Genomic DNA, 260574 nt, shown 5'->3' on the forward strand with positions numbered 1-260574 from the left:
TCAACCTGCTGAACAGCAGCTCATGACTGGGAGTGAACATCACCACAATAGATTTAGATATATTTCCGTTCAGAGAGGGAGCCACCACCTGCAAGGCAATTCTACAGCAGAAAATGTGCTGACATCAAATCAGCCAGCTCGAGTTTTCCTCCCCCCAAGTGTGGCAGATTTTTGGTGGCATCTGACATGTCTTCTCACCACGCGCCATCACAAACAGTTAAGGTACATTAACATGAAGATTGCTGACAGTTACTCGATTCCCTAATCATGTCAGTAATTAATTTTTCTACACGAGAGGCTTCAGCTAATTTTCTGCGTATTAAGTGCAATTAGCTCTTTTGTCCAAATTACTGCAGGATGTGCTTGCAGTCCAGCCTGGCTGTGATGTACTGTACATAGAAATCACAGGAAGCAGAACTGAGAGTGCCCACAGAGATTGATGGTGATCCACACATTTTGACCCCAGTCACGTTGCTTGAGTTGATAGTATCTGCAGGGAAGCAGTTAGGGAGTCCTCATTGCATCTGCACACTCACATTAGTGATGGTATCCTAAGTCTACATGCACTGACTGGGGTATTCTCCCTATTCAGGGTCCTCAGAGTGATTCTGTTGTGTGATAACTGTCCTGATTACTCTTGTCCAAGACTAAGATTTTATATAAACACCATCCACTCAGGACCCTTGCTGTAAGATCTCCTGCTGCTTAAGATTTTACTCTCCAGAACTCAAGACTTCCCTGTTGAATTGTGAGCACTTAGGATTCTAAATGCATTATCTAAGTTATTATATTTGAGATAATCAGCAATGGTCAAAATGTGAATTTTGGTAGTTTCAGAATTGTAGAGCATCAAATGACTGAAGTTTGGAACGTTTATCTAAGCATTGCATCTAATTTTATAAACTCTCATTATGCCGAATCAATCAACATGAAACATGAGGCAAACATCTGAATTATTTCGTAGTTTAGACGTGTTCCAATTTGCTGAACAGTTTATTTTTATTTGACTAATGGCAACTAGAACACAAAATACTGGGTGGTCTGGTGGTTAGCTGTGGACAAAATAATAAATGCATCTTACATCCCGGTCTATTTTCATAACCTTTTTCTCCGCTGAGCAAACCTTTGCTTTTTGGGTTTCAATTATAAAGGTGCAAATGTTCCTGAGAGAGATCGGCCACCCAGACTTGACTTCTGCTCTGCCCAGAACACATTTCGGAAAAACACACAGTGTCTGTTTACCAGTCAAGCTCAGTTAATTAGCTCAACCTGACTGATTTAACTCTGTGCATTGGTCTTCAGTTGCTGATGATTTATAGAGACTAAGAAAACTGGGAAAGGCACCAGCTGATCAGAAGCACATTTTCTAAAACTTAATAGAATTTTGACTTTGTGGAATATCATGGTAAAAGAAGAGTAAATGTAGTTAATGACTGAAGTCCTGGTAAATGAATAGCAGAGAACAGAAAGTGTAAGTAAAGCATAAATCTAATAGTGGGAAAACAGAGCACATGCATGGAATGAGACAAAACCATGTAGAATGCTGTGCCATTTTATTGTCCTAAACATGCAGGAATGTTAGATTAATTTATAATCTCAAATTTCTGCTTGGCTATACCAGATGGTACCCTGGTGTTCCAAAAGCTTGTGTTGCTTTCAGTGCAGAAGTTGAGGCAGAGGATAGCTCAGTTAGGCCCATGTGGAGTCAGGAAGCAGGGACAGCTGTAAGGACGGTTGTAATTGTAGACCAAACTCATTAACAGATGGCAATCCCAAACTGGCACTTAATCCCAAAATTAACCTACCTGGTGATCACACTTTTTTTTTAAGATGGCACAGTGGTCTCGGTACAGTAACAGTGCAGTGAATTTCCCTGCTGCAGCTGTGCAGTAGAGAGGGAACACAGGATTTAGAGTGACAATTTTTCAAAGCGTTTGTGCTCTGTGGAAGCATTAAAAAGGGCTTTTAATACAGATCTCTGTTCTTTTAAGCTAACTAGAATTATCGCTGCCCGGCTGTGCTAGAGTGCTGTAACTACAGAGGGGGAGAGTTAACGAATTTAAAAGGCTATTTCATGCTCTAATATCATCCTGATAAAAGAAAATGTGGTTTCTCCCCGATAGACGCCTGGCTTTGTTCCACTATAGACCCTGTTCTTTTTTTTATTATGATTCTCAAAGTGGACCATTGAGACCTCAAAGCAGATTAGAAACCTAATCTGAATGAAACAGATTAACTTTTAACAAGTTTTCTTAATTACTTTTCTTTACAGGACTTTAAGTTTTTTCTTCATCACCCTTTGAAGTTGAAAGGATGACCTCTGCTTGGTCCTGCGGAGCTGTGGTAGGAAGACAAGGCTCTTGGCTGCTCTCCTTCCTCTGGCATGAGCAAAGTCCTTTGAGTTCTCTAGTGGACTGTAGTCCGACTGGGAGTGAGACAGTCAAGAAGCGCCTGCTTCTTTTGTTGCCATTGGCCAACACCAAGCATAAAACAGAGCAGACACAGCACTATCAGGTACTGTAGCTAACCCAAGATTTAGCACAGAGACCCAGACAGAAGGGTGGTGTCTAGACTAGTAGCTGTAAAGTTTTGTCAGAAGTTGGAAACAATTTGCTAGGTGAGGAGTACTTTTTTTGAAATGGTGTTCTGAATCTGTAGAGATGTCTCTGCTAAAATGCAATGCTGAAATGTTCTGCTAAAATGATGCAAATTGAACTTTCTTTCCTGAAAATCATGGGTTGTGATTCAGGTGTGGTTGCTTGCCCTGTGTCTCAGTGTCTGTTGGGTAGGGATGTTCATAGGATTGGGCTTTCATAACATTTTCCTTTGTACTTTTGCCCTGCTATTTGAAACTCCAAAGCTTTAACTGGTACTGTATAACGATGAGTGTAACTACCTGAGATGTTCATTTGATTATTCAGATTTAGTTCACCATGAGAGGTTTAAGTTGATTGATTAGGAGAGAGGCTAGGCACTGTTTTTCTTGTACAGTATGTTAACTGCGCAATCAAGTGAAAGTCCCTGAGTTGTTAATGTTCCGTTTATACATATGATTGGGACAACAAATTGAACCTTGCTTCTGTGAAGAATCCCTTTTCCTCTTTTGTGTGGTGAGTCAGTTTTTTTTTAAATTTGATGCTGATTAATCAATACTGGTTTCACAGCTCTGTCTCCAATTTCTAAGTGTTAATCATGTCAATCAGTGTCTTTCTGCACCAGTCTGAATTATCAGATAATCATTTAACACAGCTCTGATGTGGATCTGATGAAATGAGCTCTAGTCTTTTAGCATGTGGAAGGAGGGAGATGCGACAGTATGGCTGTTGTTTTGAGGGAGTGGCTGAGTGGAGATTACTTGTCCTATTTTTTATTTCCTAGAGGAAAACTGTTCTATGTCATTGCTAATCCCTTACTTTAATCCTCTGGGCCATCTGACTTCCTCAGTGATGGACATTAAGCCAGAAACGGATTCATTTAGGATTCTGTCTGCTCCCATTCATGCTTATCTAACTTTGTTCCATTTGAAGGGGGGGTGATACTGGACGCTGGCTTGACTCTTAGCACAAATATAATGTAAGGTGAGACCTGCGTCTTTGCAGGTTCTTTTGCTGGATAAAGACCAACTTAGAACTATGAACAGTAGTTACAGGCTTCCATAATATCTTTCCTCTTCTAAACACCCACAAAATAAATGCTAGTGTATGGGCTATCCCCCCCCAGCATGTGAGATTGTAAACTGTGTGCAGACTCACAAAGGGGAAACTGTAGACTGGTCCAACAGTGTGCCCATATGCCTCATAGACTCATAGTGTGCTCCCTGCCAAAACAAGAGTAAAACACATTTTGTGTCCATATCATATGCACAAGACACAACACCAAGCATGAAACGGAGCAGGCACAAACCCAACGTAAGCAGGTAGCAAATCCAAGACCTAGCACTGAGACCCATGCAGAAGGATGGGATCTACATCACAGCCACGGACAGAGCAGAGCCAAGAGATTCAAATTCAGCACGAATGACTGTAGGGAGCTGTGCCCATTCACTCAACTAAAGGAGAGCCTTCGAAAGAAAGAAACAAAACCACCTGATGAGGCTCATCATTTATCTTGCCACCTGAGCCACCTTGTGCCCACTGCATCCCTAGAGCATGCCTCCCCCAGCGGCAGGCCTGTACACGCGGGCTTGTTTTTCACTGAGCAAGCTGCGATTCCCCCCTCCTCCCTCCTCTCTGTCTGCTCCACATTTTCTGCCAGTGAAAAACTGCGGCTTTTGAAAAAACGCTGACAAAAAGGATTAATACACAATAATTAAAAAAAGAACCTCTAGCGTCAGTCATTCCTCCTATGCTCTCCCTATCAAATGCTTGACAGGTTTTGGGGGAGGTTAAGTAGGGTGATGTGGGTGGCGTCTTTGGAAACTGAAAGAGACTCAGGCCACAGGATGGGCTCCTCATTTTTATCATCCCTGCCACGCAGCTGAAGGATGGGTGCTGGGATTAAAACATTTCAGACAAGCAGCAAGACTTTTCATCTGGGGGATGCGATTTGTATATCAAACCGCGCGGCAGAACTTTGTAGGCAGTAACGTAAGCGCTGCACAGAATCTAGCAGAACACATCGAGCTTGATTTTAACCAAGCTCGACCCTGCTGTCGAAAATAAGAGCGTGGCTGTGGAAATTTCTCTGTCATTACTTTGCAGAGTGACAGCATTAGAGTGCCAAATTGTCTGCAGAAAACTGCGAAGTGTGTAGCCGTGTGAAAAGCACACTTTCAAAAATGTTGCTTCTCACCTGCTTCATGTTGTGCTGGGCTTCTGCTGCTTGGATCGTCTTTGATGAAAACTGTTGTTTTTGCCATTGTAGCCAGAATGCTGGGCTTCAGTTTACAGGGCAGCACTGTTTTCTTTCCCCACCATTTAACCTGCACAGTCTTGCTAGAGGAATTTCTCACCTTTTTCCCCCTCTGTCTGTAATAGTATTTTGCATGGCTAATATATAGCAAACCACGGCAAACCTTGTTGGACACACACAACAGGATTTGTGGTGGGTACTGAAGTAAGTGAGGGGATAATATAGAAGGGACACCTTAGTCCAGCAGGGGGGAGTAATTCCTCAAAGAGCATGTTTCTTTGTCAAACTCATCAGTCCCAGAACAGAAAGCAAAAGACCGAGCTGCGAAACAGTGCTTAGCATTTTAAATATATTTGGCACCACATTACTCATTTTGGCCTTCCTATTATTATTATTATAAGATATTAGGTGCCTATATTGAATTGCCATATGCCCCACAGTGCTAAAATTAATAAACAGTTAAAAAAAGGACAGTGTAAGTGCTAGATGCTAGAATCTTAAGAAATCCATTGAAGACAAAATTAATTTTAAAATTCAGCAACTACTTACCACCCAAGAACAAAGTTTGTCCTGCAGGTATAGGCTGGGTCTTTCCCAGTTGTCAGAAAGCGTTCACTATGGGGACAGAGCTATCCTGGTGAGTTAAGGTCTTTTATTGTATTTTATCACCCCACAGGGGTTCAGGGCAGGACCAGAATTGTTCACAACTATGAAGTCTTTCTGGTGCATTTTACAACTTTAACATCCCATGATTTCAAATCTGCTCTTCTCACTATAAATCTTAACATTTTGTGTGCCTGTTGTATTGCATCTCCACATTGTTTTGAGTAGGAAAATGATATCAACAGATCGATAGAAAAACATAGTCGTTCATTCATAAACAAATTGAGGAGTGAGTCATGGTCTCACCCACAATGCATAGAGGCTATGCTTTCGTGGAGGAGTTGGATGATGTCAATAGGGATCGGTCAAAACAGAGGGAATAGTGGGAGTATGAAGGTGAAATCAGCCACCCCCTCTCTCAAGAGGCAGTCTATGTGATCACGACAGCTTGTCGCTGTGCCATTCTGCAATTCCAAAATTGCAGTGCTTAGTCCCATTTTTTCATGAGGTTTTATCATTTTTTCCCCCCGATTAGATCTTATTGTCTTAATTCCTGATTAGAGACTTTCTGCACCACAGCTGGCTTTATCCCTCTCATACAGAGGTGGACAGCCCTGGTCCTGGAGAGCTAAAGTCCAGCAGACTTTTACAGTAGATCTCTTTTTAAATCATCCTTTTCCAAACACTTGGAACAATTTCGTATTTCTATGAAGTACTTTAGAGATCATTTGAAATGAATTTCACCAACACCCTTTACTTATCAAGAAACCAGTTGGCCGTTCCAGACTGGAAACCAATTAACATGGTGTAAAATGATGTGGGTTTCAAGCCTTTGTGTCGGGCCAGCGCCACAGGGAAATCTCACTACTCAGTGAGCTCCAACCATCCTGAAAACTAATACAGAGCCTTCCACAGCCAGAGCCCTTCAAAACTGCTTTTCAAACAAAAGGTAGCAAAACAACAGTATACGACCTTGACAGCATCACTGCCAAAAAAGCTCAAGTCCTTTAAAAGAAAAGGCAATGAAATCATTCCTTTGGAAACCATGTGCTTATTTACTGCCTGATGCCGATTAGTCTGTGGTGCTCGGTGACAAATAGAAAAGATAGTTGGTTAAACCTGCAGGCATTCTTTGCTGAAGTCTGGCATCCTTTTAAATGATGCAAAAAAACGTCTTAAATAAGAAATACCCTTATGAGCTTGTTAAAAGTTATTAAAAGTATTTAATTAGCTGTTATTAGCTATTTATTAACTCACACATTTGATTTTTCCCATAATGGTAATCATTAGGATAAAACCCGCTCCGGTCATTAACTCTTGCGCTGTTTGTGAAGCGTTTTGCTCTGTAGTCGGTTGGACAGACAGGAGAGGCTGGCGTGGAGAACAGAGAGCATGTGGGCTTGATTGAGAAAAATCATTTTTTTCACCCCGCTGTTTAACCCCCCAGCCCACACACACTAACCTCAGTCGTCCGTGTTTGTCAGCCAGAACGGACTTCTATTTTCAAATAACACGCCGGCACACCCGAAGCAGGACAAACAAACGCTCTGGTGCCTTCGCTGTTGTTGACGGAAAGCAAGGAATTTTTCTGTGTGACATCGAGAAGGATTTCTAAAAATTCTCCCAATGCTTTCGGTGCGGATGTGCCCACTCACAGATGTTTTAACTTATTCTTTGTCCTTTTTCTCCCGTTAGCCGAAACCTCTAATTTGTGTGGTTATAGATGGAACACACACAACATACCACAACAGAAATAGAACAGAAAATAAGAAAGTCTGGCTATTTTGTTCTGGGCTGTCCGTCAGACTCTGTAGCGAGGGGGCTGCTGTGATAGATTCTCCCCCAGAGCAATCCATCGGTCTGGCTAAGTTAGATGTACAGTAGGGCTCACTCACTCTTTCCGGAGTGGCCCCTGTCTAGCACGGCATCCCCAACCCACTTCTTTCACTAGATCTGCGCTCTTCTTTTCCAGCACAGTCAACGACACGAATATCCACTGTTCAACATCATTTTTATAATATACTACAATGCAGCTCATAACAAGAATGAATCATTTCTTCTTCCCCCTTTCTCTGAGGTCTCAGGCCTCTGGGGGGATGTGATCAAATTATCTTTTGTGCTTTTCGGTCAAAGCCCACCATACTTGCAATCTCCAAACCTATGGAGCAAACCAGTTGCTCCAGTACTGGCTCCTGGTGTACACCAGGTGAAGGACCATACTAAGAGTGAATTTTCATGCATGGCTGAGTACTGTACATGTATTTTGTAAGAAAGGAAAAACTCCTTATTCAAAAACACGCAAAATGTCTGAAAGGGCGGATAAATTAGCATCCTAAAATACCTGTGTGCTTCACTTTAAAGCTTCACTGTGCTGTCTTTTCTAATAACAAAAAAATGCTTTGAATCAACTGAACATAGTGGGGAAATAGATTATGAATAAGGCTTTGCTTGTAACAATTGTTGATATTGGCCAGTGGTCTCTAATTCCATTCCTGGAAGGCCAGTGTGTGAGCTGTCTAGGTATCTTTAAAGCACCAGCACTTAGAAAAAGGTCGGTCAATTTGTAAACAAATCATAAACAGATGATGGTGGACAGCTGTTTCTGAATCCAGCCCTAGGTAACCCCAGAGAGGCAATTAATTGCTGATTTGAGCATGTAGAGGCTACAGACTGTACCTTCCTTGCTCGGGACTGGTGTTTATTTACAAACCGTGCTGATTTCTGGAGCGAGTCGGCAATACTCTACATTTTGTGCTCCAAAATAACAGGAGAGCAGAGATTCCAGCGAGATGGGCCTTTATAATTGGATCTGTCTGCAGCCCTTCTTCATTAATGTACAGCCATCAACAAGACATGTTGCCATTCTCTCCTCTTCAAGGCTGCCCCCCCAACCTTGACTTATTTATTTCTGTTTCTCCTCGCCCAACCCTTTTTCTTCCAGGTCTCAGCGGGTGTCAGCTTGCCTGTGTCTCACGATCTCCCCCCCCACCCACTCCATGCGCTCTCTCTCTCTCTGCGTAGAGTCGGAGACTGACAGCGCATCAGCTGAAGTGAGCTCGAAAGCCAGGGTCCGCACAGCGCGTCGCTCAAATTAAGAGCAGGGAAGCTGTGAAATTGACGTGAGCAAGCAGGCACAGTAGACAACTGGGGGCTTCTCTCGGAGGCCGGGGGAGTGGGGTGTCAAAGCTGCCAAATATCAACCGACCATCTCCTTTTTTAATTCGCATTTGCAGATGTAAGATTTTAGTTTTTGTGTGGGTAGGGGTTTATAGATCATACTGTAGCGCTTTTGGGTTCACGTGGGTATGCGCCCTTGCCACTCCGGCCTCAGGTCGGCCGTACAATTTGCATTTGTACACATGTTCTTAACTTTTTTAGGTGTCGTGTTTTGTGGGACTGCTGTATGTCTGTGCACATCAAAGTCCACTGTCAGCGTCTTCATGTAACAGGGCTCAGAGCACTGCGCCCGTTACAGGAGTGATGTCACCTCCCTCCAAGATCTACAGTGTAGAGGACCGGTCTTTTCCTGGAGGATGACTGGTCAGGTGACTTTTGAAAAGCAGGAAGTAGAGGCATTTAAGATTTCTGCAGCACAGGGAGAGAGCAGAGACTCTAATGTGCCACACCACGGGGAGATGGGAACAGGGAAACAACCAGCTTTGAGCCTGTGGGTATGTATTGTGATTTTTCTTTGGAAAAGAGTTTGGAAGAGACTTTTGGTTTTGACGCCAGTAAAAAGCTTGACTGCCCAGGTTATTTCTAAAGAGAAAATGGATAAGTGTAGTTACACTTAAGAAAACAAGAGCTTAGACCTATGTTCTGTGTTATGTTTTTTTTTTGTTTGGAGTGTGAGGTTTAAGCTGTAGTTTCAGGATACAGTGCTATTCCTAATAATATGATATAAGCTCCTCTTGGAAAAAACATAAAACTGCTATTCCCACAACACTTGAGTGACAATCATTACCTGGAAAACCGAATTTGGTTGATTCAAAAGGTTGGGAGTATTTGCAGCTGATCTGTTTCTCTTATTCTCTTATTTTTCTGCCTTATTTTGAAAATCTTTTTGAATTAATTAGCCTGCCAAATCACGTGTGAAGTCATTACGTGCTTGTACTCCAGTTTCTGTTGTGCTCTTGGGCTGACCAGACTCCGTCATTAGTGACCTGATCCAAACACACATCCTTTGCGTAATTTTCCCTCATTCGAAAACCTCGGGTTTGAGACATGTCTCCTTTTCCCTTAGGGGCCCTCATGCTGCCCACCAGATGTGTTTCGGCTGACTGATCACACGCACGCCGCCCCAAAACTGGCTGACCGCAACACAGGCGGACAGTCACTTCGAGCATTATCCCCCCTGAACCACCCATAAAAGGACACACGCAGCCCTAAACCCTCTTGCACAGAATAAACTCTCCTGACCCACGCATCTGCAGACTAGGAAACAGATCTGGCATCACCACCTGAACATATAAGTCATGATGGGGCACAAAAGTGGGAGATTTATTGTTTTAAAATGTCACCAAATTCCTAGCTAAAATTCAGCTAATTCCTAAGTCCCTTCGGAGAAATATCTGCTTATTCCTCAGAGTGCGACTCCCTTAACACTGGCTCCAGAGCTCATGTCGACTAGAGGAGTGACGTGTCTTGCACAGGCAGACAGGGGGCGCTGTGGCGTGGCAAGCCCAGGGCATGTTCACCACCTCAAGCCCAACCAGCTCCATCAAAACGCCATCAAAGCCTGGCACAACAGTACTGAACGGCTCGGAGAACCTGCCGCAGTCAACCGATTGTTGAAGATGAGCCAACTAACGGGGAAGTCGTTTTGGCTGGAGATGACGCTGAGGCGTCCTGTGATTTCGCCGAATCAACCAATGATGGAGTCATTTTAGCGCTGAGTCAGCTAAAGATGGAGCTGAGCCAACTGATGATATACTGTAGCTGAGTTGACTAAGGATGTAGCCGAGTGTCTGGAAGTTCAACCTGTGTTTCAAATCAACACCCTTTACTAATGAGCCCACATGATTTGCTCTTTTACTTTAACCAGTGTGATTATTATATTAATTCTAATAATTAATTATATGTTTGCTCACTTGACTCTGACTGCTGCTCAGAGCACTTTGGAGAAGGCAAAAGAAATTGCACAGTTAACAAACGCAGGAAAAGTACCTCAGACACAAACAACTACAGCATTAATACAGCTGGTATTTGAAAAATGGTTGCTGAATGCTACTTTAGGGGTAATTTCAATGGAAGCAAGTTCAAATGTAAATGAAGGCAGATTTGAAATCCCAAATGATGCCGAAATTAGGGACTGTGAAGACCAAAAAGTCATAAAATTCCAGACACAAATGTCAGATAATGCCTACACGCAGCTCCAAACACGCTCTCTTCCCTGCACAGTACACATAACACCCCAAGCGCACACTCAAAGCAATGCTGTACATTTACAGATTACTTAGAGGCTAGCAAAAAACTTCCTTTTGAAAAACAGCTCTTGCGACTCTTTTCACTGTTGCCAAGATTTTTTATCATCACAACATTTTCTCTTCAAAGAGAAGAGAGGGGGGGGCTTTGTAACCACAGCCAAACGCAACAGCTTTTCTTTAAAAAAACAAGAACTCCCGCCTTCTCCAGTACCACCTTGTCATCCACCACCTCAGCGGGGTCTGAGCTGTGAGAGGGATGTTCCCTTGTTAAGAGAGGCGCTGCAATTCAAACAAGTTAATTTCATGGGCATTTTCTCCGAAGAGCTCGTCCATGTAAACTAATCCTCTCCATGCGCCAGGCTCAGCAGTCCAAGTTCTCCTTCTGCCAGCAGCTAAATTTGCTTTCCTGTGTGTTTCCATGGGGCTCTTATTCATATTTGTAATTACCAATCGCAACCTGGCGAGAACTCAGGAACGAAAAGAAGAAATAGAAAAATAAGAACTGTTTTATAAGACAAGTCCTTTGGGAGATCTGGCAGAGCTTCAGAGAATTTCAAACCGCTCTTGGGTTTCTCCCAGTGGGACGGTAACCTTCAGAAACAAGTTAAGGAGGACAATGAGCTTGAAGAGGCTCCAGTCTCACTGTCTCGCAGGCGAAGCAACTGGCCTAGAGTCTTCAATCTGATGTGGTAGCTGATAGTTCAGCAGCAATGATAATGACTTTAAAAAACTCTTTATAAGTCTGCTGTTTGGTTCTGTTTGGCTTCTCAACTCAAGATTTGGTCTTGATGGCCTTCAATGATGCAATTCTTTCTTTTAATTTAATAATTTAGACATATTTTTATTTTCCCGCTTCTATACATTTTTCTGTTATTTACAATGTATGTAAAGAGCCCTGAAAATGTTCTGATTGAAAGGTGTTATTGAATAACATTGGTCGCTTGACTAATTGATTAATTGATCGATTGAGGTGGCAGCAGCGAAGGAAGGGTCTGAGAGATGGCAAGCTGGCCTCTCCCAATAATAACATGTTTTCATTTTGTTGTAAATGTCGGTAAAGGTCTTGCTAGCTGTTATTGCTTTGGCAGCTCGCGTTTGTGAGTCATGCCAATACAAATTGAAATTCGGGATGTCATTAGCCTGTCGCTTCTCAGTTTCCTTTCACACACGCCTTTCTTGGCTGCAAGGAAACGAAGGACTGGATGAGGAAATGACGGAGAAAAAGAAATAAACCCGCTTTTCTGCCTTTTGAAGAGGTGACAGTTTCTTATATTATTGATGCAGATTGAGTGAATAAAAATATCAAAGAGTTCCTGCTTGTGAGGCAAAGGCAGAGTTCTGAGCTGCAGTCACGCTCTTAAACACAGCGCGACCTGTTCTGAATACAACACGAGATCGTGTGAGCTTCTGTTCTGTTTTATATCATTATTTGACAGTGCAGGCGGCTGTCTTCCCTATTTTCAGGTAGCAGGGTGTTAGGTAAAGAGTTTCCTTTAGTGCAGAGGTTCCCAGTCCTGGCACTGGTGACCCACACACACCTGCTGGTTTTCATTCCCACCTGCATTAGGTAATTGAAGCCTTCATTGATCTGAGAAGGTGCTTCATAGGAATATTTGCATCGTGTTTCTAGTCACAAGTTTGGGATTTTGTTTCACTTACAAAATACAAGGGTTAAAGCTCCAACATGTTCAGGAGCTGGGGAACAAACAGTTCAAATGAATCTTGTTATTATTAAGTCAATGAAGGGTCTGCTTTTTTCACTGGGGTCTCATCTGGAACAAAAACCCAGGGGCTTGGGGGTCACTGCCTTAAAGGGTACTTTGTGAAAAATGTGAAAAGAATAATCTGTACAAGCACTACCGCTTAGCATCCTCTTATTCGAAACCTTTCTTGTGTTTCATGTTCTTGTGAAAGCAAGGAGCTTGTAGGATGTCGAGCCACTTACTGGAAAAGCTGGAGCCATGCTTCTCTGCAGATTCCACACTGGGCTCCAGCTGCATGTCTGCACACACTCACATCTGCAGGCTGGCAGGCATGGTAGGGTTTATAGTGCGGAATAATGGAGTTACGCTGGTGTCTCTCCTTTGGGCTGTTAAGGTTTGCTCATCTCCCACACCAGGGGTTTCGCCTAGTGGGTTTGGTGCTCATTCAGGCCGTGCAGTTTGGGGATCTTGGGAGTGTACATGGGAAGACCGCGTGAGACCGAGGTCTGATCTCACCCAGCGACGGCTTTGAACACTTAGAGAGGCCATGTGCTTGTGGATCTCTAAATGTTATCTGTTTAAACACATTTGCAGTGCAGAAAGCTGTTGAAATTGACAACTGGCAAGTATGTTCTGACACTCTGAACCCTCTGCGTCCTCTGTGTGTTACAAATAGGCTATTTGCTGAACAGGGCAGCGAGTTTATTTGCTGTGTAGTCTAATCTGCATCAATTTATGCACTCATAATAAGAGAGTGATAAATCATATTCATTTTCTGAGCCCATGAAATGCTGTCACTTGTGTCCACACAGTAAATTTGATTAGCAGCTGCACGGCTTGGAGACCTTGCAGTTCATCAGTGAAAATTTAATCTCTGCTGTTTGTAATCAAAACAAATATTACTCATCATATTAGCATAGAGAGGTGGATAAAATGACAAGCGAACAACCCACTTAGAAATTAGCTTATAAAATTTCTACAATTCTCTTTCGTCAGGAGACATTTGTAGTTAATCAGTGATTGGAAGAGTCATGAAGGCAACCGGCAACGGAGTAAAAATACAATCTTACAATTAACAAGCCATTAACAGGTTAGTCCTATGTAAAGGAACCCGGTTCTGGATTTCTGATTCCATGTGTTGTATTGAGGTGGATACTACGAACCTGATAGGACTATGTTTGGAGATGCACCACACTCAAGCAAATGCATGCATGCTTGCACCCTTGAACCTACAGGCCATCTTACTCAAGCCAGGGGTCAGATTAGACACAGCCGAACCGAAAAAGATTGTTTTCAGTGGCGAAAGTGAGGCCAGCTATTCTTGCTTATGGCTGGTAATTGTGGGAAGCTGCACTTTTAACGAACTGCAATGCTGATCCACACACACACACAGAACTGCAAACTTTTACTGCCTGTGTCCATGTGTGTAAATAGGCACGATCCAGCGATTTTCTGCGCCTCATTAATTCAGACCCACAAACCCCACATAATGGTGCTGTAAATCTGAACGAGATAACGGTTAAGGCAAAAAAAGAACCTCTGATAAAAGCTTTAAGCAGGTACTCAAGAAAAAGAGCTGGAGCTCAATTACAGGTGCTCACACTATAGCTCTTTCAGTCTACTCCATGGCAGAATTTTGCTCCATCTCTCTTAATTATTTAATTGACAGATGGGCAGATCAATATAACCATTAAGGTGCCAATTAATATTAAAGTACCGAGGTGAAATGGATTGGAAGACGTGCATGCTGCTTAGGGGCCATGAATTAGACAATGCCTTCAGCGCTGGCATGTGAGTCACACCTGCTGTAGAGCAAAAACTGTACCAGTTAGTGCTGCTATTGCATTACTTCTGAGCTCTGTCAGTGGGACCCAGCAGTGGGGAGTGGGGTGGGATGGATCAGGACAATCAGGCTGCAATGGTGTGGGAATGAGAGAGACAAGGCTTTCCTAACACATAGAAGAGCAGGTTGGACCTGCATAGCAGCTGATCATCTGTGTAGACATCTGTGTAGACATTCTACTCCTAGAGATCTTACTTTATGGAGGAGGGTGTTGAGACTGTAAGACCAGAGGGCTTCAGAAGAGAGCATGAGTCTGGATTTTGGCAGGACATTTTCAAAACACACACAATTATTAGGAACCCTTCACACACGAAAGCTAAAGAGCAAGCTGTCTCAAGCAGGCAGTGCCAGCATGGCCTGAAGAAGCATGATTAATAAAAATAGCTCTTTGCATTTACATAACGCTTTTCATCCAAGGGCATCTCACAATGAAGGACACCCACACTGAAGAGCAGCCCCCACCTGGGTGACTTGTGGTGACCATTCTGCACCAGCAGCCCCACTGCACGGCAGGACAGGTGGACACTGAGAAGGTGTTTCCCCTTTTGGACTGAGGGGGGAATTTAGGCAGACAGTACAAGTCCACAGTGGACTTTATCCTGGACACCAGGGTTAACACCCCTATTCCTTCCCAGGATGTGCCACAGAGATTTTAGCATCCAGGGAGTCAGGATCCCGGATTAAAGTGTCACCTGAAGAACAGCACAGTGCCCACCTGTCCAAAATAAAAAGTCACATCCCCTTTCCCCTAAGGAGGTGATGTTGTTTATGGTGTTGAGGAAAAGCATGGGGTTATATCACCTTAAAACTGGAGGTAAGTGAAGTAAGTGAGCCACATGTGTCAGTCGAAGATCTCTGTCAGTACAGGGATAAATCTCACTACTTGAAAACCACCGTGCCACCTACAGTGCTATCACACTGGGCTAAATTTAATTTTTAAAATCTAATAAAAAAAAGTAATAAAGTGCATGTGGTAAGTCTGTATCTGTCTACCCCACTTTCTGATATTTGCTTTTTAATTTCAAGGTTTGAGGAGAGAAAGAAAGGGAAAAAAAATGTAATTTGTGTAAGAGAATCAGCACAGGAATAAGGGGTCTTAATTGAAAGGCAGCGCTTCAGTTGACCACGGAGGCTTGCCTTCAGCTGCATTATAAAAGGAAGGGGAAAAATAACTCCCTTTTCCCTCCTCCTTATTTTTTTTTTCAAATATGGGAACTAATGATTTGTTTTTGAATTGGTAGGTCACTCGAGGCTCCATTTCTCATGCAGTCAGTTGCCTTTTCTCAGCCTTTGACCCCACACTGCCCAGGCCGCCAGGTCAGCAGCAGCTGGAGGGCAGTGTTGGTGGTGATCCCTCTGGCTGACAGTACAGGACGGTAAGTGTACCAAACCTGCAGGGGGTGCTGTGGCACAGCGAGCCAGGGATGACCACAAGAGTCAGCCTTGCACTGGGCGAATCCTGCTTACAGGGGAATGTCACCTATTGTGAAAGAGAACCCTGAAGATTTTTATTATAATCTTTACATACTTTTACTGTGGTTTTACCATAGATCTGCTGTTGATACCTATGGGTAACATGCATACCATGGAGTACTATGGTACACATTCTAGAGGAAAGTCCATAGTCCAGTGTACTACAGCACAGTCATGCCAGTACCATAGGACACCACAGCATACCTACAATTTAATCATGGTAAAAGTGCACTTATCAGGATAAGGGACAAGTCAGACTGGCAATATTGGAACTACAGATCTCAGGTCCAGGTGAGTGTCTTGAAAGACTTGCATACCTGGGGATCCCCTTTGAGAAATGGGGCTCCCACACACTGATCACAGTTGGAGTTTCACAGGCCTGTGCTGTTCTTCTGCAGCTCACTAACGCCACGAGGAGAGAAGCTACTGTATCGGTGACTGCGGCCACTTCATCGTTAATGGCTGGTGGAGCAGCAGTAATTGCACGTTATTGAACTGAACTGAGGTGATGACTTTTGATTCTTGCTGAGATTAGGAGATCAATAGGGTGTGTATTTCTGCTAGGAAACCTGCAGTAAGAGCAAGGTCCTATTGTTTTCTTTAATGTGGAGTTGTTATACAATCCTATGAGGCAGACAAGCTTCTGGAGTGGAGAGGAATTGTGTGTGTCCCTGTATTTCAGAAACAAAAGTCCTAAAAACAAAGAATCTGACTTTTAATTATTCCTTCTGTTTTCAGCTAAAAAAAACCTAATACATTACCCAATATTTCAGCAGATTGGTCTTTTAATTCTTTGTGCTCTATGGTTCACAATACAGCCCCTTTTCAAAGTCACCTTAAATGTCACTCTGTGCTCGAAGCTGCCGATGTCTGTATTGTTCATCCCAGAGGTCTTTTTCAGCAGACAGCTGGCGAATAGTCATGAAACTATTAATGAACATCAGTTTATACTAAACAGTTTCCTACCTGCTATGCTCACAAAATAGTTGTCAAACAAGCCAGATAGCCTTTTCCCTCTAGACAAGTCTTGTAATTGCTTTGAACAAGTTGATTTTAGATGTATTCATGCAGGCTCCTTAGTATATAATTGTATTCAAAATGCTCTTTTGTTTTCTGTTTCCAAATTTTACTGCCTGCAATCTGTTACTTTCCAGGGTGCCTGAAATAGAATTTGCTGGCTTTTGTCTTGTAATGAAATTCTGATGCTTTTTTAGGCTGTTTGTTCTTCTAAAAATCCAACCATCATCCTACGATAATTAGAAGGGAGGTAATTACACGATGCACTTGTAGTCCAAACAAGATGTCTATGAGTTGAAATAATTGGGGTTTGCGGTAAAATGTATTTTTTAACTGTAGAATATCTAGGCCAGCAGTAGAAATGTGCGGATTGTACCCCTTTTGTATCAAGGATTCAAGTCATCATTCATATGATGTATGTTTTGCCACAATAACTTTGTGAGGCTGGACAGAACTAAATGCTACTACTGTGTTGAGGTTGCTTTTGGAATGGGAATTTGGGAGTTTTGGGGGGGAGGGGGGATGTAATAGATTTTGAGATCTAAATCTAAAAGCAGGCAGTCAGATTGGGACAGACTCTACTACTATCCTTGAGGCTACCACTCGCAATGCTTAGGCAGGCAGCAGCTTCATATAATTCAAGGTCTTGTGTCCTGGAAGCTGTCACAACGCTCTGAGCTGGCAGCACTGCGCTGTGACCCAACCTTGCCCTGTGCTGCTGTGTGTACCGGGGAAAATTAAGGCAACATTCCCAAGATGTTGAGGGATGTGGAGGTGATGCGCAGAGAGACTCAAAGCCCCTGGTGTTCAGAGAGTGGAAAGCCTTGAGACTCTCTCTGCATCCCCCTGCAGCAGGGCGCCGGTTCTTTAACTTAACTCAAAGGCTGTTGCTTCAGCTCAGAGAGGGCGACAGTGCTATGAAAGTGTTCGGCGTTGCAAGGAACACGCGGTTTTGACTGCGTCTCTTTTTTTCTTTTCTCTAAGAGTGCTACAATCGTGTGCCCGTCCTCTCCTTTAGCTCCTCACTAAACGTCTGTGAAGGGTGTATAGAGGAACAGAAGAGTATTCAGTATCTTGAGTATTTTCACCCATGACAGTGTATAACGGAGCGCTGCTTGACTGCCCTCTGACACAATCGTAGTCAAGTGTTGTTTGTGCTTCCAAGCTTTGCATGAAATTGACGCAAGGTGAAAGACAACTGGTTGTCACTGCCTGACGTGGAATAATCTGGCGTGCATTGCGGTAAAAGCAGTTGGGAAATGATTGGTCTCTTTGAATTTAAGTACGAATTGAAGGAAGTTATCCAGAAACATCTGCATTCAATTGGGCCGGAAAATGCATTAATGATAGTGTTATCAATTCTGGAATAAAATTAAAAATGCAAATCTGCCGCACTCACATCTTCAGAATATTAGAATGCTCGAGTCTGACTCAGTCTGTAAACAGTGCCTTAAAAGTCTTTATCTGCACAGGCTTTTAAGAAATTAGTCTGCAGTGCCTGACTGAAGCTGTTCAAAATGCCTGGTGCCTATTGATTTCAGCATTCCAGCTGTGGAACTCTAGGTGGTGGAACAGCAACCAAAAGCGATTTTTAATATGAAGGCTGTTTTTTTAATTAGTGCAGCAGTTGCTGCTGAGTAATCAGGTGTTGATGCTGTGTGAAAATTCTATCGATCATATAAGAAGGGAGACTTGACATTTTGCCAATATGAAGATCACACTGAGTGTCACAGTCAAGGTAACACTGTGTTGAGACAGTTTGATCACAACTACTACTCTATGCTAGTGGCTGGCATTTTGGACTTCCCCCTGCCTCCTCCCCCAGCTTTAAAGCCACCAAATCGTTTTACACATCTAACTGGCTAGACAGTAACCTCTACAAGGTAAGAAGAATGCCTTGTTATTAAGCCCTCACTCTGCATCACTCCTTGGTCTCTGTTCTTCACAAGAGGTGTCAAAAGGCGTTCTAAGTTCAACCCCCGTGGAACAGAAAATCAGCACAACAACAGTTTACATAATGGACCTTTCCACCTGAATCACTGCAGGCCTTTTACCTAAGTGGTCCACCCTGGCGAATCTGCACTAAAGCCCATTGCACTGTCACACACATGTACACCAGTTCCCATCCCTGTCAGTCCATGATCCTGTAACAGCCGTTGCTGTGAGAAATTCGAAATAGTGGAGGGGAGAAATATTTCCATTCCTTCTACCAATCTAAAAGCATCCAGGACGGGGAGCAACAGGGGACTGGAAGAGGGAGGCTTGACACAGTAGGTCAGCGTGTAGAAGTGGGTTTATTCTGGTGGGAAATGGCTATTTATGTAGCTGGAAATGGAGTAGGCCTTTCTGACATTTTTTAGCCCTCTAGGCAAATGTAACCTTCAGGAAAATATAGAACTGTGGGGGGAAAAAAAAGTGGTGCCTGATAGGGGTCACTGTGCCACTGCTGTGGTTTTGAGAGTGACATAACAATTTGCATATGCAATCTGTGCGCAGAGCCACCAGCATGCACTGAGATGGTCCGCAGAGGCGCATTTTAAAGCGCTGCTTAAGACTGTCAAAGCTGTAAATGGACAGTTGACTCTACTGGGGCCTGGCACACGGAACCAAGCAGCCTCCACAGAGAGAGGACTCGTGTGACAAAGAGAAAACACCAAGCACAAAACAGAGCAGTACCTGGGAGCCTGGCGTGATGACATAGACTACAACAGGGGCTCTGCTGTTGATACTGCCGGGCGTGGGTGTATGATACAACGCCTGAAACACTGCTTCATGTTTGGAGGTGCTCATTGCAATCTGGCAGCTCCCTGTACTTAATCCCACCTCCAGAACACAACATTGAAAACCTTGGTCTCATTTATTTCTTGAGATATTGCCTATGGGACCCAGCGCAGTTCTGCTGCTTGTGCCTCCTAATGTGAGCCGAACAGAATGTACTGGGTTGTGTCTGCAAACACCAAAGGAATGGTAACACATAAAGTATTCAGGCCTGTCTTAATATCAATAACAGGCTCATTCAGGAGAAATGACATGGCTCCACCGCGGTGAAAGGAATTCGTAGCCTTTTCAGACGCCAGCCAGATATTTCTCCATTTTTGCAGCTCCGGCAGTGTCTCGCGGAGGAAGTCATTACAGACCACAGTTAAAAAGCTGATTATATCTGATGGCAAGTTTGGGGAGCCCTAATTGGGCTCTGGCAGCTCCTGATGAATGGTGCATTTGTTTGGACTCACTTGGCCAGAGAGGAATGTGCACGGCAATTTTTACTCTGCTGTTCAAAGGCCATTGGCTAAGTAATGAACAGTACAGGGCTGTAGGTGCTAAATTCTGTGGCCTGGTTTTTTAAATTCCATTCCATTACCGTGCGTGTGTACGTTTAATCTTCAAAAGGTCACACATCAAAATGTGTGATTTATTTTAAACCACATATACACCGTATGCACAGTCACTCAGATGCAGGACCCTTGAGACAGGGCTCTGAAATACGCAACTCTGTGTTTTTGTAACATGGAAGTTATAAATACATTGTATGTATCTTTGCAATGTTCATAGATTCAATTCCAGTAAAAGTTGTTTAATTTGACCAATTTTGCAAGTTCTAATTCAGGCCCCTTAACAGTTCTTCAACATTTATTACCATTAAGTAAATTTGGTTAAAGGCAGCTATGTTTCTGTGAATTTCCTTCACTGAAAGATTTTCCAGGGTAAACAAAAATGAGGTCTTCTTCTGTCTCTCCGCTGGCACCCTGCAAATAATTGGGCTGAATGTAGAGAATGTACTGTTTGAGAATTTAATTAGATGTCCTTCCTATTTAAAACACAGCTACCTTAAATAAGGCTCTGAGAACTCTTCAGCGGCTGTTTTGGGGAAGAAGTGCTGATGAGCTATGGTTCAGAGCCAGAGGAATGGACAGCTGTTTTTAGTGAAAATTGCTCCACAGAGCGTGTACCAGCGGCAGAGCACAGTGCAGCTCAGTGCAAACCTGCAGCCTTGAAGGTACAGTGATTTAATAGTAATTGCTTACACTTATATAGCACTTTCCTGGACACTCCACTCAAAGCGCTTTACAGGTATTGGATGATGCAACCAGCTCTCAGTGGGGAGGAGGGCAGAGTGATGAACCCAGTTCAGAGATGAGGATTATCAGGAGGCCATGATTGGTAAGGGCCAACGGGAAATGTGTCCAGGAGACCAGGGTAACACCCCTACTCTTTTTGGGAAACACTCTGAGATTTTTAATAACCACGGAGAGTCAGGAACTCATTTTAACGTCTCATCTGACGTTGTCGATGTCTTTTTATACCGCAGTGTCCCCATCACTATACTGGGGTGAGGACCCACACAGACTGCAGGGTGAGCGCCCCCTACTGGCCCCTCTATTTCCTCTTCATGCAGCAGCCTTAGTATCTCCCATCCAGGTACTGGCCAGGCTCACACCTGCTGAGCCTCAGTGGGCTGCCAGGTGGGAGCTGCAGGGTGATATGGCTGCTGATTTAGGTGAAAACAATTGAAAAACACAATTCCTCTACTTATTCACTTCTTTTTGTGTTTTGCCCTTTTATATTCCACAAGCTATATTATATAACGTACTGTTTCTATCAATGGCTTTCACATTTTACCACGGACTTGATGTCTTGGAATTCTCCAATTAAAATGTGCAATACAGGAATTGAATCGATTGACAGAAGAATGGTGGGAGAGACTTGATTCATGGAAAGTTGCAGCCTTGTTGTGGAACTGGATTCTTCAAGAAATGGCTCGATCCCAGTTTCCTGGATCAACAGGCAAAGGTAAGAATACAATCAAATGGGACTTAAAGGCCTTTTCTTCATCTGTAAACACCTGGAAACATGATTTCTGGCAGAAAATCATATTTTCGGCGGTTGTGCCATGCCTGTGCACGCTCGCTTTTGCTTTTAATACCCTTTTCCTTTCCTGCAGCTGTCCCCCGGAACCTTCCTGGGAAAAAAATACCTTTTCGTCAAAATCTTTGAAGGTTCACTCCACGGAAATCCCACCTCCTTCTGAAGAAAACAAACCTGCATTTTGGACGGCATCCATCCTGCCTAAGTCTGAGGTTCCCAGTCCCGACGATTTCAGCAGTTGGTTTTCTGTGACTTTTTGCTCAAGCGTTTTAAAGTGGCGCAGTTCGTCACACGTTTAAAACTAAACGGCAAAGGCAAATGCAAGCAATTTGAAAGCCTTCTTTGTAAACGGCACAAAACTCCGGTAGCAGTTGCGTGGGACTTTTTAATTGGTTATGTAATCTACACCAACACCACCAAGTCTGCGGTCAAGAAAAAAGCCAGGGCTGTCCTAATTCTTCCCCTTAAAAGCGCTTGGAGCCATCAGTCACGCACATTACAGCCCTGTAATTACACTAATACGCTTAGGCCCTAATAAAGCATCCAGAAATTAACAACAAATATGAGCTTGTGTGCCTTTGCATTTCAAGCACTCCAACGGTCTGTGTCACCTCTTCAGAATCAGCTTTTGAAAGCACTTACGATAATTTATCATTTAGAGCAAAATCCTCTTCAAATAGGAACTACAGTCACAGAGTTTAAATTACCTCTGTCACTCAGGGTTGGCCCTGTGGGAAAACAAAATGCTTTGTAAGCTTTTATTTCTAATTTATTTCTCAGTGAACCTGGAAATTGCGTATCTTTTCTTTGACTGCTTAAAGCATGGTGTAGGCCTCACTGGCCATGGTCCCTGCCATGGTACTATGGAGCAGTGATGTACAAACTCAATTACAGCTGTCACCTTATTGTTTTAAAAGTAAACCTTAACCTGTCAACTTGCGTGAATTAGATAAAGTACAGGGACAGCCCCTTTTTAGGATGCATAGTTATTTGCTGCACGCTGTACGCTGGCTGAGAGTGCTTCTGCTAAAAAAAAAAGAGAAAATGGCTTTTAACAACCTATATATTGTATCCACCTCCCACACAGCAAACCCCTCATTGAAATTTTCAGTGACTCCGAGATGCAAGTAAATGATTATTCATTTGGAGGCTGTCAAATGAGGATGAACCTGTCAAATGGTACTGATTCCATATTGCTGCTGTGAATATTGATGGCAAGTGAATGCAGTAAAACAACAGCCCTGTGGAAGAGGCAGTAATGTACTAAATGCACACAAACTGTGTAGTGAATGGAAATGCTGCATTTTCCTGTTCCTTGTTCCCACCACTGCCATGCACTGTGAAACTGAAGAAAGGCAAAATGGTTTTTGCTATTTAGAGGAAGGAAAAGGGCAGCAGAGGGAGGAGAAGAGAAAGAAAAAACAATGGTGAAAACATCCCTGTCTTCATCAGAGCAGGACACCACCACAGTCCACCACAGGACAACCCAGAAATTGAACCTAGCCAGCATGTCTGTGGAAGATGGGAGGAATCAGGAGCGCCAGGAGAAGACCCACATGACCATGGGGTGGCATTACATCTGCGAATTCCACACAGAAGTCTTGCCAGACCACAGCCCAGGCTGAATTATTACGCCACCCATACTGAAAACGTAGCTGCCAAATCGGACTATTTTTATCAAAGAAATGAGGATCCTGTTGCATTTTGGATCCGTCTCGGAGAGGTTTCAGAATTTGTTCTCAGGTGGCAATCTCATATACCAACAGCAGCTACATGATAACAGTGCCTGATGTAATTAGCTGCTTGATAAGTTCACCGCTCGCCTCTAATTAAAATCAGTGCCATTACTCATAAACCCCGAGCCTGAGCCTAGAGTCGTCTTTGCGTGTAGGAAAATGTGCACTGTGTAAATTTATGGACAGATGAAGAGTAGCTAATGACCTTGAAATGGCAAGTGGCCCTTCAGACAGTGTGCTGGAGAAAGGAGGCAAGCTCTGTCTTCACATCCAGGCATGACAGTTATTACCTGAGATGACTTCCACACCGCAAGCCCTCTGAGTACTCTATTAAGTCATATCACGTTAAGATAAGGAGTCAGGTAGGGAAGTTCCAATATTTCTGTGGTATCAGTAATGTGAAGGGAGGACGGTACAGCTTTAGGAGGGAATGGGATGTGATATCAGCAGCATGAAGTTGTGAAACTGTGAGCTGTATTTAAGATGTGGCCTACTGCATAAAAATGATTTGAAAGAAAGTTCCAGACACCTGCAAGACAGAATAAGCTGAGCCGCTCCAGCTGTAAGTGGCTGATGTTGGTCTAAAAGGAAGAATTGATAAAACAGCTAATACAACAGCTGTAAACATTCTGACAAGGGAAATATATTCTTTCCTGAACTGACTTTGGGGAAAAAGTCTTTAAACTAAGTGTAGCAGCCCTGTCTGTTGAGATTTTTTTTTTCTGGGTTCCAGCATGTTGACAGCTCAGCAAGCAAGTTTTTAAAGCAGGCTTTAGGTTCACAATTCTTTGCAGTGTCTGAGGTTGCACCTGGGCGGGGAGATGTATTCTTTTAAAATCAGTGTCCCCAATGAATTATAAATGAGGTAAAAAAAGTGGGGGCGTCACAGAGGTGCAGTGGTTCAATTCCAGACCTGGGGTGCTGTCTGTGTGGAGCGTGCATGTTCTTCCTGGGTTTGCGTGGGTTTCCTCTGGGTGCTCCAGTTTCCTCCCTCAGTCCAAAGCCGGGCTGGTGGGTTATCCTCTGGGAAATACTGGCCCTGGTGTGAGTATCTGCGATGGTGTACACAGCCTTGTGCCCATTGCTTGCTGAGATAGGCTCCAGCTGCCCTGCGGCGTCATTTAGGATAAGGTGCTTAGACAATGGATGAATCGAAATGGACAAAAACATGTGTAACTGGGAAACAGCTTTACTGTCAGGACGATGGGGTCATCCGTCTGCTTGCTGGGATTCTTGGCCCGGTGCTTGAAGATGGGAGACATTCAGAGTTTGTGAGCTCCTCCCTGGAACCAGGCCCAGACAGCTGCTGTGGAGCTCCAGCCATTACAATTACAGTACTTTGAGAACACAAAGCCAGCAGAATCCAGCAGGTTACAGGCAATGGAATGCTCAGGTAACTCTGGCTGTCAGCCTTTGTCAAAGCTTTTAGTTTTCTCTCTTGTTCTCTCCCTACCTTAATCACAAACCTAAAGATGTTATCGTTTTTAACATCTTTTTTCTTTTTTTGTTCTTCTTCATCACCGTGTCTTCTAAGTGCTTCATTAAGGGATGGATTAAGACACAGTGCTGGTGAAAAATCAGGGCGCACGCTTCGGAGGCGGTTACCATGGCAACCAGGTAAATTGGAATAGACCGGGAGGAAGAAAAAAAAATCTTTTTTTTTTTTTTGAAAGGGAAGCGTCAGATTTATTACAGGAAATTAGAATGCAGGAGTGTAACAGGCTGCTCGGAAAAACCACTCCAGCGAACGTTTGACTGAAGAGGATGTTCTTTTTTTTTTGCTGAAACTGAAGCTGAAGAAAGGAACAATTGGATAAACATATTTATTAAACTGACTTGTCTACATTTACGAACACCAGACACGTTCCAAAAAAAAGGAAGCGATTCAGCCCCATCTTGCTTCTTTGGCTACCAGTAACTAATTGGTCCTGGAATCCAGGAATCAACTTCAAAAATGTGGTTCGTTAGATTGCTTGAGACCTCCTTGAGCACTAAACCAGAGACAAGAATAAGCACAAAGGGTAAAAGGCATATATAGCCTCTTCAAACGGGGTTGTGCAACTTAAAATGTGCATTTTACAAAAAGGAAGGGCCTTTTAATAACTATCATATTTCATATGAGTATTTCACGATCTCCAACTTAGGAGCACAGAAAAACTTGCAGAGCTTCCAGTCAGCCCAAGTGATACTGTAGCTCACTGGGGGAGTCCTGAAAGTAATACACCTAGCAGGAATAAATACCAGGACCATGACTGGGAACTCCTCCTGCAGAACATCACCACTGACCAGACTCATGCACCACACCCAAGTCTGCCTTCTGACAAGAGCTGCGGTCATTCCAGAACTCATTCACGGACTCCAATTCAAGTGCTTTACATCTCTTTAAATTGGGAGACAGCTGTGGTCTTGGGAATTTCTTGACCTATCTGGGATCAATCGCTACATTTTTGCGTTTCCATTTATTCATCATTACTTTTGGCACCCTCTGTCACCGGTTCCTGTGCTGAGCTATAAAATTACACTTGCTCAGGATCAGGAAACCCAATCCATGAACACAATAAAGAAAAATGCTGTTCGTCTTTCATTAATAATTTACTGCAATTGATTCTTGGACGTTAAGGTATACAGATTTTTTTTTTATTGTGTTCTGTGCAAACATCAGAAAGCCACTTATTGCTCAGGATGTTTTCATTGATGATATGCAAGTCCAGTGTTCCTATGCCAAGTCCGAGAATCCAGACTCAACCCATTGCATACATTAGGGTTATAGTAATACATTATTTATAATAATTTCTATACAGGGATATACTGTATTACAGCCTGTTGGAGCACCAACATAAATCACATGGTCTTTGATGTAAACGTGAATCAATGTTGAAGCTCTTGCCAAGGAAAAGCACATTATTGTGAACCAACTGCTGTATATAGATGAGTACATTTAAGGTTCTGTTCATGTTTGAAAAGAAAGATAGAGTTGAGCTCAAAAGTAATGTTTAATTTTGCAGAGGCACACAAAACACCAATATGGGCTAAAATGAATTAAGGTTTTAATGGTTCATCTATAAATAACCTTAGCGTTTCACAGCCAGCTCAATGGCTACTTGTGGCTGGAGTCTGGAATCCAGAGAAACGGAATTGAAGTTCTGGAACTGGCCAGCGCAGTATTCAACAGCACCAGATGCCTCGCTGAAGTGGGTGTTTGGGAAGAGGCGGTGACTGCGGCCCGAGTTGGGAAGAGGAGTCTGATTTTCAGAGAGAGAGGTTTCTGTGGCGCATTTCGCGAGCGGTCCGTGCGTAATCACGTCGGGTACTGAACGGGTATAAGAGCAGCCAGTTGGGAGAGAACTCTCGGGAAGAGGGCAGCACAAGTCAAATAAGGAGAAATAGGCCATAAATGCGTTTTGGAAAAAAAAATGTTTCTTTGGCGGTAATACAAAAGAAGGAGACAGAGCGCAGGGAAAACTCAAGAAGAGTTCTCCCCTCTTCCCCCGAGGCCCACAGGGAAGGCAACTTGCCGCGGCAGAAAAGCTCTGGAGGAACGTATTATCTTACAGCACGTTGCGTGCGCTCAGGATTTATTTATAATAGGCGGCCTCGTTGGCTCAGCCGGTTCCCAGGCTGTTGCGGGCGGAGGACGTAGCTCGAGCAGCAAGTACGCTCCCGCCGCGCGTCCGTCACCGTCTGCCTGCGGGAGCGTGCGCCTGGCCGGGGGCGTCTGGGAGTTGACTCGGGACCAACAATTTTAATGAGTAGGTGCTACATGGCAGAGAGAGAGAGTCCTACGTTGCGGAGGATTTAAATGTCGGTGGGAGCACCGTCATTTAACTCCGCCACGACAGGATCCGATGGCCCGAGGGTTGGTGTCTGTAAGAGGACACGGTTTTTGCGCAGAAAAGGCTCCTGGCCTCGGCAAGACAGCTCATTCTGACACACTTTACGCAGTGTAGGTTTCCGAAAAGATCCGCCGGCTCATTTGAAAAAGGAGCGCTTTGTTTTACGCTGACTCCCTCACAGGGCGGTCTTCCCACGTGGAATTTAACCCACGTTTCTCGGGGAAAAGTCTGTAAGCGAAGTGCCCCGGTCATAAACTGACTTAAACTTTTAAAAACCTTATTCCGAGAACAGAAACTGCGTTCTGCCAGTATGACGCTGCAGTTTCTTCTGTTCTGTTGGTGTATTCTGTTTTGAAAAATAAGAAGTGTGCGTTATCTCTCTCTCTATAGTCTTCACCACGAATTGTGCGGTCAGTCACACTGTGCGACCCGCTGGATCTGAAATCCATTGCGTTTTTCACGTCTCCTTCCATTAGCTTCTCCTTCACCGCTCTTCATCCGGGGAGAAGCGTCAGTTTGATCCCATGAAGGTTTAAGCGGACCAATTTATCCCCTCTCCAAAGCCTTAAGCCGCTGTCGGTTTAAAGAGACGTGAAAAAGCTGCCGGATCCCGCAGTCTGAGGAGCAGAGTGGGGGAGCCTTATCTACACCGCAGACCGAAGATGTCCCGTATACTCGGGTTACACTTAGATCTCACACCAGGGGCGCCTGGGCTCCAGCGCTTGTCAACAGGCGGTCTGCTGGTGGCGCTCCAGCTGAGCTCTTAATGAAATCCTTAATCCTTAATTGAATCGTTTTTGTTACTATGTCATACAACCCATAGAGATTCCGTGTAAGAATGCAACAGCAAGTAGCGCACAGCAACACAACTTTCTTTTTATATATATAAAACAAAGTAACCGAAAACGATGCCAAAACGTTTAATGAAACAAACGCCTAGTGTGTTTTGACAGAGGCACAGGAGGGCCGGCGCGTCTGCAGACGGTCCCAAGTCTCGTTAAAACAGCACCCTGTGTAGAGCTGGGAGGAACCGCTAGGGACACCGGGCAACTGAAGCCTCTAACCAGCTGGTTTAAAGAGTTGAGTCGGAATGAACCCCCCCCTCCCCCGACACACCGTCCCTCCAGAAGCAGGACTAGACACCTGTGCTTAATTGAACTAATAATCTGTTAACCCAGAGGTCTCACACTCGACTCTTGGGGGGCTCGGTGGGTTGTGGGGTTTGTATCTACGGTGATCTCATTCACTCGGCGGGTCTGTGCATCAGAAATTGTGATATTTCTAACCAGGCGCTGGGGTGTTTTTATGGTGCCTGAAACGAAGTGAATGTTCTGCGCCGTCAGCTGCAACAGAAAACCAGCTTCAGAAAAGACGCATGCTGCAGACGTGTCTAATTAAGACAATAAGCAGGTGAATTGTTCAATTGACGGCGCAGGTTGGAACGGGAACGAGGCAGCACGAGGCCGTGCAGGGAACGAGAGCGAGACCCCTAGCTTCCCAAGCCAGTAAGAGCTGGTGTTCCAGATTGGGAAGCACTCTTAAGGTTCAAGACCGTTTTTCATCACCCGTCGGTCAAACGCTTCCCTGATAGTCTGTTTTTTTTTTATCTTACCTAGCTTGTTGCCGTACCTCCCCGTAGTACCCCAAGCAGTATACCTGGCGGTACTGTGAGTGGGGGACCAGTCCGGCCCCCAGATTGCTTGACTACCTGTCGCAGCGGTCTGAAATCGCTTAGCTTTGCTCTTTTCCAAAACAGAGATGATCTTATTTACAGTATAACAGGCGTGCGGAGCCGGGGCTCCGAGAACTTCCACTAAGTAACTCAAGGGCGATATGTATATATACATAAATGTTTTAGATGAGGTAGCCATGATTTCTTGAGGGGCTCAAGAAAAAAAAGTTCTGGTAAACGTGATATTTGATGTCATTCTTTTTTAAAGAGGCGTAGCATAAAACACCGGTTTGCAAGCATGTTTTCTCAAATGTACAGATTTTGTGTTCCTTTTATACCGAGGTATACAGTATATCAACACACAGGATAGGGTGAATTATGTATAGCCTCCTCATAAATTTAAGTTATCTGGAATTAAATACGTGCAACGTTCCCAGGTTTGTCGCGCCCACTGTTAAGAAGTCAAACAGCGCCCACAACCTTAGCGCCGTGACTACATACATACATCACTTCGGCAGCTCAGTCTTCTAACAGAGGCGCAGCCCCGTCAGGTCTGTGGAAATCCCGACTCTGTGCGCGTTCGCGCTGTGGTTTCGGAAGCGCGGCCCCGGCGCCGATCTGAAGCCGTTCAGTTGTGTCACAGTGCTGTTGGGAGAAATGTTGGGAACAGACGACCACGGAGATATTCGGAGGCGAAACGGGACAGGTAGGCTAGGAACCCCAAAATATTCGCCTTCTACGCGTTATTGGAAATCAGTTCAGCCAGTGTTTTCGGCGTGTTTGCGCGTTTAAGAGCCTTTTTTTCTTAACTGAATATATGGTCCTTAATTGTTGAATTAAGCCACTAAATTGCGCATATTTCACTGGGGGGAAAGCAAATGGAAGTAAAGAGCAGGCGAGACCTATGTGTCTGCTGGGAAACGGTGGTTCCTCTAAAACTTATAGGATTTAGGAATGTCATTTTGTCAATAAAAATGGACATTTAATAAGGGCGAGACATGAGCGTGGTCCCGTGAAATGAGTCGGCACCGTCAGGTGTAGCTCGGGAAGTTAATATGACAGGCGTCGGGCTCTGCAAACAGTTCGCACAGCTTCTTTTCCAGGGCGACAAAATCCGACTTGTGTCGGTTCACCCTGTGTGTCACGTCCTCCGCTTTTATAAAACTTTGACTTCAGTCAAGTTCAACTCAGCTCTGCTTTGGAAATACAGTACACGTAAACTCGGGCTGCAGACCGAAATCAAGTTGTTAATGCCACGGGATGCTTGACATATATTAACGCATAATTGCATGAGGATTGTGTTACAGCGGTGTCCCCTATACCTATTTATATGTCCCATTTTTCTCATTCGTGTTTTATTTTTGAAAGCTATTGACAGCTCATCTAATCCCCGCACTTAGCGCGACGCAGTCGTGTGATGTAGCGCTGTGCATGATCAAGTCTGATGGGGAGATGCGCGACTCAAAAGCGAAGCCTACCACGTCCAGTGCAAGTCCGTCTTTATTTCAGTGAGTATAGGTTCGCAATGGGGAGCAGCGACACTGCTTCTCTTTCGGCGTAGAAGGGAGGAATTTCTAAAATGCATTTCTGAATGGTTAGGTTACGGACTGCTGGGGTTGCGCAGTACTGTAGCTTGGGACGAGACGGTCCTGTGAACCCGCCGGGTTTGTGTTTGTCTCTGAACAGCCTGCTACCGTAATCGTTTGACAGAAAAAGAAAATGTCTTGTGTGTAAATACTGTAGGTACTGTGTATTAGACGAGCCGAGTCAATGTGCTGACTGCGGGAGGACAATGAGAGGTTTATTCCACAGTGGAAAGTAAAAAGAAAAGGCAAAGTGGTTGTGAAACCTCTGCATGTGTTAACATCTGTTAACAGTGTGAACACCCATGGCCCAGCGGCGGCTGGATACGGTAATGAGAGGCTGCAGTTTTGTAGAAAGCCTTTCGTCCTCGGTTTGCAAAGACGTGTAACACGTGAGTTTTGAGCACTTTGCCGAGTTTGGTTCATCCAAGTCAGGAATGGCCAGCTGTGCCCCCCGAGAGATACAGGCTGGGGGGGTTTCACTTCCTCTGTCTTCTCAATGACAAATCGCCCTGCTTCGGTGGTCAGCGCGCAGAAGTTCCGAGTGCTGGGACAGAGACAGAGCACCTGCAGGAGTATCAACTGGTTATATATATTAATAGTCGGTGCCTGCTGAGTCCGTGATTTCGCTACAGTGTTGTTGCTTGCACTTATTTACAATTTGCTAACTTTGTGGTGAGAAGACTGGATACACACGGTATCCTGCATCACACATTGTTGCCACACGAATGTTGGTATTTTTAAAAAAGCTTTGATCACAGGGCTTCAGGCAGGGCTCTTTAATACTGGTGCTGAAGAGCCATCTGTGTCTTAGTTTTTTTTTTTAATTTAACAATTTAATTGTGATCAGTTAATCCAGAGATCTAAATCTGGATCTTTTTCTGCTCTCGAGGACCCAAGCTGCTTTAGACAAATCACTTCCTTAATGGATCAATAACGTACAAGCGTTTCAGGCCCAGCGACCCCTGATCTAACACCACTCTGTGGTGGATGAGTGGTTTTGTTACTGATACCATTCTAGGTCATTTAGCAAGAAAAACAACTTGCTGCTTTCCATCACGGTGGTGTCTGATGCTCTTGAGGGTTTTGAAGATTTTTGCATGTGAACACTGGGACTCTCATCTTCTCTTGTGCTGTGCTTTCTGACTCACGCTGTGCTTTGTCACCTTCCAATCACCCTAGTCTGAGCAGAAACCAATCTGTGCCCGCTGTCGCCTTGTTGTGGAAACGAAGCAGGCATCTCCAGGCACACGAGGAAGAGCTTCACTTTGAAGCTGGGAGAAATGTTTTTTTTTTCCACTGTCGTTGTTCTGTATTGTACTCCAGAAGATGAAAAACTGACAGAGGATATAAAAGACTTTTCTGGTGTCTGGAGTTCCTTTAGATAGCATGAAACCAACATAATGATTTCTGTTGTTCCTTGCACTCTTAGTTTTGATTTATGGGTATTTACAAGTAAGCGTGCTAGAAAAACTCTGTCATTTTCTCCATCTCATTTTAAGTGTGAGGGATTTGTCTTCAGGTGAGGCTGTGGTGAAATCAGTGCACTCATGTGCAGACATGTTTGATTAAGATAATGCTGTAGCTGGGCAGAGAGGACGATGATGATTAGTCAAATTCAAATCTACGTTATAGCCTAAAGACTTAAGCCAGAATTCATCAGCTGTCATTTTTCTGTCCTCCAGACTAATACATTCTGAAAATAATTTTCTCAGGAACGTTGTTTAGGCTTTGGTCAGAATTCTGCAAAAACTCTAGAAATAACAAAGAATAGGCAGGTTTCTAGTCAGAAGTTAGAAAAGCATCCTGCTCTCTTGGTGACAGTCAGTATCCAGTCTTCAGAGGGCTATGAAATTAAAACTGTTTTGTGGGGTTAAAAAGGTAAACAGTGCATTTTAGGACAGGGTCCAAAAAGTTGAGTCTGATATCCTGAAAAACATTTGCAACATGAGCTGTGTTGTTCTGTCTTTGTAGAGGCTAGCTCTCTTACAGTGAGTTGAGTTTCAGTGCAGTGATCCTGTCCCATAATTCCACGTCAAACAGAGATTAAGCTTGTGAACACTACAGCTGTGGAGGAGGCGACACCAGTGAGCTTACTGTGGCCCAGGAGGCGTTGAGACAGCCTTATACCAGGTCTGGTATGTTTGTGAATTTTGGTGAGTGATGTTTGGGGTGCTCTCAATGCAAAAATGTGTTCAATGTGATGCCAAAGTAAATTATAAAGAACATTCTTTCGCTCAGATGGGGTCAAAAACACCTTGGCAGGCTGTGGATTGTTGCTTTCCTGTCATGTAATAATGTAAATAAATGTAATGTAAATAAATTCTAATAGTTTGGGCTTTACAAGATGATACTACTTGTATATAGCTGACTTCTTGTGTACAGGGTTTTTCAGGCAATGCACTGCTTGAAGGCCTTTTTGAGGGAATTGAAATTGTAGGCCTGAAACCTGGGCATACAATTCCAGTGTCATCTGTGACCAGTAAAGGTCTGAAATAAGTGCAGTGTCAGAACATAATCGCAATAGAGCCTGAAGCCCACTCTGACTCGGCTACAGTCATGCTGTAGCTGTGACAACAACAAGACGACAAAGTGGCACTGTCTTACATACTGTAAGCTGCGCTATTATTTGGCAGACTCCTAATTATGTGTCTGCCAAGCTTAAGAAAAAAGAGCAGCAATCAAAACAAAACAAATCTCGAGCACTAGGCGGGTTGACCCGTAATAGGCTGTTTCAAGAGGTTAAATGGTCTTTCTTTCCCAACAAAAACAGTGCCTCTGTCTCGGAATCAGGCCCTGTAAATTAGGCTTCTGTGGAGTGAGCTGGAGTCTATTACTGTCTGACAGGAGCGATTTGACTGTTTCATATGTAGGGCCAAATCTGCCAGCATTGCTTTGCATAAAGCCGGCTAAACAGCTCTTTCAGTCGAAGAACATGGGTTGGGAGAAAGTGCAGTTATTACGAAGGTAGGCTATACAAAAAAAATAATGAATATTTCATTGGATTTCCATTTTCAGCAAGTACACTGGGCCTTGGCGTTATTTTAGCATTGAGAAGAGCCTGATTTCTTATTCCCTCCTCTTCCCTTTTCATCTACCATGCTGCTACTTTGTCTTTCGTTCGACTGGTTCTCTGCCGCTACCTGATGCGTATATCCAGCCTCTTGTAACTGCACGCCCAGAGTAAGAGGAGACCAAGAGGACCATGGGAGTTCAGGGGCCGAGGAGACACCTTGCCTGACGAGGGCAGGAGGAAGTGAGCATAAAACTACTAATTAGGCTAATGTGCCAGATGAATCCTCAGAAAACCACAGAGGGGATTTTGCTGGAGTGATGGGAGCCGAAGAAAATTAATTCCGGCTCGGTAAGAAATTTACAGTGCGTGGCAGGAGAGCGCTCATCACGCTGTTAAAAAGTTAACATCGTTTTAAATTGCCTTTGCCTAAGTCGCTGCTCTGACTTTTAAGCACAGCATTCATCAAACGTGGGAGAATGAACTGGCCGAAGCCCATAGATCTTGGCTTTTACAATTGTAAAGAACGCGGAGAGGGATGGCTGAGCTTTGATTTAAACACCCAAGTTATGTGCTCGAGGGAACGTGTGGCCTCGCCAGCAAAGCCAGCTGCTGCATTGATATTCACCTTCATCAGCGACTGAACACTGCGAGCACAGAAACAGCTGGAAGGGAGGTGAACCTGCTGCAGTGAACGTTGAGCGGTCCATACTGTTAATCCAAGACAATCCTAATAATTCTGTATGAGTTTTGGAAAAAAATAAATTAGTTCTTTATTTCAAGCCTGCGCAGGCTTAAAGTCAATATGATTTGGCCAGTAGATGGGTCTCGGCTCAGGCAGTCTCGGTCTGGAATGGATGGGCGTATGTTCAGTGATATTGATGTGGCTTAATGAGGCGAATGAATGTTCCTTTGATTTTGTTTCCCGTCTGTGTCTATAACAACAGAGTGGTCAGGTCTCTTCCTAGACAGCCGTAATCCTGCAGGTTTAAAGGCTTAAATAATCAATTGCTGAGTCAATTAATTTATTAACGCAGTGCTTCCCACTCCTGGACCTGGGGCGTCACTGTAACCTCTGGTTACTGGATACTTCTTTTCCGATGTTAATTAGTTGATTGAAACTTTGTATATGGTGCATATTTATATTTCCCCTCTTCAAATGTGAATAGGATTTGTAATTGGTATCAAGCCTGTAGCAATCCCCGAGACTTCGAACAGGCCTCATTCATATGGTTTTCCTGAAATGTAACCAATTCCACTGCTGGAGAAGGAAGAACAGCTCGTTACGGGACTCTCTGATGCATTGAACTTCTCACCTGTATCTATTCGTAAATTGGGCATCCAGTGCAGTTCAGACAGGAATAAGGGGAAGAGTGCTTAAAAGCTCTGTTTGTTGAAGTTATTGGGAACAATGTGCTGGATTTGAGGCATTTTTGAAACTTGAGACTGAGTGCAAAAGACAGGATCCCAAGAACTCTGAACAAGCAAGCAGCTCAATAAAAGGCATTCAGTTGGGAGTGGAGATCTATTGATTTGGAATGAAAATGAGTGAGCTGTGCCCCAGTACTAGGACCACTGCCTTAATGTTTTGGACATCACACTACCAAGTAGATCTGGTGTGGATGACACAAAGGCTGTGTCCAGGGTGTACCGTACCTTGCACCCATTGCTTGGTGGGAATATACTGGGTCAACTGGTTCGAAAATGGATGGGTTTCTGGTGCTCGCATTGCCGGGTTGCATGATGTTAACCCTGTAGAAATCACTGGAAGTCTGCTTACAGAGTTGCAGCTTTCCTGGGGTTTTTCTTCCATCCTGGCTTTGCAGTATTGCTCTGAATGTGCCATCTTGCTTGCTGTTCATAAAAACACAGCTCCCCAAGGCCTGTGCCAAAGGAAGTCTTCACAGTTATAAGGAGGCTTTGCTTTAGCTCCATAAAATGTATTTCTTTCCTTTTTCTTTCTCTGAAAAGTTTTTGAAGCTGTGGCAGATATGAATCATAGCCGTCTAGCTAATAATAAACTGAATGCATTCGTCTCTCCAATTGTTTGAAATAGTTAAGTTAAATAGCCCTGCTGCGCTCAAAGCAGTGCCTGATTGCCATTAAAAACAACAGTTAATCTCAATTATGCCTCGGGCACAACAGGGCTTCGGTCCCTGCGTTCAAATGGTTTAAAATAGAATTGCCAGTTATCGTGTGAATATTTCAGGGTGGATCTTTTGGCCTCTGTGAGGTTCCGAGTGTGTAAATATAGTGCCTTGACATTGTGAAAGGTGACATCGTGCTCCAGTGTGACTTAAGCTCAGACTGACTGTTCTCAGGCAGCCCTTTAGAAAGTACGTGCACACTCCAGTGACAGGCAAGAGAGCTTCATTCATGTTGCCTCGAAAGACAGGGGGACAGCCTGTAGTGTTGAGATCTTGCTTAATGCTGTCAGTTGTGGAGCTCTTCTGCATGGCGTAATGTGAAAAACCACCAATTAATGATCATCACAGGCTGTTGCAAAGATTCTTAACGATAAATCTCCATCTGTGCAGTGCTTCCTATTATTTTCCTTATAGGTGGTTGCCTTATCCTGTCTGTACATCAGCAGATCAGTTTTTATATTAGCCACCTGATTATGCGTACATACTGTGTGAGCTGATGTAAATAAAGGCAGAATGACTATATAAGCAGGAAATAAGGATTCAGTAAGGTTCTGTGCCACTGCCCTTGCTGCACTGTCACAAAGAATTTTATAAAGTAGAGGTCTGCACACCATTTAGCTACATTATATATTACTCCATGTTCTCTAAATGATATTTTCATTGTTGCACTTGCTGTTAGGAATTAGTGCTTTTAGCTGTAAAAATCCCAATAGGTACCAATGCCCTGGTCAGCCTCTCGATTTACTGTATGTTGAGTGTAGTTCAGACTGGTGATGGAAGAAGTTGCCCTCAAATGCATCTGCGAACAATGTTAGTCAAAGTGAGACCTACTCATCACATCTCTACAAAAAATAATCCATTCAGCACAGTCAGACTCAACCACTTATTAGCTGAACCCTTCACAGGCTGAGATCATGAGAAGGTGTGTTTGACTCAGTTGAATGAAAGTCATCTAGTAGAGGCGTGATCAATAGATTATTTTTTTTGACCATGATGAATGAGACCAAAAACAGAATACTTTTTGAGTAGTTTTGGCCCATGCACTTGAACCCGTGTCTCACCCTGGGCACTGCTGGGCATACCCCAGATTGTTCAGAGGGTCTAGAAACAAGTAAAGTGATCTTACCTTAGTATTACTTTACAGATATACAAATGAACGTGATTGAGTCTGCTGTAAAGATGAAATAGGTGGTTTTAGTCTCAGCAATCGATGCCCACACCATTGTTATTTAATTACCTTGGCAGCTCGCCTGCAGTGTGAAATCTGTCCCAGATTGTAACAGGAACATGGCGTGGTAGGCTGGAATCTCAGCGGACCGCATGAAAAAGAGTCCCACATAATGAGATGTCAGCAATCTATAAACACAGAGAGGTAAAATGTATTTGGTAGTGTGGACAGAGCCATTAAGAAACAACAACACCTGGAACAGGATGAGGTATGGCGACAGTGCATTGCACTGGACTGTCAATGCAGTAAATCACAGGGAGAGCTGAGTGGAGGCAGAATAAAGCACAGTGACAGTGTGGTAGACCTGAGCACTGTGAGTGACAGAGTGCAGTGATGGCTGAGTAAAGCAAATTTTTCTCAGAAACAGGCAACTCCGAGTTTCAAGGAGAGTTGCTTTTTCCCTTGTTGCTGTGTTAATCAAGTCCTTAGTGCTCTAACTTGTCTGTTTGTTGTGCCTCCGGCTGACTATTATACAAAATAAAAAAAGCACAAAACATTGTTTTCCCGAAGAAGTGAATTGATTTATCTGGATCGAAACTCTCGGTGCTGTTAAAAGCTCGTCTCTCTTGCTGAGTTTTTTTTTTTTTGTTGCTTTATGTTCCTTTGTCTTTCTTCATGAGAGCTGCGGTGTGTGGCAGCTCATTCTTGTGATCTGTGACTAGTCTCAAAGCAGTGGTTTACTTTGGCTCTGATTTTGCTTATTGATCACTCACGCGATGAGTAATTCTCTGCTTGCATTATTATTTGGGATTGTGGACTGACTGCTGTAACTTAGCACAAAAAAAACAGGAGACACTTTCCAAGGCTAATTGTGAGGAGCAGGGGAAGGATATTAACGCTGCACAGGGTTCTGAAGCCCGTTAATGAAACTTTATGGATTGAAGCCTATGCCACTATGTCCTTCATCTGTTTTGCTCAAGTCATCTTTTTGTTCTGTTGTTCCTGTTGGAAAATCCCAAGTGGCGCAGTCATAACCCCTGGTAGAACAGCATAGGGGCAAAACACAAGGGGCACGTGACAGGATGTAGAGAAATAGAAATGAAACGGAAGGAAAACTGCAATGCGAAACCCTTCTCTCTGGCTCCCGCTGTGAAGAACTTCAATCCGAGCCGACGTTCAGCTCTGGAAGAACAGGAGGAAGGTTACAAACGAGCATGACCGGTGGCCCATGTGGCCCGTCCGGTAGTTATTAGTTTGTAGTAATGATCCAGACGCCGTGTGTGCGAACCTGGTGTTTCTGAGCAATCTAGCTCTCACTCTCTCTCTCATTTCCAAAAGGAGCCGCAACCTTTGTGACCTCCCAGGCACCCAAGGTTTAGCGGTGATGTTGGTGAGCAGTGCGCCCACTGAAGATGGGTGGCTTGAGAGTGGGCTGTCTGCGTTCCTCATTCCCCCCAGTGTGCAGGTGTAGAGGTGGCCCCCCTTTAACAAAAGGCCCCCCATACTGAAGAAATCCAATAGGCGATTCCAGTTTACAAAACCACCCAATGACTAAAGTCAAAACTCAGAATTTCACAATGGGGGGAAAAAAAACCCCTCTCTTCTCAAATGCACAAGGTTGACGTGAACATCACTAAAGAGGCTGAGAGTGTGCGTTTATATTTCACTTTATCAAGGCCTCGTCTCTTTGTGGTCTTGAAAATAAGATATATTAGTCCTCGGGTATTTGCTTTTAGTGCACAAAGGGAATCTAGGAAGAGCGATTCAGCAGCAGTACCTGCAGTCGGTGAAATGGTAACCTTTACCGTTACATTAGGATGTAGTGTTTCTAGCAGCTGCATCAAGCAGACCTGCCTACTGTAAAGGAAGTAATTTCTTGGCAAAAGTCAATATTAATGGGTTGACTATACTGCTCTTGAAAGTGCGGAGATAGTAAAAGGCTCGCTATGCTCCAATTGATTGAGGGGGTTTGCATAATACTGAACATGTCAAACTTTTCACTCCTTTAAAGAAAGAACACACACATGCTCCCTGACCTGGTCCCTTTACGGCGCCCTATAGTTCAGAGGATCAGGTCTGGAGAGCGAGCTGCGCCTTTTATTGATATTGGATGAAGGCTTATGCATGCAAGCAGCCGAGATTTAATATTAACTCAAAGACTCTTCTGGACAGCACTGGGGAAATGGCTGCAGGGGTGGTGCACCTGGCAGAGAGGTTATATTGCAAACACTTGACAGTTGTTCCCAGTTAGGAGGCAGGCTGTCCAGTTCAATACTTGCAGGCTTTTCTACTGGGGACATTGGCATTATGTTTGGCTTAAAAATTGAATCTTTCTCTCAGTGAGATTAAACTGCTGCCTTGGAAATTCTCCAGAAATACTGGGGTTTTTTTATATCTTGCTGTCTCAGGCTTAAATGTTGCGTTTTCATAAACACCTGCAGAGCAAGTTCTCTGAACGTTGATGGATGACCATCTCTCTGACATTGCACATCAACTGCTGCACAGCTGTACCTCTGGATATAGTCCTGCATGGATGGATGGCTCTGCTATAATGAGCACCCTGAAGACAAGGACATTTTCCATTTCTTTCCAGTGCTTCAGTCCCCGAGGTCTGGAGATCAAAACAGCGCTGCGTGTCTGTTTGCAAGTCAGGGGAGTATACTCCAAACAGACACCTGGCCACATGATGCATAGGAAACCATTTTTTCTAATTACAAATGCATGTCTTATAAAAGCCATCTCTCCTGCACCCTCGTACACAGTTAAACAGACACTGGCAGTGGCAGACATGGACCCTTATTCTTAAGTAATAATTTCACCTGTGGTTCCCAATCTGGACCACACCTCCTTCTTTTCCCTCCAGCTAAGCTCCCATTTACTTAATACAGCCCTTAATTGAATTAATGAGATGCTTAATTGGAATCTTTTCAGTAGGCTCCTGAAATGGGTTTCCTTGGGTTTTAATCTCCTCGGCAGCTAGAGGATAAAATGTGGTGGTTGCCAATGTATTTAAGAACTGAAAACCGTTAAATAGGTCAAATGAATTGTGTTGTTAGTTCAATTACAGATCTGAGAGCTCGTGTGGAACAAAATCCAGCAGGTGTGGGAGTCCTGAGGACTGGAATTGAGAACCCATGTGCTAGCAGATGCTGATTGTGACTTGGCCAGAGAGATGAGTTACTTTGGGAAGCTTTAAGGAAGTTTCATTTTGAGATAGCTATAGTTAATCACGCAATCTCCAGAACACCTAATATTGGAATAACCTGGTTTCACAAACGGGTACCTACAGGGTGTCTATGATTTTGATCACTGGAGACACAAGTATAGGTGGCACAGTGCTGGGATCCTGGGTCCAGTTCCTGAGATGTTGTCTGTGTGGAGTTTGTATGTTCTCCCTGTGTTTGTGTGGGTTTCCTCCCACAGTCCCAAAACATATTGGTAGGTTAATTTGCTTCTGAGAAAATTGGTCTTAGATGTGTGTTTGTGTGTCTGTGCTGCAATGGACTGGCATCCTGTCCAGGGTGTGCCCTGCCTTGTGTCCTTTGCTTGCTGGGATAGGCTCCAGGTCCTGCATAACCCTGTATTGAAAAACAAAAGGTTAGAAAATTGATGGATGAGACACAGGTACTGTAATCGGAAAAATTCAGAGATGCCAGTTACCCAAGATGTCAAGTCTTTGGACTGTTAGAGGAAAGCAGAGGATCCAGTGAAAGCCCATTAAGAGAATATTCACTTCGCCAAGACTGGAATTAAACCTCAGATGCAAGCTCCAAGATAGTACTGCTAACTGCTTTTTAACTTTAAGAAATTATTTTTAGATCTTAAATGATCAATATATGGATGAAAAATAATCCCCTGACTGAGCAGGTAAAGTTCTGCTTCCTGGTTGATCTGTTGGTACGTGCTCTGTTAGATTCTTGGGACGTGGTCAGGCAGTTTGTAATTTGCTCTCAATGTTTGTTTTTCATTGGCATTTCGTTCAATCCATTTTTGTTAGTGCAGAATAAATTTAGCATTTTAATCCTAACTAAGGAACCCTTATATTATTGTGAATCCCAATGGTGCTGGACCTCAAGTGAAGCTGCCCCAGCCAGGATGAGTTTTGCAGTAGCCTGGTGCTGGTTCTGCTGTGTCCACCAGGTTCCTGTTATTTCCCATCCGATTGCAGTGCAAGTCGGGCTTTTCTTTGGAGTCTGACAGTCAGGCCAGTGTTAGGAGCCATGTGTAGATGAATTCATGCCAGCTCCTCCTTTCCATTCCTGGGCGTTAGTGTTTTCATATAAAACAACTGGTGTGTAAAAGCCGTCAGTGTATGAGGCCGGCACACCTTGTGCCCCGATCCCCTGGGGCAGCCGTTACAGGGTGGAAAGACTAACTGTGCATTTTAATAGGCACTGTGGCACACTCAAGGTCTGTAGACAGCAAACTGCTTGCACAGTTGCTCAATCAGGTAGCCTTCTCCAGTTTCAGACAGCCAGCTGAAACTCCCAAGACTCTGGGCGTCTGCCTCACCCTGGACGTACGGGAGAGGAAAGGCAGGGGATACCAGTTTTCAGTTCTCAAGCCTTTGTCATCCACTGTCTGTTCTCACACTCTTCGTGTCATAGGCGATAGAAATAATAGAATTGGCAAGCAGCAAGGAGAACTCTCTAAATAGTGCTATGCATCCCATACAGCAGTGATGGGCGGATTGTTCACACAAGCTGGGGAGGCAAGCTCATGAGCTTTGAATTTATTACTGCAGGACACATTGCATAGATGATTTTCGGTTGTGCTAGGATGCAGTACGTAACAGGAGGACGTCAAAGAGTAAGTGATGTGCTCGTAACTAGATTCTGTTAAAACCGATAGCAGCCCTCTTTTTCAAAACATCACCAATAACAAAGACAGCCTTTGTGAGATTAGGATTCTAAGTGTTATCATACCGTGCTAACGGTGGTGGTGGCAGGGTTTTGGAAAGTTAATATCCTGATAAGATTCCTCATGAGTGTGTGTGTGCATGTGTGTGGCTTGTGGCTCAACGCACGCGGACGGGGAATAGCAGTGTTGGTACAGGTAATGCCAGCAGGATTGCTGTGCGCGCAAAATAGGTTGGTGCTCATTTAATTATACTTTCATTGCTCTCATCTAGAGACTTTGTCAGGATGTCTGTTGCCTGATGAGTTGCCATCTGTTAGCTTAGAAACAATTGAGTTCTGCAGTATCAACACTTGATAAGTGCCCTCCCAAGCATACAGGCGTCTGAAAGGAACTGGAGGTGGGAGGAATGTGGGAGCCGGAATGCCTGGAGGGCTTTTCCCACTCATCCAACGCCATACTCCACCTCTGCACTGCAATCAGGTGAACACGCCGCTCTCGGGTTAGAGGCAGGGCAAAGGTGTGCGTCTGCGCACGCACTCCAGGGAGAGCAAGGGGGCTACACCGTGCACAATAAACCGCTTTGTCTCAGGTTGTGGGATGAAACGGGGTGGAGCAGGGCCCCCTTGTGGTGGGGAGAGCTTGGAGCGGCCCTCTCTGTTGGACAGGATGAACTGGCGGTTAACCAGGCCATGTTTTGTCACTCAGAATGAAAAGACTGGGGGAACGCGTTTGCATGGGCAATAAGTCACCTTACCACACCGTTCGAGACCCATTTAGCGGACGATAAGTGGTGACGTAGTGCTTTGTTTTTTGCCGTTGTTCTCCACTCTAATGTGGGAGAGAAGAGTAATGATGGGGCATCGTGGCTTGTTGATTGATAACATACAGCTGCCCCCTGTCAGAGCTCAAGCACCACTGTGCTTGCGGCTTTGTCATCTTGAGCTGTCAAAATTACATTACACTGCTGCATTATTATTTATTTTTTAATTTTACGTGGGATGGCCTTTAAGAGAGGTTAAGAATGAGAGGGTCATTTGGCCCATCTAGGGTAATTTAATCCAAGGATTTCATCTAGCCCTTTCTTGAAAGACTTCAGCAACATCAGCAGCTGAGTAGCTTGTTCCATTAATGCACTTTCCTGTAGCTTCCACCTCGTCCTGTGGTTTGTGTTTCACTGCTCATTCAGAACAAGTCAGCTGGCTTGACTTTGTCAGTGCCTCCCAATGTCAGTGCCTTTGGCACGGCAGAAGGTGTGAATTCTCTGCCTTAAACTGCATCCAGCGTCGCGGTCTCAGTGAAGTGAAAAACTTTAATGACTTCTAGTTTATACGAGAGTAAAAACTGCAGGATAAACAAGTGGATGGATCTTGCCAGCCGTTGTTTAAGTTGCCCTCTCTGGCATGGAGAGCTGAAGGCGGGGGAACCAGTGCTCGAAATGTCAGACCAACAGGTGTAAATCTGGGAGTTCAGGGGATGAACACCCCCTGTAGTGCAAGAATAAACTCGTCTGCTCGACTGCCTGCCGACGCGCTTAAAGGATTTTCTTTCCTGTAAAAGCAGGGGATGACCGGGGCTTTCACCCAGACGTGCCGTTTCAAACTCTTAATCAGTTCCATTGTCGATGTGAAGATAATACCAGGAGTCCTTGGCTGCTCTTTTCAATGGGGAAGTCTAAATAATCAATACGTTATCTTAATATTTATGTATTTAAGAAATACATCTTCATTAGAACCGCTTTCTCCTCTAGTTCATTAGCCTAATTTGTTCTTGAGTTACGCTGGTTCGTTTAAGTGTAGAAACGTGTACTTTTGTCCTAGTGTTAGGGAGGAAGAAATTCTTGTCCCTGTCCTGTGCTTAGGTAAGGACGTCATTCCTGGGCGGAGGAGATTGTCTCTGCTCAATTCTCTTTAACAGCACATTATCCAGGATTCCCCAAAAGCTTTTCCACCACATTTGCTCGACTTTATTCAATCCCTGTGCTGCCGGTGTAATAGCAAGGAATTGAAAGCTGAAAAGTGCACATCTTCTGATGAAAACCATTTGCTGCAAACTTTTCATGGTCTACATGATGTTCTCTGTATGCAAGGCAAGACTTTCCTTTCTGTCTATGGCTCCTAAAATGAGTACCAGCAGAAGTGATCAAGTGAGGGGAACCTGCGTTTGTGAAAACCTGTGTGAAAGAGTTTGCAGCAACAAGGCGCTGTAGCTACAGTATGTCAGACACCCCTGTGATTTGGGGGATAATGTAAGTGGGGCAGCAGAGTGGCTCAGTGGCAAGCATTACCGCCTCACTGTGCTGGGGCCCGGGGTTCAATTCCTGGATAGCCGTCTGTGTAGAGTTTGTGTGTTTACGTGGGTTTCCTTCCACAGTCCAAAGACATGCTGGTCAGTTAATTGGCTTATGGGATAAGTGGCCCTGGTGGCAGTGTGTGGATTTGTGTGCCCTTTGAAGGGCTGGCCTGCTGTCCGGGCTGTGTCCTTCCTTGTGCCCATTGCCTTCTGGGATAGGTTCTGGCTCCCCTGCAACCCTGAATTGATGGGTAGATGGGTGTTTTAAGGGGTGGTGGGAGTACAGAGGAGGTTTGGACGGTGAAGTATATGTTTTTTACCAGTGGTGCATGTGGACCTGAATGCCACTTGTGTGAACTGCTGTCTGTAACACTGCTATGTGTTCAGCATGCAGTCTGCATGCTCGAACAACATGCTCTGTAAGCACTTCACTGCACAGGAATCTGTTCTCTCCCTTGTTGCAGTGCTATTCTGTTCTCCTTGCTTGGCTGAAGTCCACAATTGTGGATCTGTTGTGGAGAAGCTCCAGAGTGGAACCAAAACCAGTGACTGCTGTAGTCTGGAGTTTGTTCACCTGCGGGACTTCTTGATTATTGATTGGTTGACCAATCTACTGAGCCAATAGCCCTATTTAAATGTAATAGTAGATGTACGAAAGAGAGTTTAGAATTTCAGTTCTGTTTATGGCTATATTTTTTAACAGAAAGAACCTTGAGCTCAACAGAAGAGATCGCTGGTTCTGTTTTCTGAGCTAGAAGATTTGCAGTTGTTAGTGTGTTTTTCTTTGTTTGGCTTTCATTCAACCTTTCTGTCGCTGCCCCCTCTGGGTTCTTATTTCTGTTGTTGTGCGGTTTAAACTAAGCTTAAGAAAAAAGTATACCCCTGGCGAAGGAATAATGGAGACGCTGGGATGGAAATAAAACACCAGTACAAAGAGAAAGTCTTTGAGCTGAATCACTGTACACATCCGCTCATACTTGCTGTAGGTGGTAAAGCCCTAGGAAATGGTGACATGAACCGAGATGGGAGTAGGGGAAAGCTGTGAGTGTGTGTGAGTGTGTGTGAGTGTGTGTGAGTGTGTGTGAGTGTGTGTGAGTGTGTGTGAGTGTGTGTGAGTGTGTGTGAGTGTGTGTGAGTGTGTGTGTGGGATGGTTCTTCTCACGCTCCAGATAATCCATGCAGAGCTGTATCTCCTGTGAGAAAGACTGGAGGCGCTGCACGTGCCTCTACCTCTGCTGAACGGGTCAGTACCGTTTGCCCACAGCCCTCACAGATGGGCCCACCACCTGTCCAGTCTTGTGGCAGAACGCAAAGGTTTTCAGGAGGTTCACTGTGCCCCGCGGTGCCACTGTATCTGCTGATCTCCAGACAGAGCCGTGCCTCACAATACCGAGCTCTAAACGCAAGAAACAAGGAACTTCAAAAAGCAGCATATCTGCTTGGATCAAAAGGAGTGACGGCCACTTAATCCTGGGCCTCCCTGCCATTAAACTATGATATTGTGCCTTCCCCTTCCCCCAAAATATAATTTTTGTAAGTACAGCTCGAGGTGTTTAGGGGCACCCCAATTCATTTTTAACACGTCAATGCTAGCTCCTCAAAAGAGGCCAAAGAAAGTGGGAGGGAGTCTGTCCCTTCCCTTTGCCCAGACATTTTAATCAAGCAACTCCCCAGTGCCAGAATATCAGCCATCTGCATCAGGCCCTGCATGATGCACAGGACGCTATATTGGACGCTAGCGGCTGTCTCTGCTCCCTTCTGTGCCCCGGATTTTGTCCCGTCTCGGACTCCGGGCTGCGCGTTTGAGAGAGGCTGGGCTCTTGCGTCATATCGGACAGCAGAGCACGCGCCCTTGTGCCTTGTGGCCTGGGTGACTGGAGGGGGCCCTGCAGATGCAGAAAGGAAAATAAAATCAAAAGGGCTGACAAGCAGAAAGCGAGGATTTCAAATAAAAAGCAGGAGAGCAGAGTGTGGAACTGACACGCCGGCTCTCCTGGGTCATGTCCAGACAGGCGCTGCCCTTTACAGCATTTCATCCTGACATGTGGCGTTAGCTGTTCTTTTTTTAGGTGGTTTGACTGGATTACGATACATCCTGAAATGTTTTCTGAACGTCATATATTATGCCCAGTAGTAATACACAATTACATGCTGCATATTTTTAAGTCATGCATGCTGCAAATTTTATTATGAATAGTAATTTAAGAGTCTTTTCATTATTTTTTTTTACACCACTCCAAGAAACGCTGGGGTCATCAAGTCTGGGATTCAACTGCTAAGGCCAGATGAATGGCGCTGATTTGAGACCCGATGTCAGCACATCATCAGCCTCCTGCTCTCCCGAGGGAGGCGAAGGGAAACGAAATCTGGGTTTCAGCTGCTTGCCGAATCGCAGCCTGCCCTTAAAGAAAAGGTGCAGAGACTGCCTGAGCCGAACTCTACCACCTCCTTTCCTGTAGCTTGCCATCATCCTTTGCTTTCTTGTACTGTGGTATTCCACACTTGGCATATTTGGCTGGTATTGGATCCCACAGAGTGAAGTGGGCCGGGAACCAGAAACAAAGGAGAATGAAATTCTGAACAGGGGGAAAGCATGAATGAGTCAATCAAGGAAAAGTGAGCATGCGACAAAACGTTTTGAATGTTGCTTGTTGAGGACTGTAATTACTGTATCCTGTTTAGGGGATTTTCGGGTGGAGAGCGATGCTCATTTATTCAGTTGCACCTGCTTTGAATCCATGCTCTTTCGAGGCAAATGAAAGGTGGCTTAGCTGTGATTCCAGACAGGTTACATGAGGTGTAGCTCTCCTCTGATTAAAGAGAGATTATGCCCGGGCTTGTCTGGAACACAACAGTCATGGGTAATCCTCCTCATGGTGATTTCTGCATCTGTACTTTTGGGCAGCTTGACCAGACAGCACCCTTCCTCCTCCTCCTCCTCCTCACTTGCTCCCCCCACCTAGTGCAGCACCTGGCTGTGCCTGGGATGTCACCCATCTTCAGGCTCTTTGGGTCTGAAAAGACTTTTGCTTTCATTCCATTGTGGAGTGCATTGAAGATTGTTATAACAGGGCACTGGAAATCCTACAAAATCATTCATGTGGAAGCAGGCATGCCATATTCTGCACTGAAAATCCCACTAGTCTTAATACAGAACTGGAACCAGATACAGGAATCCCTCCACTTGTGATGCAGGCTTGACCCCCTTCCCCTGCAGCTGTCTGGTGGGGGGGGGAGGTTGCTCTTGGTGAGAACTGTCAGTCATCCTGTACATCAGCCCTGTGGGAGTAAGCCTGTGGCATAGCACCACTTGTTTCTGAAGTGGGGTGTGCTCCACACACTAACTGATCTTTGTAAACCGGCCCTGTTACTCGTTTATTGCATCTCGGAGAGCAGCGACGAACCCGGCAGCTTAGCATGTCAGCAAACCGCCCACCGTGTCTTAAATACGTCCTTTGTGCCCCGGTCTCATACCAGAGGTCCAGTGCTGATCTGTAGAGACCTATAGAGAGGTGTGTCCTCCACCAGCAGCACAGCGAACTTGCAGGGATCTGAGACTGCCTGGGACACACCCGACTCAAACCCTTGATCACAGGGCACTGCCTGCACTTGGCCAAGCACCTTTACCAGGTGAGTCTCTCAGGACCCCCCACCCCTATTCCAGAATAGCTTTCACATGTCACAATGACGTACAGTATACCCCAGGGTTTGTACCTGGTTCAGCTCTCGGGCACGGTTCATTGCTCGCTGTGCTAAAGGCCAGCTCCTGGCAAGCTCAGTGACGCGTCAGTATCTGACTCTACAAAAACTTCTTTCAGAAAGAGCACAGGCAGCAAGATTAGTTTATGAAGGTCAATGAAAACCTTGGAAATGGAAAGGCACCTCGGCCCGATAGCAGCCCGTGGATGGCTGTGCTAAATTTACATTGCAAAGAACGCCCAGACCCTCAAAATGAATGAACTTCTAGTTTCAAGACAATCCGGTCTTGTCTGTCCCAGATCCCCGCCTCGCTGCCTGTGGAAAGCCCAGGAGAAGGCTTGCAGGTGGCTTGTGAGCTGCCTGAGGATAAAGCTGAATCCTGTGTGCCCGGAAGGTTTTATCCCCGAGGTCTGTTACTCAGGAATGGAAAAGAGCTCTTTTTCCTTCTTTTTTTTTTAAAAGTTTCTTCCTGCCCATAAATTACTGTCAGATTTTGAACCTAATGGCAATGCTGTTGACAGATAACGTTTCTTATCAGACGGATTGGTAACGTTAGAAGATGATAGCAGTCGGGTCTTATGTGTGAAGTTTAGGAAGATAAGGGGGATGAAAAATTGCTTCCCCTCATAGCAACAGACACACAACACAAGTGCTTCTGTGAGTGTGCGTCTGTGAAGGCCTATCTCTCTGTCTTCTGCATTGATATGATAAGGTAAACTAACTTTTATGAATTGCTTCTATAGTGTGCTTTTTGTCCCAGAAAGATCCTATATGCTTCACATATAGGAGGGGACCCAGTTCATAAACTACAGGAGTGAACCACTGGACCTGTATTCCCACTGCACAGATCAGGTCGAGAGGTGAGGAAGTACTTTATCAGCAGAATTAAGGGAGGAATTTAAGGAGGCCACATTATCACTTTGTATTGACACTTTTCCCCAGTGACACTGGGGTTAATACACAGGTATTAATTGTTATTACCTTAGTGCCATGGAATCTTTAATGAGCAAGTAGTCAGGGCCTTGGTTTAAAGTCTCATCTAAAGGACAGGCCGTTGTACCTACAGCAGTGTGTACCTGGTCACCATACTGGGGCACTGATGTGAAAAGTCTGGGCTGGAGGGAAGAGTGCCTTCTATTCTTTCATCAACACCATCGACGACAGGAGCTTATTTTCCTCGAAGGTTCACCATCCTGCTGACCAAGGCCTGACCTGATGTCGGTCAGCTTCGAATCTCTCTTGATATTCTTAGGTCTTCGAGATCAAGTCTGAGTTTTAAACACAGATGGCTTTGAAAAGCAGAATTATACTGAGGTTTTGATCCACCTTTACACCATCTCACCTTGTATCCAGAATTAGCCCCAAGAGCACTGCTGTTAGCACATCAGCACGCCTGCGCTGGCTAAATGAGCCAACTAACTTTATAAGCACCCTGTGGGCTATTTACGTGAAGTTGCACAGCTTGGCGAACCTCACAGTGACTGAGCTGTGCTGGATTCAGCACAGAAAGCTCTTTTTTATCGACTCGTTTCCTGCCTTCCTGTAAACATTGCCACAGCTTCTGATGGCAAACCCCAGCCCAAAACCACAAGAACCCCGTGCCTGTACACAAGACACAGGGGCGCCTGTTTGTGGTAGTCAAGACGGCCGATAGTGTGCCTGAATTTCCAGTCATTTAAGGCAGGTTACGTGCGCTGACACAGAGAAGCCTCTATACTGTAGCTGCTTAGATTCCCTACATTAGGCAGTAGGCGTTGCTTGTTTTTTTTTCACACCCTTCAAAAGATTGTTTCTTTTTCCACTTGCGAAAGGCCGTCTAGTCGTGAGTTATGCAAGGGGTGAGAGGGCAGCCACTGGTGCGCTGTGGGGTGTCTATGTCCAGATTCACCTCGCTGCCCTTGCTGTAGTGACCGCACTGCAGAGCCCCAACGATGCGTCTTGGAGGATTTAAGCTTGGTAACGGAGCTCGGGTCGTTTAAAACGGGATAACAGCTCTTCCAAGCGGCCGGGGACTATAGAGAGGGCAGTTCTGTCCGGCACAAAATCCGTAAGCCTGTGGCGAGAGGAGCTTTGAATTTCCCCAAGGCTAGTTAGACCCACAAGGACAAATCGTCTGATAGCAAGCTGTCCTCTCACTGGTGGGGCAGGTTTAGTGCTGTCACAAACACAGAAACAAACTGCATTCCAGTTTTAAGAAAAAGATCCGCAACAATTTATGAGCACAACAGCAGCAAGCAGATAATTCCATCTGTTCCCTTTTATGACTGTTGGTTTCCTTGAAAATAAAAAATGCCCGTTACCTGAGACGGATAAAATCCTTGAACGTTGATATCCAAAAATCCGTCTGAATAAGACCAAGGTTTACCTTAACAAAGTTTCCAAGGATGATATTTATATAGGTTTCAGTAAGTATACGGTAAGAGAGAACAACACTCAGCATGTTTTTATCAATCAGTTTCTAAACTGACATTACATTCAAAGCCAAGAGGCAGCACAGCTTGATTTACCACAAAAAAACAGTAAAACACAGTCAGGGAAATGAATAGTCTCCCAATTCTCTTATCGTAGCTGAAGAAATATCCCGCAGTTGCATTTCTGCACTGATTGTTGTCCATCCTTTGTTATCGCTGAGCCCCAGCTTTATGGATTGCTGCAGAGTTGTAAAGACCTCGGCACTAACACACACAATCCACACAACACACACACACACATCGGATAGACTTCATGGGGTGCAGCTTCACAGCCCGGCTGTGGTTTTCACTTTTTTTTTCCTGCCTTACTATCATTATTGCTCCGGCACTCTGTGTGCGAAAACAGGCTCCTGGTGTGAAGCTGGGGTGCATCTAGAGAAAGATCACTGCTGCAGTTTAAAAAAAAAAACCACCAAAGTGCAAAGCTCTAAGTACATTGTAGTGTGCTGCCGGGAGACTAGCTTTGCAGTTCAGCCTGTCATTTAGTTTGATAAAATGAAACGCCACACTTTGGTTTAATGGAATCCACTGCAGCGTGGTGATCCAGCTGTACTCTTGTTTTTCTGCCTCCACCAGGGTTATATCAAAATGACCAGTTCTAGTAAGGAAAAGTGGCTTTAGTTGCTTGTCTGTCGTGCCGTGGGCACTTTTGCACTGACGGCCAGCCATTGCAGTCTTATTTCAGCTTCAAGCAAAGTTTTCTTCCGGCAGAACTAAGGGCACCAGTCACGCCACGTGCCAGAGTCACTCACCTGGCTCTGTACCTGAAGCTGACCAAGACAGGAGCTGCCTCAGCAACATAATGTTTCCTGTCTGAAATCAGACAACCACGTCCCTGTATTCTGGACGGGCGTGCTTCTTAAATAAGCTTTGCCTTTTCATGTAGATCTTGACAGTAAATGTTTTAAAAAAAGCCTTGTCCTGTCAGTTTTGAGTTAAGATGAAGGAGTTCCGTAGGAATTTGCTGTCTTTCCTTTGTATGACATTCTGTATAGCAGAACAGATATGGTGATGCAACAAAGCCAGATTTCTTGTTTTTCACGTCTAATGCACTGTTTGAATGTCAGAAAGTGAGCAAGCAGGACCTGCAACAAAAATGATTTGGGAAGCTAGATGGTGTCTGCCAAGTGGCCGGTATAGCACTAGCTCAGAGTGCAGACAGAGGCCTGTGGCTCAGATATTGTCTGGGGTTCCAGTTGGGGTCATGCCAGTAGGCAAGTGGTACCAGGATTAACCATGTGGCCACAGACTGCTGGGTAGAGCATCAGTGGGCCAGGGTGAGGGTTATTGGGTTTGGGACAAACAGTTTACATTGATAGAAAGTGTCTTGTAGCTACTGTCAGAAGATGAATGGCTCAACCAGATGGGTGTGTCAGAGGAGTAGTCCACTTTCTTTCTAGGCAGTACAGGAATGGAGCCAAAAAACTTTAACCAGCTATTGATTCCAGAATGCATGGGAATGTAATTAAATAATTGATGATTGCAAGGTCATCAATTATTTAATTGAAGGACTCCGAGGTCCTTGACAATTCTCTAGCTATTCTGAATAAAGTGCAGTGAAAAGACCTGGAGGTACTGTATCATAAAGCATAATAAGTGTCATGGGGAGCCTACAATGACGAAGCAAGTCTGTGGGTAACATGCAGAAGTCCTATGCTGATTTTCAAGGTGAATTTTGGGAAGCGTTTTTGTGATCCAGAGTCGTGCTCTTGAGCAAAGCAAATCAATTGCCAGTAAGTCTTTTTTTTACCTTCCGGATTATTCTATCGGAAAGCCCTGTGGTTCTCCCTAGGCTCACAGACCCAAACCCATCTGGGGTAGAACCGGAGCTGCAGACGATCTGCTCTTCAGGGAGTTGCATCCTGGGAAGACGGAGATCTCGATGTATTAATATGAATTGTCATTTCTAGCAATGGGTCTTGTTATTCCTTATAGAAATATGACCCAGCTGGCAGAATTCTAATTGCTTCTATATATATATATTGAAAAGATTAAATGCTTCAGAAATTCTGCTAGGCTTCTACTGGGTCCTAGCCTTTAAAATGCATTTCTGTAATGTGCAGTGGTGATGTCCAACATGCTGCACTGAATTCCTGTTCTAACCTATAAGATTTTACTGGTCCTGGAAGTAAGCTGTGAAAATAAATGCTAGTCTTTTTGACTGGTAAAGCAATATTCTTAAACTGCAGGAATGTTTTTAGTTTTTTTCCCTTTTGGCTAACTGGTCTCAAATGAACTGGAGACTAGTTTTCAAGTTGTCTCCAAGCAGAAATGAAAGGTTCCAGATGAAGGGAGGCCATTTGGGTTGTCTTGCTCATTTACAGTACTTGCATTCTCTAGATATGACACCTTTTGTGTAAATAATTTCTCCCTGTTCTTTGTCTTAATTAGGTCTGCGCTTCTTGCTAATATCCGCTTATTCAGTTTGTGTTTGTGTAGATCCTTAAGCAGTCTATTGCATTGATTTTTACCTTCTATCTCTGATCTTTTACATCCTTGAATGTGCAAAGATTTAATTCTCCTTTTTGGTCTCTTGTTTCAAGACTCAGGAGAGAAGGCCTACAGTCCTTCTACCTGCCTGGAAGCAATACTTGTTCACTCCCCTTGCTAAATACTGTACATTGTCCTTGTAAGTGCGATTAAACAATTTGCTTTGTTCACTACTGATTAATTAATGCGAACAGCGTGGCGATGAGTATTGCTGATTCTTAGGGTGACATCTGAATTTAGGAAAAGAGATGGATTAGTTGGGGTGTGTATTTTAGATCAAAGACGTCTTAAAAAATCTATCCTTTCCGAAAGCATGCAGTTAATAAAAGACCAGCTGGCAGTTCTGTTACAAGCTTTGCTCAGGTTTCTGTTTTTTTGAGAGGGAAACCGTCCATCTTTCTGTCGCGATGAAATATGAATCCCTATGAAAACTAAAATCTAACTACATTTTGTCACCTGTATCAGTCTCGTTTGCTCATGTACCATTCCGATGATCTATCTCTGTCACGCTGTCAGTCTGTTCATCTACCTTACTGTTTCTATCCATCTGGCACTATCTTTGTTTGGCGTGTCTCTGACACTCCATCTAATGCATGAGTCTTGCGTGCACGTTCGGCCTGTTTTAGAAAGCGATCACGTCCCAGCCTGGTTGGCAGTGGGAAAAGGGCTCTGATTTTCTTCGTCGCACACTGCTGCTACAGAAGGAGCTCTCCTAGACGGCGCCCAGGTGGGTCTGCTCACCAAGATCGGCTTGGAGCTCCAGAATTGCTCTTAGACGCAATGTGGAGAGGGAAGGCTGGAATCTGAAGGCAGGCAAAGGCAGATGGAGGGCAAAGCCTCTGCTTTTTCAAGGATCCACATTTTCAGGGGTCCAGGGAGCAGCAAGATGGAGAAGACAGAAAGAAATGGGAAGATGGAGATGGGCTGAACAACTACTTCATGGGCGTGTGTCTCGGTTTCTGTATCTGTCGGTAGCTGGTATCTATATATGTCTTCCTGGTAGCATGGCCTTTCACGTGATTACACACGCTCCAGCTTGGCCATTCAAAGCAAATTTTTCTTGAATTACGAATACCACCTACACAACTCCAGACCCCAAAACATAATTTCACTATTTTGGCTTTGAGAAGCCATGTGCTTGAAAGCATGACTAATTTGTTTAGTTTCCGTTGTGAGCCATCTGATTGGTCATTCAGTATACAGTATGCTTCAATTCACAAGCACAAAAGGTACCATTTATAGATGCACAGTTCACATATTTACCTCAGAAATTTTCCATGTAAAGGATGAAATATTAACATAAAACTCTCGAAAGAGTTTGTTAAAAAAAGCAAACTTATTTTAAGCAGAAATTTGCATTCCCTTTGCAGGCTAGATACAGATTCTCACAAGTTTATATTGGCTTTCTGAAATCTGGACTTTCTGAGATGTCCTGATAGTAACAGTGCTTGAGGCTCCTGGTTGATTTGGAAGTAAAAACAGGGGAAAGAGAAAGACAAAGGAAATTCCTGGGCTCCACCTGTAATCCCTTTTTTTCCCCATTTACAGGAAGATTTGAAAACCGCAGTTGCAGTGTTGCCTACTGATTTAATACTGTCATTTTGGCATCTATGTTTTAATGTACAGTTAAGTATAAATGCATGAATTGGTGTCTCTTTAGGTATCTGTCACTGTGAGTATCTGTTTGTGTGTATTGGTGTTGCACTGAGTGCATGTACAGTATGCATGTATTTGGGCATCTCTCAGAATGAATGTTGGTGTGGCAGTAAGTATGGCCTGTCTGTGTTGCCCATTAAGTGTGTTGACAGAATGCTGTGAAGCAGTAGTCTTGCATCAATGAAATGCAACAGAAGCCTGTCCCATTAACAAAACTGTAATCAATTGTATGACATCAGTATTTAAGATGGCTTACAAGGGTTATACAGGAAACATGCAATGCATAATTGAAACAATATGAAGTCTTGCAAGTTTCATTGATGATTAAACCGAGTAAGCCCTCAGTTTATTGGACTTCGAGTTAAAAGATTTCTCATAATTCTCTTATAGTAGTAGTATAGTATAGTATAGTAGTAGTATCTCTTATAGTAGTATGTAGTTAAATCACCCTTCATCCGTGATTTAATGGACATTCAGTAATGGACACCCCTTCCCCCCACATGTCCAATAAAAGAAGGAATTTTAGGAGCAGAATTGCACACAGTGCTGTGTGTGGTGAAAGGTGGAAGGGTAGAAATGCAGATTTCCGGAGACAGGGGAGCGCAGATCACAGGATTGACAACAGCAGCCAACCATCACGCTGCTGTCAGCTGCCTGCAATTCGGAAAATAGTCCTGCCGGACCTGTAATGGTTTTTTAAATCCAATTTTTTCTAGCTGCACTTCCGTTTGCTGTTTGCATTCACCCCTTTCTCCTTTGTTAAGTTCAACTCATCTGTTTTTTTTTTTTGTACGCTAATCCCAGACTGCTGTTTTCAAAGTTATTTTAAATTTAATCCTCTTCTAATAAAATCAGATGCCTCCGGCTGGGGCTCTCTCCCAGGCCTGGGCACTCCTGATAAAGTCTGAAGGGGCTGGCCTGCCCGGCAGTGTTTCTGTTAAAGCGGCTGTATCTGAAAACTGTGGGTCTAAATCACTCTGAAATTGCCAGGCTATCCAGGGGCAGTCTCTGTAATGCGAGATGAGGGTTGCTGGGTTTAGTGGGATCTGGTACTCTACCTACGAATCGCATTAAACAGCCTAAAAAATGCTGAAATGGATTAAATTATATTTTCCTTGTGTCTCAGTACAGCAACACATTTCTGTAACACTCATATCAGCGTCACAGTGCACAGGTGCACGAGGCTGTGATAAATATTTGAATTTGTTTGTATGCTAATGCAAGTTTTTTTTTTTTTTAAATGGTTAAATTGTTGGCGGGCGCCCAGCCTGGGAGAGGATCCCAGCTGACTTACAGGTTGTGCAGCTCCGCTCAGCAAATTCTGGTCATGGCCGCAAGAGTCCACCTGTGTTCTAAGCGCAAGATTTTGCTGTTTGTGCCATTTGGGTAGCCACAGTATTCCGAGTTGGATTTAGGCCCGATTTGATACTGCTGCTCTGCTTTCTGAAGCTTGCCCAAGGCCATCGCTCTGAGCAAGAAGGCAGCGTGCACAGCTCCTTTCAGAACTGTCCACTGCCAAACCATTCACTTCTTGTTTTTTTTGCACTGAATCCTATGGCGAAGTCAGAGGAACTGAGGTGCAGGACTGAGGATGGCCTGTGAGCCACAGCGATCCCCCACTAGCTAAAGAGTACCCATCTCTGATTCTACCCTCAAAACCGTTTAGCCACTGGTAGGGCCCATGTAGTTTAATGACAGCTTTTTCATTCGATTGCACTTTGACATTTTCAGACTGTCAGCTTGTTAATTACTTAATTGATTCAATTGCGCAATAAAAAAGGTGGCAGTGCCAAAGATCTGGATTAGACTGCATTATAATTGGAATAGCTGGTATTTCTCTACCTTGCTTTAGTACAGCTGCTTAAAAAAAATCAATTTTAGGTGGGAGTATCTGTGTAAATACTAACGACCGGGTGTAGTTGTGGCTCATCTGCCTGCATTGGCTTTGTACTTGATTGTTCAGTGCCCCTCATGATCACAACTCTCAGAAATGGCCCATTTTGCCCTTCCCTGTATGTGGACCACATGAGTTGAGCAGCAGTTGATTGCAGATTGACTTGGTTTGAGGGGAAGGAAATTGGACCCTTTGCAGAAAATCTCTGTGGTGCATTAACATTGTAGGGAGAGTGGGGGAGGGCAGTTGTGGTGTGAAGGCAATCCTGAACATTGCACTTAAAGCTGTGGCCAGTGTTCATGACAAATCCTTAAGTGTACTTTTTGAGGATACTGGCTGAGAAAATTGACTTAAAACTTAAATATTTCCCACTGGAAGAAAAAGCATCAATTTATCTTTTGGGTGAACTATAGTAATCCCTGATAGCTCATTTGTCCCTACACATCTTTTAGCTGGTAGCCTTAATTCAGCTGATCATTCCTTTCCAGTCTCATTTGCAGTGTTATTTCAAGTCACCTAGTTGCTTTGAGCACAATATAATATTTACAGACGTTGCATTTTCCACTGCAGTGTACAGATTGAGAAGCATTGTCTTAAAGCATTTTAAAATGCACCTGTCAGTCCTGATCATGAGTCTTGTACATTTATTCTGTATGATTTAAATTGCAATAAATGGCAGGGAATGATCCCCATAATCAGAGCCGCAAATAATGCATTCGTCTTCATCTGCACAGATGATGTCACTTGTCATGCCACGGATCCCAATTTAGCAAGGATGTGGCGAGAAAATTACTTTTCCTCAGAAATTTGCAGGATTTGAGCTTTGCCGCGACTTCACAGCTGAGCCATATAAATGCAAATGCCGCATCATTAAATCAATATTATAAACAGGGCACTTTCTTGATCAGCGTACGAAATAAGCCACCATTTACTTTTCTGTGAATGAGATATCTTGGTGCTTTTAAAGCAATCAAGATGACTAATGTCTACAAAGAGGGGGATGCAATAATGCTGAAGCAAGCTCAGAGACCTTTCATGGCAGCGGAGAGTATTTTATGAACTCCTACGTGAAATAACTTGGCTTTCTGTTAGCCTCTGCCTAATTACTTTACATGTCTTTGCGGCTAACCTTTAGTCCTGTCTTTTTTTTACAATGTCAGATTTTAATAAAAACTCATTGTGTTGCACAGCTTGCTCCAGCACTGCCCTAAGGGATGTTTACTCCCCCTTTCACTGGGGTAATCTCTATAAGCAATATCACGGCTGTAACTGCACATTAATATTTACTGATGCAGGGCCATTTCTAAGGCTTCCAGGACCTCGCACACATGCACGAGGACAAACGCGAGTAGCCATCATCAAACCTCCATGCAATTTCATCTTAAGAGGCTTTGGCAACAGCTCATTTTTCTCTAAATTGTTCCTGAAATCTTTCTATCTCTCCTTCTCATATCCTGGCATATAACTCTGAACTAGTTCCTCAAAGTTTCTGCGTTATACAGGCTATGTACAGTATTATATTGGTTACAAAGCCGTACTTATCCTTGGCCACTTTAAGCTTTTTTTTCCCCCCACAAAGTAAAAAAAAATCCCAAAAAGGTATATTGCATTGCAGAGCAAATTCACATAGGACATAGGACACGGTGTGCACCTGTTTGTGGTTGGTCTCAGGCTTTGAGCAGGATAGGGCCCCAGTGGTCTGAGTGTAGGAGACCACTTGGGCGTTCTGGCTGCCCGAACCGCAGGGAATGGATGAGATCCTTGGATCTGTGAACTACCAAGACCACACATGAGCCAGGCGTCCCCCTACTGTATCTTCCATGACTTGTCTTGTATGGACAAGGGTGGAGGTGTGCAGAGACCTCATTATATGACCGTCTTTGCTCTGTGTTTGATGAGTCTTTCTTGTTGCCCCTCTCAATCAGTACGCTCCCTCAGTTCTGGCAAGAATGGCGAGCGGTCTGGAACAGTCACTGGGGGGACCCAAGAGGCTCTTTCTGTGCTGGCTTACTTCTGGCCTTAGTGTCCCAGCGCCCTCTTTTGGTGGGTGGGTGGCAATACAGCGGGCAACAGATGATTTTGACCCAGAGTGGTAATGAGGTGGTTGCTGACACTTTTCTGGGGAGTAACTATTTTAGGAGGAGGGGACAAGTGGGGGTGTGGTGGAGTGCCCTCTAACTCCCATCCAAGACATGAACTCTGACCTATACTTGTTCTGAATTTGTTCCCATTGTTTGACCTCTGAGAGTGATGTTACAGTTCCAGTCTAAATCGGAGCTTCTTTACCCTTTATCTTTCCTCACTGTGAGCACAGATCTGCAAAACCGGACCCGGGCCTCAGGCAGTTATCTTGTAACAACACCATCAATAATTCACCACAGGTTTACTCTGCTCTTGTATTGCTCTGGTTTTGAACCAGAGCGATATAAAGATAAGATTTTGCTCTGATTTATCATTTTGCTGCTGTTCTTCAAGTGTTATCTTGTGTGTGTGTGTGTGTACACATTTTTTTTTTACCACAGCAAAATGCGTCTTGGTTTGCAAATATAGTTTGCTGGAATGTTTTCACGAGTGGGCAGTCTCAGTAGTTTTCTTCGTTGGTGCTTATTTTTTCATGGCTGAAAGTAACTTTTGAACCGTTCTTAGAGGCACTACTAAGATGCTTTTAAAACTTGTAGTCCCCAATAGTGTTGCGTAAAAAGAAATGGACCCAAACTGCCTTACAGCGAGATCCTGGTACCTGGGGGGGCGGAGTCCTTCTTGCTGACATTGCTGCAAGATCTCAGGCTTCCCAGGGACCTGGGGGGTTGCTGTTTTGTGGCCACGACAAGTCCCCCCCAACTCTGGATGAGCTCCCCCAATTGGGCTCGGCAGTGTGGGGAATCCCAGTCACTGCTGTCCCACGCCATTGCCCATGTGCTGTGCTCTGAGTGAGCCCCTGTGCCTGCAATCCCTTTCCAAGAAACGTGCTATGAAGCCTTTAGCTTTTCCAATCCTGTGCACCTTTTCACGTTCTGGACACTCTGGAATTTCATACAGTAGTATGATTTACCCAGATGTACATCCGGGTATCTCCTAAAAAGAATATATGCAAACAGAGCTTCGCAATTCGAACCAACTTAGGCCGTTGACTCCGGTCTCAACATCGACTCTTGCGGGCAGTGTTTTTCCTGGCGTGTACGTGCAATGTCTCCTACCTTCCAGCAGGCTGGCCCTGCTGCTGTCTAACTTGGGGGCGGGGGGGGGTCTTCGTGCAGAGCTGTTTGTGTCGCTAAACCTCTCTTTTCAGCCGCTCAGTACAGTAGATCCCCCTGCAGTGTGAGTCTAATTGCCATCCGTGGGGGAGCAAAACCCTCTTTAGACCGTGTGCTATTACTGCACTCATGTCTCCTTGTCTTTCATCGCCGCGTGGACAAAAGAACACATCATCTACTCCAAAAAGAGAGCTCTCACAGCCCAGGTGTGAAGATTTATCATGCCAGTTATTTCAAACAATCGTGGCCTCTTCAAGCTTGAACAGTCTTGTAAAACATGATAGCATCTTAATTATATTCCACTGGATAATAGGGACGCATCACTAATTAGATACTGTGTGTAAGATTACCCCTTTATTTGTTTTGTGCAAATAATAGTGTTGGTGCCTACAGTAGGTACTGTACACGAGTAGTGAACTGCACATGACTTGCATTTATGCATATGAAAAGGCAGTGATAGGTGCTGGCAATTAAACGCATCTAATTTCTATGTACAACCTATCATAAGTACTGTTTTAGTTGCAGGATTGTTAATAGATTAGATTTTCCAACTCTGTAACTACAGTATAGGGGTTTGAATGAACTATTGCTGGATAAGCGTCCAGGCAATCGAGGAGTCTGGACTGTGTTCAGAGAGTGCTATTACTGTATGTAGTTCACATTCTCAGATGTCACCTCTAGCTTTGTCCTCTCCTTCTTTTTTTGTATGTCGCACCCAGAGGAGAGCTAATATTAGATTAAAGCTTTAATTGTTCTGGGAGTGCAGTTATCAGCTGATTCTAAGTTAATAAGCACAGGCATCCTCTCACTGGAAAAGGGGACTCTTGTGTCCTACGGATCAATACCAAAATTACTTTTATTTGAGCTCTGCTTCTTGTCAGCTTGTTTGATTAATTTGGTCAGTGGGTTATTGCACGGGAAGGGCAGTACACAGTGGTGCAGTGGTTCGTTTTGCTGCCTCGCAGCGCTGGGGCCCCAAGTGCGATTCCTGGGGTGCTGGAGTTTGTATATTCTCCACGGGTTCACATGGGTTTCCTCTGGGTGCTCTATTTTCCTCCCACAGTCCAGAAACGTACCGCTAGGTTAACTGGGTTCTGGGAAAATCGGCCCTGGTGTGCGTGCTCCGCGATGGACTGGCATCCTGTCCAAGGTGTACCCTACATTGTGTCCATTGCCTTCCGGCATGGGCTCTGGCTCCCCTGGGACACCAAACTGGATGAAGTGGTTGGAAAATGGATGGCTATTGCATGAGTAGTTGCTCCATACTGTGCAAAAAGCTTATGGATTTTGAGAGATGGATAAAACATCAGGAGGAAAACCTTATTAAACATTACTGGACTTACTTTGAATTGGATTGTTATATTTTTCCCACCCTCTTGTCTTCTACCAGTGGTGCTGAGCCCTGTTCCTACAGTAACCCGAGTGTCTCCAATGATCCCTGTCATTGACCGTTTTGCTATGAAACAGGAGGGCCCTTCTTGTCACCCTGGGTATTGCAGCCTTGGCCTCTTCCCCCTGCTCTCTCTGCGGTGGGGCTGTGGACCTCTTCCCAGGAATGTTTTGGGTGCAGCAGGACCGATAACGATGCCACTCTACTTTAAATCTGTTCAGCATGCATGCGTTCATGCCGAGACATTAAAACATCGGCCAGAGAATGAGATTGTAAATTACACCCGACAATCTGTGCAAGCAAAGTTGCTTTGCGTATTCATTTAAAAAATGCACAAAGCAAAACATTTGGTGCGATAATATCCAGAAAACCCATTTTTGATGAGGTACAGAGTTTCTCTTTTTTAAATCTCACCATTGCAGTCTACGGTTTAATTGCTTCTTTTGATTCATGGCTCTGGTTTCTCTAGTTTTCTCTGCGTTCCAGTATTTTCACCTGAGATTTAGATCGTTTGTCCCCAATTAACCCCTTCCTTTGTGCTCATCTCATTTTATTTTACAGCTTTTTTTTCTGCTTAATATGCTTCCCACCCAAGCGAGAAATGCAGAGGTGTTTAAATTCTTCTTGTAACGAGAACCTTTAAATAGCACATTATATGAAGCGGACCGATTAAACTTTGAAACTTGCAATGTTCTGAGGAGGGATTTAAAAAGTCTCTGTGAACAGAGGATATTAGGCCATGAAGGTTATTTGTGGGTTCCAATCCAGCTGTTACAGAAATTGCACATCTGGATTGCTCAGTGCTTCAATCCCACTCCTTTATGGCCAGCTCTACCAGTCCTTTTTTTTATCGCATCAGCGTCTATTTATGCAAACATCTATTTTAAAATAAGACATTCAAGAAACACAAAAGAGTACATTTTATAACGAGGTGCTGATCAAACAAATACAGTTCCCTGGGAATAAAAAGGTCAAATACTGCACTGGCCAAATTTTGGTTTTGGCCAGCCAAATGCCTCCAGGGTTGTCTTTCTTGAGAAAAGGCTGAAAGATCTTTAGCTTTCTGTGCACCGGTGCCCCCTGTTGGTGGCCGACTGCTTGTGGCAATAGGGCATTATCATGCATTGCATCTTGGGCACATGGTATGAGTTTTGACTTTATTTTGACTTTCTAGTGTGCTTCAAAATCACGGCGTGTGTCTCCCAGACCACTGTAGTGATTATAGCATCCTTGCACTTACCCAGTGCTTGACATACAGGAGGGAACCCACTGAGGCCACCAGCTGTGATTCTGTCCCAACAACCATAGCAGGATCTTGAGTGGTAAACCAGGCTCAGTAGTATAAGGCAAATCCAAATTCTTAGATATAAATGACAAAAATCATTCATAAACATAGAATCCTAGTCTGTTCCTGAATTTTGCCTTCTATTATGAAGAACACAAAAACATAAGAGAGAATGACAAAGTACCCCAGCCGAATTACAAAACGGGTTTTCTGATGCCCGTTGGGAGATTTGTTTTGACTGGAGCTGCTGAGTGTTGTCATTTCTGTTTAGACTCTCTCTTCTTTAGCTGCATAACAGAATGCATTTGATATTTAATTTTAACAAGACAGACTTCAAACGCCATCGTGCTTTGTGTGTCACAGACAGGCACCGTTCATTTTCTTTTTGTGTTAAATCTCTGTACCGGCGTGTCTAATTTCTTTGAGTGAGTGTCTGAGCACAGAAGCCAGTGAAATGTAGTCCAGAATAAAAATGTGCCTTGTACCTAGCCAATTGGGAACCAGTCACTGACCTCCTGGAGAAGCCCAGCTCTCAAAGGACTCCCTGACTCAGGTGAGCCTGATGCCTTTAGCCTGAGTTTGTGTAAGAACCCAGTTTCACTATGGTCAGGGAAAAGGAAAAACAAGGTTATTCACTTTGTCCAAATATTGACCAATTACAGCAGCTGTTACAGCTACAGTAAATTGGGATTTGACAGTAACAGGGCTTACATCTCAATGCCATCAGAAACATGACACTCGATCCGCATTTCCCACTGCAGGAATGCCACTCACTTGTGTCACTTTCTCAGAATTCTCAGCAGCCTGTCCGGGTTTGCTTTTCTAGACGCTCCCCCAGATGAAACCAGTTGACCACTTTTCCGATCTGTCATATTTTTTAAGCTTTCAGGCTTTGGCTAAGATATGAACTTGAATAACAAGAAGTCTGTTCCATTTGTCAGCAAACGGTAATGTGCTGAGCAAATATCATCCTTTTGTGTTGGGGTTTTGGCTGTCTCTAAGCAAAGCAAATGCGAGACTTTAAATCAGTGTTATTTTTAAATGCCTCAAGCGGATATTACTTTGCGGGGATCCTGAGATTTTGAGGCGGTCAGGGTGTCCACCGTGTTTGTCGGCTTGCATCATCTTCTCTGAGCTGCAGTCCAGACACTCTCCGGTACCAGGAAATAAAGGACTACAGTATATCTCAGCTCTGTAAAACATTGTCACTTCACCCCAGAATGCTGGCAGGGGAAATCCTTACTTTGTTCTGTGCACATCTCACTCGGGTTTCTACAGCTATAAATACACTTCCTGGGCTGTTCTCTTTGATTTTTTTTTATTTGCACAATTATTTGTGTACATCAGTACATCATCTCCCCCCCCACACACACACACACACACACACGATGATCCCAATAGACTACTTCATTCATAGATGTTCTGGTAGGAGGCTGATGGCTAATACGTTTTTGATTAGCTCAATTCATTTTACATTTTTCAGACCTCGGCGTCTCGGGAGAGTCTGGGCCATCAGTGGGACATTTCTGGGTGAAGGGAAATAGAGCAGTGCGTTTTTCACTGCAGCAGCCCTTGGTGAATTCGGGTAAAGCATTGCGCGTTATGAAATTGATCATTAGATCGTTAAAATAATGAGTAAAACCCTTTGCATGGAATGGCCATGGACATATTGGAATTGTTCTCCAAGATGAAATCGATTGATTTTTTTTTTTAATGGGAGCTACAGCGTTTCCATTATAAAGGGGAAGAAGAAAAATCTTTTAACCGATGGCGAAGGCAAGCAGGTGATCAGCTGGTATGCAAAGAGCCCTTCAGCGCAGTAAGGAGAAAGTGCTTTGCGTAGTGTTTTCTTGCAGATTACTGTGCTGTGCTGTGATGTAAAGCCTTCAGAGATATATGCAAAATGCACAAAGCAGCCTAGATCTGACTCTGCAGAATCGCATGTCTCGCATTAATAGCAGTGGACATGAGTGCTGAATTGAGCAGAAGCCACATTACAACTTCTCCGGCCAAAGGGCCCCTTGTGCCAAGCCTGTAATCTGGACTGGGCAGCGGCATGCATATAAATGCACTTTGGTGCCATTTGGAGCTCCCAGGGCAGAGCTGTAGCAGTGAAACATGACAATTTTAAAGTGCGCTTACCCATAGTGTGTGGTGAGCTTTCCGCTGGACCGCGGCGCAGGTGGAAGGAAGAGAAATTTGATGGGAGTGATTTTCTGAGCCGCCAGTGCTCATTAAGTATAGACATGGAAAAAGAGAACATACAGTAGTGGGCTATTAATGTAGATTGTATTTAGAAAATCCGCACCAACATAAGCACTATACGTTATGGAAAATATGCAAAGATTGTCATTCATAACATCATTTGATGTACTGTATATAAAGCCAAGGTTTCAAAGCTTGACTTTGTACTCCTTTATGTTGAAGGAATGTTGAATCCTCCTGCACCTACCACATTTTATCAGTGATTTTTGTTTTAGGTCCCAATTATGTGTTATTAGTGATGTTACCACCCCCTGACTCAGTGTGGGGTTAGGGATGGTGGAACGGTTTAAACTCTGGTTAGGATTAGGATTTTCTTTCCCAATATCCATGCAAGCTCCTGTGGTCTCTGTTCTTATCAAGACCTGTAGGTGGGTGTGATCTGTCAGTAGGTGTAGCTGTCTTTAGCTAAAACTTTTATTCCTGTGCAGTTAGGTGATTTTCCCACCCAGGAGTCATCATGTTCATCACATGTTTGACACTCTAAAGTATAATTCTGCAGATCATGTACTGGATTGGAACAATTCAATGGGTATTTGGGCAATCTGATATAACACTTCTGTATACCACATATTTAACATATTTGTTTCATATTCCCCATCATCCTCCGTTTCCAAAATGACTTCTAGTGCTGTCTATTGACACAATGGAGTGACTCGGTCTTGGATTATGGCAAGCTGCTGTTTCTGAGCGGAAGGGCGTGAGCAGGGGGCTTGTGAGGTGGAGGGGGTTCTGCTGTCATCCCAGACCAGAGCCCTCTTTGTGTGTGCTGTGAAGGAGCGGATTGCAGGGCAGCCTGGGAGCTGGTCAGCGGTCCAGGGGTTGTGGTCAGGGCTGTAGGCTGCTGGTCCTGTTCAGCTCAACACTAGGTGACTGCATCCTCTCAGCTTGTCTATGCTGTCCTCATATCATCCGGCCCATTTCACTAAACCTTTCTCTTTCAAAGAGAATTAGACCATAAAATAGGATTTTTTTCCCCCGTCAACCTTATCCCATACTGCCTTTTGCTCTTGTTTTCAGATCTGCTCTAATAAGACAAGTTGTGATGCTGGTTTTATGTGAAGTTGTCAGCTCTTTTTTTATTTTCTTTTAGGGTAGTTTTCCCCGCAAAGCGATGTTCGATCACCTCTAACCTTGCTGTTCTGTGGGGACTGCTCCAAGCTGGCAGATTTGCAATTATCAAAAGCTGCCAAGCCTTTAGCCTTTAGCCCTAATCTTGGAGGCCACCAGAACTGACCAAAGTGAGTTTTGTAATGGAAGCGTAATGAGCACTTGGGGCTAAATGTGACACAGATTTCACAGTGTAACTGGGCCCTAGCTGCCATCACAGGCCTCCCTGAATGACAGTTAACCAGAAAGTTCAAGGACCATTCACCATTTCTCAGCTTCGTAATGACAGATGTTGGCGATCTCTCACGCGGCTCATTTTAAATACAGGGAACTGTAATTACAGTCCACGCTCACTGACAGCTGCTGAGTGACGGCTCCACTGGGAGGAGTGCTTGTGATTTTTCTTCAGATATGCTTTTGAATTCTGCAAGGGACCTCTATTTCATTAGCTTAACCAGTTTGAAGTCTTTTCATTTTGGGACAGTGATTTTTATTAAATGTTTTTGGATTTTGTCTCGTTGGTTCAGATCAGCACCATAATCTGTCGGGCCATACTGCTTCTATATGGAAGTCTATTTTAGGAAAATAATCTTTCCTAGCTGAAAATTGAACTGAGAGCAGGATGCATGCAGGCGCATACAGTAGATTAACAGCAGAAGATGGTTTGCAGATTAGAATTTGGGCCACCGCAATACAGAGAAGTGGATTAAAATATTGTTCCAGGGATTCTGTCTCGGAGTGGAGAAATAAAACACGCTCTCTGGGAGAACGTTCTCCACCTTCCATTTCTACGTTAAGGTAGCAGGATCACAGAGATAAATATCGGATGGAGGCACTTAGCCCGAACAAGCAAACTATTTGAACTGATGCAGGCATTCATTGTGGCTCATTGTTGTCTTCACCCATCTGGGGGAGCCATCCAAGAGGGTGAAATGCTGAAGCAGAACGGCCTCCAGCAATGGGGTCCCCCCTCTGTTTGTACTGTATTTCTCTGCTCTTCAGTAAAATCAAGTTGAACTGTTCTGAATTGCGAACCTCTTGTAGAGAAGCAATGAAAAGTTGTTAAAAAGAAATTGGCAAAAACCTATCCACTGGGGAAAGAAATGACCTGAAGAAAGTTCAGTTTTGAACACTGACTCCCTCCCTCCACCCCATCTTAGCACATAGGAGAGTCCTGATCTGATCCCTGTGGCGTTATTTCACTTTTCCCCATTTCCACGTGAGAGGCAGGCATTCGACTGGAAGAACTCCAGTGGGGTTTGGGACTTGTCTTGGGCAAATCTCCCAACCTCCACACCTCCACAGCTGTTAGGCCCACAGACGAGCCCACTTGGTCCAGGCGGCCCTCTTGGTAGTTCGTTTCTGGCTGATCCCGATAGAGCGATCCAGTGACCCGGGTGCTCTGCAATGCCTTTCGAGCTCAGCGCAACAGGGTCACTCAGAATGGCACACCGGGCATGGTGCACACTGACGGAAGAGACAGTGGGGTGTAGAAGCCCACAGGCTGGGGTTCAAGGAGAACGGTTCCCCATGCAGAAAGTAACTGCAGGCGGAGTTTGTTCTCTTCCAGTGAATAAGCTGCTTGATTGGAAGATTTGCAAGTACGTTGTCTTAATGGAAGAGTTTGGGATTTGATGTCAATTAGGAAATGCACTAGTTAAAAGGGCGGCCTCCTGTAGCTTTAAAATCAGAAAACAGTCCCAGAGTTCAGATTAATCCTGTTATTAAGTCAATTATATATTTGATGGTGGAACGGACAACTCGGCTGGAACACAAATCCTGGGAAACTCTAGCCCCTTGCGCTGTTCCGGCACGATGGACTCAAGCTCCCACCCCTGCGTTCCCTTTGTCCCCACCGGGATAGGGGGACTGGCTCCCTGGCTGTGCCGCGGCCGCTGGAGAAAAGCCAAGCTGGGCCAGTTGTTCCACATGCTCCCCGGGGAGCAGCATAATACCACCAATTAAACTAATTTCGCCGGGGATCGGGAGTTATTATGAGCGGCTTTTAGTCCTGTCTGGCTGGAAATTGAGATGGGGACGATAAAGCGAGGCTGCTCTGCTGTCCTCCCGCGCAGCGCAGCGGGACTTGTGACCCGACCCGTGCCAGGGGAGGAATGAGCACGCGAGACGGCAACATCAGTGATCGCTTTGCCGGGGATTCTGGGCAATATGGTTGATATCATTCAGTAAGATTATGACCTGCTTTTAAACAGCAGGAGCTAAGGAGCCCCGTATGAACTTTGCAGTGATAAATTTTCAGTGGCTCTGCAGTTTCCCCCAGGCCTGAGAGCTCTGTTTCTCTTTGCACAGCTAGTTTTCAGTCTTTTTTTTCTTTCGGATCATGCCTCGATAAAATGGCTCGAAACTTTTCTTTCCTGTTGCGTGTGTGTTTTCCTGAGCACGCTCTTGCTAGTTCTTTTTTTCTGCTGCATCTGCTCTCGGGTTATTTCCGGTCCTCGCCAGTGGCTCCAGACAAGCCCCCTCCTGCTTTGAATTGCGCGGCAATTGTGGTGTGAGACAATCATTCTGATTAGCGGGTGAATGCGATTCTATTTTGAACTCTCGAAGATTAGTCATAAGGGTACACAGCACGGTGACAAACTAGAATACAAAAAGTGTGGTACACCTGTACTAAACCATTACAAGATCTAATGCGTCAAATTCATGTGCTGTAATGGGGTTCAGCCTTGTGTGTGTCACCAGTGGCTGGAAGTGCACAGCCTGTTGTGCATGAGGAGCTGCGGAGCTGAAATTTTGCAACTGAGGAACTTTACCTGGTCCTATCCTGACCTACAGGGAGCATGAGACTCGCCCGTAGCTTTTGGTAGTTTCTTAAAAACAGCATTGTGGTGAAGTTTAAGGGAACACTGTACCTGCAGCACTAACTCTTAATCTAGTGGCTGTGCAGGTTCCTGTTACCACTCATTTTGGATGACCTCATGTGTTGTTCAGCCAGAAAGCCTATCTAACCTTGGCCTGTGACAAGATCCCACAGTGAACCGTCCTCTGAGTAAAGTCTGATTGACAGTCAATTTCATGTCTGATCCAAAGGACAGAGCACAGAGAGGTGGAGGCAGGGTGTGAACTGGTAGCCTGGTAACAATTCCTTTTTTTACTTTAACCTCATCTTCCCTTCCAGATCCTGCCAGGCCACAGTCGATATTGTAATGCATACAGCCTCCATTGCTTGTGAGAGCTGGCTTACCAGCGCCGTGACGTCTGTGGATAGCTGACGGGAGATTTCCCTTTGGCTCAAGAGGCTGGGTCCCTGTTGAGTGACGCCGCAGGCCCGGGTTCGAGTCCCCGCCGGTGGGGGGCCGACCTGATGCGGCAGCGCGAGGGGGCCGGGTGAACGCTGGAGCGTTACAGTATGTTTGGTTTAGCAGGTCTGTTTGACACGATTGACAAGTTTATCACTAATCACGAGGGCATTATCCTGTATGAAATAGAAATATGATCGGATAGATTATTTGCCCCCCCCTCCCAAACTACTGTTATTTGGTTCACTTGCAAATGTCTGTCCCCTGATTTATTTTTTTTAGCCCTGCCTGAAAAAATGGCTCGCTGATCATTTCTTGTGCGCTTGTGGACCATGCTAAAGTGCGAGCCAGACAGAAGATAAATGCTTTAATTAACTGGAGGAAGAAAACGACAACTCTCGACGTGGTTCCCTTGTTGGCTGCTCTGGCTAACGGTGATGGAGTGCTTTCTGAATGACATTTCATCAGCGGCTCTGTCCTGGGAAGCTGTTCGCTGCATCAGACTTCCCCCCAAACCACTAGATCAGTATCCTTCAAGGGCAATTACTGTCAGCGGGACGAGACGCCGGAGAGGGAGTGACAGAGCTGGCTGGGAGAGCTGTTTTTCGCCCAGCTCCCTCGGTGACCTTTAGTGTAGTAGAGTTCCCTGTCTCCACCACACCTACCCTGCTGCTCTCCATATTGGGAGCCACTGTGTGCTGCCAGCACAGTATTACACTATATTAGATTAAGAAACTATTTAGGCTTTAGAAAGAGATGCATAAGCCTTTCTCCAAATCCCACTAAATCCCTGGACTAATGGAAGCTCTGCATATGAGTGTTTAGCAAAAAATGACCTCCTGTGTAGTTGATTTTACTCTTGATGTTTGGGGGGGGAAATCATTCTTCCTGATGATTTTGAATTCTTGGTATTGCGTTTTGTCCAACCTCTGAGAAGACACTGCAGAACAGAGATGTCCGTGGACAAATTTGCCTTTCCAGTCAACTGTAATTGATCCTGATGGCTGAGAGCAGCACGGTGTGGAATCCCTTTTCACCTGTAGGCAAGAATATGCATAATTCGATTTCACAGAAGATTAGATACTCTTGTTACACATCACCCAGATTCTGTTTGTTTTTCGGGGGCTTGAATGCACTTGAAATCATAGGCTCTTCGTACATTTTGACTTCTTCAGTGATTCCTGTGCTGTACGCTCTCTGGAATGGGGAAAAACGCAGGCAGTTGCAGAGTGTTGTGTCTGTGTCTGCTTGTCTATGAGAAATTAGACAAGGCCTAGACTGGATGCTAATGTGTTGTGTAGTAATATGAGAGCCCCAACAAATTAATTTTTGATGGTTTGGGCTTTTTCAACAGAAAGCATGGCAATTAAGAGTGATAGGCACACAGCTCATTTTGTCTTTTTGGGCCCTGTTTTAGTGAAGTATTACAAGCAGGGAAAGGACTAGGGCTAGGATTAGGAATAGGACTCCAGAGGAATCCTACCCCATGCTTCTCTCCCTGTCTGTGTGTCTCATGGAGAGCAAGTTGGGGTATGCGAAAAGACAAATTCCTAATACAAGAAATTGTATATGGCCAATAAATTGATCTAATTTTGTCTTGTGTCAAGGGAGCATTTAACTGGCTTTCCAGTTAAACTTTGGGAGTTATTTCCAGTAACTCTGGGAGTTATCGCTATCGCCAATATCTTTTTTATCTTTTCACAGATGGGATCTTATAAAGTCAGGATATTTGCAGCAATACCATAGATTTGATTATGAATCAAACAGACAGTTCTGTTCATAAAAAAAATACTTTCCTGCATTAATTCTGAATTATTAATTTGACATGAAAATCTATGCCTGCTCTTGAGGAAATATTTCCTGAAATTGCTGTTCTTTGTTTTCCAATGCATTCGAGACACGCATCATCTTTGCTTGGAGAATGCTTTAAAGAAAAGCTGTTCCAAAAGGCCCCAGGTAGCTGCTTTCAGGGGGCAAACTAAGTGATGGGGAAGTGTTTCTCGATGCATGGGCAGCACACAGCAGGTGTCAAGCATATTATTTGAATGCCCCTGCAGCGCTGCAGTCAGCGCAAACTGTGATCCTTCATGACAAACTCCATCGTCCTTGGGCCCAGTCTGCCTTGTCCTTCACATGCCTTTGGGTGTTGCTAAGATGGCTAAACATGCTTCATACCGATGAGCTGCGTCATGCTCACAGGCCTTCTGAAACCATGCGAGGCGCGGGCTCCGTCATCCTGCGGCAGGCTCTCTTCCGACACAGGCCTGCCCCTTCTTAAAGTGTGCACCAATGTAGAGTGTTGCACCACAGTGCAGAAAGCATATTCTGTGTGTCACATGGGATTCACTGGCCAAAATGTTAGGAATCCCTGCCTGCACGCAGCAGGAACAGTGGATACAGGACACGGTTAGTTTTTCACAAGGTTTTGAAATATCTACAGCCCTGCTCCATTCCTTTCACCCCTCATTTTTTCAATAGGATTGCAATGTAGGGATCATTCTGGATGGGGAAGGCAATGGGAGTCTGTCTCATGTTCCTACAGCCAGCCGTGCATTGCCCTTCTAATAGAGAGTCTGTTGATTTGATATCATCCCTTTGCTATTAGTGCATGTTAAATTACTGTATAATAGAGATTGTAGGAGACGATGGTGAAGCAATCTAAATGCATGGTTTATATATAGAACACTCACGAGAAGCTGCACTGAATTTTTAGTTTGCTGGTGTATTGAGGTGTAATAACATTACTGTGTTTTCACGGTTAAGTCATGGGATCAGGATAGTCTTTGCAATGAAAAGAACTCGACTCAGCAGGTACACATACAGTAAATAGACTGTTAATCAGCCGAAAGTGGCTCAGTTCAGGGACACGTGGCAAGCAGCCTGCCCTGTCCTGTTTGCTCTCCCTCTCCCCTCTCTGCAAATTTTTTTTGTCCCCCTTCAGTGTGGTGCCTCATTGCTCTCTGGGGCTCAGGGTTTGAGGAGTTCAAAGGCATGAAAGTGCCGTAACTCTGGCACTGACAATGTGGACGGCTGCACCATACAGCTAGGGTGTGATTCAGAGCATGGGTGGCGATTGTCACGAGTCTGTTAGGTCTGCCAGAGAGCTAACACACGCTGGCTTTGACTTGCCCAGTCCTCTCCTCCAGGTGATCTGTGCAAAACACCGCAAAGATCTACTGTAAACATCTACTTCGTGTTAATTGAGCTGCCCTGTGTTATAGTGCACCTGAAATAACTAAGCCCATGCTTTGGCCATTGGAAAGTTAAAATGAGACTCAATTTCCAAAGCATGCCGTAGAATGGTTTTAATTTGATTTCACTCCACGCTTTACAGCTCTCAATGTTTCTTATGCTTTTAAGACTTTTAAATGACTCATCCGAAATTGTCATTCAGCATTGAGTGCTAAATGTTTGTTTTTTAATCTGCTTTCATTAACTGTTAGCTAAATTGCATCGTGGTGCAGGCTTACTGAATGCACGTAGTACAGAAAAGGCTCTTGTTACATCAGAACATCACTGCTGTTTCTCGCAGGTGGAGCAAGCCATCAACCATTCTACAGCATTCACTGTGAAATTTGGTTTTGCAGGTTTGGAAGCAAAAGGCATAAAAGAGTTTTTTTTGTGGCAGATAAGATCTACTCAAAGGAGACCATTTTCATTGAGCCTTCAGATGTGGCATGGTCCCTGTGTACTGCATCTGAGCATGACATTTACAGCTGTCAGAGCTGGCTTTGAGAGGCACTGGAGTACAGGAACATGTTAAACCACTGTCTTATGCTGTAAACTAGAGGGGTGCCTGTGGATTGCCAGTGTGGAACCCAACATGACCTAGTGGCTAATGGCATCATGCAGTATACGCCAAAGAACTCTGCAAACAAGATGAGATCCATTTAACCCAACTGGAGCCTCCCCACCTTGTCCACACGTCTCCAGCAGCCCCACTACTCTGATCAGGTGGAGTAGTGAGAAATTATTTCAGCAGTCGACTGAATAGGGAACTTTAGACTGGTTGTTTGAATCCAGAGTGCTATTTAGCCAGGAGACTGAGGATAAACACCCCTTCTCTTAATGTAAAAACAAGGTCCAGACTCTCTGTGGTCATTAAAAATCCCAGGGTGTTTCTCAAAAAGAGTGTTACCCCAGTGTCCGGGCCAAATTACCCATTGGACTTTACCAATCATGGCCTCCTAATAATCCCCATCTCTGAACTGGCTTCATCACTCTGTTCTCCTCCCCACTGAGAGCTGGTGTGTGGTGGGTGGGGAGGTGAACAGAGTGATGGGATGCGAATTGGTGGTGGTGGAGGGGAGTCTCCATGATCTGTAAAGCGCTTCAAGTGGAGTTATGTACAGTAAGTGTAATGGATTACTATTACTTTGTCCTATTATTATAACTTTTCTGTATATTTTTAAGCTGTTGCTTTCCAGATTTGAGAACTGTTGTCGGCACTAAAAGTATTTAGTTTCATAAACTATTCCTGAGAAAACACTAGATGTTAGAGAATACCTTTTGCCTGCGAATAACCATTATTATTATTGTTGTTGTTATTATGACTAAATATTAATTATAAATATTACAGTGTGATGGGCTCTGTATTGACCACATAATCAGGACCTTGACTTATTGTGCATCCGAAGGATATTACCTCCAACAGCGCAGTGTCCCTGGCCTCCACGTTGGGGCGTTGATGTGGAAAATCTTGTCCAGAGGAAAGAGCACCACCTACTGGTCCACCAACACTGCTTGCAGGAGCAGCCAGGATTGTTTAGGGCTCTTGAAGATCTGCTCCTTACTGAGTTTTGACCTGAATTGAGAGGAGGGCAGGTCACCTATCTTCAGGAGTTAGAGAGGGATGTTATTTGAAAAAAATAATAATCATCAGAAAATGTGCAGCAGAGGTGGCTGGAGCTTCTGTATTCATCAGGTTTCAGTGTCTGTTTTTGCGTTTTTAGCCTGCGGGAGAGAATGCCCGGCGGAGCAGTCCGAGACCCTGGGTGGGATGGTGAAGGCCACGCTGGAGGCTCGGGATAGACGACTGGAGTTTGGGTCTCGTTATGAAACGCCAGCTCAAGCCTTCTGGGAGAGTTAAGCTAGAGCCAAGTGGCAGGGGGTCCGTGGGTTGGAGATGTAACTGGAATGATAATGGCAAATGAAGACGGCCTTTCAGAGCAGGATCCTGTTAGTGTATGTTCAGTGCATTTATCATGATAAGCCTGCCGGAGAGCTTTTGTTCTCTTTGTTGTTATTATGTTTTATTGTCAGATTGCCGTTTTAAGTGACATTTCCATTTCATTATAGGAAACTGTTGACTGCCTCTGTCTGTGATAGTGCCTTTTTTTGGCTTTTATTTATTATTTTACTCTGGATTAAATCATTCTAAGACCATTTTTTTGCCTAAACGCTTTGTGAAAGGCAGGCTAATATGACCATTTAATTTAGTGAATTGCATTTCTAATGAATAGCTTTTTGTCTAGTCTCTGAGGACCACTTCCTGCAAAATAATAACTGTGATGAATGCTCAGAATAGCTCAGAATACATTGCTTGTAGATGACAGAACTGACACCTCCCGTTTTAACTGAGCTGAGATTTTAGCATTAAAGAGGAAAATGTGGTGCTGAGGAGGGGGTCTCATATAGTTACATATTGTAAGACAGATAGATATTGTAAGACAGAGGTGCGGTATGATTTAAAAAAAACAGGCGGCTGGCCTGCTGTCTCAGACAATATTTTGGGAATATTTGGGAAATGATTTAAAGGGGAACTGCAGTCTCAATTTCTCAGACCATTTATTAAATCTTGGTAAAAAAGTAAATCCACTGATGGTCTAGAAAATTTGTATACATTTCAAATTCAGCACAAAACCGTGAACTTTGTGAAAGTACTGCATGGCCACTACAGGCGAGAGTTCACAAGCATTGCAACGTAGACTGGCCCTTCCTGCTCACTAGTCACTGTAATGGCTAAAGTAATGCGATGCACAAGCGAATAAGTCCAGGTTGTGCAGCAAACATTTCACAAATGTTCCAGTGCGATCTGTATGCAGAGTTAACAAGTCAGTAGTATCTGTGAGAGCAATATTTCTATTGGATTAAAAGAGATGTATTCACTACCTGGCTTGTTTATAATGTCATAGCTCTGTTTCATGTCACTGGAAGTTTTGTTGCCTCCTTCTGAATCGCAGATTATGGCGTTGCACATGCCTGGAAACTTTGTCTATTTTGCGATGTACCCTAAATTGGAGGTTTTGCAAGTTACTGTCTACATTTTACTTTTGCTGTGGTTTGAACCGCATCCATCAATGCTGAGAGTTGCAGTTCCCCTTTTACAAGTGTGCTGGGACTCCTAAATGGTCCAGAGGTGGGTGGTTTGAAACAGAGCTCTGAAATTACTGTAGTTTACTCTTTCTCGCAAGACAGCACTGCACGACTGGAGAAGTGCCACTAGGACGTGGTTTTAAAGTCCACTGGGGGCTTACAAGTGAGCTTGTCTTGCTATCAGAGAGGGCTGCACTTTTCCTCCCTCTTGTGCCTTAGCTCTGCTGTTTGCAGTTTATGGGGTATTGTTCCAGGCTCACACCATGCTCTGCGAATAGATGGCACCCCTGTTCTCAGACTTGAGTGCATTCCCCCTTAGTTTCCACTTGGAGCCATTTAGTTCATGTTTCACAGTTGATCTTCTCTCCGATGCTAGTAGCAGCTGTGAGCGTGCCCCAGATGGATTAAAAACTTGCTGATCCAAATTGTGTGTGCGCGCGTTGGGGTGATGAGGATCACAAAACAGTCTTTTTTCATTCAAAAAAGAAAACAACCTATGTTAGTCTGTTATTGTATTTGGAATCTTTCTCCATCACTTCACAATTACTGGGCCATCAGGGATGTCTGAATTCCTCTACGCACAGTTTGTGTGAGTAGCTTTTGAAAACTTCCTTCTGTAAGTGTCTGAGGATTTCTGGGCAGCTGTTTTCCGAGCACATGCTGGGACCCTCTGTCTTCTGCTGCAGTCTTTGAGGTGATGGATTCAGAAAGCCAGCGGGTTTAGCTGGGAATAAGGGGGATTGAACTGGGAATTTAACTGGTTTAACTGGGAATTCCCAGGCCAACATATTGAGACCCTACAGCATGGAGCGAAGGGGCAGTGAAGGAAGCAGACTTGGCCTCAGGAACAGGCTTTCATATGATGGAAATAATTCCAAAGGACAAAACAGTTAAGAAAATGTTAGATCTATTTATTTATTTCAAACCAGCTCTTCAAATTGTATTCAAACGCAGGGCCTGAATCATTCTATACAGTTGCTGGATTAGGTTTTTGCATTGGATTAAACAATAGTTTCCATGATTTGAAACACCAGTGGATTTTCAGTATGTTGATAAACAACCTGTCACTGTCGGGCATCAAACATCAGATCTTCTCCAATTATAACAGAGTGCTTTGTACTCCTGAAACTGCGCGGTTTAGCAGGGTTATGCAACTCAGGCGGTGGGCTTCTTTGAGAAAACCAGCCATATCTGAGGATGAATTGGCTGATACTGCTGGTTTCCTCCCTCGTCCTCTATCTGGGATGTTTGCTGTTGTGTTGCAGGGAAGGTCAGAGCTCTACGATACGTGGTGTCTGTGAAACTGAGGAGAGCAGTGAAGAGGCTAGACCTCAGGGGAAGCAGAGGGCGTCTGTCATGCTGTGAGATGTCCCTGCCAATCGCTGGCACAGTGTGTAGTGGTGGGGGGGGGGGATGTATTGAAGTCTTTGGCACAACGCGGGTGACCTCTCCCTCCATCTCCTTCCCTCCTCTCTGCTTTTTGACAAGGGCTCTGGCCCTCTCTTCACTAAACATGCACATGCCTCTTCCCTGCTGAGCGCCGGGGGGCAGTCATATTTCCAGAGACCCGGCATTCAGGGATCAGGTTAACGGAGATAAATCGGGAAGTGAAATTTTGCAGAAAGGGACTGCAGTCTATAGGTGCGGTGTGTATGCTCAAAAATTCAGTGTAGAGAATTAAAAGCCCCTGCCTGGCAAGGAAAGCTCTGTTCTTTGGCTCAAAAGACACTAAGGAGGAGGAGGAGGATGATGAAGTCGCCAGTGGATTTAGAGGAGCCTTACCTTACCAAATGTGAAACGCAGGTTAGATTCTGTTTGATTCAGAATACTTTGTTCATCCCTCAGGGTGGTCAATTTAAAAAGCAAGCAGTGCAACACACAACACATTCTGAATAAAACTGGTAAATAAAACATGGTATCGTGACATATCTAAGAAGAAAAATAAAAAAAAAAACAGCAAAAGACCAATAAAAGGATTATGAAGGCAACAGAATGCATGTGCATTGTAAGCGCTGCACTTTGGTGGTGGTGGAGGTGAGTCCCCATTACCCGAAAAGTGCTTTGAGCAGAGTGTCAAGAAAAGCACTAAAAAAGTATAAGGGATTATTATTATTATTATTGTTATTATTATTATTATTTTATCCTGTTATACATTTTCTGTTTTCTGTTTTATGCTGTTGCTTCCCTAAATTGAAAACTGATGCCTGTACTGAAAGCAGTTATTTTCATAACCCGCTCCTGAGAATACACTAGATCTTAGAGAATACCCTTGCCTGAGAATACACTAGATCTTAGAGAATACCCTTGCCTGAGAATACACTAGATGTTAGAGGTCACTTCAAATGCCACTCCTAGTGTGAGCATAGGGTACTGCAGTGGATGTACAGTAGCACAAATAAAACAGACTGCACAAGAGCAGAATGGCCTTCTTTTAAAGGAAAATAAACATGATACACTGAGCCAGTAGTAGAGAGACCTCTAAAATGATATTTATGACCTTTCCCCCCTGAACGCAAATAGTTTGTCACATTTGTGTACTCCATTTCCATGCCAAGAAAGCACTGCAATCACACTGACTGATTATTCTATTTCAGGTGCTCTAGTTTCTCTCGTATCTACCAAGACAAACATTAGTGTCGAGCTTGTCTGCTTAACAGATGGGCTTGCTCAGCTCTGTTCAAGGGGCTGATGAATTAATCATCCTGCAGCTTCAAACACTCCATCACAGAACTGAGGGGAAACTAGAAGAGCAACAGCACTCGAACACCCCAGCTGAGGGACAGAGCCAGGCGACTGTTATAAAGCGGGATGATTTGGGGAAATGCAGTGTTTTAAACAAGCTGCTTTGAACGGCAAGCTGCTTTGAATTTCACAAGGTGGTGACTGCGATCGCCTTTTATTAACATGAACAGGACAAGGTCATTCGGCCCCTCTTTGCTCTTTTGGTTGCTCAGTAGCTTATCGATGTGAGGATCATTTGCTTGTTTCTTTAAGGACCCCAGGGAATCTGCTTCAGTTGGCCAGTTGGTTAATCCTTGATTATGAGAAAGCGATCAAGCTTTCTTTCAGTGCACTACACCTAAAGGTGCACCAGTCACGGAGGCAGATGATATCGCATTTTGGATGAACCTGTGGATTGTCGAGCCTCATTGGGTTCATTTCGGACAGGCAACATGAAGGGCGCACCCAAACGCCAGCACCTCTCAGTATCCCTGTTTGGAGTGTGTTTGCAAAGTGTTCACGAAAACAAGATTAATTTTGGAGAATTCTGCCGGTGAAAAGATTCATCTTAGTCCACTGTAACTCCACTCCATAACATTCTAACTTTTGTAGAAGGCTAATTAAATGTATACTACAGTATATGTCATGGAACAAGTAATAGGTTTATTCCATGCTGAAAAGAGAAGAAAGAAAACACAATGTTTTGGCTTTGGAGCCTTCTTTGGGTGTAATACCTCAAATAGTTCTTACACCTGAAGAAGGCTTCACAGTCGAAACGTTGTGTTTTCTTTCTTCTCTTTTCAGCATGGGATAAACTTATTACTTGTTCCTTTGCAGCCTACGCATGCTAATGCAGCTACCCATCTGAATTACTAGGTTTAGTCATAGTTAAGAACAGCTGCATAATCTTTTAATCACAAGAATCACAAGAGCTTCCATCAAGTAAAATAATAAAACCAACTAACACCATTTAAATTGAAATTGGTGACATCAACATAATGGCTGAAATCTAAAGATTTATATCACCTACAACTTAAACCGTGTTATCTTGTATCCCTGTACTGTACTCAAACCTCGTGTTCTGCACCAGGGCCTCGCCTTTTCTGCACATCCTTAGCCAATCGGAGGAAAGAACCCACCCCCGATTACACATGCAGCCTGTGATTGGCTATTGTACTATTTGAGTTCAAGAGAGGCCTCTAAGGCCTTGACAGACTCAACTCAATGGATGCCTTTAGAATCAGCAGCCAAACAGGGTTCACAGGCAGCCACCAAAGGGTAGTGCATTGAAGATCAATGCAGAAAGTGCAGAAAGGCAGTAATGTTGTTATGTTGCTGAAGTGGATACCTTGTTTGATTTCAAGAAATGGCAAAGTGTGACCAGCATCCTCCTCTAATTTGTAACTTATGTTCTAGTCTTATGTTATGTCCAAGTGTGTGTCTCCCTCTAAGGTGTAGAACTTCAGTCCTGGAGGGGGGGGTACTGTAGGTCTTGTAAGTATTTTTATGTCTGGCACCTAAACAAATGGGAAACAGTGTTACGTGGTTCAGTAAAGCCAATAATTACATCACTTAAAAGCTCAGGTGGGAGCAGTAGTTTCAGGGACAGCATCCTTATAGCACTGGAGTCATGCACCACTGCCCAGCCTACTGCCTGCTCTTGTATTTTAACTTTCCTATTGACTGTCACAGGCAGTGGAGAAAAGCAATGCCAGCACAGCAGTCACAGCGAGTGCTTCCAGTTCCTCTGGGCCTGTGTAGGATAAGGAAGTGTTACGGTCTCCACAGCGCTCTGTGGTAATACAGATGGTCCTGTCAGCAGAGATACACACACTCCATCAATGCCACAGCTGGGTCTGATGGGACTCTGCAATAGTCCTGACTCAGTGTGCAGAGCCAGGCAGAGTGGAGCACCTCCCACAGGGAGAGCTGTCCGTGTGGCCCTGCGATCTGCAGTGCGCTCTTTCGTGTGGTCTGCTGACAGCAGCTGCAGAAGACGGCAAGTAACTCCTCTCATGATTAACTTAGCAATTCGTCAATTATTTCAAGAGCTACACGAAGCAGTCATTGGATTACTTACATGAAGTTAGCTTGGAAGAGTTCAAAACAGTCCTGTACCCTCCAACATCAGGTGTTGGAGCGTTAGAAATGGCACTAGTTTGCCATGCCCCAGTATTTTCAAGCATCTGTGCACAATTGTCACAGTATCTCTAGGGTAGAGTCGGGCAGGGTTATCTTGGCTTGTGGCAAAACGATGACTCCCACGGTGCATCAGGCACTTACAAGATTGAAGCAGTGTCAGTGAGAACAAAGTCTCCCCCCAAGTTGATACTAATCCACATTTAGTACACAGAGGAGCATCCAGCATCTCAAAAGATGAATGGTTCTGACACTCTGGGTGTGTCAGAGGAGCAACTGGGCAGGTCCTCGTTTCCACTTGCAGGAGTCGTCGCTGTAAAGCTGAGTTTTTAAAAAGTCTGCCATTCCAAATTAGCTGGCTTTATAATAAAAATGGGGGAGGCGCTCTCGGGTGCTCTGATATCTCCAATAATGTTAAATTATTCACTAGTGCAAAATCGTGAAATTTAAATAAGAAATGCAGGCTTAAGAACTAACCGCAAAAGCCTGCAAAGGCAAGTTTTCTTAATACCTTTCCTTTCCCTCTTGGTCTTGCTGGGTAAATCAGTTCTTGTCCTGTCTTCCAACAGGGAACTAATTAATTAACACGATCCCTCACAGCTGTTCATCACTCGTAAGAGCCCATCATCTCAATCAGTGTCATTCCAAAGCAGCTCCTAGGAAATGTCATCAGAGCCAGCATCTGATGCAGCCCTGCTCAGTTCCTTTGTGTCATCAGTCAGACGACTCAGGCATCTTTTCTGTTGCTGTTTCGGCCCAATCAGAAAGGCTCTCGGATTGTGGCTTTCATATGCCCACTTTTAACAAAGTCTTGCAGTTTCAGTATGTAAGAAAGTTGTTATTTTTACATTACAACGTAAATAACAAATAACTGCTGCTAAGTGGAATTTTGAAAGAATAGATCACCAATAAAACGGGGCCGAGGAACATTGGTGAATGTTTTTTATATAAACCTAACAGTTAGGTTCTGCAGGTGGGTAGTAAGTCATGGGAGTTGCTGTTTGCTGGGAAGCTGAGGGCACCCTGGTCAGCTAAGGCCAGCCCTTAACTACTGGTGCTCTGCTGATTGTGTGATGCCACTTAGAGAATCCTGGCCAGAGCCATGTGACCCGAGCCGGAGCCATCTGGGTCACGCGTGTCAACCTGTATCCCAAATGAATGCCATTAAATGTAAGGAGCTGCATGGGTGATTCATGGAGCTTCTAGACATTGCAGGAAGCCTAGCTACCAAACTGGAACATGAAGGGTTGATGGGACCTTGGGACCGGGGAGGACAGCTTAGGAATCCGCTACGTTTTGAGCCAGCTGGCGTTCCTGTCCAATTTCTCGACAGGAGGACCAGCGAAACAAGTCAAGACTGCAGATTGCTGGTGCTGCCACCGCCGCCTCTGCGACTGTCTCTAAAATATTTACGCACTTGCCTGAGAAGATGTGGCAGCTCGGCGAGCATTTTCTGTCTCCCCTGGGGGCTAATCATTAACATCAGGAGCCCTCATAAGCCTTCAGAACTCGGCTTCCCCCCCACTGCAGCACTCGGGACTTTTAACAGGCGCATCAAGGAAACGCAGTCGGTATTAAATTGGATCACTTCGGAAGTCAGATTACAGAGAAAGTGATCAGAATACAGAGGGGAAAAAAATAGAATACAAGTCTGCCACTGACTTCATTGGGGGATTTTTATCAGACTTAATGTTTTTTTTATGGTGAGGATCTGATCCAGATGCGCTCAGACCCCTTATTCAGGCTGAATGCAGACACCTCTCTGACTTCCTAAGGTTTAACGCAGGGCCTTGCTTTTCATCTGTCTTTCTTACGGATAGCAGTTTCAGACTTTTCACTTCCAGTTTTTCTACAGATGCAGTTGTTCTTGTCTACAGCCTCACGTTCTCTTCTGAAAAGCCAGAGCATTTTCTTGTCCTGTTCTGCATGAGACAGCTTGCAGGGTGGAAAGCAGCCTGCAGAACTGAAAGTACAGCTCGAGACATTTCTGTGTCTTTGGTTAATTCACTTGACAATCTGAACGTCCATTTGCTAATTCCGTCTTGTTCAATAAAATTAGCAGAGGCACCAGTGAGCGTGCTGTAATTTAACAAAGAATATGTGCTTTTTCTAAAGGCATGAACATCTGTAATCAGATACAGACTTAAATCTGCAATCATGAACGTCCTTATTGCTGATAAGGGATCCAAGCATCTTTCTCCATACCAAACACACAAGACACACTTCCCCTCTTGGGGGTCAGTACCATTGCAGTTGTCTGTGCTTTAAAGCTGTTTAAAAATTGTAGATACAGGTTCCAGTTCTGTTTAACTGCTGTAAGTATTTAGAGGAAGGGTCGTTTAGCATCATGTGATTTTGCAGCAGCACAAGGACAGCATCGAAGCAAAGAGTTTCAGGAATCAACAGTGCCAAAGCAGAGCGACTTGTTAGCAGCTCAGTGTGCCGTTAAACAGCTCCTTTCATGCAATCTGATTGCTGCAAAAGACGGCACGTTGATTATAAAAGAACAGCTGTTTTTTTTTGGGGGGAGCTGGTGGGAGGAAGAGTCGAGGGACAAACCGCTGCCTTGCTCTCTGGTTAAATATTAGCAGTTAAGAAAGCAAGGGATGACTAAGCTGAGAAGCTCAGACCTCTTTGACATTTTTAATAAAAATACTGCTTGTAATTTTGCAAACCTGAAGCTCCAGGCAGTTCTGAATGGACATCTAGGTATGGTGTTCATGCTATACACAATAACACGGCAGAACAGCAGCCCACTCAGCCTACATACTGTGGTGTAATTTACTGCTGAAGCCTGGATGTATTAGCATTCATTGTTCAGTAATGGAACTAGAATTGGGTACTTGATCAATGAAGTTTGCATTTACAAGGGCACATAAATAAGCACAGAAGGAGAAGTGTTTGAGATTTAGGAGAACAAAAGTCTTTTTTAATGCAGACTTTTACCTTTTAGGCCAAGTCTTGCCATAGCAAAGACTATCTGCTTCAGCTGCTTTTGTACACAGAGCTTTTTCTTGCTCATACATTAAATTCGGCATCTACCATGTGGCTTAGCCGGTAAGAAAGCTTCCCTTTGGGGTGATTCTTGAGACCCATAGTGTAAACCTTGGGAGTTTAAGTCTAGGCTACGTTAGCCAATTCCCCAGGTTGGGTTCCCCAAGTCATTCTTGTTAAAGCAGAGGAGATGTGTTAGTTTAACCCGCTGATGAAGTCCCAGATTCACACTTCACCACCCCCAGGGAATAGCAGTTTGAGAAATCTGTGGCCTTTTCTCTGTGCTTTTGCTCTGCTGCATTGACCCAAGCGTTTGTACTGATAGGGCCCTCTCTGAGCCTTTATCCTGTTTTCCTTGTGCTTTAAACAAGCCGCGCCGTGCTTTGCCATTTTTTATGCCACAGTGAATATTTCGAATCTCCGTTTCAGTCTCTCTTTGAAAGTTTAAAATCTTAGGAAGCGTGTCTGTTTCTCGTGCTCACCTTCAGCCTCCTGGTCCCCACCAGGTCCCCTCCTGGTTCCAAGTCTTGAGCTCTGCTGCTGTCCTCTCCCTGTGCTTTCTCATTTGCACCCCACGGCTCTCAGAACGACACAGAATTGTAAACAATATGTTCATAATTGCGGGGGATAAACTGACTAATCTCCCCCCCCCCCCCCCCCCCACGTAATATCAGCTCAATTCCTCACAGGCCGCGCAGCTTGAAAGCTTAATATTGACGAAAATCAGGGCAGCGGGCTTCTCTCGCACGAGAGTGCCTGGAACACCCATGGTGCGTTTCCGCACGGTTCAGTACAGCCCCCTTGTAGGATACACAGCATACTGAAACACAGTAGTTCTATTCTTGAAACATAACTTTCAAGAACTGCTGAGCCATTATAAAAAAAACAGTGTGACTGTGGAAGCACAGGTGTGGAAAAAATGTGTGCTTTTCATTTTACACCTGACATTGAGAGCTATCCTGCACTGTGCTGTATGTGTTTAATATTAATGTATACAGTTTAGTCTTCAGATGTCTTCGCAGCCCCAGTTCTGGCATAGAGGTATGCTAAGTCCCTTTACGTCTAAGATGCTGTTGAAAAAGGTAAATTGTGTACAGTGCTTTTTCATGAAACATCTTCTCAAGGTGCTGTAAAATAAAACCTATGCATACATAACATTATTCTTCAGCCTCGACTGAACTATTCTTCCTCAGCTCTTAGGCTGCTGGAGTTTTTAAAGAGACATGGGGAGCCTGCTGGGTTGTGGCTCATCTGGTGTGGAGCTGAAGACATTGAGCTCCGGGCCATGGGCATCGATTTCTAATTCAATCCGTTGTTATTCTGCACCGTTTTTGAAACTGAAGATGGCCAAATAGGGGGGGAAGGAGATGAGCTGTACCCATCCTTGAGAAAAGAGTTCTGGTCAGCACTCAAGATGTCTGAAAGATACCAGAGAAATTAGATAAAGCCCTTTCCAAGAAGGATATATGTATACAGTGCATCTGCAGCAGGATGCTGGTTACTTTCACCTTCGGGCAAAAACACTGCTGAAGACGAACAGTGGCTGAGACATCTGTCTGTTCCCCAAACGTGTGCTCACTGTCTGCTTCGGAAAAGCCAGATGATAGCCTGCGCTGCACTGCATTAAATTTACTCCACAGCAAATGGAGTCTGAGGACTAGCCTAAGGATTGGCGAATGAAGTGGGGTCATGTCTGTTTTATTGATTCAATTGCATTGTTAAGTATAAAACGAAGAGGTGACAAATTCACTTTGTCGAGTTATTGAGTGTGAACATCAGAGTTTCTCAATGTGCTTAGTTCAGGGTTTCTGTAGAGGGCATTGAAATTGAGTGAAGTGCCCAGTGTAATTTTAAAAAAAAAAAAATACAGTGTGACCTTAAAACATTTTTCCTTTTATTTGCTTTACATCTTTTGTTACCTGGAACTCCTGATGTTTAACCATACATAAATAAGCCCTTGTTTGCCTGTAGTTAAGTGATCTTCTTGAAAGAAGCCAGGACATCCAGTTGAACAGCATGGCTTCATTTTCTCAGGCTGAGTAATAACTACCGACGGGGATAGGCCAGCCTGCTCTCCATTGTGGAGAGAGGATCTTTTTGAGATGGCTGTTTTGGGATGGGGGATAGTATTTAAAGGATATGCCTTATTTTTTGTCAAATGCTACCGATGCAAGGAAATCTGACCGAGGCTGTCCGACAGAAAGCAGATAAGGGCTTCGAGAGGAAGAGATGACAGCCTGTTTGTGTTTGTGAGCTGGAACCTTGCAAGATTGAATCGCTCCTGATGACAGGCTTTACGGCGTTGTGCAGGTGTTCCTTTGGCCCAGACTAGGGAGGGAAACGGGAGAGTTCTAGCCGCATAGCTTAGGGGTGATACAGTCACCCCAACCTTGAATCTCTAGACCCCAGAGCTGCTACTTCACTGAGCTATTGTTACTTGTCGCCCTGGGCTTTCTAGGAAAGAGGACTCCTCTTAACCCCAACAAAAACAACATTTTCTTCCTGAGAGATATTCAGCTATGCCTTGCTATACTTGATTAATGGCAGGAGTGTCTGTAACACGTTGTGTCACCCAAGTATCTGCTGTGGTATCTGCTCATTGTGGTATGTGGTGCTCTATTATGGGAAGTGTCAGTTCAGTATGTCTCTACCTCCGACTGTGGTGCCCTCCTTGGGTGATTCAGCAGAGAAACAGATCGTTTTCAATAGGTATGTTTGGCACTTCTAACTCATTCCAACCAGTGGAGTCATTTCTGCTTTCAGGAACTGTAAATGGTTACCATTAATACAGAATGCAGTTCAGTAAATATAGCATTAAAACACCTCTGCTGAAGGTACTGTCTTCCTTTTCAAAAAATCACAGTCAGTCAGGAGGAATTATGAAGTTCTGTAGCTGGATATTCCCCTTCTGTTTATGTATAGGATTAAAAACGTAAACACACTTTAATGGAGTAAGAAAAATAACACTATCTAACACTTTGCGGGGCCTGTGTGCTTGACATCTGAGGCTTTGAAAGTAGCAAGTGCTTCAGTTGCATTTGCAAGGTACTGCAACTGAAAGTTATGGGGCTGATTTGTTCCTAATTATCCTAAAGGCAGGATAGGCCCTGGAGTGTAGAAATTGCTGTGCTGGGGCAACTTGAGTCAGGCCTGCATAAGGCCACAGCTGTGGCACATGTGGTGCCCATGAGAACTGAGTTGTTGGACAGAATGGTATCTATTCTCTCCCCAGTCATACCATTTACCATGCAAGGCCGAAGTAGATGGTCTGAGGTCTTGTGCTGGTACAAGGGTTACAGCAGTCAGCTGAGGCAATTAAATCTTTATTGCCAAATAGGGCAGAATAATTGGGCAAAGCTAAATTTATGAAAGAAACTGCGAAAAGGAATGGAGTGAAAATGGAAAGTACCAAATCCCGTCACCTGTAGCTAGACAAAGTAACCAGCTGCGAGGCACCATGACGAATCCTCCTTCAGAAAAACAGGCAGCAGGTGTGGAGAGCCACCGCAATGCACAGTCAGAAAACCAGGGAAATGCTCCTTGCCCCCAAGAGAGTAAGTGAAAAGGATCGTTTTCCCTTGCATGAAAAACACGGTGCAAATTGCACTTGGCTGCCCAGGCTGCGATAAATCCAGCCTGAGCATTAATCGCGACAGCACTCTGTCTTCTTCAAACCATTAGCTCCTGTCCAATATCATCCCTGAAATGCAATCTATAGGGCCCGAGGTGTTGACAAGGTCCAGTGTGCTCTCGTAAAACACAATACACGTTAATGGAGACTTCCAGTCAGGCTAATGTTACCCCACGTGCATGCAGTGAGACCGAGTCAGGTGGAGCAGCACCAGGACGGGACGCCCTCACTGTAAATGGACTCGGAATTGGCATTTTAAGACTCTGATGGGTTGAGATCGAGTGGGGTGCTGTGGGCTGAGAAGGTATGTCCCCCTCGTGTTTGTGTGACCTCCTCCGGTCATGGGGGGTCAGTTTGTCGAGGTCTTGCGCGTGCTTCCAGGCCGCCTGGATCATGTGAGGAATGTCACTGCCTCAGTGGAATGCTAAGTTTAGAAACAACCCCCAGGGGAGGGCGTACGGGGGGGTTGCCTGACAGGTGTGGTCCTTTGGGGCTTTGCCTTATCGGCCTCATGGGAGAGCCTGCAATTTCGATTAAGAGCCCACCGCCAGATCCACTGGGAGTGAGAGTGACTTGTGAGAATGCATAGGCCTTGCCCTGAGAGGCCTGCGATCATAACTGAAGCCACCAGCTGCTGCAATCCAAGAGCCTGGAGCTCCATCTTCAATCACTGCTGGTTTCGTTTGCAGTGGGACAACCGTGCATACTCTCTCTCCCTGTGATGTTTGGTGCACGGTAGGTCCTTTGATTATTTTTGTGGTTCACACTCTTGACATTTCAGACTTTATGGTGGAGGAAAGGCTTTAATGTGACAGTTCTGTCCCATCCAAGCCTGGCAGAAACCTGGAATTTGTTTTAATCCAGTAGCTTCCTGTAGGTAAATAAAGCAATGCAAATAATATATTCTGTTTTCAGCTCTCACACTTCTTTCAACCTAAGCTTCCAGTGCACAGCATGCCATCTCCTTAGAGCCCTGGAGTCTGCAGCTTGATGGGAGCTGAAAAGCATACCAGTGAGGATTAGATTTCCGTCCCCCGTGAAACATACCTAGCCATATTTTACAGCAGAGCCACATTTTGTGATGTTTCACTGAAGATGTCAAAAGCATGGTCAGGTCTTTCCCAGAGTCCTGCCTTGGCTGGCCCAGATCGATCGAGACATCCCACAGTGGCTGCCCCCAGAATGTACTTGTGCTGCTCATTGCAACTTGCACTAATAGTGTAAGACAGATACCGCCTGCGCCATGTAGTGTTGTAAACCGCAGTTTGTCACCTTTTTACGAGTGACTCATAAAACATTTTTTTTACTGCTAAATTTACTACTGTCATCCCATATGTTTTTCTGGTTGGCTTTCTAAGAACGCTACGAGCAGAAAATGGTGTTTATGAGCCTGGGCAGAGGCCCAGCGTCGTTGCAGCTGACGAGGAGGGTGTGCGACAGCGCTTTCTTCCTGACTCCTCGGTCACTGCCCTGCCTCCATGTCCACCTGCTTGAGCAAAGCGAACAGAACCATGTGTTTGGTCAAGTGGCACCACTTTAAAGACACCCTGGAGCACCTGCTGAGTGACAGCAACTCCCAGATAGACATGCTTGCAAGCGCTCACACAGGCTGCGAAGGAAACCGTTTTTGCGTTTTGAGATTAGGAAAAAAACTGATTTAGGAAAATTATTTTTTTCCTTTCCTGCCTCCTAGAGCTGTATAAGACGATTTGGGCTTCATTTGTTAGCAGGAGATAAGAATGATTGAGTGGGGCAGACCTGTGGATTACACTACTTGTCAGGTAGTCCTACGTATGGAAACAAGTGAACAGATTGAAATCGGTTTTGCACGTGATTAGGAAGAATAAATGTAACCTGAAAGCTTGGTTACGCGAACAATTTATTTCCTCTCTCTCGCCAGATGGACCAGGCTCTTGCGATTTCTGATTAATCGGTGCGGTGTCAGGCAGCAGCCAGGATCAGTGTCCAGAACAGACCGACACTTGTTTCACATCACTCTGCTGTCGGCGGCTTCTCTATGAAGGAAAGCACAAGGTGTTCAGCAGTGTAGCATGGGAAGCCGTCTTTCACCTGTTTAAAAGCGCTGACAGCTGCAGGCAGATGCATTTGCAAAGTAGTGCAGTCTATGACAGAGGCACTCCTGCAGCCCGTGCTGACTGCTAGACAGAGGCAATAGGACCTGCAGCTTATTCCAATTGCTTTCATAGGACAGTCTGGGCAGTTCCTGCCTCTCTTGTGTGGTAGGGGGATCACAACAGAAAAGACAAGTCGAATGGAGCAGCTGGAGATGCCACATTTGGGGAGAGGGGGAATAAAAAATAATCGGTTCCCACTTCTTTTCCTAATGGACAGATTGTCCATGCTGGTCATGTGGCTTGGCGTGAGAGATTCAAAGTGTCAGATAATTTATCTCCAGCATGGTTTCTTGCCTGTAACCCTGCAACGTAGGCAACCTCTGTGTTGTAACGTATCACAGTCACTCACCCTCACCTAATGGCTTTGCACCCTATTCAAAAAGCACAGGGACAGACCTTGTGTGTTCACACACAGGGACCTGTCAAGACCACACACCCCGTGCTCACAGACGAGCACACACTTTCCAGTGATCAAAGTCGGTTTCAGTTTCATCTCTCATTCACTTTGGCGTGAGCACAAAGAGCAGGAAAATAGGAAAAACACAACCTTGCCAGACAAGTCTGTAGATGTCTTGTGTCAGGCGTAGACCAAAAACTCATTTGACACTTTCTTCTGTCCCGCATTGACTTAAAAAGGAGGAGAGAATCCTGCCTTTGAACCAAAATTACCCCGATCTGCCATGCGCCACTCTCTGTTATACAACACGCCTAGAATTTTCAGCAGCTTACTTAAGCAACTTAAGCACGTCCACACCGCTTGGCCACTCACACATCACTCTGCCCAGCCTGGACATTCCTTACCTGGCTCTGCAAACTCCACAGGACCCTGCAACTGTAGGTGCTATTTTTTGCTGGTGAACATCAAGAGACTAAGTCGGCCATGTGCTGTGTTAGCCACTTCTAATATTAACATAAGAGTGCTTGGAGTTCAAATATCATTTTACCTTTAAGATGCTTAGAATATGCAACATTTGTGCTTGGGGCAGGTTTTGCCAACTTGAGGTGATCCAGTGAGCGACATTATACAGTCTGCTGCATGCCGGTGGACAGCCAATAAGCACCTCTGACTTCCAAGGAAAGGAAGCCTTCTTAGTTTTTGTAGCCCTTTGACTGGCTACAGGAGTCCTTGTGTTTTCCTGAGTGTTCAAGGTCACTATATCTGACACGAAGGTACGTGAGTGTAGGCTCTGTGTTCCTTTCAGCTCATGACAAGATCGCTCGTGCTTCCATCTGCTAAGATTTCTAAGGCATCAGGACATCAGGTTCTTACGAAGAATGCCAGCATTAAAAAAAAAAGCAGTATACAACGACCATGTGACCCACCAATTGCACCTTGGCATCTGAAGAAAATGTTTCTTTTGCGCAACGCTTCCAATGAAGTGGCTGGTATTTTTTGTTTACAGCACAGAAAGTTTGCGCCCAGACACTGACATTTAACATTTTTATTCAAAAAAACGGTTCCATATTTGCCAAGCATGTGCCAAGCAGAGACTTATTCCTGATTGTGTATAAAGGCCAATCTGAAGGTCTCCCTCTCTCCAGCACACAAACACAAGATCACTGTCCTTAAAGGGTAACCCAGATTTAATTTCAGGAGGCCTGAATAAGCATCAAGAATGGGGACAGTGGCCAGAGGAGGTTGGTATTTACTAAGTGGCTATGGTGTAGGGCTGTCTATCATGTTTTGTTTTGGGTTGTGGAGGAGCTGCGGGCTAAACAGGATCATGTTGCAATTGTAATAAGAAAAATATTTTAGGGTGAATTTGGATTGCAGCCTGGGCCCATAAATTCTGAAAATACCACACTGACGTTCTAGGAGGTTTGGCCTCTGTCAGCAGAAGATCAGACTATGATGAATGGGATATGTGGGCACACCAAATGGAAAGGAGGGGTACATTATGGCACTCTGCCCAGCACCCGTGCCACTTACCGACTGTTTAGTCCCTCTGACTTTTAAAACAGGTTCTCTCGGGAAGGAGCAGGTTTGTAACACAGCTCTGCAATGCAAATGGTAGAGAAACTGTGCAAATTGGTGTGGACGACAGCCAGGAGCAAAAAAGAAGGAAGGGCTGACTGAACTCTGGTTCGAATGCATTTTCAAGCACTGTTGGGATAGTTTAAAGACTATCCCCCAGTCACACCTCTTCCAAAACTCATGGGGGGTTTGAGGATGGGAGTCCACAAGGGTGTGTTTACCAGGTCTCCCCTTGATCAATAGGACCGCTCTGAGCAGTGTTTGCCAGTGCATTCCGGCCTGCGACTGCTGACTGCAGACCCCTCTTCCTGTGCATGATCTCCCCACCCTTCGCCACCCCCAGGAAGGGCACCACGCCGTGGAGGGGAGCAGGCTGGGGTTGGGGGTCTTGAGGAGGTCAGGGAGAGCGTGCCGGGGGCGGCAGGGGTCGGAGCGGAGAGGGATCCGGAGGCGCCGCCTCCTCTCCCACAGGGAATACAAGCGGACAAGCGGAGGAGCCAGGAGACGGGGGTGTGAGGCGCAGGGAGATGAAGGGGGGAGCACAGCTATAAAGAGGTTCTTCACTTTGTGCCAAAATCTACTTGAAACCTTTGAAAAAACACTTGATGGAAACTGAAGGAGCACTCAGAGGGGGAATATCAAAAGAGGCTTTATAAACAACACTATATATTTTTTTTGTAAGTTTTATTTTATATAATATACTCTGGTGACTTTTTTTTAATGACTCTGGTGTGTGCGGATAAATATACTGTTTTTGGCCTTTGCTGACATTCTCCATCATCGTGTTTCTACCGATCATGCATTCCAGATTCGGAAAAGCTTAAAGCTTGTTGGTGGCTAGTCCTTGTGTTTAATTTTGGGGGAAGGCAAAATATACAGTCATGTGAACAAAACATCCCTGCTTGATTTAAATAAAGAAGTACATCGTTTCGCAGAGAGCTACAAGAAACTAGAACAAACTTCTTTTTTCATTCAGCTTGCGTACCATTTAAAAATAGAAGAGGGGAAAAAACACTGAAACCAGCCACAAAACAATAACAAGTCTTAATGTGACAAAAGAAGTGAGCAAAAAATAGCAATTTGAAAACTGCAATAAGTTCGTTCAGTATACAGTACCTCACCATGCTACAGTACTGAAGTATGAAAACTCTTCATACTGAGGTTTAAAGATTTTTAAAAATATGAGTAGCCATATAACTAATCACTTGGAAGTTAAACACAGGAATATACTCATGTAACGGTTCTGTTATGTACTGTAGCTAAGGCAAACAGTAAACAGGCTTTTAAAAACATTAATTATTTTGGGTTCCTTGCTTACCTGCACAACACCAACTCACATGGGAATTATTCCTTCAAGTGAACAATTTCCAAAGCACATATGACACATTGGAATACACTTAATTACCATTAATGGCATGGCTGGACAGGTTCACAGTTGAAGTCTGAAATCATTCCTCTTGAACAGGCAACCAGTGGAGAGATGCAGGAGCTGGTGTAATGCAAGAATTAATCATATCCTTTTGAATTAACTCAGATTCCGAAATGTACAATCAGACCACATTTCAAAATTTGATTATGTAAATGAAGCATTTACAGTTTATAGTTATTTTCTTGTCTAGTATAAACCATCTCATGTTCCCTGTACTGAAAAGCATTCTGTGCAAATATATAATTTAGTAAATTGATGTAGCAAATAATTTTAAATTATTGTGATTGTGCTCATAATTATTATTTTGAATAGCAAAGCACATCTTGAATCAGTCGTTGTGTATTTAAATTGTCGCCTGTTGTCTACCTCCTTGTTACTGTGTAGTCTTTGGTGCATTATAGCTAATCTGAGATAATAGGTGCAACATTGGTTCAAAGATTCCTGTGGTTTCCTTTAGCATTCCTGTGATCCTCTCCTGTCATGTTTTCCCGGGGTTGGAGACTGCAGTTGAGAAGTGATGAGTCCTTGGGTTTCTCTTGAAAATGAGCTGAAAAGCAACCAAACAGATGCTCGTGTGCAAGTAAGCCGTTGTCTAATCTGTCTTCCCTACACAAATAGCGCAAACCAGACGATATTCTGTTAAGAATGTGCTGTGAGCCTCTAGCAAGAGTTGGTTCATAAAGATGGGTGTCATGATTCCCATCATGTCCTCAAATCTTTCACTCTTCCCATAAAATGAAAAGCAATCCCATAACTGAACACGGAAAGAGATAACTAGTCCTCGTGTTTTCTCTTGGGAAATTCAAACTCAAGTCTTGACAGAACTGTTAGGTTAATGTGCTTGTAAGGGACTAGTTTTAGAGTTCAGAATAGTAAATAAGGACGGGAAGGATGTGCTTAAGCCTCAGTGCCAGATATTGCTGTGTTTGGGAGTGCTCATTGTTGTGCAATGTACTTTTACTGTTCGTGCCAAGTCCTGGAGGGGTTGCAGTCCAGATTTGTAGATCTTTTGAAATCATCACCACCTCAAGGTCTAGGACAAGCCGTGGAAGTGCTTCAGTTAAATGAAAAGTTAGCTCGTTGTGAGTCCTTAATGGCTGAGCTGGAATGAAAATCTGCAGAGACCTTAGCCCTGCAGGACTGGACTCTGTCCATAATGAGCTTGCTCTCAGGGTTAAGCTCTGAACCTACAGGCTGGGACCGAAGAGCAGTAGACATCAGAGAGAGGAGGGGAGCTCTGAAGGGAAGGAAGGCCCTGGGAGAAATGCCTTTTCGGAAAGATGATCAGGCAGGAGTGCAGCGTGCCGCAGCTCCACAGTGCTCTAACTCTGATTTTCTTGTTCCGCTGGGGGCTCCCTATGACCTCTAACCCAGTAATAATGAAGTCCCGGGAAACAGCCGGTTGTATCCAGTGGAATGAACGTGCCCGGCGTGTGGAGGGCGTCCCGCACACGGAGCTGAGCGGCGTGTTCTCAGGAGGCCGGAGACGTGTGGTCTGTCTTCTAAGTGCAAAAGGCTCCCAGCAGCCCCAGTGTGAGATCTCGACCCGCAGCTGAACTGTGTGCTTTCCCAGCTCCACTGATGATGCTGACATTAGGAAGTCGGAGAGTTTTTTTCGCTGCTCGTTATCAGGCTGTCATTAGTTTAGCCATTCCCTGCATTTCCTCGGGCTATACCGCCAGCATCACAGCCACCGGGGCTTGAGAGCACGACTGTGTGGGACCATGTACCCCACCGCAGATGAAGGAAGTGTTTTTCAAGGAAAATCTTCTCTACAGCAAAGCTTTTAGATTCCTGTTGACATTTGCATGCACCGAGAGTGAACAAAAAATGAACTTTAGGCAATGCTTACTAGATTGTTTCTGTAGACTTCAAGAGACAATATTTTATGGAAATCACTGTACCTTGTAATGAAACAGACCGCTTTCCATATGTCTTGTGTTTTATCTTCAAAGTCTTTTAATTGAGACATTTTCATGGATCCGGCAGACTGGGTTTATGTAGCTAATGTTTTTAATTCCAAAATAAAAGTCACAAAACCGCAAAGCAGTTTGCCAGCCCTGCATTGCTGGGCGGCATTTGTTTGTTTTTTTTGTGTGCAAAATTGCTTGAAATTGAATACGCCAAAAGTTGCAAAGAAAAGAGGTGTGAAAACATGGCAGGACCTCTCCTCGTATACAGCTGGTCATCTTCTCGCAGTTACCTGCTCAGATCGCAGTTTTGAATTTCAGCCCAGCAGCTGTGAGATCGGCTCTCGCTCGGAGTCGGGCGAGAGTCCTTTCCCAGTGGGAAGGTCAGGAATGGGTTGGAACTGAGGAAGCGGAGGGCAGCCCTGGGAGCGGGGCGATCCCAGCTGGAAAGGCAGGAGCGCGGGATGACTCGGCGGGCCGTGTGCTGTCCGGGAGGAGAAAGGCCAGCCGGTGCCTCTGTGGCATCGGTATCCCTCCGGCTCTCGCGTTTCAGTTACGGGGGCTGTAATGCATTGAACACGCCTGCAGTACCACTCTGATTCCTGTAACGCCACTCTGATACCGCATCCAGTAGAATATTGCGTTAGTGTCGTGCATAAACCAGGGGCTGGCCGGCTCCTGCAAGGACAGCCTGCCCTTGGCACGAGACAGGCGCGCCTGGAGATGGCCATTGCAATGTGGCGAGTTGCAGTTAATTAGCCTTCTGCTTTTTCTGCATCTGTTTTCAAGAGTTGAAACAATCAATATTATGAAATTTAGGCTGCCAAGGAGCATGCAAGGGTTTATTCCACGCTGAAAGGAAAAGAGAGGAGACACAGGAGTTTTGGCGGTGGAACTGTCTTCAGGTGTGTCACAGCATGGAATAAACCTTTACCTGTTCCTTTGCAGCCTGCGCATGCTGACACAGCTCCCTACTCAAACGAAAATCGAATTAAGCTGCTGTCGTTATTGTTGTTATTACCAACGCTTTTCAACAGATGTCCTTATTGACTTTATACCTACCTCTTCGTTTTAGCTTAGAAATTTTGCTGCCCATTTAAAATGTTGGTGCTCAGGGGCACAGTAGCAGTTTTAAATTAGGATTTGAACCCACAACCTCCAGAGAACAGAGCCCCCTCCACTATCATAATGAAACAAGTGTCTAACGGTTTGTTTGAACAAAGTCTAAATACAGTATGTTCTTCTAATCCTGAATTGTTCAATTAAAACATTTTGCTCTTTGGAAATACAGTAGGAGACTACCTGGGGTGGGTGCATGTTGACCGATGTACCTTGTAGTGTATTTTATTCTATTCCTTTCATTTTATATAAACTATTGTGTTTAGGTTTATAATTTTTTAATGAGAATACATAAAGAAATCACAGCACTCAACTTGTTCAAGGAAGGGCCGATTTTAATTCCAGCTGCAGTCTTCAACATTGGATCACAGGGGGCGCCATTGTGGTCAGAATGAATTTCTTGAACAGGAATAGCAGGCATAGGAAAGTGACCGTTTTACACCGCAGTGACTGAAAATGACTTTACAGCTGGGGGGTTTTGAAATGTAGATCACGAGGAGACCGACGACTTGTACAATTCAGTGAGGGATGCTTTTATTTGTCAGACTTAATGCATGAATTTCCAACATTGCTGTACAGTATGCATTACCATGGTATTTCCATGCTGGGAATAATAAAACAAGCTGATGAAAACAGATAAATAATGCTTGTTTAAAATCAAGACTTATTGTGTGCTAGGAATATACGAGTTCCCTTTACAAAATGCTTTAAATTACAGTATTCTGGAGGCACTAACAGTCCAAAATGCATTTCATTTTTGCAACGGATCTCTAATCCACACTTCATTCTAATCTTCCTGGATGCAGGACAGCAAAAACTGTATCGTGCGTCATCCTTCTGCAGTTCAGCAAACTGGACAGAGTGGCCTCAATTTTGTTGTTTTTTTTTTCCTTCACAAAATCCCTTTCCTGTGCGCAAAACATCCACAATTTGGTGTGCCTGAGGCGACAATGTGATGTCTCTGTGCTGTCGTCTGTCTTTCGGGCTGAAACTCTTGTCGGGGTGGGTGGTTGATGCTCATATTCTATGTGACCGATATGCTGGCATTTCAGCATTTGCACAGACCGAGCCAGGGGGAATTCTTGAGGGCAGGCGAGGTGAGGGTAATGAAAATGATTCGAAATGAACAGAGCTGCGAGTGGGGTGCAGAGAACAGAGCTGCCGGCTCAGCTCAAGTCCTTCTGGGGTCCTCTCTTGTCTCATTAGCTCAGAAAGCCGGTTCAGAACAATCCTGGAGCACAGAGGGGATGGCAAACCGGGTCAGAACCAGAACTGATCGACCGCTGTTCCCAGCAGGCTCTACTGCTGATCTCTCGGAAGGCTTTTCTAAATTTATTCTAAAATCATATATTCTTGTCGTTTTTCACAACGGCAACTGTATGGTAGTACCACAGCAGCTGTACAGTTATTCCTGTTTGTGTCAAGGTGCAGTAAAGTGTTTCACAGGCAGCGCAGAGAGGTGCCGTTCTATATTTTAACTCTTAATTTATTGTTGTATCAGAAAATGTGGGAATAAAGGCGCTACAAAGCTATTCAGCTAGAAAATTGTGTGATGACAGGGGCTAGCTCAGCCCAATCAGGTGTCTGCTGAGCAACTTTTCACAACGTGGCACATATGCGTCCCCTAGTGGATGTTTCTCAGAACTGCACCCACAAGCTCAAATTTTGGGCGCAGTTCTACACTTCTGAATTCTAGGAATCTTACAATTTAGCTGATCCTTAGCTCACGTTTACATTAACTGTGTCTTGGAGGTAATTAAGTGGAAGACAGGCTAGTGACTCCTATCAAGGGCTGGTTTGTGGCATCGCTGAGTTAAATAGTTGGAGTGGTCGGGTCATGAGTGTTGCTCTTTATAATATTTCCTAGCCTTTTTCATCACCTGAGATATTAGCTGTTAGGATAACTTTGTTCTGAAATCCTCCTCTTTGTAAAGGGAAACCTCAGTACACCAGCTATTGAAAACTTACAGTAAATATAAAACAGGGTCTGTTCTTAGACTGGAAGAGGTTTTGGAGAAATCAAGAACAAATAGATATACATTGCCTACAGTATATAAAGTCTGCACATCCTTTCCAAAGTAATGTATTTCTTGGCATAACAGCCTGAAACCAAGATGCATGGAATCAGGATTTATTTGACCTTTATTTATTCATTGTAACACACCACCTCCAGGGGAAAAAAAAATGGCTGGATCAAGTAATTGCAAAACCAAGAGAAATGGGTTGGATAAGGGTACACACCCCCAGTTAATACCTGAGATTTCTGAATGGAAAAAGCAAAATAGAAATGAACAAGTCAAGGGAGCAAAACTCGCTTGCTTGCCTGACATTGACATGTTTTAATTGCTTTCCTGAGATGCAAGCCTCTCCTTGCTGTTGAAGAATTGTATACTGTAAGAATGGGGGCTGAATTTAGGGCACCTAGGGGTACCCACAATCTACAATTAGGGCAACCCTGTCGCAGTGTCGTCTGAAGTGGGGTTCGCCCTGCCCGCTCACCGACGCCCCCTCTCCTCCTCCGCAGGGATGAAGCGGCCCTTCAGCCCCGCCCCCGCGCTGGAGAAGGGCCCGCCGGAGCGGGGCGGGGGGGACCCGCCGGGGGGCCCGGAGCAGCGCCTCAAGCGGGAGAAGAAGCACCAGACGTACACGCTGTGCGAGGTGTGCAACATTCAGCTCAACTCCGCCGCCCAGGCCCAGATCCACTACAACGGCAAATCGCACCAGAAGCGTCTCAAGCAGCTCAGCAGCGGCAAGCCGGCCGGCGGCCAAGGTAGGACCCACAGATCTGCACTCTGGCTGGCGGGGGAAGGATCTTTTCCTGCTGTGCTGCTTTTGCGCCATATCAATGCTAACTGTGCCTGCTTTTCCATCTGCGACCCGCAAACGGAGGAGTTTCAGCATGCCTGTGCGGTCCTGTGTCAAGAGGGAATGTCTACCCTACAAGGCAGTGAAGCAGGTCTCTGAGCCTGTTGACCGGCTGCTCGTGTTTAGAGATGCTTCCTGTAGGGCTGGCACTGCAGCAGCCAGGACTGGACCTGTGTCTCTTCAGGTGTGCTTTAGAACAGAGTCTCTTGGCATGACGGGCTCAGGCATAGACATGGTGGTCTATCTGTGGTCTTGCTCATCACTCTGTGTCTCTGATGAGAGACATGTCCCCAGAACGACACTGCCCATGTCGCAGAACGGCATGGTGCCAAATGGGTAGCTAGGAAAACATGTGGCAGGGCCTCTTCAAGCATAACCCTGGTGCATCTTACTCTTGGGAGACAGTTCTGTTCCATTTCTGCTGATTTCATTAGCCTGGCCCCCTAACGAGATGAAAACCACAGAGCATCTCGGTATACAATTCACCAGCCAAGGATCTGAAATCTGGGAGACTACACTTTCTGTTCGGGTGCTCCAGTGCTGTGGAATGACCTTTGAGCCTCTATTAGATCTTGTAAGTCAGCAAGTTAGCCAGCCAGCCAGCTCTGTTAAATCCCTTTTTAACACCTTTTTTGAGCACTAGTTTAATTTGCATTGTATCGAGCATATTACTGTACATCTAATCTTTTTGCTTTTGCGGTTTTTCACTGTAAAGTGCCATGCTAACACGTAGACGCTATCATTAAAGGTGTTGTTTAAAATAAATATTTCAACTAGGAGCCTGTATTCACTGCATGTTTCAGAGGTCCCCTGCCTGAGAAACATTGATTTGAAACAGCATAGGTTTGGGGCTTCTTGGGAGACTAAAGACAAAATTGAATTCAGGGAAAAAAACATAAAGAATTCAAGAATTTGGATTAACTGATAAAGACAACTCGTTTTGACTCAAAAGTGGTCCAGCTCCTCCAGAGCAAGACATTGGACTGTACAGTAAAGTGTTTCAATACTTTCTTAATGCAGTGCAGGAGAGGGAGCAGGGATTAGCTTCTTCCAGCCCGAACATTAATGGGAATGGCTGAGAATTAAATGATTAATTGAGCGGCTAATGAACCATTCTGGAAATCCTTATTGTGAAGAATGACTTGAGTTGAAGGTGGCAATGAAAACAATATCAGTTCTGTGCAAATTGTGTAGCACTCTACTTGGCTAGGTACGTGTTTATTCAAAATGTTTGTAGCTCTACTATGGATTGTGCTTGATCAATTTCACAGTGCATTTCCAGGTAGATGTGTAGCACTCTCCAGCCTCTAGCTCCTCAATCATTAAACCTCAGGGACCTACAGCAGTGTGTATTTTTGATCCGATGAATATCCTGCTCACCTGTGTCGGGCAGGATCCGGCTCCAGTCCCTGGAGGGTACGCAGTGTTGATTGAACACATTTCCTGTTAAACTGGTCAATATGAAAATTCAATATGAAAGGTCTCCAGAGCACTTCCAGTATATTCACTCCTGGTCTTTACTCCACCATGGATTCTCAACGGCATGATTTAGCTGATGTGAGGTGAGCGTACTGTGCGCTTTATGACTGCAATCACATCGTCCAGGCGGAGCTACCGCTGTCTGTAAAGCTCTTTGAGTGGAGTGTCCAGTAAAGCACTATACAAGTGTAAGGAATATATATGAATACTGTATGATTTGCATCAAATGGGTCTTTAATACCACTTTTTCCAGGTCTGTATCCGTGAGTATTGTAAGGTATATACTGTATAATTCTTATCCTATTAAACTTGGTGGACTGCGGCCCTGAGAATATCCTTGCTTGGGAGTTCTTAGTTGTTTAATGGTTTTTATCAAAACTATGGATTTTAACTATGGGTGTTGAAACTCAGAGTTGCTTTCTAATCCATATGCTGGATAAGCTGTAGATGGTTCAGTGGTTAAGGCTGCCTGTTCAAGCCTCAGCTTTGCCATTAAATCACATTGGTCACCAGGAAAAAAGTCCTTTGCCTTCTTGTGCTCCATTTTCTGGATGACTCAAAGCTGAGGTCAGGTTATAAGTGAATCTGTAACTTCGTTGTGCGTGTTGTATCTCTTCACTGGAGTCCCAGTAAGCTGTTCTGGATAAATCTGCCAGCTTTCAGTGTTATTGTTATTGTTGTGGGGACTGCCACTCTCCAGGCTCGAGAACAATCCGAGTGTTCGTGCTAGAAAGGCTAAGCTTGGGGAAAAGTTTCCCTTCTCAAAGTGAAGGAAGACGGCAAAACCTTTTTATTTTGGAAGCACGGGTGCCGATCTGTGACCTGGCATTGTTGCCTTCCCTCCCGTTCCCACGAGCCCCAGGTAATCGACTCTCATCGCAGCCGTCTGATTAGTTAGACGCCGGCGCCTCGTTTCTCGGGGCGCCCCGGCTGTTAGGAGCGCTTGCACACTGACACTCTGCGTAACCGCCAGTGACACCTCATTATGCGGCACGAGCACAGGTCTCAGGAGTACTCTGGGCCGCTGATTCGAGAAAGCAGGCATTCCCGAGCAGCAGAGAGTCTCCAATCTTCATTTAGACCAGACGAGGCACGGGGCGGCCGATGTCCAGGGGCTGCTGGGGGCCACTAGTCTTCTCATTGTTGGTTTGGCCCGTTTCTGCCATGCTGTTCAGCATTCAAGAGGCCCGCCATCTCGGTGAAAAGCCACACGAACATTAGGAGTAATGAGAATGAGGAGAGGCAGAGAAGCCGATCGTTTGAGAGAGTTTAGACAGCCATATTCTTGGAATGTCACCTCTTAAGTCTAAATCCCTTTCCTCTAGCCTTCTATTTTTGTTCATTGTTGCCAAGCCTGGATGCCGAGACAGGGGAGTGGGTCTTACTCTGGATCAGTGGGGCGTGACGATGCTGCCTGCAGTGCAGGAGAAAATAGAAAGGACCTAATGCTGCCTTCAGGATTGCTTCTAATTTCAGCACCCTGATTTCATTTGCTTATTCATTAGCTTGTAAGTCAAGCAAAACAGAGTTGCATTAAATGCAGCTCCTGCTTAGTACATAACCCAGTTGCACAGTATGCTTTGTCTCAGGTAGAAATGATTCAGATGTAGGAGAAGCCGTTAGTTAAAATGATGCCCATTTCTTAATGAAAAATATTTATTTTCTTTCAACCCGGCCTCAAAGCTTACAAAGATCGATAAAATAATGAAGATGCATCATTTCTAAAATCATAAGGAATTGTAAGAAAAAAAAAAGCTCACAGATTTAGACGTAGTAAGTAAATGAGGAAAGGTGTTCATGTAGGGCAGAGTCTGTCCTGTCAAAATGAAGAATATAACAGGTGCAGGAATAATATCCCATATGCAGGGTTAGTGGAGAATCCCCCTATTCCAAAAGGGCTGGCCTCCTGTCCTGTCCAGGTTCTGAGAGGATGATGTCACTTTCCTGTAAGGCGCTCAGTGCCAGACAGCAGAAGCAGGTGTTAAAAAGCAGTGCTCAAGAGAAGGCAGTGTTCGTCCACCCGTGAACTCTGCTTTACAGGGAAGAAAGATAAGGAAAACAGCTGTGTAGCTGCTAAGGATCATCGCTTTTGCTTTGTGATATTCAGTCACATATTCCCAATAGGTGTCCAAATCTCCGAGGGGAAGAAGCTTGACAGGCACGACCATGAAGCTGCTGTTGTGACAGAGCTCCGCTGCACTTACTCAGCCTTTTTAAAAGACTGGAAGTACTGTGAATAATTGGGTGCCATTCCTCTCCTCACATTTTGAGTTTAAGCTGTAGCTGCAGAATAAATGAAGGTTTACCGTTTTTCTTTTCATGTCATCTTTGCCTGATGTTCCACTTAGCAATGTTGTTTCACATGATTATTGTACCTGCCGATGTCGTGAGTGTCTGCGAATTCCACGGTGCACGTGCTCAAGGAGTCCCTGGTGAATGGTTCCAAAATATCAAGTGGAATGATTCACGTCACTTATGTGCTTTTGTGCTTTGCTTTTGCACTTTGTGAATTTGTTTGCTCCAAGATTTTGTAAGGGAAAACACTTTTAATACAAAAAAAGGTGATGGCACACATTTTTTGGGGTCCATGAATTCTGATCCAGGACCCAAAGGGAATTGGGCGACTCATGGTGCAAGATCTGGAGACTGAGCAAAATCAGTTGACCCCTGCTCTGGGCAGATAGTCTCCAGCATCAGAAAGGAGAGGAATGCATGTGGGCGTGTCTGCTTGTGCATGAGTTTGTCCATGTTTGTTTCTATTAAAGCAGCTTCACAGAACTGACAGACAGTCCAGAGACAGAGCCTTCATTGTTTGCTTTGGACAGTGGAAATCTGTGGGCGCAGAAGAAATTGGTTCATACATGTCTCTTTTGTTTAGTTCTCTCTGACCTGATTCCCAGTGTGGCTCCTGGGCACTGTTTGCCAGCACATGGCAATCAGTTGTGTGCAAGGGCTGTGGGTAGGGTCTATGGGCTGCATTAATTTGAACAAGTAAGTGCAGTTGCGGAGAAGGGCTGGATTAGTTTGCGGCTCTGTCAGTGCCACAGCTTGCACCCTTAAGACAAAATTGGAGGAAATCAAGAAGATCTCCAGCAGAGTAAGAGGGGATTGAGGTGGAATTGAGAAAGGGGCTGCCGCACAGCAGAGCGCAGTCGTCTCTGTGTACACACTGGCAGAGTGCTCAAGCCCATGTTGTAGCCCAGTCAGAGCGCATGAGAGGGGGACTGACAGCAGCCACAGCACAGCCCTCAGTGATGAATATTTATCATCCTCTCTTAATGGATCTCCTGCTGCTTGCTGCGCCCACGTGTCAGAGAGCCCCCTAAGCTGACAGCCTGCAAGAGGGTGTTGCTGCGATTGCGTGTCAGTGATGATTTCAAAGGCATGTGGATTATCTCCCATGCACTGACTTTATTAGAATCGCCGGTGTTGTCGATGCGATCGTAAAAGCTGAAAAGGTGACATTTTTCACCATGTTTTATTATTTTTGCATCTCTGGCCAAACAGTTTTGATGGAGTATAATACTGAACTAGCCAGCTTCCTTTTACAAATCGGAAGACACTGCAAAAGGATGCACTGAAAAGCCTCAGCGGGAGAGCTGAGGTTAATTTTCAAAAGTAATTGTGCAATTCACAATTAAATATAATTATGGTGTAAGTGCATTTATAGTAATCCATCTCATCACTCACAGTCTGTTAATGCCTGTCTTACATGTATTTGCTCAGAGCTTCACAATGTTAAATACTGTATACCGCATGTGCTTCATTACAGGATAATTTTGCTGAAAATTAACTAAATGTCCATTTGTTTGTCCTTACATCAGTGAGTTGCAACTCAACAAAACAGTGTCGCAATTGTCGTTTCTGCATGCTGTGTTCCCATAATAGTCGTTGTAAACACAACCGACACCGGGTCTGCTGTAGAAAATTTTTCTATATGCACTGCTTTGCTGGGTTCTCCAGCTTCATGAGTCACCTTGTTTTCAGAGCTCATTTAAAGGGCTTGAGCCAAAGGTTTGCACATTTCCCATTGAAGGGGTCTGTCAGTAATGAGCTGCTAAGCCTTTGCAGATGGCCTATTCAGATTTATTCTGTTAACGTGAGGCTAGGTTAAATGTACCAGAAAGGCACGATGCTGGCTAATTTGTGATAGCTGTTTCAAACGGACAGATGCAGACAGGCTCTGAGGGGCTTTTTAACCTTTTTGGCTGGGGGTTGATCTTCGGACAGCTCTATCTTGGCTGTTAATGAAACTCCAAGCAGTTGCACCACCCCTCTCTGTTTTTGGATCGAAGCTGCTGATCTCTTTAATCAGGCTTGGTAACATTTGGATGGAGTGCACTGTTGCGTAGAAGAGAAACATTTTTTTTAGGTTAATCAAAAACAGCTCTCATTTGGAGTTTGAGCACTGAGTTGCGCTCTCCATGTTGGAATTGCAGACCGTATCGTATGGGCTCTTCTGCCCACCTGTCCACACGTTTTCCAGGAAACATTACGTTCACAGCTGTCTGCTTTTTATCGACCTTTGCTTATTGTCACATTTCAGAGTTCACTTTTTTTTTCCCCACTGCGTTTGTCTTCCCAAATCTGTCCTGCTCCAGTTCTGTACGTTATCAACCAGCTACATCTACAGAATGCCTTTCTGGGGACCCTGGTGGAGAAAAAGTGAGGATGACAGACTTGAAGATCGCAGTATCACCTTTAAAATCTGAGGAGCGAGTCAGACCAGAAATGTCTCACTGCCTGGGAGCGAAGCAGCCATGTTCATAAATTAAATTTGGAGCTCAAGTCGGCATTTTACAGCAAAATCTCTCCGTTTCAAACCCTGTTTCCCTCCAGCTACCTTGTTTTTTTTCCCAGGGAAAAGATAGTCTCAAGTTCTAATTAAATGCATCTCCCAGCAGAGGGGTGAGTGCATGGCTGATCGGTTCCCTATTTATGGAAAGGTGACGCTGTCCTGGTACTGTATCTTGGCTGTGGGAGTGCAGTTTGTCCTGGGGATACTCTCTCGGTGTGTCTCTGCTCGTTTGGCCCCCCATCCCAGAGGCTAGGAGCCATGGCTGAGTGTTTGCTGGAATCACACCTGAGCCCGCGGTTTGAACACAGCTTCATGACGCCATTCAAAAACCCCGGAGCGCAATGCGACGATCCTCCCCTTCAGCTCAGAGCTGACGAATGGTCCCTGTTTTGCTGTGTTTTGCTTCCCTTATTTTAGACAAGAGCGTCACTGAAGTTCAAACAAAACGGGGTGATGTCAGGCTGCCCTGATCTGTTAAGAACAATCAACTTGATTTAATCGGTTAATTTGATCCTATAGATCCTGGTTTCAGGCACCATCTGTGCTTATCAAAGCCCAAGTGTTGTTTGCTCATTGAGTCAGTGCAACGGCACTTTACAGAGTTCTGGTAAAACACTTGATGGTGGTAAGGATTCGGTTTCTGTCTTAGAAATGTAGAAATAAAGAGAAGAGACTGAGCTGTCAGAATGGAAAGAAACTGTGAAGGTGAAACATTGAAGGTATACTACACAGAAGTGCGTTTTAAACCCAGAGGAGGAAGCCGAGGGTTGAGGGAGTGTAAAACAAGATACATGTTGTTGTCATGTTGTTTAAGCCAATACCCTGGGTTCTTACAAGAAATGGCTGGATGAAATTCTCTGATTAATTATCTACAAGCAGTCTAATAGTAGTAATGTTGAATTTCTTCTCTCATCTGTAACCTTTTTCATGTCTGACCTTTGGTTAGCCTGCGGTATTTCTAAAGGGCTAATCACACTGTAGTGCTTAGTGATCAGCCTGTAAAGCTGAGCAGACTAGGCCTGTTGTTCAGCTTGTGTATCTGGAGTAAGAGTTCACACTGCAGGGACAGTCTTCCTACTAGGAAAAGTAAAGAACAAAAGATACAACAAAGGGAAATGTGACGCGCTGCTGTCGAGAGCTCTCCTGGACTACGATCAAGAAGAAAAGTCTTTGAAATTCTCCAGTTTTGCAAGTCCTGCAGGATTCAGGATAACATTCAGCAGCAGAAACAACTAGGATGCTCCCGGAAAAAGACAACAGGAGTTGCTAGGGGCCGCAGACTGTGTGTTTAGAGCATTCCATGACATGGGGGCAGGATTAAGTTGTAAGGAGCACGGGGGGGAAGGTTATTGATGACCAGTGGTGGAGAAAAGCAGTAGCTGTCACATGACATGACACTGGCTTCTGAAACACAAAGGAGCTTTGTGGCACTGAGATGTTTTGGCTCATACTTCAAGGTGGCATGCTTTCCGAGATCTGTCGGTCTGTTCATTCTTTTTGCTTGTAAACTCTTGCTTGTAGCTCCTGCAAGTACTGTACCTTCTTTAAACGTCTGATACGAATCCCTGGCTAATGTGTTTATTCTTCATTTCTTCTGCAGATGTCCCCTATGGTAGAGTACATAACGGGCGCAGACGTTTGCGTAATGAGACCAGCACACTGTAATTGGGGTTATCTTCATTCATGCATGATGCCAATTTACATCTTGTCTGTCCTACCATGACCATCCATCCTTCTGATGGGAAAGCAATTAGACTGCTTAGAGCAAGTGACCTTTCTAATTGCCTATTTATATAAATAGTAGGTGCAGACCTAATGTGTTGTGTAATGAGAATTTAGGCGCCTTCCGAGTGACCTGCTGTGTCGTTCCCTTCATGTGTACATCTGCTTGCAGTTCCAGATCTTATTTAGTATTCAGGGTGAATCCCTAACATTTCTAACATATATGGTCCAATCTTTTTCCGTATTCCGCGATGGAGAACCTACAGTATGTGTCTCTTCAGCTGGCAGTTATTTGTGTTCTGTATTAGAAGGATCCCCTGCCTCTGCAGGTCAGGCGTGGCTTGGGGTCAGCTGCAGGAAATAGGTATGAAGTAGTTTATTAAATGTGGAGAGTTATAAATGAGAAGGAGGGTGCTCAGCCCGGTTTGCTCGTTTTGTTGCTAGTCGTTAATTCACCCAGCTGTTTCATATTCATCCAGCTGTTACCTGTGGGAACCCTGGGACTGTACAGCTTGTTCTAGAAGCTTTTGTGTGAAGACCTTCTTTCCTGTTCTCTGTCTTAAATACACTTTCTCTTACTTGTTCCTTAGGCCAAGTTGTTGATTTCAATACAGTTTGTCTCTTCCAATTGAAATGAATCGAATTAAGGGAGAAAACTGAAATATTATTGAAGGCGTTCTGTCCACAGGTCCTTAAGAAGGCCCTTGAGGTTCAGCTGACCTCATGAACACAGTTTGAGTGGCTCAGCATCCTCCAGCTGGTAACTGGCTTTGCTTCCAAAGAAACAAGCATTTATCCAAGAATATGCCACCTCTAAAGCACATCGCAAGCGCTACACAATGTTGTGCTTCCTGAAATAGTCTCTCATCACGTGTAGTCTGCGTCAGTTCTTCTAACAGCGTAATGACCTTGACCTTGGGGTGTGGGTCAGAAGGGCTGCGCTCACAGATTTTGGAAAGATTTGTTTTGACCGAAGCTGAGGATGAAGGCAGGGATCTGAACTGCCCACCTCTGTAATTTTCATAGGAGGGTAACATATTGCCTGGAGTATAAAATAAGGATGCTTATTTTCTAAAATGTCTTTAAAACTGGATACAAATTGATAAGCTGGCTCTTGTAATGTGTGTTCTTTGGCTTTGCGAGGAATGTTCTCCATTCTCTCTTTTAGCATAAACCTAAAATATTTTTACCTTGACTTTGTAATGACCTACAGTACATTAAAATCTAATACAATAAAACGGCACCTGTCCAGCTAACTGAAGCTTTCCTTGTGCACCGATGAGCACAACTTAACGGATAATGCCTTTGTGGGGGCTCAGATTTTGTGTTCCGGTGGAAGAAGAGATGTTTTTAATTTCTCTCTACACTCTAATTGGCATCAGGAGAATGCCCTCGCTGCATTTGTGAACGCCGCTGTGTTAATTCATCATTGCAATGGCCGATCCCTTGTTTAACGCGACCTCTCTGACATTGTGCCTTTGTTCCCTCCCACAAAATTAGATAGGAGCTGTCTAGCAGGTGGGGAATGATTGTGCTACTGTGCCCATTCTCTTTGTCACGGGGGCTCTTTCGTTATCAGGCCTGTGGAGTCTGGTCAGATTGAAGAAAAGAGACATTGATTGCTGGAAGGGGTGGGAAGGGAGGGCGAGTTCGATTAAAAAATCGGTCATCTAGAGTGGACTAGAGGTCACAGCTCAGCTGCTTGAAGTTCCCTCACCTGAAGGTTCAAAGCGCAGTCTGAGCAGTGGGCCTTCAACACGTGCAGGAACAGAGGCATTACTTACTGCCTCATCCTGTTCGGCTGGTCTCTTGAACCTTAAAAATGGACTCTTGTGTTTGTCTAAACTTTACTTTTAATCAGAAGTTGTCAGTTATACTTAATTGTACACAGGAACAAGTAATACGTTTATTCCATGCTGAAAAGAGAAGAAAGAAAACAATGTTTCGGCTGTGGAGCCTTCTTCAGGTGTAAGGTTTGCACCCATTGTGTTCCTTTGCAGCCTACACATGCTGACACAGCTACCCGCCTGAACTTATTTCGACAAAACAGAAATAAGTGTATTTCTTGTACTTACATGCCTGTACAGGGGGGTCAAATGTATACCATTTAAAAAGAGACATCAAAGGACAAAGATCTGATCTGAAAAGGTAACAGGTTTAAATCTTGGTGAATTTGGATCCGAATAAGGAAGGGGTTTTGCCGAAATGTTGGCACGTGTACATGTCAATTGCTGCTGTAAGCTACAGTGGTCCTACTGTAGCAGGTCTCAAGAGCAGGTACTGTAGACATGCTGCAGTCTATACTGCACGTGCGAAAGCAGCTGATTTAGCAGTATGGCTGTGTTGTGTGGTGCGACGTGCGATTGGATTACAGTTCTCCAGCTGGACGATGACTGTAATCAGAGCTTCCTGCAGCCGCAGAAACAGGTCTGGCTGACCAGCTAGACTGTGGCTCTGCACCGGGAGCATTCACATTCCCTCTTCTAGTGTCGCAAGGTTCTGGGCTGTCCAGGTATTGTTTATACGGACCTTATATGGGATCATTGTATGGGCTGGGTGTGTTATTAGAGGTCCTTAGGTGGAAACTGTGAGGGGAGTAACACTGAGGTGTGGTCCTCCAGGACTGAAAAATAGGGATAATTAAAAGCAACGAGAAGCTGGTTTTCCTTTTACAGAGGAGTGAGAAGAAGACCGTGAAAAGAAGCAGCTTGAGGGCCATGTCCGTAAAACCACTCCCCGATTCAAATGAATGCCCTCCAATCGGAAGTGCTCGAAATTGTATTTGCATTGAGCTCCAAATGGACTCCCTCAGTGGCTGAACCAATCGGAAATCCCCACCTCTACAAACCATTCACAGCACTTGTCATGAGCCGTGCTGATGAGGGCCATACTGTACTTCATTTGGACAAAACAGCAAATGATTCACTTGAACGAATCACTTTTAACACAAATCTATGCAGCCATTAAAAACCTAGTGGCCAATTGCTCAGAGTGGTTTTCTCTCTGTGTCGTCCATCCATCATCAGAAAGTACCCTGTTCCTGGTGATAGTTGTGGTCACATGTGGACATTGTGTGCCTGCTAAATCAGCTGCTTTCACACGTGCAGTATAGACTGCAGCATGTCTACCTGCTCTTGAGACCTGCTACAGTAGGACCTCTTTCTGTGTACAGCTTCGGCATATTCTCTTCCTGCGGAGATGAGCAGCGCCCGTCAGAGGAAGTGGGGGGCATGGAAGAGGAAACCGAAACTGATTTCTAAGAAGCAGTAAAGACAGATGGCAGCATTTCAATCAGAACGCGGGATCTTTAAATAGCACTGCAAGCCCCCCTCAAGCCCTATCAGGCAATTTCACGGGCAGTCTGCTTAATTTAATCACATGATGCGAGGAATTAGCACCAGCTACTTGGAAGGAGGCTGAAACGCACACGGGTTATGTAAACTCTTTTTGAGGCATTGACAGATGGAGAATAGAGGTCGGGGTCTTCTGCATAGACAGACAACTTTCCTGCCAACTGGCATCCTCTCTGCTGAGCGTCTTTTACTGATTCATTAAAAGCAAGACCTCAAAACACAGATACATCTCACACCATTGTAGGAGGCTTTGGTCTGTTGGCTCTGTAGTTGGCACCAATAATAAAATCGGAGAGTTCCGGGGTGTTTGGCACAAAGGTCAATGGCTCTCTCATTCTCTGGTTGTTGCCAGTGATTTGTGGCAAGCAGTTTCTTAGGAGACGAGATGCATACAGATGACCACTGTTTAGGATAGAAATATGGGGACAGCTTTGCAGACTTTTCCAAAACTTTGAGAACTGTGTGTACTGTGTGCTGGGGTGCACGATAAATAGCGCTCCTAAGTATTTCGGCACGCACATGCGTACATGGAATCAGGGTCTGATAATACTGAGAAGTCTGATAATTGCCTTAGCAATCGGAGAGCTCAGCTTCAGAACCCCTCAGAACAAAAGTTAACCACCAGGGTTCACACACCAAAACAAAACATAAGGGTGTAAGTCCCGTTTCCTTGCCAGATTTCCCCCCTGGCCTTTACCAATCATGGCCTCCTAATAATCCCCATCTCTGAATTGGCTTCATCACTCTGCTCTCCTCCCCACTGAGAGCTGGTGTGTGGGGAGAGGGCTGGCGCACTATGGCTGCCGTCGCATCATCCAGGTGGGGCTGCACACTGGTGCTGGTGGAGGGGATCCCCATTACCTGTAAAGCACTTTGAGTGGAGTGTCCAGAAAAGTGCTATATACTGTGAATATATGGATTATTTATTATAAAATAAATTTCAAAGAAACTGGTCACATCTCCTATGTGCTCTATGCATAATGCTCATTTCATTAAATAAATGTAAGATTATTTGCCATAATGTAAAAAATCCATTATTGGATAGTGGATACTGTATATATTACATATTATATATATATATTACCTAATGGATTCTCAGTGCAACTTAGTAACTTAACTCCTGCAGACGACACTTTCTGCAGCCTTTGCACTGTATCTGAATTTGAGCGAATCAGCATTATAACGCATCCTGGCATGTAGAGTATTTTTTCGTCAGAGCTTTATTATTCAGGGGTGTTGATAAAAAAGAGAAGCCGAGACTTTCCGAGAAGCAGGAGGCTTGTCCACAGGCCAGTGTGCAAGTTATTTGCCGCCCCCCCCCCCCCCCCCCGCCTTCCTTCTGCCCTCCCCTACTGTGCCAGTAAGCCCCCTTTTTTCCAGCCTGTAAAATAAGCTTCCACTGGGCCTTCAGGGGATCGGCTAAACAAACAAACAATGGAAGCCCTACAGTGCTCCTTTCAGGGCTGGATCAATAGAGTGCATTCACCTGCATTCAGAGCCACACTTCCACTCTAGTGTGCACTGGTGCTTGACGGAGCCCAAACTGTTTGATTGGTGGGATCATGCTCTGTAGACTAGAGGCGGGGTGGAAAATTGACTGTGTTGGTATGTACTGTGTATACATACAGTACACAGTGTGTGTTTCATTTTGCAATAAGATGATGTTTTCAGATGAGCTCGACCCACCCAGAGGAAAGGCATTGGAGAGTGGATACACATAGAAAAACTGTAGGTTCTATGGAAATCGGCAGGCTTATTGGCCACTAGTTGTGTACCATATACTTTTTTGATTTCAGAGGTTTATTCTGGACATTGACTACCTTTAGACCAAGATTATATGCAATTACAGTAAGACTTTGAACCTCTGAGTAGTAAGATAAGACTGAATTGATCCTTAATGACTTATTTAACCAGGGAGCTGCTGATCCCCTTAAAATAGTTAGGAATCAATTGTAAGAATGAAGACTTGCATTTGCTTTGAATCCAGGTGCTAAGGTTCAGTTATTCGGTCTGGCTTATAAATATCATGCAACTTATTTAATAATAATAATAATAATAATAATAATTGCTTACACTATATAGCGCTTTTCTGGACACTCCACTCAAAGCGCTTTACAGGTAATGGGGATCCCCTCCACCACCACCAGTGTGCAGCCCTACCTGGATGATGCGACAGCAGCCATAGTGCGCCAGAACGCTCACCACACATCAGCTATCAGTGGGGAGGAGAGCAGAGTAATGTAAAATTGGCCAGGACGCCGGGGTTACACCCCTACTCTTTTCGAGATGCGCCCTGGGATTTTTAAGGACCACAGAGAGTCAGGACCTCGGTTTTACGTCTCATCCGAAGGACAGCGCCTGTTTACAGTATAGAGTCCCCATCACTATACTGGGGCATTAGGACCGACATGGACCGCAGGGTGAGCGCCCCCTGCTGGCCCCACTAACACCTCTTCCAGCAGCAGCCTTAGTTTTTCCCAGGAGGTCTCTCATCCAGGTACTGACCAGGCTCACACCTGCTGAGCTTCAGTGGGCTGCCAGCTGTGAGCTGCAGGCTGATATGGCTGCTGGCTATTTGAGGCGAGCATTTCCAAGCGTGAGCCATACAAACCCCTCACCCCCTCCCTTCTCTTCAGGTTTAGCTTCAGAGATTTCACATGTCATTTGCTCTCTTCCAGGCGGCAGTGAAGTCTTTTGTTTGCACTTCCTAATGCTACATTATTTTCAGAGCCTGTGTTGTATATAAAAGGCCCAGCTCCAAGATGCTGCAGAGCTCACAGAGGATATTTGTCAGGCTTTTGAAATAAAATGACAAGACAGACGTCTTTGTGAAATTTCACACCACTAGACACATTTCTTTTATTGCACTGGGTTCTCCTGGAAAAGAAAGAAAAGCAATGGAAATGTATAAACTAGAACCAAGATGTTATTTGTGAATATAACGTGTTATATTCAAATACAGTTAAAACAAAGCCATTGTACATAGCAGCTCATAGCTTCGTACATGAGTCTGGTGGTCTTAGTCAGTTCTTAACCATCACATTCTGCAGAATGTGCACCTAGGAGTGGGGTCTTCTGGATTGTCACAATATAGTGGTTTCCCAGGTACAGTATCTTCTGAACAAGGGTCTTGTTGCCAACAGGCACAACCCACATATGTTTGATAATTATTATATTTGCAGTCGCTGGTTAAGGTAAAGCATTTTTTCTTAGGAGGTTCACGGTTCACCTCCAAGATTGGTCTGTCACCTGCTACTATGTGATCACAATCCTGTTTCCAAGAGACTCAGCTGCAGCACTTGCTGACTCATACAGTAGCTTCTGTAAATCACATTGCATGAAAAGCATTTCCTCTAACACTTAACATCACGGTTTGGTTTCCAAAGACTTGTTCTGCGCTTGGGTTTGGTACCTGTGCACCAGATGTGTGAGCTTCTGCTGTGTGGCGTGCTGGGTAGACTCCATCCAGGACAGGGGGAGATGCCCTGCCCACCACTAGCAGAGCAGAAGAAGGGGAGAGGGAGAGAGGGATAAAAACCAGCAGCATCGATCGAAACAGCCTATTCAGTTCATTTCTCTTAAGTGAGAGAGTGGTGCCAGATAGCCCTATCTCACAAGCCGCATCACCCTCAGGAACACGGTTGCTGTAATTGGTTTTAATGAAGTGTGCACAGAAACAAAGTGATTTTTAACAGGATGTAATCCAGTAGGGAGATACATAGAAGGAAAAGCCTTTTCTTTCTTGCCTGCTGTTTTCTTTTCAATCCTTGCTCAGTTCTTTGGCACCCCAACGTAAGCGAGTAATAATATCTGCACTGAAAGCTCTGGTATATTATGCATGCCTGGGAAATGTTTAGCCCCTCCTTATTGAAGATCCGTCGTGCATACAGTATCTTGATCGTCCCGTTCATGACAGATGTATAAAACGTGTATATTCAGTCTTATGCACATCAGGAGTGTGTGAATGTCAAGCACATATGTACAGTAGAGGTATATAGACTGTATTATGACTGTGTTAATGGCCTCCTGTGAGTCTTCCTGAAATTTTTCCTGTGTGTGTTATGATGAACAGCATCTGCTCTGTTTGATAAAAGGATTAACGGAGCTCCAAAAGGTACATCGAATAAAGGAAAATTTCACTGCATTGGGAAGTGCAATTATGGCTTGAGCCAGATTTTCTCTCTCTCTCTCTCACTGGCTTTAATTCAGGATACGCAAACTCTCCTGCCTGAAGTGAAGATTAAACACGCTTGCATTTCTACGAGAAAGTTGAGTTCCGCATGAAACAAACAAAATAAAAGCTTTCCATTTCCGTGCCTTTGCTGTCTCTTTAGAATTACATACTGTATATATTGATTGAGTACATTGTAATACTTTTCCATTCATCCATTTTTAGTCCACTTTTCCTGGTGAGGGTCACGGCTCTAATACTGTTTTTTGTCTCTCTTCATTTCATAGCATTTTTCACTTATGAAGTCTTAGTTTCACTGCAGTTTCCAATGCTTTCAGCATTGCACTTGACTACACTATAACAGTAATACTCATGGCTCAGAAGCGGAGCACATCATGGCATTCCCAAGGTAAAGCAACAGTAATTGTACCTTGCACACCTAATAAAATGGCCTTTGGTTAGGGTTTTTAAAGAGGGACACAGCCTTCTTTAAAAGAATCATTTGTAACGGCATTCACAACAGCTTTCGTGCGGCACTGATGTGGGTGATGTCACTCCCTCCTGAGGCAGGAGGCCTGACCATTTGGCATATGGGGATTGGGGGTGCCCATGAATGACTGTTATCCAGCCTGACATGGGCAGACCTGCACTTGCTACATACTTCAGTCTCGCAGTCTTCTTACAGAGTTGAGATCCAGAAGGGAACGGCAATGAATAATGGCCTCTGTTTCAACTTCTGTCATCATGTGAATGCAGTAAAAAAAATAAAACTGCAGTTAGAAAATGACCTGTAAACGGAACAGGTTCTACCGTTTAATTTCTTAGAGCAACAAGATAAGTCTTTCCTTACTTTTTTAAAAGAAATACCACTGTGAACACCCCAGTGTCAGAATGAATGCTGTGAAATACTGTATAGCACAAACACAAGGGGATTAAGTGTCAGAAAAGCAATTGCTGGAAAAAGAATAAAAAAGGGGAAGGAAATGCTTCTGACAGAAGAGTATTTTTTCTGCCTGTTCAGGCCAAAAGAAAAGCCAGGCTTTGGAGCTTTTAAACAGACTGAAATATCACAGCAAAGGGTAAAGAAAACATTTTCAAAATAATCCCACAAACACGTAACCTTCTGCATTGGAACGTTTAGTGATGCAATAAGATTAGTTTTTAATGCTCTTGCCACTGAATGAAAATATCACATTTCACTTCATCAGTTAACTTGTGGGTAATGCACGGATAAATGTTAATTAGTTGTGAAGTGTTAATAAGATGGTAGCTTGAGATTGCTGTGTTCCTAATACTAGAATCTGTAAATGAAGTGTGAAGCTCATTAATTTGGTGCATGGGTTGATGCAGCGAGTTGTCTCTTTGAAGAATGTTTGTTGAATGTTCTCTCTGAAGGGTAGGGCTCCTTGTTCTAGTGCTGGTCACCCCACTACAGGTATGTGCCAATTCTCAGTCTCGCTGGCTTTTCCTTTATATAACTGAGACCTGCCTTAAATAATCTTATTAAAAAGAATTGATTCGTTAAAGATGAGAGAAAACGCAACATTTTGGCTGTGAAGCTTTTTTAAGGTGTAAGGTTTACACCCGAAGAAGGCTCCACAGCCGAAACGTTGCATTTTCTCTCTTCTCTTTTCAGCGGGGAATAAACCTCTTACTTGTTCCTTTGCAGACTACGCATGCTGATGCAGCTACGCACCTGAATTAATTAAAGATATCAAGTAAACTTTCAGATAAGAGCATCGACACCTGCAACTTTTTGGCAGCTAAAAAAATGTCATTAAATTATTTGTTCAGTTAAGGAAGGCATTTCTTAAGTAGAAATGCCAACTGGAGTAAAAGCTGGGGTCACCAGGACTGGACACCTAACTGTACACCAAAGGCTGGTGTTTTTGAAAGAGCAAGAGCATTGATTTTGTTATATCCAAATGCTTAATTGATCTAGTTGTCTTCCTTTTTAAAAACAAAAGTTTGGAATCATCAATAATTTTTTCAAGACCATTTTCTGAGTACAATTCCTATAGTGCACAGAGATATCCTTCTCTGGCGGGTCCACCTGTCGTTTGTCACCGCGCACCGATCTCAGCCGTGTGGGACAGGAGGGCGAGCTCCAGGTTATGGGAGCACCGCCTCTCTTGCTGATGTCACTGGGAGCCGGCAGGCTGAAACGAGAGGAGGCCTCTCAGTCCATTTAAGCCTGTTTGGTAGTTAAAAGTTCTTCCAAGGATCTCATTCTGCTCTTCCTTGAAAGAAGCCAGTGTATCGACTTCAACCGTATGCCTACGGTATGCCTACCCTTCGTGTAGTCCAGCTCCCGCTGTTTTTGGTTTTCCACTTGTCCTCTGGTTGGCGGCTCACTGTTCATTCTGAAGAAGCCCTGCTGGGTTGACGCCCCCTTGGCGAAACCCAGTCGACGTTGGCAGCAGACATGACCCAGGCTGGAGCTGGTGAGATCTGGACCACGGGGTTCAGTCGGGGCCTAGAGAAGCCCCTTGACCTGTCTTACTCAGCCTAAATAAAGAGTCACAGCTGCGATAAAGTCTCTTTCCACCTACAACATCCCCAGCGTGGGAAAGACGACCCACCGCAGCCAAGGCAACAGTGGGGTGAAGAGTAGGGAACTGCAAGGGAGCTCTGTGAATGTGATGGAAAGTATGACAGTGGTCCCAGAAGAGGGAAGTACTGTAAAGAATTCACAAGGGCATATCCTGTTTTCTGGGCACCAGACCATGTGCTGTGCCAAGACCCACAGTGCAGTGCAGTTGTCTTGCACTGTCTCTGCAGTAATTTAATATGAATTATTGCAGCTATTTCTCTATGCAAGTGAGCCCAGCAAGGCTGACATCTGACACGTTGAGGCTTCTTCCATAGTAACTACAGCAGGCAGCTCGCTCATCTTATGTCAGTTTGTTTTTGCTGAGGTTTGCAAATGCCGTGTCTAAAATTCAGAAACCAGTGCTCACTTCACGTTTGTTCCTTGCGGCACCAGACTGCGTGTGATTGTTTTCCTGTTGTAAAGAAACACGGCCGTTGGCTCTTTCTTGCTCTTTCTGAATTAGTTCTGTTAAATGTTATCCCAAGCCCTCGTGACTCCCAAGATGGGTGTTGCTGGAATGGGACGGTTTATCTCTGCAGCGAAAAGTGCTCATGTCCTTTTTTTTCTGAAATGCTCCTGGGAAAAGTTGTCAATTTGAAACCGAAGTTCAATTTGAAGTGGAAAGAATCCTTCCAATACCTGAGTGACGTTAAAAAATGCACTTTAATCTTGAGCACTGTAAACACCGAGGCATACAGTATCAGATTATTTTTTTGTTTAATTTACTGTAGATTGTAAAATGAGTCTTGCATTGCATTCAGTGTGCTATAAATCAGGTTTTGTCTGAGGAATGCTGACATGCTTATTGATTTCCTCAGCCTAGTTTGCCTCACCTGTACTGGATCTGTACTGGTGTTTAAAGGTTATGTGTAGCTAAGAACAGCAAGGAACAGGAGGAGGCCTTCCAGCCTGTCCAGTAGTGAGCATCTTAAGGATTCCAGGATCTCATCCAGCAGTTTTGTGAAAGGAACTAAGGTCTTGGCTTCAACAACACAGCTGGGTAGCCTGTTCCAATCTCCCGCAACACATCGAGAATCTTTTCATAAAGCAATGAAAGTGACAAACAGATTTGTCTGTTTTTGTCACAAAAACGTTGTTTGAATCTTTCCAACATCTATAACAAAAAAAACAAACTACTGGCTGCTGTGAAGCACAGCAGACCAAGAGTACCAACCGGGTTGGGGTGTTAGACTGGAGTTTTTTAGGTTTCTGTGGTAAGAGCCGAAGTCCAGGAAGACTGAAATGAGCAAAGGATGAGGCTAAATCCTCTCACCAGCACGTGCTTGGTTCAGACAACAGGAGACACTTCTTTAGACAGGACTGTGAGCTCCTGAGCCCTGTGAGGACGAAATCATGAAGTCCTTTACTAAAGGACAGACAGGGTTCGTCTTTCATTAGTCCGCTCGCAACTAAATGAGCAAGATGGGCCAAGGGGCCTTCCTCTCAGTTGTAACCTTTTTGTTTTTCGTCTCTCCAACTCCTGGGCTCGTAGTTTGGAAGAGACGTGGCCAAGAGAGAGGACACAGAGGGCGCAGTCAGGCTCGGGGTCGACCTGCCAGGCTCTGTTAGTTTGGGATGGATGGATTGTCGTTGACGCCAACTGACAGCGGTGGTGTAGGACTAAGAGCTGGTTGGGTTTGAGGGCAGGCAAAAAGTGGGGCAGAAGGCAGAAAATGAGTCCTAACAGGAGACAACCATAAAAAGCACATTTGACAATCAATAGAGCATCAATCAATCAAGAGCATCAAGCCACTAAACTCTTTTGCAGAACCAAAGTATTAAATAATTGTTTTTTTCCCTTATCTTAACTAATAATTCCAGGGCGTTCATCTTCTTTAATGCAGAACCCTTTAAGGCTGTTCATACTCCTGGAGCAGATCCTTGGTTACCTGGCCTGCATTCTGCATTGGTAATAAATGCCCAGCACTTTACCAGAGCTGCTCTGGGTATTTTTAAACTTGGCTCTCTTTTTAATGCGACAATTTTCGTTTTTTTTCGTCTGGCATATGGGTTTTTGAGTGATGAAAAGTTTAATGTGATGTGTGCGTGGGAGATGCACTTACAAAAATATCCATTTCTTGCTGCGCTGTTGAGCTTCGCATTAAACGTTCAACACTCAAAAGCTCTTTATTTCCTTTAGGAGTCTCGGTGCACACGCAGGAAACTGGCGATGGACCTGCAGTGGCTTTTCCCCTGGGAATTTTTTAGAAGTAATCCTAAACCCCAGCATTCATCGCTTAGACCTTATTCCAGAGAGTGGGTATCAATAATGCAATGGCTGAATAAGTTTCGACTAAAAGTAGAGTGCCACACGACCACTGTTAAAGCAACTGTAAAATGTCACAGGCACAGAAAAAATAAACACAGAATAAAAATGAAATAAGCTTCCTTCAGTCTAAAAGGCCAAAGTCCACATTGTAAGTTATTTTTCGGAAATGTTTCCGCTTTCCTAAAGGTTACACTGCAGAAAGAATGTGTTGAAAGGAACTAACAAGCCAGCAACACCAGGCATTGCTTTACAACATTTAGATTGTCTTCATTTGAAGTCATTCCACTTTAATTCGTTGTGTCCTGATTTTAATTGGGTTGGGCATGTCTTAATAATAACAAGGCCCCATGGTTTTCAAAGCATGGGATTTCTGTCATGTTATTTACCTCAACTGGCAATTTCAGAATTTCTTTAAAGGATTTAATATACAGACAGGTGAAAAGAACTAAATCTCTTCAGTCTGAAGCAAATACAATTGAGATGACGTTGGAACCAAGCATATAAAATCCTATACAGTAAGAGGTATACAGTAAGTAGGAATTACTTCAGACTTTGCAAAACAAGGCCATTGGATCACAACTGGAAATCTAAAAGCAGATCAATTTACAATAACATATAGACAAAGGGTTATGAGTGTCTGGAACAGACATCCCACCCAGCTGGTTGAGCTAAAACTGCAGACTACTTCAGTAAGGCAACATTTTAAATTTATTGTGCTGCTATACAACCAAATGAGCAAAATGACCTCCTCTCATTTTCAGTTTTTCTTAGGTTCCTACAGTATGAATGTAGCGCCGAGCAGTTCATTCATGACTGACGTTATCTGACGTTAGCGTCTGAAATCTGAAAGTGGTGAAACCTCAAGAGGCTGTGTTTGGGTTTAATAGAAGAGCTAATACACTTACTGGCCCAAATATGGAAAAACTCTCTGACGTTACCTATCCTGATCAGAGCATCAATCCCACCATTTCATTCCTGTTGAAAACTGGAGGAGCTGGTAGAATATGCAGTACAGTCTTGCACACTATTGCTCTCATTGCAACATAGACTGATGCATCCTGCCCTCAGAGGACCCAAGTGCTTCTCAATGGGGCTCTTAATATTTTGGCCATGACGTCAGTTGTTGGGTAATTACTCTCTGAGTGCAACTGTTGATACACTGACATCCCGGCTTTTCAGCTGCAGCAGGACCCATTGCAGACACAGGATCTGCTATTCCGGTTTCAGCGGTTGGAGTCTCGTCAGGGCAGCTCTGGTCCCTTCACGCTCCAGCGTGCTCAGCTGCGGCCTGCGCCGTGCTGCCGGCGCCGAGCCCGTGGCTCACAGAGCCCCATGTGATGTCCTTGGCGTCGGCGGCAGACAGTCGCAGAGTCGTCATGCAGTGGCCTCTTTCCGCCATTGTCATGAGCAGCTGGGCTTTTAGAATCCTGGGAGGTTTTTTTCCCCAAGTCTTAGTTTAGCCCTATCCTTGTGTGATGCGTACAGCTCTCCCCGCCCCTGCTGGGATGTGATCAGAGCATGCACAGCGCCACTGCCGGCACAGTGGGTAATTCCTTCACCCCACTAGACTGCATCCTCCGCCAGGACAGAGCTCTGTCTGTCTAGGTTTCAGAGGGGATGGCGTTGCTTCTGTCGCTGGCTCGGTAAATTGTATGAAATACGCAGAAGGGATGGTTAAATCTGGCACCTCGTAGATAAATAACATTTTTAATAAATAAACTTGCCCGATTTGCTATTGCATTCAAATAATAAAACTCCTTTTCATAACAGTTTTCAAATTCTGTGCATGCTCATTAATCCCAGCACACCATAGATGAAGCTGTCTTGTGAATGAACTAGCTGAAGAGACGGTGACAATGACATCTTGCTTTTTGGACAAATTGAAGATTTTAAAAATTGGTGGTTTGCTCTGAAAAATTGCTCGGGAAGTCGAGGGGGGGGATGTTTGGAAAATCCACTTGAAGTGCCATTGTTTTGTTTTTTTTTAATGATTTTCCTGATATCAAACTTGTAGAAAAGTGTGGGGCATTCAGAAATTGCCTTCCCTTATTACAGTCAGACTTGTTTAGCTAAAACAAATGCTCAAAAGAACTTTTGGGAAAAACAACAAGCTCAAGCTTAACAAGCTTAAAAACACATTGGAGATTAATTCTCCAGATGAGGTTCTTGATTTTGGGCAGCTCGTTCTCATAGATATGACATTATAAATACTAGAGCTGATGCAAAAAAGTGATCATTTCTGCCTTTAAAGCTGTTTTTCAGGGTTGGTAAAAGTTGATAACCTGGTATGTGAAAATTAACCTCCTTTTAACTGTAAGCTAAGGAATAATGTTTCTTTGAATGTCATCAGTTTCCAGTTAAAATGAATACCGCTTAGAAGAAAAAGCTGGAGCATGTGGAAAGTGTCTGAAAAATAGAAAAATACAAGCAGAGCTTCAAGACTAAACAGTTTGCCACTTGCTTCAAAACTCTGCGGGCAAGATCTCAGGAAACCTTTAAATAACTGTTTAGCTCATTAGACTTCTCTTCAATCAAACATGACATGCAGGACAAAGTACACTCACTCACATGAAGAAGAGCATGCACTCCTCCAGCTATATTTTTTCATTTTTTTTTGTATGCTATAGGCATGGAAGAAGGGGGTTTTGCCTTTCTGAAGGACATCTTATGTTAGGCCTGCCGGGTAACGTCGGGGAAATGTTGCTCAGTATGGCTTGCTCTGCGACTGAACACAGATTATTCAAGAGAGCTGTGTGAACAGCTGAGCCCCAGAACTGCACAGTCACTGAGGGAACAGTCCCGGGGACTGCTAAGCTAAATCAGCTTGGTTTATTTGTACATCCCCATGTTTTAGATTTCTGGATTGCCTTGAAATACTACCTGTGTTCCAAATTTCTTTCCCCATCTTTTCCCAACTCTTTGTTCTAGGTACCTGTCTTGGAACCCTTAAGGTTTAGATTTCTGTATTACTTTGGAGCGCCCGTGCTCTGTGCTTCTTTCATGAGAGATCGATGTCTTTCCCCTGAGTGCCCCACTGCGTTCCTCTGTGTTCTAGCACTCCTTTCATTTGACTCAGATGTACTCAATGAACCGTTCTACCCCGACCTGGTAATCAATGGGGTCAAATGCAAGGAAGAGGTATTCGCCAATAACACAATCGGTTGCAAAAAAAACAACAAGAAATCGTTTGTGCGGGGCAAAGGCAATTAACTCAAGAAACAAACGCCATCGCAATCTTAAAGATGCTCAAACAAAAACAAGAGCGTCCCATTAGACATGATCAGAATTGTAAACAAATTAAAGGTATGTCGTCCTGCTCGGATGTAAGATAATTTTTTTAATGAAGAAATTCAATCAGTAATAGGCAGAGTGTGTAGTGATGTGTGAGGACCGAGGTGCTGGATGGGTCCAGACTAGAGCGTTCTGGCCCTTCAGTGCTCATCCTAGCCCAGACTGCCATGCAGGTGTGTTCTGTAACGGATCCCCGTCCTGTGGAGACTCCGTCTCAGTCAGGAGAGGCCTGACGTCCGGGGCTGTTAACTTCTTTCTTGCTTCCCCTTCAGGATGTCTAAGTCTTGAACTGCGTGTTTGGTTTTTGGGACGAATACACTGTGGCCGATACCATCTGGCCCGAGGTCAGGAGTTGAAAGACGAGACTGACCTTCTCCGACAATCTTACATGATATCCAACACCTCTAGCTTGTTATTGTCTTACAGCCCTTTCCCTGCTCTTGTGCCTTTCCAAAATGTTGTCGCACCCGTGTTTTTATTGGTCTTCAGCCTGAAGCGGGTGGCCGGTACTGTCTGGCTTCACTCGGTTTATACAATGGGAGATCCACTCCTCCCCGGCGCTAGCGATCTCCCTGATTCCTTGTGAGAGTGCAGATAGTGCTCTTTCATGTGCTGAGGTGATGATGCTCTGTTCTGCCCCTCCAGTGTCTTTCGGTTTGTCACGTTTATTGGCATGTAAGAGAGGTAAAATCATGAGCTATTAACATCCTTTGCTGAGCCTGAACACCCTGCACTGAGCAGGCAACCAGAGAGGCTATGCTGCGTTATCCTGAGATGAACACCCTGCCTGCAATCTGAATTGATCTATGATGACCTCTAGTTTATTTCAGGAGGTCGACACAGTATTAGGTGAGATTATAGGACCCTTATGGAATTATTTTTAACTTACTCAATATCCAGTTTACTCAGTCCTATTTCATGCGTTGCTCTGTGGCCAATCTGAAAAGATCAGAAATAACGGTACATTAACATTCCATAACTTAGCTCTTCGCAGAATTAATATAGAAAATGATTTTGAAAGCAAAATCTTTCCTCTGCATGGTTCCCCCCTGGAATCATATAATACATCACCCTATCCCAATCTCGCTGGAGTTGCAAAAACGTTGTTTCCCAATAAAGTTGTAAATAATTTATACAAATGTTAAGATTTGCTAGAATGGAATTGATATTACATAATGTCTCAGTCTGATTATACTTGGCCCATTCTTTGTTTCCAGAATCTGGGAAAGTGGGATTTGTTGGCTTAAACCTACAGTACCTTCCTATTCAAGCATTTGCACGCAGTGTTATATTTCTGTATTCAGAAAGAGGGAAAAGCGTGCTGTTTTTGGATAACACTAAATTGAAATATGCAGAAAAGGCACAAGGGGACTGAAAAGACTCTAGTGAAGCACTCCAAAAGTGTTGATTGATAGCATTATTAACAAGCCAAAGTTTCCAGGTGTTACACTATTGTGTATTGTGATAGACTGCCTCATGGTCCCTTTTAGAGCGTGTAAAAATGAAGTCGGACTATTTCATAATATGTCCAGAAAACATTAAAGTTATTTTCATTGCCAGGGCAGTATGGCCCATGCAAGAAAGCCTCTAGCCATTTTTTTCCAGAGTGGTGGGTCTTCGCTCAGCTTTGCCGGATTCAGAGTCAACGCTTAATGAAGCAGCGATTCTCAGACAACGCGGGGCTGCTCACATGCATGAGCGATCCCAAGCGCATTCCCTTTGCGCCGTGCTATCACGTTAAAATCACATGCTAACGCCCCATTCCATCGGATGTACAGCCATGGCATCATTTTCTCCAAAGGCGTGTAGCACAGACCCGCTTAATGCACAGTGGTGAAACGCAGAAAGACACTCATCTGACAACAGCTTGGTGCTGTTGATATGTTAGTATAGAGAGTGGAATGGGGCTCCTCTTTTGAAACAAGGTTTTAAATATAAACTGCAGAATCCCACCTATTCACACAGCTGTGACTTAAGGCACAAATCAAAGAAGACCCGATCGCATTCACATCCTGTAGCTTGGTCTCGTGCAGGTGTTTGCAAATCCAATCCTGGAGAGCTGTACTCTGGGAGGTTTTGTAGGCAGTAGCTTTACTGGGATTTTCTTCTGCCCTGGATTTACAAAGTGGCTCTGGTTTTGCATTCCTCTCAAGACCCTTCATAGTTATCTGGCGGATTGCTGCAGGCAAATGATCTGTATTTGGTTTTTGTTCTTATTTTTCTTCTTTGAAAAGCTCTTTAGTTAAAGGCTCTGCGGCACAGAAAAGCAAGAGAACCTCCACGATCTTGAAAGTCATTAAAGCGTCGCAGTGCTTCCCAAACTTTGTCAACCCACGGCACACTTTTAACTTCCCAAACCCTTTGTAATGCACCACATCATTTTAGCACCGGCACTTAAAGTGCAAGAAATAACATTTCACACTGAGACGTAGTCTGGAATTTTAATAAAGCATTTGGGTTTGCTTTTTTGACTAGCATTTCAATGTGAAACATCAGCTTGCGTCAGTGGCCTTGAATATTTAATGTTTGATCGAGCTCTGGAAAGAGCTGTGTGAAGCTTCTGATCCCCGCTTTTTAAACATGATGTCTTTCCGATTCTGCCGCACACCTGAGACTTTCCCGCGACACTTAAGGATGAGGCATCCCGGTCAACTGCTCCGGGGTTTAACACCTGAGCAAGAGCGTTCTGTCAGGAATGAAAAACCCTCAAAGCTCTGCTTGCTCCCAAAGCTCTACCACGTCTCTGACCTATTTCAGTGCCTCTCCACAAATCTGGCAGATCGCTGTAAAAGGACAACGTGTACAGTTTGCAATTGTCTCTACAGTCGTTGCCCTTACGTTTCAATTCATATAGTTCAAAATGCAAGGCTTCATTTATTATCATCTCCAAAAAGAAAGCTAGTGATTGAAGAAGAAGGATACAGCAGTGGTGTGCTTCAAAGAGCTTTTGAAAGTTTTAAAAAAAATGAAATTGTCATGCACTGAGCTCTCTTGAGGATGCTGGTTAGGGTGGCTAACACTGGCAGTGGCGGTCAGGGACAGAGGAACTTCGTTGGCGATGGTCTGGTTATCAGGGCAAATGGGAAGCCAGAGCTGTAACTGGACTGGAGGGGGGGCAGGGCTGGCAAATGAGAAATGGCGCGTATCTACATGGGTCCCAGCAGCGTTCCGGAACCAGGAAATCTGCCCCACCAGCACACCGGACATCATGCTGTTGTGCTGCGGCCCGCGGTCTGGGCAGGGGCCGTGACCCCAGGGGCCCCGTCAGAAAAAGAGCCTTGTTTTCTGGAAATGAGGTGGGGGGCTGGGAGGGTGCGTATGGAGAAACGGGAAGGCAGATTTATTTTTGAATTTTGTGGCTTGAAGTCAAGTGTAAACCTGTCAGGATGAGTCAGCGTTCCGCAGCTGCATCGGGTTATTCCTACCGACAAGGAGTCAGAAGAAATACAGAGCGATTTTATTGAGAATGTTCATGTGGCCCGTTTGGTTAGGGGGGTTTCGAGGGGGGGTGGGGGGGTTGGAAGAGTCAGGGATAGGGGATGGGGGAGGATGTGGTTATCTGATGATGCTGTGAACAGGTCAGTATCGGACAACGAATAAAGACGTGCAACCAGTTTGGGAAGGGGCTGCTGCCGTTGTATATCGGAGAATGAGAGCCAGAGACATCGGGAGCTGTTTGAACTTCACACGCAACACTAATGCGAGCAGGGAACAGCAGCAGCATGCCTTAAGGCAGTCCTTGTTTCTGTTGGCGTTCATTAACTTCTGCTATTTCTTGCCATTTCTGTTGATATTGCACAGATCTAAAGCTTTCGGGACCTGTGTCCCTTGGTGGAAGATGAATGTGGGAGGACAGGATCTGGCCAAGGTGCTAGTCCCTCTCTGAATTATGGGACATTCTGTTCAATAATAATTTGACATGTGCCCTTTTTGCAGCTTGCTAGACCTTGTAGCAGTTTCACAGAAATTTTACAGAAGAGGGTTTTGAATTGTTTTTGGCCTTTTTGTTCACAGAGACATTTTTTGCTTGTTTCTGGACACCCCAGCTGTGTTCCTGCCCTGCTGTAGTTATCGTTAATGCCCTTGTAGGCAGTCCTCCAGCAGCCCCTCTCCTGAACGAAAGCTCCTCCTGTGGCTCTGGGTCTGCATGCAGCCTTCCCTGCTCGTCATTAGTCATCTCAGAGCCTTTCCATGTCCAAATGGCCGATGGCATTGAACCATAACATCCTGCTAAAACCTCCCCTGGGATACTGTGCCATTCCCAGTGTATTTCCTCTAGCCAGCAGCTATATCCTATATAATTCACAGCTGGCAGCCCACTGGAGGCCAGCAGGTGTGAGCCTGGACAGTGTCTGGATGGGAGACCTCCTGGGAAAAGCTCAGGTTGCTGCTGGAAGAGGTGTTAGTGGGGCCAGTAGGGGGCGCTCACCCTCCAGTCGGTGTGGGTCCTAATGCCCCAGTGTAGTGATGGGGACACAATACTGTAAAAAAGACTCCATTGCTTGGATGAGACATAAAGCTGAGGTCCTGACTCTCTGTGGCCATTAAAACTCCCAGGACATTTCTCGAAAAGAGAAGGGGTGTTACCCCGGTGTCCTGGCGAAATGTCCTATTGGCCTTTACCGATCATACCCTGCTAATAATCCCCATCTCTGAACTGGCTCCATCACTCTGCTCTCCTCCCCACTGAGAGCTGGTGTGTGGGGAGAGGACTGGAGCACTATGGCTGCTGTCACATCATGCAGGTAGGAGCTACACCTACTGTAGGTGGTGGTAGAGGGGAGTCCCCATTACTTCTAAAGTGCTTTGAGCAGCGTGTCCTAGGAATAAGGCATTATTATTATTATTTTTGGATATTTGTTTTGTGGAAAACAAATGAACGAGAAGTGTGACATTATTGCCGTGTACTGGAGAATTCTGGACTAGGTCATCTGTAATGAGGTTTTTGATGTTACAGAAAGCAAAATGTAGTTATTTTCTTTTAACAGAAGTCTAGAAATCCTGTTTGACAACTGGAAAAGAGAAATATTGTGAAGCTGAGTTTCACTGCAGCTTTATAATTTTAAAAGGCTATTTTCTTTTCTCCCTTTTGCTGATGAGATTTCATTTTTTGTGGTTCCAGAAATAAGATTAATCTTCCAGTCAAACATTAGTAGCTAACTGTTTTTCATAAATCCTTGAGTGTGCTTTCAGTGTCACTTGTTAGCTTCTGCATCTGAAGGATAAAATCTCCAGCAACCCATTAAAAAAAAACAAAGCACTTTTCGGTAAAAGATTAATGATCATTTTTTGTTTTCGGAATAATTACTTGTACAGTAGAGTAAACTAACAGAGTTAAGCTCTGAGTCAGCACCATCTAAAACATGGTGGTGCTGTTCAGTGTTTCTCCAACACTAAGCCTTCTATTCTGCAAAGTTCATGCATTTTGCTAATCCTCTGCATTAAACCCTGCATGATCCACAGTAAGATGCTGCTATGTTCGTCTGCTCTGTTTTGTGCTTAGTGTTGAGCTCCATTCAGATAATATCTGTTCATGGGCTGTACAGGTTAATGTCAGACTTCGATACAGCTTTAACACCTGTAGTAGGCTATTTACTTCCTACTGTATATCCGTAGTCTAGCTGAGCTTACTTGGAATGCACTGCACCTGTAGTTCTGTTTAATATCTTGAAGTCATACTCCATCAGGCTTGTATCATTTGATACTTTATATTGCATGAGACTTGGGTCACTGGAGATGAGCAGCTGGGAAAGAAAAGCGAGGTGAACTCAGAATAGTTTTGACACACATTGGTACTGTAATATCTTTCCACACAGTAACAGAGTTACCCTTGCAAGTTACAAGTACATAATGCAATCCCTCAGCAGACTGGAGAATAACTCAATCCTTATTCTGCAGAGCCAGTTGAAATGTGATCTCCTAAGCGTTCAAGCGGTGCATGACGTTGATTAAAACAAGCTCAGGGAGTGTGATGATTGAGCCATCGTCTTCCAGATGAAGCTGAGCTGAGCGTATTGCTGAGGATTTGGGGGGGGGGGGATTTCAGCAGTCTCCAAATTTCAATCTGGCATTCTTTTAGGAGCTGCGTGTCACCAGCACACAGAAGCCCTTTCATTGCGTAGGAATGCTAGGATTCTTGCTGGACGGTGGAGGAAGTAAGTTGCACTGCCCTGGTCTGCCATCAGCCTCCTATGAAAGGCGAGGTAGGCTGGCCGTACAGGCAGGGAGGACCAGAAGGGACACTGAAGTCTGCATTGTGAGGATCTCACTTTTTAACTGCTTACTACCCTGGGGCTTAATGTCAGCAGGAAATATCTTGCTCATTGCTCAAAGTATATCAATTTTAAGTTCTCCTTTTTTTGCTTAATTCTGAATGTCCTGCACTACAACTTGATCCTGTAACCTGCCTCCTGAAGGTCATCAAGTAAACAATCCAGATGTGTGGAGCTCAGCTCAGGCGACTTCAGCTTGGGTGAAATGTGTACATCTGGTTTCAAGGTGGTGCAATAAGATGTCTCAAACCCCTAAGCACACCAAAACAACTAATAATAAGAGATAAAAAATTATACTGCAATTAAGAACAATAAAGAAACTACTCTCAAGGTCAGTATTTTGTAAGTATGTTTGCTAACAAAATGACACTGTCAAATGCGCTTCTTCCACAAAGTGGTACACCTCTGCCATCTAGCCCATCTCTCTGAACTCTGGGCAGAAATACAAATGACACCTTCAAGCATGATCTTTTTTTCAGTGCAAAACAATACTCAAGTCTCAGCCTGTTGTGACATTCAGTTAATGGATGTTTGTAGAATTTTGCTGAAGCACTTTTCCTCTTTTTAAATGTAAATGAGTACTTGTGCCTCATTGCCTGCTTTTACCTCATTTAAATAGATTCCCGATGCCAGTGAATGCTCTTTTGTTTATTATACATGATTAACTAATAGGGAGCAGCCAGGGCCCCTAACCTTCTGTTAACTGCACATCTGTCTGATCGTACAGGAGAGAAGGCCAGTGCAGTGCAGCCGAATTCCTCATCACCAAGGCAGAGCGTCGACAGCTACACGGGGCCTATTTATTACACTTGTGTGTGGTTGCACTAATTTTTTTTATGGCTGCTGGAAAGTGCTGCAGTGGTGGCTGGCATTTGCAAAGCACAGCATTGAGATTGTGAATGTTTCCAGTAATTAAGGACCAGATGCCACCATCTCTGGATGCATCAGTTACTGAGTCAGTATTAATTACACACTGCAACCTCAGGTGTGTTCCAAGTTGCCCGTTACCCAACCCTGTCTGCGATTTAGAATGGTTCTTTCGAGCTCACTGTGACATCGTGCTTAAAAAAAGCTGCTCTCAGGTTTCAGGAGCTGACTCCTGGCTTCGCCAAAGCGATCAGGTAGCACCCAAGGATTTCTTGTTGTGAGGGCCAGCAATCCAGAGCCAGAATCTAAGAGCTCAGGGTGGGTCTGAGCGTGCACGACTGCCTTCACCTGTCTTGGATAAGAAGCCAGTCCATAGCTGATCCAAAGAAAAGGGGTCCATTTAGAACAGCTGATTAAATGAAGACCACACTGCACATGTGGGAGGTGGGAGGACACTGGAGAACCCAGAGAAAAGCCATGTGAACAGGCGTATAACATGCACACTAACATGCCCCAGTCCAGAATCCTGGACTCAGGACTGAGGCCGCGATGCCAATATGCCAGCCTGTTTTCTTACTTAACTGCTTTCAATCATAAAGTGCATATTCCAAGCTGGCGCAAGCTTGAAAGTGTAGAATGTCTTCAATGGGCTTCAGAGCCTTGTGCGTCACTAATATGCTTCCCTTCTGCCACTACACTTCATTGCACAGATACTAAAAACGGAAGAAGGGAATACAAGAGGTAAATAAGCTAAGAATAGGAAAGCCAACAAGTTTGGAAATCAAGTAAGGTAATGAAAATGCTAATGTGCAATACTGTATTAGCCGTACATGTAAAAGGCAGTGTCATTTCCATTACCCCTAGAGCCATGCTGGGAAATGAAGACTGACATTTAAATGCAGTCACACTTGACAAGCACTGGTGAAGCAGGGCCTAGGCAGTAGCAGGGAAAACTACGTGTCTACACAGCGTCAAGCGACAAGCAGGGCCTGCTGCAGACGATCCTGTGGGACGCTGGTATTGATAGCTGCAGAAGTAGATAGGAAATGCTCATTTTCGTGTGGCAGGGTATGTCCTTTAAGAGAGAGAAAGTGACAGGAGGAGAGAGATGCGTGTATTGGTACAAATACCGCATATGAAACACTATACAGCTGTAATTACGTTGTGACAAAAGTCGCAATTGGAACAAAATAATGAGGAAAACATTAGTGGCAAAACTGAAAATGATGAGTGTGAAACATCAAGATGCATTGAGAGCAGTTGCAAAGTGTGTTGAAGTTTCTCTCTTGCGCTCTTAATTCTCCTGCGTTGAGCCTCAGCTGTGTGTCTGGTCATCATGGGAGAGTGACGGGTCTCCAGAGAGCAGTGACCAGATTCACAGCCTGGGACTGGGAGCTGCAGGGCGTGCAAGGAGGCCCCAGTTCCTGTGACCCAGAAGGTTTTCATTCAGCAGTTTAAAACCGGGGTTCTGGTGAGGATAAAGACCTCAATGGGGAGAGGAGGGCTAGATGTTAACAAAAGGGTTAAAAAGCTCCAGAATACAGTCTATATCCCCTCCCCCCGCCCTCAACACACAGACACGTAATTAATTCAAGGTGGAGAAGCACCTCTCCCCTTCATTCTTTGTTCATCGTGCTGCTCCGACAGGAGCTTTGGGCCCGTGTGGCGAGACTGTAAAGTCTGACTCAGAGTGACATCACAGCTGCAGCTGGGCACCCGGCAGGGGCAAGTGTTCGGGCCACCCTGTGGGACCGCTACAAAATTTCAAAGTACATTTTCGTAAAAGAAGCAATGTTTTCCAGCTGGAGTCCCACATCTGGGAGCGATTTCCCCATATACTGTATATCACCCTCCGATTTGCAACTGCCATCCCTTCCCTTGTGCCGTTTCATATACCTCATTTACTGTAGCTGTGTGCTGATCTCCCGGACTCTCTATTGAACCTGCATCAAGCCACAGCAAGGCTCTTTCTGTTTCCAAAAGAGCATGAAATTGTAATTAAACCCCTGCAGGCTGCACTGAGCCGGCAGCGCTCTGCTGCAGAATACCCTCGAAGGTGTGCTTTCTGAACACCTGCTTTTGCAGTGAAGAAGTTAAAGGTAAGCCCCAGCTTTGGAGGGTATAGTATAATATTAAATTACTTGAAGGAGAGATTGAACCTGATAGCAGTGCCATGTTTTTAAAAAAATAAAGTAAAAACAATGGCTAGGGAAGACCTTGTTCTGCTGCCGGACTGTCTTTTAGGCTTCTTACACTGAGCGTCTCAATGGGAAAGTCTTGCTAAACGGAGGTAGTGATCAGGGTTGCAGAATAAGAGGGTGAGACTCACTGTGCATTCAGTGCGGCTCTGCAGTGTAAAATTGCTACGCAGCAAGTCGTTTTCAGAGGCTTTCAAGTGCCTGGGCTCCTGCAGGCTCGCAGCGCAGAAACAGCCCGTTGGTTACAGAGAACAGGCCAGCGGATGAATAAATTGCTTTGCTTCGATCTTCCCAGATCTTGTTGGATGTTTTTTTTTTTAAACATCCTTCCTGCCAGATTGATTCTGTCCAGTAATGGGGCATGCATGCAGACACGCTGTGATCGTGCAAGCAGGCACGGTGGCTTGCACAGCCACTGCAGGTGTCCAGCATCACAGTGTACATTTCCACGCTGGTCTTCTGAGGACTGACCCAGCATGATTTTAAGTCAGGAGAGATAGGAGACCCGCTGGGCTAATTAAAGCCACTTTGGTACCACATTAGGGAGGAATGACTGGTGATTATTACCCACTCCCACCTCAAACCTTTTATTTGCGCCCTTGTTTGCTCTTAGTGCTTGATAATCATAGAAAAGGTATAATAACTGGCAAGTAGGTGCGTTTTGCAATATTTGTAGTGCTCAATAAATAAAGCAATCACTGTTAGGAAGATGGCACCAATACTCATGACTACAGCTGACTCTGTTGTAATAAAAGCTGAGTGGACACTAAGCTTCAGCTGGGTGGTACAAAGTACTATAAGAGGTTACTTTACCTATAGTAGCTTTCTGAGAAATCTCAGATTAATGTGGCACACAATGGCTCTAGAATTCACCCTTTCTGCGGTCTGGGAGTCTTCACTGTCACAGTTGCTGGTGCTCTGCACTTTCTTTTATTATTAGATTCATGTTGGTGGGAGACATCTGAAGATTTTGTTTTTACTTTTCAGATGTGTGTGCGTGTGATTTGTGTAGTGATTCTTTTCTTTTCTTTTTAAAGCCTCATCAATAGGGTATCTTGCTTTCAAAAATGTAGTCTGGAACAAATTCTGATCTGTGCTCTCTAAAGCAGGTTTCTTTAAGCTTGATTCAGAAGAGCGAATGAACTCTCTTACTTGTAAGTAAGGAAGGTTAGATACCTATTTTATAGGACCATATCTGTGTGAATAATAAACATACACTTTGGCTATGACTTCTTTTAAAGCTGTTTTTGTGCTAGTCAGTATGAATTCAGATTTAACTTTACAGAAATTGTTTTAGGAAGATCAGGCCCCAAGACAATAGCAATAATAATAAACTTTATTTTATATAGCGCCTTTAAAGGTGGCTTCTCAGAATGCTTGGACAGTTTGGAAGGTTAGAGGTAAAGGACTCTGAATTCTGTATACAAAAGAGCCTTCAGAGTGGTCTCCACTATCTTGCTAGCTGGGTAAAGGTCAGAGCGCATGGCTCAGAATATCTCCAAATATATTCATTAAATAGGACGTTGAGACAAAACAATGCACAATGGAGAGGAAAATAGGATCAACATTAAATTCACCCTTCATCAGACAGCTGGGAACTATATTTGTAAGTGACAACTGGACCCATAAATCCAATTAATTCTGAAGCGTGCACAACCACTGAACCATATTCCTTCCTGTGTCCAAAAACACAAGCCACTGCAGTTCGGCAGCAATATCTCCGGTTTCTGGGAAAAAAGAACTGCCTTCTCTTTTCTTTTTTCAGCAAATTGCTCAACAAACCATCCTAACCGCTTGCACAAACCCATCGGGCGCTACAAGACTGGGGTACATAAGAGCCCAGAAGAGAAGCCCCTTCCATCACGTGCACTGTTTCATCTTCCTGCAACTTCACGCACACACACACATACACACACAATTGGACCCGTTTTCACACATTTCCCGGTCCTGCTTCAAGAAGGGGGGGCGGGTGTTACTAAGCGGGAGGAAAGCTGTGGTAGTTTCCCATCTGTGTTGTCTGTTTTGGTTAAGCCTTGGCCAGCAGCTATGCGAATAAGAGAGAGAGAGAGAGATGGGAGGGAGTGGAGGCCATCACAACCCCCCTTCCCCTCCCTCCTTGCCTTGCCTCCTCAGGGCACACAGATCAGTAGAGCATTAAGCTTTTAATTGAGGTGCATGTGTATCGTTCTCCGGAGTTGTAGCAGTTGGGATTCGCAGGGATTTGTCACTGTGAGGGAAGAAAGAGACGGAGAATAAAACATCAGGAGAAGCCTTGATGTACAGTAGCACTCTCAAATGACAAATTTGTTGGGGTTTTTTTTTTAAAAGAAATATTTATTGCATCTCCTGACTCTGAGCAACAGTTTTTCTGTGTGTGTGTGTGAGTGAGTGTGTGTTGTGGTGGTGGGGGGAGACAGAGAACAGCCACGCAATAAATAAGCAGACAACTGGAGACGCGGAGCTGGAGAAGTCTGTCTGAACTGCACAGGACGCAATGCTTCTAGGTAAGTCAGCTGGACTTTAATTGCATCGAAAAGTGAGCTGATGTGGCTGGGGGGCTTCTGCTGTAGGTCAGGTGCTTGAAGTTGTTTTTTTGTTGTTGTTGTTGTTTATGTGCTGCAGAGATGTATGTGCATGTATTAGAGATGTGCTCTCTTGGAATGTCAGAGCAGCCTGTTCAAAAAGGCAATCTCAGTTCATCAATGTAAGACACGTCGTACTGTACTGAATGTATATGTTAAGCGTTGTTGATGAAGCCGCTAGACTGTTAGAGAGGACTTGGAGGAATAATTCAGCCATAAAAAGAGGGCTTAGAGTGAGTGGTTTGTGGCTGGCGGAAGGTCACAGTGGCAGCATTCGTGCCCCCCATACTTGCATGGGCAGCCCACCGATCAATCAGCTCCATCCCCTGTTGCTGGCAGCGGGCTCGCGGTGTGGCAGCACCTCTTCGGGACCTCCAGCTCCCCGCCGGGCGACGATCTGCTCCAGTGGCGGATTATCCCCTATCGGAATTGTGCCTGCGGTTTCAGCCAGGGGGGGTTGAAGACGGGATCCTGGGGGGCTGGGGGGTGTGGGGGTCTGCGTCCCATCAGCCTGACCGAGAAACAGGTCCAAGAGCCAAAGACGGAGCCCAGGGGCTCTGCCACACTGGCAGTTTTGTCTTCTCATTAGCACGGGCATGTGTACAGAGCCGCGGGGAGCCTGTGTGTTCCTGAGGGTGAAGAACTCAAACGAAATGTACTTGTACTAATACACCCACCCACAGTGCCTCGCTGAGGCAGGTTGTGGAGCAGTGTCATTAGGAAATGGCTGTGGGTTTTAGTTATCGGAAGTCTCGGCTTTTAAACAAAGAGACAAAACTGTAGGTCATTCAAAAAAACTAAACAAAGTAAAGACAGCGACATCAAGAACAGTTTTCTGGATTATTGGCTGCCTTGGTTTCTCCTGCTGCTCACAAACAACTTTATACAGCCTTTGAGAAGATGCTAAAGGTGTATTCAGTTTCCTGTGTTGTTTTTGCTGGACTCACAGACTATAGTATTCTATTAACTCATTATACATTAGTTATTAATTCTCAATAATATGTCCTCACTCTTTTTATTTTGGTTGGAGTACATCAGTCTTTTATTTAAAAATAACCTTAATGGTTATGGGATGTTACGATATGATGATGTTTCTATTTAGTGCTTATAAATGAGAATGCATCAGTAGATATTTGTTGAAAATGGTGGTCTATGTTATTGTTCAAAATGCATTGTGCTTTTTGGTTTAAGCACAATAATGGATTAAATTAGATCCCTCGTCGCAAGCATCGGTTTGATATCAACAGCTCAGCGGGAGCTGCAGACATTCATAAGTGACAAGGGTTATCAGCGTTAATGTGTTTTTAAAAACCTGAGTTTGAGATATCCGCTTCAAATTAGAATTTGGGTTAAGCGGAATTTCTGGGTGCAGAATCCAGAAATGCGATTGCTCTCCTTTGTGGTTCCGCGCTGCCTTTACTAAAGAAAAGCCTTTTCATTTCATTTTCCAGTGGAATCAGAGGGATACTCTTTTCTCCTCTATTCCCACTTTTGCAGCTACTTTTCACCTTTCTCAAAAAGACGTTTTTCAGCGGCACAAAGCAAAATTGCAGTCCTGCCGTTTGTGTGGACAGTGATGTGATAGTTTGAGCTACACACACAGAGCAGCCCTTCATGAAGCTTCTTGCATTCTGTTTTTGCAGTTTGTGCTGGTGAAACTCTACTATTAAAGTGGCAGTTCTGCAGTAGCTGCTATCTTGACCTTTTGTGAGAACACTTTAAATGTCTTGGTTCTGTTTGTTGTGTGCAGAGCACATTCTGTATTTTCTGTCTCATACATTGAATTTACAATTAAAGCCTCAGCCAATACAACAACAGCCATTCTGTCTTTGCATTCATTTGTAGTAGTTCATCAGTCAAAACAGTATTTATCCATGGAAAAAGCTGTAAATGAGGCAGTAAATCTGCAAAGATTTGGTCAAAATTTGCATTTATGTCATAGATTTGCTTTTTTGCAAATTCCTTTTTTGAAGCGTCAGAAAGCTGTTTCAGGATTATCAAAGAAGAAAGCCAGACTGCTTCTTAGAATATGTCATGAAACAGCAAGGTGCTTTGAAGTGTTATACAGTATATTTGTAGTTGTAAAAGAATTTCTTATCCTTAACTGTTAATGTTTTCAGCAGGTGGTCTGTTTAGGTATCATGGCTCCGGAGATCTTTTATTTGTGGTTTGTTGTAAAGAACAGAAGGGTTAGAAAGGAGAAGAGGACATTCAGCCAATCTCACTCATTTGGCATTTGTTTGCAGGGAATAACTGTGTAATTATGTGTAAGGAGCAAATATAATTATTTTAGGCACTAGACCTGTGCAGAACTGTCGGTATTTGTTGCCTGTAATTTCTTTTTTACCTGGATCGAAGATGCCTACTGTTCTTATATGCCATGAGACTGATCATGAAAATGAGTTTGCTTATTAAGACATTGAATTCTGACTGGTTTCAATTTCGGATTGAATTAGGCATTTATACAAATATTATTAGATGGGAATAATCTTACCTGTAGAAAAACAAACAGGAGATGCATCTATTGATTTTTTAAGTGTAAGTGTGATTTTTAAAATTGTTTTAAATGTCGCACTGTACACACCCTACTATATGGTGAACAGCATGTTTGAGTCACTGATACACTGAGTGTATATGATATCAAGTATGTACGAGATTATGTTCCCCTCTGATGCTAATATTGGATTCCCTATAATATAGGGTATAATATATTAAACATCATAATGTATTCACCCTTGATGATGATAAACTCTTCGGACTAGGAGAAATGTATGATATATCAAGTGTTAGCTGTGGCTTTTGTCAATATTCTAATATTTGAGTTGTGATTACTTGTGAGTGGGACCGAGCTGTGACCCAGGGGCATGTGGCATCAGGGTGGATAATTACAGGCTGTCTGACCAAGCGTCAAGTGTCTCCATTGTGCTCCCACTATCTCACAGCATCAAAAGGAAGGGCTCAAGAAGAAAGGAAGGGGTTATTTCTGCCTCCCCCTCCACCAGCCCAACCTGCCTTTCGGTTCTGTGATCTGGGCAGCCGGGTGGGGGTATGTATGAGGAAAGCAGCCACAGTGAGAACAAAGGAAAGAGGCATTCTGTGTGCCACCTGCAGGTATGATTCTTCTGAGCTTCTGAGCAAGAATGGATAAGCAGAGGAAGAGCAGAAGCACAAGGGTTGGGCTCTTCCTGCAGCAGAGAGCTGACCACCTTCTCCTGCAGCAGATCCTAGGTGCCGGTGCAGGAGAGACCCGCACGCCATGCAGAAAGGACCATGGCTGTTTGGGGTATCGGGGGGGTGTGTGCACCTGCATGCTGAGATTATAATAATTCCTCACGCTTATAGAGCACTCTTCTGGACACTCCACTCAAAGCGCTTTACAGGTAATGGGAACTTCCAAACACCACCAGTAATGTGTAGTCCCCCATCTGGGTGATGCAACGGCAGCCACAGTGCACCGATCTGCTCACACATCGGCTCTCAGTGGGGAGGAGAACAGAGTGATGAAGCCAGTTCATAGATGGGGATTATTAGGAGGTCAAAATAGGTAGATGACAATGGAAAATTTGGTGAGGACACGGGGGTAACACCCCTATTCTTTTTCCAGAAATACCCTGGGATTTTTAATGACCACAGAGAGTCAGAACCTCAGTTTTACATTTCGTCCGAAGGATGGCGCCTTTTTTCAGTATAGTGTCCCCTTCGTTGTACTGGGGCATTAGGACCCACATAGACCACAGGGTGAGCGCCTCCTACTGGCCCCACCAAGACCTCTCCCAGCAGCAGCCTTAGTTTTTCCCAGGAGGTCTCTTATCCAGGTATTGGCCAGGCTCACACCTGCTGAGCTTCAGGGGGCTGCCAGCTGTGAGCTGCGGGGTGATACAGCTGCTGGCAAGATGGAGACGGAGGCAAAGTACCCTCATGCACTCAGGCTTGTTGGGTCCATCTTAAGCGAACTTAAGCGAAGATGTAAACTGTTGTGCAGGAGGAGAAGATGAAAAGGCACACCCAGAGTGGCAGGTCTGTAAATTGCACCGTCACCAAGATCCAGACTCTTTTTGGAAACCAGGGAGCATTCTGTCTTCAGCAGCACACGCTCCTGAAATGATCTCGGAGGAGGATTAAACAGTATGTGGGGCTCATTTGTTGCATCTTAAATTGTTTGAGCGGGAAAAGGAAGGATAAATAGCTTTTGATCAGACAGCCCAGAGCTGCTTTGAGCTGGTGACCAGAGGCTAAGTGCTTTATATCTTACAATCAGTCTTTTACCACATAACATTCCTTAATTAGTAGAAGACTTCAAGAACACTTCTTCTAATTAACTTATTTCCTGCTCCATTGTTAAAAACGTTCTCATTTACCTCCTCAGATTGGTTCATCTTGGTTGATCAGGAACTAATCATTCCACACAGGTATCCTTGTGTATAGCAGTTTTTCCAACTAGATGAACTGAACTTTACTAGCGTTACATATTCCAGTGTAGATTTAGCATCTCAGGGACACCCTCGGCAGTATTGTAGGTTTTGATTTGCTACGAAGGACGAGGACCGGACTGGCTCTCTGAACTGGAGTTAGTGGGCTTTTAATGAGATGCTGCATTTGTCACCATCAAGTCGGGTGTCATCTGTCTGCTTGCTTAAACTTCTTTCCGGACTCATGGAACTGACCTGTTTCTGCAGCCAAGCCCGGTGAGTGTTAATCTGTCCCTGTCCTAAAGCCAGCAGTGCCTCATCGTGCATTCTCATTCAGATCAAAAATTGAAACCTACCCACCAGCTGCAAATCACAGACCTGTTCCTTGAGTAGAAGAGAGAAGCCTCTGGACAATTAGCCAGCTGCTACAATACTTGTGACCCGTGGAAAACCCAAAGCATTATGGCTCTGGAGCTGCCTGCTCACTGTTTTGAGTGGATCAGTGAGAGGAAGCATGGGCAGGCTTTTCCTTGATTTGTTGGTTTGATTAGTTATCCATAACGGGGGAATAACACTGCCTAAAAATTGTTGACGTGTATTTACACATGCAATCCACAGTTTTACATATCCGTTCACAGTCCCTCCCCCCTCTGTCAGCCACCTACACCTCATAGTCACACTGAGGACCGAGGAACAAGGACACAGGAGGAATGAAGAAGGTGATCTTGTTAAATATGTGAGTACCCTTCTGAAGTCTGTTGCACCTCAGTCTTGCAAGTCCAGGGGGCACCAGAGAGCAGCCAGCTTGTCTTTGCTGAATATACAGGACTCACAGGTGGACATGCAGAGCTCTGCTTCTGCTGAGCCTGACACCCCAACAGGCTGTTTTTTTTTGTGTGTGTGTGGGGGGGGGGATTGCATTACATAGAGTATTCCAGTTGAAATCAAACTAAAGAAGACAGGTGGGGGGTTAAAAATGGAAGCTGTAGCTGTCTTTACAGCAGAGCGTTAGTAGTCTCCATCCTCTGCACATCTGCCTTGGATAAGGATGTACAGCCTCCCTGTGTTCCTCACAAAATACAGTATTTTTACTGGAGAAACCCTTTGAAACCGTATCCTCTCCCCCCAGACGAGAATTAGAAGGAAGGATCGTTTATTCGGCTCAGTGCGGCGTCGTTAAGCATGCGCGTCTACCTCCGCTGGGGAGAGCTCGGCCTTTTCAGGTGGATGCTGGCCCTCACCTCAAGCAGCACAGACCTGAAGGGGCTCTAGAAATAACCCTGCTGCGTCCCTGTTCCCCTGCGCGATGGAATTCGGGTCCCAGACAGGCGAAACCGATCGGACAGTGCTGGTGATCCGCGCGTCGGCAAGACAGGCTGTGCTGGCGGCACCTTCCTCTTCAGCGTGACTCATGGTGACTGTTTATTCGCTTGATTCCTTATTTATGCAGGATGAGCCCATTGACAAGCAGGCATTTAATTCACTGGGACACTCTGACCATGACACAGACCAGTTATGACCATGGAAGCAGGCTAAATAAGAAGTGAGTGACTAAAAAAACAACAAATACATAGATTCATAACAATGGATCCTGATCCCTTCTGTCACGTTGCGATGCTATTGCCTGACTGCGGCTTCTCACCGTAAAATGTTTCCTGAGCAAATGGAGGTAGCCCCAGTACACATTTCCTGAAACAAGAATGAAATTAATAAAAGGTGATATGTGAAGCCAAGAAAAAAACGGGATATTTCTGCCTTTGAACTTTGTTTATTAGAATTTCTTTAGCCTTTAGCCTGTAGGCCTTGGAATCTGCAGGGACTGAAGAAATGAGCTGTCTGTTTTAAGTGCTCCTAATATCCCTGCTTCATGGTGAAAGAGTTCTGGGGTACGTACTGTACGCAGAGCTGTGTAAATTCACTTAAATCCCTCTACCTCTACCCCCCCCCCCCAGCCAGGCCTAGATATACAGATCATATTTATTTAGGTGTGTTTAAGTGATACAGAGAGAGCTGTTGTGTAAAGATGCCCACATCACTCATGCCTAGTTCCCTCCTCGGGAAAATTTAGTCACTTCACATGAAGGCATAACTTAAGGGTTGGATCTCCCTGCCAATATCCATCCGTTTTCTAAAGTTCCCAGAGATCAGGAGCGTGCCGGCTGATAGGATGATTACCTTAGGCCCTTTTCAGTTTTTAATTTGACAGTTATACTTGTTGCACTTACTGTCATTCTTAAGAGGCAAGATGTCATACCAGTTCTCTGGCGTTTCTTCCACAAATTAAAGGAGATCGGCGTCAAGTCCTTCTTTTCTGGAAGCAGTTTTCCATCTTTTAATGACAGTCGATATTGGAGTGTAGAAGTTGGTGGTGTGCAGTAATTTCGACGTGGGCTTACAATCATTTGCATTCTGGCCACAGAGCGTGATACAGATCACACATGTGACGCACGCCGTCTCCTCTCCCTGTCTCTACCTGCCTGCGTCCCTCTCTGTCTGAAGGAGTTAACCCCATTGTGGTGCGAGTTTCCAGCCCCACTGCACTCGCCAGAAGGGACAGGATTCTCAATATTAAGCTGTGGCAGGGGAAATCTTTGAAGTCGGTAATCCATCCAGACTGACTGGAGAGGAGCTGATGTCAAGACTCTTTGAAGGTTCCTTAGACACAATGCCATTAAAATAATACTGAGACCAGAGGAAGGAGAATCTGGCCAACTCTCTCGGTATGTCACATCAGACTGAGAGTCCTCGATATAAGCCGTTCCATTTCTTTTTCTTTCCTTTTTTTTACATTCCAGTTGTGAGGGATACAAATCTCTGGCTCATTTCCCCTGTTAATCTTTTAAAATCTCTGTCTTAAGGTCATTGCATTTTCTGGAAAAAGTTTTATGTCAGATGTCCTTATTAAAAAAAAAAAAGAGGATTGTCCGTTCATAGAAGCAGATAGATAATTCTGTGTGCACGTGTGGAGTGCGCCACAGGATATATGTGCACCCCCACTGAAACTCTTGGTTTTCCTCAGTAATTCCAAATGAAACTGGAACATTTTCATGATGGTTTTTACATGATCTCATTATTGGACAAATACCATGTGAGCTCTATTAATAGGAAGTGATTAACTGAGAATACTAACTACTGACACAGCGGTACGCCTCTCTGCTTTGTGCAGTGGGCTGACAGACTGTTATTGGGCATGTCTTCATTAGGTTTCCAGTGGTTTATTATGTTTAATGCGCAGAGCATTTGTCTTGATTTTACTTCTGCTTATCCAGTGTGCAGCTCCAGGTGATGCTGGATCTCGGATCCATTTCCTTTTTGCCCCAGAGCTCTCCCTGTGCCCAGCCAGTGATTCCAAAGGCTTTCCCAGGCATTTGAGGCTGCTTTTTCAAACCTTCCATTTCATTAGGGAGCCCTCCATAACTTCAAAGCTGTCTTGGAGCACCTTGAACATTCCTGTTTGGGACTGTGGTTTTATTTTTTGTTTACCGTTTCCTCTACTTCATCTCCAGCATGTTCACTGCAGTGCATCTCACGCAACACAAGTGTTTGTTTTCTTTCTTAATGCAGATCCAAAACAGGGATTTGGAAATTGTTCTTCCCAAAAAGTGGGATCTCCATAGCAGCAGGTTGGACCATAGTGTAGATAAGACCACTCAGCCAGCAGCAGATGGTGAATCTCTGTTTGAGGTATGACTACATAAGAATCTAGGCCATTAGTGACACATTGGCTTGGTCTGCTTTTGCTGTCAGCGATGCACCAGACCTGAGGTGCAGTATCTGCACCAGGAATCTTGCTAAGTGTGAGGTAGCGCAAGTCAACCTCTATTCCCGAACTGCATTACAGTGAAATTCTTCTCCAGATTTCATAAAGCTCATAAACTCTCAAATGCCGCTTCACATGAATCGGGAATCGTCTATTGTGTCATTGCCTTCGGCTTATCCAGTGTGGGACTTTAGATGATGGCTACAGTTAATACAATATTCACCTGAGCTCCCAGGACTTTTCTAATGCCACATGTGTAGGGATGGGGCTTTTGCCAAAACAGAATGATGCTGGTTCGATTGCTGGTGCCCGGGTAAGTACAGATGCTCTGTATCTTCAGCAGTTCACACTGAGGGCCTTCTGCAAGTCTTTAACTAGAGTTTCACTTGCCCACATGTGTGTGTTAGTCAGCAAGTGCACTTGTGCCACATAACATCTCTGTTAGCTCTTCCAGCTAAGAATTGTTAAAGACAAACACCAGAGTCTTAGTTCTGGAGCAGGACTAACATAGCCTCAGTACAGACCCCCTTATTAAAGCTGACACTGATTAATGGCCTGGGAGCACTGCTCTTCTGCATCTGCAGGGCACAGGAAGGCGCGGCGTCCGCAACACTCTGCTTCAGATGAGCTAATCTTTCAAAAAACGTTCCACTCCGTCTCCCTCTCTGACTCGGGGATAGATAAATCCAGTGGCAGTTTGACCGTATGAGAAGCCTAAGAAATGTTTGTTTCCCAGAATTGTTTATAGGATTTTCTGCAATTGCATTGCTCTTGTGTCCTTCCTCTGCCTGTAGCACTTGTAGCCTCGTGCAGGCCTACCACAGTCAATTTGCATAATGTTTCAGCCATTTCACTACACATTTGCTTCATTTTGCCACAGTGTGGATTGTGCGTTACACTGTATCTCGATGCGTTAGTTGTGGATTATCAGGCCTAAGGTTGGGCCAATGTGTTATTTCTGCTGGAAATGTGATTTCAATAGCAGCAGAAGTTGGCACTTTTGAGGCATGGGCGTATTAACGTTTCCTTTTGAAACTATACTGTCTTATAGTTGCCCTTTAAGAGTTTTCGCAGGTATCCTTTTTCACAGGGCAATCAATGCTATAGACTTTAAAAGGCATCATTGAGCATGAGCTAAAACTGTCCCCATCAAGAAGTAGTAGATGCCAAAAATACAGTGTAAGAAACTGAGATATTCAGGGTATCCTAGTGTGTAGAAATGACAAGGAACACATTTCCAGGTTAAGGAGAGAGTTAAGAGCAGGGTATGGCAACACTACAGAAAACAAAACTATCCTGTGACTTGTCTTCTGGGTGGAACAGGTGGAATGAAATGGCCTAAGACTGTTCAATGTCATGCAGTGCTGTGATTGAACAAAGATAATATACCCATAATCCTCATATCCTTTAGAAATAATTGGCCTCCTGGTGAATTCCCTTAATGCTTTGCTTATATTGGCTGAGGCATGGCTTTAGCCATATTCAAAAGATGAGCATCTCAGCTTCTAGCAGCAGATATAGTGCTTCTGAACCACTGCTGTCGGATACAGGAGGCATTTTTTCTCCTCGCTGCTGAATGTTTAGTTGCCGTTTGTAAACAGTCTCTTAAAAGACGTTAGTACCACAAGATTGGCCAGCAAATTTCATTACTAACTCTGCATCGCTGGGTTTATTCCAAAGGCACTTCCAGTAACTTTTGGCACTGCTGGGCGTCTGCAGACTTGCTTTCTTGGCGTGAGCCACTCTCTCTGGGGCTGGGTTAGTGATGTTGCATGTTGTCTGCACAGCCACACATCGGGTCTGGGGTGTCTGGAAGACAAACAGTAGAATCAGTTCCGTTTGTCTGCTTCAAGAACAACGCAGTAGGTTTGAAACCCACACTGACACAATGCAGAAGAATGGTGAAACGCAGACCAAAGGACACAAGTGGAAACAAATCAAAGTGTGTTTAAAACTGAGAGCGGGAGATACTTCTTTTCCCAAAGGGTTGTGGGAGTGTGGAACGGGCCATCCAGCCATGATGTTGAAGCCCCAGACCCTGGCTTCCTTCGAGAAATGTCTTGATGAGATCCTGGGATCAATTAGCAACCAAATTAAGTGTCCTCCTCTTGGTTATAACAGTTCTAAAGAACATAAGAAACCGACTTCCTTCTTAGGCTGTTGAAGAGGACATGATTAAAAAATAAGGATATTGCCCACTCTTTTTGTTTTAGCCAAGTCTGTGATGCTGTGGCCCCCTGTTCGCCAAGACGCCATCATTTCCTCTCCTTAGCTGAATTCTCAGTTTGTCTTGATGGGCTTCACGGTTCATTTTCATGAGGTGTTCTGTGTGTTGTTCACAGTCACCCGCGGGGCAAGGAGCCGAGCCCTCTGTATAGCTGCTTTTCTTGCCGTGGGAGTGACAAAGGCCACTGTGCAAGCGCTTGACTGCACCCAGCGAAACGCCTTGAGAAAGTGGTGAGAAACGATCACTAACAGACGGCACTACGCTTCATCTCCTCTGCGAGAGTCGCCGCCGCGTGAATCAGCTCTCCTGCTTCTGACGGCTGTGGAAATTAATAACGACCTTGCCATGAAGAGACGGCTGAACAATCAATTAGACTTTCTGAAGCAACAGAAAGTCCCAACTATTAAAAAAAAAAATGTTTAATGGAATTCAGTACTCGCCCCCCAGAAAGGCTAGTTTCCTAGCACAAGATGTATTCACATAGGGATCCCCACCTCTATCTGGAGCGTGTTGCGCTGACAGCATGACAAATCAGAGCCTTCACTTGAGAGAGGATAAGGGTTGCCTCCTTACCTTACCTGAGCAGCGCTCCTCCAGTTGGTGCTAACTCTCCTGCCAGGCACTGTGGGGCTCTCTGTCCCTCGAAAAGGTGACCGGCCCCAACATGATGAAAAGTGCTGAAACTGTGTATCTCCAGGTCTTCCTCCTCCCCCGTGCCGGTATGGTAAGCCAATGGCCATTTCAGACTTGGAGCATATCCAAATTTAGTTTTTAAAAGAAGGGAATTGTGTAGTTCGGGATGCTGGTCCCTGATCCAGCTCTGCGCAGGCCTCCTAGCCCCACGCTTGACTTCATCCCTCGGGGGCACAGTCAGGACGGGTTAGTCAGAACTGCGTGAACGTGCGTAACCGCTGCCCTCCGTTACCATGACACCGCGCGGATGACGGGGGAGAGAAGACGGAGACCGCCACATGCCCTGTCTCCCCTCTTTAGATTTCCTGTCTGAAAATGGCCACAAACCTTGTGCAGCCCAGACAGAGCAGAAGGAAGGCACAACCATCTGCCTTAGCACACAAGTTTCACTCCAGTGGAGCCTGCTGTTGACAGCACCGCTTCTCTAACCCCCGATATATTAAAAACCGATCTGCTGATGCACGTGTACGGTGCAGTTGAAATATATGGAAACCATGAACAAGTAAAAGCTCGAGTACACCACAGAGAATTGGTGCCACCTGATTCTAAAAGCAGTTCCAAGGGTGTCGGGGTGAGATGTTGTGATACTTTATATTACAGTAATTTATTACTTTACTCCACTAGGTTTTGTAGGTCTTCAAAAACCACCAGTAGCTTCATATCAGTGCAACAGGCATATATTCATCCAGTAAGGCCTGAGGTTTTGTGCTGTTGACTTAAAAAAATGTCGAAAGCCTGTATGTCTTTTTCCTTGTGAGGATTTGATGGCAACAGAAGCCTTTGGGATCCCCAGATGATGGACTTGGGGTGCCCATGCAAGAGCCACTCTGAATAGTGTAATTGCCAGGAGACTCCAGTGTAAGCAGCAAGCTTTTGCCTTTAAACTCCAGCATATTTATCTAAGACTACTATACCTTATTTGTGTTCTCCTTGCTTCACAAATGGCATTTAACAGAAAAAACGGACACAAATAGACAATACAGGGGCATTTTAAAAATGCCTTCCTCATGGGAGGGGAGCACTGGAGCAGACTTGTTGTTCTTGCTGGAATCTCACGCAGACCCGTGACTTTGTGGGAGACGGGGAAAAAAACTTCTTTTTTTTGAAGCCGTCCAGCTCTTTTTTTTTTTTTTGTGTGTGTAGCAGGGATGTGTTGGAACCCCCAGGAAGGTGCACTGTGCGTCCTTTGCTCTGTTTGCTCTGCTCGGAATGGAACGGAGATAAAAATCACATCTTCTTAACTAGAATTTCTGCCTGAACAAGCAGCCAACTGTTTCTTTTGAAGAAATGTCACTGTGCCAGTGGCTTTTTCTTTCAGCCTAGAATTGCCTTTCCCAGTTCTTTGATTTCTAAATGCATAAAAACCTTCTGCCTATGGGGTGAATGCTGGCCTTGTGCAATTGTGAAACCAATGAGGGAGAAGTTCAGTACAGGGCTGATTTATAAAGCACTGCCTTCCCAGTAGGCATGTAAAAGAGGATGCATAATAAAGAGCAAGGTTCATCAAATATTACCAAAAGTATATCAATAATAATAATAATTTTATTTCTATGTACTTCTCCACAAACTCAAAGCTCTGTATATCAGCACGTGCATGCTGCTGAAAAGGGAGCACTTTCAATTGGCCTGATAAAACAAAGAGTGAAATGAAATTCTCATATAAAAAGGGGGAACTTTAAGGGGGGACTGCACCCCCAGTTTCAGAGGGTGGTTATTAAATCGTGGTAATAAAATTAATTGACAGTATCACAATTTTCAAAACTGCAAAGTGTACAACGTTCACAACGTGAACTTGGTGAAAGTACTGTTTGGTGGCAGGCAAACCGCTGTTCTCCCCAGAATTGTGATGTGAAAGCCACCCTTCCTGCTCACTAGTCACTCTAAGCACATGAGAATCATGGTCTCCTAACAACGTGTATTTTAGTTGGTTGGCATGTCACTCTTTTTTTTACTACTTTAAAAGTATCTAATAAACATGTTTCCTGAAAATATTTACTATGAATGTAGTAGTAGAATTTGCTTGGTCTAAAGCATGCTTACAATGAAATTCAGTCACTTCCACGTCACCAGAAGTTTTGATGCCTCATTTTGAATTGCATACATTGACGGCACTATGTCATACTATGTGCATACGTTGAAACTTCATCTCTTCTGTGATGTAAATTGGAGGTCATACGCACCACCGTATACTTGGTAGTTTCATTGTTGGTTGAAATGCATTTATCATTCCTGATTCAAACAGCTGTACAAATCCATGCACTGTCCATTTCAAACCACTCTGTAAGTCCTGCTTTAGCTACTTTGGGTGGTAAAAATCTAATTTCAGCAGGGTGGAATGTGAGATAGAGAAATGTACATCCCTTGCAGGGCTAAGTTATTTCCAAGTAGTAATGCATTATAGTTTCAATTAACTTATGTAAGGGATTACATTTTTAATTAAGAAGGGGGAAAATGTTTTTAATAGGCGAGGTGTAATTGCTGGAGGCCCTGGCGTAAAGACTGGATTGAGAACTGCAAATGATTGCTTTTTAAAGATTTGAAGAAGCAATGCTTCGCACAAGAAAGCACTGGCTATGATCCATCACATTTGAAAAGTTACTTTGCCCAACACCATATATAGGCATGGCAAAGGCATGACAGCACAATGTCTCAGCAGTGCACTTAAGAGATTTGCACATTACTGCTTTTGCTCCCCAGCATGCCTTAAAAACCTGAGCACATACGGTATCATACCACTTTAAAAAATAATGGAAACACCGGTAGCAGGATTTGCAACACAGTAGAAAGATTGCATTGAAGATAAGATCTAAACTGCTGACCCCTGTGCATTTACTGGCAATGCAACATTTTTTTAATACAAGTGTTTAGCGGGCACAGTCAGTGATTTGGAACTGGCATGTGTGGGACAGATCTGAGCTGCAGAGTTCAAGTGCACATCCAGGCTGGTACACTAAATAACTGTTCCAAATAGCTGTGACAGCACTGTGTGCTACGAGTCTGTTCCATTTGCAGAAAAGCAGGGAGAGTGCTGGGCTTGTGTTGTGTCTGGGGGCTGGGAACAGTGATCATTCCTCGTGTCTGTGTCAGTGTTCAAAAGCAAACCGTGGGATCTGAAGAACCTATGAGCTGTATTAATTAGAGCAGAGCACCAGTGATGTTTCCTGTTATCGAACCAGGGACAGTATACTCCACAAAGAGTTGCACAGGGTTTAGGAAGGTCTAGAATGTGTGCCACTCGGAGAGTGCCCCCACAGCTGTTCTCTCTGATGGGGGGCAGCAATTCTGTAATTGATTTGAAGACAACCTGATTTCCCTGACCCCCTGCTTCAGTGTTTTAATGAGCAGCCTCTTTCCGGTCTCTCCATTACAGCGGCACTGTGCTGTACTGAGAACTCAGGGAGGGAGGGAGTGACGGACAGGTGCTTCCCAAAACAGCCACACCTGCGCTCCTGTAGGGTTTTCCTGGCCTGCTTTTCTCCCTTTTGTTTTCAAAGCTGTAAACCTAAATGCGAAAGCTTGTTTTTGCGTAACATGTATATTTGAACTTTGAGGTTAATTCTCCACATTCAGTTCCGTGATCTTTTTGACCAGCCTGGGAGAAAGACATTTTTAAGGTGTGGTAGCCAATGTCACTGTTTTGATAATCCTAATTATTTGTGCACTTGCAGTCTGAATATATTTTCAAGAATCAAAATAATTCATCTTGAAGTTTGGTTTCAGGACAAGTATTCTAATATGTATATGCAACTTCCACCTTTGAATTTCTGTTCTCTAATGAATTTGGAGGGAGGAGGGCTACAAAAACTCCCCAGTAAGAAAAATCAACGTGTGTTCTCTTCCAACACAGAGATGACACTTCTAGCATTTTGTTGTGAAAGTGATTTACCGTGTCCTACTTCGCCTGCCCAGAAATTTACACAGTATTTTCCCATGGTATATTCCAACTTGGAATTTTCTTTTACATGTTTTTTCTTTTCTGTGCCATGACTTTGTCATTTTTGTCTGTGCTTTAGTAAATGTTGGCCATGACCTGCCACAGTGAAGGGCACACTGGTCTTTGATAGGTGGGGACAGAGCTTTGCTGAGTTACGCCAAACCTCACTTCCGACACTGAACCCCTTAAGTGAAAGGGATTGGCTCATGACACGTCATTCCCATCCCGTCATTGAAATAAACATGGGATCGCTGGCTGTTGTTTTATATATACCCGCCAATCCGACTTCATGGCGGCATGCCCTCTGGGGAGGACGGGGCATTTGGACGTGCTTCTGTGATGCAGAGCCGTTCGAGGGCATTGGCAAAATTCAGCTCCCTTCTCACTGACGTCCCTGCAAGCCTGCAGGCGCCCAGGACGTCACAGGAGTCAGTGTCTGCTGGTCCAGTCTGATCAGTCCCAGTCCTGCCCCACTGGTGCTTGGGGAGTCTTGTCACTGGCCAGCAGTGACCATGACAGGCTCCAGCTGGGAGCATCTGCATCAGCGTCATCTTTCACTGTTAAGCCACCTTGGGAGCCTCTGGGTGCTTGTTGCAATACACCCTGTGTTTCCTTTAGTGGCATTTTTCCCACTGATTGGCAAATAAATTGGGAACTAGGGAACCCGCCCTGAAATGGAGTACAATTTCTGATTCTGCTCCAGTGAAACACGCTATAAGTTTCACCACACTATCAGACATGTCAGACTGACAGAACGTCTTCACAGAGTCTCACCCCGTACCTTAATGCTTCTGTACCTATCTAAACAAATTACAGTCTCTGCCTGTTCTTACTGGGTTGTTTTTATAAAAGCAAAAGATCGTGACCCTTTTATTTGCTGAATTTTAATTGACAGAGCCCGACTCCGAATGTGACAACCAGCTCAGAAACTCGTCTTGTCTTCCAGACCCAAGGCACCATGTGACCTTTCAGTTACAACATTCTGCTGCAAGTTCCACCTTTCATCCTAGCAGAGATGGCAGCCTGAAAGCCTTTATGGCCACAGACAGAGTTTATATACAGTAGTAGTGTTCAGTGAGGTGTCTTGCTAAAGACAGGAACAAACCAATTTCTAAACAGATTTTAGAGGCAATAATCACAAGGATTTACTGTAATTAAGGGATGGTGTGATGGGCAGAGATGTCCGGGGATTTAAGGGAGATATTCATCCCACACAGAAGCTGAAATAAATTAAAAGTTTTCCTGTCTGTAGCAACAGCATTAACATTGGCTGCCCTGAGGAGCCCGGTCTTTTGCTTACTGTGAAGAACCACAGGCTGTACTGCCGAGTTTAATCCGAGTGCACGTCTGCTTGATATTACAGCTGAATGGATCCTTCATATCATATTCGGTGAACCTCTCAGTCCTTCTTCACAATTCCACTTCAAATGAAGTATAAAGCTTGAAACTCACAATCTTGTCCAGGAAGCGGACCTACCATGGTAAAGGTGTTATTTATATATATGGCATGTCTCAAAATTAAATTGGGATGCGACTGGGAAATGGGAGCACAACCTGTTTGTTTGTGCGTGTGAAACAGAGGGTGCGAGAGACTGTGTATGTCTGTCAGCTGGAGAGCTGGAGCTCTTGGTTATGTGGGTTTAACTGCGCGTTTCTAATTGAGCTAGAGAGGGTTATAATTTATGCCATTAAAAATAGAAATGACTAAACTCCTTGAGATCTTTTTCGATTTTGTTTTCAAAGAAAATTCCAGACAGGGTTGCGGGCACGATTGGATTGTGCACCGTGTGTTTGGACAAAGTGAAACATATTGGCCTGTGGCACTGTGACCTCCGCCAAGTTCCTCTGAATTGCAACAGGACTGGCAACCACCTGGGTGGTTGTGTTACCGACCCGTTATTGGGAATGAACTAACGCCCACTTTCTGCGACAGTCTGAAGCTTCAAGTGTTAAACCACTGCTTTTGTATCATGGAATCCCTTCCTGATGTTGGACTCGATCGGAGACAGGTTCTCCTCATTGTTTACCTATGTGAAGATTGTTTTCAATATACGGACAAATGTTAATGTAAAAATGCTCTGCAATTTTCTGTAGTAAATTATTTAAGGACTCGAATTCGCAGTGTACATGGATTTTTCTGCAGGAATGGCAGTGCACAATGGGGATTCCTTTGGAAAGGACTGAAATGGAGTCGTCCTGGGTTAAATACAAATCACATACAAATGTAGCTTAATCTGAAACCCTGTTCCAGTGACCTCCGTCTTATTTCCTATCTGTATATTAAATCTCTTTTCTCATTTCTCCAGTAAGTACCATGCTTTGATGGTTAACGACACTTCACTGGGTTTCAATTGCAGGAACAATCTTCTTCAAATATTTGAGCTGGCCTTTTTGAAAGAGCATTTGTTCAATTCAGCAAACATTCTGTGCCTTCAGCTACACGGGTCAAAGCATTCTTGAAGGAACAGTCTTTTGAATCATTCAGGGCCTTTATACTGTACATTTAACTAGCTTCGGTCAGCTTCGATTGCTTGAAGGTTGAGTTAAAATTGTGGCATTGTATCCAGTAATGTGCACTTGTCTTTAATGCTGCTGGAAATGAGAAGTACAGTGTTTAGTCATTTTCTCAGCTTCTAGGTTCCAGAGGCTTTGTTAAAACAGGGCTTGAACTCATTGAACGTGTTACAATATAAGGTCAGTTGTTCATGCATTCACATCCTGCTTGAACATCAGCTGTCGTACTGTTTAATCAACAAAGGGCATCAATTGCTTGCCCTCTAGCCTGCCTTGAAGGTGTGTTTCCTTTTTCGGTGAAAGGGCATTGTGCTCTTGAAAAAAAACAAGCAGACCAATGCTTCTCAAAGTGGTATAAAATAGCTGTGTACAGAGCAAAGGCTAATCGCAATCAGCCATTCACAGCTTTCATAAATCCAGAGTCAAGAGGACCTTTCATGCGTGAGAATGGAGACCTTCCTTCTACAGTAGATAGTCTAATGGGAATTCTGATTTGTGGAGGGTGAAGGTTCAAGACAGTGGGACTTAAATCCGACAGCCACTGAAGACATGGGAAGATGCCCTGCAGAACGATTCTGTAAAATGTAGTTGAATTAAGTAGTTCAGAGCCCAGCGGAGAACAATCTAGAGGCGAAAGTCACCCCAAAGGAGCTGTATCTTTGGGCATCTACTGTTTTGAAATGATGTTAGAGGTGGTAAATAAGAACTTCCAGCCCCTAAAGTAAACAAAAGCTTTTCATTTCTTGTCTAGTCACAAGAATCTCTTTACCGTGTAGTCCACAAACTATGGACTGTGTAATTCCTCAAACTGTTTCTGTCTGTAACCTTTTCTAAAAATATTACTATTAAACATCAAAAAACAGCACTGTCCAATGGCGACAAGAACCGTAATGATCAGGAGTGTTCATTCTTTTGTAATGGACAGGAGAGATTTCCCATGGATTTGTCTCTGACCTCCTAGTTGGGGAAAAAAATGGTTAGAAAAAATGTTTTGATCTTGGATCAGTGAGCCGCGTGTGGTGCAACACGTGCCGTGAACATGTCATCTTGTCAGGTAGTGTCAGCAGCCTGTCTCTTGACCACATCATTTTTAATGTACATGTATATTTGTGTGATTCAATGTAATCTTCCCATTTGAAAAGAACATAGCTCAGCTATTCTGCCGATCATCCAGATAGAGCAGTCCCAGTGTGCAACACCATTCTGCGCCACTGCAATATTGACAATAAAATAGCCACTCTGCCAGAAAACAGTGTCTGAACTGTCTGGGAAATAAAGTGGGATTTCCGAGCATTTGTTTCCAGGTGGGCTGCAGATTTTATCCCTCGGCCCGAATTTGACCCGTTTAAGAATATCTAAGAAAATAAAATCGGCTTCTTCTAATTCATTCAGTGTAAATGAATGTCGCCGTTCTGACAGAACAGAAGTACTGATGTGATGGGTAGCTGTCCTGGCACCAGACCTTCTGATCTGAGAGGCAGGCATGTACACAGATTACAGCCAGTAACGAAAAGACATTGAATTCTGTTGATCACTGGACTGTGAGTGTTTCAGAGGTTCCGAGCCACAGAACCCCCACTCCTGCAGTGTACTGTTCCATTTGGACCCCCTGATACTCTAAGAGCTTCCCATTACTACTGTAAGTATTTTAACCGAAAGCTCAGTGGAACAAAAACCAACAAGTGCATTGTGGGAAACTCTGGGTCAGCCAGAACCACAGAGTATACAGTATCAGGTGTTGTGGTAAGCCGTAAAGATGTGAATGAGATGGAATGGGATGTGCTCTTTCATTTGACATTCCCATTTTCCCTTTCATGGACTCCTTGAGAGAATTTCATTCTCCAGCTGACATTATTGATTCTGGCAGATTTGCAATGGTGAACACCGAATCCCCTGAGGCCGTGTTTGTAAAATAAATAAAGATCCCAAATCATACACTCTAGCTCCCTGAAAGCTGTCTTTCAGAGCTCAGCCAGCGAAGTCTTGACTTAGAGGAGACTGAGAGGATTTGATTTTAGTATTTGAAAATCTTTAAAAAGGCTCTGCCAAGGTCAACCCAGAGGACGAATGTGGGGACAGAGGTTGAAATGTGGACTTATGACGAAGGCTGTGAGGGTCTGCAATAAACAGAACAGCCAGGTTATTGATGCTGACTCTCTGGACCCCTGGGTTAAAAAAGAAACAAACCAATGAATGGTCTCCTCTCATTTGGTCTAAAATGAATGAGAACTAACTCACACAGCCTGTGCTGGAAAAAGCAGCTCAAAGCCAACAGATGTTGTCTGTGTGTATATATTGTTTTCCCTTTTCAACCACAGCTGCTTAGTTTTCATGTCCTGAGCTTAGTTACTGTGATTAAGAGCTCTTTTAATAAGCAGCAGTAGTAGACAGGAAAAGGAGAGACGTAAAACTGTCAGGTTGCACAGTGCTCTATTCACCAAAATGACTGGCTCCTTATCTCTAGGAGTGCAGGAGTTCCTGGTCTATCTTTAGTAAGATTCACAATTATGGGTGTTAAAGATGTAGTTATTGAGACTACAGTCAGGGAATCTCCAGGTTGGAATTCTATAGCATGTTACGGCTTCAGTGCCACTGTGGAAATACAGATAAGAGCTCTTACCATTAAGCCAAATAGGCTTCATAAATAAATATGATATAAGCTGAAGGTAGAAGGTTTTATCGGTGTTATTGTGGGCAGATTTCTTTAAAACCTATTTGAAATTAAAGATTGTTTTAGTTATTCAACTTATTTTCTAAAAGTAGTTGACTTCTCAAAATGCATCCAGTTGCTCAAGTAGAGAACTGTGTGTGCTTTACCTTCACAACAGAAGCTCTCACCAACGCAGTGCATAAACCTCCATTTGGTGTATCTTCAGAAACGGAAATGTTACATTATATTCATCTCAGTCACGGTAATGATCTTACAGACATCCTAAGGGGAAGAAAATCTAGACTAGATGGTCTGCAGAAGTTGGCATGAATGCACTGTATATGCAAACATGCATGACATACTATACTATATCAGAGTAACAGCATATATTTTTATGCTACTGGTAGTCTACAATTAAACTTACAATTCTTACTTCATTATCAGTGTTTATTTTATTTGCTTACCTGCCTATGACAGTATCGGTTGGAACATTTTTTTTATTGAGTTGAACAAGAGTGGTCCTCAGTATTGCCCCTTCCCATTCCATTACTAGGACTGGGTACCTTCCAATAAATGACAGATTTAATCCTTCAGTGCTTAATTAACCCACTTAATTAAGGATGAGCCGGAGCAAAGAGCTGGAATGGATTGCAGTGCAGTGGAAGAGTCGAGGCTGACTGTCCCTGGAGTTTGAATGTAACAGCAGAACATCAGCAGATTCCTGTTGTGCACAAAGAGTGGTTGTGCTGGATCACCGTGCTTTGTAATGTACAGTAATCTGAAGAATCCAAATAATTTCTTTCTGTCTTGTGTGAATGACAGGGAGATGTAAGGCAGAATAACCCGTGTTTGAACTAAAACCGAAAAGGAAGAAAACCAGTGTAGGGATTTCTTTTTCTTTAAGCACAGGTGGGCCGAAAGGCATTTCAATGAGACAGCTATACCAAGTGTGTTTCTTGCTTTTAAGTCTGTTGAGAATCTTGCTCTGTACTTTTGGTGCTATGAGGTCTTGGTTCTGTAAACAGTTGCATTGAATGGTATTACCTGACAATAAAGCAGCTCTAAGCAAGCCAGACAGGAGCTGTCAGCGTGTCCTCGCTTTTTTCGCGACGCAGAGAGCATTTCCTGCATGCAAGCGGCCTAATTTCAATTGTCACGCCGTTGACAGCCGGGGAAGACATCGGCGTAATGAGAAAGCCTGGGCCGTGCGTGTTTCTGCTTTCCTGGGAAATTAAAATAGCGCATACCGTTCATTTCGAATAGCATTCGTGTGGAGCTATCCTCGTACATTAACGCAGTTCTAATGAACTGTAATAAGAAGCTGTTACAATTATTAAATAGTGGGAGCACATACGTAGCAATGTCATGTAGTCATTTAAATGGCAAGCTCTTAAACGTGTGTTTATGTTGATGGATTATGGACGTCCGAAAGTATTATACTGTCTGCAAAATCAGTCTCACCGTATTTTTTTGGAAATTACATTTTAACTCTTTCTCCTTTAATAGCTTCGGGATTATGTTTAAGTCTCTTCTAGTAGTAATGGCGCAGTATACTCAGGGCGGTCTTTGCATGTCACCTTTAAATCATTAGTATTGTGATCCGCTAAGAACTGCGGGGTTGTTGGCGTTATTTCAAGCGACCTCTTAAACGCCGAGACCAAATGACGTGCTGAGTGGGTCAAGATGAAACTGTCCCCCGACTGTTTAGAAACAGGACATTTTAAGGGTGACTTATTTACGCAGGCAGGCTCCGTGGCGCTCCGGGGATTAAAAGGAAGGTCTTCGCTTGCGCGACAGCACTCGCCTTGCGGGGTTGTGGTGCGCTTTTTTTGAACGGCTGCCTTCACGAATTTCCCTTTTGCAGGGAGGTCTTCGGTTCCGACTGTAGACCTGGCTACTGTATGTGGCATCTCATCGTGTTTGAACTAGCCAGACAGCTACGCTTGCTTCCGCCGTTAGTGGCCGTGCCTGTTTGAGAAACCCCTCAGTGCCTCACAAGCAATGGCAAACAAAGATGGCGGCTCCCAGCGCTGCGCAGTAACGGTGTACTGCCTACAGATTATTGCTAGCAAAGTTTCTCAAATATCAACTTTTGTGCCATCGCCATAGACGTAGGAGAGAGGTACAGTCGTTTAAACTTAATAGTACCTATTAAGTTTAGTTCATGAACGTCTGATATCACATTTTGAGCCAGGAGAATATATTTTTTATTTCGAACTGAAATCAGGTTTGCGTAGCCAGAGATGCTTAACGGTTTTTACTTTTTTTTTAACCTTTACTAATAGGTGTGCATATGTGTATATTGTGGCATATTGTGGTGCCATTAAGATAAATAATGCCAATTACTTTTAAGCGTTTTACGTAGTTTTTAAAGTGGTAGATTTGCGTCTAGATCAATTTAGTGTTATATTTTTGTTGAGTGTGGTGTTTAAATCTACGGTCTTGCATTTAAAAGCCCCTAAAGCCCCCTTTTAATTATATTAAAACACAAACACACATAAATAGTTCTTAATGCGGTAACTTTACGGAAGCAGAAAGTGTGTTATGTGGTGATAAAAAGTTACGGTCAGGAAAAATGGCGAGTGGCACGGAGATTACATTTCCCAGACGTGAGTCTTAAGCGAAGTGTGAAGGGCACTCTTAACAGCATCTCCAGGAGATGGAAATCGAGAGAAGAAAAGAAGAATATTGCATAGACGTTTATTATTGTGGTGTATTACAAAAATGAAATAAATAGAGCGTGCAAATTGTGTAAATAATTGGTTACCATCAATTATGATACAGTACATCCTTTTGGAGTGGCGCAGTGTAGCGGGAGTAAATTGAATACACTTCATAATTGGTTTTGAGTAATAACTCATTTTTGTCGCCAGCATGGTATTTAATGGTTTGGAAAAGTCACTTTCCAGTTATAGTATTAGTCTTTTTATTAAAATCATTAGAATACCCCATTTTAGGTTTGGTTTGTTAATTGCCTGTTGTGTGTTGAAAGATTTTTTTAAAACTAGTTGCATTATGTCAGGCATCCAAGTAACACTGTATATTAACTGCAATTATTCAATTAAATTATTTTGTACACCTTTCAAAGATACTGACACTACTATTACAGTCAAGAGCTGTGAAGAGTGGTTGTTTACGGACGGCCCCGTTTTATGTCGCTAGTGTCCGTAGATGCAGGCCAGTGCTGTATTACGCAGAACTTGATCAAATTACTTGGCATTGGATCCACAAGGCACAGGATAGTCCAGTTCACCGTATAGTCTGCACTGGATGTAACCTTAAGTACTTCAGCCCATAGTTGCAAAATCTGCTTCAGAATACACTTGTCCTGCCTGATCATGTCTGATCATGTGATGATCGAGTGCTTTGGTGTTTCCTACAGAAGACTCTCAGATGAGGGGGGCCTTGGTTTCTTGAAGGTCTATTGCTGTCATCTGAGTCAGTCAAAAAATTAACATTGGATGAATCCAAATTAAGCTTTCTTTTTTGAATGGTAATAAAAAGTTTAGGAAGCTACTTTTTTGCATTGGGTGTGCTTACAGTACAGCAGTACAAAAGTCTAAATGTCGTGTCTCGAAGTTTGCTGGAAATCTGTACTCTAAAGGAGTCTGTTTTGCTGATGATAATCGTGCGTCTTACCAGCTACTTCATCACAGTAGTGTCTATTGGGTCTGTCCCTTTGGTTAACGGACATTGCTGTTATGTGTGTCTCCCCTAGTTCCTGACACCTCTCTTCTTTTCCCTCTCTCCAGTCTAGTCATGACGTGGTAGCTGAAAGCAGAGCTAAGGTGAATGTGTCCTTGTTTCTTGGAAGATGTTTTCAGTGCGGTGTCGGTAAATAACGCTGGCTCAAACCCCAGGGGCGGCGATGCCGAGGCCAGGGAAGAAGCCGGCGGGGGAGGCCTCCAACTCCAACAAGAAGTGCAAGCGCTACTTCAACGAGCAGTGGAAAGGGGAGTTTCCCTGGCTGGAGTTCGATTACGACAGGAAGCTGATGTTCTGCGTGGCGTGTCGCCGGGCGCTGGTGAGCAACAAGCACGGCAAGGCGGACAACGCCTTCACCGTGGGCACGGACAACTTTCAGCGGCACGCCCTGCTGCGCCACGTCACCTCCGGCGCCCACCGGCACGCCCTGGCGGCCGGCCGGGGGCAGAAGGTATGGGAGCCCCTCGGGCCCCAGAATGAACGCGACCTGAAGCCGCCGGTCAGGAGGCTGGTCAGCCCAGCCAAAATCGCCATCATGACCACGGTTTACTGCATGGCGAAGGAAGGCATTCCAGATTCAAAGCTTAGTTCGCTGCTGGAGCTCCAGAAGTACAACCTTTGCCAGTCTTTACTGGCTGGGGAATGCCATGATTATTACTCAGCTCACAGTATAAAGGAAATGCAGGTGTGTGTTTCATTTAACATAGAGTATTTTTGATAAGAAAAATCATGTGTGGCAGTCTTACGTTTGCTTCATTTTGGCTGCTGTTCTTAATCCTGTGCAGTGATAAAATGCTTCACTACATGTGTATATTTTTTATTGTTGTTTTTGAGCTAGGACTAGGTAGTTAATTTACAGGCAGCAGACTGAGTTATCACATACGCTAACCAAAGGGAACCCATTATAGTTCAGTGCAACAAAAAAACAATAGCGTAGACATTGTTTGATAGAGACTTAAATGAGTCCTGGTTGTCTGCAAAGCACTTCACGTTATTGGTACAACTTTATTATAGAAGAGCTCATAAATCTGATGACCTGGAATTTTTATTTTATGCTCAGGAAAGTTACCATTTTCCTTTGTGCCTCAGTAGTTCTTGAGTACAAGTAGTGAGAAATCTAACTTACTTTGTATTACTTAAAGCTAAACATTCTTCTTTTGTTTTTATTTAATGGATGTAGGAGGCAATTGTCAAGGTTCTTCATGATGAAGATAGCCGCAGAATGACTGATTCCCCATTTATTGGGCTCATTGTGAGAGGAGCTGTTGACCTTTTGGAAAATGAAAAGCTAGTTCTATTTGTGAGCACAGTGTCCCCCTTTGACCGACATGCCTCAGTTATGTTTCTCGGACTTTTTGACCTTCCAGATGGAGAAACCGAGACAGTCGTAGACAGGCTAGTAGAAATCTTCAGCACCTTTAGTGTTCCTCTTTCCAAGGTGTCTTGGCTTGCCTATGATGAACCAAGTTTGAGCACAAACAAAATCAGCAACGCTGTGTCCAGACTGAAACCTTTGTGTCCTCTTTTAAAACATTTTCCCTGGTTATCCTCGAATGACTGTCTTGCTCTGTCCGATATCATCAGGGATGTTGCCTACCTTAGAAAGTATGAAGAAACTGTAGATGCTGTCTTTCGTCTATTTTCCAGTTATGAGGATGACAACAACAGCTTGGAAGAGCTGGATAAGGTCCTGAAGTCCAGCAAGATTGACCTCAGGGACTGCAAGCCCGTTCAATGGGCATCAGTGTTGCCGGCAGTAGAGGCAATAAACTCATTGTGGCCCACACTGGTCCTGTTTCTGGAAGAGTTGGCTGGAAAATCTCCCTTGGCCTTAGGACTCTGCAAGGAGCTCAAAAAATTCAATTTTGTGGCCTTCACAAAAGTATTGATGGACGTTCTGCCCATCCTGCAGAGGCTCAGCGCGTTCTTCCGAGCTGAAGAGCTGAATTTGTCCGTCCTCAAGCCAGTCATATCGGCATCTCTGGCCTGCCTGAAGGCACTAAGGTCAGCCAGTGGGTGTCAGTTTCAGGAATTCCTCTGTGACATGAACGAGCACCCTCAGGAGGACTGCGAAAAGGGCGTCAGACTGTACTATAAAGGAGTGGAGATGACCAACTGCTCCCAGGAAGATGTACGAGCTTTTGGGCAGCTGAAAGATGCCTACCTGGGCACTCTTTGCAAGAGCCTGCAGGATAGACTACCGGAGGACATTGTGGAACTTGTGAATGCCTTCGTGGTGCTCTTCAGCCCCCAGTGCTACGTGCAGGCCTTGGTTGATGACATCAAGAGCTACGGGGCGACTGAGCTAAACCTGCTGCTAGATCAGTACGGGGGCCTGGTGAGCCAGGAGAGGGCGAGGACTGACTTCCCACTCTTCAAGCGCGTCGTCGTCAGCCTCGGCCACCTGTCTCTCCAGCAGCTCTGTGCTCAGCTGGTGTTCATTGACTCGGAGATGCGCGAGCTCTTTCCTGACTTTGCCACGCTGGCTTCTCTAGCCTCGGTGTTACCTGTACAGCCTGCAACATGTGAAAAGGTTTTCAGGGCCAAAGACCAAACCAAAAAACTCCTGACAGAAGAGGGCTTGTCCAATGTTGTTAAGATTGCAGTAGACGGCCCAACCATCAGTGAATTTGATTTTGAAGCTGCCATTGAACATTATGAAACCATTAAAGATAAGCAGAATGTTGTGTGATGAATTTGGTGCTTTTATTCACTTTTTATATTTTTGATTCTGGACTAAACCAAAAAAGGAGCAGCTTGCTGCCATTTCATTGTAACTTAATGGTAAAAGTTTCTGTACTTATTGTTGCCTTAAGCACTTGGTTCCTTGTTTTCCTTATTTATTATGTAGTGAAAGTTGTGAAAAGAGGGGTGAGATAACTTCACAGAATCAAGTCCATTATTTTCAAATAATGATGACAAAGAGAAGGCAGAACAAAATGTTGCATGTACCTTTAGGCTTGTCAACAAATAGCTGCTCATAAGGAGCAATTGAGTTACATCTCTTCAGGAGGATGCATCATATGCTTATGTGGCCTGAAGTATTTCCTGTTGTATTTTCATGTAAAGTGAAAGGTTAATGCAGAAGATCAGTAATGAGACTGTATAATACGGATAATAATATACATCAAGAAGCGGTGATAGTGTCCCAGGAGAATATATTCTAATCACATGGGTCATGTAGTTTGCAGTTTGAAGCACAACACAACAGGCAAAGGTAGTTGATGTATCTTTTTGAAATGGGGATGAGAGGATGGGAGTTTTCAGGTGTCCTGGGGTCACCAAATGGCATATGGGAACATTAAATGTTCTGAAAAAAGAAACCCCCAAATACCAAGTTTGGAACCCAGGTATTTAGGTATATATAGCATATAATGACAAAGAAGGATTCCCCAGCACTTTTTACAGCTAGTACCTCCTGCAACAAGTCATTTCAAGTCAGGATGGTGCCCCCCTTCCCCCATTCCTAACCTCCCCACCTCCCATCCAACAAATAACTTTCTAAATGTCATGGTGTTTGCTATAGCTTATCTCTTAACCTAGAAGATAAAACTAAGAAAATGAGACCTGATCAAACAGTTGTTTATTAAATACCAGTAAATATCAAAGACAGAATAATACTGAGGCTTGGATTTAATACAAAAAATGGAGCACTTGTCTTATTTATCGTCGGTCATGAAGCCGTCTCATTTAAACTAAATGCAATGTTCCTTTTTTCTTTTATTTTGCGCTGCAGTTCCAAGTCACTCAAAGGCTGTAATCATGAAAAATAATGTAATTGGGATAAGAATTGCAAGCTGTTCCAATAATTCTGAATATTTCCTTTGCTAAACCTGCTCCTAACTGCTGTAGATACCTTAGAAACTTTGTTCCACATTTTCAATGTAAATAGCTTTTTATCTTTTTTGTTTTTGAAAAGGCTACGTGTGCTGAAGGCCCATAAAACCAATAGCTATATAAGAGGAGCTAAGGATAGCTAAAATAAAATGAATGAATTCATCCCATGGGTCTTCAGAATACAAACAAGGTGTTGATAATCAGATTTTACCGGCAGCTCTTGCATCTGTAAAAACATTCCTAATCTGCTGTGTCGTGTCAGCAGCAGATCTTATTTGTTCTAAAAATGGATTTTTCCTCATGAACTGCTGAGGAGATAAACCATATAAGGTTCTGATTTAATCTTTTAGTTTTCACAGTTCCTTCACACTGTTTCTCAAGCGTTTCAATTTCACATCTAAAATAGCTTTACTTTTTAAGCACCATTTATCCCGGTTTAATCAAAGGCTTCAGTTTACATGGTGTAGCTCTGACTACATGCTGTTTTACTTACCAAACTTAAAGGGCTCCTGGGCCATTTTTTTCGAAGCCTTAATTTTCACAGTGTATCACTCGGTAGATTAAAAGATTTGTCTTTTTGTGAACTATTTTTCTTAAGCTTTTTACGGTTAAAAAGTCGATGGCTAGATTTCAATCCTGATTTTATCACACCTGAGAAGCCAAGCAAGGCTGTGTCAGGTCAGTCATGCTGACCTTGGAACTAAACAGGTTGCTACTGCAAGTATTGTATGTGAACCTGTAGGTGGCGATCTTCCCTCTTTGCCAGAATTTCCATGCCAATGTCCCTAGGTGTCTCTGCTAAATTCTACCCGGGGCTTGTTCAGTCTGGGTTTTCTAAAGAATGTTCCCCTTTAAGTCAATTTGCAAAATAATTTCTCACTTTGCCACCTAATCTGTTCTGTACTGGGGCTGCAGGCAAAGACTGTCTGCCTGTCTTGAATGCATTTCAGTGGTGGCTTAGGTGGTATAAATACAAGGACTTCTTCAAATGTTTTGTGAGACACAGCATAAGGTTACGCCACTGGACCCCCGTTTGAAGAAGGCAGTCGGAAAGCAACACACTTGTCTGCAAGTGATGAAAGGCTTAGGACCGCAGTAAGCGATGTACACCTGCTCTTTTGCCAAAACGTCCATACTGAGACACATGCCTTCTCATGTATGGGTATGAGTCACCTGAAAGTGAAATACATTCAAGTTATGAAAAGGTCCACAAGAAAACTGGAAATCTTGTGAAATAAGAGGTGCTTTAGTAATATTTGAAGTTTTCTTAATATGTGCACTTCAAAGACCATGGTCATATGACCAGATTGCCTGCATCTTGGAGAGCGACCCCGATGTGGCACCGGTTTCATGTTTAGCGTGCAGTTTGATTGGTACAGGCAACCAAAATCATCAACGACATGTCATTCGGTCCGAGTTTAGTTAAGTGCAGAAGCCTTCACAGCAGATTTCCACAGAGTGCTTTTGCAACATCAAGTGTCGCGTGTTGTGCTTCTGTGCGAACATGCACATCTGGCCGCTGTGAGCAGGGCGTGTGAAGTTTCAGATTTGTCCTCGGTTGCTTCCATCTTCTTCTCAAGGAATGAACAGAAAGCTCGGAGCTGGCAGAAGTAGTGTGGTGTACTGTTGTACCCCAGAGGGGTTAGGGGACAGTCAGTCAAGATCCAATAGAATTGTTAAGTTATACTTTTTGTGTATTGCAATTTCAAAATTGAAAAAATTGAGAATTATTTTTCCTCCTATTTTCAATTTCTAGTGAAATTGATCACAATATACGGATAGAGTACAGTTTCACATGATGTGGTCACAGGGTCTAGATTAATACTTGCTGGGCATTGCTCTGTCATACATGTTTTCTGTTGGCTCTCCACTCCCCACAGACTGGAACGGGCATAAAACAAATATTATTCAAGTTAAATTTACATGACATGACATCAGTATAATAGAAGGATGTTCCTTTTCTGAAGGTCGTTTCCATGTGCTTGTCTGACCAAAGCAAATTTTCAACAGATGATGGTACCTTGTAATGTTTGCCTATATTTCACATTGTCTTTTGGATATACTGTGCTATAGAGGTTCTGGGTTTGTCTTTGAGAGATTGGACAATTTCCTGTTCCTCATAGCAGTTGAGTTTGGCTCATTTTTTTCTGGCCTACAGTGCATAATTCTGTTTACATGGAAGTTTGAAAATCTGATTTGTGTTATGTTAAATGCTTTGAAGGATGCCTGTGCAGTGTGAGCAGGAGCTTTGTTGTTAATGACATGCTGTTCATTTCTGTTGCCTTTTTGATTTCTACTTTTGTATTGGCATATATTTAATTAAACTATCTTTTTTTAAAAAGCTGTGATTTAATACCTCTGATCCCAAGTGTACAGTATTGAATACTAATCTGTATTGATTAGTAAAAAAATGAGTTTGTCTACTCAAGGTGAAGAGCACAGTGTCCAAGGATTTTGCTACCTTTGATTAACAGCCAAATGATTTTATCCGAGAGCATAAATCCTAATTTGTTTTTATGTGTGCTTTCGGTGTGATGATGAGATGTATTCATGAAGGGTGCTCTAGATGCCAGTGACCTTACCCATGCTCCTTGATCAAAATGTCAAATTCACTCAAAGGTTTACAGAACCATAAGCGCTCTAATTGTGTCGGCATCGGTGCTAGTGCTGTGAGTCATTTTGTCGTTGCTTTATAGTTTCCTGTTTTTCTGCTTGCTACACCCTCCTCCCCCAATCATCTGGGGTGACTACTATGATCATGAAATCTCGCAGCTTGATTGTCTGTGCTTTCCTCTGAAACCTATGCTGTTGTGGAGAGATGCCTGATGCTTTTCAACCAGAAAGTAATGTGGGTGGGTGGTGTAGTGTGCACCCACAAATGTGCACGGGTTCTGCAGGATTTGCCATCGAGCTGCAGGCCGAGAATTCCTGCGGCCAGCTGGTCACCTCCTGCCTGACAGAATCCTTGCCACTGTCGGCCTCACTCAGCCTCAATCTGCAGAACGGGACTTATGACCTGCTCAAAGCTGTTCCTTCTACTGACCCCACCGCTTGGAATCCTCTTACTTTCATATCTCTTGAAGGGCTCATGTAAGAGGAACACACACCTGACGTTTTGTCTTTTCCTCATAAACCCCCATGTGTCACAGGACCATGGTCTTGATGAAAACATCCATTCAGAGGTCCGGTAAACATCCGAGGACGTGCAACACCTACTTACAGTCTATCTAGTTACTGTATGTATACAAAGCAGTGCTTGGTTGCCTTTGTTGAGCGCTTATATTTTTTCCAGACAGCTGTGAAATTAGATTGGTTACAAGGTCTCATCTCGGGATGCATTGAGATCTAGCTGTGTTTTTCCTCCAGACTGACAAGTGCATGTGCAATTGTTTAAAATAGCATTGCCGGAATGGAGGTCAGATTAAATAGTTTGGGGATCCTGACAAGTTTGTTACAATATCAAAGATGTTATGGACACTAGGTGTATTCTAGATGGACATTAGATTTTTTTAGATATACTGTCAGAAAATGAGGTTGAATGATATGTGATTTTGGATCTTTATCTATCTAATTTTACCCTGACATCGTCTTTGTTTTCACATCCCTCTTTATATCTGTTTATTAATATATCCTTGGGATGCCCACTACTAAACTCTTTAACCTTATCAGATTAATGATATAGAGCTTCTGGTATGAGCGATGAAGCAGGAGAGAGCTGGACCTGTGCACGTGAGGGGGGTTTTAATTAATCTTCCATAGTGTGTATTTTGAATAGCCAAAGTGCTGTTTTGACATTGATATAAATTGCAGTCGCACTAATATTATTCATTTTGAACGTCTATGTTGTTTAATTCTGTAGCATTTCGACTTCTGCTGCTGTTCTTACAACCCACAGCTTGTTCCCTTCGTAGGACAGCACCTGCTGCTGTATATTCATTTTTTTCTTTTAAAAGCAAAAAAAAAAAAAGACATGCTTCAAGCTTGTTTTTTATTCAAAAAATGAGCTCAGACCTTCCCGCTGAAAGGACTGATGAAGGGGACAGTTTTCATTAGAAAAGATAATGGGAATCGAGTGGAAATTGAGGCTTTAAAGAATTAAATCTTTCACAGGCCCTTAAGTGCTCGGAAGATTAATGAGATCCATTTCGGATTCCTGAGAGAACGAATCACACGCTCCAAAAGTCATTATCACCGACAGCAGATTAGCGCTGTGACACAGTGTGGGCTAACAGTGGACATGGTACCAGTTGTCTTTCTTCTACCAACTTGTCGAGCCCAGTTCTCTGTCTTCTTCAGCAGGGCTCCAGATGGGCTGTGCATTATTTATTTCGGAAAGGGACTGAGAGTGAAATTGAAAAGAGTCGAGACCCCCTCCTGGGCTAATGTATACGACTACAATTCACGGAAGTCCATTTAAGCATCATAACTTTTAATGTTACAGATTGAATTATTTATTGTTCTTGTGTTTTGTTTGTTGCCTGAAGGAAATAAACATTTGGAGCAGCAACCTCGCGCCTTAGCGTGGCTGTTGTGAAAACTGATCACTTTATTGCGTTTACTGTGCTTGCCTGGGCATCTGCCAGCACTGGAGACTGCTCTGCATTGAGACGTCTGCTTTCTTTAAATATCTCTTTGCTTCTCTGGTGCCAAGTAAGATTTTCTTAGTGATTTCAATGCAGGCCGCTTTAAAATGATTAAAAAACTGCCTTTTACTACATAAATGAAGAAAGATATAAGATGTGAAGAAGGGGTTAACTGATTCCTTTCTGCACAAGGACTGGGCTTCTTGTGACACAAGACATTCCAGGCTTTAGGTTATGGTAGGAAAGAGGGTTAAATGATAAGGATTCTAGATGCCAAATAGGAACCCCCCCCAACGAAGGAAACCTAAAACTGACCATTAAGAGTGGTCAAAGTCTGGGGGACTGTCCGAACACCGTGGCCTCTCCCCATTACTATGGAAACGAACTACGTCAGAAATTGTGGCTGAAATGTGCTATATAACCAGAAGTTTTGTACCTGTCTTTCGAACAATACTTCGATCTTATTGTTCCTTGCATGCAATAAAACTCATCAATTTAAACTTCATCTCGGGATCCAGAAATTATTTGTCTGTTACTTCATAGTCTTCCCACTAAGTCTGGTTAATAGTCTGTGTTTTCACGGTATTGACCCTGGATTTCTATACATTTGACACATTTTCTCGTGGTTTCTCACACCACGCTGTGCTGTGTCACTGCAGTGGTGTATAGCATGGGGAATATCCATTGGTGAAATTTGCCCCATGCACAGTTTTATTATGGCCAAAATGTGAGTGCAGTCCTGTGTCCTGTAAATTCTGAGCACGATTCTGAAAAGTTGATTTAGAGCCTAATCTGGCTTGTGATAGGTTGTGGACTGGGTACCAACTGCTTGACCACACCATTAACACTCTTGCCACCTCAGAAATTCTACTCTTACCTTTTTGTGTTGTTGAAACCAAATAGGTGTGGGCCGATGATTACATTAAAGAGAAATTAAAGCTTGAAATGACTGCTTGGAAGTGTCGCACGTCATTGACACACAAAAAAGATTCTGTGGTTGTAATAATAAAGGCATGGTTGCTGTCTGTACTGTATGTGCATGTGCCGTGTGATTTCAGAAGAAACCAGACAGAAGGTCTTGGGAAGACCAGGTAGCTGTGTGATTGCTGCACATTTATCTTTGGAGAGGACAAAAAGACTTACAAAAAGAAGCTAATACATTGTCCCTGTACCTTTCTCTCTCCATGTTCTCTTGTGCAAATACCATCTTCATTGCTGTACTGAAATAAGTTTTGAGGTGTCTCCTTCTGTTGTCCAGAGATTAAATAATATGTGTTGATTTAAGAATAATATGAGTTACAGGATTTTTATTTCTGCTTCATGAGGAAGATTGGTGCAAGAGCTTGCACTGGACCACAGGGCTTAAGCAAGCTTTAATTTCCAGCCCTGAGGTTCAGTGTGGTGCCTGAAGCAGAGACTGCTTGTCTAAAGCTGGACAGTTTGTAATTCCAGAGCTGCAACAAGTTTAATTGAGGTCACAAAGCAGTCTTGGTGTGCCTGTAAGTATCGGCTGTTTTTTTCTGTTAAAAAAAATCTTAGCACAAGATGCAGCCTACCTGATCTAGGACTTGTTCTTTAATTGATACACTGTTAATGTGACTTGTAATCAGGGACAATTGCTTTATCTTTTCATTATCGTTCTTGGAGGGAGGAGTAGAGCTGGGGGGGGGCAGAGGTACCAATCTCTTAGTAATTAAATCTGATGACTGTTAATGGCTGGGTCCAGAATGTAATTGCAGTCCAGGTGGGCTTAACCTGCCGAAGCGCACAGAGAAATTTAATTTGGTATTTCAGATTAGCTCCTGCCGCCCCTTCTCTGAGCACAGTTTTATCCATTTTAATTTCGCATACAATGTGTGGCCATTGATTGTGTACCTTTGCATTAAACTGAAAAGGCACATTGGGGATGCACATTTTAATTAACCAAAGACCATTGGGGAAGTACAAATGAACTGTTGTCAAGCAGCAGGCTCCTTGTTCTTGGTCTTGTATGCGTTTAATTTTAAATTAAGCCACGGTCGTTTGTAGGCCTGTAAAACTTCAAATGTGCTCCTTGTTCTGGCGCGATGGTAGATAATTACTAGTAGATCATCAACTGCCCACTATTGACTGCTGCCGTAGATCACCTGTTGCCACTGGGGCCTGCCACAGTACATAGCCAGTGACCACAGCAGATCGCTGGTGCCCGTTGGGACTGCGTCTGTAGATCGCTGGTGACCCTTGGGGACTGCCTCTGTAGATCGCTGGTGCCTGTTGGAGACTGCCTCTGTAGATCACCAGTGACCGTTGAGGACTGCTCCAGTAGATCACCAGTGACCATTGAGGACTGCTGCAGTAGATCACCAGTGACCGTTGAGGACTGCTCCAGTAGATCACCAGTGACCGTTGAGGACTGCTGCAGTAGATCACCGGTGACAGTTGGGGACTGCCTCTGTAGATCGCTGGTGACCGTTGAGGACTGCTCCAGTAGATCACCGGTGATCGTTGAGGACTGCTGCAGTAGATTACCTGTGACAGTTGGGGACTGCTGCAGTAGATCGCCCGTGATCGTTGAGGACTGCCACTGTAGATCCTTCAAAAAGGAGGACAGCTCTCCATTGAACCGTGTTCCAACAGGCCAAACAGAATTGCCATTTCTGGCTTTCTCCCGTGTGCAGTATCCCATCAGCATGAGGAGGACATGGTGCCTTGCTTCAGTGCATCGTGTCGGGATTCATGGAAAATCCAGACTGGCTTTCTGGCGGTGTTGCGTAGAGAAACACTTCCGCCTCCAGTGTCGTGTGGTCATTTCTCATGGAAGGCTGTTTTTTTTTATTTTTATTTATCACGTTTCATTGTATGCTTTACAGTCAAAGCAAAAAGTTGTGCTTCTGCCCCAAAAATAATTTTAGTAGTTCTTACCTCATAAAATTACTATCACCAGAAGGTAGTTAGTAAAATGTGCAGCGTTCAAAATGCGGTTTGAGTAGTGAATGGACAGTAGCATTCTAGAAACTCTCCCGAGAGAAGATTAAATCGCATTTGAAGGGATTGTATTATTGAAGCTCATATCTGAAGACTGCATGCAGTGCTTCATGCTCTCCTGGCTAATTGCAGTGGCTACAAGGTGTCATTTATTTCCTTGCAATCCATCATTTCAAGACCTTCCCCGTTATCGTTTTTTTTACAAAACAGCTATTTATTAAGTACCTGGAGGCTAAGCAGAATAATAAGACTGAACTTTGGAGATTTGCATTGAAAGGCTAGATCTTCCCAGTAAAAAGCCAGCAGAAAAGTAGAGATTAACATGCTATATATATTTGTGTATCTTGTCAGCTGGCAGTGAGCAAAACTACATTAAACCAATTTAATCTACTTGAAACGGCAATCTCTTTTTTTTTTAAGTACCCAGAGGGAACGTTTTTTGCCTTCCTTGGCCCCTAATATTTTTCTTTCTGCAAGAAGAACCTGCAAAAAAAGCGATGGCAGTTTTAGTGCTCTTTGGCCATTAATGCTCAAGGCCCTTTTCACTTTGCCCAAGAGGACATTCCAATCTAACATCCATTCTGCACCTTCTGAATTTCTTTCCTGTGCATATGCACGATTGTAAATTAAAAGCCAACCAATGGAGGGTGAAGAACTACTGCACTGTAACTAATCGCCTGCATTTAATTTCAGATCTATCTAATGTGCAGTGTGTGTGTGTATGTGGGTTTTTGTTTAATGGACGGGCCATGGTTTCCAATTGCAGCTTTCCTGGTTTGCGAGCAATGCATCACTAAGCTGTCAAGGGTTAGAGAGGGAAAAAAAGCCCATTGGTTTGCCGACTAGCAGGTCATCACATGATCTGCCTGGTCTGGTCTGTTGGCTCCAGAGATTCCGTACCCGGATGAGCTGGGATCCAGAGTTTTCATCTTCACTCCTGGCTCCTCCCTGGGTTTTTTTTACTTTGGGAGGTGTAGCAGGTTTTATAGGTAGCACCTAATCTCTACAGACCTGAACAATTGAACTATAATCAATTAAACAGGTGTGATCAGTTAACTAAGTCAGAGACGTCTGCAACAAAAATCACATTATCTTTCAGCCCTCAACAACCAGTGTTCCCTTCACGCTTCAGTGTTGCTTGCATTACTTGAATACTTGATCAGTTGGTGAAATACGTTTCCCTAATCTGATTTAGGGTGATCTGATGTAGGGTGGTGCTGCGTGTGCGTGGTGGCAGGGGACGCTGTGCTGTAGGTGGGACTATCCACTGGATGAACCATTGAACTGAGGTCCTGACCTGATCACTGGTCCCACAGCACCTGTCAGAAGTGCGGGGGGATTAAACCCGGTCTTCGGTCTTCTGGGCTTCTGCTACCTTGCCTCCCTAACTTTTCCCCTTAACTCAACTGGCGAAGTATTTTCTCGCTTCCCTGCCCGACCTGCTGTACAGTGGGGTTCAGCCCAGTGGGGCGACACTCCTGTAGTGGATGGAGGAGGTCGCCTCCTATACTGTATGTGAACGGCTTTGGGCAACGTTCCCTCGAATTTTTAATGGCCTGTGTGCGCCACAATTTCAAATTGTGCACATTTTTTCTCCAGTGACAAAAACGTGTGCGCACTAAAGTGAGTGTATGTAAAACTGTAAACCTGAAATTATTTTATGTTAATGTAGTCATTCTCATAGTAGCATAGAGATCCAAAAGACTGGGACAGCGATTCCACGAGCCCAGTCATAGAGACGGCGTGCTGAGCGAGCAGGAGCAGTGAGGTTCGAGACCACGAGAGCAGAGATATCGAATATCGAGTAGCAATAATAATGCACACAGCCGAGCTGGGCCTCTCGCAGTCTCGTGGTCTATTTAGCATTTTTCAATTGACAACCATGTTTGTTTTATCATCATATTTATTTTTAATTTAATTTTGTGGGCGCAGTTCAATTTGCTATGTGCGCTGATTTCATAACCTGTGTGTGTGTACATGCGCGCACAGCTTAGCGGGAACATTGGCTTTAGGGTCCTGTGGGGTATTAGATGCTACAGTTGTATGCAAAGGTTTGGGCACCCCTGGTCAGATTGCATGTTTCACAGAACTTCTAAGTGAAAAGCCGTTTTAACCCAACCTCTGCACGGTACAAACTTAAACATGACATAAGGAGGTGTTACTAAGTACTGACTGACACTGCACATGCCACATTCACCATTTTATTTTTTTTAATCTGTCAAATTCAACAAATAAATACCAATTGTACATTAAAAATGTGCAGAAAAAAGTCTGTACCCTGCAGTGGTCGCTCCAGCTTCTTTTCACTAAGAGACTCAGTAAAACATGCAGTTTGACCATGGGTGCCCAAACATTGGCGTGCAACTGTATATAAATGCAAGGAATTCTTCATTATTAAATGCCTCGCAAATTTCCACACTCAGGCTTGAGATTACCCGCATGCATCCTAAAGAGAAAAGCCAGGCATTTCTTCTGTCTTCTCTGCCACGGTTGTAAAATCTGCGTTACAGAGGGAGGGTAGTGGCAGATGGTGTTTTGTCTTTACAAATACAGAAATAAAAGGCTCTGCTTGATAACGGAGAGATCACCTTCTGTCTGCGTTGCACTGAAAAACACATCAGAATGCTCCCAGCTCACTTCTGTTTTTTTTTGCCCATATGGTTTGACTGATGGAAGTTACGGGTTGTGAACCTGAGAACAGCCATGTTGTTTGTTGTGGGTTTTTATTTTTATTTTTAAGCTTTCGTAAACCATTTCATTTTTTTCATCAAATTAAATGCCAAAGAATTCGGAGTGTGTTACAAAAGATCGACACGCCTCTTTAAACAGGATAAACACAATCCTGAGAAATAACCTAATTCAGTATTGCTTGATATTCCACATCCTGCTTTTTAGACCTTTCAGACTCCCTGCTTGAATATCGAATCCATTTCCACACAGAAAAGGAGTAACTGGAGAAAGCATCAGTTCTGGGATCTCCAGTTCTGATCTTCCACTTGTTAGAAAGATACTGCCAAAAGGGATGTCATTGAGATAACTGCATTATTCCACAGCCTTTCATTGGAACCTCTGAGTGCTGTGCAACAGATGAGCAAGAATGGAAAACTGCTACTAGAACGCAACTCGCAAGGAGACCTCTAAGCTCATTAGCACACATTCAGCCCGAAGCACCTGTGTGATATAAGGCCATGTCATTAGAACTGTGCTTTAAGGTGGAATTAATTTAAAGACGCAAGAGGGACTCTCTCTTTTATGGTCTTTGGAAGGGCATTCCGAAGTTACAGCACAATTCCCAGTCTCGCTCTTGTGATGAGCAGAGGTCCTGGTTTCAGATTCTCTGGCCTGGGAGGAAGAAAGAGGCTCAGCATTGACGCGTAAACCCAGGATTGTCCTTTCCGCCTGGTTAGCCCTGAGATTTGTGGAGGCACAGTATGTTCCTGGTATCCCGGGAGTAGAGAGATCCAAAGCTTTTCTAGTCATCAACAATGTGAGGCCGGAGTATTGGAGGGGGAAGAAGGGGATCTGGGCATTACTCGCCAAAATGACTCCGAACTCCACAACGCCACAGTTGTCTTGCAGCAGAAATCTAGCAGAACGTTCGGCACAAATAGCCCCTTGATGTCAGACGTCATGTTCGTCTGGTACACTGTGTTATTGAAATTAATTCACTCACAGTAACCCTCCCCCCCCAACTAGCCCATTATTCTCCCAAGAGTGTCATTACTTCAAATAAAAGTCCGGGTCGCTAGATCCCAGGAGGGCTTGGCGTCTGTGTTGCTGACCTTGTCATATCCAGTCCCAGGGAAGCAGTGAGTGTCCCTTTCCCTTTCTCAGCGTTTCAGCCCAGTCTTTGGTCATCCTCGGAAATAGAATCTTTTGTAAGATTTTTTTAATGTAATAATATAATAAATAATTATATATGGCATATCTATATATTACAATATCATATATGCAAGATAATTACTTCTTATGATTGCAGTTTTATTTCTGTAAATGCGTGCATCCCCAACCCCCACCCTTTCTCCTTCTGGAAGAAGTCGACTGTGCTGAACTAATCAGAGCTTGCAGGCGCGCGCGGCCCAAGGACCGATCCCTTACGAAGAGAAACTCACGCAATGTGATGGAAAGAGGTTAGCTCTCGCTCGCGGGCCAGTGGGGGGGGGGGGGGCAGGACAGGCCTTTTCTCGACCGCATTCGACGCAGTCAGAATCACCAGGCAGCTCTTCAGGGCGTCTTCATGCATGGGGAAGAGGAAAGCCAATATGTAGTTCATTTCATATTTTTTTCCAATTAAGTAGCAACTGTTGTGCTTGCAACCTTACAGGCTGGCTTCACGGCAGTGAGATGAGCTGCGCTCTTTGACTTGTTTGTCCGAAAATAGCTATCGGTGATCCCAAGGCTAGTGCTTAATGTTTGTGAACACGATTTGTTTCCCTGTTGAAATACTTCTACAGAGCGGTATTTGTAAATGATCTGCACGGATTTACTGTAGGGGCAGAGGATAAAGGCCCTCGGGCAGACTTAAATGATTTTTCACCAAAATACTGTTTTGAGTGGAGGTTTGTCATTTTGATAAGCGAGAGGTGGGCTCATAGTTTGAGGACAATAAAGCTGGTGTACCGTTCAAAAGAGGATTCCCAGTGCAGATCAAAAACAGGCTGAATCTCTGGTTGTGGGCTATGCCCAAACCCTACTGTCTTGCTATGAAGACATGTGCCTTTTCCGCATCACCCTGCTCCTCTCCCCTTCACTTACTGTAGCATTTTGTATACATCTTAGGGGCACTTGTAAGTGTCAAAGGGAGTCACTGCTTTAGCAGCCTGCTTACTGGTAGGTGAAGGTGGTCTGGGACTTCAGCAGGTCAGTGAAGGAGGTGGTCTGTGGGGTGGGGTTTGCCACATCAGTAACCAATAAAATGCCGCAGTTGTCCCTTCTGTTTGATTAATTCTGCCCCACACTGCCTCCCGGTCCAGGATCCAGGAGGCCAGGATTGTTAATAGGCTGCAAACGTTGCAGGCGTGCGGATGGGGCCAGCCCGATCCAAGCTCTCTCATCCCCTCTGGATGCCGTACCGTCAGGGCGGGGAAATGAATGATGGTGTTTCAGCTGCATGAACGGCAAAGAGAAAATCACCTTTGGGCCTGCAGGAGAAGCGTGCTCCTGACAGATGGTCCTGGTGCATTGTCGGCGGTGCACTCCGAGCCGCGCAGTGCTGTGAGCAGCAGTGACCGACAGAACCATGTCCTTTGTGCAGCTCTCTGCTCCGGGCAAGGTTGAGGAATGACACGGCCAACTCCTCCAGCTCCCCGCAAGTGGGTCCTGCCCACACTCTCCAAGTGTTGTCCTGCTTTGTCAAAGTGACAATTAAACTCTCTTTAAGCCATGCATACTTAAAAATACTTCCTCCTGATTATATTGCAACTCCACAATGTCTTGTGTATCTACAAGCTACAGTAGGCTTGTGTTTGACACTGTGCCGGATCTGTCAGCTACAAATGTGCTGCATGAGCATCTGCATCAGACCCTGCATCATGCACAAAAAAGCTGCTTTTTTGTGTGCGTCTGATTTTTCTGTGCTTGTTGTGCCACATACAGTATCGGTTCATAAAGTCTGATCAATTAATTATGACTGGGGCTCTCTCTTTTGCATAGTTATCCTTGAGAAAACACAGTTTATAAAAAACAAGAAAGTGACATTACTGCAAACCTTGTGCAAAGATCTGCCTGGCTATTTCAAGTGCAGCCATATGGGGGCTGCAGTGCACAGTGGACACAGTCCTGTGGCGTCTTTATCTTGAGCGGGGATCATTGGCAGGTTTCCTCTTTAATGCAGTCGCCAAGGGAGCCGTAGACTTGAGATCCCATTAAACTCTCGCTCAGCTCTGCAGGCAGATGCTGAAATAGGTGGATGGCTCCATCAATACAGCTGCCCAGGGCGTGCATCAAGGAAACAGCCTCACACTGGACTTATAGATTTGCTCAAAGTGGCTCCATGTGTTAGTCTTGACAGTTGCTGCAGCACTGGCAAACGGGGCCACGAGCAACATGGACCATCCCTGGCTTTGCTTAATGATCCTTGTAAATTGAGGAACGTTAATCTGAAGTTAAACGATTTTTGGGTGGTGCGTTATGCATTGAAATTGAATTCTGCATGTTCCCTGGCCTCTATTTAGGGATAAGTCTATGTATCAGCTCTCTTTCTTTTCATGTCTGCTGCAGTGGTTCTGTGTCAAAGCCCTGTTGTCCATTCCTGCTCTGCACTGTTCTAAGGACCCATCACGGCAAACAAGAACAGGTTCTGTGAAGACGTCTCAGTGCTGGTGGCCAAGCAAGAAATCTGCTTCCTCAAGTGGCAAATTGAGGAAGCGGTGTTTTTAGAACACATTGTACTGTGGCTCCCCAGCTCTCTTGGTGAGAAAATGTGGCTTAGGAATTAGGTGGTAGAGTAATGTACAAAAAAAGACGACGATGAAGAAACATCTGTGAAATCAGAATGAGCCGGAATAGAGGATTAAAGTAGATGCATTGATCAGCAGACCGTGACGTGATTTTCCTGTCATGATACATTAGTAGGGTCTGTTCAGCCAGTAAGACATATGTTGTATGTTTAACTAATGTTTGTTTTGTAAAGCCTTGTAATTCTGGTAATTTGATCAAGTGCAGAAATACTGTCTAAAATTTTTAAGGTTTTTAAGGCTGTTGGTATAATGTTAGAAACCTGAAATCTAGAAATCTGCACTCAGCGGCTCAAAAACATTTGAGAGACATAAGAGCCCCGTGTTGAAGGTGGGATCCAGATGTTTCTGTAGTGAATATTTTTATTGCTTCTGGAAAGGGAGGACCAGTATTGTCCAGCAGTCCAGTGCCAACATGCCCATTACAATGCCTCATGGGAATTAAAAGAAAAAATACCCACATTAGCCCCAGGACCGGACAATGGACTGTGTCTGTTAAATTCAGCAGTGCGCGTGAAAGCTGTGTCCTGCAGGAAAGAAATCAGCTCCCTGCGGGCGTGCTCGTCCCCAGCAGGGGCCTTGTAAGAGCCCAGCAGAGGAAAGATGACAAAGCCGTGTACAGTGTGTGTGCGTCCGCCCCCACACGGGTTTGGTGAGGAGGAATAATGATAGCGGGGTGTCTCTGCACAGCCTTGAGCGACAGGCTGTGACGCTGTCCTTGGTACTGCACACAGGAGTTTGGAGGTGACCGAGGGAGTCAGCCGCACGTTGATGCCCAATAGCTCTCAGTTCCCATTTGCACTTCCGAAGATGGTCAGAGAGTCCATCAGCACAGCAGCCAAAGCTCAAACTGAAGGCAGCCCAGCCCAGTTTCTCAGCTGTCCGTCCATACGGAGTGAGCAAGCATGCGCGTCCTGGCGGTTTGTGTGGACGCTTTCCTCTCTATTTCAAGTGCCCCCTGATATACGCAGTTCTCTCTAGCCCTTCCTGCTGGGATCATGTGCCATGTTGGCTAAGGGTGTCAGCAATGAGCCGCTGAAAAGAGTTCACAGCTCAGTGAGACATGTTGTAGAGAGGAAGCACATCCCAACTTTCTGATCACTGACAATGAAAGTCGTGGTTTTATACTGATTGACACTGAGCCGTGAGAAGTCATTTGTGCTGGTGGCAAGGACAGATCAGGAGCGAGTCAGGGTACTACTGTACATGCAGACAACAGCCAGGGCATGGAATAACTGGCAGATGGGAGTGATGTGTAAAATCTTCTTCAGACATTCAACTCTTTCAAGCTTTTCTATGTTTTCGACATTTTACCAATTACAATTAAAGGGTGCAGATTCTCTAAAGCACGGTACCTTGCCCGAGGTTGCACATCATTAAATCCTAACTGCGGCTGAGGACTGCCAAGGAGGGTTACTCATGGTGTGTGTATGCTGGTTTGTGCAGGTAGCCCTGCTCAGAGCAGCCCGCTGCTGGCCTCCCTGTCTGTCCCAGGACGCCCCCTGCAGCCCCAGCTGGACCTTAAACACTTCCTCCCCTTCAGGCTCAACAGCTCTTCCCCTCTCAGCCTCTTCCCCAACTTCAACACGGTGAGTACCACAACCCGCATGCTGTGCACATCTTTCTAAGTTCAGTGTTAATAGTTCTGTAGATGTCTGGACACTACCTGTCATATGTCATGAATAATGTGTGCATACATCTTTTGTTAATTGTTTCTATATTGTATTGTCTGTGACCCATATTGTGTATGATTCGTCTTTAATTCCTTAATTGATACAGCTTATAGTTAAAAAGTCAACCTTAATGAAAATCCTCGCTATTCACATGAGTGATATTTGCACTTGTTTCCCAGTAACATGTACTCAGAATGAATAAAAGAGATGTCTGATAGACCTGACTAGAGTTGTGCAGTAAAGGGGTGGTGCTAAATGAAATGGTACTGCAAATACAAACTTGTTAAGAAGGATTAGCAAGTCAAAGGTGTTCCATAATTGAAGACATACTGTATAGGGGATTAGACTTGGAAAAACTGTACTCGAAACTGTGAACTGCTCTCTAAACTGTGTGACTTGAAGCAAGATATTGGTCTCACTTTCTTACTTTTACTGCTTGTTTCTCAGTGATTCAGAGGCAATTTCAGGCATCGGGTCAGTTTTTCTCCGGAGCTGGACTGAAAGAAGGACGCAGGGTTCTGGCAGGAGTGTCAGCTCCTTCAGTGGTCAAAACGAAAGTGTTCCATGGGTTGTGATTCAGGAGGGAACCATGTAGCCCCCTAAATTGTGGATTTCCAGGACAAGGGCTGGCCAGCCCTACTGCAAGGCTTGAAAGCCCATTAGACCTTAGTTTCCTTTTTCCAGAGTCCTGTCAAATAAGCGTTAAAAGGCCAAACTCAAATGAGTGCCACTTCCCGCAATAGAAATACTGCTAGACTAGACCATCTGTGACAGCTTCTCCATAATGCACCATGTCAAGCTGCCACACTCTGCAATGTTTGAGTCTGCTGCCTTTTCTGCCTGGTGTTGTTACATACCTATCATCTCTGTGTCGAGGCTGTGTATTGTAGCCTGATTTGAGCTGTTTATTTCCTGTGTTCAGACAGGCCGTCTGTCTACTGCAGCGGAGCAGTCTGCGAAGCTGTGCAGCGTGCAATATCATGGGATTGCGACTTTTTTTTTTTCAAATCACTCCGTGTTTTCTGCCAGTGTGTCATGTTTTCTGCAGGCATGCTCCTTGCTTTCTTAACTGGGCACTGACAAGACTTATCATGAGGGGAGACATGTGGTCCCTCTTTCAAGCACATAATCTAAAAGCGAATTCAAGGGGAACTGATTCATCAGTTAATTAAGCCTTTTCAGCGTGCTGGCCTGGTAGGAGGAGAAAGCTGTCATGCACTATCTTTGGAAGTCTGAACAAATCTTCTTTTAGCACAGAGGCACGGTGTCTATCCGTGCGCGATTTTCTAGCCATCTAGAGTTTTTACATTGATTTTGTGCCTCATTTCTTGTTTTAATCAATTTTGTAAAAGAATGAAAAGAATCCAATCACTTAACAGCAAAAAACAAATTCCCTCGCTTTTGTGTACGTCTCAAACAGTTCCTGGAGGGCCCAGTGTCTTCCAGCTTTTGTTCCAACGTGACTTATTTTAATCAGACAATTCATCTAAATAGTTTCTCAGATATGCAAAGGATTTTTTATGGCCTTATACATGATTACCTCAACATTCATATCATTACAAATACACTTACTTACAGTAAATTTCAGAGCCTGGATAGAAGTATTGCACTTAATTAAATAGAAAATTGAGGAACTGAGAGCATGGATTGAACAAAAACTCCTTGTAAGGTTATCTCCTTATTGCCTAACTGTAGTGTATGATCATTTGTGCTGTAGGTCTATTAGAGAAAGATATACAAAAGAATCTGACACCTGTTGTTGCCTAAAATTACCAATGTGACAATCCATTTAAACTATTTTTGATGCAATAGCTCATTGACAGTGTAGTTTTTTTTCTAGATGGTTAATACTGTAGGGCAGCACCATAAGAACTGTCATAGTAGTGTAGAGAGGTGGCAGGGCCACCTCACAACTGGCAGGGCCCAGCTGGGTTCGCCCCATCCCGCTGGTGAAATAGGAACTCCCTCAACTCTGAGAGTGCGAACCGTGGAAGAAGCAAGTCGTATGGAAGATATACCCATGTAATGAAAAAGATGTAATGATTTTCAGAAATTGAAAATCGTCAGCCTACAAGACCAAGTAGCCCATCACAGCACTTTTCAAAGTGCATAAAACACTTTTAGACACAGTTCTCCTTGGTCTCAAGACCTGTAAAACAGGCGAAAGATAAATGCGCAGTTTCAGCAGTTTCTTCTGAAGCCTGGCTCTGCCATCTCCCGATGGCCTTTGTCGGCAGTCGAGAGATGAGAGAGGAGGGAGAGCGAGAGGGGGAAAAGAGAGGAGAGAGATAGAAAGAGATAGAGAGGGACAGAAAAAGGAAGAGCTAAAAATGGAGAGAGAGCAGGGCACAGAATGTGGACATTAATTGGCCTCACGCTCAGGCTGTTAAGTGCATTGGAGAGCACTTCATGCGCAGCACGCTAGGTAAATTAACCCTGCAGTCCTGCTGTGGCAGGTGCCCGTAATTAGGAGTCCTCACAGCGTTTCCATGGCCTTAAGGAGGGGCCCAGCGCCTGCCTTTGTATTCTGCAAAGGGGCATCTGACTCTTGTCGGGCCCTCAGCTCTGCCTTCCCAGTTTGCCATTCATTAAAATGCTGGGTAGGTAAATAAAGCTGCATAGCACAAACAGATGTGCCATTAATCACCTGGCATTGCCACTGCCTGCCTTTACCTCTGGTCTGGGCTCCGCAAGCCTGATAATGACTGTGTTGTTCTGGCGTGTGCCTTGCCTGTGTGATGAATGCACCTGTCTCAGTAACTAAATAGCTGCCCCCCCCCCCACCAGCCCCACTCCCCCCTCCAAGAAACACAACCATCCCCTCAAAGCCCAGACCGCATGAAAGTGGGGGGGTGCCGTGATCAGATAATTCCCCTCGGCGGCGAGCTTGGCGGGAGAAAACGGCCTCATTTATAGGACTGCAAAGCCTGGCTGCAGCCGGACAAAGGCTGCATTCTCCGCTTCTAAAACAAACAATTGTGCACAGTTTCCCCAAAGACGGTGGGATCTTATTAAACACTGGTGCCGATGCACGGGCCTCGTTCAGCCAGCGAGCTCCTGTTGCTCCCAGTTCTCAAACGAGTGGGGCTGACGTCACGCAGCCAGGGAGCCGCCATCGAGAGTGGCAGATGAAAGAGAGAAGAAGAATGCCCCACTGCCGCCAGTGACGCACGCTGAAGTTCGACAGCAGGTCTGAGTTCTGCTCCCGAGCCGCGCGTCTGGCGGAGAGGAGGACGGAGGATCGCAGGCAGGAGGCAGTGATGGAGGGTTGTAGCCCCCAGCTGTGCAGCGAAATTAAACCCCAAACGAAGAAGTCATCTCAGATAGATGATCTTGTGCCGTAACAGAAATAAGTGTTTTGTTGGGGGTTTTTTTAAAGAAGAGTCCCGGCACTTCATTTTCTCACAGCTCTGGGCAGGCCTGCGCTGTGTCGCGGCGCCCAATCAGTCTCCCGCGGCGCTCACTAGAACAGATCGGCGGGCTCCTGTTTAAATGAAGATCGCAGAGGGGAGCCCAGAGCTGCTGGTGGGAGTTGATTAGCGGCGCTTATTGGCAGCTGGGAGGGAGTGACTGCCCTTCGGGGGGCCCCGGAGAGGGAGGGGTTGGGGGCCCGTGCCGGGGAGGACCCGTTCTGCTGGAGCTCCGTCTCGATCCCACGGCGCAGAGAGGTTGATCTGGCGGCTGCAGATGAAGGACAAGTTCGAGAACCCCTGATGCAGAGGAAACCTGTCTCTGTTTTAGCGTCCGTTGCTTAACGCATAAGGACACGGATGCCCATGACCTGGAGACATGAAGACCCAGCCATGATTAGTAGTAGCAGTAGAGGAGTTGATTGTCATATGTACAAGTGCATTGGAATTCTTATTCATGCTGATCTCCTGGGGTTCTCGATGATCTCTCGAGATTAGTACACTTGATTACAGGCTGCTGCGCTGTAATTGGGATTTTACATCAAGCCTATGGCAGATGCAGGCAGAAACATTGTCCATGTAGGATGCATTGATTTAGTTGTTGTTGTTTTTTCCAAGATGTAAATGCTTTTACTTTCTTCCTCATTGTTGAGCTGGCGGACGTGGTGGGTTTGCGAGAGACATTGGAAGCTTGGACTGTCGAACGCAAAGAACGCGTTAAAACAGTACTACAGAAACAGTGGGCCTCCTGCAGGAAAACAGCTCATATTCTACTTTAAAAAAATAAACAGGCTACCGAGAGGCTCAATAAAGCCAAAAAAATATTTTGCTCAGATAGCAAAGTAAGCCCTATGGTCTAGTTAATACTTAAACAACTGGATTTGATTCTCAAAGGCACACAATTGCCAGAATGATGATGAGGATAGAGTGGTTTTAATAATCAGGCACATCTGGCAATCGGTTTCTCTCTTGGAACATGCATGACATCAGCGAGAGCCCCCTTCTCCTGTTGGTGTTAATTCTCCTGCCAGGCTCTGTTAGGGGGCCAGAGAGCTAAGTCTGATATAACAGGAGCCTCACAACTGGTTAGCTACATGCTAAAATGTTGGGCAATTACAAATTTATTAAAAGCAGTCTAGCAAATATTGCAATAAGCCCATGTCAACAACTTAATCTTCCAAAAACAGCCCAAGTCAGAACGTGACGTTGCTGAATATCTGGTCTTGTGTTGTATGGTTGCAAGTGAGAATTACTTCACTTACAAAACAAAAACTAAACCTTTACTAGACAGGTCTCTCGATGTGACTGCTTGCTCACAGAAACCTCTATATCGAAACGCAAGCACCAAAACATCACATTAACCTTTCTTTTTTTCAACTTTTTCAGCTCTCAGAAGCATGCAGTATACATTATTGCCCCTATTGCAAAAAGTGGTCAGTCACCAACATAACTGTGTCACTTTGGCATTTTGTTGAAATATTAAAGTATGTGTCAGTAACTGGCTTCTGCTGTAGTGAGTATACACTGTGTTGCATTTCAGAATAACTGAGTGTTAATATTTTTACGGTATATTTAATGTGCTGTCCCAAAGTCATTCCTGCTCCCATTTATATGCACCTGCCAATATAGATATTACTGATGTGTATGTATAACAAGATGGAAATGCTTCACCTCTGTTTGCCTAGCCACTGGAGGGATGACCATGTCAAGGTGCTGTTCAGTGGCAGAGTTTTGATCTTGTCTGGAAGTGTGTTCGACTTACAAAACGACAGGCTTTGCATTTATAAATTATCTTCCAAAATGCTTAAATTTGGAAAAAGATCAAACCGTTTTAAAATGATTTGGGGATCTTTATAAGAAACCAAACGTACTTATTTATATGTCTTGGAGCATATGAACCCTTTCAGCAAAAGCTTATAAAGAGTAATGTAAACAGTACCTTTCACCGCCAACGTGATCATAATACGCCACTGTCAGTTTTAAACCTGTCCAGATCGTTCTTTGTCTGTGACTTTCCTTCCCAAATGCTCACTGCTGTAGAGGGATTGAGTGTCTGAGGGCAGTAATGATGAGCCTCCCATTTCACAGTTACAGACTGTGAGCTCTTGTACAGTACATGGTATAAGCCCACATCTGGTGCAGTAAGTCTCATGGCTGCACTCGTTGGCTGAGCTAGATGTGGAGGCAAAGGTAATATTTAGGGTGTCCATATCACTCTGCATTCATCCAAATAGAAAGATGTTAATTTTAAGAATCCAGCATTACACCAGGGGTCTTCTGAGAATTGTGTACCGTTGGGTCTAGGAAGTGGATGGTTATCCCATGTCTCTGTCTCCTGCAGATGGACCCCGTGCAGAAAGCTGTGATCAACCACACATTTGGGGTGCCCCAGCCCCTCAAGAAGAAACAGATCATCTCCTGTAACATCTGTCATCTGCGGTTCAACTCCACGGTCAGTCTCTAGCTGAGCCCGTTATCTCGCTTTCTGTCTTTCATTATCACACTGTTTCATCTCTCCGCCTTCATCTCCGTGTGCATCTTTCCCCTGCGCCCTGCCTCTAATAAGGCCATGGCCTGCACCTTTCTAGCTCTCTGCTCAGTGTCAAAGTGACGTCTCGAATTGGAGAGGCACGTTCACAGCCCATCTGAAGTGTGGACTGAGGAGAGGTCATCCCAGCAGGTTGAGACAGACTGTTAATGAACAGCAGATGATTAGGTGGAAATGTAAAGGAAGGGGTGCAGATTGCGGTCTCGGAGCCTCCTGGGAGACTTTCTAGACTGGCTCATGAGGGATTGATGCAGTTCCCTTGTCCTTACATGTACTCCCAGGCACAGCCCTTTGGAATGGCCAAAAACGTCTCAAACACATGCCCTACCACTGGTGACCTTAGCTGAGTTTCGAATTCCTAGGGTTGAATAAATGGCCGTTAAGTTCCCTTTGCGGTTGTTTGTGATACCTCTTCTAGGTTAAATAAGAATCTTTGCAGTTAAGATGTTCTTGTAAATTCACGGGAGTGAGTTAACATGCTCTCTCCTGTACTTCCATAGGTTCTGTCCAGGTACTCCAGTCCCCACCTCTCAGAGACACACTGTACGGCACTGTCTACTGAGCCCTGAGGAAAGTGGCTGGACTTTCTGCGTTATTGTGTGTCTGTGAGGTGGTTGGCTTTGTAGCCTCCGTCTCTGGCAAGCAAGTCTGGCAGTACAGATGTGTAGACAGAAATCTGTTCAAGACAACGTCAGACCTAATAACAAGGGCCGCTCAGTGGGCCGGTAGCTGTTCTGTGTCGTAGGGCCTTACTGGAAGAAAGGCAATAAAGAATACCTGTGCCCAAGTATGTGGCTTACGTCACGCCAGAGAGGCTCCCAAAAGGCTGTCAGCACCCCAAAAACAGGATCGGGTTGTTTTGCCTATCAAAAGAAACCAGGAGCCTTTCTGTCTCCTCTTTTTCTGTGGAGGAGGAGGGGGGGAGGTAGAAAGAGGCCTGGAGAGTCCACTTATCACAGAAAAGCAGAAGCTGTGGTGTGCTCTGGCAGAACTCCTTCCCAGAGATTCGGGCACAGGTCCCCCTGGAGAGCACCGCACTCAGTGTATCTCCACAGAAAGAGGGGAAGAACTGAGAAAAAGGAAAAAGAGAGCGAGCAGGCTGAGAAGCTGAAACATCTGGAGATTTAGATCCTCCATCTTAATACAGAAAAACGAATTACAGTTATCAGCTCAGTGATACGGGCATATTTTAAGACGGATGATGAAATTCATCATTATGCTGTCATAACAATCCTGTGGAGAAAAACTGTTTTTTTTCTCCTGAAATTAGCAGCATCTGTTAGGCAAGGCAATGACTGAAAAAAGTGTGTTTAAAATCCCTGACAGTGTGTCACTTAACCTATGCTTCTAATTTGGGTTTCTTTAGTTTGGCTAGATAGACTTCTGCATTGTTGTGTATTATTTATTATATAAACATTTGTGTACTTACACCAGGCAAAGTTATTACATCCCCATGAAGTCCAGAGTATTACAGCATTTTTTTTTTTGCATGGTAAATCTAGAAAGATCATATTTAAAAGCTGATTTTAAAATGCTAAGTAATCCTTTAATCAGTTTTAAGACCAGATCCCCAAATACCTAATATATTATGCCTGTAAAAGAAAAACATGTTTTAAATTATATTCTGTATTAATACAACATTCCTGTAGTACAACCTCTTAAAATCATGTCTTTTAAAAACCGACGTGCTACTGTATTTCAATGGATCTACATAATTAGTACTGATCTGAAAATGTGTTTAATCTGGATCCAAAGAGCTAAATTCCTCTTTGTTTTTTGCAAACAGAAATTCTGTTAGGCTTGTTATTTTTATAAACCCGAAAGCCCATTCATTTGGTCTGTCCTCTTTGCAATACCGAATAGTAAATCCCAGTGGCATACAGTACAACAAACAGTACCCCCCCCTGGCTTTGTTTTGTAACTACTCCATTCCTCGGTTTTAATACCCCCGTGAAAAATCAAAAGCAAATCATCAATCATCTGAGCAGAGTGATTGAGGCAGAGCGTGGGCATCCGAGTAATGAAAAGCAGAATGAGCACGAGATTATTAAAGCCTTGTGTCACTACCTTTGAACTAATTAACAATCGATACGATTCTCTTTCATAACGCTGTCTTCTTGCGTCCCCTTCATCTTTTCTATTAGACAGGCTGTCAGTGAACCGGTCTGAAATTGCTTTTTCTTTTTTCACTAATTCAATTCATTTTACTCTTATTTGTATCGGGACTTTATTTTATTGCTTATTTGCATTTATATGACAGAGTGAAAGTTGGGGAATTCTAATGAGGCTTTCCTCGAAATGAAACTGGAGGTCATTTTTATCACAGGTGAGCAGAGAGACCATATTTCACCGATGTGACACCCGTTTAATGACATAAATTAAAAAATAAAAAATTAGTGCTTCAGAAAATTGAAGTTTGGGTCATTACAGCCTTGATAGAGTTTGCTTATGTTTCTGCAGTTGTAATAATCAGGCAGGGTGCAGGGACACTGCCATACACATTTCAGCCTGCAAGTCGAGAGGACTAAGTGTTTCTTTTTATAAAATGTTGAGATGCTAATTATTTTTGCTGAATGCAAAAGCTACTAATTTCAGAAGGGAAAATAATTAATCCCTCATCAGCTCCCCATGCTTCTACACTACTCCACTCCAGGAAAGATGATGAAAAAACTAAATCTCAAAACAGTTTTGCACTGCAAGAACAGAGGACTGACAGAGCCATCACAGAGTCACCTTTGTGATTAGGTTCTGCAGCCTGTGACATAGAGGAGGGATTTCTGAGATAAGGGATTTAAATTACAATGGGATTTTTTCCATAACTAACAGCACCCCTCCTTGACCATGAGTTGCAATTGCTTTTTTGTAAGTTTCACGTATGGATGACAAAATGCCCAACACAAAACAGAGCATGCACGAAATCAACAGTATCGGGTTGATTTGTGCACAACCCAGGGCCTGACACTGAAGGAAATGTACGTGAAGGAATTCATATTGCAGTAAAACCTGATCACGCTTACTTTGGGAGAGGGCGTACTGGAATATGGCTGTGCTGTAAAAAGTGTCCAAAAGTTGGAGCAAGCCCACCCCCGTGGAAAAACATTGCTGAAGTAAAAAGGAAAAGCAGAAAATGTGCTGCTCTCAATTCCAGAGGTACATCCAGCGCCCGCTGAACAACATCTCACCCCCTGCGCCATCACCGTATCACCAAAAGCGATTTATCTCTGCTTCAGCGCTTCCTCTTGGCAAAGATGTTTCAAACATATTAAAACACCAGATGTCCTGCCTGCGCTTTCGCTGCATGAAACAGTTTGCATCAAACCATCAGTCCTGTTCTCCAGCACTAACGAATAATCACTTTTTAGGCACTATTAGCATTGATCCCCGCTGGGGAGTATCTTTCACAGTGGGTTAATCAGTTAAACCCAGAAGAATTCCTGCTCCCCCAGCCCCCCCCAAGTCATTTGAAATTGCTCTGCAGAAGCAGCTAGTGAAATCTCAGAATTGCAGATTGGTTTTATTGCTTAATTCTGTTCCTTAATCGTATTTTCTACTACTTGCATCCCTTAATCACGCCACATTTGATTACTATTATCCTTATTCTTTCTAAAGTTGTTTTCTTTGTTTTTGTTTCTTAATTAACTTGTTTTGTTATCCGTGGCTATGCTTTTGTTTTACTTTCTAGTGGGGTTTTTGAAGACCCGCCTTTAATTCTTTTTACTGCTTGTCTGGCTTTAACAGTGGCAAGCTTAGCCATCTCTTGATTTCAGGAAAAAGGAAAGCCAATGTCGCCTTCGATAGCAGGGTTTTGAAAGCGTATCACTGTTGCGATTCACAAGTCTCCAGCCAGGCAGAGTGTGAGCCTCAGGACTGAGGACTGGTTCTGGGGTGATTTGTGCCTTAGTGGGATGGGAGGGCTGATGACTATAGAAACTGTCTTGACGGAGAAGGAAATAAGAGACCAGTCGTTCCTTTCAGTTCCAGTAATTATACTACAGTAGCTAGTAGTCACTGTCACAGTGGCTTATAGAATAAGGCAGAAAGCCATTACGTTCTGGCTAATGAATTGAAGGCCAAGCAATGTATCGGTGGACCTCAGTCTGTTGCAGTAGCATTCTCTTTTAATACATTAAAACAGCACATGAGCTCAGATCCTAAGGCAACCTGTTTGAAAGACCAGGAAGGACTTCATTAGTAATTATAATAATTGCTTACACTTATATGGCGCTTTTCTGGACACCACTCAAAGCGTTTTAGAGGTCATAGGGGTCCCCTCCACCACCACCAGTGTGCAGCCCCACCTGGATGATGCAACAGCAGCCACAGTGCACCAGTACACTCCCCACACACCAGCTCTCAGTGGGTAGAGAGCAGAGTGATGAAGCCTGTTCAGAGATGGGGATTATTAGGAGGCCATGATTGGTAAGGGCCAATGGGAAATCTGGCCAGGATGCCAACTAGAACAAACTGGAACAAGCTGCCTGGCCTTGCTGTCAAAGCTGACACCCTGGTTTGTTTCAGGAAAAGGCTAGATGAGGTCAACTCAGTTAGTTACTAGCAGCCAACCAAGCTGCTGTACATGAGCCAGGATTGTCTCCCCTTGCTTATAACCTTTCTTATGTTCTTCAGAGCACTTCCTTCCCCATAGTTCCCTCTTGTTGGGAGCACACACCACTCCTCTGTTTGTGATTCATTGTTGATTCTGAACAAGTCCCTAAGGTTGACTGTCAAAGCTTTTAAGGCCGCCGAGTACTTTAGAATTCAGACACTAGTTTCCCCTTCGCATCCAGATTTGAAGTCGGTAGGAGTAACGAGACCAGGAGTTACAGTAAGGCTTCTGTGTATTGAGCCTGCTAGGGAATGCAATGTCACTCCCTTGGAACTGGCTTCTCCCACAGCACGAGGGCCGGCCCTTTGGCATTGGAGAATTCACCGCTGTCCAGGTCGGCAGCATGTGAACTACTTAAACTACTTCTAGGATTTATATATTGAATATTTGTCCTTACTTTTATGTAATGCTTAAGCACAGGTCAGTAGAGCAGCAGCACCATGTGGCTCTGAAATTGAAGGTGCCAGTGAGTGGCCATGACTGAATCCCAGCGGGAGCAGAGCTGCACACGTTACACCTTCCTCCTCCCTCTAAAGCAGGGAAGACAGGGTAGACAGGCTCGACTAGCGAAACAAGGGCACAGATGCATGTACGAAAGGCCTAACCGGAATAAGTGCTGTCAAAATGAGGGCTCGGTAAAGTGCTGGCAATCTCCGATAACTGCAAACCGTTTTCTGACTCTTTTATCAGAAGCCGCTGATAGCGCCGGCCTCCTGCAGACTCTAAGTTCAGAGAGAATGTCGTTCAGCACTTAAGTGCCAAGTGCAGGGTGTTGGGTTGTTAACATTTTAGTGTCTGCTGGCAATTACCAGCCTGAATAATGGCAGAAATTACCCATTGAACGCTAATGGAGAAGCTCTTAAAAAGGTTTTCACTTGATAATGAAAGACCCCTTTTATTTATTTATTTTGCTTTTTATTATCTGTTGTTGTGAGTTCGGGCCTGTAATTTGGGGATGATGGGGGCCAGGGAAATTGTGCCTCTACAGCAGTGTTTTGAAAATGACAGGAGGTGTCAGTGGCGATGGGGATGGGAGGGGGGTGGGTGCACGTATTGACTGAGGAAGACGCTTGAGAGTGAGCTCCCATTGTGCATGCCAGCACTACACTTTTAAAAGGTAGTTATGCAGATAAGAGGCGGCCTTGTTGCACATCACAATCACATAATAATACCGTTGGTTTCCTGTGTCTGTGTCGGGGTTCTTATCAGGCATGAGCAGGCTCTCACCGGCAGGCTGTCCTGTATTGTTTCTTGTTTGACTGGAGCCCTGCTTCTGAATGTAAATCACATGTAGCCAGCCAATGTCTTGATAATAGGCGACATATCCCCCCTAGAATTTACATCAGCAATTCGTTGTGCGTCGTTATAAATTCCCTTCGGAGGGCACATACTGTTCTGGAGCCGAGCGCTCTCCATGCTGGGGAAAGCTTATCAGCAGTGACAACACTGTCCTCTTATTTTTTTATCACTTTGCTTTAAATTGCAAATGGCACCATCACTTCGGGTCACCGAGTCTTCCTGCTATTAAATAGAAGCAAAGCAGGGCACTCTGTTCTGGCTCGTCCTGCCTGCACTGCTACTGCAAAGGCAGCAGCCCCTCCGTGCCAGTGGCCGCCTGTTCGCGTCCGTGGGTGGACTGGGCCCCCCGTCACCGGGGTGCGACTCCTGCGGAGCAGAGACCCCCATCGTCCGCCACGTTTTCTCAACCAGCCAGACACCAGCGCCTCGTACTACTGTGTCATAGAACTTCACAAAGACCTGGACTGCTGCATCTCGCCAGTACAGAAAGAGGCCAACAAGTACAACAAGGAGCCCCACTCTTTTACTGTGCTGGGTAACGGCCTGGTTTGAAAGAGACAGGATCATGTTGTTCAGCTACAGTCTGGACATGACGAATGCAGTTGGTTAAAGACATATGACCCCTTTTCCACTTTATAACATCTGTAGGTCTCTGAAGGGCGACTGGCTCAGGTAGCAGACGTTGCAACACTGGACATAAAGCTGTCTTGCGTACCCTTTTTGGGTACACAAGGAATCGCATCATGAGGTTCTCAGGTCAGGGAGCTGCTAGCAATAAGACAAGCAAGCTGGGGATCACTGGCCTTCTCTCGTTTCTGACTTTTATTACTCCTGTTGCTGCTCGATCGGATGTCCGAGAGCAGGGAGGGCCAGGCGTGGCCTGGTGGTGACGCAGATGAGCACGTTCTCTCCGTGAGATGGGGAGCTAGGCGGGCGCGATGTGTCTGAGCTTTTGCTTTTTAAACCTTCTTGCCACACAGAACCAAGCGGAGGCCCACTACAAAGGACACAAGCACACCCGCAAGCTGAAAGCCATCGAAGCCCAGAAGAACAAGCAGAGGAGCTCGGGCGCCGCGGTGTCGGCCGGGAGGGAGAGGGAGAGGGACCGGGAGAAGATCAGGGTCCCCGAAACGCTGCCCGCGCTCATGGAGCGCAGTCTGATGGACGCCACCAGTGAGTACCCCCCCCGAAACCAAGAAAGAGAAATGGGCAGAAGCAGGTTCACTTCTTGTCCTTCTTTTTTCTTTTTCTCCTGCCTTTCCCTCTCCCTGTCCTCTTCAGATATTGTAGAATTTGCAATAAACAGGCCACTCCAGCATCCTCCCCTCCCATTTCCAGTTTTTCTGGGCGACATGAGCCAGTGGCAAACTGTTTCTGTGGTCTCTGCTGGCGCTCTGTACCACCTGCAACAAGGGAAACCCAATTCTGAGACCCCAGTGCTCCCCAGACCATTCCTGAGGAGCTGGTGAGCCAACAGGGGCTGGGCCTGCAGGAGTAGCAGCTGCAGGTGATTTATTGTCCCATTCAGCTTCTCTCTCTCTCTGTTCGGCAGATGGGCCCAAATATAGTGAACCTGATCCATCGAGGTCTCTTTTTCGTGGTGCTGCAGGATTGATGCTGCACTTTAGGTAGAGAGATGAAAACAAAGATAGGGCCCTGTGGCGATGGGAGTGATCCTTCGGCACCTGGCCACCAGAGACACAGCAACAGACCGAATCCATCAGCTTCACATCTGATGGTTTCAAGTGAAAAGATAATTAAGTAGGGGGAAAAAAGAGTAGCTGAGAGGTAGTTCAAGTAGGGGGCTGCATCAGCATGCGTGGGCTGCATCAGCATGCGTGGGCTGCAAAGGAACAGGTAAAGGTTAATTCCACGCTGAAAGGAAAAGAGAAACAACGTTTCAGCTGTGGAGCCTCCTTCAGGTGTGGCCTAGTGGTATGATAAACCTTCTCCCTGCTGTTGCCCCCCAGGTGCTCAACAACAGATTAGCGCAGGAACAAGCATGCCGATGTGTACTTGTGTGGTTTAAAGGGCTACAGTGTGTGGTGACATAAAAGTTATATGAGGTTTGAGTGAGAAGCTACATCACCATGCAGGTTGCAAAGGATGAACTTCGGCATGAAATTAACCTCTGTTTGGTTTGTTCCATAAAAGCTATATGACTACTAGCTGTTCCATTTCTGTACTATTAATAGAAACTGACATTGGTTTACTTGATCACACTCTGGGCGTATGTGATAATGGCTAAAGAATATAAAAGTGTAAGGAGCCTGAGAGGGCACATTCCACCAACTCGAGGCTGCGTCTGCCTATTCCTGGCGTGACATCACTGCCCACAGCTTTTTATCCTCCCCTCCCCCAGAAATATCGCTCTTATCTCTGGTGTTACACCTATCGAGAAGTTACACAAGATCAATAATGCTAATGATCCATTATTGGTATTCCTGTTCTGTTTCTGCTGACAGCTGTTAATACACTGCACAGTAGACAGAGGACGCTTTCTTGACAACTGCTCCAACCCACATTTCTGAAGCACTTCAGAAAGTGACAGCAAGCCAGTGGCTCAAACAGGCTAGTATTACAATGGGGAAATGGCGGTGTTAGAGTAATATTGTAAAAAAGAAAGTTTCATGATTGAGTGCTCAGTAAGGCTGGAGAGCTCCCCACTCCCCACCACCCCAGCTCTGGGAGGTGGGCAAGGTGCCACCTGCTGCCATCTGGCTCTGCCATCACCAGGATGGCTGGAGATTTTATTCTCTAAAGACAAATAAACAAACAGGTTAATTAAAGGGGAACTTCAGTCCCAATTTCTCAGACCGGTTATTAAATCAGGGTAACAAAATAAATCCATTGACGGCATCACAAAATTTTAACAAATTCTGAATGAAACACAAAATTGTGAACTTAGTGAAAGTACTGTATGGTCGCCCTGTTGTCGCAAACCACGCAAGTCCGTGTGAATGGCCCTTTCCCCTCACTAGTGTCCATAGTGACTAATGTAATGCGATATACGAGTGAATCAGTACAGGTTGTGCTGCAGATATTATGCAAAGATATTTGGGCTTTTCCACCGCACAACAATTATTAAGCCACACTGTTCGGGCGCCCTTCACTCCGGCCAATAATCCAAGCAGGTGTGATCTGGGTCTCCCAGCTCAGACTTTTTTTCGCAGTGTTTTATTAACTAACGAAAGATGAACAGTAATGCAGAAATGTGTGTGGTGTGTTGCTTAATTGATGCAGTCATTACTTTCATGTCAAGAGCAGCTTTGAAATGTTAATAATAATAATAATAATAATAATAATAATTAATAATTTCTTACGCTTATATAGCGCTTTTCTGGACACTCCACTCAAAGCGCTGTACAGGTAATGGGGATCCCCTCCACCACCACCACCAGTGTGCAGCCCCACCTGGATGATGCGACGGCAGCCATAGTGCGCCAGAACGCTCCCCACACACCAGCTCTCAGTGGGGAGGAGAGCAGAGTGATGAAGCCAGTTCATAGATGGGGGTTATTAGAAGGCCATGATTGTTAAGGGCCAATGGGAAATTTGGCCAGGACGCCGGGGTTACACCCCTACTCTTTTTTGTTTGGTCCAAGGGTGATCCAGAGGCTTACTCTGCAGTGGCGCTTTTGCCAAAAGAAGGCATGCTTGCACACTCAGGTACACACAGGAGTTCATAGTCCCCATCCGTGCTTGCAAGCCCACCAGGAAGAAATCACAAACCACGCAAGGGGGCTCTGGCTTGTAGATCAATTTGAGAAATTTAAGAAGCAACTGAGATTTTGAACTCAGACTTTCTGTGGGAGCCAGGAATGAAAAGCTGACAAAAGCCTGGCGCAAAAAGCCTTCCCCATCCAATTTCGCTTCGTATTCTTCAGCGAGGAGCATCTGAAAAGACTGTGGGGAGACAGAGAGCGAATGAAAGAAAAAAAAAACTGGGCAGACGAGCAGATAAGCCGCAGCTCACTTTATGTCCTGAATAATCTTACACTTCCAAGGCAATTTCATGACAAGGAATGATCCTTAATAAACTCACTTGTGTAATTCATCTAATGTGAAATTGAAATGCATCAGAGCAGGCAAGCCTCACTGTCTGACAATGTGGCTTTGTAATGTGATAATGCCCAGAATTAACGCTGTATGAAATTAGCTGCATTTGTAACCCATATTAACAATATGCAAGCAAGGCCTGGATTCATGATGAGTGGAAAATGCTGAACAATATGCGATTCCTACTATGAATAGCTTGCCATTTGACTTCTTCAAAGGCTGGAAATGGGTTCAGTTAACAGTACTGTTTTGCTTTGGATGAAAGGGAGCAGGCTGTATTTTAAGAGCATTCAAGGATGCTGAAAGAAAATCATTTGATACAATCTGTTTGACTGAAACGTGACCTTCCCAGAATCACAGAAGATTTTTTTACATGTGAGTGAAGGGGCTGAGCTGCAGCTGGTGGAGGTGTACTGACTATGGCTGAGTACAGAGGAGGGTACTGAGCTCCATCTGGCGCAGTGCAAGCTAGCAAAAAACAGTACTGTATGGATATGCACATCCTAATGCTGAATGCAAAGTAGTGAAGATAAGTACAGTACTGTTAATTGGACCAATACAATAGCGAACATTAAGGTGCGCAATGTGGCAGGTACAGAGCAGTATAACATTCTGCAATTCTGTATAGTACAATACAGATTGAAAGTGCAGGGTGGTATTGCATTACATCACGTTATATGTAGTACAATGTAGCCCCAGCATGATTTACTTTATACAGTACTTTCACTTCCTGTGTCTACTGTATATGTTTAGCCTATATCTCTGTTGATTGCCATTGTTTTTCTTCTTTGCTGCATTCAGTAGCTATTCCTTCTTCTGGGATGGGGAGGTGAGGTCAGCTGTACAGTGCCTGTGTGCAATGCATGCTGGCCTCCCCAGTGTGTGTCCCTCTCGAATTGCACTGAAGAGTGGTTCCACAAGCCAGCAGACTTTGCATGGAAGCTGGCACTCTAGGAGAGGCCAGATGATACAGACTGGGTCTCGGAATGAGTAAGCTTAATGGGAAGAAGATAGGTTTCTGGTCACTTGGCTTGGCTTTATGCAGCATGCAGGGCCTGATCCAGACACTCAAGAAGAAGGCACTTTTGCTCTCTTAACTTGTTGCTCACAGTCCAACAGCAGCTGGTGGCTTTGCAAGCACGACTGGTGAGCGCGATGAGCCCCCATTGGCCAGAAAGAGCAGGAGAGCCCCACGACTCTGGAGGCCCATCTTCAGACAGAGACCCACAGGGTCATGGGAAAGGGTCATGAGAGGGGACCATGGTGAAATATCACAACCTTTTAAGCCTTTTTTTGTTTATGTTCTGCATTTCTTGCTGTTTTTTTCACCAGTGTGCGTGGGAATTATTCAGACGTTTAATAACCCGACTCATTGATTTTGCTGTATTTTAAATTGCATCTTAGAGCAGCGAGCTGGAAAATAGATCAGATCAGAAAACGCTCGGTGAGTGCATAATAAAGGCACGCTTCCTTACTTTGTAATCGGAGATAATATTGGTGTTAAATTAATGACTGCGAGTGTTAAATCTCAATGTGCTCGATGAATCTGGTAGGCTTTAATTAAGCTAGGAAGGTGTGCTCGCAGTGGTTTAAAGGCTTTCTCTTGAATTTTTCCGAGTCAGTTCATCTACAACCAAAAAAACAGTCCCCTTGTGCTACTTACTTTATGCAAAGTAAGCAACTGTCACCTCTCAGAACTCTAGCAATAAGCAAAGGGTTTTATGACATGAGTCAATATCCTCTTCCATGAGCAGGCTTAACATGAAGGGGACGTTCGCAGGCTGCAGAAGACTGGCCGAGCCTTTTCCTCAAGATAAACTGCTCGTGTAACTCTGGCGCGAGACCTGTATTGTTTGCAAGACCATTAGCTCGTCTTTAGTTCGGTGTCGTTCCTGTGCTCTGTCTTCGAGAAACAGCTTAAGCAGAACATTCCCCTCCAATGCAGTGCCATCTATCGCCATGACAGTCCTGATAAACATTCGATTGACCTTCCTAGCAGCTCAGGTTCTACACCAGCAGCGCCTGTGCCAACGCAAAAGCAATCTTTGCAAAATCGACTTTTATTTAATTAAACCTGGAGAACAGTTTAAAGGAAAAGCAATGTAATCAAACCGTTACATTATCTTTGTTGTTCTTTATTCATTCTTTGCAAGCTTATTCACTAAAGCCCTGATTTTAGAAAAATGCCAGGAGGCCAAAAAGTTGTTTAAGCCAAAATATCTGTTGGTTTTTTTTGGGTCTTCATTTGCATAACTCAGAATAATTTACTCAGTCAAATAAAAGTTGCTTTGTTCCTCAATGCAACCATTTGTAATTTACAAATACCCAGAGATTTGGGAGCGATGAGTCAGGGTTCTTGGGAACATTATCAAGGAAACAGTCTTTTTGCTTTCTGTGTGGACTATTTCAGTGCCCTTAAATTGTGGAGTTCACCGTCATAGACCGTGTCGTCATATGTCTTGCTGCAGTGAGAAGATTTCGGGTGATTTCGGGTTGATTCAGGTGGGCAGGTGCCCGGGTATTCACAGGTGAGGCTGTCCCACAACATGACAGGCATCTGTGTGCCAGTTAGATATACACCTGAATTGCACAGGACAAATTATACTCGTTTCCCAGAAGGAATGGGTCTTCCTTAATACGGCACCAAAAAAGGAGGAACAGGGAGGAAGCCTGTGCTGTTGTTTTATATAGATTTACTGTGAAGCTCCTCACTGCTGCGTCCTGAAAGCTTTCTGTTGTTCACCTCCAGCCACCCAATGCAACAGCAGCTTATTGACTTCAGGAGAGTGGGCACGGCCATGGTCATCAGCATGTGTTTCCATTGTACATCAGTGCACAACGAGGAACCCCCTTAACTACAACCTGCCCTCCCAGGGGTCGCCCTCCCTGTAGAAATACAGGCCTCGCGCTGAAAGAGCCTCCGTACAAATCAAAAATGAGAAAATCTGTGAAAGGAGATTAAAAACTGGAGCAGGAGGAACTGAATAATTCAAAACAGGGCAGCGCTTTCCCTTTCTAAAAGATAAAGAGAAATAAGAAAATCAATTGACTGGCACTTGGACTTTGCTGTAGTGGGAGCGCTAGTATTAACCTCTCCTTTGTTACACAAAATCAAACGGAGATGCAGAGTGTCAGAACATGGCAGGATCAGACGCCTTCCGGCGCTGACTTCCCAGGAAAACGTTGACTTTTTCACAGCAACAATGGGGCAAGATGTGGGCTCTCTTTGGTGAAGTCGGGGGTGGGGTTGAACTTGCAACTTTTTCACTTTCCGCAGCGAAGGTCAGAGGTCAATGAATGGAGAGAAGGGGATTGTTACAATTTGAGAACTTTTGGTCGAAATCCGTAGGTCAAAAACCAGACTGAAAACCAGATGGAGGCAATCAAAGTCCTAATGCTCTTTGGTGTAATAATAAGCAGGGCTTTGTGTTGTTAGGCTGTGTGCGGGACTGTAATTGTGTTGCACAGCGAGTGCTGTAGTGCTGCTGTGTGTGTTGGTGCTGGAGTGTGTGTTTCCTGTTTGCCCCAGTGACTCAGTGCGGTCTCTCCCCAGCTCTGTCCATGGACCCCGAGTCTGGGAAGGGGAAGGAGACTCCAGGGGGCTTGGTGGTGCTCACACCCGTCTCCGAGGTCTCCTCCCTGGAGCTGGTGGCCCTGGCGGCACCGTCCCCCCAGGTCTCCCCGGCCTCCCAGCTCTCCGAGAGAGTGTCCGAGGCCGGCGCCCCCGACCCCCCCGCGCCCATCCTCGAGAGCAGCAGCCAGGAGCCCCCCCAGAGCGAGGCCGAACCCCGCGGGGAGGGGGACAAGGACCCCAAAAAGAGCAAGCCCCACCTGCACTGTCCCATCTGCAAAGTCACAGTCAACTCAGCGTCCCAGCTGGAGGCCCACAACAGCGGTACGTCACAGAGCCTTCTGGGAAGGGAGATGGGCCTGAGCGAGCTGCCCGGCCTGGAGACAGACAGGTGAACCCCATGAGTGGGGTTTGGCATGGTTGGAAAACCAATTGGGGAAAAAAAGATGCAGCAATTAAATTTAAATTGGATTTTTAGTCTTTAGTAGTGACTTAGCTGCTGCACAGCAGGGCGGTGCCTGCACTAGCTCCAGCAGCTGTGCTTCTGGCCGGGCTGCTCAAGTGTCCTGTGATTCCCTTCCTCCCAGGAGCCAAACACAAGCTGATGCTGGAGGGCCAGAGCGCCCAGCCGCGCCGGAGGAGCAAGGTGCTGCTGTCCCGCGCGGCCTGCAAGACCAAGCGGCTGGGGAACAAGGGCAGCGTGGGCGTGCAGAGCAAGGCCTTCCACTGCGAGGTGTGCGAGATCTACGTCAACTCGGAGACGCAGCTCAAGCAGGTCAGTCAGCCCTGCAGCGCGGCTCAGACAACAGGAACGGAGAGAAGATCAGATCACTTTATTGGCCATATACGATCTCTTGCATTAGGAATTTGTCTTTTCGCAGACCCCAGCTTGCTCTCCACGAGACACACAGACAGGGAGAGAAGCTGGGGGTCTGCGAGAGTGCCTCTCATTGAGGTTTTTTGACGGTTCTATCCAAAACTATAATAAAGTGACCAGTGAGAGGGTTTGGATCAATAGGTGTGTCTGGGGAAAAAAGGTCATGTTCGCAGAGGTTAACGTTCACTTAATTAGAAATCCAAAAAGAATCCCGCTCTGGACAAGACAAGAACATGTGCAGAATCACTGTGGGGTTTGATTACCTTGAACCACTGTAAATCAAAGACCCGATTCATTCTGGTAAGGAAGAGAGGCTGTGTTGCAGTCCCTATTACACACACTCAGGAGTGCAAGCAAACGCACAGCCCTGCTGCAGAGAAGATTACCTCAACAACTGATGATCTACAAGCCACACCCTCTACTCACCCCCAGCCGCCCCACCGTAAAATAGAAATTTAATTCTCTCTGCAATTCGTCTCTGAAAAGCCAAACTCTGATGAAGCCAGCATAGTTAGATTTTAACTCATTTTAATTAGAAAAAGATGAATGAGCCTGCAGCACACTGCAAGTGGACTGGTCTCTGCGTATCTGCAACACCTGTAAATAGGACACAAATGAATCTGCACTTATTGGTTTAGCAGCGGGGTCTCAGCCTCCATTCCTTAAGTAAAATGGCCCCTTAATCTTATCCTTAAGTCAGAACTGACCATTTAAAGAGACTAACAGGGTTGTGGCTGTCCTGGACCAAGACTGGACAACCCTGCTGTTGTGGTTCCTAGAGCTTTTAAATTCATTCGCCTGAATAACCAATACCCTTCATTTAAGGGGAGGGTATCCTTTGGAGGTTTTCATGGAAAGCTGTAGGTTTCTTTCATTTTCTTTAGTCATAAATTAACTCATTTGTTCAGTTAGAGGGGGGTCAAGGGGTCTGAATAGCTTTGTACGTGAGGGGCTCAGAAATTCATGATCTAGAGATGCCGGGATCACTTGAGCATGGAGGCTGGAAATGAGCACAAGTTCAGGTTTGGGTCAGGAGGAGACGGTAACCTGTCCCATGTGATTTCTGTTTTCAGCACATGAACAGCAGGAGGCACAAGGACAGGCTGGCTGGGAAACCCCCCAAGCCCAAGTTCACCCCTTATAACAAAACCCAGCAGAACTCCATCTTGGCGGTGAGTAGACTGAGGGCCAGCCTGCTTGCAGGACCTGAGTTCAGCCATCTGTATGGCTGTCTGCAGAGGTGTGTGAGGCAGCAGAGACCTCCACCCCAGCAAAGCAGCTCTGCAGTCAGTGATATGGAAGATGTGAGCAAGCACCAAGTGATGCAAGCACACACAGATCAGCATCCTAGTAGCTTTCACATCTTTCTCATGCTGTTCATGATACAGTTGCTCATGGAGGTGACCTGTCTCATCGGGGGCCAGGAAGGCCTGTGGGGAAAAAACAGGTAGTTGCACTGTATGTGGGCGTATTCATGCGTGTTGCAGTTCATCAGGACCAAGATGTTCAAACCTGTGCCTTAAACAGAAGCAGATGAAAAGTACCGAATCTTTTCACTTCTGAAACGGGGGGACTGTGAGAGGAAAACAATTATTCACAGTACTAGGAAGTATGGACATAGGATGGCTTCTAGAGCAACAGTGAAATGCAGAGAAAGTGCAGGTCAACATGACAAGGGTGCAGTGAAGTCTGACAGTAGGACTGGGGGTTGTGGGTGTCTGAAACACGGTACTGAGTCGCGTCATTAAAGGTGATTTCTGAGCATCCTTCATGAAAGGGCCCAGAGATCCTTGGATGACTTCGTTGTTGGCAGCTAAAGTAGCTGAAAGTCTCCTCTGGTTTGTAACCTTTCTTTGCTCTGCCCTGCCCTGCCCTGCCCCCTCTGGGCCTTGAGGGTGATGGGGGCACCTCTGATCTGACCGTGTCCTCCTGTGTCCTGGCAGAACGTGAGGTGGAGTGGATACGCTGGAGGCGCAGTATCAGCCATGAAGAAAGTGTTTGGGCGTTGCAACCTGACCTCACTCTCCACCCAGGTGGGTACAAGTGGATGCAGGTGGGTTGAGGTGCAGGGGAAGGAGCACTGTTTGTTGTGCCAACCTGAAAAAACATAAGGGCTTTTTTAGAATGAGATACAAAGAGAAAATTCAAATTACTCAAATTAAACTCTCCTGCAGGCATGATTGCCTTTGAGTCTATAGCATGTATATATTTAATTAATTTTTTGCAATGGCATAAACTGTATTCTTATTATAAATGAGCACAACCAACCATCATCATGAACATGCACTGCTTTGGACCTCCCCAAGAAATTCCTAATCAACCCGTGCTATTATTATTCTTTAAAAATCTTTATTTTTAAAAAAAAATCCATTTTAAGCCATCTTTACGGAGAAACCTTCCTGTCACATTCATGACAACTGGTTGTTGTTTTTCCACGTCCAAGTCTGAGCAGCGTGGAGGAAAGGGATAAACCAAGCAGTGTGACGCTGGTCTTGGAATTCTGCCTCTGTTGGACAGCTTAAAAATAAACTGCGCAAAAACAGAAGAGTTGGGCGAAGAGGGGCCAGACACATGCAAGTTTCTTATTTATCCAGCTGTTGGGGAAATGGACGGTCCCTGTGTAGCAGAAATTCTTGTCTGGGATATTTAAAGCAGGAATGGGAGGCTGGTTTTAGATTCTCCGTTAAATGACCTCTGATTTCATCTCTCATTGTCAGCCTTAACATCTAATGGGCTGGAAGGCCACCCTGAAACTGTTTCTCTTAGCCTGTGCTTTTTAGGTACTGCCCTTAACTAAAATAACCCAATTGGGGGTTCTCAGAGATGACTAGATTTATGTGCCTGTTGCACCAGTGAAAACAAGCATTTTTTTTCTCAGTCTGTTCCTAAAAACGGCTTCATTTGATGGACGGACAAACGCAACATCTTTTTTTCTATTGTGTTATTTTCTAGATTTTTCGATGGAAGTTGGTAAACGCGTGTCTTTGTTCCCAGGACATCGTGGTAGGCTTGTAAAAACCTGTTCGGAAAGTGCAAAGCTGCCCTGCATTGCCAGTGATCCTCCCCAGAGGAAGACCCTTCGTGTGACCCTGTCCTGCTGTCTCTTCCAGACCAAACTGGCCCTGCAGAAGCAGCTGACCAAGACCCTGACCACAGGATTCCTGCCGAGCCCACTCAGCCCTGCAGCCCTGTGCACCGTAGCTGCCAATCCCCTGGCGCTGCGCCACCCGGCGAGCACCGCCACCCTCATCCAGACCCCCCTGCTGGGACCTGCCCTGTTCCGGCCGGCACCGGGGCCCCTGAGGGCCACACACACCCCTATCATGTTCACCCCTTACTAAGCCCAGCACTGTGGCGTTGGACACAACCTTCAGTAGGGGTGAAGTGGAGCTATGCAGCCATGGCAAGCTAGGAGCAAACAGTCATAAAACATCCCTCCTATAAATATGTTTATATTTATATATCACACACATGCAATGCATTACCTTGTTAAAAATATTTAAGAAAACAATGAGTTTTGGAGCCATGTAACCTTTCGGTTTGTTTGTTTTTTTTTCCAGACAATGGTTTGCAATTGTTGTGTGAGCTGGAGACTCTAATGTAGAAGCCTTTTGAGAAAACGGTTCAAAGATATTAGATTCCTACTATCACAAAGTGTACCGTGTTTGTAAATTGTGGCTCCTAAAAACCAGATCCCTTTACTTGACTCTTCTTAAATATTTTTAACCCTGGATATCTGGGATGTCTAGCCCCTGGATTGTCTGATCAGATCCAGTGTGGCTTTCTATTCCTGTCAGTTCCTTACTAAGGGAATAGGTTCATCCATCAACGACATATCCCCAAGCTGGCCTTGTTAACGTGGGACAATGCAGTGGAATGCGACAGGAGCTCCAGTGGTTGGGAATACCTGGTGAGGAGCTTGAGGTCTAACACTTCCATTGAGCAGGTTCCAGGCTGATGCCCAAGGTAGCCGGTGTCATGTGATCGCTCCTGTTCCCAGGCCGGTGTTGGTGACTCTGGAGACAGTAGCTTGGCATTAGATAACGACAGACGGGGACTAAAATGACCATATCGTACTCAGAGTAAAAATGTGACCCCATCAGTTTAAATCTTATATCGTTTTTTTTTTCCTTCAAAAGCCTCATTTGAGATGATGATCTCCGTGTGATGGGATGTGCACACAGTGGGCGCCACACCATCTCAGTCGCCATAGCTGTGGTAGACCTGCCCTGCTTTCTAGTTGGAGTCTTAGACCTGCCCAGAAAACTCAACGCACAGCTTGGCTATTCTGTAACACATTATCACATCCCTGTGAAATGCGTGTGTGACACACGTGTGCTCTCATGCTTTGGGTGAGATTTCAGAAGGAGATGTGATATTCTGTACTTTACAGACATGCATGGTACAGCACACAGAGAAAATATTCCCATGCCTGTGGACATGGAAGGTGCCGATTGCCTTTTTTCTGGGATGCTGTCAGATATAATAGTTCCTGGTGCATAGAACTTCCCAGATCGACTTTTTCAATATTATCATTTTAAAAGTTATAATAGGTCGTATTTGCTGTGTGAATCCAAGTTTCTCATATCATTTGTAGGTTAATCAGGGGTAGTAAAAAAGTGGTTATTTGAAATGTATTAGATACATTACAGGTCAGCTTTTCTTGACTTGACTATTTTAATCAAAATCACACTGCAGTGGATTTAAATGCCATATTCTGCAGGTCAACAGTCCCCTTTTCTGCCATTTAAACGTTAAATAAAAAGAAGCATGCAGATCTACCAAAACCAAAATGTATTTGATAAAAATCAAATGAATTTGGGAACCCTGGGCGATTGTATACACCTGGAACTGCTGTAGCTGACGTACAGGCTCCGCCCCTTTGAAAGGCAGCTGCTGATTGGTCATTGGTAAAAGGTTCCTAACTGGATGCTCAGTCTCAAAAGGGGATAATCATGTCCTGTTACCTCCTCACCTTCAAGAGGCCAACTTTAGCTCTTTGTTCTTTTAGTTAACCAGGAAAACGAAGGCAATAATTTATCAGACAGAAACCTAAGAAAGAAAGTAGAAATAACGAGCAATCAATGGGATTTAGAGACATAATTAGTCTTTCTGGATTTCAATGATTTCCAATGGCTCCTTTTTACAGAGTCTGGACTGTGACTATCAGGACTGTTTACATGGTCAGAGACAAAGCACAGTACTATGTGTGTTTTACTTCGGAAGATGTTGCTGCTTTAGCAGAAAAGGGGGGCATCACAAGTAAGATGATTACAATCGTAAGTGAGCAATTTTATCAGTGAGCGGTATTGATATTTCTGTCTCTCACTGCTCTGAATCCCTTTAGAGTCATAGGAAGGCTTTCATAATCAGTTAGACATTGTATTTATTTAATAGACAAAAGCCAAAACGTGTTCAGTATTATATATTAACACCAAGCAGGTGCAGTTAAAGCACTTGTTAGTGTTACACCACGATTACATGCTTTTAAATGCTGTAGATGTTTTAGGGTTACTTTTGTACATTTAAACAATGTTAATTAGTACCCTTAGTTGTAGCTGTTAAGCAGCATTATAGAGTAATTGAAACCTTTGGCATCTTTTCAAAGGTTTTTCTCTTGAGACAAATTTAACGAGATCTAAGATGCTAATACTGTATAAACATTGTGACTAAACATAAACACATCCCCTTGGAAACAGAACTACCACAGGCGATGTAGGATGAATGTTACTGTAATATCAAATTAAGTAGAAGAATTAAGTCTTATTCCATTAATTAAGGACATATTTATTTAGTGTTCAGTTTATCAAAAAATAGACTTTATATTCATGATAATGTATGTAAACCTTGAAATGTGAATTATGGGAATATTGGGGTATGTTCATATCCTGTTGCTCAAGATCAGGCTAACTCTGTCTTCACAGTTCGAACTTTATTACCGAGAGCTTCAGGTAAATGTATTTCTGGAATATTTTCAAGGGAAGTGTTCAAATTCTGCCTGGAGTCTCAATTCAGTAAAACTGATCCTGTTTCTTGGAGACTGAGAAGTCTTCTATAGTCCTCGACCCCTTGAATGAGGGTTTGATGTTACTGGAATGATGTTTTTATGTTCGCTGTTTTCTTTCATTCATGTTTGACAACTAAAAAGGAGAAAAGGATCCTAAACAAAGGAAATGGATTGGGCCTCGATGCCACAGGCTGGCTGGCTGGCTTTCGGGAGCGTTTGAAGCTGTAGGAGCTTTTGTGCTTCCCTGTGGACAGAGGATTATCCTGCGTTCAAATCTGACTTCAGAAACAACGGGATAATCGGCTGGGCTCGGTGCTGTGTCCGCTGTAGATTGTTTTACCTGCATTCAAAACTGTGACCAAAAACTAGTCCCGATTTGTAAATCCACCCAGCAGGCTTTTTTTGATGTTGTTTACGCTGCACATCCAGGCTTCATTATTGGAGCGATCGACCGCTACAGTGTTTTTTTTTTGTCTTCTCGGGGCTCCAGTGTTAAAAAGTTACACCAGTGCAGGCTGCGGCACGGCGCTGTTAGCTGAGCCCGATCCGATGCGGGCTGCGCGCTGTGACCACTGGTAACAGAACATTACTGGCTATCTAACAGGCTGGTGTCCATACTGCTGTTAGGGCTCTTGAGTGTCGGCAGGAAGAGATGCAGAGTAAAATGAAGAGGCGTATCGGTGCCGTAGAAAGTTTCCATTAGAGCAGGTGGCGTTGCAGGGACTCGGTGTATCATGAGCTAACATATGATTATATCCCTGTACACTGTAATTTGATGAGTGCTGTATTGCACTGTAACACCAAAAAAAAAAGGAGATTACAGTGAGTTTATGGGGACTATAATATATCAGTCTTTATCAGCGATTTGTCTCAGATTGTGGTACAAGTTTCCTGCTGAAAGTGCTTTGCTATAGTCAACACAAACCAAACGGCTACGCTCTCAAAAGACTAACGCACATGGTTATGTGGACTCGTGTCCACATATTTTCCATCTGTTTTTTTTTTACCTCGGCAATGACAGAGCATCCAAATTCGATTATAATTTTTAGCAGGTTTGGCAGCGAGTGCATTGCACTGACGAAAAGGTTAGGGGCCCGTGTTTACCCGTACCGAAGCTCAGCGGCTCCCCCTACAGTTCGAACGCAACCTCGCCGGTTCAAGTGACGAAACTACAGCTAAACCTCTTTTTGCGGCTTCTGTCGGCAACACGTTTTGAAATAGGACGCCACATTTTCATGCCATGCAAATCCATTTATCTGAAACCCTTGATCCTAGACGAACCAGCTTTTTTATTTTTAAAGGGATATCTCCATTCTTCAAGGAGTTTTTAAATATAGAATATTGTAAAATAAGAGAACAGAGTACACTACATACATTTTTATGAATTGATTATAGGCGGAAACTGTTATGGAGACATTGTAGATACCATTGATGTGCGCACAATTCAGAATCCCTAAAATGGGAAAGGGGTGAATTTCAATATTGACTTGTTCATTTAAAACAAACGGAGACAATGTGCTGGGGGTGATACGCTTTCAGCCAGGTACGTAAAAAGAAGAATCAGATTAATCATGAGGACTGTCAAAAAACAAAAATGTTAACAAAATCGCATTACAAATCTCGACTTTTGGAGACTCTCCACAGTCTACAGCCATTTGATGAGTCTTCAGGTTTTCTCAGGGTTCTGAAAATCTTTCTGTACGTCCAGGCTTGCGGTTGTGCGTTTGATCTCTGCTCTCCGTTTCTTTCCGAAGTTGTTGCAAAATCCCCCTTTTTTATCAAAGCTCTTTCAGACTGTTCTTCAAGGTGACAGAATTTTCTCCACCGATCCGTGTCTGGCAAAACTGTCACATTCTGAGGTCGACCTCAAGTTCTGTTTTTGCTCGGCAAAATGCTGTCGAGACCTAGCCCTCTGAAGAGTTAAGTTCATCCACAAGGATGGCCGGTTTGCATTTTAATGAATAATTCAAGAAATCTTTCTGGCATTTTGATTTTGATGAGGAAAATAAGGATTTCGTTTCCTCTGGGGCGGGACTGCACACTGCCATTGGTCAGTGAGGACTTGCAATAAATTCTTCCTGTCTGTAAAGGAGAAGGTAAATAGTTGTGATTTGCTTTTAATGTATTCAGTGTCCAAGGTTTGTAATCTATGATTTTATATCGCCTAATGTCTGCCTCGCCTCCCTTTATGTAGTACAGTACAGACGCAACGGACAAGAGGGTCAGAGTTGTAACATCTTAACAGTGGATTCTCCTGGCGTTTCAGATCTCAGAGGATCGACTTTGACAAAGCTCTAGAGCGTTTCTGCGCACACGGGGAACACACGTGGAAACTGTGTGCAAGTGCATTGGAAATGGAGAACAGGAGGCACATCTTTTTGCGGGGAGTTGTGGGCCTGTGGTCCAAACTATGGAGCCATGTTGTTGAAGCCGATATCCTGGATCAACTGAATTAGCTACAATATCAAACAGGCCAGATGTGCCGATAAGCTTGTTCTCATCACAGGCCTAAGGGTGAACATTTTCTCCAAAAGGAGAATTGCTGCTCGGAAATGAAGACTGGTCAAGCACTGACCTAGAAGACACAACAACATTTATTGATTTAAATAGATTTGATTACAGAAGGTTTTACTCGAATCCAGTGGACTGTTATTTTCAAACTTGCTTTTAGAAAATGTTAAGTAGATACGTCTGTCTGTCTAGAGGAAGCCTTGGGGAAAAAAAACCCTTTCTTTTTTAGCAATAACAAAGGGATTTGAGTAATAATGTTGGGACGGGAATTGGGAAGGAAATGGCAGAGCACGACAGGATGGAAAAAAACCTGGGTTGCATCTGGATTTTCCTTGCAGAGAAATGCCTTTTCTCTCCATTTGGTCTTTTTGTTGCAAGTCTCCTTATCGCGGTGAGAGTCAACTTTAAATCGCGCACGTGTGGACAGCACAGTGCTCTCCAGCCCTCTTGTTCCTTTTCAGCTGGGCGTGGAGCAGCTTAGCGGCACAAGGTCCGATCAGTCCAAGGCTTTCAGAAATCTGGGAAGCCTTCATAGTGTGTTTCAGTGTCTGTGCATTTTGTTCGTGTATTTTAAAGGTGGGGCAGGATGGGATTGCTGTGGTTGTCGTCATCTTTGTATTGTAAAAAAAAAAATGAAATTTAGCTTAGAAAAAAAAGAGCTGGTTATGATTTTTTTGAAGTTCTGGGTGGGTTTTTTTTTCCATTGTCGGCCCCCGTACGAGGGTTTAGAGCCCGCAGGCTGAGACACAGCGGTCATTGGGCAGACCTGACTTGGAGGCACCCCAGCAACCCGATTCCAGATTAAAGCACAAAACCCACTCACCTGAGTTCTCGCCCCAGAATGGATTCTAGTGATAACAACCCCATCGTGTAAAGAGTGGTGAACCAGCCTCCCCTCTTCTCACAGGGTGACAGCTGGCCGTGTTCCTGCTGGCAGCTTCCTGGCAAATCTTCCCTCACACCAGCGGCTGATGTATGTGAGCACAGTGCTCTTGGAGATTAGATACTTTGTATTGTATGTAACTAGTGTAGGCTATACTAATGAGTACTTCTTAATGATTCAGAATCAGCAATGAACATGAGCTATATGCTATTACAATCTCTTACTTGTTTCACAAAAAACTGAAATGCGCTACTTCTAAACCCTGATAGTCTTTTGTGCCTCTGAAGTCGGTGTGATGGACTGTGACCGAAATCGGACAAATGAATACAGTAGGAGATGCTCATACAAGTTTTCTCCTTGGTTGTATTTTCTTCTGACATATTGATTTTGTTTAAGTGCTGCATCTTCCTCGCCGATGCATTCGCAGGGAAAGAGGAATAGTTAGATGCAAGTCTTCCCACAGCTCTCAAGAGCAGTTGGCACACTCCCCTCTCGGTACAGAACAGCACGCCTGTACTTCACAGCTGCTGCAGAATCTTTCAACCGAGGTTTCAACCTTGGAACAGTTCTCAAAGGTAGAACTGGATGAGTTTTACACTTGCAGGCATCCAGACTACTGGTGCTCTTTATCTCAAAAACGTTTTCTAATCGGTTGACACAGGTATTGCTTATAAATCCCCATTTGTATGTGAAGCCTCTTCTGTGTTCATTGATCTGGGATAGGTGACATCCTGGTGAATTAATTAATTTAAGATATAATGTGGCGATAGTTGGGGCATGTAGTGCATATCAATTTTTCATTACTTAATAGAATAAAATGTGCAATTTGTGTTAGTTTTTTTTAATTTTACTACAACAGAAGTACTGGAACTTAAGAGAATTACTAGGCTTTTGCTTCAGTGCCTACCTAATATGTAAAGGCAAATACAAAAAATGTACGTTTTCAAACACTTTTAATTTTTTTGTTCTTTTTTTTTTACATTTAAAGATGTGGCATGGAAGTATTGTGACTGGACTGAGAGCTCACCTTTCCCCAAGCTGGTCGCCTCAAGCACAAAAACAGGCAGTCTTTTTTAATTAAAACTGGAAGACCAGTGTTTCCTTACCTAGTGCCAAATAAAAAGCTGATAATGAGTCAGTCCTGGCAATAAAACATTTACTTTATCAGCAGGTCTCCTAAGACTGGTAACACCTGCTCTTTAAATTCTAGCTATACAGTTCATACTGTATGTGTGTCATGTGTACATTGTCTTGACTCGTGCAAGGACTTCTATGGGTTTTTCTGGTTTTTAAGCGCTGGAAACAGTCATATGTCCTGCTGTAGAGGAACAAAGAATCACCGCTTTGGAAATTCTCCTTCAGCTGAAAGAGTGGGAAAGTGGAGCAGGTCCCTGTCACTGCTGAAACCAGTTTGCTGGGTGGGTGGTTAAAGGGGGAGAGCTGGAAAAGGTATCTGCAATATATCAGATTTTCTTCTGCTTTATACAAAATGTAACCCCCCCCAGCACATAGTGCCACCACGTGACTGAACAATGTAACTACACTCTCTGCAAATGGAATTCTTGACAAAAGCACAAAATAACAAAAATACCATTTCAGAAGGTGGCCAGACTGCAGCCAGTATATTATTTCAAAATGGATATGTTTGTTTTTTTAAGAAAAACTGCCGTTGTCTTCAGTTTTGATCAAAAGAGGATATCGCTCTAATAAACTGCAAGTCTGAACTTGAGTGAAAACGTGCTGGACACAGAGCACAGAAATGTCAGCAGGCCTCCAGTGCCACTCAAATATACCTTGCTGTTCTCCTTTTCCGATCTTTTCCTTTTCAATAAAAAATACCAAACAAATGTGCCCTGGCATTTCACAGCTGCCTCCTCTGGTACTGATCACTGTGAGTATCACCCTGACTAAAGGTCATAGTTCATAGATCATTGTTTGTGTGTCTGGTTGTATATAAATATTTGAAGTTACAGTACGTGAAAGTTGTGTTTGATCCAAACAAAAATGAAATTATTAATGAAAAAATAAAGACTTTAGGGACTTGGCCAGTATTTTATTGTATAACCTCTGTAATGTTCACTGTACAATTTATTATAATATCATTTTTTTCTGATGTACTATAATAACTGTTAGGTCGAAAGAGAGGAAAATATTTTGCTAAAGAGATTGCTCATTGCTTTTATTGTGTTGTACAGAGGAGAGTGAAAGAGACAGGGGTGGGGGTGGGGGTGGAGGTCAAAATAAATCGATTAGAGCTTCCACTTTATTTGTGTCACGTTTTGCTTTACTGGAAGTGGGAACATAATGACACGTAGCATCTCCTTGTCATCTTGTCATACTCCATAGCTGCTGACATGTCACTCCCAGCATGCTCTGGGGCCATGGGAGGTATGGGTAGGACACATGAATGACTGTGATGGCCACCCCCAATGCCGCTGGACACCAACTTTACACAGTTGCCTTAGGTTTTCAAGCAGCCTGCAGTGGGAATGAGCAGTGAAAGGTTTTGGGCAGTGCTCGTCTTCTGCTAGGCTAAGCTGGGGACAAATGCCCTGGTGCTGTGTATTGCCTTTCCCTTATGCCACGTGCCTTAGTCCTCACTCTCTTCACACTGCATCATTCAAGTGTCTTCAAACCAGCGCCAGCCTACTCACCCCCTGCTTGCTGTCTGTCAAACCTCAAATGACGATTGACTTGGCCGATATCAAAACTGAATTTTTTTTTTAGCTCTCCAGGCCTCAGAAGCACTTGAATTTGAGTGCACCTCTTCAATCAAAGGCAACGGAACTTGATTTCATTTCATAATGTGTCCGAACTGAGATGCTAATTAGATGAATTCAAGTTGATTTGGAAGCTTGAGACATCAGGGGCTCCCAATCAGATGCTTAGCATATAGTGTGCACATGTATCATGTATGTATTCCATATGCATGAATTAATATATACGTGATATTAATTGTGGCCCTTTCTGGTTTCTGCTCGAGAGGATCCATGCTCCTGTGTTCATTATAATATAATGAATAACTACTATTGCTCACACCAGAAACACTTCCAGTATGAGTTTAGAGTTGAAAAGATCTGTGGTAGCCGGCTCTACCTAAACCTACATTTTATTCCTTCTCCTTTATTTTGCAATTACTGTTTTGTTTTCGTTTCACTGCTGAATTTTGTCCGCTTGATGAAGGTCTGGTCTCTCCATACAGGCATCAAGATTTAATTTATATGAGTGTTCCCCCTAGACCCGGCAGAGTACATTTTGGTCCTGTAATTACCTACTTAATTACAACTGGCATTTACTAGAGATTCATGAAATCACAGAAGAGGTGCTATTCCCATTCTCATATTTTCCATAATCATAAACTCCTTATGGGCGGCACAGTGGCCAGCATTAAGGCCTCGCAGCAGCATTTGGGCCTGGGTTCAATTCCTCTGGTGATGTCTGTGTGGAGTTTGCATGTTCTCCCCAGGTTCACATGGGCTCCCTCCAGGTGCTCTGGTTTCCTCCCGCAGTCCAGAGACATACTGGTAGGGTAATTGGCTTCTGGTGCTTGTCTGAGTGTGCCCTGCCATGGACTTGTGTCCTGCCCTGTCCCTATCCCGCCTCATTCCTGTTGCTTGCCAAGAGAGGCTCCGGCTCCCCCACAACCCTCAACTGGGTAAAGAGGGTAGACAACGGATAAGTGGACAGACTCTTTACAAGCAATTCCTCTTTCTCTTCTCCGTTCTGGAGAAATAAAGGGATTAGCGTTCTAGCAGACATTTTCAATGATGATGGGCTTTGCTCATTCCAGTCTCGGTACAGACTTCCTGCCTTTTTTACTTACATTTTCATTGAAAAACATGTGACTATGGGGTGAAGTTTTCTATACACTCAAGGCATAATCTGCTGGAGTTCAGATGGAAAACTAAAGGATTTACTCCCTCTATGTTATCATCATGGAGCTTCATGCAAACCTTTGGAAGCTGTTATTGTCTGGAACAGGAATTGGAATGTTGTTTGAAATTTACACGTTTGAAGTGTTCAAATGTGCTTAAGGTTTTGGAAAGAAGATTTATTTTTTTGTCAGCTCTTCCAATCAAGTATATCTTCTGGGTCTCACCTTGTACCTCTGCTGAATGATCACTCCTTTCTTATGCTCTTGTAACAGCAAGAGAGGATCCAGTGGGTTGTTGGTTCGTTCGGCACTGTAATCCTCCTCCAGAATCAGTGCTAATGCTGAATCATCCTGCCCTGTCTTGACGTGATTTATAGAGAGTTCTGTGTGTAATTTGTATGGTTGTATGTTGTATGTCCTTCCACCTTTCCTACACATTATCCCTGTGTCTGAGCACCCTGTGCTGGATTGGCGTGATGCATTGCGCCCTGTGTTTATAGGAGACATTCTGAGTCGACACGACCCATGACCACAGACAAGCTGCTTCCTGATAAATTGATGGGATTTTCTCCGTGTGCCTCCTAAGAGAGAAATGGTTCCTGGAGCAGAGCTGGTATAACCATTCAGGTTGTTTTGACAGATGCACAGCGATAAGATCACACTGGCACGCGGACGGGGGTAAAGAGATGTCACAGAATGCCAGTGCAGTGTGAAAGCCATGCTCTATCATGGTAAGTAGAATGCATTGCTCCGTTGGGGGGAGGGGTTAATGAGTGATCAGGAGCCATGTTCCTGGGAGCAGATGGGATGGAGTTCGATTCAAAGTTAGATTATTGCACACACTTCTGTGTTCTTACAGGTAGGAGACGCTGGACAAATGAAGCTGTCCCTTACAGCTGTCCCTCAGGTTAGTATTGTCTTCATGTAATCAGACTTTTCTTCTACACAACAAAGGACAAAATGCTCATCTGAGTGTAAACTCGGGGGGGACTGCTTGAACGTATACACAAGATTGAAGTCTTAAGACCGTGATCCTCACTCCCAGTCCTGGAGAGTCTCCGCCCTATGTGCCTTGTAGGGAACTCAAGGTCTCCATTGGCTACAAACCTGAATGGGATTGTGATACCAATTAAGTCAATATTTGATTCAAGTAACTCATTCATTTGTTCTATTCCCAACAACCCCTTTGTCTCTCACTAACCCCTCACCTCTCCCAAAACACTATCTCGTGTGTGTAAAACCCAGATCAGATCTCTGTATGTTGCTTAATGTAATGCAAAAGCTTTGACACACAAACATAAGAAAGGCTATGCCAATCTATACCATTTGAGGGCTAGTGTCTTGAAAGAAGCAATATTAACAACCTCAGGCAGCTTGTTACAGACCCCTACAAATCTCTGTGTAAAAAAGTGACTCCTACTGTCAATTTTACATGCAGATTTAAATTTGCTTCCTAATAGTTTCTGCTTGTGTCCTCTGGTTTCTTCAGCATGTCAGTGTAGTATCTTTTTTATAACATGGTGACTAAAATTGTAAACAGTATTTTAAATGAGATCTTACTAGTTCTTTATACAACCTTTAGTTACATTTTATGCTTTTGATTATACAACCACATCGATAGAAATGTATTTGACCTTTTCTTGTTAGAATCTTGTCAGGGCAGTCGTCTTTAATTTAATCTTTAAGTGACATGTTAAAGCATATCCTTAGGGCTATTAACAAAACCATTATTTTAAATTAAAAATATTTTAAAACAAAATAAAAACATAAAAATTAGACAGATGCACAAGATATACTTATGACTTTCATGTAAGTTACATTTGATATATTTTGCAAATAACTTTAGGCAGAACTTCATGCATTCAGTTGTTTATAAATTCATAACTGTGCGTTATTGAACTTCTGGCTCTGTGTACATGATATCAAGCTCTCTCACGCACTGCTGCACAGACCCACACACCCAGCATTCACACTTGGGAAATCTGGCTCTGGCACTGTATTAAACCTCCTGTATCGAAAGGGGTGCTTCAGATCTCTATTGATTTTCTCAGGAGTGTATGTGATGTGATTTGTAAGTGGGGACGGGACCCATAGCACTTCAAGAATTTCAAAATCTTAGTTGTTATTATGGGGAATGTGGGCAATATTCTGGAGCTCTCCAGAGGTTCAAGGATGACACATTCTTTAAATTTGGAAGAAAAAATTGATATAACCTTTGAAAATAATTCCCTTGACTAATTAGAAACCACTGTAGTGTTGGAGCACAGTGGGACACGAGCAGGCCTGGAAGGATTGTGTGATACTGATCTCCTTCTCCTAAGAAGAATTGAGAGGTTTTTTTTTTACACCTTTACAATAATTAATGTTGCATAGAACAAAATCATCCTTCCTTCTAGCCTTACTAAATCAGTTAAATTAGTTTAGCTGCATCACACAAAGGGATTGTACCAGGCCTCTCTTGCTGTGCTCCTGGAGAGCCCCAATCCAGCAGGTTCTTTAATCTAGCGATCGATTAAATCAGTTTATCAAGATGCAAAATCAAACTTCTCAATCATCAGAATCCTCTTAAATTAATTCATTTCTGACTTGGTTAATTTTGGCAATACAAATCTTGGATGCTTGGTTTAAATGCACCCAAGTAGTCAGATTTCCTAATACTGTACTAAGTACAGGTACACTATGTAGCCAATAAAAAAACCCTGTCCACCACAGTCTGCAGCCTGGTCTGCTCCAATGGACGGTATAACAAGTCAACAGATCAGTGATGGAAGGGTGTGCAGGGACAAGCCATTCAAAGCCTTGAAAGTGACTCAGAAAGTGTGCAGAGACTCAAGTTCTATAACAGAAGTTCTTCAACAGAAGTTCTATAGCCACCAGACTGAGATTAAATTTAAATTCTAGCTGCTGACTCTATTAGTATCTTTGACTATCTGTGATTTTTTTTTTAATTCTTTGGAATTGCACATTTGAAACCTTGACTGTATGTTGTTGTTTTTTTAAAAGACAAATACAAAAACCACAGGAGCAGCATTTAGTCGGCTCTGGCCTGCAGTGAGCCTGTGTACCTGTTCATAAAACCTCTATCTATATTCCATGTGGCAGCTGCAGTAAATCTGCCCCACGCTATAAAATCATTCCAAGCCTTAATCGCATGACTCACAGAAAAGCCGCTGAAAGATATACTGCTGGGAGCGAGTGGGGAGGATTATAAGGTCACCACAGTAACTGCCAGGGTGAAATAAAATACCTCCAGACTATAAAAATTTTCCCATTCTCTCCTCACCTTATGTGAAAATAAAGCAGTAACAATGAAAAGTCCCATCTTTTGTGACTGCATCAAGTTGTTTTTTTTCAGGTCTTTCATCACTCTTGCAGGGAATATCCAATGGGATATTCCTGTTTTAGCCCAGCAAATGCATTCTTATTATCTCTCTCTCCTTGATGCACCTTTCTGAGGTCTAGGTGTTTATTTTCTATAAGTGACTTGTAACTCCAGGAGCCATGTTGTGATCATTTAACCATGCCATCTTGTAACTTTTGCTCCCCCTTCCCATTCAAAGTTACTATACTCTCTTCCTTACATCATTTTATTCCAAGTGGCTTGTTCTTCCCCTTAGCACTGCACTGTTCTCCGAAACACAAAGCAAGGCTAGGGATGTCAGCAGCGTCTCATGTGGACCACGGGTTCCTGTGGCCCTTGAAGATGGAAAGTGTGCACCCCAGGGGTTTCACAAAATAAAATGTACAACCCATTGATCTCCTGCTGCAGATTATCTGCAACACCGCTCGCTCATACATAAGTATGAAGAATGGGATGGGTTTAGCTCAGGTGCTATTTGAGGGTCACAGATATGGATCTCCACACCTGTGGAAGGTGTCTAAAGAGATGTTTAGACCCAAGAGCAGCACCTTGCTGTCCCTGGGCTACCATTTCTGCTGCTCGCACAGGCTGCCAGGTAGGTGTTGGACTAGCAGTGGAAACTGGTGTAGACGAAACAAATAGATCAGTGCTGAAGCAGAACATCCCACATATGACCGCTTCATTTACAGTATAAAATGATTATTTTTTTTCTTTGCCAGCAGTCAATTTTTTTTTTTTATTTCAAATTGGTCAAATTTTCTCATGTTCCAAAGCAAGAAATCTGATGAGACGTATTCTCTGCTTCGGCTTTCTGTCTAGCCAATTGGAGTTGATGGTTGAAGGGGAAATCTACAGCTGTGCACAGGGATTTAGAATAAATGCAGAGCTTTCTAAGATTACAGGAAACAACGTTTAGTGTGCTTTAGTGGTTATGGTGGATTTAAGCTTTATTCTACTGACAGGCTCGGATATTAGATAGTCTTATGGTACAAAGGGAGCTTTACAGAGGATCAGTGGAGGAAATAACAGTGCAACACTGCCCTCTGCAGCCCATTCGGGGTCATGACTGCAGTACTATCACACAGTACCTTGTTCAGTAGGTGTATGCTAAAATAGATTTTCAGATCATAGAGCCCAGAATTAGAATAAAATAAAAACTACCTGAATACCTGATTGTTTTTTTTAGTAAAGTGAGCCCAGGGGAGCCCAGCACTACGAGACGATTCAGCACATTTACTACCCTTATCCTGCATGTAAGATGTCAGAAATAAATGTTTATACATTTTTTTATTATAATAAGCTTCAAAAAGTTTTACAATATTCCATTAAATGTATAATGCTATGCTATGTTTTATATTTCTCTGCAGTGAAAGACAGAAATTCCCTGCTGTCATAATTTCACTTTTGTGCTTAGAGAGAAAAAGAGATTTGATCTGATGGCAAGATGACAAAATGATTTAATCTGATTTGTTGTTTTTTAAAAAACCTTGTATGCTGGAGAAGTATTGTTGAAGTTTAATGTAAATCTGCCTGTCATTTTAGTGGTGAAGTGTACATATGCTTCCTGAAAGGATCAAATGCTTCATAGGATATGACCTTATGACCCTTAGCCAGAAGCAACCCATCTTATTATACAGTCCAGAAAAATATACACAGTCCTGACAAGTAAAGGCATTTGATTTTTTTTTCAACCCTTTAATACTCTCTAGGTCAAAGTATACATTTATGAGTGCAAAGCAGAAAACTAGTTACTAGTAGCAGTAGTTATAAGCTCAATAATTAAAAAAACATAACACAGACATAAATACCATTCTATATTGAATATTATTTATATATACTGTATGTACAACCTCATTTTTGTCATTTCTTTTTGTGGAAAAACAGTGTTTCAGAACAGCTGAGACATAATGGGAATTGTCAGTAGTTTTAGAAAATACACACAAATAAAAAACTGTAACCATGAGGGCACTGGGCCCCCTAGCTAATGAAATAATCAAGATACAGTATTGTTGAGTGCTTTGAAACGGAAACATTTTTAAACAGAACTGAAAATTAAAAAGTAGTTTTTTTTTTTTTACAAACTCCAAATCTCAATGGGACAGCATGCATTTAAGACTAGTGACAAACAAACTACACAAGATCAAGAGCCAGGTAAGGTTCACAGGTGGACCACTGACTTTGTATACGTTATTAACAACATCAACACGCTGAACAAAATCAACACAGTATCGACACCGAAACACAAACCAGAGATCACAAGGGGGAACTATGTGGAAGTGCATTTAAATCTGTGAAGAAGAGGCACGTCTTTACACAAAGTGTTGTGGGAGTCTGAAACAAGCTAATAACCTGGATTCTTTCAAAAAGCAGCAGGATGAGATCCTTGGATCAATTCACTTCTGACAAATGATCTGGATGGACTGAGTGGATTTTAACTAATTTTAAGGGCAGATACCCCCCAAAATAAAATACTTTCATTTTTATTTTTAAGTGTACGCATACATCAAATGGCTAAAATTCATTCACACTCTAGCTTGCTCAGTATCCTTGGGGACATCTGACATGAGGGCTTTGTTTCTGATATGAATTGATGATAGCTCTGTTTTAGTTCTCCTCTTGGAAAATTGTAAATTGTCTGATTTGCACTGGAAAAATCTAAAATAGAGATGCTCACAAATCCAGTGCAGAAGTGAGTTTCCTGCTTCTAAAACAATGTTATCCAGTAATTTAATGAGGATAATTATTTTTGTAAAGCTACAGCAGGCATCAGCAGCTATGGCTTTGTGGACAGTGCTGTCATCTGGTTCTCTACCAGCCAGGCACCGAATAACTTTATTGGACCCATCGGTTGTTTAACTAGTAAGAGTTAGCAGGCTTTCCAGATCTCTGCTCATTGACCTCTCAGGACTGCCTACAGTACCTGCAGGAATGGGGTCGTAATCCCTTCAGCTACACCTATGATGGCTATATCAAACTGGCTGTTTGTCAAGTCTACCTCTTCTAAGTTTACTGATGTATACTGAACTGCCGTTCATAAAAAATAAGTGATAGTGGTATTAAAGCCAAGACTCTCCAGTGAGTGAGCAATCTTGTCCAGTAGACCAGTAGAGGGCACTGCTCAAGTATAGGTGGACCTCTATGATCCAGGTGTCTCAGATTTAAGCCCAGGTCATGTCACCAACTGACTGTGAACAGGATTCCCCAAGCACATCTAAGTGCATGTCAGTAGCCAAGCTCTACCAAGGGATAATGTGATTAGTCGGCTTTCTTGACCCCCTCTCAGAGGACCCTCCTGCAGGATTCCCTGTGTGCGTTTGCTAAGTTTGCAGCTGAGAGCCGAGAAACCCACAACTGGCTCTTCTTAAACAGGCGCATACAACAAAAAGCACTGGAAAAAAATAATTTAATTTGTACTTCTCATATGTGGGATCTAAATAACATTTCACTGATTTATTGTAACTGTCATGCAGCAGTTAAATTGCAGTTGTATGTGGTATGATTAATCTTTGTGAATGGAAATGCGTGAGTCTGTGGTATATTTTCCCAGAAAAGAAAAACACAAACATCGATCAAGCTCTCTCCCTCTCTCTTTGAAAAGTAGTACGCTGGGTGAATACCTGATTGCCTTTTTTAGTAAAGTGAGCCCAGGGGACAAGTCATATTCCCAGCACTACAAGAGGGTTCAGCACATTCAGTCCAGAGAGAGCAACAGTTGCAGCTGACAGAAACAGTTTTCTTAGACAAAAAAAAGAAAATATACAAAATTAGAAAGTGGTTTTAAATAATCTATTAAAGAAAAAGAGTGTTTATCTAAAGACATAAAAGATGTAAAATGAGAAAACGGTGGAAAACGTTTTTAATGGGATAAAGAATTTCAGGAATTCCTATGTAATTCCTACATTGCTATTGAGCCATCACTCCCTTCTCTGCTTTTAAATAAAAAATACCCCAACAGAAGATTAAACAGAAGATGAGATGCAGAATCACACGTCACACTTATAAAAAAAAATAAATCTACACTTCAAAATCTGCTTAACAAACCTGTGTAACAATTTCCTATTTATTGTTTTGACATAAATGGACATTTTACAACACTTGGGTCCGTTAATGTATAATTTAAAATGCTTCTTAACAGCAATGAGCTGAACAGGAAAGAAGCAACACTGAAAAAGCCCCAAGCGCCAATGGCTATGGAAAAAGTGGTTTGAAATCTGGAATGGTGCCTGGCGTATGAAGCCTAACCACAAACTACTGTTGCCTGATGGACACAAAGGGATCAGGCACTTTGGGAAACAAGCAGAGTGGTTAGAGAAAGCTTAAAACAAGCAACTTAATTGTTAGCAATAAGGGAAACAAATAACTCACTCTTTCTAGTCAGTTTTAAATTATTCAGTCCTTAATCTGCAAAGGGAAATGCTTTTTAGTTTCCTTTCAGATAAAGAAAATAAATGGTTGTGTGGATTTCTAAATAACACAGGTAATACAGGATTTGCCAGAATCCTGTCAAGTGTTGCTTTGGAGCCCTTGCTGTTCCGACACCACAGTGGGATAAACACTTTTGCACACCACCCCATTCACAATTCACAAACTAAGAGATTAATTCACCAAGAAAATAAACAGGAGGGAATTGGGTAAAACACAAAATTTAGTTTTGTTTTGCCAATTGCTTGTACTCAGTTTAGCATTTCCAATGTCCTGTGTCCTGGAAATTACCTTCCTTATCTTGTGTTGTGGTTCTAGAGTTCTGACCCGCTCGCCCCGGCCTCTCCCGAAAGCTCTCAGTCCGGTCCTGCTGGGTCCATGCACTCAGCTGTCCAGGGAGCCACTGCCCTTGTTCTTGTTGCGACTCAGCGGGAAAGTGGACTTGCTCTGCGGCTGGGTCATCTTGCTGGCCAGGTAGACGAAGGGCTCGATCAAGGTGCGCCGGTCCGCCACCGACACCTCCCAGAGCCGCACCTTCTCAGCCTTGGCCCACTGCTGCGCGGCCTCGCTGTCCACTCTCCTCTGGTCCTGCAGGTCGCACTTGTTCCCCAGCACCACAATAGTCACCTGTGGAGAAGCACCATGATAAGGACTGTGGGAGTGGAACCTGTACACTGCTGTGCCTCTCAACAACACACCACTGACCGACGCTACACCCCAGCAGAGCGCACAGAGCCCCGAACATCTCCCTTCATTTCATGTGGCTCAATCAGAACTTCTTACAAGCAGAAAGAGTAAGCAGAATATGTATTATTCAATAATCCTGCTATTGTTATTTATTTATTTATTTTCTCATTTACTCCTGTTCTGAACGTAAGAAATTTCTCAGTTAAGAGGAGGCCTAAATCGTTGACTGACCCAAGGATCTTATCCAGCTGTGACTTGAAGAAAGCCAGAGTACTGTCTTCACCAACAAGGCAGAGGTTTGTGTTCCAGAAACTCAAACCCTTGGCCTGTAAGTGTTTCCTATTAAAAACCTTAAATAAACCTTTGTTTCTGCTGTGTTCTCTGCTTTGTGGTTTTTTTTTTCCTGTTTATCTTGAAGACATACAACTGAAAGCATGAGCATACCAACTGGCTCCCTATGCAAGGGCAAAGCTACTGCATCCATCACATACAAAGGGACAGGTGAGGGTCATACCTCCTTCTTGTCCCTGTGCCTGTCAATGTCCTTCTTGAGGGCCTCCACGCGTCGGAAGGACTCCTTGCTGTCGATGCTGTACACCAGCACAAAGCCATCGGCAAAGGTGTAGTAGTGGCGAGGAAACTCCATGCCCTCCCTCAGCCCGCGGGTGTCGTAGAAGCGCACCTGCTCCCGGACCCCGCGGTCCGTCTCAATGGACCCGATGTAAATATCTTCAAGAGTCTCCATGGGCTCGGAGCCTGCACGGACAGACAGAGTGGTTCTTTCATTGCCGTCGCAATTATTATTATGGTTTTTAGCTACACCCAGCCAGTCTGAAACCTACAGCTGTTTCCGTGTATCGCCACTCACTGCAAAGATTCCTCTACTGTGCACAGGGAGGGATGAGGAAAGGCGGACGAGCTGACCACTCTACAAGAGCCACCATGCCTGACGGCAGGGCTGGTCTGGAGGGGAGGAGAGGCATCTCTCTGTGACATCACAAAGAGTCACAAGAGCTACCCCTGGCATTGCTCTGCCAGTTATGTGACTCCAGTGGTGAGATTTTGGTTACAGTCAGTTGATGATATGATCATTACAGTTACAGGTAATCGCAATGAAAATGAAAACAAAAATCACATTGAAATGTCTTTTCTTTGAACAGGGCACAGAAATATATAGAAAATATGTTTTTGAGGTTCAAGAAAATAATTATTTGGGAATTGCAACAATAGAATGAGTCATTACAGTGAACCTGAAGTTTGATAATAAAGAATATAAGAATATAAAAATGTTTACTAATCATAGGAGACCACTTGGCTCATCTAGCTGCATTACTACTAGGCACAAGGATCTCTTCCGTTTTCCAGAAAGGATCCAGAGGATTAGCTTAAACAAAACTACTGCGAGTCTTAATACTCTCACAACGCATCGTGTAAAAATTGTCTCCTGTTCTTGGTTTTAAATGCTCTTCCCCGGAGTTTTCACCTGTGTCCTCCGGTTTGAGCTCTCGATTTTGAACAAGCCCACTGCGCTGACTTTGTTAATTCCCTGGGGGGTTTTGAAAACTTGATTCAAGGTCCCGAGACAGAATTTGTGAAAATCCCCGACAGACCAGGTCGCGGTTACTTACCGACGACATGGTTGGCGTACAGCACATGTTCCAGCACAGCGGTTTTACCGACGCTGGCCAGTCCGCACACCACGACCTTACAGCTCTTTCCCATAGTCCGCTGGCGTCTACACGATATCAACAAAACAAGAAAAAAAATTTCAACAAAGCCCCATCCTCTCCTTTTTTTCGGATCGGTATGACTTGCTCGTTCTAGATTAGCCATCTGCATTAGCGGTAAACATTGATCTTTTTGTCTCTATTTAAGACCTTTTACACGCGGTTATTGTAAATGTCAAATACACGAGCACTGCGCTAGCTTTCAGCACCGTCTTCAGCATGTCTCCCAGCCTCGATCTACGTAGAAACGGTCACATTTCTTTTCGTTTTCAAGACGATACTGCTATAACGAGACGGGCCCAACCTGTTGAATTTTGAAAAGCTGCCGCCAGTCTCGGAAAAGAGATGTAACACTGCCGGCTTCCACCACAATCTTACATTACACCAGGAACACGGTGCACCACTGTGTAAAGCGGAGTGGCTGTACTTTATTCTCCATTCCTAAACCAGGAATAAGTGGCTTTCTGACAGCGAATGCACGGAACAGCTATCGTCCATTTAATAAGAGCAACTAGACGAGGAGCTACAATACAGAACTGCACACTGCGTTATTTCAGATGGATGTATTTCAGGCGCCGTTGAAAAATACAGTTTTGCAGGCAAGCAGTTCTCTTTATTACATCTTCCTGACTTTTACAACATAAAAGTAAGAGTCAAAACGCTCCCCAGCAAATTTCTCTTGATATTCCCAGAGATTAAATAGTACTGCATAAACCAGTGCAATTAAGTTTAAAAGAGGTTGCATTTATTACATCTTAACTGAAACATCATTTCAGGGTAAAATTTCATCATTTCACAAAAAGTGATGTAAAATAACCACGGCCAAGCTATAAAACACCGCGACGGGGAAAAAAGCGCGCTTACACTCGTTTAAAAACACATTTTAAAAAGGAACAAAAATGCAAAACTATATTAAAATAATTGAAAATACTGTACTGTTAAAGTGCAGAGGCAGACAACCGCGGCGATTTCCTGTTTACAATTTGCGTAGGCACTAACCCAACCCACAGGCTGCGAATCGATGGGCTGGTTACAGGAGCAACCTGGGATCGTAACCAAGAGCGACCCCTGTCGACCGGAGGGCGTTACGATTTCTAGCGGAATTTGTGATTGTGCGCAGGTTATAACAAATCCAATCATTTTTATATATAAGCTTCAATAATAATAATAATAATAATAATAATAACCAGCAGCCGTGTCACCCAGCAACTCACAACTGGCAGCCCACTGAAGCTCAGCAGGTGTGAGCCTGGTCAGTACCTGGATGGGAGACTCCTGGGAAAAACTAAGGCTGCTGCTGGAAGAGGTGTTAGTGGGGCCAGCAGGGGGCGCTCACCCTGAGGTCTGTGTGGGTCCTAAAGCCCCAGTATAGTGATGGGGACACTATACTGAAAAAAGCTGCCATCCATCAGATGAGATGTCAAATCAAGGTCCTGACTTTCTGTGGTCATTAAAAATCCCAGGGCGTTTCTCGAAAAGAGTAGGGGTGTAACCCCAGCGTACTGGCCAAACTTCTCATTGGCCCTTACCAGTCATAGCCTCCTAATAATCCCCATCTCTGAACTGGCTTCATCGCTCTGCTCTCCTCCCCACTGAGAGCTGGTGTGTGGGGAGCGTTCTGGCGCACTATGGCTGCCGTCGCATCATCCAGGTGGGGCTGCACACTGGTGGGGGTGGAGGCGATCCCCATTACCTGTAAAGCGCTTTGAGTGGAGTGTCCAGAAAAGTGCTATATAAGTGTAATTATTATTATTATTATTATTATTATTATTATTATTATTATTACTACACAACAGGTACAAGGCAGGGTCACCCTGGACGGGACACAAGTCCATCACAAGAGACACACAGATACTCGCTCACACCAGGGCCAATTTCCCCAGAAGCCAACAAGTCTGCCAGTACTTCTGTGGCCTGTGGGGGGAAACTGGAGCACCCAGAGGAAACCTACACGAACAGGGGAGAACATACAAACTCCACAGGAACTGAACCCAGGCACCAATGCTAACCACTGTTCTTAAGCGTCGCCTGGAAACCGTTCCTACCCTACGGAATTTCACATTTTATTTTCGTCATGGTTTTCATAGAGTTTTAGTCATGTTTGCCCTGATCTGGTGTCGGTTGGTGACGGCTGTTATGCTGTATTGTTGTGTTGGACTCCGAACACAGCTCCACCGGCGGATAATCAAGTCTGAATCTGAAGGGATGTTGGAGCCTGGCGCCGCCACTGGAGGCGCTGTTTGCGCCTTTTCACGTCGGCGTGTAGCGGCCGTGCGGGCTCGACTCTCTCCCTCCCAAAAAGGAGAGGAAATGGGTCTTTGCCGCAGGCCGCTCTAGCGCTCGGTGATTTCTACGGTTCCCGGAAGTGTCTGTCTTCTCTTCCCCGGCAGTAACATGGACGCTGTTGACTGCGATGTGATCATGGATCCAGAGCCGCAAATAATGAACGAAGAGGAGCTGGCGAGGTACAACGTGGATATTTATTTCAGTCGGTAGTCGCTAGCGCCGTGACGCTCTTGGGGATAGACCGTACATTAACAGATAAGGCTCGTATGTGGTTCTTGAGCCAAGTTTTGCCGGACTGCTTGAGGCCTACACCCTAGGACGCGGGCATGGGGATCCGTCCCGGTGTCTCTTCAGCGAGACCCGGTCAGCCGCCGGGGTTGGAAATCTGCTTTCAGCGGCCGTCTTTTACACAAGAATAAAAACAACGGCGTTGTCTACGCAGTCCGAGATGTAAACAATTATTTGAATAAAACAACAAAGGAAACCCGACATTTCCGCGAAGGTGTTTTGAGTGGCGTTACATAGTCGTCTTGATAAAACGAATCATTTGTTATTAAATAAATCGGATAGTTTTAGGTCAGGTTGTTGTATACGTCTTTGGCAAGTATTGGATTTTCCAGTGCTAGCCGGTCTCGTTTCGTTATAAAAAGGGGGAAATGGGTCACTTTGTGTAATTCGTTCTGTCGTCTCCCACAATATCTGAGTGAAATTACCTGGAGGTGTTGAAGGCCTCAAATACGTTTCTTTAGACGTGTAGCTGGAAATACACATGAAATAAACTCCTCTGGCAAGCGCGGCTGTCTTGACAGTTAATAAGAGCGACAGCACAGAGCGACCGAGTGAGACAACAGTGTTGTTTGTGCGCCCTGCTTGTAGTTGTGCTGTCGTTTGTGTATCAGCGGTGCCTCTTCCTTCTGCGGAGAAGTAATTCACTTTGTTTGAACCCGGAAAGTCGGGTCCCCGAGTAGAATGATCTCTTCCATGTGCTGTCTTCATTTTAGGTAACACGGTAGCAACTGGAATCGCGATATTCCAGTTTGTAGATTGGCATGTTTTTATTGGTGGCATCCGTCGAGTATTTGTTGTAGAGGAGTCATTGAAAGGAATTTCCGGCAACGGGACTTGGGATCTGCAGACTCTTCCTTTATAAACTCCCATACAGTCAATACATTATGACTTTTTTCTAGTTCGGGAACTGTATCAATGGGACACCGCCGTCCTGTCCCAGTAGCTGCACGCCGTGGTTGTCCGGCTGGTCAGCGCAGCGGGCGAGGGACAGCTCCGGGAATGATGAGATGGGGGTGGGGAGTCTGTAGAGGTCGGCTCTCACCAGCCTAAAATCGAAAGCCTGACAGCTGAAACAAAACCGAAACCGATTTTAAGTGGACCTTATTTCCGCTGGCTCCAGGCGGACGTCAGATTGACTGCAGCACACGAATCAACCCGGGAATACAGCGTCACTCCAAAAAAGCACGGAACACCGATCCTGCGCTTAAATCGTTTAAGTAGTTTTTACATTGCGGGTACGAAAAGCAAACCCAGGATCCTCACTGTGGGTGGCGAAGGTGCGCTTCAGAGTCCTTGCCCAATCATACTACCCAGCACTGAGTGAATCGAAGTACCTGAAGAAACGCACTCTGCTCTTTCCCTGTGATATGCTATATTATGGCAGGAAGATGTATTAAGTCACTATGTGTTTCTGTGCATTATTCCTCTTATATGGTATAGATACATGCCTTGGCAATGACTGGCACCGTCCCACTCTGACAGAACGTAATAGATTCTTCTGTCTCGTTTTGTTGTTGTGCTCATACTTGTATTTAGTGTGACATAGGCATAGGAATTGTGCCAACAGGAAAAGCCTGATGGAAAAACATCAATTACAGTTCAAGACGGGAATCCGATCATATCTTCTTTACTCAGTAATCGCTGTGGAACAGAATCAATCAGTAGTGGAATTTAGTGTCTCACTTGTGGCCTTCGGAAACCATAGATCTGGCTCAGGGTCATCCTTTGTTTTTAGGGCTTCCAGGGTTTGTTTCTTTTGTTTGGTGAGGTCTTGCTGCTGTACTGAAAAATGGACAAGCTGGAGGAAGACTTGGGGTAGAGAAGGAGGTGTCAGTTCCAGACTCCATGATGCAAAGAGATCTTCTCAGTGAAGAGATGCTGTGACAAAAGCGACAGATTCGTTATCAGATCAGGGATGTTAGTGTTTCATATATTGCCTCTCCATTTGGAGAAACGTTTCAGAAAGCTTTGCAGTGACATAGTGGTGTCACAAATGGGGCATTTTTTGTTCCAGGCTTCAAGCCAGTGTGAGCCACTGTAGTGTGTGATTTATACAGTGTTTCTCTATTGTAACTGTCATAGAATGCCACTGTTTGCCTTTATTTTTTTTTAAAAGGCAGTGGTTTGGAATTTGGTGTAGTGCTTGAGCACTTGAGTGTTGGTACAACGAGCCTGTATCTTTTGACTCTTCATGCAGAATTATCTATTCATTTCGATTCATATCTATATTCATTACTGTGTAAAGTTAACCAGCCATCCGACACTTCACATGGTGTAAATATAGCTGCACAGCATGGCTTAAGAGGAGCACTTCAATATGGACCTCTAGCACCATTGCACTACAAATAGCTCCTGTAAATTGTGATATGCGGTTCAGTATCTATGCTTGAAAATTATGCTCTCACTTGCATTTCACAGTACTGTCCTTAGAAATCTTATATAATTTGACCTTGGCCTGTCTGAGCTGCATAATACTTGCCCAGGTTTGCTTTGATGTTGCGCAGGGCAGTTTAGAGATAAATAGTTCTGGATCGCTTTAGAGCGAGGTCTCGGTTCTTTCTGTAATGATGCTGCGCCTCTAGATGATGAAGGAGAGTGCGTTTAATTTTCAGCAGTAATCTCAGAGCTTCCTCAGGCTAGCTCGTGACACAGTACAGTGCCAATACAGTGCATGTTTGTTCCAGAGAGGTGACCTATATTTCAATTGATACAGTGCACCAAGGGACTGGTGGCCTGGAAGAAGGAAAAAAAACAGTTATGGATGGAGGGTAGAGTGACTATTGATAGTTTTTGTCTCTGCGGCCTCATCATAACACCTCTTGTAACCGGTGGGGTTAATTCACCAGCCCCTAGAAGCTTCCCCATGACTGATAACACCAGCTGGCCACTCCCCTGACTGGTCCTGCTCTTTCTATGTATAGACCCAGAGAGGGGGGGTAATGCACTGCTCTCCTGCTCTACTGTAATGAGTTTTGTGCCAGGCATGTTTTGGAGTTGATTTGCACATGGGGGAGATTTAAAAGGTGTAGAGCCCTGTAACTGTCAAATTAAATCATGCCAACAGCCAGTTTGTTTTCTTGTCTCCCCAAAATGTGGTGATTTGAAAAAATTAAAAATGAGTAGAGACAAAAAAACTATTTAACCTACAGCCTGTACTGCTCAAACAGGCAGAGTTGGTGCTGTGAGCTTCCTGTGATTTCTAAGGCTACTCCAAAGGCTGAACCAGTCCAGCTTCTCTAATAGGACAACTTAAGTGGCTGGGAAATATGATCGGTAAAATATACTGCTTCCTATTAACGTTGCAGCTCTTTCCTTCTTAGTTTTATTTTAAAATGATCTTGGTGAATAAGGACAGCTGATTTTCAGTGAACTAGTTCTGGTCTGACTGTTTTATGCTTTAGTTTTACAGGTGCATTCAGGAAACATTAAAAAATGATTAGCCTTATAAGCCATTACACTTGGTTGTTTAAAACATTTCTGCATTCGCCTTACACAAGCAAAGATAACCTCATTGTACTCTTAGGCATGCCTTTTATGAGACAGTGAGTCAAAGTAGATTGAGCTGAGATCATGGGTCAGTTGGAGGGACTTAAAATGGTGCCATCCAGTGATAGGGTTAGCTGTAATGCAGCGATAACTGTCCTTTTCCAAGTGTTGCCCAGTTCAGTAATCAGCACTGCCCTTGTGAGCTGGGAAGTGAATGGTTAAGCTTAGAGAAGACGCTGCAATCCTTGATAACTGTGGACACCTGCTTGCTTGGGTGTCCATTAATTTAGCACTTAAAGGTCAGCAGTGGTGCAGATGAATACCGAACTTTACAATCAAAGGAGAACCTCCCATTTTCAACTTGTGGCTTGAGAACAGGGGTCTTTAATTGACTCTATCCTGCACGTTTTGATTGGATTTCAGGTTTAATTTTTTTTTAATATTGTATTAACATCTTAACATCTGCTCTCAACACAAAAAAAAACAACAGCAAAATGCTTGGTGTTCACATTAACACCACTGTGCCGATGTGGTGTCTGGGACAAACTAGCTAAGCCACATTCATTAAGGAAGCTTCTTAGGATTTTTCAACAATAAAAGAATGAGACAGGCATGTCTGTATCCTTTCTTTCTGCCTCTTGATTTGTAAAACCTTTATGAGCTCTGGGCTCGGGGGAACCTTGGCCTTTTCCTAGTGCTAATAGAAGGACATCAGCGCTGTTTCCTTACTTTCCACAGGCCTGTAGGTTGCCTCTTTGAAGCACAACATTGCTAATAGTTTTATTACAGCCTTATGTGAATACATTGTTTTCAGTAGACAGACTTAATATAAATCCATCCATTCATTTTCTAACTACTTCATCCGATTCAGGGTTGTGGGGGACACTATACAGGACAGGCACAAACACAGTGCCCTCATGCACACTCACACCGGGTTCCCAGGTAGCCAGTTAACCTACCAGTATGTCTTTGGACTGTGGGAGGAAACCCATGTGAACATGGGGAGAACATACAAACTCCACACAGATAGCACCCCAGGATTTGAGCTCTGGGTCCCAGTGCTGCAAAGCAGTAATGCTAACCACTGTCCAACTGTGCTGCCTGACTTAATATGGATGCTTTTCTTTTTTGTGACTATAGGGAAGCTGAATGCTTTAAAGAACAAGGAAATGCCTTTTACATCAAGAAGGATTATACTGAAGCATTTAACTACTACACAAAGGCCATAGGTAAGGATGCCTTGGCATTGGTCTTTGATCACGAGGGATTAGGTTTCTCCCCCAGTGACAGGTGGAAACTGCTGTCACGCTGCTCTTTACCGAGTAGAATGATTTTCTCAGGAACAGATTAGCCTGATGGTTTGCAGAGTTTTTAAAGGTGTTGTTCAAGTATAGGGGAAGCAAAAGCAAGGTTGATGTTTCTGTTCATGGGTCCAAAAGGTCTCTTGATGGGAGTTGTCGGATCTTAATTGCTGATTGACAGTTTGTGCCATCTGGCCCTTACTGTTCCCAAGGGTCAGGGAGGGCAGAATTCGCTGGACCAGTCAGGCAGGACCAGTCTCTGCACTGTGTCACAGTGTCCTTTCCTGGCAGTAATCACATTGGGACTGCCTGAACTGAGGCTTTTGTACATGACCAAGGTATCCTAGGCAGCGGAGCTCCCCGTCACTTTAGTCCGCCTCCTTCACAGTGATCGGTGCGGCGAGAAATAAAATTTGCCAGATTTAAAAAAAGATTGTCATAAATGTGATATAGAAGCTGGGGCAGATACAGATATTGAAGTATAAGTTAAGAAAATGTTGCTGAAGAACTGACAGGGTATTTTAAGTAATCCTTGTTCCGCCCAGCTGGTTTTTTTCCTCGCAGGCCTGTGTAAAAGAAACGACGTTAACCCCTGTGTCCGTTTGCCATGGCAGACGCTTGCCCTAAAAACGCCAGCTACTATGGAAACAGAGCCGCCACTCTGATGATGCTCAGCCGGTTCCGGGAGGCCCTGGAAGATGCCCAGCAGGCCGTGCGGCTGGACGACTCCTTCGTCAAGGTATGCAAGAGGGCATCGCGCGGGCCACTGGAGGCGGGCACCCCCGGCACCTGCGGCTGCAGGGCTTTTATTTTGCCCGACCCTTTTATTTCCAGATCGCCCTGTCAGCGTGTGTGCACTAACAAGAGCCCTTGATGCAGCACGAGCACCTTCTGAATTCTTAGGGTTTTCAGTTGGTGTGGAGTTTTGTGGCTGCACTGATAAGGACCATTGAGTGCAACTGGAAAGTGACATTCTTTGGGGACTACAATTCAAATGCCAGAAAGAAATACAGGTGGCACAAGGAACTGTCCTAATATTGTCGAGACAATTTAAATTTGTTGTTAAATGCCTGAGTTCAGTTCCTTTTAATCAATTCCTTCTTAGCTGAAAGTGCACTTCAGTGTTGTTGTGCTCTAGACATCTAAAGGTTATCACACATCTCTGTCTTATGTAATTTCATGAGTGAGATATAGTTCTGTATGCATCATGGATCATAATTTTCTTGTAGACTATTATTCCGCTTTCATCTCCATTCTGAGTGATTTAGAGATCAGTTTACTTTGTGTAGGAATATATGGGGTAATGCCTGGCATTTATTCTTCTGTGCCGTAGCTTAGTAATAATGTGGCTTTTTAATTTACATTGTGTTAACCTTTAATTACTTTCAATGTAATTACGTTTAATTAACCTTTTATAAAAGGTCTTTCCCCCCTTTCTATTTCTTGCACGTGTTCCGCATGGGTTGTAGGGACATCTCAGAGAAGGGAAGTGCCACCTGTCCCTGGGTAACGCCATGGCAGCCAGACGCTGCTTCCAGAAGGTTCTAGAACTGGAGCCAGACAACAGCCAGGCTCAGCAAGAGGTGAGTCCAGGACCAGCTCCCTGTAAACTACTGGAATCCCATCTGGCAATTTGGAATTGGTTGCAGATCCTAAAACCTTTGTGAGAGTTGAAGCAGCTTGCAGTACATTACAGTTACAATGCTAGTTTAGATTGTGCATTACTGCAATAAACTAGGCAAAAATCACAGAGTATATTCACTGGTGTTGAAGTTTAGGTGTAAAGACAAATTGTTGTCAATTTTCATGATTGCCTTCCAACTTTGCAGCTGAAAAATGCAGACGCAGTGCTGGAATATGAGAAGATGGCAGAGTTTGACTTTGAGAAAAGGGATTTCAGGAAGGTACGTGTCATCCCTGACTCACCGTGCCTTGGATCTACTTTTAGAAAGCAAATGGAGGAGTTTGAGGGTCCTGTGCTGAAGTAAAGATCTTTGCATGCTTATGAAGTAGAGTACTTTTTTCACACAAATTAAAGTTCTGCCTACAGAGCTCGTGCAGGGATTACAAGGGTAATGTTTTTCTTCTGTTAAAACTAGTTATTGGGAAAAGTGCAATGTACTAGTAAGGCCTCATTTAGAATTGTGCACAGTTTTGGTCACCGTGTTATAAAACATATATTGCTGAACTGGAATAGGTCAAGAGCAACTGAGGGGTGCCCTACTCTCGCAAGCTACAGGTACTGAACCTTTTTAGTCTTGACGGAGAAGACTGAGGGTAACTGACACAAGTGTTCAGCATCCTCAAAGGCAATGATAAAGTCAACCCAGTGGACAGTGAAACATGAGCCACAGGACACAAGAGGAAGCTGTGTTTTATTCCTTCCATTCGAGCAGCTGCTGAAGATCTCCATGTTTGCACATGTAATAAGACTGTTCTCCCACTGGTTGTCTGCAGGTGGTGTTTTGTATGGACCGTGCCTTGGAATATGCCCCCGTGTGTCACCGCTTCAAAATCCTGAAAGCAGAGTGCCTGGCCTTGCTGGGGCGCTACCCTGAAGCCCAGTCTGTAGCCAGGTGGGGGTTATGGGAGTCTGCTTACCGCACAGGAGAAGTCTGACGCCACATGATCTGACTGGTGATCCCTTCACATTACAAGAGGGCAGTGTTAGTGAGCAAAAAGACGTTTCATTCAGGGAAAATTTCCTTAGATTTCTCCCATCCAGGTACTGCCCAGGCCCGCACCTGCTTAGCTTCAGTGGGTTGTCAGTTGTGAGTGGCAGGGTGATATGGCTGCTGGCATATGTTGATTGTATGTTATCGAGATGTTGGTATGGTACATTGATGCTTTTGAGTCTTTCGCACGCCTTTTCATTCCAGTCTGCTTCTGTGCTGCTCGGCCGCGTCTCAGCTCTCGTCTTTTCTCTCCCAGCGATATCTTGCGGCTGGACTCCACGAATGGCGACGCGCTGTACGTGCGCGGCCTGTGCCTCTACTACGAGGACTGCATCGACAAGGCCGTCCAGTTCTTCGTGCAGGCTCTGCGCATGGCCCCCGATCACGAGAAGGCGCGGCTGGCGTGCCGAGTGCGTATGAAAGCAGCTCCCGTCTTCCTCACAGCCTTGACATAGTTCATTTGATGTGGCTGTAGAGAATTGCTTGGTTTACGGTTTTTGAAGAATCACCTTTTTTATTTTTCTGTCCTTTAAAAGTAAATTACAGGGATGTACAGTACCAATCACGGTAGAGTGCCTGTTACTAAATGAGCCTGATCTTTTTAAAGTTAAATATTCTAGTGCTAAGTTGTGGTATTACAGCCACATAACACTTGTTTATATCTGTTTAAAATGATGTGATTTGTGTGCCTGCTTCATGCATTGAAGTGGACCTTGCCTAAAACAAGGCTACTCACTAATACATAATTGTTTATGATGTATATGAAGTGTTTGCTAAATTATGCTTAATGTATCAGTGATTCCTCTTCTGTTTACCAACTAGCTCATTGTCTTAATATTTTAGGAGAGCAAGTGCATGTAAGATATAAAACATGGTCAGCAGTCTAATTCTAATTTCAGTTGAGATTGTGAACTAATCATTTGAAAATATGAGTTATGAGAAATGCAAAGTCTTTGACTGGTATAAGTTTGTGATGTGTTTGAAAGCCGTCCTGATCACGGTGATGTTTCTGACTGTGCCTTCCCCTCTTCAGAATGCCAAGGCGCTGAAAGCGAAGAAGGAGGAAGGGAACAAAGCCTTCAAGGATGGGAACTACGAGGTGGCCTACGAGCTTTACTCTGAGGCACTACAAATAGACCCCAACAACATCAAGACCAACGCCAAGCTCTACTGCAACAGGGGCACTGTGGGCTCAAAGGTATGGCGGCACTCCACAGAAACTGTCTTTAGCGGAACAGCGCTGACTGAAATCAGACTTGCACCCTCTAATAGGATTTAAAAAAACTCCAGTCCTATGCCATCAACCTCTGGGTTTGTGATTTGTTTCTTACTGCTGGTTTCCAGTTGTGATCTACGTGGGGCTAGATACTTGCACAAATCTTAAATTTAATTTTAAAACATTAAAAAGGACGTTCTGTAATTATGGAAGGGGTATCCTGCATCAAAACACCAGTGAAAGTCTGTTGTGTGCTGTTAATTAAATGACTCTTAAGGTTGCTCCCTTTGGTTCAACTCTACCTGGTACACAGTTTGGTTTTTATTTCAAATTAGTTGTAGGTCAGATTCTGAACATGATTACTTTGGATGATGCTTTTATCCAACATGCATCCATTCACACACCTGGGCATTTTGCAGGAACAGTTTGGTTAAAGCACCTTGCTTGAGAACACGACAGCACCTGGAATTTGAACCCAGAGCCTGCCACTTAAGAGAGCAGTGCCCTGACTACTGTTCCACTTGGAGTATTGGCAAAGCAATTAAAAGAAATGCTATTAGAAAAACAGCCAGAATCTGAGTGCTGGTCCTTCAGTCCAAGTTGGAAAAAGTGCTTGACAAAGGGAGGTCTTCTGGCTTTTAGGTCTACAGCTGCTGGAGTGGGCTGATGTTAATGACTGATGTAATTTGGCTAAGCTCCTTTGCATCACTTAACAGGCTTTCCATAATGAGCTTTCCCTGTGATGTACTGGTGTCTACCCCTGCTCTTGCCTTAATTAACTTCATTATAGCAGGGGGTTCCATGTGGCTCACTCAGAGCATGAGATCCAGATGCTAAAACTTCTGGCCTGGGTTATGCCACTAGCCAGCTGTGACAAGGATTCCCTAAAAGGAGGGGCACAGTTGGCAGACTATCGCTAGAGAATAGGAGGAATATGATCCATCTTCAAGGACTCTCAATGTCTAGCAAAACAGAGTCCCCTGTTACTTCTCTGGCCTTCTTTCTCATTAGTGAGATGTGCTGCTCCTCCCATCATTGGTAACTCTCCCGGCAAGCTCCAGAGTCAGCAGTGTGTCAAAAGATGAATGGTTTGATGGGTGGGATGGATTCGAGGAGCATGTCATACCTTCCTTCTTAGAATTACTGACATAAAGAAGCAGTTGGCTTATTACAAATCAACCTGGTATAAAAGGAAAGGATGCAAAACAATCTTATGAAGATTTCTTTCTTTGGGCCATACCTAGAGAGAAATCCGCGAAGCCAGCATCAGCATGTGGCATTAATGCACCCTTCGTTATCCTCTTTTAATCTAAGCAATGTCAGTGCCTAGAATGTCCAGGGTTCTTAAGAGAAAGTGGCTCAGGTATCACAGAGTGGATGTGTAATTAAAGTGAAGAGTCAACTTAACTGTGTTTCTCCTTTTGAGTTTAAGAAATAGTTGTACGTATACATTTGTTTATTCTTACGGCGATAGTTGCCAGATGACTTGTTCTTTCATGCATCGGGTGCTGACTTTTTCTGCTGCTCGTCTGTGATTGGCACAGTAGTCTGTGCTGAGGCAAAAGGCAGCAGAACACAGCTTGTCCTCAAACATGCACATTTCAGTCATGTTTTTCCAATTAAATATTCCGGTTTGCTCATGTTGCCCTTTTCACTGTGCTCTCTTTTTCATTGTGGCTGTTCTTTTTTTCTGCTGAAATCACTGCTTCTGGAGAAAATGCTGAATCTGCCTTTTGGCTCAGGTTTCCTCATTCCCTCTAAAAACACATCGGAGATCTGTGAAACTGCTTGCTCCAGTTCTAAATTTTTAGAACTCGGCATCTTTTTTTTAATTGTTTTCCACCAAGTTCAGGTACGGCTTCAGGGCACAGGAAATATCTGAAGGCTGTTTCCAAACTGAGGCATCACCTTTTGGTATCCCGTAGCTCCCCAAATATTAAATTACTTTTTTTCTCCCCTCCACAGTTGAATAAAATAGAGCAATCAATAGAAGACTGCACAAATGCTATAAAACTGGACGAAACTTACATCAAAGCATACTTACGGAGAGCACAATGGTAAGAGAGCTTTATGTTGTTTTAAGGTTGGTATCCCCAAAAATGTTTCCACTTTCCTCATCACACTGATGCATTGGCAGTGGCTGATGAGCTTGGCATGTCCCCACAACCTTCATGCCAGTATGCAGAAAGCAGCGCTGTCGAAGGTTTTTTTTCCCTGCAAGGGCTCACAACGATCCATGTGCAGTTTGTCATGCTGCGGGCTCTGTGGCATGGATCTGGAGTGTTGGCAGTGATTGGCAGGCCGATGCAGGGCCAGTGCCTCCCTCTCTGAGACCTCTCTGTGCCCTGACAGGCCCCCGAGCAGGGGAAAGCCATTGTTGGGTCAAGCATGTTTTCGACATCAACATGGACGTTACGTTCTGGATAGGACTCTCCCTGCCATTGGTTTTAGTTTCAGGTTAAAAAACTGGTGATGAACATCCGATGACATGAAGGTCACAGGGATCAGGGTTGGGGCAACTTGAGTTCCAGGCTCTTCATCATCTCCATTCATGTGGAAAAACAGAGGCAAACATCTGGATGGGACACCTGAAATTTTGGGGGAAATAAAGCCAGGAATACACATCGCTGAAGGTTTTTTCCCTCCTGTTTTACAGTTACATGGACACCGAGCAATATGAGGAAGCTGTGCGAGATTATGAAAAAGTCTATCAGACAGAGAAAACAAAAGGTATATTTTTTTATTTGATAAGCAGTGATAAACTGAGCTTTCTGCCACGGACCATGCTTGTTCAAAATATAAATTGATTTCAGATTGTTTGGGTTGCACGATGGACCAGAAGGTCTCCTCTCAATTCTGTTTCTTATGCAGCCTTCTGTTACATTTAAGTGGGAAAAAATCTTATTTGAAAATGTTGCTTCTCATCTTCCCACTTCTTGGCATTTACAGTATGATCTTCTGTACTTCAGAGTGCCACCTGCTGGTTTGCTTTGCTAGCTTGATTCTGTATTTACAGAGGATGAGTTTGTGACACTTTCTGGATTTGAGATGTATCAAAATATCAGTGGCAGCAACATTCTTACTAACCTGAAGGCTTACATGCACATAGATTGACTAAATTGTGTACTGCCACTGGTATTGCGCCAATAAGCGCAATACTCATGAATATTCAGAGGTACGGTCAATACCAGAATTTTTTAAACTGTGCATGCTGAAACATCCTTTCTTCTCTCGCAGAACACAAGATTCTACTCAAGACAGCTCAGCTGGAACTGAAGAAAAGCAAGCGAAAAGATTACTATAAAGTCCTGGGAGTGGACAAGAACGCCACGGAAGATGAAATCAAAAAGGCATACCGAAAACGAGCGCTTATGCACCACCCAGGTAAGGGCAGTGGAGTCAGTGCTCCACACGGGACATAAGTCATCAATTTGTTTTTTAAATCACTATAAGATTCAACTGTGCTTTGTAAAGTTTCCCTGCTAAGTTTCTAGATGTTAGATCTGCATAATTTGCTGCAAGATCGTGTTTGGCCCAATACCACATTGTCTCTTTCATCATGTGGGCCTCCTTTGCTGCTGTGGCCTGCAGCTTAGATACCAAATCCTGTTTCTCCCCATTAAAGACACTCAGCTGTTTTTTTTCTTTCCTTCCACCAGTGTCCGGGCTTTTTCTAAGAAACAGCCGTATGAGATCTTTAGCCTATACTACCAGGCGAAACGGGCGAAATTAGGCGTCGTGGCCACCTCTTGTTTGTAGCGTTTCTTATCTCCGCATGGTTGTGCTAGAACCTGCTGCCACCCACATAAGAAGTTTCCTTCTTTACGACCCTTTTCTCCCGGCTCAGATCGCCACAGCGGAGCCAGCCCCGAGGTGCAGAAGGAGGAGGAGAAGAAGTTCAAGGAGGTGGGAGAAGCCTTCACCGTCCTCTCGGACCCCAAGAAGAAGGCCAGATACGACAGCGGTCAGGACCTGGACGATGATGGCATGAACATGGGAGGTCAGTCTCCGTCTCCCAGCCCTGAGCGCCGCTGGGCTTTCTGGGTTTCCATTCCCAATTAATGTTTCCTTCATTGATCAGAGATGAGCAATCCTGGTCCTGGAGAGCCACAGCTCACCAGCGTTTGTGAGTTACCATTATATTACCATTGTATTATATTACTTGCCAAGGGGGCCAGCTGACCTGCTTGGCAGATAACTGGATTAATAAGGAAATTGTATTACAGCTTAAGAGTGCCCTGCAACCTTGGAGGTCCTTGTTAGTAAGAATATTTAAAATTAAGTTCATCAAAAGCATATAGTTTTACGAGTCTTTTTTTGATTACTAATTAAGAGTGTCCTAGACATCCTGCTGGGTTGTGGCTGACCAGGAGCATTTGCTTCCTTGGAAATGTTTTATGATATTACTGCACTTGCTTTCAATTTTCGTTTTATGATGAAATCTCGAGAATTGTCCGCTTCAGCGTGGTTTCAAATATGTGGTGAGATTCTGTTATATCCTTGATCAAAGTCTTTCGCTCAAGTTGCAGTAGTGAAATATTGTGCTGTTGAAACAATTATTCTCATTTATTACTGTAAATTTATTCTTGCTTCTTAGGCTAAATAGAGCATAGTTGCATTATTTATTATCAATAATGATAATATTACATGCCATTAAGGCACTGTGTAGAGTTTTCCCATTAGAAGCAGTCTTTTCCTAAGCATAAGAGTCCAATTTTTTCTGATCTGTCTTTTTCAGATTTCGATGCCAACAACATCTTTAAGGCATTCTTCGGTGGTCCGGGGGGTTTCAGCTTTGAAGGTAATTCAAGTATGTATGAGCTGCGAGATAGCCGCCTTTACCTTTTGAAGGGAAAGCCGAAGGAATGTTTTTTAAATTATTCCTTTTTTTTCTTATCTTCCCTATAGCATCTGGACCCGGGAATTTCTTCTTCCAGTTTGGGTAAAGGGTGGAGGCCAGCAACACGTTCGCCAAGCTCTGTCATGGACATCACTGAAACGGACTCATGTTCCCTCCCTGTTTTTAATGTTCCAGTAGTTTCTGTTTTCAGTTGGATACCTCTCTATTTATGCTCACATGTGACGAAAGTTAAATCACCTTGTGGATAGATAACGGAAGAAACATAAGACTGCCTCTTTTTTTTTTAATCGTATATTCCTGGAACGTAATGGTTCTTAAAAAAAACGTAGTCACTGTAATTGGTGCATGGTTCTTAGATTGGATTAATGTTCCTCTGAAACTGAAATGCAGGAGGGCACTTTGTGCTCGACCGTTCTTTAAAAACCAGAGACCAGACATTTCTGAATACATTGTACATTTAATGGTATGCCCTGTCCCCCTCCCCCCCCAAAAATGGAGAAACTTTAGCTTCATGCATCACAGTAGGACTCCTGCTGGAGATGGAGCGTAGCTGCAGGTGGCCTCTGCTTTGTCTTGCTTCAGAGACTGTTGATGTTGTGGGTAGTCCGGAGCAGGGATTTCACCTGAGTGGAAAACCTTTCGCAGTCCCAAGACAGAGCAGCTGGGAAGAAACCTAGAATAAAGCATGTGAAAACAAAAAAAAAACCACACACAAAACATACTTGAATCCTGTTCTACCTTTCTCTTTGCCATTTAGGTTGTATTCACAAAGTATCGGTATTCCTTTTATCACATTTGAAACTGCAGTGATTGTTGTTGGTTTTTTTTTAGAAATGACCGAGTCTTTTCCATGTGAAGGAAGGGGTGAGAGAACTGTCCTAAACTCCATGCGAAATACTTTGTGAATACACCCCTTTTGAGTCTCATGTTAGGAACAAATAATGTGCTTTTGAAATATGCTGAGGTAATGGAGTAAACATCTAAACACTGCATTATGCTGCTGATGCTAGCCGGTTCAGTGGCTAGTTCATTGGTCATCCAATCTTCATTGGCTTCAGTGTGCTGTTTGCCAGTCGATCATTGGTGCATTCATTGTACATTTTACTGGAATGTAAAGTGTCTATTTGTGTTGATAGCTGAAGAAATTTTTTATATAATATTTATTGTAATTTCACAAGCCGTGGCCTCATTCCCAATCGTACGGGTTGTCTTTGTGGCAAATCGATCTTAGAGAACTGTGCAGAGGCTTCAAAAGGCGGGGACTCGACATGACCTCCACGTCTCTTGCATGGAAAAAGTCATTGGATTATGAATTAATTTTCGTCGTAAATTTGTAAATAAAGTTAGCCTCTCTTTTCCTTTCGTTTTTATAAGTCGAGGTATGGTTTTTCCCCCCCCCCATTCTCAAAGCTTCTCACCCTGAAATTTGATCCATTGAACAGGCGAGACCGAAGAAACCCAGAATCCTTCACTCCTCGCTGATGTATTTTGTTAACTTTGCTGGCCTGTTTTTCTTGACCTTGAATGGAGTTATTGCCAAAGGTACCAGCACTGCAAAACTCAGGCATGTGCTCGCAGTGCATTGCATTGATGCCTCTTGAGGGGGCTGATTAATTTTAGTTGGCTAACTACCTGCAATGGTAAGCATGGATTGTTTTTGGTTCTTTACTCGGAGAAGAATGAAACTGCAGTGTGAACGTGTTTGGTAGTCTTGGGTCCATACAGAGAAACCTTTGACCCTCGGCCCGGGCCTCCCCTCACCCTCGCCCTGATCTGCATGTGATCAGCTCCTGTCATTGCCAGGCACTGTTCTTGCTGTTGGCAAACAGTTAAATCTCAAATATTATTCTGTCTGGCCCCAGTCAGGAGTGGTGTGTATGAATGTGAGTATTTGCACTTACTTTTGTATCTAAAGAAAATGCTTTGGTCAAATGTCATGTTCTAGTAATCCCAATAACATAAAGGCTCTGAACCCCTTAAAATATATTTTGCCTTCATTCATGCCTTTGTAATGACAGCCCCTCAGGAGACTTGATGACCACATGTTATAATGTCAAATCCTTTCAGAGACCTCTGTTATGGTGCACATTCACTCTCCTATGTGTTAATTCTGCTCAGCGATCCAAGTGAAGATGCAATGGGGGAGTATGAGCAAGCGTTTTTTTTTAATTCTTTGTTTTTACAAGGCCTGGTCCCTTTTCTTAATTTCAGCAGCTGCAGTGTATCTCAATTTGAATTATTAAACAACATTCTGTGTTGACCTGATGTATGCATAACCATTTTTCAATTGAATATGCCACCGGAGTAATATAGAGGGATGTCTATAGTAATCTTTTTTTTGTTTATAGATATTAAATATGCATCTTTTATCTCTCAAATGCTCTTCCTTTTTTTCCATAGGATAGTGAATGCAATACTGAATGGTATATAGTGTAAGCAGCAGTTTCGTACAAACAGGCGTACAGTATTTTAAAAATGCAAATCTGAATCTGATAATACTAGACTACATTAACAGTAAGTCACATTTTATCACCTCAGAGTATAATTACCCAATCACATGTTTTATTACAAAAAAGCAGTAGGTTATCATAGTAAGTGTGCTTCCCCCACAGGCAACATTTATTATAAGAGATAGGCTATCATATGTTGTAATTGAAATGTTTAAACATTTGTATCTTTATATTCGTACTTTACAAACTCTTTAATTATTTTAACAGGCAAGGGTTTTATGATTGCTGTTGTTTTATGTAACGGCCTCCAAATATTGAATTAAGGTGATATCATGTTAAATATTTTAGAAATTAGTAAAAAGTTATTGAAATTCCTCAAGTAGGATCTTTGTTATACTGAACATTTTAGTGGAACACTTCCCACTTTAAAAGGTTCTGGCCTTTCATTTTTAAAATTACGATCTTTAAGGACTGTACCCCAGTACTGTTGTGTATTTAAAACGTTGTGTTGGCATTAAAGTGACGTTTGTAATAAATGTTAGAGTACAGAGTGCTATATCACGTAGTGTTTGTAAATGACTGTGTCGTAAACGACGTGATTATGATGAAGAAAAAGTAAAAATACGTTAATGCACTTTAGAAAACATTAACTTGCAATTGCAATGCTGCTGCGTAACTACCCATAGTCTTTAAAACAGGAAAGACTGAGATTTTAATTATCAGCCAGTTATTTCGTAATGGTCACCTACAATCTGTTGTGCTAGCAGTGGGCATGTTTTCATTAACACTATGCTATTATCACATCTCCACAGGAGTGTTGGAATGTGGTTTGCAGATTCTGTTACTGATGAGTCAGTGGCTTATGCAGCCTCCAGGTATTTCTGATGCAAAGATCCCTCCAGTGACCAGCAGTTGTCAGTGCGGTACCATGGCCTCTTTTTCAAGCCATGTGGTTACTGCTCCAGGAGAGGGGTGCATTTTTCCTATTAATTCTTTAATAGTTAATAACCATATTCAAACTGATATTATCAGCTACAGAATTTGAAAAGGTCCGTCGATATTGAATGATGGAAGTAGAGCACCTGAAGTTAGTTGTTTGAATATGTCTGTTAGACCTTAAATGTTCTCCATTCTGCTGGCATGCTCGGCGCAAAATTCATCTCCTGATGCAAAAGCAAACCACGGGGGTTTGATATTTGAAGGCTGTATGTATATAATGCACACTTATTAAATCAACTCCACTGTACCAGCAATGTTGGCTCGTGTAGCAGTTTATGGGATGTAGTAGTTCAGGTGGGGAGCTGCGTCAGCATGCGTAGGCTGCAAAGGAACAAGTAATGGGTTTATTCCATGCTGAAAAAAAGAAGAAAGAAAACACGTTTCGGCCGTGGAGCCTTCTTCAGGTGTGGATGACCTGAAGTGATGAGTTTATGACATGTATCACTATGGTTTAAGAAGAACCCGCACTCACCCCCAAACTGTTTATGTAGTTAGTAGTATTATAAAAATCTCATAGTTTGAGCTCTGAATGCTGTGTGAATCTGTGTGCTTTCTGTGCCATTATTCTGTCCCTAGGAAAGCCATCAGGAAATGAAGGAGTATGTTTAGAGTGAGGTTTCCCAATCCTGGCTTTGGGGACCCACATACCTGCTGGGTTTTGCTCCACCTGAACACTCACATAATTGAACCCTTTATAGACCTAGTAATAGCTGAATCTCAGCTTCGTTTTCAGTTCCTCGACCTGTGGAAATTTGCATTCCCACCACTGTACTTAACTACTTCAAGGTCTCCAGCTTCTGAGCAAACAGAGGGAGGTGCTAACCAAGCACCAGTGAGGTTCCAAAAAAGCCAACTGTTTAAATAAAGGGCTCAATGCTGACCAGCAGGTGTGGGGATTCCCAGGAACAGGAGTGGGGGAGAAGAATCGGGCCAGTTCTCTGCAGGACCAGGGTTGGAGAACCCTGCTTTAGTGATCTGCCCTGTCTTTGGGTGGAGAATGTGGTGGGGGGGACAGACAGACAAAACACCAGCTCGTGAAGCATGGCGAATTCCAGGGTGTGGAGCCGAGTGAGTCGCCCGCAGGTTTTAAATGGTAATACAGCTGTTTACATTGTAGTGCTCAGGTTCTTCCCCTCTGTATAGGTTTTCTCCAGGAACCCTGGCTTCCTTCTGAAGCAACATATTAATTTACTTTTCCTTTCAAGACCTGTACGAATGTTATAGGCTGGTTGGAAGAAAAGATTGCTGGTTAAGGGGTCAAAATGATCTGAATTTGCCATCTACCCCAAACCCCTCATCGAGCTGCTTGAGCTGGACATTACAGCAGGGGGCGCACTTTCGCTTAAAAGTGCTACAAATGGAAACGCCGTTGATAAATATTCCCTCCTTTAACTAAGCGACCAAATTAAGTCAAATTTCACAATGGGCTACCGAGTCGACATTTGCGAAGATTACCAGAAAGTAGTCGTAATTCCTTCCGGTGGGTCTAAAAATGTCAACACTGGTTTTGATTTGGAAACGGAAGTGGTTCTGAAATAGTTAGGTTGGTTGCTAGGATACCGTCCGTGCTGCTTACCAACACAACGCGGAGTGCATCAGGCGACTCAATTTCCGACAAGTTTGATATTTTTACGGGGGAAATACATATATATTTAAAGATAACCCGGCATGTCAGACCAAGACGAAGGGGAGCAGGGCCCCAAGAGCTCGTTTACCACCTACATTGCGGAAGGCGATCAGCTGTATCAGAAGGGGGAGCATGTCAAAGCCATCGAAAGCTATACCACGGTAAACCTATGTAAAAGCGACCATGCTAACGCCTTTTAAAACCGTGCTCATTGTGTTCAGTGCATATTAAAAAGCCGTTAATGCTCTCACGTATAAACTGCCAATTGTTTTTATCTTGGTGCTCGATGCTCTGGGTACCCTTTTTGCAAAATCAGAGAGAGTTGCACTGAGTCTGAACGCGGTCCTCAAAAGCTTCAGAAGAACCATTTCAACTCCCGTTGACTCCCCTCGCAGGCACTGTCGCTGCAGCCTGACGACAGGAACTGCCTGGTGGCTCGGTCGCGCTGCTATTTGAAGATGGGAGACCCAGAGAAAGCACTGAAGGACGCGGAGTCGTCCCTCAAGGAAGACAACGAGTTCTTCAAGGCACGTCCTCTCGTTCCACCAAATTAGAGTTGATTCAAGTTAGCAGGCGCAGTCATAAGTCAGTGTGCACAGCGAAAAGCTCTGGTCCAGACCATTGTACAGGCAGCCAAAGGTTTAAAAAAAAGAACTTTTCCAGCATAGTCAGACATGAGTGTCTGAAACCTTAATGATGCAATCAGGCCTTTTAAACCATAAAAACTCAGCCGGGGAAAAAAATAGCATCAACAGAATAAATTCAACAAGATACAATCATAACAATACACAGTACAACGACATTAGCAAGTGCAGAGCTGCATCAAAGAATCTGAGGAGCAGTCTGTAAGACCTTACAGGCACACAAGGGGTCTCATTCCATTTATAAACAAGCATACAGTTTTCAAGAGAAACCACAATGCTTTATACTGATAGACTGTTTGTTTAACCTGCCAGCGTTAAATGAAGTTGAACTCATGAAATGTTGTAGACGTTGTGAGCAGGCAGCGGAAGAAAATCAGAGGACGAAGTGGTGTTATTTTGAAGTCATTAACTGTTTCTAACCTGGTGAATCCCTCAGGGTCTTTATCAGAAAGCAGAGGCTCTGTACGCAATGGGAGACTTTGAATTTGCTTTGGTGTTTTATCATCGGGGACACAAACTGCGCCCGGAGCTCCAGGAATTCAGACTGGGCATCCAAAAAGCACAGGAGGCAATCGATAATTCTGTAGGAAGTAAGTAAGCCGAGTGCACTCATGGAATGTGCTGGTCAAGAGCTTTAGAAAAGGATAAGGAATTAAATATGGCAATTAACTGCTATATAGGCGGCACATTTGCAGGGGTTAGAATTGCTGCCTTGGCAGTGCTGAGGCCCTGGATTCAGTTACAGGCTTGGGATGGAGTTTGTATGTTTTTCCCCGTTTGCATGAGAAGGTGCTCCAGTTTCCGGTCTAAAACACATATAGTAGGTTAATTGGCTTCTGCAAAAATTGGCCCTGGGGGTGAGAGCGAGCATGTCTTTTGGAATGGCTCGGGCTTTAGTAACTGCAAGGTGTGGTACTGTATTTGTGTTACATTCTGCATTGATTCTGTGAATAGCATTGGGCTGGCAAGGATATACAAAAATAAAAATTTTAGTTATAAGCAGTAGTCCCATTTCTTTTACGATTCTTAACAGTGGTAGGTGAAGTCATCCTTCTTTCCAAAGACCTTTCCAATAGACCTTATAGGGAATGTTAATGGTCTCAAATGTGTTCTTCTGTTTCCCAGGCCCTTCATCTGTGAAGCTGGAAAACAAAGGAGACCTGTCTTTCTTCCATAAAAAGGATGAGGTAAGGTTGCTTACTTGTTAATGCTGTTAAACAGGGAGCTTAAGTGCCGTTTTTCAAAATGATTGGGGGTGCTCTTAGCTTTCATTACTAATAAGAGCGTGTTAAGGGGAACAAGTTCCTTTGTATTTCTGTCCGGCTAATGACATTATTTACTGTGTCTTCTGTGTCCAGCAAATCTCTGTAAATATGGGGCACCAAAGTATATTTTGTTTTTGTTTGTAGAACTTATCAAAACAACAGAATCCATCCTGGGGCTTAAGGGAATCTCCTAGACTGATGAGCTGAAACTGGAAACTACTGTACGTGAAAGTGCATTTAAAACTGAGAATCGGAGATACCTCTTTCCCCAAAGGGGTGTGGTTGTAGGAGACAGGCTATATAGTCATCTTGGCTTCTTTCAAGAAACAGGCGGATGAGATTCTTGGATGAATTATCTACTAACTACCAAACAGGCTAGATCGCCTAAGTGGCCATCTCTTATTTGTAACCTGTCTTAATGTTCTCATAACACAAGCCCAGTAAGAGAAAGCAGGGACGTGTGACAGATGTGATAACTGGTCCATCGGCAGTTCTGGGCACACCGGTAGGTAATTCTGAGCCTCTTGCAGGTCAAGAAAGGGAAGCCTAAGGAAGCGGTCAGGCCCCTGAAGAGGGAGCAGAAGCAGCAGAGTAAGAAGGAGAGTCCGAAGACGGAGAAGACAGCGAGGCAGCTGCTTGGCGAGCTGTACAGCGACAAAGAGTACCTGGAGAAGCTGCTGAAAGATGAAGGTGCCTAGTGCTCTTTCACTGATCACCCTTCACTCCTGGGCGTCTCTCAGCATCTTCAGCGCAGCGAGACGCATCAGTATGAAATAGCACTTTTTACCCTGTTCATTCAGAAACCAAAATAACAAAGAGCTTGCTCTAGCATAAAATCGGAATCAAAACTTTCAGAGCGTATTTTAAATCCCTGTTTGAGGTGGCTGTGAATGATTTCGATGTGTACACACTTCTGTCGGCAGTTTTGGCTGCTCAGCTGGAATAATCTTTTTTTATTTGTGCCAAGTAGGATCAACTGTTTGTTTTTTTTCCCCGTTGCGCTTGTGCGCCCGTTGCTAGGGGCCAGTCGAGTCCACGAGCCTCCCCTGTCCAGTTTTCTGAGCGCTAATGTCGCTGGGAACGTGTGATCCTCAGATTTGATCAAGGGGAACCTGCGGAGCGGGATGAAGGTCCAGGACCTCATCCTCGGCGGCATCGCCTACCTGGACACCCGCACGGAATTCTGGAGGCAGCAGAAGCCCATCTACGCCCGGGAGCGGGACCGCAAGCTGATGCAGCAGAAGTGGAACAAGACCCGGCAGAACAAGCCCTGCGACCCCACCGGATACATCCTGAGGAGCCTGGAGGAGATCGACATGGGTGAGCCCCCCGCAGCTGCAGACACGGGTGCAGCTGACCTCTTCAGCAGCACCTTGACAGGGGATCAACTGCTGAAGGGTTCTTCATCTTGAATGGAATTGAATTGAATTGAAGGGTGTCCATCCACTAAATGCACGCTTTAATTATATTCGCCTGTTGAGTAAATGTACGTGCGGGTGAGGTTAATCCCCAGTAGCCCAGGCCAGCAGAGCTGGTGATGAACTAGCCTCACGTGCAGGATTGCACTTTAAAGGGGAGCTGCAATGCTATTTTCATATACCGGGGTTAGAAAGACTCAGCATTGATGAGTGCATTTCAAACCACAATAAAAGTCAAATGTACATAATGACTTGTAAAGAATCTAATTTATATAACAATAGACTAAATTAAACTGCGCTATGTTCAGCAATTGGGAATGAGGCAACATAATTTTTGATTTTGAGACTCTATATCACAGTACATTAGTCATTATAGTGACTAGTGAGCAGGAAGGGCTGCTTCACGTCGCAATTCATGGGAACTAGAATGTGAGTTTGCAAGACGCATGGCAACGTGCAGTAATTTCACAAAGTGCTTAATCTGACCATTGCATTCCTTTTGTTACCGAGATTTAACAACCGGTCTGAGAAACTGGGACCGTAACTCGCCTTTAAGTGTGGCCGTGTCCGCCGGATGTGTTCTCAGCTCTGGCTGCGGGCAACGCGGAGGGGAGCTGCAAAAAAACGCGGCAGGTCCTGCACACGGTCCAGGCCTGGTCCGACGAGCACGTGCCGAACAAGAGGGAGGTGATGGGTAACCTGTACAGCTGCATGGGGAACGCCCTGATCGAGATGGGGGACATGGACGGAGCGCTGGACAACCACAAGAGGGACCTGGACATTGCCAAGGAGAAGTAAGACTCAGAATCACTTTCCCCTTTGTCCCAACCTTAAATATTGTATATTAATTTGGATTTAAAACAAGCACTCAGAGAGATGGTTTGGATACTAAACACTGTCTTCCCCTGACACCAAACAGACCTAGACTTCGGAGTTAAAGATCATATTGGCGAATGTGACTGATCTGGGACCTTTTTATTCACTGCAGGAAGAGGACTTTTTTAACCACCAAGAAATAAGAGGTTATTTAGGCCAGTTAATTTGACTTTCCCTAGGTTTGTTTCAGTTTTTTGTCAAGAACAGACACCTCTACCTTTAAATGCACATTCAGTTTTTAAACGCTGTCTGATGCCTCTGATTTTCCGCTGTCCTCTCTTTGTAATAGCAATCTTCCAGAAGCAAAATCCAGGGCTTTGGACAACATTGGTCGAGTGTACGCCAGGATTGGAAAATTCCCACAAGCCATAGAAGCGTGAGTGACCAGCAGTTGTGCATGTAGTTTGGTATTGAACTGATGGTTTGACAGCAGTCTTACCTCTTTGTAGCCTGATCTCATCACATCTTAGAAACAGGCAAGACTGGTATGGTACTGGGACCCAGATCGTTTTGGAAAATCAGGCCGTTGCCTGATGTGGTGTTGGTGGGCCAGAATGTGGCGTTTTTTACTTTTTCTCTGGATACTTTCCAAACCAGTGCCCCAGAACGGTGATCGGGGTACTGCTGTAGCAGGTGGTGTACTTCAGATGAGACCATTAATGACCCCATTGCACTGTTTGTAAGGGTAGGGGTGTTAGCCCCGGCTCCCCTGTTAAATTGCACTTCAGGCTTGCGTGACCTGACCTCCTCAATTCAAACTCTCAACTCTCCACCTGATTTGTTAAGTGGTGGGGCTCCTGATGCACAATGCCTGCCTTGTGTCACCTGACTGAGTCATAAACACCAGTGGTGGATGAAGTGGGTTCCTTCCTATAAGTGAAGTGTCTGTCTCCCTTGAGATTAAGAACACTATACTATGTTCTACATATGTACTATTTGTAAAGGGTTATTTGCTAAATACAAATGAACATTTACATATGAAGACAGACAGCAGAACAACTCACTCCAGGATTCCCGAATGCCTTATCAGAGTAGAATTTTGCAGGTACAATTGAATGCTTATTTGATTAAGATGCATTGCCTGCTTACGTCGAGTGCTGTGGTGCTTGCAGAGTGGGCCATACATGTAGGCTCTGCAGGTAGCCGTGGGAGAGCCTGAGTGGATGCAGGAAATAAAGGGTAATTCCAATTTGTGTGGCTGTGTATAATGCAAAAATATCTAAGGGTTTTTAGACAAAAATATCTGAAATATCTGTGACCTGATATTTGGTTTCCATTCTTGCTTCCTGCCATCCTTGAGAAACAACGCAATGGGCAACGGTGGGCGCCCAGTAAACGGTATTAAAGGGGAGAGGGGTGGGGGGTGCTCTTTTTTCTCCTTAGCTGGGAGGAGAAGATCCCTCTGGCCAAGACGAGCCTGGAGAAGACGTGGCTGTTCCACGAGATCGGGCGCTGCCACCTGGAGCTGGGCCACCACGCGGTGGCGCGGGATTACGGCGACCGGTCGCTGGCAGCGGCCCTGGAGACGGGGGACAGCGAGTGGCAGCTGAACGCCAGCGTCCTGGTGGCTCAGTCCGATGGTGAGTGAGGGGCCCGGGCCCCGCTCCCCCCCCCTCGTGGCCCTGGGCCGGTGATGACGTCGCCCCCTCACCGTACCTTTCTCCTGTTCGCCCCACGCAGTGAAACTGGGCAATTTCCCGTCTGCTGTGACGTCCTTCCAGAAGGCGCTCGAGATCGCCAAGCTCCTGAAAGATGATGCAGCTCAGCAGGCCGTCCAGAAGGTAATGTCGCCCTGGCGCACAGAATATTGCCTCCACAATGTGGTGTCCTTCAGATGGATGATAAAATAAGGTTCTGACTACTTGGCACTGTTTGTAAGAGTAGGGATATCAAGCCCAATTCCCTGGTTAAATTCCACTTCAAGCTTGGCACAACCTTTAATTCAGACTCTTCGTCGTCCAACTGCTCTGCTGTGTGGAGGGGCTGCTGATGCATTGTAGCTGCCTTGTGTCTCCTGGGTGAGTCGTGAACTTCAGCGGAGGACGAACCGGACCCCCCCTATATGTTAAGTGCTTCTGCTTTTGGAGGAACAACACTACACTAATGCAAGGAACTAATTTTTTTTTGCTGAATACAGTTGAACTTTCGTTCCTCTTGCTGAGAGACTAAGTTTCTTCTTGCAGGGAACATCTTGTTTAGCCTGATGAACTTTTGCCTTGTGAGGCTTTATAGAAAGGCACCATGATTGCGCCTCCCAGCAACGGGCCCAATCTATGAAGCAGAAATTGAACGAAATGTGTTGACGCCGCTGCTTTCTGAGTTAAAGGAAAGGTGTGATAACAGCGCTGTGATATTGTCATTGCCTTTCTTGGATTAGTGGAACAAAATCATTTGTATAGAGAGATTCCTGTTCTTATGTCTATTTTCTGTTCCTATATATACTGTATAGTATGTGTTTTATCTTGTCTTCTACAGAAATTATTTTTCATAGGTAATACATTTGATGTTAGAAGCTGTTGATTTTCTTTTTTTTGTCCTTCAGGCTCTTAATGATGCTGCAAAACACACCACTGGTGAGCCGAAAGCAGATCAGAGCACAGCTGAAAAGATGGCTGACGATGGTATTTAATAGCTTTTGATGATGAAGGAACGTCTACGTCTTCAGCAGAGCCACTATGATATTCCTCATGAATTCCACCCCCCTCATTAATAAAACATTTAAAAAGTGTCTTAAATAAAAAATGGCTTAATTAGCCGAATTGCAGCTGTTTCAAGTGCAAATATCAAATCATTGGAGTCTAAGTCTTTTGCCCTGCGCTTATTCAAGTGAAGTGCGGGATATTATGAATGGACAGACGTGCGACTTTAAATAAATAGAAATGAATAGAGGATTGTACTCCATCTGAACGGATAAAGATGCAACTCAATAAAGATGCAATCTGATTTTTCATAGCAGATCTTTTTTCCATCTAAGTAAAAAAGAAAGTTTCCTGAATGAATATACATACCAGAAACTCTGTCTTACAATCACTCATTTGTTGTTGGTAATGTAGTATAGCTTAAGTTATTCATTTTCCTTTTTTTTAGATGGAGTGAATGTGAGAGAGCAAATGAAAGAGAAGATGGAGGTTAACGAAGACTGAAAAGGAAACTTTTCAGGAACTTATGAAAAAATAACATTTTATATCCCAATTTTTCAGTCCTTTCTATGCTGTGTCATTCTCATTTTAGTTGCAGCCATTCCCTCTGATATATATATATATTTAATACTTCCTTTTCATTGTGATATCATTTATCCTTTGGTTTCTGCTACACCGAGACGCGTGTGTTTATGGACACTGGTGTTTATGACTGACCAGCTCTTTGTGCCATGCCCCAGAACAGGCAGTCAGACTGGACTCTGGCACTGGTAACATAAGTTTAATTCCAAGTTGGAAAAAAGTAGAAAGAAGCAAGAACACAACATTTTGGCTGTACAGCCACATGCATACATGTACGGACCTGCACAAGGCTTCATAGCTGAGTCTTTGTGCTTTCTTCTTTCTTTCTACGTTTCAGTGAAGAGCTGATCTCTGCTTGCTCCTCTCCAGCTCGCACACTGGCACAGCGCCCCACTCTCCAGGGGAGTGCCTGTGAGGGTGGGTTTGTCCTACTGCGCTTCTCTGTTGCTGACTGCTGTTAAGGAACCGTACAGAAAGAGTTTCACAATGGGTTACGTGTCTATCCCTGCGTACGTCTGTTTGTTATTGCTACGGAACACCACGGGCTGATGAACGCAAGACTTGGCCTTATCATCCAAATAAAAAAGTACAGTATGACCCTTTGTGAACTGATTTTTTGTTCTATGTAGAAAGAGTAAGAAGCGCTCGTATATTATAGGAATGCTTCCTTTGATAGAAAATTCATTCAAAAAGTTTCATTGCTGTACAATGATATTTAGGGGCAGCATTATTTAGGTGCAGGGAAATCTCTATGTCTGGACGTCTGTGTTTAAATTACTCATGTTGAATATTCTGATGTTAAAAGGTTGTCAAAGGATTCCTTCATACAAGGTGTGCATATTTTATTTTATTAGATACATAGACTTATCAGTTATTAGATATTACAATTTGCTTCAAAAGCAGTTCTTTTTTTCATTCATGTACAGGAAAACTTGGCAGAGTGTGCACATTGAAATTCAGTCTGTTCCAGTGGCACACAGTTCACATCGGTCTGTCTGGGAGAAGAACTCTGACCAGTGTCGACTTCAGTGTCTAAAAGGACACATCTGACCAACAGACATTCCATGTCTCATAAGGACAAATCAAACCATGGCACCTGTAACACCAGGAAGCAGTAGGGCATTCAGATACTTTATTTTCTGAGTGTGGAAAATGTTCAATCATGTGATATTTTAAAGGTGTTTTAAAGTTGCCATGTCAAAGAATTTTAAATTAAAATAGAAAGTCGGGACCTCGGTTTAACAACTCATCTGAAAGATGGTGCCTTTTTTACACTATAGTCACTATACTGGGGCATTAAGACGCACACAGACCGCAGGGTGAGCAATAATGCTGGAAGACAGGTGCATATTCAAGCGAATGTCCTTGGGCTGCACTGGTACCCGAAAGGAACTATTCTAGAAGGTACAATGTAAATGACAAATAGACAGAGTCAGGCACCCTGACAATGTCATTCCAGCTGCTAGCGAGCTTCAATCTGCTCCCCATACAAAACGACAACAGTTTCGGCTAGGGAGAAACAAGCTAGACTCATATCGGGGAGTTCTGATTTCTCCTGCATGGGTCATTAAGACTCGCAAATAGAATAAGGTGTGCTGGTTTAAAAACACAAAACAAACACTTTTGACAATGGGCGACGCGAGAGCGCGCGCCGCGCCGCCCGGCCCTGGAAGCATCACGTGCGCACACCAGAGCTGCCGGAAGGCCGCTGTTTCTGGTTCTGTTTCCTGCAGGAGGTCTGTTGGCATTGTTAATGAGGGGGGCGGTATCTGCACTTAAAACAAGTACAAAGCGCAGGCTTGCAGGAGCACACGCCAACGCGAGCTGAGGAGGGTGACACGCATGCTGCTTACCAGCTCCAGCTTGGTGAGTTTTAACCTGTTGCGACTTTTTTTGTTTGTTGTTATCGTTCACAGTATCATTGTTGAAAACTACTGCGCTTTTCGCCACCTAGATTGTAAGCGTCCCAGACAAAAGGGCGTCTTTTAGTAGGCAGTCGCGGTTTGGCCACACTCTTGCGCAGACTGGGGACAGACGGGAAAGCGTTATTGCTTGATTGGGGAGCTAGAAAAGTTCTGCGCGATTTCTGGCGAATGTCGCGCCTCTGCAGCTGAGAAATGGCTTTTGATAAATGCATGCAGAAAGCTGTCCTCGTCTCTTAAAAGGCCAGTCTTTTTGTTTCAAGTGGGTGTGCCCGGTAGACAACTTGGAGAGCAGAGCCTGACCGCTGCCCACTTTGCAGAAGCGAGTAGCGTTAGAATTGTGCTGCTTGTCTCTGTAAAAAATCGAATTCACACCTTTTTAGTGCTTTGTAGCCGTCTCCCCAGTCTATATTAAACGTGGAGGAACAGGTAACGGGTTTATTCCATGCTGAAAAGAAACACAACGTTTCGGCCTTGAAGCCTTCTTCAGGTGTGAGAGAAGTCTATATTAAACGTGTTTCAAACTAAGTGAGGAGGAGTGATTGCTGTGGTCTTTGTGTTAGTGTGGGCGTGGGGGGGTGTTCCTAAGGTCCAGTTTGTGAAGTCGCCTCGCACAGTCGCACAGGTTTTATTAAATCAATCCCTTACGCTGGGATTCCCCTCCTCCGTCGCTCAGAGACCCCATGACTGGCACAAGGCAGTGCGGGGGGGTCTGTTTTATAACTGAGTCGATGCAAGTTGGTGAGTTTCCCTTTCCTGCTGCCTAGACAGTGGCTGTTTTTATCAAGTGAGCAGCAGGTGTCTTTTTCTCTCAACAGCCTAGTCAGCTGTGTTGTTTTTTTTTTTTATATAACGGGAGGGGGACATCTGCTGATTATCTGGTGTGCGTCTTGAGTCGCCTGGCTAGATTCTAACCGTTGTGGCTTAATGAATACCCAAAAGCGATTGCATTACCAGTACGAAGAGCCGTTATTGTCGTTTTTTCGTTTGAAAGCGGTATATTTCCACTTGGAGTCAAACAGCCCATCTGAGATTATAGTGACTCAATCCACAAGGGTTACTTTCCAGTGCAGATGCTGTCGTATAGTTTGGCGCGATAAAACTCCATTTCGCCGCCACTCAGTTGCTCCGAATTGTCCGATAATAAATGGGGGATGGCCACCGCTGTTCCTGTGATATTTTGCATTCAGTTAATTAATGCAAGCAAAGGTAGTAAAACCCCACTCTGACTGCAGGCAGCGATGGTGCATAGCGCTTCATCTGACGTGATGTCGCTTTACGAGCCTGTGCATTGTGATGCGCGAGTGAGATTGCGGCGCTTTACAAGTCTGGACCCGGTTGTTTCTGCTTGGTTGCATCAGAATAAATACAGGCAGCTGCGCTCTTTAATCTCCCTTAACCGCCACCCTTCGGAGCAGCTGTGATACAGTCAACAAGGCCGGTTAACACGCTTCAGAGGTCGAAAATTGACCTCCTGCTCCTCCCAGTGCAAAACAGCGCCCAAGGCTAGCAGTGCCGAGCAGGAAACTCAAGGGGTTGAAACGGTCTGAAGGTTGGTCGTCTTATTTTTATTTTTCGTGCAGATCAAAAGGTTTCTGCAGCGCACGCGCCCTTACGGTCTTCCTGGCCTGTTCAGCACCAGCATGGCGGAGCAGCAGCAGCAGCAGCCTCAGCCTGGGTCGGCCCCCGAGCACATCGAGGGCTCCCTCTCCTTCCCCTTCCTGGACCGGGACGAGACGGTCGCGGCCCTGAAGGAGGCCCGCACCCTCTTCCTCCTGCGCGGGCTCCCGGGCAGCGGCAAGTCCACCCTGGCCGGGGTCATCGAGGCCCGGTACCAGGACGCCTGCAAGGTGCTGTGCGCGGACGACTATGGCGTGCAGCCGGCCGGGGGCGCCGAGCGCCAGGCCCTGGACGAGGCGCTGGTCAGCTGCTGCAAGGCCGGCGCGCCCCTGGTGGTGCTGGACGACACCCACCACGAGGGGGCGCGCCTGGAGAGGCTGGCCGAGCTGGCCGAGGAGCTGGGCTACTGCGTCCTGCTCGTGGAGCCCAAGACGCCCTGGCGGGCCGACCCGGCCCAGCTGCGGCTGAAGACCCACTGGAAGGAGCTGCCCGAGTCCGCGATGAGCGCCCTGGAGGCCGCGGCTCTGCCCCTGTTCTTCGGCTGGTTCCTGGCACACAAGCACGCGCTCGAGCTGGAGAAGAGGAGCAGGGAGTTCCTCAAGACCCTGAGCCAGCTGGACCAGTTCAAGCAGCACATCAGTCAGTGTGAGTGCGACGCTTAATCCGGGGCACTGCTCTTTTTTTCCCTCCTATTTGAACCCTGTCCATCCATTTCATTTTCTAAATTTAGTCCCGCACCGGGTTAGGGAGGGTAGTGGGAGGCTATCCCAGCAACCAACGGGTGCAAGGCAGGGTGCACCCTGGGTGGGACGCCAGTCCCCGGCAGCCATTTGACGGTTTTCAAAACTTGCTTGAATCTCGAATCTTAAATCGCCCTTGAATCAATTTTGTCTGTCTGCTAGTTTTCAGGTTGGTGGGTTTAATGCAGCTCCTTGGAATGCGGTTCTAACAGCTGCATCAAACCCAGATACTCTTCATGCTCATCTTAAATCCCCATATTCCTTATTCTGCCTATGCAAGTGTGACTCATGGAGAGAGCAGGGCCTTGAAGGTCTGCAAGTGCCTTTCATCTCGGGAATGTCCCTTGAGTGAGAAAACGGTGGACTCGATCCTCCTGAAATCTCCTTCTAGACACTACTGGCACCTTCCTTGATGTCTTATCTCCGTTGGCTCTTGCAGTTACCAGTGAGGAGCTGGGGTCTCAGGGGGAGGTGGACTTGGAGAAGCATTTCCAGAGCAGAGGAGTGCTGCACTGCACCACCAAGTTCTGCAACTTTGGGAAGGCGGATGGAGCCAAGGCCTACGCAGAAAAAGAGGTTGGTCCAAGTCTTTGTACTGGAGCTCGGATGGAGCACGCAGGGCCTAATAAAAGGCATTGTGTGCCTCTGTGGTGTGATTGCGGGTATCGTGTGCTAGTCTCGGGAGGGGTACCTTTCTGTGTGCAATGTGTGCAGCCTCCCCACATTCCAGAGAAAGCCCATGTGTCCAGTTTCCTTCTCCAGCCGTAGAACTTGCTGATCTTCCCTTCTTTGAGATCTGTTCCTCGATGCTTTGTAAAATGGCGGAGGGAAAAAAAACATGTCGGTTCTTCTGGTCTCGCAGGTGGTGAGAGAGTCCATGGGCTGCGTGACCGTCCTGCAGATTTCCGCCTTCTTCGCCACCCCCAGGACGGTGGGTGCCCGCGTGGCGCTCACCGAGGAGCAGCTGAGGCTGTGGCCGCCGGACGCGGAGAAGGAGGTCATGCCGGATGTGGACCTGCCCCTGGGGAGCCGCGCCCACGTCACCCTGGGGTGCGCCGAGGGCGTGGAGGGCGTCCAGACCGGCATCGACCTGCTGGAGTTCGCCAAGCTGGAGAAGGAGGGCTCGGGGGACAAGGTGCAGGACCTGGGGGACGGGACTCTGTACTCCTACGGCAACGACATGTGGATGCTGCGCCTGTCCCGGAACGTCGAAGCCCCGGCCATGTTCTCCGGCTTCTACGGCAAGAAGGAGGAAGAGGGAGGGGCCGGAGCGCAGGAGAAGCCGGAGGAGGAGCAGGGAAAAAAGGCGGAAGCTGGCGAGGAGGAGAAGGAGGAAAAAAAAGATGGGCAGCCAGAGGGAAAGAAGAAATCCAAGTGCTCTGTCCAGTAATGGTCTCCCCCTGTAGTATCTGGCAGCTGTGGCACAGTGATTTTTGATGTTAGTGTGCATTTTTCTGGCATTTTGCTTGTGGAAAGCATTTGGGGAGGTTGAGGGGGGGGGTTTGGGGGCAATCGGGGGTGGCTAGGGGCTGGCGAGGTGATCTCGCTGCCCCTTGTCAGTCTTGTGGTGCCGCTGAACCACTTTCTCCACATGCATCCGATCGCCGCTGTGATTTAGACACTTCACGGCAGATAGGGTTTTTCTTGGCACAATTCGAGTCTTTCCTGTTGTGCATTTTTTTTTTTTTTGGAGTGCTGTTGCTGGAGACCAAAAAGCCCCCTGGTCACATAGGTCCAAGTGTGGAGGTGGACAGAATGCAGGTTTTATACAAACTTGTTCTGGCTAATATTAATGGTGTTTAACTCCCCCTGTGCCTTGCTAAATGAAACGAAGTGCCTGCAGGCATTTGGTACATGGGTGACATTCTGAAAAGGGCTTTCTGCCACTTTTTAGCCCCTCCGCATGCAGTTAAACATTCGTTTTGCCTTCACTGCATGTTGTACTAGAGGCACTTGACCCAAAGCGAAGATTAAAGGTGTGCAGTTGAAGTCTGTGGAGCTTTCTCGGTGTATACAAGTCTTAACACTCTGCCTGTGTATTTTCCCTTCCCAGTGCAATGCCTCTTAAATCTGATCTGTTTGAAACCTGTGGCACTGGGTGGCTGTGCTTCTCAGGATCACAGCTTTGCAGAGCTGATTGCTGGCAGTCCCAAAGCACTTCTTTGCTTTTGTGTTGATAAATAACTGGCTTTGTTTGCACTTTGGTTTTTGGCCTTTCTTTGCACTTCTGTCCATGGAAGACCTGGCTCTGAACCTGTTCATGCGGTTGATTTTGTAGGAAAGCTCCACTAGCTCTTATTGTGATGAGGTACTATATATTTTTGCACTAATGTAACTGTTTTTGTAGACTTAATAAAACTGTGCTTGCTCTAACTGACAAGAACGTTTATTGCACTGCCTAGGGATCCTGTGCTACAGGTGTTTCCTGAAGACTGAAACAGATGTTGGCGACTGTGCCTACCAACTCCGGAAATATGATCTGATAGATTAACAGCATAGCTGCTATGATGGATGGTTTTGAAGAGCAAGAATTTTCTTATGACCAATGCTGAACACATTCAAACCTGTATAAATGGACTGCATAAGCACTCTTACTTCACAGGCCCCTAAAACTTTAGAAGTAAGAAAAGCCATTGTAAAATACGGACTTCTTGATGATCCTTTTTTCCAGTAGTGAAGAAAGGGGAGTGACGTTTTCTACAACTTCACAATATGGTGTCTGTCCAGTAGGTGGTGCCAGTCTGCAAGTTTCTGAAAAGGTTCGTAGGGTATGTGCTAGAGCTTGCTGGGATAGGGTTGTGTGGGAACCAGAGCCTGGATTGGATGAAGTGGTTGGAAAATGGATATGTACTGTAATGGCATTATAGCTGAAGAATACCTTTTTTTGGAACTTATTGTACAGTTCAGAGTACCTTGATAGCTTTAGTTACACATTTACAAATACTCAGTAGCGTTTGAGAGTGGGGCTTGTCCCAGTGGCTTTAATCAGAAGGGCCCGTTTGTCATGTTTGCTGTGGTCTCGTCTTTTATGTAGTCCTATTGTGTGCCTGCAGTTTGACGTGTAGCCCTGATCCTACAGATTGTTTTAGAGGGCTGGTTTTATAGGCTACCCTAAATAAGCTTTCTAAAGACTGGGTTCACTTGTAAGTCTGAGATGTATAGTTCTAAGAGAATTCTGATTCATTGAAGTTAGATGCTGGTTCTGTATGATCTTTATTAACATTGTCTGCTTGTTATCTCTTACAATGTTTATTTTGCATCCTGATCAATTGATTTAGTCTGTCATCTTGCAAAACCTGCTGGATTGGAGCTCTCCAGGATCGCAGCGAGAGAGGTCTAGTGCAATACCACACCACTGTTTACCAACTTGATTGCGTTGCCTTGTTCCTGCCTAGATATTGCATGATATACAGCTCTCTGCTCAGATCTGGTGTTCAGGAAGCCAGCTGCCAATCAGATATTTGAGGGCTTGGTTGCAGCTCAGTTGCACAATGCATTTTTCTTTCAGCTATCATTGAACCTGCAAGTGTTTGCCAATCAGATTTACCTCAGCTGTCCCAACAGGCTTTTACACTTGGATCAGAATTGACCTTGAGCTAGGATGGGATAGACAGGGTTATAATTAATCCTTAAAACACTTTAATATTTTCAGAAACTCAACAAGAGCACAAACTGTTCAAATGCAACCTTCGTGAAGAGATTAGTGGCAATGATTTCAAAGTTATATTTTGGAAATATTCAATTTTAATATCCAAAGATGATTCCAGTCCATTGAAAAGGTACAATTCTGTAACTGCATAATTTCTGCTGAGTTCAGGACAATAAACTGAAGTACTGCTAAATATATCTGAACATATTCTGATCTGTTTAACCAAGGTCAGTATGAGAAATAGACACTTTCCAAATTTGTCTGCCTAACCTCTTAACTGCAAGACTTCTTCTGTTCATGAGCCTTGATTCACATGAGTGGTGCAAGATGCCAATAAAATCAATGTACTTAAAACTGATAATCGATGCTACCGATTTCATGAAAGGAGAAGCTGGTGTTTCTGGTGTGATGTTTTTAGAAGAATTTTTTTCTACTGCAAAGTGATGGATGCATTGTATAAACATGGGCTATAGAATCGCTGTGGCATAACAAATGGTTGCATGAATATTGTGCTTAGTTTAGCTTTCTGGAATTTATAAATAATGCTGAGCTTGTTGGAATCAAGTTCCAGAGATTGATACAACCAGTTCCTTAATTGCTACATTGATCCTGCTAATTAGCAATTAAATTATCAAGGAGTTGGTTGCAACAAAAGTCTGTACTGGAGCAGTTTGGGAAGGCTATAAATTGAGAAGGCCTGCTGTAGATTTTGATTTTGTTATAGAAATGGATCAATAATTGGTACAAATAATTGAGCTCAGTTCAGAGGCATCACTCCTTGGTCTACTATCCTTAATCTAATTTTGTAGGTCATCCTAAATTACCTACTGATAAAGATTGGGGATACCTCTAATTTATTGATCAATTAAATATAGAATTTAAAAAGGATCACTGGTCTCTGAGGGATGAAGGATGTTCACATTTACATTCCAGTACTCTAATTTAACTCTCCTTAATTGAGCACAATTAATTTTTTGGGGTTTGAGATTATTTAATGGTTAGCTATATAATCTGCTGGATTGGGGCTCTCCTTTTTAAGGTGGAGGCTGTACTGGTTTTATTTTCCACCTTAATGACTTTTTTTCAAATGATTATTTGAGTATGCCTGGATTCACCTGTTTACTTGAGGTTTGCTAGTCACACTTGTGTGGGAGGGGAGTACCCATGCCTGGCTCAGACCGACTGAACACCAGCCTGTTCCTGTGTAGTTCCAGCCTGCCTAGGACCTACACTAGGACCAGTTCAGCGCAGGGGTCTCCACTCCTGGTCCTGGAGGGACAGTGTGTCGATGGGCTTTCTAGGTCTCTTCAATGTGCCAGCGACCGTAGGGCTGAGAAAGTGGTGTAATGACTTCTGAATGACTAAATTGTTCCAGTTGCGGCAACAACGAGCTGAGTCACAGTAAGTCGTTGAGAGCAGTCTTGAAGTGAAGACCTGCAGACTCAGTCTAACACCACTGGATTAGTGTTGCTAACCCCACCCTGACATGCCAGATCCGAACGTCTGATGTGTCATGTGAGTTCACCCTGCCTGCTGTCCTGGATCGGCCTGTCTGTGTGGCAGGGCTCCAGAGTCTCAGGGCTACTGGGGAGGTAAGAGAAGGAGGCTGGTGTGCTGGCTGTTTCCCTTCTGTTGCACAACGTCGGCTGTTGGCACAGCCTCAGCAGGCTGTCGGGTGAGGGGGGCGGTTCGGTACAGCCACATGTGGAGTCAATAAGACCTTTTAAGTTTAAGTGCGATCACTCCCCATCAGGCTACTCATCATTTCAGTTTTTAACCCTTCTGGTTAGCTTGTTTTATTCCATCGCTGCTTCACGATGAGGGGCAGAACTCTTGGATCTGTGCACAGGAAAGATTCATGCTCCTGCTAAATATCCATTAATTCAGCTTCGGGGGAAATCGTGCTGCAGCTAAATGAAGGCGTGCATTCTGTAAAAAAGGCTCAGTCACCCCATGATCGTTACCAGTTTCTGAATGACTTTACTCAGTGACTGCAGTGAACCGTGAGCCACAGGCTACAAATGTATTCCTAACTGGCCGCAGGGGCCCCTTTTTTTGCACAAAGGGTTGTGGGAGTGTGGAACAAGTTACCCGGCCCTATTCTGAATGAGATTCTCCAATCAGCACTGAGTCACTTCTTTACACCAAGGGTTGCAGAGGTGTGAAACAAACAACCCAGCCATGCTGTTCCAGTCGATACCCTGGCTTCTTCCAAGACCTGCCTGGATGAGATCTGTGGGTCAATAAGATGCGAACAACTCTGAGCTGGATGGGCTAATTGGCCTCAGCTTGTTTATGGCTGTTTTTATGTTCTTGTCATTTGGCGAAACATGCTTCTGCTCGTAGTGGCACCGCAGCCTGGAGCCCCTTTTGGACAACAGGGTCACACTTTGCCCAGGCCATCGCAGGGCGTGCACACAATTTAGAGGAGTCCACTTACCTAGCTATCATGTCTTTGGGAGGTGAGAGTAAACGAGAGCACCCAGAGAGAACCTACAGAAACATGTAAACTCCTCACACAATGAGTCTTGGACTGGGTTGGTGTGCAGGACCCAAGAGCTCTGTGAAACAGCTGGACAGTACCACAAAACACCTTTGTCCTGCCGGAATGACTTAAATTATGCTGAAGACAGACGGGGATTATCATGGTTTTCAGTACCGTAGTAGCAGTAAAGTTATAGGGGACTCTGCTGCTGCTGAGTTCCTTTGTGGTTTGGGAAGACACAAAACTTAAGGCTTTTGCAACCACTGTTGTCACCTCCGTTTTTTTTTTAGGTTTTCTTGAAACATTTTATATTAAATTAAAAAGATTGTACTTGAGATGGGATATAAGGGCATGCCACGTCTTTGCACAGATCTCTGGTCCGAGCCGTCTTGAAGCAATAAAGACGCAGAACAAATATTTCACTATTACCTGTGTGACGGCAGTTAGCAATAGAAGGAAATACAGTAACGCAACAGAAAGGCGAAAGGAAGTAACTAAGGAACTGTTAGTCAAATATTTTAGCCGACTCCTTCAGATTTTACTTCTAGGTTATTGGTAAAGGGGATTACAAATTGAGGCCTATTTTACAAGTAAAGAATCCGGAGACTGCTGTGCTT

General features: G+C 44.4%; 5 protein-coding genes across 13 annotated transcripts; 4 read left to right on the forward strand and 1 right to left on the reverse strand.

Annotated features, from left to right (window-relative positions):
- Positions 1-29566: 29566 nt before the first annotated feature.
- znf385c (zinc finger protein 385C) lies at positions 29567-201565 on the forward strand. Of its 4 annotated transcripts, none has more exons than XM_069185544.1 (10): positions 29567-29729; positions 97747-97992; positions 176860-177002; positions 182838-182948; positions 189930-190122; positions 196562-196903; positions 197167-197354; positions 198530-198628; positions 199400-199489; positions 200567-201565. In XM_069185544.1, the coding sequence occupies exons 1-10, from the start codon at positions 29681-29683 to the stop codon at positions 200795-200797; spliced, it is 1692 nt and encodes a 563-aa protein (XP_069041645.1). In that variant the 5' UTR covers positions 29567-29680; the 3' UTR covers positions 200798-201565. The 4 variants fall into 4 exon arrangements, with proteins under 4 accessions (XP_069041645.1, XP_069041647.1, XP_069041646.1 ...); XM_069185546.1 differs by lacking the exon at positions 200567-201565 and adding an exon at positions 200409-200486; XM_069185545.1 differs by lacking the exon at positions 29567-29729 and adding an exon at positions 30471-30531.
- On the forward strand, positions 155385-163752 carry LOC107079293 (uncharacterized protein C17orf113-like). Of its 3 annotated transcripts, none has more exons than XM_015362223.2 (3): positions 155385-155991; positions 157730-158259; positions 158755-163752. In XM_015362223.2, exons 2-3 carry the CDS (start codon positions 157738-157740, stop codon positions 160264-160266), a joined length of 2034 nt encoding a protein of 677 aa, XP_015217709.1. In that variant the 5' UTR covers positions 155385-155991; positions 157730-157737; the 3' UTR covers positions 160267-163752. The 3 variants fall into 3 exon arrangements, with proteins under 3 accessions (XP_015217709.1, XP_069041644.1, XP_015217708.1); XM_069185543.1 differs by having other exon boundaries at positions 155386-155991; positions 157622-157893; XM_015362222.2 differs by having other exon boundaries at positions 155388-155991; positions 157622-158259.
- A 16109-nt stretch (positions 201566-217674) lies between the features above and the next one.
- On the reverse strand, positions 217675-221967 carry nkiras2 (NFKB inhibitor interacting Ras-like 2). Of its 3 annotated transcripts, XM_006638214.3 has the most exons (4): positions 221865-221967; positions 220830-220936; positions 219716-219957; positions 217675-219141 (listed from the first exon to the last, which is right to left on the reverse strand). In XM_006638214.3, the coding sequence occupies exons 2-4, from the start codon at positions 220921-220923 to the stop codon at positions 218899-218901; spliced, it is 579 nt and encodes a 192-aa protein (XP_006638277.1). In that variant the 5' UTR covers positions 220924-220936; positions 221865-221967; the 3' UTR covers positions 217675-218898. The 3 variants fall into 3 exon arrangements, with proteins under 3 accessions (XP_006638277.1, XP_015217732.1, XP_015217733.1); XM_015362246.2 differs by lacking the exons at positions 220830-220936; positions 221865-221967 and adding an exon at positions 220044-220169; XM_015362247.2 differs by lacking the exons at positions 220830-220936; positions 221865-221967 and adding an exon at positions 220070-220163.
- Positions 221968-223285: 1318 nt separating this feature from the next.
- On the forward strand, positions 223286-240744 carry dnajc7 (DnaJ (Hsp40) homolog, subfamily C, member 7). Of its 2 annotated transcripts, none has more exons than XM_015362220.2 (14): positions 223286-223393; positions 228129-228217; positions 228904-229028; positions 229759-229872; positions 230119-230193; positions 230747-230865; positions 231221-231374; positions 231998-232162; positions 234146-234237; positions 234837-234910; positions 235418-235564; positions 236028-236180; positions 236919-236990; positions 237089-240744. In XM_015362220.2, the coding sequence occupies exons 1-14, from the start codon at positions 223323-223325 to the stop codon at positions 237124-237126; spliced, it is 1488 nt and encodes a 495-aa protein (XP_015217706.1). In that variant the 5' UTR covers positions 223286-223322; the 3' UTR covers positions 237127-240744. The 2 variants fall into 2 exon arrangements, with proteins under 2 accessions (XP_015217706.1, XP_006638278.1); XM_006638215.3 differs by having other exon boundaries at positions 236919-236981.
- Positions 240745-242039: 1295 nt separating this feature from the next.
- Positions 242040-256196, forward strand: odad4 (outer dynein arm docking complex subunit 4). Its single transcript, XM_069185551.1, has 16 exons — positions 242040-242278; positions 242513-242644; positions 243198-243351; positions 243887-243948; positions 244557-244716; positions 245122-245346; positions 246031-246238; positions 246610-246696; positions 247704-247900; positions 248001-248101; positions 248863-248941; positions 249408-249448; positions 251321-251407; positions 253047-253728; positions 254263-254399; positions 254686-256196. Exons 1-16 carry the CDS (start codon positions 242159-242161, stop codon positions 255211-255213), a joined length of 3000 nt encoding a protein of 999 aa, XP_069041652.1. The 5' UTR covers positions 242040-242158; the 3' UTR covers positions 255214-256196.
- Positions 256197-260574: the final 4378 nt, after the last annotated feature.

Source organism: Lepisosteus oculatus, chromosome 28 (genome assembly GCF_040954835.1).
Source record: "Lepisosteus oculatus isolate fLepOcu1 chromosome 28, fLepOcu1.hap2, whole genome shotgun sequence".
Taxonomy (NCBI): Eukaryota; Metazoa; Chordata; class Actinopteri; order Semionotiformes; family Lepisosteidae; genus Lepisosteus; species Lepisosteus oculatus.

Bases quoted from the DNA above. Each gene is read 5' to 3' on its own strand.
- znf385c (XM_069185544.1), top strand. From the start codon at position 29,681: ATGTTGGGAACAGACGACCACGGAGATATTCGGAGGCGAAACGGGACA. The intron at 29,730-97,746 runs GTAGGCTAGGAA...CCTCCTCCGCAG, and splicing joins TCGGAGGCGAAACGGGACAG to GGATGAAGCGGCCCTTCAGC. The intron at 196,904-197,166 runs GTACGTCACAGA...CCTTCCTCCCAG, and splicing joins GCTGGAGGCCCACAACAGCG to GAGCCAAACACAAGCTGATG.
- LOC107079293 (XM_015362223.2), top strand. From the start codon at position 157,738: ATGCCGAGGCCAGGGAAGAAGCCGGCGGGGGAGGCCTCCAACTCCAAC. The intron at 158,260-158,754 runs GTGTGTGTTTCA...TAATGGATGTAG, and splicing joins ACAGTATAAAGGAAATGCAG to GAGGCAATTGTCAAGGTTCT.
- nkiras2 (XM_006638214.3), bottom strand. From the start codon at position 220,923: ATGGGAAAGAGCTGTAAGGTCGTGGTGTGCGGACTGGCCAGCGTCGGT. The intron at 219,958-220,829 runs GTAAGTAACCGC...CTGTCCGTGCAG, and splicing joins GTACGCCAACCATGTCGTCG to GCTCCGAGCCCATGGAGACT. The intron at 219,142-219,715 runs GTATGACCCTCA...GCTTCTCCACAG, and splicing joins GGCACAGGGACAAGAAGGAG to GTGACTATTGTGGTGCTGGG.
- odad4 (XM_069185551.1), top strand. From the start codon at position 242,159: ATGTCAGACCAAGACGAAGGGGAGCAGGGCCCCAAGAGCTCGTTTACC. The intron at 243,949-244,556 runs GTAAGGTTGCTT...AGCCTCTTGCAG, and splicing joins TCTTCCATAAAAAGGATGAG to GTCAAGAAAGGGAAGCCTAA. The intron at 254,400-254,685 runs GTTGGTCCAAGT...CTGGTCTCGCAG, and splicing joins AGGCCTACGCAGAAAAAGAG to GTGGTGAGAGAGTCCATGGG.
- dnajc7 (XM_015362220.2), top strand. From the start codon at position 223,323: ATGGACGCTGTTGACTGCGATGTGATCATGGATCCAGAGCCGCAAATA. The intron at 223,394-228,128 runs GTACAACGTGGA...TTGTGACTATAG, and splicing joins AACGAAGAGGAGCTGGCGAG to GGAAGCTGAATGCTTTAAAG. The intron at 234,911-235,417 runs GTATATTTTTTT...CTTCTCTCGCAG, and splicing joins TCAGACAGAGAAAACAAAAG to AACACAAGATTCTACTCAAG.